The sequence below is a fragment of the Cavia porcellus genome, unplaced genomic scaffold (assembly GCF_034190915.1).
Source record: "Cavia porcellus strain 051 isolate PalLab524CR breed Dunkin Hartley unplaced genomic scaffold, mCavPor4.1 scaffold_18, whole genome shotgun sequence".
Classification (NCBI taxonomy): domain Eukaryota; kingdom Metazoa; phylum Chordata; class Mammalia; order Rodentia; family Caviidae; genus Cavia; species Cavia porcellus.
In genome coordinates, this window is record NW_026947501.1 from 13,323,550 (window position 1) to 13,611,907 (window position 288,358).

Sequence of the window (288,358 nt, forward strand, 5' to 3'; positions counted from 1 at the left end):
TTATTTTTAGGATGGAGTAAGAGAAATACATATATTTTTTCATCTTGGAAACTCTATTGATCCTAACTGAGTGCTTTGTGCTTTAGGACTCCCAGAAAGAGGTGACACTCAAGGATGACAAGGAGTCACATCACTATAGTTCCTATTTACAGCAACTTCACAGTGAGGTTTAGGAATATAGAGAAAGACAGCCGTTTCTGCTGAGCCATAACACTAAATCAGAATAGTTTTGGGGTCCTTGAAACTCTTGACAGTTATATTAAAATACGTAGGAATTTGGAACCTTTAGAAAAATGCCCTTAGACACTGGAAATGAAAGAGCTAGTAACTGCAGTTCCGTCATAAAAGGATTCCAAAAGAGCCAGGTTATTTTTGCTTTATCAATTTGAGGAATATAGCTCAGCAGCATAAGTGCCTGCTTAGCAAGCACAAGGTCCTGAGTTCAATTCCTGGTAAAAAAAAAAATCAGTTTGATCATGTGAGTGTGTGTGTTACAGATGACTGAAGCTGCACGGGCTGACGAATTCAAGGGCAGCCTGGTCAACACAGCAAAACCTTGCTTCAAAACAAACAAAATGAAACAAACAAACAAAAAAAGAAGTAGGAAAAATAATAGCCAAATCTCAAGGCATCCAATGATTAATAGAATTTGCAATTCCAATTTTCTTCTTTCTTCAAAATAGTCTTTTTATTTGGCTCACTTCCACCATTCTTCTCTCTCTTAAATCAGAGTCCTTTTACCTACCAAAGGAGTCGGAGTGCAATAAGCTCCACTTATCTTTCCTAACATTGCTTCCTGAGATCACGTGGCTTTGCATCAATCTTGGCAGAAACAAGGTAAGACTTCTACAAAATGAACTTCACCAGCATTTAAAGGTTGAGGTACATAATTCTGTCTCAGCCAAAAGAAAACGCACAAATGGCATAAGTTGTAACCTCTTGCCCTGTTTCATTTTCTCAGACACAATCATTTCTGATGGCTAAATTAAACTATTCGTACTGCTGTACATATGAGTTTCTTAGCAAGTTTTTGTTGTTGTTATTGATTGTTTTGTTTTTGTTTTTGTACCAGAATGGCCGCTTGGATTCTAAGCTCTGATAGTCTTCTGGCCTACATTGTCTTTGCTTTTGCTGAGGTATTTAGTTGACAAATCCTTGTCTAGCCCTTTGAGATGATCTTTAAGGTCCTGAGAGAGCCACCTCATACAGCACATATCCTTGTGTTTATCAGTTTTTAATATTAACTGAGCTTTGGAGTAACTGGAGTTCCACGTTTTCCTGAGTTTTGAATTTCTGTCTGATCTAGTCAGCCACAAGAATCTTCAAAAGCCAGATGTTAATGTAATTTCTACCAGTAGCATATTTTTATCTAAACTACCAAGCTAGCTAACCTTCGGAATCAGGTTTTCATTAGATGTTCCCAGGTATGATGCTTGCTCTAAATGATTTCTCCTGTAACAAAGCAGTGACTGCATTTTAGGTTGAGTGAGAAAAGGCACAGAAATACTGTTGCTTATTTACCAAAATCTAACAATTTTAAGTTAATCGTCCCCTTACAACCATGCCATCACCTCAAATTTTGGTATGAGCAAAAAATAAAAATCATATTTTGTTGGTTTGATTTTATCTAAAATGCCTATGAGATCCTCGTAGATACATTTAGTAGGAAAGTAAGTGTGTAACCTGAAATTCACTGGATTGTTTAAAACTCATGTGGTGCCTTGCACTTTGCAAACACGGTGACAGCAATTTTCCTATATACATGTTCTTCTATATTGTGATTTTTACAGATGCTGAATCCAGGGGTGAAGCCATGTCTCTTCTTAAACCTTGGTAGGTTTGTGTTTCATAGGAAGGACTTAAAGTGACATATGCACTTCAGGGGCTGGGTAAGACAGCACGATACAGCTTCCTCGTTGCTCTTTGGAATACTTCTGCTTCTCACTCTTTGGAATGCTTAAGTTACCCCATAAGAAGTAACACTCAACAGTTATCAGTCGGAAGCCAAACACATGAGTGATCAGACCTTCAAAGGATTCCAGTCTCTAGACTGTGAGACCCACAGAATATGGAGTCTAATAAGACAGCCACGGCTTTTTAAAAAAAAGTTTAGAGTGATTTGTCATACAGAAGTGATGAGTAATCATTCATTGGGTTGGCACTCTGGATACACAATGCGGAGAAACTGACTAAGCAATGTTGACTTAAAAGCAACAGTCAATGGGTTGGGAAAATGCGATGTCATAAAATCAAGAGAAGACCGTTGAGATGGGGGAGGGGGTTGTAGTTTTTTTGTTGTTGTTGTTTGTTTTGTTTGTTTGTTTTTGAGAAGAAAAGACAAATAATATGAATGCCAAACTCATCCTCCACCCCAGAGTGACTGGCTTTAGTAGGGGAAAATAAAAATATTACCAACATTCAGGAGTCAAAGAAAACTTTCAAGTATATTTGAAATGGCATTTAAAACAATTATTCAGAATTTGGATCATTGGTGCTTACCAACAGTGTTGACCAGCTGTAGTTTCCCTCATTCATGAGCAATCCAAATGATTAGGTAAGTATTCCTCAGTCTCTCAAGAGCTTGACAAATTTGACTCAAACCCCTTGCTAAAATTTCTCAGGATTTCCAGAGCTTGTGTTAGTCATGAGCTCTCTTCTTCAGGTGCTACCTGTCCAACTATGGGAAGGTATTCTTCAGTTTACACTCCCACTTATACAAACAGAATAAAGAAGAGCGGTTAAAATCGTAGCAACCAAAACAACTTATACAGTCAGCATTACCGGATTTTAATGATTCTTCGTGAAACACCAATTTCCCCCATGAAGCCCTTGGTGCTCTGTGCCGTCTGGTTGATGGCTCTTCCCTTTTCTGTCTTGCTTCCTCTTCTTCTGTTGTTATATAATCCAAGGAAAACTGTAATCTCTTAATTCTTCATTCCACTGAGCAATTTTCCTTTCAAGGTATTTAGCAAACAAAATTCTAAACAAATCAGTGTGGAAATGAATAGACGCAAAGAAAATCATGCTCTCACTTGTGACTCATTTAGGGACTTTATTTAGTTGCTCAGGAAGGTTTTCAGGTATGTTGTCATAGTCAGATCAGGTGCTATAGTAAGATACCAGACTGTGTGGCTACATAAACAACACAATTTATTTCTCAAATGTGTTTAGTGTGGAGGCTGGAAAATCCAAGATCAAGAACTGAGAGAATCTGTGTCTAGTGAGGATACATTTCCTGGCTCATACATGGCTGACTTTTTCGCTGCATCTTTACAGGGTGAAAAGGGAGTGAGAGCTCACTAAAATCTTTGTTATAAGGGTGCTTATCATATTAAGGAACGATCTATCCTCGTGGCCTGTTAACTTCTCAAAGTTCCAGCTTCCAAATGCTGCAAGATAATTTCCTGGATGGTCTTGGACTGACCCAGTTCTCACATTCTTCTTGCTTGGAGCTCTCAAGGCTAACTAGAATGTGCTGGAAATGAACAGATTGCGCTAGGGGGAGCCAGCCAGAACAGCCCAGACTTTCAGTTTCCCCCTCCTCTAGAAGATGATGCCCTTTGGTACCTTAGCCCAGTGTGCCATGTGACTGTGCACTGTAAAGTCCAGCATGGGCTGCGGTACACAGTCCATCGGCTGTTGTGTAAATAGCATACATGCAGTTGAGAATTCATCTATCCTAGAAAATATCTTACAAGGAATCCTAGGCTTCTGTTGTTTCTTGCTGGATATGTGTGAGTAGTAAATCTGCTTCATGCAACTTGTTATGTGTGTGGGTGTTGTGTTTCACCAAACTCAGATAAGCTGGTAACCAGTACACAGTGAACCTGCATTACAAATATCATCACATTGGACGTTAGGATTTAACATATGATTTTTGGGGGTACATAAACATTTAGTCTATAGCATATGTGTTCTGACATTTACATATTTGAAAATAACTCTATTTTTGCTTTCATGCATAAGGATAACTTGACTGTGTTTGGAATTCTTAAGTACCATGATTTTGTTCACCATTCATGGTTTACATTCTGTATTTTTTCTTTTATTTAATGTCAGAAAGAAGAATCTTTGCAATCTATCTAATTTTTCAGGTATGTATGGATTTATTTTATCTCCAAAGTTTATTATCAATCCTTTTTTAAATTAAAAAATAATTTTACAAGTTTATCTTTCCCATAATTCATTTTACTTTTCTGAACTTTAAAAATAGGGTTATTTTCATTTTGCTTAAAATGTAGAAGCATGTTATTTATATTTCTTTTTTTTTTTATAGTAACCTGAACTAGTAAAAATGATGCCGCCCACCCCCAACAAGATGTCCATGCTGTACTGCCTGGGAAGGATGGATATGTTACTGTACTTCCAAAAGGAAATTTTCAGATGTGATTGTTTTAAAAGGATCTTGAGATCCTCAATTATCTGAGTGGGCTTCATGTAATGATGAAGACCTTTAGGGCGGAAGAGACAGGCCAGAATCAGAGATTCTGATTGTGTCAGAGATACAAATTAGATTCTACACTTTTGGCTTTGGAGACTGTGGACAAGGCCATGGGCCAAGGAGTACATATGTTCTATAGATGCTTGAAAAGTCAATGAATGAATTCTCCACTCAAGCCATTTGAAAGGCTACAGCTTACTGACATCTTGTTTTTAGGACTTCGCCCACCAAGAACTGTAAAAATTGATTTATACTGTTTAAACCAATAAATGAATGGCAGCTTGTTAAACAGCAATAGGAAATTAAGAATGCTATGGTTAGTTTAATAAATTAAAATATGCTCTATAATTTTATTATGTATAGAAATCAAGAATTTACTAGGACCATTTTGTCTTTATGGTAGTAAATATAATTTTAAATGATGGCAATTTTGATTTTTCAAAAAAAGAAGAATGTATTCTAAATATCTGTGCTTTCCTGGTCTCATTTCATGGTCAAATGAAAATGGATGTGGTTCCTGTTCACCTGATATGATTCCTTGCTGGAATCTATTTTGCCTAGATTGAGTGATCAAAAAAAAAGTTACAATATAATACAGTAATTCAGATGTCTTCTCAAATCTCTAGGTTTCTGGAATTACCCTTAAGAAAAAAAAATAAAGTAACTCCAATGATAGTGCAGAGAATTCAGTAGCTTCCCAAATAATTTCTGAGGATTTTCCAGATAAATGCTAACACATTTTATTAATTATTGCTGCAATGAATTCTCCTCTCAAGCTGGTGGAAAGACTACAGCTTACTGACATCTTGTTTTTAGGACTTCTGGCACTTCAAATCATTCTCTACTAGATTAGCAGAGAAAACTTAAATATAGATAGCATCACATCATTTGCTTGTTGAAGGAAAGAAAGATGGCTACTCATAGTACTTAATAAAGAGAGAATCACAAATTTCTGTAACCTACCTTTCCAGGTCACCATGGCTGTTGAGCAGCTTTAACACTGAGTTCCTTTCCACCTCAGTGTCTTTGCATATGTTCTTTCCTCCATAAAATATTCTCTATTCCTTTTCTGCCTCCTAACAGGTCTTCATCCTTTAGGTTTTGCTATTTTATTTTATGTTGCTGGCGATCCACACCCATGGTCATGTGCAAGCACTTTACTGAGAACATTCCTGGCTCCTACATCTCATTTAAAGTATTATTCACTCAAAGATTTTCCATGACCTTGCCTGCTGGTTGAAAGTAGTATCTTCTATTAGAACTTTTAATAGAATTCTATAATGTTTTAGCGGTTGCTTGAATAGCTATTTCCTCCACAAGGGTTAGGTTTTGAGAAGGCAGTACTATCATTTGTTACATTCTGTTTTAAAAATTAGGGAATATTTGGGTGCATTAATGACTGAGTTGCTGCTTCTGGCTACTCTGCTGATCTCTGGCCAATATCTTGCCTTCTGTTCCACTATGTTGGTTTGTTTTGGTCTCAGCCGTGAATGTCATCTTTCAAATTTGTTCTTCAATCATTAAGGTAGTGCTAATGGGAAGTTAACAAGTTTCAGAGTTAGTTTTTTAAAACTTCATTTATTCATTCAAAGTATTTATTGAGTTTGGAACAGTAATGTTTACCTATAATCTTAGCACTCTGCGAGGCTGAGGCAGGAGGACTGTAATTGTGAGCCCAGGCTGGGCAGCTTAGTAAAAACCTGACTCAGAATTAAAAGTAAAAAAGAACTGGGAATGTAGCCCAGTGTTAAGGTCTTGGTTTCAGTTTTCAGCCCTGAAAAAGGAAATTCTTTTTTTTTTTTTTTTTTTTTTTATTTAAAGAGAAAGACAAAACTAAACCAAGCAAGACAGTAAAAGGCTAGAAGCGACACAGAATTTCAAGAGAAAAAACATACAGTAAGACTTCACCAGTTAATAGATCACACATTGTCAACTTACAAACAGCTGTCCAGATTACAAAATTAAAGCATACAAAGTGGAGATTAATACAGTGAGATTGCAGTCAGTTCTGTTCAATGATCCAAGAAAAACTCAGCAATATGGTTCTCTTTCCTACACATTTAAATAAACTTGCTGTTATATCCTTTAGATCACTTTCTTTCCTCTTTTTCACACTAACAATCGTGCATTTTAGTTTCCATTACTTCCACAGTTTTTTTTAACTTTTTCTTTGAAGAGGAAAAGAAAAAAGATTGAAAAAAAGGCCAAAAAACAAAAAAACAAAACAAGACGGACCAAAGAAAAACCCAATGTGACAAAGCAAAACAGAGTCATTTAGATCAGGAGGATGGACATAGCATACAATGAAAAAAATTAAAAAATAAAGGGGGGATTACTAGGTGATCAACAGTGGTTACCATTATGCCTCTTGTTATCCTAAAAAGAGTAGCCTATATCAGCTAGTATAAAAGAATTGAACAAAACTGTACATAAGACCAATAAAACCACATTGGAGAGCTTACAGGATTCTAAAGAAGATAATAGTCAAATAAATAACGGGCATCATAGAATATCTGGTTGCCTTCCAAATGGTTGCCTATACCCTCAAACTTGATACTATTAAGTGAAACAGAATATAATAAAATCAGTCAGAACAAGATATGGAGAGTACTACAGGGGTTCAAATCAGGTTAATAGGGAAACAAAAAAAATTACTATAATCTATCACACTAGTTTTAATTTAATTTTCCCTTAGTTAAAAGATACTAAGAAATAAATTATTTTTTTTTAAAAAAAGGAAAGAAAAAAGGGGGGAGACTGAGATAAAAAAAAAAAAAAGAACGTATCAATATAACAACACTGGTCAGAATTGAAAAATTTAACCATCATTGTGTTTCACCCCCAGATAGCTTGACATTAATAGTAGTTACCATAGTGACTCTTTCCTTGAAATATTTGAGTCTAACTTCATACAAGGAAATTCTTTTTTGAGCAACCACACTCTAGGCAATATTCTCAGTGCTCTGTGGTTCTCTCTTACTGTGAAGAGCAAACTCCTCTGGGTCCAGCTCATTGCTCCGTGAGGCTATGTAGTGTAAATGTGTGTGCTTCTGATAATGCAATGTCTGAGTTTTCCTTTGACCACTAATGCAATCAAAATTCACGGTGGGGGTGTGTGATGGTATTTACTGGCCAGTGGTTTCTCTGCTGCAATATGGGTACATTATTCTTCTGGGAGAATATGCTGGACATTGGTACTCTATGTGTTCCTTAATATAATTTTTATATCTATACTTTTAAGAGAAATGTCTCAATGCTTCCTGAAACATTCAGCCAGCATTTACTTCCTGTTGTGAATATAGACACGTTCCCTCTACACCCTCCAGAAGTACTGTATTGGGCATTGCAATGAGAGTGGAGGAGCAGGAGGATTGAAAACCTGCTCTCATCATTCTATTGCCAGGAACCTCAACTGGTTTCCTCACCTGTCTCCTCCACCTTCTATGTATTAGTTTACCTTTGTTGTGGTAGGAATTACATCCCAGGGAGTTATTCTGTGTTAGTCAATGGAAAGACCTCATAAATATAGCTATAAGCATCCTCTTAAATGTCCTTGAATAAGAGTAAATTTTTCATGGGGGCTGGAAGTTTAGCTCAGCGGCGTAAGTGCCTGACTTGCAAGCAGGCAGCTCTGAGTTCGATGCCCGGTACCGGTAAAAAGGAAAAAAAAAAAAAAAAAAAAAAAAAAGAGTAAATTTTTCTTAAATGCCTGAGAGAGCTAAATAAAGCATAGATTTTTCCAGAATTGAGAGCAATACAATCTATCACTGATTTTATCCAATTCATTCCTGAAGTGATCTCAATTATATGACACTTTTTCTTATCTAATGGTTAGTAAACAAGAGGTAGAATATAAGCAGCACAGTATTCCCTTTACACCTCTTTTTTTCCTTTGAGACTCAGTCTACATATTCAGTTTAAGCCAGCCTTGAACTCACCATGTAGCCCAAGCAGGCCTCAAAATCACAGTGGTCCTCCTATCTCAAACTCCTGAGCTCTTGAGTGCTGGAATTAAAATGTGTACACCAGCCTAGACTCCTCTATTTTGAAAGAAAATAATATGTATTCATATCAACTATTAAGTTTATGATATCAAGACAATGTAAATTTGCACAGCTTTTTATATATTCATAGAAATACAACTACCATAACTGTATAAGAATATGTGGGGGCCAGGGATTTAGCTCAGCAGCGTAAGTGCCTGCCTTGCAAGCATGAGGTCGTGAGTTTGATCCATGGTACAAAAAAAAAAAAAAAAAGAATATATGGCATAAGCCAACACAATACAAAAACTGAAATGTGTTAGAGGCTGGGGATTTAGCTCAGTGGCATAAGCGCCTGCCTTGCAAGCAGGCAGTTGTGAGTTCGATCCCCAGTACCGATAAAAAAGGAAAAAGACCAAAAAAAAAAAAAAAAAAAAAAAAACCACTGAAATGTGTTGTATAATCACTACAATCAAAAGAGAGAAAGCTTATAGCTTAGCACTATAGTCAACAATGCATGAAGTCTGTGTTTCAATCCCCATCATCAGGGGTAAAGATACTGGGTAAAGAATTGACTTTTCATGTATATACCATTCTATGTTCTATGCCACTACCACATGTAATCAGTTGACATTAGTTTCCTGCTCACAGTCCCAGTGGTTCTCCATCATCTGCAGTAGCAATACCCAAGGTAACTTTCTATACATGATGGAAATACCCCCATCTACATTGTTCACTAAGGTAGCCACTAGCTACAAGTAGCTACTGTCTCATGACACTAAGGTACTAAATTTTTACACTGTGCTCAATTTTAATTAATTTAAATACAAATGGTCAAATGGTTTGTGACTACTGCACTAGACAACAAAAGTCTGTAATGTCAAAGCCAGACATCTCACCAAGCACTTAGCGTCCTCCATAATTTTAGCTCAGTCTGAACTCAAGGTCTTAAGAGTTTAAGACTAAAATCTGAAAGACTTTTACAAACTGTTTATAGTTTATGTGTCTGTGTTTGGCAGGAAGAGGGAAAAGAAATAATCTTTTACTCAAAATTTGCATAATACAATTGAAAATTTATGAAAGAAAAGTTGTTTGAAGAAAGTAAAGGCTAATCTTATTATTTTTGGAATAAGCAATTAAAAGGGTTTGGACCAGTGCCTTCCTATTCAAGAATATTCTCGGCATAAAGAAAATGATGGAAAAAGCAAAATAGGGCCATAATGTGGCAACTTCTCTGTTTCCAAAAACTGTTACAAAGTTTTGACAATTTCCACAGGATCCAACTGTGGGGCTCACACTAGACCACTCCATGAAGACTCTGAGCTCCTGGTTCAAAGGTGCATGCTTTTTCCGGACATAGAACCAGACAGCCTGATTTAAAGGTGTTCGTGGATTCAAAGTATCTTATGAGATGAACCCGAAGAACTAGAGCAGGGCTTGGAGAACAAGATTAGAATGGGGGAATTCCATCAACAGATGCAGGATGGACCAGAATGATGGGGTACCAGTAACTCTCCACTTAGAACCAGACAGCCTTTCTTCCCCTAATTTAAATTCCCCCAAACTTAAATTCTTTAACTATTGGCTGGTTAAGGAGACGAATTTGAGTGCTTTCTGTCTCCTTATTGGTAGACAAAGAATAAAGCTCTTTTCTTTTGCAAAATCCCAAGCCATAATATTGATTTCTATGCTCAGTGGGCAGTGAGCCCTTGCTTGGTATCAGAAATACAAGCATATCTACGGAGGCAACTACTGTGCGAGGTTTTTAATCATCGTCTATTCATTTAAACTTCACAATGCTCTTACAACATGTCCTCTCTCTTTTGCTAATAAACTGTCTTCACATAAAAGATCAAACAACTGAAGGGGAAAATGGGAAAAGCTGTGGACAAAAAACCTAATTTTACAAAGTACAAATGTCTGACAAACAAATGAAAAGTTGCTCAACCTTACTAGTAATCAGGAAAATAAAAATTAAAACAGCACAGCAATTTGCCATCTGATTGGCAAAATATAAAAGACTGAAAATAGACAGTATAGCAAGTATTCATTCAACAAGCTTATATTTGATCGTCTACTCCATGCCAGTGAAGGGGATTAGAATATGACACCCCATAATATGCTACTTTGGCATCAAGATTATATTGAGCTGAAGACAACTAAGAAGCAGCAGATGTAGCAAGAACTGTCTAGCCTCCCCCTTTCTCAAAGCGGAATATGAAAAGCAACATAAATTTCCACTTGTGAAGATGTTTCTCTCACCAGCACTGAGAAGAGATGACTTTCATCTGCCTAGCAAAACTTACTTAATTAACAACTCTCATTTGCTATACATTTCCTAATCACTTTTCACAATTTGCTGCCAAGTGTCCAAGCCCCCTTTTTTATCATTTCTCCATAAGTCATCTTTCTTAAAATGATATGTAAACTCCCAAAGTCTGTTTCTTCGAGTTTTTACTTCTTTTCTGTGAGAACCTATGCAAATAAAAAAGAAATTAACACCAACACACATCTGTGTTTCATTAATTGGCAGGTCCCAGTGACAGAAACTTCAACCCTTGCTGTAGATGCTGGTGATACAAGACGGATAAAATCCTTGCTCTCATGATGATTTAGAATGCAAATAAAAATAAATATCCATGTGTGAGAAAATGTTTAAATCATGATATATCTATATTATGGAATATTAGAAAATGTTTAAAACTGGAATATGCTAAAATAACTATATTAATGCAGGTTAGGAAGCTACAATGCTATTAACAGACAAAAATCAAAATGTGGAATAGCATCTTTATTTTTGTAAAAATAAAATAATTTTTAAAAGTTATTATGTAACCTGCATACTCCTGGCCAGTTTGCACTCTCAGTTTGAAAAGAGCTTCAGAATACCATCACATTGTAAGAAACAACTGTCCTGCAGCCAAAGATAATTGAAAGCAATGTGCATCTTTCCCTGAGATGCTGTCAAAAGGGGAGGTACACACAACTCTTTAAAATGCTTTTTCTATCTCAGAGGAGCTGCTCTCCACAAAACTTACTATATTTCCTTCTTTGTACTCCCTGAAAGTCTCTGCTAGAACCAACATGATTGAACGTTTGCCTTTTCTGTTCTTTTGCTGATTTATTTTCTCTCTAGCAGTTTAGCTTTATTTCCTGGTGTCCCGAGATCCTTCTGTTGTTTCTCAAGGTCCACTGGTGACTCAGGATTTGGTGACCAATCTTCTGGGGTAAGGGGAAGAGTTGAAAATACATTCTTATTGTATTGTTAACCAAAAGAAGCAGAACAAAGCTACTACACACGTGTGGTATGAGTAAAACTCTAGGAAACTTAATCTATGAACTTTTATGGGAAGAAAAACAAAGTCCTGCAAGAAAATTCTCTTAAAATGTTAATAGACACAGAGATCACTATAAAGGACAAACCAATGCTTGGTCCCTTATCCGGTTACTCATTAAATACATGATTTGTGTTTTATTCTAAGATAGAGACTGAAAGCTTCTATTGAGGGGGAAAAACCAATCAAAAATAGTGGCTTTTCACTTGGCAATTAAAAGCAGAACAAAGCTGGACCTGCCTTTCATATGTCTATATCTTTAATTAAAAACCTTAAAACTTTGGGTCAGATCCTTGCTCTGCTTCGCATGTGAACCAGTTAGGGAGTGTCTCTCTCAAAGCTGGCAATAGAAGATTAGATGGTCCTAAATTTACATTAACTATCTCATCCTCCTACATGACTGAAGTCACCAAGATAAGAGGTTTACAAGGACATTTAACCATCAGTAAGCACTAAAAAGTCTCCAGTCATGACCTTAAACTCATGGTCACCAGGGATTCCAGAGGAACACAAAACTGAGACTGCCTTGGATCGTCTCATAAAGACTAAATTGTCCCTTTCAAGCAATAAGGACTTCTCTGTAGCCATTTTGCAAAGACAGAACTAAAATGATAATCAGCCAGATCCGAGGCCATCTTGGTACTTTTATAAAAACTGGCCTTGCTCTTTTGTTAACAGGCCGGTCTGATCTTCTCCATTAGAGTTACGCCCTTAAACTCCCTACAGAAGACCCTAACCATTTTCTCTTGCTTTCTAACTCTGATTAATAAGTCAGCTTGTTCCTTTCACTGACAAGTCCTGAAGTGCTTTTCTATAATGACGTTAAGACCCTGCTTAGTCCAAGTGGGGGCCTCTATCTTGGACCGTATCTGTTGGGAAGATCATTTTAAAGTTACTTCTGTGAGTACTTTCCCTTCTTCTATCTACTTGATACTTTGCAAATGTTTACGGGAACACATATTTCATAATGTGTAAGCATATAATAATATTGTAAGTCCTACATGAATCTGTATATTTTTGCTTATTTCCAGATTCAGATACTTTTAAATTTATTTGCCTGAGATAATAGTGAGTCTCTAGCCAAAAAAAAAAAAAAATGGAGTTGAGGAAGCCTGGGGTTGTTGTTTTTTTTTGTTTTTTTGTTTCTTTGTTTTTGTCTTTTTGAGACAGGGTCTTTCTATGCAGTTCAGGCTGGCCTTGAGATCACTTTGTAGCCCAGGCTGGTCTCGAACTTGCAAGGATCCTCCTGCCTCCACCTCCCAAGGGCTGGGATTACAGGCGTGAGCCACCACGCCCGGCTTGAGGAAGCCTAGGTTTGTTTATTAACTTAGTTGATGTTTAAAGGACAATAAATCTTAATATGATGTGGTGTCTTTCACTTGATATGTTCATTAACTCCCCATTACATGATTAAGTGCTGGGTTTGGAAATGAGAGAAGAAATTCTGTGCGTTATTCCCATTTTGTGACAAAATATCTCAGAATGACAATTTAAAAGAGAACAGATTTGTTTTGGTTCATGGTTTCGGAGCTTTCAGTCATGGACAGCTGGCTCCATTACATTTAGGCCCCAGTGACCTCCTTCCTACCACTAGGCCCCACTTCCGATTGTTTCTACCACCTCCCAATAATGCTATTAAATTATGAATCTACCAATGGATTACTCCACTGGAGGGATGAAAGCCTTCATGATCCAATCACCTTTCCAAAGGCCTCATCTCTGAATACAGGCACAAGCCTCCAACATATGCATTTTGATGACACGTCAGACGCAAAATAGATTAAACTTGTTAATAAAAGCATTCATTAGCCCTTTAGAAAAAGGAATTAATTGTGGAGGTAAATTGTAACCCGAAGGGCTGCTTCTATGTGACTCACAGCTTGTTCTAAGTGCTTTCTGAATTCCGGAAAACCAGGCTACATTTTGATGCTTTGAAGCTGCAGAGTATCAGGGTTGGATCTATGTGAAGAAGACAGGTGTCAGCATTAGCCAGAAGACTTTCACCTTAGTTACAATGTTTCTGGCTAAGCAGGAGATGTCAACCAAAAGAGCCATAGCAAGAAAGAAAAGAAAAGAAAAAAAAAAAAAAAAAAAAAAGACAGGGCTTTAGAAGCATATCTGAAATTGTTGGGAATGGCAAGGAATATTTGGGGGATGGAAGATATTTCCTAGGTCTGTTAGAAGATGGTGCTGCAATTTCATAAAAGAAAACCCTAAAAGCTTGGCTTACTTGATACATGAGAAAACTATTTTTCACTTCCTGACTGAATACATCATCAACTCTATTCTTACTAAACATATCAGCTTCTGCTTAAAAATCAGCCAGCCAGCTCCTCGACCTCTTTTTTCAGCTCATGCTTTGATTATTGCAGACATGTTAGTTGGACAGAAAGATGATGGTAAGTGTGAGCATAGCTGTATGATTAACTGTCTATGATGCTTGCATTTGAAGAATGGATACCACTTTTGAGTACTGAAATATAAGTTTTACCACATTCATTTGTTTCAGAGATGATTTGATGCATATTTACATTCAAATGTTTGGCAGAATAATCCTACAAATTAATGTCCCTGAAAATTTTCAGTTGACACACTGACAAATGACATTTAAATTTTTTTTGTATCCTTCTCCTTCATTTATATGGGCAATCAAGAATTATGTCTTTTGGATGATTATATTTCTATTTTTAATGGTCTCATATGTGAAAACACAAAGGATTAGAAATTTGATCTGATTATGTATCTGATAGGCTTGGGATTCCAATTATCTGCATTCTATTATTTTCAAAATTTCTATGTCAGCGACTGCTTAGCTCTCCAAGGGTAGTGAATTTATGAATGCAAAGGACCTACGAATTTTTATAAAACAAAAACTAGCTCTTTGGCAGGCAAAATGTTTCCACTGAAGTGATCTCCTTTAAATAACAAAGATTGGATTTTTCTGAATGTTCTGTCTATGCAACATCTTTAACACTTTAATTGATTTGCAATGATCTTGGCCTTGTAAAACTTGCCCACTAAACGGTGAGGCCTTTTTTTTTTTCTTCCTTTGAACCAGCATAAACATTTTGTAGCACCTGGTTCTTTGAAAAGCAGAACCCACTCACCATACCTACAAGCTGGCGCACAGCCAAGGAAGTCCTTTTGTGTGTGTTTGTGGTGAATCATTCATGGCCTGCAAGATGTATCGAAATAGCTTTGTTTGAAAACCTTGTTTTCCTGATCTTTTTCTGATGAGTCAGACTTTGGTGCTTTCATGTCTAAATTCTTTTTTCTTTCTTGTTTCTCATCATGTTCATTCAGAAGATGTTCTTTCACTAGTTCCAAAATTTGTATTTCTATATTCTGTCAGTTTTCATCTTGAAACATACACATAGCAATATGCTCTGAATCATAAAATTCTACATTAAATCCCAACACTTAAAAAACTCTCAACATAGGTTTACCTGCACTTCTGTTCTCATTTTCATTCAGTACAGATTCATTAACATTTCAAATTCATTAGCACTCATGAAACTTGAAACTTTATTTTAATGTTAAGAAAATTTTGGCTGCAAAAGAAACATAGAAACCAATGCAAAGTCGCTTACACCATAAGGACATTTAACACCTCATGGATGAATACAAAAATCATGAGGCTCGGGGTTAGCTGAAGAAGTCAATAACCTTGAGAACTCAGGATTTTCCCATCTTTCCTTATGTCATTTTTTTCTTTTAAAACACTTTGTTGAGGCATAAGACAGATATAGAAATATTCACCAGCTTTAATTTTACAATTAGAGAAGTTTTGACAAAGTATAATTATACAACCACTACTACTACAAAGAATATGCACGTTTCCATCAGTTCAGTGGGTTCCACTAACCTCTCTGCACACCGCCTTTCTGGCGATTTAAAGTAAGTGCAGTTATACAACTTGTTTATGTCTTCTTTCTTTGCACAGCATCAAGGGTTTGAGATTCATCCAGGCTATTGCTTATATCAGTAGTCTGCTTCTTTGTATTACTAAGTGACATCTCATTGTATGAAAGATATAAAGTAAATGTGTTCACCAATTCACCAGTGTAATGTGTAATCACCAGTGTTATATCTAGATGTCCCCCCAAAGCCACTTCCAGTCATAGGAGGGGAGTTTTTAAGATGGCTGGATTGGAGTGTGTGATTTGGAGATTAAGAATATAATGTTGGGATTAAAAGTATGATACTGGAATCAGCCATGCTGGGACTTAGGGGACCAACCAAGAAATCAAGTAGCCAGCCTTTCTGGAAAGCTGAGCAAGCTGCGCGGGTACCAGGGAGAAAAAAGTCATATAGCATGTCCCGTGCCCCTACCAGTGTGTGGGCTGAGAATCAGACACTGTCTGTGTGTCTCCCATCTCCCGTCCCTGCCCCTCCACAAGCAACTGGGTGGTTCAGAGGACAGGCTGAGTTGATAGCAACTAAGGTACATAGAGTAACCAAATGCTTATATTGTTTGGTTGATTTTGCAGGCCTGGCGCCAGCGGTCTGAGCATTCCTGGGAGGATGACAACAAGCAATACAGCAAATATGGGGGTTTCCTTCCATCTTCTCTTTGAAATCCAATATTATTTTCACGGTTTGCTTTGTTCTGATTAATTGTTTTTGCTTTATTCGACATTCTGTTTTGATTTGTCTTACTGTTTTGTTTTGGCCTGATTTTGTTCTATCTGATGGAATGGACAACTATCGTAGAGATAACAAGCTATGGTAGCTGTTGTTGTTTTCCTGGTATCCTGCTTTGAAATTCTGTACCAATTTTGCTGCATTGTTTTGATTTGCTCTGTTCTGCCTTGTTTTGGCAAATTTTACTTTCTTTAAAAGAAGAAAAAAGAAAAAAAAAAGTATGACACTGGGACTGATGGTTCCTCACTCTAGGTGAGTGGCATCATCCAAAAGGCAGGTGAATGAAATGGAGGGACAGAAATAACTGCTTTCTGAAAGAGTTTTGGCCCAGACAGGACACTGTAGCTGGTAAAGCCAAGGGGCTCTATCTCCCCCACCCCTAGGAATCTACCTCTGGCATCAAACTAGTGCCAATGGCTACCTGTGCATCCCTAATGCCCCCTCAGGCACCACCCCTAACCTAAGCTACATAGAGGCCCCCACTCCACATGTTCCACAGAGAGATCACGGACGGGGTGGAGATGCCGTGCCCCAGGGGATCGGGGGTTTCTCTCCCCACATTCTCAAAATAAAGGTCATTTATATTTCGTACTTCTTATCTTTTCAGCCACCACCGGTCCCCCACAGTTCTGTCACTTACTGCTTTGCTGTCTTTCCTGTTTGCCATGGACTATTTCTCCTCTGCGATGTCCCTCTGCCATGACACCCTGCCTTCGAGCCAGCAAACTATGGACTGAAACCTTTATAAACTGTCAGTCAAATAAACATGAAGCTGCTAACAACCCACACGTAAGTTTTTGTATGGATACAAAATACAAATTTCTCTTACGTAATTATCAGGGATATGAACACACAGTCACATAGCTGTTATACACTTAACATTCAGTAGCTGTCCCTTGGCTGAAGTTTTACTTTCTGAGGAGTCAGTTATGTATGGTCACCCATGTTCCAAAAATATTAAATATTAAATTTCTGAAATAATTCCTAAGTTTCAAAATGGATGTTCTTACAGATGATGGAATCTTCTGCTGCCCTGGTCTGTCCCAATGAATAGGCTATCCTAACTCCTGACACTTCCTTAAGAAACCTACCCCGGGGCCTGGGATTTAGCTTCTGGTATAAGTGCCTGCCTGGCAAGTGCGAGGTCCTGAGCTCGATCCCTGGTACAAACAACAACAAACCTACCCTTGTCTCCCAGTAAGGAATTTTCTAGCCTAATATCAATAATGCCAACAGTTGAGAAATACTGTTTTAGGTCACAGTAGGGACTGATTTAAACTGAGTTAGAATACTGATGTGTTTCAAATTCACAAATTATTTAACTCGAGCTTATAACTTGGCTGTTTTTTGTAAACAGACTGAAGTGTCAGAAGAGTAGAAACTAGAAGCTGCAGTAGGAAATTACTAAATTCTCCAGATAAGAGACTATGGTTTGGATCAGGGTGACGGCAGTAGGAACGGGGTTCTGAATACACTTTGAAGGCTGAAGGAACACGATTACTAACCTACTGAAAGAGAGAAGCCTTGAATAATTTAGAGGCTGGAACCTGAGCTTCATCTTCCTCAAAGAAACTGATGTACAAAGTGGTGGAAAAGAAACGTGAACATTCCAGTATTTGGAGAATACCCCACGTAGATGTTAGGAGCGGTAACCAGTTGCACCTTTTATGTGTATTTTATGGAAATAAGAATAGGCATTGTTGCATTCAGCTATTGAAAAGGCACAACTACTCTATAGGCTAAATTTCTTTTTTTTAAATGCTTTTTTAAAAATGCTTTAAATGCTTTCACATCTATAGCATTTAAAAATGTGTTTTAATGCCATCTTTCATTTTGGTGATCGTTTGCTGTAAGTAGTACGCTTCACTTTCCTTATTCCATGTAAGTCATTAAAGGGCAGTCGTGTTTTCCTATTTTTGTATTCTAAACAATGACTGTAGAATATTGATAACTTGTGATAGTTGCTTTCAAAGCAACTGTCTACTCGAAAATACTATAAGCTCAGAAAACTTCAGCGTCAGAACCCGATATATTTCTAAAGGCCATAATCTTACAACCAATAATAATGTTATAACCTAGCAAATGACTGTTTCTATCTCGCAGACAAACACTAGGAAGTTTAGCAAAGTCTGCTTGAAAGACTTTCCAATGTTGGAACCCGGTCCTGGGTCCACCTGTCTCTGGGGCCTTAAAAGCTGGCTCCAGCCTCTCCTCGGGGGGTCAGCGCGGCTGGACAGACTGGATGGAGCTGGGCGCAGGGGCACTCAGCACAGGGCCCGAGACCGAGGCGCCCCTACTCCAGCGCACCGGCTGTCCCACGGCCTCCCAGGCCCAGGCGGCGCGGTGGATTACAGCGCTCCCCGCCTCTCGCGCTCTTCCGCCCGCCGCACCTCTCGGCGCCCCGCCCGGCCCGCGGCTGGCAGCTGGCGGCCGGAGCGGGGCGGGCCCGGGCGGGGCCGCTGTGTTTCCGCGGCCGGCGCGAGCGAGCCCGCCTCCTCCCCACGCGGCCCGAGGCCCAGCGGAAGCGGCGGCGGCGGCGACCCTGAGCCGGGTCAGTCTCCCTGCGCCGGCCGGGGCGGGCCGGGGCGGGCCGGGCCGGGCCGGGGTCAGGGTCAGGCGGGGGCCGGCGCTCGCGGCCTCCGTGCGGGCCGGGCCGGGCCGGCCTCGCCGCGGGTCTCCAGCCGCCTGGGCTCTCGCGCCACTCGGGGCGGGGCGCGGCCTCGCCCGGGCTGGGTGCGGGGAGCGGGCGGGAGCGGCCTGGCTGCGGCCCGGGGTAGGCCCGGCCGGAGCGCCGCGCTCTCGGGCCCGCGAGGCGCGGGAGCGGGAGGGAGCGCAGGGCTGCCGGGCCGGGCGCTTCCCGGGGTGGCTCCGCCGTCCACCCCGCTGCCCCGGACTGCACTTCCCGAAACGCGCTTCTCTCCGTCGCGCCCGCCCTGCCAAGTTTCAGTCTGCAAACTTCTCCCGAGCGCCGCTGTGCTCACTCCCACAGTCAGCCTGCGCCTGCGCCTGCGCCTGTGCCGGGCAGGGTGCGGCAGGCAGAGTCGGCTTTCCTGGGTTTGTGCCGGGAGGGGACAGCTGAACTCCCTGGTCCATCTAGGTGATGGTGTTCAGTAAGAAAAGGGGACACTGGGTGCAGAAAGTGAAGGGGGAGGAAACGCAGGAAAAGGAACAGGTGTTTTCTCAGACGGAAAATGGCAAAAGCTTTATGAAGAGAAGTTTACTTTTTTAATATAGAGTATGCAGTATATGTGTTTGTAAGTAATTCTCATATTAAAAACTTTAAGAAATACTTAAAAGAGTCGTGCTTACACTCACAATTAGTTTGAGGTTTAGGAGCCACATGTTTTTTCCCCAAAGAAAATTTTAACTCCAAATCTCCCATTTTGCAATTTACTAACCTATCTACAGTGGGGACTAATGTCCAATGGATATTCTACGGAGGTGGTGCATTCATTGTTGGCAGTACTGCGGTAATCACTAAAGCAAGGCTATTTTTCCTTTGATGAGGTGGAAAGGAATATGAGAAGGCAAGAAGCTGAGAGCATAGTCTACCAGCCTGGAAACTACCTAATGGCCTAATCCACTAAACTGTACCTCTGTGCAAATCCCTTGCGCCTTCAACTGAAACCTGCTTACTGAATATCTGCTGAATCCGGGCTCAGTGTCAGATGCTTGGTGGTGGTGATATACTTCACCATCGGCTGTGTCTTCCTGACTGAAAATTATATTCTTTGGGAGTGACTGAAGTCCTTACCTTTACCATATCATTCTTTTAAATTTTTTTTTTTTTTTTGTCTTTTTCCTTTTTATTGGTACCAGGGATCGAACTCATGACTGCCTGCTTGCAAGGCAGGCACTTATGCCGCTGAGCTAAATCCCCAGCCCCCTTTTTTTTTTTTTACCATATCATTCTTAATGCAGTATTTGCATATACTGGCTATTAAATCAATTAATTTTTGTCCTTAGATTTTTTTTTTCTTTCCTACATCAGGTATTGAACCCAGGACCTATCGAACCTCGTGCATGATAGTCAAGCGCTGTATCTGACCTATACCTACCTCCTTGGTGCGTTCTGCAGTGTTAATACATATTATAGACTCCTCAATGAGTTTTTGAAATGTTGGTTTAAGTGACTTTCAATAGATTAGTATGTGGATGTTTTTTAGTAGCAATAACGCTTAGATTTTAAAATCGTATGCGAAGCTCTACTTTGAATATAGTGGGTTGTTTTCTCCAAAGTGAATTGGCTACAGAATCTTAAGTTCTAAGAACCTGGAGAAATTACCCATAGAAAATATTTTGGAAAATGTGTTTTAACTCTACAGAGTTTTGCCTTTGTTTTTTTTTTTTAAAACCATCTATTTTATCTCTTCTGCCAACAGAAGTGATGCCCCTGAAAAGAAATGAGAAATACAAACTTCCTGTTCCACTTCCGGAAGGCAAGGTTCTGGATGATACTGAAGGAAAGCAGTGGGTGCTGGGCAAGATGATTGGCTCTGGAGGATTTGGATTGATATATTTAGGTAAAATATACCTGAAGATTACCAAGTAATGACTTAATGATGTTTTAAAAATCAAAACTGAAGTAATACAGAATTTATAAATTGTTATTAAGTAATTTAAAGATACCATTTAGTATATGAAGTAAACGTTATGTTCAGGACATGACTGACATTCTCCCTGTTGTCCATATTTGTTTGAATGACTCTTAGAAGTCTTTTCAGAGCATAATTACACAATCTGCCAGACAAAATGCTAATGTTCTTTTTGTGAGAACTTATTTTCCTGGAAATATGGCATTTTACAGCTCAGAAACCGCAACTGTATAAATTTAAATACTTTCCATTTGTGAATTTTAATCATTAATATTTACGTAATACAAAGATCTAATCATTTCTAAATTATGTTCCATTGGAGAATTAAGCTTTACTAACTCAAAGAATTTATTGCATGAAATGAATTGACTTCTCTTATGTGTACAGTGGTACCATCCTTCAAATAATTGAGAAAATAGACTCTCAGATTACTTTCTGTGTTCTGTGTGTGACTCTGGATGAGTATATATATATATATATATATACATATATATATATATATTAACTGAGTTTAAATATTCAGAATTTTCACTGATTTGAAACAGATCATTCAGGACTTTTATTCCCCATTGTGCGGGATTGAACCCAGGGCCTCCTGCATGTTAGTCCACCACTGAACTACATCCTCAGCCAGTCTTAAGTTTATGGTGGAATAAGGAAGATATTCATTGCATGAGTGAATTCCATGAATAAAATAAATATTAATGACTTTTAAAAAATACCATGTGGCCAGGGTATAGCTCCTTGGTAGAGTGAGTGATTAATATGTGCCTTGGCTTCAGTCTCCAGCGTCAAAAACAAAAACAAAACATAGTGACTAAATTTATTGACTCACATTATTTCTATAGGAGTTTAAGAAGTTGATAAAAGATCTCGCTTGGGGGAGAAATGGGTGAAAGACCTCCTTTTGGAGGAATCTTGGTTGGTCTTCAGATATTTTCAAACATACATATTTCCTGGAACATGAAAAGTCAATACAGTTTTGTGATAAAACATTAAGAGTACAGTTTTGTGTGAATGAAATTCAGTTACCAAGCAATTGCTTATTACTACTTGTGTCCCACTGGAAAGATATGATCAACACCAAAAATGTATGGGTTAAGTAAACGATAGTTTTTCCATTCAAAGGATTTCCACTTGCTTGAAAATTCTGAGTGACACAGGCAGTGTAAAATAGGACTGTATTGCAAACCATGTATGTATTTAACGTTTTATAGAAACCTCAAAAAAATAGTAAACAGGTGACTTTTATTTTAATAACACGCATTTGTATTCAATGTATCCAGAATAGTATCATTTCAGCATGCCAGTTTGAGTTTTTGGGCTGTGTGTGTGTGCATGTGTTTTTGAGAAAGTCTATGTAGTTTGTATGTAGTTCACAGTTTTGCTATGTAGTTCACAGTTCAGTCTAGCCTTGAATTTACTATGTAGCACATACTGGTCTCAAACTTATGACTGTTCTCCTGCCTCAGCTTCCCAAGTGGCTGAATTACAGTTGTGTGCTATACCTGATTCAACACGACAGTTTTATAAAAATGAAGTAATTCACTTTTTTAGCAAAAATCTTCAAAATCGAAGGAGTTCTGCTGTTACAGACCCAGTGCCACACAGAGTTAGTGGCTATGGTGTGGAATTGTGTAGATAAAGCCTATGTGCATATGTGGTGTTGCAGAAGATTAGAATTTCTTGTAGAATAAAATGTTGTTTGAGACTTGATATTAGTGAATCCTCTTCTATAGCGAAGATATAAGATCTGTAATATATTGTCTTGACTCATGGCCAGAGATTCAGAGTGAAACAGGTATTTTTGATGTGCTTGAACCATGGCCTTGGGTGTCACAGTTTACTGGTTATGCCTTTGGTTTTCTAATATTGGAATTTAATAATTTAGTAATTTCAGAGAACTGGAGAAAAGCATTAACTGTAATGATCTTACCCCTCTCTGCTTCTTAAAATGTAAATAGTTACATTAATATATATTTAAGTTCAGATGCATGTTTAAGATGAAATATGTCTAATACCTAGTCATGTGTACATTCACATTTGTATATATACTACTTGTTTGGTTTCTTTTATGAGAAAGGAATATATTTGGTTAGTCTTGTAGTCCCTATTCAAATGCAGAAAAGTCCTTTTTTCTTTCTCTGGAAGTGTGCCACATATTTTTTAGTTTTTAAAATACTCGTTTTACAACATATTTTGAAGTTCTGTATGTTATGCTCATCCACTGCTATTTGAATTTTAGAACCTAGCCCATAGGAAGATTAGCAAGCAAGTACCACTGGGGAAAGAAATGTTTAAAAAACGTGTCCGTTATTTTAGACTATATAATAAAGCCCTGTGTTCCCAGGGTTACATCCGACCAGCAGTGGTGCAGATGAATTATAGAAGCAGCTCAATTTTATTAAACTTAGTTTTTAATGATGATTTTCAAAACAGTATAAGCAAATGCATAGGAAACCACTTTGTTTCTGCATTTTACCAACATTCTCACTACTTTATGTATATAAATGAAGCAGTTAAAAGTCAAGTTTTCTGTAATAATTTTGTGTGTAGCTGCTTTTCTTTCAGGTATTATTCTTTTGAGCTAACACTGCAGACACTTTATCAGCGTTTGTTGCCTAAGGCTGAGAGGAAACCAACTGGCTCTGTCTAACTCATTGTGCATGTACAACTGTCCTCTAGCTTTAAAATTAATAGCCAGGCCTTCCAGTAATCAGCAACTTACAGTAAGGGGAAGGGGTAGGGAAGTTTGGTGTTTACTCTTGACTTGGAGAAACAATGTGCCTGTGGCACTAACAGCAGTAGTTATAAGAGGGAAAAGAAGAGTCTGAATACAAGAACAAAGCTGAGATTCTTTGTGTATGGAGAGAAATGGGGGAAAAGGAAACTGGTTCAGGGATGGAGAAACTTGCTGTCATCGTAGTATCAAATGATGAAACAGTCTCTCAAACTTTTAAGGGAAGAACAAGAACTGAGGGTTTGAATTGTACTTCAATGCAGGTATAACATAGAACTAACTAACCCAAAGGGAGAGCTGTATCAATCAGGGCAGTGGTTTTGGTGTGAGGCAACTGAGTTGAATCCTTGCTGCAGTAAGCCATTAACTGAATGACTTTCTCCTTGCTAATCCTTTGGCGTCTATTTCTAGTTTGTATAATTGGGACAATAGTAATTGTGTAGGTTAAATTCAATAATATTTTTAAAGAACTTGGAACTTAGTAAGCAGTTAATGAAGGTGATTTATTTATTTACAGTTTTCCATTTTTTTTTTTAATTTTTCATTCTAAAAGTGTGGTGCTACAGTGGCTTAGATAGTGATAAAGACCTTCATTGGATGCATTTTCTGTTTATGTCTCCAGGAATTGTATTGGATTTAGCTGCTAATGTGGTAAAACTAAGAACATAGAGAATGTCTACAGAACAGTTTATGCTGTGATATACTCAGCGACTTTAATCTATTTGCCTTCCAAAATTTGCCTTCCAAAATTTACCGGAACAGTATAATGGATGGTAAAAAGTTCTTACTTAACCTGTGTCATACCTGTCAGAAATTATGTAAAATCTAGAAAAGAAAGCTTTGTGATACACTTCAGCCATATTCTTTTGAAAACTTGCTATAGAAATAGGTATGTCAGGAAGTTTTAGTTTTTAAGTTGGTCATAGTAATGACCACTGAGTGTCCAGAGTAGATGTTCAAGAGCTATTTGCCTGGGGCATAGAGCCTGGGATTAGAGTACTTAAACAACAAGAATCGGATTGCTTGTTCTCTTCCATAATTATAGATGTCAGTCAATCCAGTCTGCAGTCTGACAGGTACGTAACTTTAGTTACAAGGAAAATTGAGACAAGGTTATTGCTCATGACATCAGCTGAAAGATTGTGCTCATGTTATTGGCCCTAAATTGCTACCATTCTCGTTTTATAAAAAACAACATGTTAGCTAAAATTAACTGTTGGGAAACCTTAGAACCAGACCATCTATTCATGGATAGTATTTAGACTATTAACTTTCAGATATTTTGAGGGCCATGTTGTCCTACTAGCCAAACATTTTTTCTTTAGAAACACAGAATCTTTTGGGGGAAAGATTTTTAGAAATTACCAGACATTATTTTGTTTTATGACTAAACATAATTAAAAAGTATGAAGTAATGCATGTACTTTTTATTTACTTGCTTTATGTTTTAGTTGGCTGTAATAGACTGATTTTTTTCAGATATGAAGAATATTTAGAGGATTCAGTGATAATGCTAACAACATGGTAGAGGTATTGGAACATACATTGCTTCATTACATACTACAATATACAATCTTATTTTGTTTTATAGAAGGCTTTCAGACAGGTATTATGGGAACAAACAGAGGAGAATAACTGAAAATGAGGATAATTTTACTGGAAATTATAATGTAATAATAGCTTAGATGAAGTATAATAATGGTGATATTTTCTTCAAAGAACCCCTTGGAATTTTGTGAATTTAATAAACTGTTGTACTTACAGACAAAAATTAAAAGTTTCTGCAAGATGTATTTTAATTTTGTATTTGCTGCTTATAAGGCAATTCATTTTTGATTTTTTTAAAGTGATAACAGTATTCATTTACCCCTAAGTTAAAAATCTAAGTTTGGGCTCTTTCTATAAAAAAGAGTTCTTGTAAGGCCCAGCTTTTACTTTTGCTTTTCATTTTCTTAAATGTAAAGCCTTGTTTTTTTAAATGTATTTTATATTATGCATCTTCATGTCAACATTTTTACCGTCTTTTGCCTTAGGGAAGGTTTATAAACTACCTCATTTTTGTGCATTTATATATTAGGTCTCTCCTCTACCTGTTAGTGTCTTGTAGCTGTTTACCATGGTCAAGGTTTTTTTCTTTTTAATTAGAAACTTATTGCTGTGGGGACATTTATTCTCTATGAAATGAGCTCACCTCTATTGCCACACAAATAAAAGAACTCTCAGCTTTTGAGAGTTTCTTGCTTCCTTATGAAATATGGATAGACTTCTGCTTCTGAAGTGTTTTAGGTTTTGTTTCTTAAGGAAGAAGAGGAATAAATAGTATGAGGTATGTTCCTCCTTTGAAAATACAGAGATGTCTGTGTTTATAAAATAAATGAGAAGAAAATTAAGAAACTTTAAAACTAAATGAGAATTCTCTAGAAATCAGCTATTTGGATAATGAAGTTTGTCAGTCATCTGTACGTAACAATACAAAAGTGCTAATGCATTTTACACTATGTAGATACTTGGTTTTACAATTAATACTTCTTCAGAATGTTTTTTCTTACAGCTTCATTACATGGACATCGTTTTTCTTGAACACTATGTGGAAAGGTATTTTAGGAGAAAAGACAGAAAACTCAGCAATTATTTCAAAGCACTTGTTAAAGACTTGTACGTATTTTTTAAAAGATAGGTGGACTGATCTTTTATTTAACATCTCCAAGGGAAAGGATTCTGTAGAAAGACATCCATTGAAGGCCAGAAACATCTACAGATGCAATGTGATCCCAAGCAATGAAGCATGTGGCCCTTCGTTGGCATTATGTGATAACAGGAGGATCTTCTGGCAGAGGAGCTGGCTTTTGCTGCCTTCTGCATGCTGCCCCTCCAAGCCCATCTTTGATTGGCACCTATGCCCTATTGAAACTGGCATCACACCTTCTGAGTGGGCACTGTGCCAGGCTAACAGATGGGTATGGGCACAAGCATGCCAGAAACCCAGTATGTGAATCAAGTTTAAGTATCAGGGGCCCAAACTCCCATCCAGGGATGTAAAAAACTGCAGTCTGTTGAGAGCTTTTTGTGCTTAAGGTTAAAGGACATGCCATTTCTACTCCAGCTCAGAGGTTGATTAATTTTGAAAGTCAAACAGGAACTCCTGTGGTTGTGTCAGGCAAAATTCTATCTTTGGTGTATGAGAATTACTTCTTCACGCAGGGAAGAGAAAGTATTGTAATGAAGTTTCCAATGAGAGTTACTCTCCTGCAAGTGCCTCCAGCACTTAAGCAGCATGCATTCAGTGGAGATGAATATTTCTATTCTCCAGCAGAGCCAGGTGCAATCAAAGCCAGATCTTCAGCCTGCTGCAGTAAAGAACCCTAAATTTAGAAAGGGCAGGCGAAGTTTAGAAGAACTCCATGGTGGCTGCTCTTCTCTCCGTGAGCTGATGGAGCTTCACAAAAGTGTATAGAAGAGGAGATGAAGGAAAAATGCCAAATTTAAAAAAAAAAAAAAAACCTTCAGAGTATTTCAGCCTGAAATAGAAAGATCTTTAACAAACCAAAGGAAGAAGTTTAGCCCTTTCTCATCAATGCAGATATTTTTCTGATGTTTTTCTATCAATTAAAAACTTAGTTTACTAGAATGTTAAAACTGATTCATTGCATAAGTAAAAAGACTTTCTAGTCTTACATTTATTTCATGTCTATCATGTATATAAACTTTACTTCTTGAATAATGGATTTGGCATAAAATTGAGCTCTAACCATCATATTCCTTATGATTGTCTCACACCCATTACAGAAACACTCTCCCGTCTCACCAACCAAAAAGAGAGGGTGCCATCCCTCATGATCTCTTTAATCATTTCTTCTAAACGCTCTTACATTTACAGGAATGCCTGTTAGCCCAGCTGTGGCCGAGAGCAGCTTTTCCCAATCGCCCTATAGCCATTGCTTTTGCTTTTCCACTGTGTAAACTTTATGGAACAGATTCCATGAGACCATTGTGAATACTTCAGCGTATTCAAAACATATAACTGCCACAAATTAAACTAGTAAAACTAAAGCTGGTGCATTGTAACTGCCAACTAAAACTGGCACGTCCCTCTGTCAGACTGCAGGAGAGTGTGCCATACAGTCCTCGGAAAACACAGTTCATCCAGAAGCACTCTTGTCACTTGCTCTGATATTAAACCAGAGAAAGTGACATTAATTAAAGAAGTGACATAAGCCAACAAAGGCAGTGAAATTCTGAGCTTTGGCTCGTGTGCAGACCTTAATCCAACCTGCTCTGCTTAGGTATCGTGGCCAGTTTTGAGAGTAGTTCATGTGGTTACTTTTATTGCTCGCCTCTTTTCTATTCTGAAACACCATTTTCAAGCAACTAACATTTCATATACAACATTAGGATGGTTAATAAGTACACTGGTAGTCATTGCAGGGCTCCCCAAAATTCAGATGTAGTGGCATATGGTGTATTTACTGCACTGGTAACTACATGACACGTACAGTTAAAGGTAGAGAGGAGCTGGATACAACAAAAAGGCAAACAGCAGCCGAACAGCAGACTACCGGAACTTGGTGGATCTGGAAGCTGGAAGCCCTGATGCTAGGGCTGGTTGTAGAAGTAAATCATGGCTAGTAGACTTCATGAGAATTCTGTCATGCTAAAGAGGCAGCAGGGGGGATCCATAACTTCTTTGTTCCCATAGCATGCTTTCTCATAATGCTCATCTCATTATTTCATATGATCATAGTGTGCGTACTGTGTTCGCCTCATGTGTGTATACACACACTACATTTTTAACTCCTTGTGAAGAGTCTGCGTGCTTAAATGTTGCCTTCCATATTGAGTTTTTCCAAAAATGATTTGTAAGTTAACAGTAGAACTACTCTATGAAGGAAAGATCATGTTTCTAATGTATAAGTTGAGACTAAATTTTCCAAAAAACATTTGTAAATTAACACTAGAACTAATCTATGAAGGACAAATGTTTCTAATGCATAAGTTGAGACTAAATTTTATACTGTAATGTGGTTTGTGTGTAAGGCACTGAGATTTTAGACATTTGGGGGAATTTGAGGGCAGAGAATTATTAGTTGATTCACTTTTCAAATAGATTTTTAAAATACAGGAAGCCATATACTCAATCCATAGACTGTAGGATTTATTGGGAAAAGTCTACTGTGATAATACACATCATTGGGAACATTAAAAGAGGGACTTTATGTAAAGACTAATCAATTTTATGTTTAGAAAAAACAATTCCAAATAGCATCTAATTGAAGTAGACCTGATAAGAAGTATAAATATTTTGGGGGAAAATGCTGACATTTATTGTTAAATGGGCAACTTACAGGCATGTAAGAATGCATAAAAAATGCATAAAAAGCAACTTTTTGAAGCATATAAACACTTTAACAGAAAATAAATTATTGGGTTTTGTTTTGTTTTTGTTTTTGGTGTGTTTGACAGTACTGGAGAGATTGAATCCAAGGCCTTACTCTGCTAGGCAAGGGCTCTACCACCATACTACACCCCCAGCTCTAGAATATCTTTTAATCTAAGTCTGGAAAAGGTATGATTAAGGGTTTTTTTTTTTTTTTTTTTTTTTTTTTTTACATAGTCAAAAGCTTTTGCTATGGTTTCTGGGCTTAACCTGTTTTATGCTTCAGATCCAGAATTCTCTATCTGTGCAGTTAATCGTGAGGTCTAATGTGCATTTTTTGTGTCAGACAGATATGGAAAGACAATGGTTTCAAAGAGACAGCCGTGCTGCAAAAGAGCAAGAGAAGGAGGCCAAAGTTGACACACATCGAGGCAAACAGTGTAGGAAAAATCAACACATTTTGCAAAATCAATCATTGAAAAATGTGTCAGTGTTCAGGAGACTGTCTTTAATTTGCAATCCAAGTGAAATAGAGTATTTAAATATGAGAGGCAGTATTATTGAGCCCAGCATGCCTGCTACCACTTGTTTGACTAGCTCAGAATAGAACACTGAGAGGCAAGGGCTCAAAGTTAAATGAACATTTATACATTTTAAAATCAAATGAAAGATTCAGAGTGTATTCATGAATTAATTTTTTTCAGAATCCTAAATTTAATCAGCTGGAATTACTTTTAAAGTGTCATTCTATTTAACTTTGGGGAATGATGAATTTGCCTTTTAGTAGGGATGCTGTATTTTATCATGAAGATGAAACAAACTGTCTTTTGTTAATTATTCCCCAGAGACACTGGCCATTTTTCTCTCCTATGCTTAGTGTGGAGTAAAGGAAGCTTCCTGCAAATTTATTTCAAGTAAAAGCAATCAGAAGCTTCTAGATGTGTGAAAGAGGCACATGGAGAACATAGCTTCCATTTCAGGCATTCTGAGCTTCACCTAATGAACCTCTTAGAAGTAATGTTACCAGAGCCTCACTGTGGAGGCCATGAACGTAGGGCACAGAAAAGTGAAAAAGAATAAAAGCCTGAGTGGTAAAGAGTGGCAATGTGTTAAATGTGTCTGTAGCATCTGATGACTGCTGGAACTAGTTTTTGAAATCCTTTTTAGGAAATCATCATTTTCATCATCAACTACTAAAATCTTTGCCTTAGTGTGTGCCAAGCTCTGTGTTAAGTGCTTCACACGCGTGCCTTCATTTAAAGCTTTTTACAATTTAGGAAGAATGATAGTGAGGCCCAGAGAGGTGAAGTAATCGCTAAGCCACAGTTTTAATAATTGCCTTTATCTCCCTGGGAACCCAGGTTTCTTTGCTCTGCTGTTTGATGCCCCTTGTCAAAGAACACTTTGAGTTTATTGCTAGCCAGAGAAAATAGTGGCAAATGGTGTGCTTATGACAAGCTCATTTCTAAAATAACAGCAAAGTAAGTAATTGATAGTATTGGCAGCTAATTTAAGAAATCTGTTAGTAATGATGCTTATAACGGTGTCATTTTCTTTCAGATTGACAGCTCAAGGCATAGAGCATCCGTGATATGTTTTTAATATTATTAAGATCACCAAATCTGTGAAAGAACATCTGATATTTATAGTAAATCTAATGTTAAGCCCTGGAAAAATACATTAAAAATATGCTGTTCTTTAGATCAAAAATATTTTACGAAAAAAAGTAGGACTAGTCAACCAATAGTGCATATAGTCTGATGAGAAAGATTTGATGAATGTTCAAGCTTTTCAAAAGTGAGTAAATTGGTTTCATTTATAAGGGTTTTATACATTTGCTTTGAGTTCTGATAAGCAGCAGGACAATCAAGAGAAGCTTCTAAACCTCTGTGATGTAAATTTAATAAGCATCATGTAAAAATAAGTATCTTACAAATAATTAAATTATTCTTGACCATATCTTTTTTCATTGGATAATGATTGAAAGATACACTTCTTAGGAAGCTAGATTTTTTAAAAGGGTAAAACACACATACACAAACACATAAATACTTGGACAAGTGGAATCGTAAACGATTTGTATCACTGTCAGAATATTCATAAAAGCAGTTGAGAGTTTGAAAAATTATTTAGTTCTTTCAAGATATCACAATAGTAATAATTACATAGTTAAAAAGTTTTCATTAAAAAAATGAATACATTTCATGTAGAAATGCTTTTAATAGAAAAGATATCTTGTAACACTGTTTTTATTTTTTTAAACCGGGAATCAAACTCAGGACCTCATGCTTGCCAGGCAGGTACTGTGCCACTGAACTATATTGCTGCTGGTTTTTATGATAGAATGCTTTTTTTCTTTGAAGCATGTTTATCACAAGAAAAATGAACAAAATGCTGTTGCATTAAATTACATAGTTTTGAGTACTTTTGGTGACATTGGGTAACTAATAATAATTTTTGGAGAATAAATGAAAGCATTATTATGGATCTTGTTTGTATTAAGAGATGAGGTATTATAGTTTTTAGATCTCCAATATCAAATGTTAATCTCTGAACAATACACTCAGAGCAGAAAACAAAACAGGTATGTTTACCTAATGGGCCATGCGGTATGATGGAAAGGGGTCTACCCTATAGGTTTGCATAATCAGCAGAACTACAGCAAAAATTTTGTGAACAAGTATAGGTGTTCTGAAATTAACTGTGTATCTTAATGTGAACTGCATTGTGGATCTTCTCTAAAAGTAAGCTTTTATTGAAGAGTCCTTTTGACTCCTTCAGTGTTCCTTTTGATTCTGAAATAAGGTGGTATTAAGTATATATGTGTGTTATTGATATTGAAACACTAATAGAGCTTTTAATGAAATAATTGAGATAGGTGGGCAAAGAATTAGTTGTATTATTAGCGTGCAGCAAAATATATCTTAAATTACAGAAAAGAGATTGCCAAGAAGAAAATAATTTTGAGTTCATTATCTGTGTATGTCTTATGTTTTGGGGTAGTAAGAATATCACATGCAATCATAAGGTCCTACAAAATACAGACCATAATGAAAGATTTAAGATTTTCCAATTAAAACTAATTTCAGGATGAACATGAGAAAATGCTTCAAAAGTAAGAATGGGACTGAAGATTCTTATTTAGATTTTTATAACTTCAATACAAAATTTACAATACTATTTAAGAAAGAAAGTTCAAAAACTATTTCACACCTTACTTTGCAGATTTTGAAAGTAGATTTCATGATAGTTAAGAGGAATAACTATCATTCCAGTTTATTATATGAATACATTTTATGTGTCTTAAGAGATAGAAGTAAACATTTGAGATTTTTTTGAAACCTGAAGTCATTTTGTAATAGCTTATTACTAATAAAAAACAGAATTGGAAGTATATGACTGAGAGTTGATAAAATAAATGAATTAAAATATTAAAAGTTTTGATAATTTAAAGAAAAATTTAGTAAAAAAATTGAGAACTTATTTTAAGAATAATTATGAATATAGGGTTTTGCAATGTAGTTCACTTTTATAGTGAATTAATGAAGAATTAAGAAATTAGATTATGGAATTACAGAGTTGACCGTTAAACTAAAAAAAGTTTACATATCAATTGTTGAAGCAAACTCAAAATATATTTAATAATACTAAAGGCATTGAATTAAGCTATCAAGAAATAGATAAGTGAATTGAAATACACAGTGTTATAAAATCAAATAAGCATATAATATATACCACAACTAGTAGATAACTAGCAAAGAATAACAATAATAAAAATTGTAGAATGTTGCATTAGAATGTAATTGTCTTTATTTATGACTTTAGATAAAACTTTAAATGACTTTAGAAAAAAAACAGACACTTAAAACAATGAGATAAAGACACTAAAAGATTTTTCATTCACACCTAACAGTAAAACAGTATACAGAATTTGTTCTATTAGTTTGCTTTCCATAGTAAAACTCATTAAAAGAACTAAATAACTGATTTTTTAAAACTTTTATTTTAGAGAGAATAAAATCAAGTAAAATAAAACAATAAAGGCAGTTAAAGCAAGACAGTATAAGTGACACAAGATTTCAAAACAAGGTAATAGGAAGTCATCAGTGGTTACTATAATGCCTCTTGTCTTCAAAATAGCTGCTGATAACCTTCAGACATAGTAAAATCAAACAAAACAGAAACAGAATATAACCAATAAAACCAAAACTGTGAATGCAGTATAGGACTTAAAAACAAGATAATAGTAAATCCAAAATGGCTACTGTAATATATCTTACTATCTTTGAAATAGCTGCCCATGCCATCAACAAAATCAAACAAGATAATAAAACACAACCAAACAAAACAATGGGAATGATACAGGATTTCAAAACAAGATAAGAGAATTAATAATGGCCACACCTTCACAAGGAGATCCCCCATAGATGCTGTGCTGCATATTGTTATCCTCTTTTTTTTTTTTTTTATTTAAAGAAAAGGAAACGAAAAAAAAAATACATGGAGATTAAAAAAAAAGGGTAGAAATAATACTAAATTACAGACAAACAAAAGGTAAGAAATTGCCAGTTGATAAGTTACAAATTGTCATCTTCGAAATGGCTGTTCAGGTTATAGAATTAAAGTATATAGAATGACATTCAAAAAAATGACCCTACAAACCATTCTGCTCTATGGCCGAACAAAAGCTCCGTAATATGATTATCAGTCCCACCTATTTGTTTTACATCTCTAAGAGGATAAGGTTAACCATATCAAAACAGAACAGAACATTTAAAAAAAAATAAAAAACAATTTAAAGAAATACAGATTTCAAAGCAAGTCCACTGGAGATCTACCTTATCTAACTGTCTCTAGCTTCTTACAAATAGTTGTCCCTAACTTCACCCACTTTCTATACTTATTGCATATTATAGAACTAATCAAATCATTACAGGATGATGGAGTCTTTTTAGGTCCTCAAGTTCCAAATTAGGGAAGACAATACCAACTACCATCGCATCTCATTCTCTTTGTGATAGCCGTCCCCATCTCTGCATATGTTGAAGTTGAGCTGAAGAAACCAGTCCAGAGTCATTTTAATCAGCAAGCAATAGATTGCTAGAATTTATATTATAATGCTACAAAATAAGCCTCGGGTTTTTCAGGTCTCTTCCTCAGAGTATTTGTTCCTATCCTCTCTGTATTATAGGGAAAACCAAGTCATAACAAGACAACGAAACAATTTCCTAGATAAACATGCAATGGATAGGACTTACAAAACTATAATATAAGTGATCTTCCGTAGCTACTATGTTTTCTCTTGTTATTTTCAATAGATTTGTCGACAACACTGGCTTATTATAGTTAAACATACTATCACCTATTTTTATAAAAACTTATCTTTGACTGCATTGTAGTATTTGAGAGCTGTTACTGATTCATACCAGTATGGATATCCTTTACATCTTGTCATGCTCAGAGTAGTTTCCTCTACTTTTAGGGTTGATTCTAACACGCATACCAATTTCAAATAGGATCAGTCAAGGCCAACCAATAGTCTTATGATTCAGATACAATTAAGATCAGTCATAGTAAGACAATGTAAGTAATACAGAATTTCAGCCTAAGTCAATAGGAAAGTAAGGATAGTTACCGTGGTATAACCTGCTATTTTTGGTTCTAGAGGTCTGTGTCCTCAAATCTGATATGAGTGGACAGACCAGAACAAATTTAATTCAATCTAAATATGGCACTAGGACTACTGTGTCTTTTAAATCGTTATACACCATTAGCAATGACCTCTGCTTTTTTTTTTTTTAAATATAGTTTCAGAGCTGTCTCTACCAAAGACTAGCTTACCGTCTCTGCCTCATGTCTGCTACTCCACTTTTCTGCTATAATTTGTCCACCTTATTCCCTCATTCCATGGTCTGCCCCATTCACTGAGGCCTCTCTGCCACTGTTGCTGGAATCCTGGTATCTCTTCCTCTCTTTCTCTGTAATGTCCTTCAGCGCTCTCTGTAGGGTTGGATTGGTGGCCACGAACTCCCACAGTTCCTCCTTGTCTTGAAAGTATCTTATTTCTTCATTAATTTTTAGAGAGAGTTTTGACAGATATATGAACTTAGGTTGCATATTTTTTTCCTTCAGGACTTAGAATATTTCTCCCCACTCCCTTCTTGACTTAAGAGTTTGTGTTGATAAGTCTGCTGTTATTTTGATAGATTTCCCGTTATAGGTAACCTGCATCCTTTCTCTGGCTGCTTTTAATATTCTGTTTTTTTGGTGGATTTCTGGGATCTCGATTATTATATGCCTAGGCGTAGATCTGTTTTGGTTGTAGGTAGCTGGCGTTCTGTATGCTTTATTATCTGGATATCATTTCTTTTTGCTATACGTGGGAAATTTTGCTTTAATATCTCTGTGAATATTTTTTGTATTTCATTTTTGGATGTTCCTGCTTCCTCACTCACATTCTTTATTCTTAGGTTATGTATCTTTTTATCATCTTTCAGTTTTAGAATTGCTTCTTTCTGGTTCCTTGTTATTTTTAAGAGGCTTTTTCTTTCACGTTCATAAGCCCTAAATCTCTCTTCAAGTTTCAGAAGGTTGTCTTTAGTTTCTGTCAAGGCATTTTGCCAATATTCAATGGAGTTCTTAGTTTCCTGATATTCTCTTTGGATCTGTTTCATGTATTCTAAGTTATGCTTAAATTCTTCTTCAGATGCTTCTCTTTCTTTTCTGATTTCCTCAGTTCTTCCATCTGTGTTCTCTTGGGCGGGGCTTGTCATTTCTTTAATTAATCTCTTTATATCTTGCCTCATTTGGATCAGGAGTACATCTTTAAATTCCTCTATGAGATCATGTAAGTACTTTTTAATTTCGGCTGATGCTGTGTCGAGTAGAGGATGGTTACTGTGCTTGTTCTCTTCAGTGTTTAGTTCTCTTGGGTTTAATTTCTCCTGTTGAACAGCTGGAGATTTTTTTTATTTTTATCTCTTGTCATGTTTCTGGTTTCTTTCAGACTGTCCTGGAGTTCTCTGGCCCTCTCCGAATTGCGTAGGGCCTTTCAGAAGCGTGCTGGCTTGAGTTTTTGCTGTCCTCCCCAATTTGCTGTTATCTGGGGTAGGCTGGGATGTAGGGGCGGTACAGTCTAGTCTCTAGCCTCTGTGTCAGTTAGTTCATAAATTAGGCTGTACTTTCTGGTTGTCACTGAGTTGTGACTATTTTGTATCTGCTTATTGGGCCCCAAGCAGAGGCTTGGTTTAGCCCCAGTAGCTCCTGCCAGTTCTCTTTGAATCAGAAGCAGCTGAGTAATGGCACAGGATTCTGCCCAGGTCCCAGCCATGCTCTTCCAAACCTCTCTGTGATAGGAGCACCAGAAAAGCAGATCTGCCCAAAACCAAGATGGCTCCCACTAAGTTCTCTGTGTGGAGCTGAAGCCAGCAAGTAATCAGGCTCTGCCAGGACTCAAGATGTCTTCCACCAGCCCTCCCTACAGGGGGACCTGGTGATGTCACCAAGCTGTGGTTTCTGCCGCCAGGCTAATATGTCTGCACCAGACTCTGTGTTATTGATTTCCCCGTGGTGGCGGGCCAGCTGTTCTCTGGCCAAACCCAGCAGCCGCGGGGTTTTCTGTACTCACCAGAGTCCGGTGCAATCCTCGTTCTGGGACCGCCGCACACCAAGCTGTCCACTTTTCCCCCACTCGCGGCTCAGCGCTGACCGGTCAGATTTCTGTGCACCGTTTAGATTTGAAACGCCAGAGCTTTGTACATCCGCTCTGGTGCAGCGGTGCAGAACTGGCTGCTACTTGGAGTCTCGATCTGGGTCTCAGTTTCCCGCGGTCCCCAAAAGCAACTCAGCTTTTCGTGCTGGGTCCACGAGTCTGTTTGTTGATTTAAGGGCGCGGGATTTGCAGCCTCCGGTCTCAGCACGACTTTAAATCCTCCAGCTGTACTGTCTTGGTTAATAAGAATCGCTATCGATTTGTCTGGTCCTCTCCATGCTGTCTTTTTTTAGCTTTGAGTTTGAATTCTCTGGAGAGACTCTTCGCTTGATCCCCTAGCTCGCCGCCATTTTCAGCCGGTACTCTTGTTATCCTCTTAATAGAGGGTAAGACTACCCGCTTCAGGCCTGAAAAGTCAGTGAAACGCTACACACTACAAACATTAAGTTGTATTTTACCTCATTGGCTATCATCACAGCCTGTGTTTCTCTGGATCAGTCAGTTGCTTAGGAGGTGAGGGAGATGTTGGTTGTTCCTGTCTCCCAGCCCCTGTGCGGGAAGGGGCTGGTGTGTGGCACTCCCCGTCTGCCCACGTGTGGCACGGTGGCACCGACTCACAGGAGGTCTTAGCTTCTTGTTGACTTCTTGCTGTCTCCCCTGCAGTCCACGAATGTTGCAGACCACAGGAGAGGGCTGGCATGTGGCTCTCCCCTAGTCAGTGTACCCCAAACTAACTCATTTTTACAATAATAAAAGGTGCTAAAGGTGAAAGTGTAATAACGATAGGATGCTACAGGTTTATTTTTATCTGTAAGAAGATAAAAAGAAAAATTATCAGCTATCCAATAAAAAATTATCAGTAGCACTGGAGACATCAAACGGAGAAAACCAGGCATTTAAGTGTTGACACCTGTCTGTGGAACCTGGATCCGTGAGTGAAGGTTGGAGGCGCTTCAGTGTACGCAGCTCTCAGTGGAGGCGTCCCAGCTCTGCTGTGCTCAGTCATCAGGCTTCCAAGAAAGCCTGTTAGTAACAGCCTGTAAAGGTAGCCAATCGTCCTCTAATGAGATGAAATTGATAATCAAGTTTTAAAAGTTAATTTGGAGTATCGAGTAAAAAGTTTAATTTGGAGGGTCTTTTAATAGTATTTTAAAGGTTGAACACTTTCAAATTTCATGTATAGTGATTTGTAAGACAGGAATCTATTTCTGGAAAAAAACACCAGGATCATTTTGCTGCTTCTGTCTTTCATAGCCTTACCTCCATCCTGTCTATAGTGTCTACATATGCCGATTGTGCTCATTTGAAGCTCACTTCCCTCGTGAAGCCTGCTGGTTTCCTTTTTGTATTTTCTGCCAAAGTTGTGCATTGTGTATTTTGGTTCTAAACATTTTCAGTTTTGTATTATGACTAAGGACATGTATCTTTTTATTATTTAAAATTAATATAGAGAAAAAATCATCTTTTTGTACATTTTTACAGATTTTAACATTGTGCAAACACAATTAAGATGCAGAGTAGAAGAGGCTGGGGATTTAGCTCAGCGTCATAAGCGCCTGCCTTGCAAGCAGGCAGTCATGAGTTCAGTCCCTGGTACCGATTAAAAAAAGAAAAAAAAAAAAAAAAAAGGATGCAGAGCAGATTGGTCACTACTAAAATCCTCTTCATGTTTTCCATTTATGGTTACACTGTCCTTTATCCCTAACTACTGATCTGTGCTCTCTCACTATAGTTACCCTTTTTGAGAATGTACAGAATTCTTATAAATGAAATCACATGTTAAATAATTTCTGAGACTGAATTTATTTTTTATTCTTTTAATTTTGAAGTTAGTAAAACATAACAAAACAAGACAGAACAAAGCAAATTGAGACAATGCAGTGAAATTGGTGCAGATTGATCTTATTTATATAATAATTCATTTTTATTGGCAAGTAGTATTCTTTGTATGAATGTAATGCAGTTTGTTATTGTGCCACTGAAAAGTATTTGGACTTGTTCACTTTTATTTTTCTTCAAAATAATGAGCTATTCTTGTTCCTATATTTTTCCATATATATTTTATGATCAAGTTATGTTTACAAAAGAAAATCTTATGGGGATTTTGTTTGGTACTGAATTGAATTTATAGATGAATTTGGGATTGATGTTTTTACTAAGAGTCTTCTAGCTCATGACTATAGTCTGTCTCTCCATTTCTTTAAAGCTTCTTCGATGGCTTTTTATAGTTCTTCATCATCAGCGTTGTATAGTTTTTGGCGTATTAGTCCTGCACATGTATTGATATAGATGCACATTTCTTCTTAATTTTGGTGTTACAGAAAATCATGTTGCTTTGTAATTTGTTTTCATTTTTATCTTTTCTAGTATATAAAATATTACTGATTTTGTTGTTGTTAGACTTGTGTCTTATGATCTTGGGAAATTCTATTGTTCTTGAACTCTTTATGCAAATTATTTTAGATTTTTCTGTCCAGATGATGATGCCTTCTGCAGATCAAGACCCCTTCCCCTTTCCTTCTTTCCCTTTATTTTCTTGACTAATTTCATTAGTTAGGACCCCTAATGGGAATAGAAATGATGACCATCTTTGATTTTTCCCCAGTTTTAGGAAGAAAACATTCTGCCTCTTACTCTTTAGTGTAATAATAGCTGTAGTTTATGTTGTTGTTGTTTACAAATGTTCCTTATCAAGTTGGGGATGCTTCCCTTGAGTAAAGTCTTCTTTAGACTCAATATGGTAGATGACAATGTTTCAATATTTTAAAATACTGAAGCATTCTTTTATTATTCCTCGTATCAGTCCAACTTGATCATTGATAGACATACAAATACATATTTGTTTTTGAGGCTTCTTTGTTGTTTAAGAAGGTTATTGGTCTACAGTTCCTTTTCTCTCTTCTTCCCTCTCTCTTGTCCCTTTGCCCTCCCTCCCTCTCCTCCTCCTCTCCTTCCTCTCCTCTTTGCTCCCTCCTTTTCCTCCCCTCCTTTCCCCTCCCATCTGCCCCCACTTTGTTTGCCTGGTTTTGGTATCAGGGTAATGCTGTTCCCATAAAATGAGTTGTGAAGTACTGTCTTGCTTTCTGAAAGCAAATGTGCATGGTTAGTGTATGTATTTCTAAAATGTTTTGTAGAATTCTACATGAAGCCAGCTGGGCTTGGAGATTATTTCAGAAAAATACATTTTTGTATTTTATAGTTTAACTGTTAAGTTCATTTTAATAGTTAGAGAACTAATGTGGTCATTTGTTTTATCATAGAAGACTTAGTAATTTGGGTTTTTAGGGAATCACTTCATGTCATCTAACTTGTCAAATTTATATTGGAGAGTTGTTCATACTATTCGTATGTCATTGTATACATGTGCGATGCTTGGAATTGAACCCAGCTCCTCATATGAGCAGACGAGGCAGTCATTCGGCCCTGAGCTACACCTCCAGTCCCAGGCATTCTGCTTTAAATTTCAGTAGGTTTATAGTGACAGTCCCTCTTTCGTTACTGCTGTTGATCTGTTGCATATTTTGTTGTCTTTTTTGTCAGCCTTGATACAAGCTTTATTAACTTGATCATTTCAAAGAAATAGCTCTTGGTTGCATTAAATTTTGTTTTTGTTTTCTTTAAGCCTTTAGCTGCATTGCACAAATTTGGATATAGTTGTTTTGTATATTTTATATATAAATCCATCAAAAATTCCATCAATCCATGTTACAATTTTTGCTGAAGCTAAGTGCATTTTAAGAAATTGCAGTAAAAACTCAGACTCGATTACATTTTCCAGAAATATATAGTATTTTCTCTTCCTTTACTCTTGATGGTTTTTATTTCCTTGAATAATTTCCTTTCTTCCCCCCTCAATATCTTCATTTACCAAGCCTTCTTATTTAAGTGTATTTTTGATGGATACTGGGTTGACAGTTCTTTGTTTTGGTAATTTCTTTTTCAGGATTTCTGATGAAACATCTATAATCATTTGAGTTGTTGGTTAGAGTCATAAAAGTCATAAAAGATTTTTCTCGGTTTTTAACTTTAAGGAGTGTGACTATAATGAAGTTGGGCATTGATTCCCGTGAGTTTATCCTTTTTGGGAGGAGTTCCCTCATAGTTTTGAGCCTGTAGAGTTAAATGACCTGAACATACAACTTCGGATATTTTTCCACCATCAAATATTTTTCCAATATCTCACATTTCTCTGTTTCTGTGACACCAGTTATTCAATGTTTTATTACTGTCTAGAGGCTCCTGAGGTTGTATTCATTTTTCCCATAATTTATCTCTCTACTAAGGGTGGATAATTTTTCTTGAACTGTCAACAAATTTAGTAATTGTCTCAAGTATCATCTCCATGATTCTGTAAGGTCCATTCTGGAATTTAAAACAGATCATAGAGCAGGATGTGGTGATGTATACCTGTAATTATAACACTTTGGATGCTGAGGCAGGAGGATGATGAGTCTGAGGTACATGGTGAGACCTTGTCCCCCCGTAACTAAAAGAGATTTTTGGTTATATAGTTTTCTATAGTATTTACTTTGTCAGATTGTTTCAACATCTTTGTTAGTTTGGCATTGGTGTCTGTTGTCTTCTCAAGTGAGTTTCTTTTTTTCATTATAAACCTAGTGCTTTTAGATTTCATCATGTGTAGGTTGTTGAATATTGTAAGGATTTGGGCTTTATTTATTTCCTACAGAGAGTAAGTGAGTATATTAGTTTAGCAGGCAGTTGTTCTAGTTGGATGCAGGCCTGAAGTTCTGACAGGTCTTCTGTAATTTTGGATATGAAATTGATTCAGTTTTCAATAGAACATGCTGCTCGGGGCTGACACTTTTGTGTTCTATTCAGTGATTAGTTTTGGATTTGAACAGTGATCAGGCCTGTAGTTTACTTTTCAAAGTATATGTGCTGATTTGTGTAAGCTTCTTGAACATCGTTGTATGGTCACTTCCTCAAGCATGTCTCCTGCCATAATCTCCTTTGTGCATTCTGGTTCTCTGTGATTTTTTGGATTCTCCGATCAGAAAGATTTTTTTTTTCTTTTCTTTTCTTTGTGTAGGACAAGTAGAGAGAAAAAGTAACTCCCTTGTTCTGCTTTTGTGGGACTTTTGAGAGGAGGGCTCTCTCTTTCAGAATTTTATGTGTTTTTGGATCTTTGCATCAGCACACAATTTCCTGGATAGCGACATGAGAGTTAACTGAGAAAAAAGGAAAAAGAAAAACAGAATATTCCATTGCCACTCTGAACGGTAGGAGAGTCACTTCCCACTCTTCTGTCCTTAACTAGGATGCCTTTCCTGAGTGTCTTTCTGTCTGCACTGAGGCCGACTTCCAAAGTTTCTGTTTCTTTGAGTTCCAACTGGACAGATCCTACATGGAAAGTAAATAGAATGTCTGCTGCAGGTTTGGTATTTCTGCTGTCATATATATTATCCTTTAACTAATACACATTATTATTTAGAGCAGTTTTAGATTTACAGACAATTGGGTAGTTAGAAAAGTTGCCATATATGGCTTCTCCTGTCCCCCTTGTCAGATTCTTTTTTTTTTTTTTATTTAAAGGAAACAAAACAAAACAGTAAAAAGGTACAAGTAATACAGAATTTCAAAAATAAATAAATAAACAACAAGAAATCACTAGTTAATAGATTACATATTGTCATCTTAGAAATAGTTGTTCAAGTTACAGGATTAAAGCATACAAAGTGGACATTCAAACAGTGAGACTGCAGTTGTTGTGTTCACTGATCCAACAAAAACTTAGTAATATGGTCATCTATCTTAACACACCTGAACACACTTATATTCTTTACAGCACTTTTTTTTCCCTTTCTTTTTTACAACAACATTTACACATTTTGGGTTTTATTACTCCCATAGTTATTATTTTTTTTTGGAAGAGAATAAAACCAAATATAGCAAAACAAAGCAGTCAGTCGAAACAAAGGATGGACATAGCACATGATGTAAAAACAGAATACAAGGTAATCAACAATGGTTACCATAATGCCTCTTGCTACCTTAAAAAGAATTGCCTGTATCATTAGGTATAGTAAAATTGAACAAAACAGTACAGAACAAGACCAATAAAACCTAAACATTGGAGACATTACAGGACTTCAAAAGAAGATAATAGTCAAACCAGAATGGGCGTCATAGTGAATCTTATTGCCTTCAAAGTAGTTGCCTATACCATTAAACTTGATACTACCAAACAGAACAGAACAGAGTAAAATCAGTCAAAACAAGATGGTGGGAGCAATACAAGGCTTCAAATCAAGTTAATAGGAATCAAAAAAGTTACTATAATATATCCTGCTAATTTTGTTGATTTTTTTCCCTTAATTAAAAAAATAATAATTTTTTTTAAAAGGGGGAGATGGAGATAAAAGAGGACATAACAGCATAACAATACAGGTCAAAGCATAACAGTTTCAGCAACCTAGTGCTTCACCACAAGATAACCCAACTTAATAGTAATTATCATAGTGTCTCTTTCCTTGAAATATTTGAGTATAACTTCGTATACTATGGCTTCAAACATATCAAGGTAGTGTGAAACTCTTCAAGAGGATGAAAGTATTACAGGGTATTTAGAACCAGCTAACGGAAAATGAACAATGGTTTCTATATTATCTCTTTGCCTATAAAAATTTTGTTTATACTATCACATATAATAAAATCCAATAAGATACAACATGATAAAACCAATGGAGACAGAAGAGCAAAAGTTTGGTGGGACTTCAAAACAAGATGATATTAAATCAGCACTAGCTATTATGATGTCTTGTTTTCTTTAAAATAGCTGTTCATATCATCACAGGCAATAATATCAAACAGCCCAGAATAAAGCCATTCCAATTAATGAGTGAAAACTTTATAAGGCTTCAAAGCCACATAATGGGGAATCATGATTACCACATATTTTTATGTACTCTTACCATTTCTTACACTAGGGAAACTATTCAGTATTCATACATGTTGAGTTTGATTTATTTTACTTACGAGTATAGTATGGACGCAACTTGAGACCATACTCTTGTGAAGATTTTGTGAAGACTTTAATTAATTTGGGTAAATACCTGGGAGGGTAATTTCTAAATCATATTGTAGGACTGTGCTGCTCGTTTTTGTCAGAAATTGCTCCAGAGTGGCTGTGCCATTTTACATCTTACTAGCAGTGAATGAATCAATCACCAATTTCCGATTCAGTTGCCTCCTTAAAACTTGCTTCCCATGACAAAATGAGGCTTTGGGAGTACATCCAGACATAAACCATAGCGTTCTGCCCATAGACCCCAAAAACTGATGTATATTTCTTTACAGAAAAGGTATTAAGTTCATCTTGTAAGAGTTGCCAAAGTCCTAACAGTTTCAGCAAGGCTGAAAAGTCCAGATCACAAGTCTGCTGAGATTTAAGGCAAACTCTTCACTGTGAGTCCCCATATAAATGAAAAGAAAGTTAAGCACTTCCAGCATTCAATGGCACAAGATAAACATTTCCATTCCAAAAGTTATATACAGGAGGATACAAAGGAATGGCAGCAAAAGAAGTCCACAATTCAGCAGAGCAAGCATTAAACCCTGTAGTTCCTTGTCCAGCCTCTGAAGCAATCTGTGGCGAGTTGTGAGTTGCAGAGTGCTTGTGTGGCTCTGCCCCTCTGGCACTTGGGATAGTTGTAGCTCCGAGGGCTTTCCCTTGGGCTGGCTCTGCGCTCTCCTCGCAGGTTTCCTCAGTGGGTCCACTTTCTTGGCTTTTCCAAACTTCTGGGGTTTCCACTGCAACTTTGTCTTCACTGTCACAGCTTCACACACTCCCCTCTCAGGGACACATTGCCTGGCCTCTCAGGCCTTCTGAAATTGGGGAAGAAACTTCCAGCATTCAGTGGCACAAGACAGACATTCTGACTCCAAAGTTACACGTGCGGATACAAGGGAATGGACCAAAGCAAGTCCAAAATTCAGCAGGGTAAACACTAAATCCATATGCATCATCTGAGACAACATATGGCAAGCTGTGAACCCCAAAGGGCTTGGGTGGCTCTTCCAGTGGTGATAGCTTCTATGGCATTTCTCTTGGCCTGGCTTTACTCTCTCCTTGCATTTTTCTTCAGACTGTCCATGCTTCTGGCTTCTCCAAACTTTTGGGGTGTGCACTGCCCTTTTGGCTTCACACTCGTAGCTTTACATATTGTCCTCTCAGGGACACACTGCCTGCCCTCCCAGACCTTCTAAAATCTGGGTGGAGGCCTGTAACCCCACGACTCCTACATTCTCCATGCACCTAAAACCAGTTACCACGTGGTTGGTGCCAAGGTGTACTTCCAGCTAGACAATAGCTGGACTTCTCTCTCAGTTCTAGTTGTCAAGTACCTGGATTGCTGAGCACTCTAAATGCAATTCTGAGGCACATGGTGCATCCATTACCATCCTGGAACACAGTGTTCTGGGACTTTCTTCTCCAGGTGAAGTCTTTCAGTTTTGCAATTTTGAGGCTGCAGAGGATAGACTCCTGCTGCTTCTTGTGATGTCCTGAGGTCATCTTTCCTATTCTCCTCAGCAATCAGGATAGCCTCTGCTCTTTCTTTGCAGTCCACAGCTTTACTAGAGCTTCCTTTCTGCCAAACTCACATTTTAAATGCTTCTACTGGATTCTTTGCCCCTGATTCTCAACACAAATCTGGCTAAAAGCTCCAAATAGGAGCCATGCCACTGCCTCAACGTTAGACTGCATTGAAGTTTCTTCTGCCAGATTAACTAGTCTGCCATGCTTAATCTCACTCTCAAGTGAAGTCTCTGGACACATGCAAAATGCAGCCAAACTTTCTGCCAAACCATAACACATATCATCTGGAGTCCAGCCAGTGCAGTCTTTGTTCCCAGTAGAAATCTGATCCTGGTCTTTACTGGCAGGTTTCTGTCAGTCTTCTGGTCTTCTGAGCTCTGACCAGAATCTTCCTCACAAAACAGCCTAAGGTATTCTCTCTCTACTTTTTCAGCCAACATCTCTAAACCTTTCCAATCCCTTCCCACAAGCCATTTCCAAAGGCTTTTCAACCACATACTCTGATATAGTTACAATATTACCCCCGTTTCTGTGATACTAGAAATCTAGTGACTTATTTGTTTTTGAAATTCTGTATTCTACCCTTTTTTCTGTTTTGCTTTTTTTTTTTTCTCTTTTTAAAGTATGACGTTTGGGAAAAAAATGAAAAACTATTAACGACATTGTTTCAATCTATATTTCTGCTTGCCTATACATTATGAAATGACATTTAAAAATTTTCCATTGCTTTTGTTACTGTTATCAATTTTTTTCTGTCTAGTTGAGCTCATTTTTGGCTTATATATTTTGAAAGATAATATATTTGGTTTCAAGTACCTAATACTTGTTACTATCTTTCTGTTACAATATGTTATCTTTTTTTGGTACCGGGGATTGAACTCATGACCACGCGTTTGCAAAGCAGGTGCTTATGCTGCTGAGCTAAATCCCCAGCCCTTGTTTTTAAAAATATAACAGTTACCCTTCTTTCAGTTAATTTTGGATTACCAATTTATGTCTTTTATTTTGTTCCTCTACATCACCAAATTTTGTGTATGTCTTTTTAAAAAAAAAATCGATAATTTCTTTAGCTGATGAACTTAATCTGTTTACATTTGTCATGATTAGTGACATGCTTTACCAAATCAAAAATATCATGATTATAGGGTGCATCATTATTTTATGTATATCTGTTTAGTCTCTGTTAGATGTTTCAAAGTTCAGCATTACTTTTTAAAGTAATTTCTTTTGTTTAATAGGATCCATTTTATGCATAATGCATACTATTAAAGTTTGATAAAATATTTAAAATGTCTTAGATGTAGAACTCCAAATAGTTATTACAGTCATCTTAATGAATTTTTTCACTAATGAAATTATGCTACACTTACATTTTGAGCTGGTTATTTTTTCTGTATACATAATCATATTTTTTTCTTTCTTTCCTTCTTTCCCCTTTGTTAGTTGAGAGAGCATCTTGCTATGTAGTTTAGGCTGGCCTTTAACTCATTAGGTAGCCCAGACTGGCCTCAAGCTCATGGTCATCCTTCTGCTTCAGCTTCCCTAGTGCTGGAATGTGTGTGCACATGTGTGTGCACATGTGTGTGCAGGACCATGCCCAGCTGTATATTTTTTCTTAACGTCAAGTCATTGCCAGTGACAGTGTGTTTAAATACCAGTCATGTAGACAACTCGGTTGAAGTGAATATCTAGGATTGAGTTTGTCTGTGTGTAAGCAGTGACAAGTATAACCACCACAGCAGTTGTAAGATGTGATCAGTCTCAAATGAACTCACATGTGAGAGCAAAAAATAGGGAAAATGTGGCTAGAAATTGATTTCTCAGATATTTTAATTATATTTTGTGTTTTCTGTTTACTCTATGTTTCTCTTTTTTTAACCTTTTTTTCCCTGCCTTTTGAATTGTTCACAAATTCTTTTTTCTCTTTTATTCTCTAGTAATTTTGAAATTAGGAACTGTATTTCATTCATGGTTTCTCTTAAAATTATGAACTTAAAGTCATCAACTTTATTTCTTTTAATGATTTTTCTTAACATTTTAATATGTTAAATGGAATGAACTATAAAGCTAATCAAGGTCTTTGCTTTTCCAGATAATAAAGGACAAAGGCATTGCACAAAGTTATAGCACATTGATCATCTTAATCCTATGTTGTGCATTATTTTTTGTTGGTGTTTTTAGTCTATGTTACAGTTTTACCTTTATGTGTAAGTAGATGATGAATGTCTTATTTTTCCAGTAAACTGCCAAAACAGAGATCATGATTATTTTTGTCATGATTGAATTTCTCTAGCTAGAGTGGGGCATGGTGTATAGTAGAAATAAAAATTCATTTCATTGATTAACTGATTATTGTAAAGAAACATCCACAATAACTAGAAGTCTGTTTGCTCATACAAAACATCCATTTCCAAGAGCTTTCTAGTCAACTGATTTTGTTTTAAAATGAAAAATAATAATGATGCTACAGGATTTTAAAACAAAATAATAGATTAACAGTGGTTAATGTATTTCACATTGTTTATTCAAAGTAGTTGATCAGATTACAATATGTAGGAATGAAAATACAATCAAACAGTGAAAGCACAAACCATTCTTTTTGATAAGCTTAGTAGTAGATTAGTAGTAGAAGTATATCCTATATATATATAAATAATTTCCCTTCTTTCTTTTCTCTATTTCCCCATCCCAGCTGTTCTTCCCTTTTGAGCAGTCTCTTCCCTTTCACTTTCAGAATAGTTATTGTACATTTTGGATCTTGTTTATTCTTTCAGTTTTTTATACTAGAGAGAGAACACAATGTTTACACATATGGATCTGATTTATCTCACTTTTGAGTAAAGCCTCATTCATTTACCTATAAAGCCTCATGTTTGTCCTCCTTTATAGCTGAGTAGTATTCCATTAAATAAAAATATCACATCTTTTTTTCCATTCCATAGTTGATGAACATGTGAGTTGTTTCCAAGATTTTGCTATTAAAAATTGTGCTGCTATAAATATGGGTGAACATATATCACTGTGGTATGATGTTTTCTTTTCTTCTGGGAAAACACCCAGAAAAGGAAGAGCTGGGTCAAATGGGACCTCCAATCCTAGCTTTTTAGGAATCTCCACACTGATCTCTACAGTGGTAGCACCAGCCTACCCTTCTGCCAACAGTGGAGAGGGGTTCCTTTTTCCCTACAGTCCCCCCATCATGTGTTACTTGTTGATTGTTGTACTTCCCCAAAGAGGCCCCTGAGATGAAAAATGGGGCAAAACCCCTGAGATGGAAAAGATGGGGACGTCATTTTTAGGAAGAAGCCCTTTTATTTTAGCTGGCCCATCGACACAGTGCAGATGGAATTTGCAGAGCTGTGCAACTGAGTTAGAGTTTTGACTGATTTTTATAGTTCATTTATGATTAGCTCATTGATTATTAAGTAGTGATGAGAAACAGAAACAAGGTGGGCCTTTGTTCCCCTTTGCTTGAGATCAGAGGCATTTCACAGTGGGTGGTTAGCCAGTGCATAGCCCTTGGTCTGCCAACTCTAGGAACATTTGTCTCTCATAAAGGGAACAATGGTTGACAAAGCATCATTTGTCTCTTACAAGCGGTACAAAAGTTGACATAGCACACTGGTCACTATGGTGGGGGAATGACGCATACAGAACAGCATGATGGCGCAATCAGTTAATCTATAACCATGTGGTTGGTGCTTGGTTACTAGGGTAATAAGCTCAGTACAGAATGACAATATTGCTAATAACTATCCTTTTAAGTAACTATTTTTGCTAATATCTTTTAATCAATTATTTTAATTTTTCAGCATCTTAGTATAACATTGATCTCATGATGATAGCCGTTTTTTCTGGGGTCAAATGGCATCTCAGTGTTGTTTTAATTCGTATCTCTTGAATGACCAGTGATGCTAGACAGTTTTTCATATATTTATTTGCCATTTATATTTCTTCATCTGAGAAATGTATATTCATCTCAGATGCCCATCAGCTGATTTTACATTTAGGTTTCCAACGTAACCTGACTTAGAAGTTTATAGAGACCATTGTTTAGCTCTGAATGACAACTCTTGGAATGTTTCGGGTACGTGAACACAGTTATGTTCATATGAAATAATGTGGTAAGACTCAAATTATAAATAGTAGTAATGTACTAACTGAAATCAGAAAGGAGCAGAAGCGTGGACTGGTTGATGTCTTTTGGTTAGAGTAGTAGCATAATAAGTTTTTTATAAAGTTTAAAAACTTTTTCTTCTGAACTTTTCAGCTTCTCACATTCTGTTGAGTTTAGAGATTTATTTGCCACTTGGTGATTTGCTTTTAGATAAGTGATGATAAATTTCTACTGTATCAGGAATAAAAGCCATTTTCCTGGAGTAGATCTTGTTCTATGTGGACCAACATTGGGGGGGCCTGTTTCCCCTAGCCTTGGCCATTACACTAGTAAAAACGCTTGTCGTATAGTGGGAAGGCAGGTCTTCTCAGCCCCTCCTCACCCCAGGACTGTGCTCCTTCCCTGTGTGTGCTCTCTTCCCCTTTCTTCTGTGAATCTGGATTATCTGGTCCTCTGTCATTTCCTTTGGAACTACTGCATTGGTGAGAATGAAATAACTTCACATGAATGAAGTTGAAAAGGGAATTTTAATTCCTCCAAATCATTTGCTTTGTAAAAATAAGTCAGGGGTTCACAATTTAATATCAACTGGTATAATCAGCTCTTGGTGGCTGTGACAAAGCACCAATATATAAAAATCAACAGGAGGAAAGTTCTCGGCTCACGGTTTCAGAAGTTTCAGCCTGTGGAGTTGTGACACAGTGACTGGATATCTGGTGGCACAGTAAGTCACGGTGCTGAAGCACATGACAGAAAAGACTTCCTTTCATGGTGCAGTGAAGCAGAGAAAGGAGAAGGGAGTGCTGATTCCCAGAGTGCCTTTCAAGAGCACATCACGGTTGACCTCCCTCGTCCACCACATCCCACCTCGTAAAGTTTCTGTTAGTTCTAGTAGCACCATAAGTGGAAAACCAAGCCTTTTGATAGCAGTATCTTAGTTATTCTCCTGGCTGCTGAGAAACAGTGCCTCGACTTAAAGGAGAAAGGGTTTATTTTAGCTCAGTTTGTAGAGGTTTCAGTTCATTGTTGCCTGGCTCTAAGGCAGGATGGAATGGCAGGTGGGCATGGCAGAAAGCAGAAGGTGAAGGGAATTGTGGGGAAGAGATAAAGCCTTAAAGACCATGCCCCCCGAGACTTACCTCCTCCAACCATGCTTTACCTTCTAACATCGCGTTTACCTATAAACCATGAGTGAACTAATCCACTGATGAGTATCATGCTCCCACGATCTAATCACCTTCTCAAAACCCCATCTATGCGTGCAGGAGGCTTTGAGAGACATCTAGATAGAAGCAAAAGCAACCAATCATGAAGGGTGCATTGAAGATCCAAACTATAACATTTAGTATAGCTGACACCAGAGACTTTAAAGAATGTATAAGAATATTACACATATTTGCTCAGTTGAAATGTTCAGTTTATGTACTTGTATAAGTTTGTGATAAATTCTTTATATCTAAGATGTGAAGTAGATAAATGAGAATAGTTCATAAAAGAAGCTAGAAAAAAACATTAAGTGCAATAAGGAGTATACATTTTAGTAAATGCCCTAAAACTGAGGAATTTAATTTCGTTCTTAGTATGAATACCAATTTTCATTTGAATTAAATAATTGTTTCACTTTTAACCCCTTTCCCTTCCTTAAAATTTATCCTAACACCTGTCAGTGCCTGGCATATTCTAGCTTCTTAATAAATATTGGCTAATTGTGTACATGGATGTTGGATGAATAGTAAAATGAATGACAAGATTAGAGTCTTACACAATAAAAGTAAATGTACGCATAAACGCAGGAAGATTTAGAAATGGAGTGTGTAGTCTTTCTAGATAATTTGGAGCAGCAGTTCCCAACATTTTTGGCATCAGGTACTGGTTTCATAGAAGACAATTTTTCCTTTGATTGGGGTGGGGAAGTGTTGGTTTTGGGATGATTCAAGCACATTACATTTATTGTGTACTGTATTATTATTATTACAGTGTATTTTATAATGAAATAAATATGCAACTCACCATAATGTAGAATTAGTAGGAGTCCTGAGCTTGTTTTCTGAAACCCGATAGTCACATCTGGAGGTGACAGGGGGCAGTGACCCTGGTGTGTACCGTAATTTTGTTTTAGTTGCTATCACTGCAGAAAACCCTGCTTTACAACGATAGGATGTTGGAAACGAAGGCAGACTTTTCAATGATTTTGTGGCAATTTCAGGATAGTCTACCTTGATTTTTATCCAAAACTAGGGAGATTTGAACTTGTCATTTGCCACGTTAAGCAGTTGATCCTCTTCTGGCAGTCAGTTCACCTGGTGTAGTCACACTGGGTCATAGTTCTGTTCCTTCCAAAATTGGGGGTCTTTTGTGGTTGGAATAATACTGAAACTCTTTCCAGATATGAGGTAGGCAATCGTATATCAGCTAGGAGAAATAAGGTCAGACTCTTTTATGATCTCTGTTAATGTTTGAAACATTTCAAAAATCCCAGTGTTCAATTGTTATCCTCATAATTCCAGTGTAGCCTTGATTCATCTGCCAACTTGAACACAATTGTTGCTCTGTTTTGAAATGACGGATTGGGCTTTTTGATCAGGTTGAATATGTCACACTAACAGACAAGTTTTAAAATCTATTCTGTGTCACTGAAATATGCTCAGTGGTGGCTGTTTTTCTAAAAGAAATATAGGAGGAGCTCTTGTTTCTTAAAAACTGTCTAGTAATCATGTACTTAGATCCCTCACATACACAGTTCACAGTAGGGCTCCTGATTCCAAGAAAATCTAACACCTCTGCTGACCTGATAGGAGGTGGAGCTCCGGCTGTAATGTCAGCAATAGGGAGCAGCTTCATATATAGATGGAGCTTTGCTCACGCACCACAGCTCACTTCCTGCTGCCTGCCCAGTTTCTAATGGACCATGAACCAGTTGGGGACCACTGATGTACAGGGGAGAGGTGGCTCACTCAAAAATGTAAAAGCTGGATATTTAAATGTTGAATTAAACTAGTGAAATATAAATTAAAAAGAATGAAATGAAGATAACTTGAACTTATGAGATACGTATAGTGCAATTTAGAAATAATTGATAGCTAGGTTCAGAAGTTAATTTTTAAAGACATCATTCTCGTTTTCACCCATTTATTCTAGAGCTTTTGTCAAGTACAGATTATTTTAAGTATTCTACTTAAAATTAATCAGTTTTCTGAATCATCATAGATTCTCATTTAGTGAAATTGAACCAATGGATTTTACTATATATCATCAGTTTAACTTAGTGCCATAAGCCTAGGAAATATTTTTCCCTGAATTTTGGATCTGTGTGATTAATATCACATGTTGGTTTCCATGTTTGAATTTTGAGTATGGATTATCGTTAAGACTATGGGCTTGATGTCAGATTTATGTAAGTATCAATCCCTAATCTGCTCTTTCTTGATAAATTGTTCAACTTCTCAAACTTTACTAGCTTCTGTGTAAAATGCAGATGACACTACTGTAAGAGGTTGTTTGGAGAATAAAATACAGTAACATATGTAAGTGGTTAGTACAGCCTGTGATAGATACTCAGGGGTTTGGAATAATGATTATTTTCTGTTGTGATCTCTCTGCAGCTTTCCCCACAAATAAAAAAGATGGAGATGCAAGACATGTGATAAAAGTGGTAAGTGTTTGCTTCTAAGTGTATATTTTACCTATATGTGACTTTTTTTTTTTACAAAATATTTACCTTATTTTTTATTATTTATACTTATTAACGAACCTACTGGTCATAATACATTTTTACCTGATTAAAAGGTTAACACTGAAGAATCATCGTTCTGTATCACTGTGTATTGTCCTGGTACAATATCTAGAAATCTGTCCTTCCACTCCTCCCTCCTTTTCCTTCTCCACTCGCTAAGGTCCTTAAAGACAGCCATAAGACTGTTTCTGTTTGTACACTCTGTGTGCCTTTACAAGGAGTAAAACAGAGTTGACATTCAGTAAAGATGCTATCGGTGAACCTCCAGGGGAATGTCTAGTGTCCAGCCTGATGTACATGCTGGTGTATGGTGAATGTCCATGTGTGCTTATGTACATAATTCTTAGTGCTTTTAACATTACTTTACATAAGACTACTTTCATGTGTAAGACTATATTGGGATAAGAGTACAATATGTTGTTTAGAAATGAGATTTTCAAATTTATTTAGTGTTTTCTGAGATTTTTAGTGGAAATCTGCTGCCTATGTTTTGTAAAAAATGATTCAAGTACTATTATGTATTACATATATGTGCTCATTTTCACAGTTGAAATACCAGTTCTATCTTTAGGATTATTTTTTTCCTGGTAAAATTAATTAATCTTTTCTTTCATAGGAATATCAAGAAAATGGCCCATTATTTTCAGAACTAAAATTTTATCAGAGAGCTGCAAAAAAAGACTGTAGTAAGTAAAATTAACAAAGCAAGCTGCTTCTATATATGTGCTTTCTAAAGTGAGTGTTAATATTTTGGTCTTTTTCTGGCCTTCTGGAAAATTCTTCTCCATAAGAAATTTTATTGTAAAGTGATATAGTTAACTGTTACAACATATAAAAGCAAGACAGATGGTATGCTGATCTTGATATGGCATACATAATTGGTTATATATTTTAAGTCAAAGTTGTTTCTGTTCCTTTACATAAAATTCTGAGTTGTTGATCTAAGCTACAAAGAGTTCTCTAAGATAGTAGGATGAAATTATTTCTTTTTTTGTTTTGTTTTGTTTGAGACAGGATCTTGCTGTGTAGTTCAGGCTGGTCTTGAACTGACTTTGTAGCCTAGGCTGGCCTTGAACTCATAGTGATCCTCTTGCGCAGTCTACTGAGTGCTGGTATTACACGCATGTACCACCATACCTGGTGAAATTTTTTTTTTTAATAAAGAACCATTTGTATAGTAAGGATATAAAGAAAATACTTTAAAATAGGAAGTAGACATATATACAAAAGGAATGATTATGAAATATGTTAGATATGAAAATGATTAAATATTTAATAAATATTAGAAGCATGAATGTTGGGGAATTAACTGGAACTGGATATCATGTGTAAAAACTAGCAGAGTAAGTGAAACAAATATGGGCAGAGATAAAGAATAAGGCATTTTTTAAAATCCTGTATGACATAGGTGGGCTACGTGAGACATTAAGGAAGTTGATAGGAGTAAGCACTAGTATGATCATGTTTAGGAAAAAGCATGATAGGTTTGGCCTAAAAAATTACCTTTGTTTTTCTTAATAAAACCTCCTAAGCATTAAACCCATAGTCTTTACTAACTACTTAAACTAAGAGTGACAAATAGAACCCGTTAAACTTGATTGCGTGTCAGTAAAACTGTCTTAAACATGAAACACATATGGTAGAAGTAAAAAAAAATGATTAAGCTGTCTGATTGTTTAAGTAGATTTATATAACAGTTTCAGAATGAAATGATTTTTCTGCCCAATTTCTATCTATATTTCTATGTTGCTTTTTTTGTTTTTTAAGTATAGGTAATAAAGGGAAAAGGCCATCTCTGTATGGATCTCTGTGGTTAATGTGTGTTACAGTTAGAAGTTTAGCTAACATGTAAGGAAATTATTTTCTCTATGAATAGAAACATTTGTGAGCAGAATACCAGTGTATTTTATAAGTTTGTGACTTGTTTTGGTTTTAATTTAAAAAGACTGTGACTGTGTATGTGTGTAAATTATAGTGATAACAAGAGTTTGGCCATTAAGTGAGCACATTTTAAGATTTTTATTTTTTTAAATTTTTTTAAGTTTTTTTTTTTTTTTGTCTTTTTCCTTTTTATCGGTACTGGGGATTGAACTCATGACTGCCTGCTTGCAAGGCAGGTGCTTATGCCACTGAGCTAAATCCCCAGCCCCTAAGCTTTTTATTTTTTAGGAAGTTCTAGTTGCTATTTTGGTTAGTTAAGTAAGTCTTGGCATCTATGCAAAGGTTAAAAAAATTCCTTTCTAACTAATGTGAATCATTTTTCCATTAAATTTGTTTTTGCAGTAAAAAAGTGGATAGAACTCAAACAACTTGATTATTTAGGAATTCCTCTTTTTTATGGATCTGGTATAACTGAATTCAAGGGAAGAAGGTAAAAAAATTATTAATTGTTACAACCAAATTATATAATCAATTACACATTATAATCAAGTAACTATTCCTCATGTGATCTCGTAGATAATGTTACTATATGTGTCAAATGACCTGAAACATGGTGAGTTATAGTACAATAACTTTGTTCCTGTGGGTCAGGAATCCTCAAATGCCTTAGCTGGTTGCTTCTAGCTCGAGGTTTTATAGAATGTAGTAGGCTGTGTGCTGGGCTGCAGTTATTTCAAGGGTTGACTGGGGAAGAAACTAGCACCTAGTTTTAAAAGACCTTTCTCTTTTCATTATCTTAGACGGGGGGAATGTCCTGCAGAGTGTTCTCTTCTAGAAAACAAACTGCAAACTAAACATGGAATAGTATTTGCAAAATAATAATAGGATTATTAATGTTCATTCATTCTCTAAAAGTTCAGATTGCAAAATTCATAGTTCGTATATGGAAGGTATTTTTCACTAGTAGTTTCAAATATTATTATCTCAGGGAGATCTCATTTTGATCTCTCTCTTACAGTTACAGGTTTATGGTAATGGAAAGATTAGGAATGGATTTACAGAAGATCTCAGACCAGAATGGGACTTTTAAGAAGTCAGCAGTCCTGCAACTAGGTCTCCGAATGGTAAGAAAGCATTACTTACTTCACACGTCCCACTTTTGGCTTATTTACTAGTTCCATTGTACAAATTTTCCCCTTTGTGGAATTAACAGCAAATGAAGGATTATTGCTCTAGAAATGTCAGTTATTGAGAGTAGAGGTTATTTTGGTGAAATTGATAACAGCGGGCTCGATGAATGACAGAATGTGCTGTGTTTGGCACTGCAGACTCAATTAGGCATTGGCTTTACAGTCTGGCTTTTTTTTTTTTTTGTTCCTCACAGTTTATTTTACATATCAGAACAAGCTTGCAGTGCTGTAAGAATAACCTCTTTTGTCACTTATATTTGTAGCAAGTTCTGGCCATACATATTTTTTTATATTAAACATGCAATGATATAAGGATATTTTGAGTTTTTTAATATGAATTAGGGTTGGTGGCAGTATTAATCATGGCAGTGAATAATATATAATTTAATAAAAAAGAAGCATTGAGATATTAATAGCATATATGCATGCATTCGTTTATACCACATACAGTATTTGTCTGGTATTATATTATTTTGCTTACATTTTGTTTTATTTTTTCTTTATTAAGTAGAATGAAGCTACCATGCTAGATTCTGATGTGTCAGATGGAACTTACTAATTTTCCCATTCATCCATCCAACAAGCCAGTAAAATGTTTATTGAAAACTAGGTATATGTAGCATGTAGACCAAAGGTCTTTAAAGATGAAGCTCAGAATTTTTGTATTCCTCAACACAGGAGAAATGTTCATGGACATGGTATTTTGTCCTGAGGTCCCCAGGACTTGATTTCTAATTATTGCTTGGGTGAAAAATTGCTGAGTGGGCTTCACGATTATTTCACTGTAGATCTCTGATATTATTTTCCTTGAACAATGAGTTTTGGCTGTCAGTAGCATAGGTACAGGCATTGTTGATTCTGGGTTTTTTCCACTGAAGTTTCAGTTAAAACGCTTAATATTTGAAGATCATCTTACTCAATTTTTTTTTCCAGGATGAGCAACTGGAAATGCTATTTTAGAATAACTAAACTGTAACTGTAGAATAGATCACTTTGTCATTGTTAATATGAAAAACCCCTGTTATTGTATATTTAAAATATCCAAGTTGATCATGAGTTCTAAATGGACAGCAGTATAAAGCCAGCAGTATAACATTATATTCTTTTTTTTTTCACAGCTGGATGTGCTAGAATATATACATGAAAATGAGTATGTTCATGGTGATATAAAAGCAGCAAATCTACTTTTGGGTTATAAAAATCCAGATCGGGTAAATACAGTATTAAACTTTTCGGGTTAAGAAGTGTTCTCAAATACCATACTGAAATATTAGAAGATAAACTGGTTTTTGAGGAGTTTAAAAATGAGGGCTTAACATGATGAATGTTTTAATTTATCTTACCTTGGTTATCTAATTTATTTCTTGCACTAAATTAATGAGCAATTATGATGAAGAAATAAAGTCAGAAGGGTTAAATCATATGTTCAAGGCACATAGTTAAAAAATGGCTAACCAAGAATCTGAATTTGAGCAGATATCATATACATAAACAAAGAACCATCAAAATTTTAGTAAAAACAAAGGGATGGGTTTATACAGTAGGGAAAAAAAGAAAGCTGTTACAGTATCTTCTTTCCCACAGTATAACCAATTAAGTCTTAAACAGAGAAGCACTTTCAGGAGAACTTTCTGTGATGTTGGAAACAGTCTGTTTTGTCCAGTGTGGTAGCCCTTAAGGACACGTGACTCATGAATCAGGGGTAGTGGACTACCACCTGCTGGCAAATATGTGTGGCGGTCGTATTCTCATTCATCGCTGGTGGGAATCAAAACGGAGCAGCCACTTTGGAACAAGTTTCCATAGTTTCTTAGGAAATTAAAACATTCCTACCATACTCTCCGGTAATTATGCTCCTTGGCATTTACCAAAGGAGTTCAAGACATATATACTTAACATGTATGTACTCTGTACATACGCTTAAAGAGTTTTACTCTCACATGTGTGTATGAGTACATCTCTCTGATATTCTGAAAAATGTAGAACTATGGAAGCAAAAACAAAATCGGTGATTACCTGTGAGGAGAAGGGAGGGAAGGACACACAGACCAAACACAAAAGGTCTTTAGGGGAGATGAACACTTCTGTGCACTATAATGGTTGATGTATCTCATGTTTTTGTCAAGACCCGTAGAGTATACACCAAGAGTGAGTCTTCGCATGAAGGGCAGGCTTTGGGTAATGATGATGTGTCGGTACAGATTTATCTACTATAACAGCGGTCCCACACAGTGAGGGGTGTGGATATGGAGGCTGGAGGCGTATGGAATCTCACCGCACTTCTAGTTACTTCTGCCTACACTGCACCTAAAACTTTTCTAGAAAATGAAAGTCTAGTATTAAAATGTGATTAGGAACTGAATTTTTAATGTAACAGTTTCAGTAATCACATGTAACTGGTAGTCATTGTAGCAGCACAGGTTTAAAGAGTTAAAACTTGGAACCTTAGAACTGATATAATTGAATATTTTTAAGTGACCCTCTGGCATGAACATGGAAACTTCTAAGTTAAAAGTACAACAGCAGCTGGTCATGGTGGCACATGAATGTCATCCCATATTCTTGGGGGGGCAGGAGAATTTCAAGTTTAAATCTAGCCTTGGCAACAATAATTTAATGAGATCCTGTGTCAAAAATTTTAAAAATAAGAACAAATTTTAAATGATGGAGATATAGCTCAGTGTGATAACTGTGTTCAATACCCAGTTACTACAGAAAAAGGTAAGAAAAAAAAAGTTAAAATACTGATAGATTAAAAAATTTAAGTTTTTATATATTTAAAAACAGACAAAAACTTATGAGGAACTTAAAAATATATTAATGACAAATATTTGAGGATATCTAGCATCACTAGTAAAAGCCCCCAAATACTTTCATAAGGTAATAATTAAAGAGAATGAACAGAAAACACTGAAGAACTATTACTGCCCTAGAAACAAATGAAAAGGTCACTTGTGTTAAAAAGTAGAAGGTGCAGTAGGTTAAGCAGTTAGGTGAGGTCTGGGCTAAATGGCCAGTGTGTGCCAGGCCCTGGGGTCTCCGAGCATGGGGAGAAGGGGAAGTTAGCAAAGAGTGGGTGGCCTTCTGCAAAGACAAACCAGCTGGGGAAGTGTAAGTAACTCTGACAGTCCCGAGGTTGGTGGGTGCAGGGACTTGTGGAATGCCGGTGGGAATGTGAATTCAGTGGATGCAGGAAGATAAAGTGAGTTAATTGAAGGACAGTTTGGCTACATATATTTAAATCCTTTGAAGTCTGCAGTTTTTTTAAGGTTAGGTTATTGAATTATAACTGACAAAATACACTCTTCCAAATGTACGCTTTGATATGGTCTAATATGAACGTATGAACATATCATGTAGACATTGCCATCAAGTTGATAGAACATTTGATTTCCAGAATTTCTCTAATTCCTCATTGCTTTCGGTCATTTTCTCTTGCTGCCAGGCCCTGGCAATAATCTCTGCCCCTGTATTTTTACATTTTCAGAAATGTTATGTAAATGAAAATACAAGGCATAGAATATTTTGTGTTTATCTTTATTCACTTAGTATAGTGTTAATACTTTTGAAATTTATCTTTCATTCCTTTTTGTTGATGGGTGATATTTTATTGAAAACTACCGTAATTTTAGTCTGTTCACCTGTTGATGAACATTTGAATTGTGTCCTATGTTTCATAGTTATGGATAAAATAATTTTTTGTTTATAGGCTTATATTTTAATTTATTTTGGTAAATAGCTGAGAACATTAATGTGTGGACCATATGACAAATTTTGCTTAACTTTGAAACGGCTGTGCTATTTTTTGGAGTGATTGTATCATTATATAATTCCTGTCAGGATTTCCATTTGCTTTGCATTTTGGTTTGGTTAGTTTTCTTAATTTTCTCCATTATTGTAGATGTTAGTACAGATAGTAATTTAAATTTTTATCAGTAATCCTTAATGATGAATGATAACAGATTTTATGTATTTGTTTGTTATCCTTGTCTTCTTTGGCAAACATACCCAATTAAAAATTGATTTCTCTTACTGAGTTGTATGAGATCTTTATACAGTAAGAGCTTTTGTCAGATATTTGCTTTATAGAAACGTACTGCATCTGTAGCTTATCTTTTCATTGTCTTCTCAGTGTCTTTCAGAAAGCATTTGTGCCTAACTATGATGATGTTCAAGTAATGATTTTTTTCTTTTATGATTTGCTTTTTTGTTTTGTTTTATTTTCTGTACCGGTGATCGAACTGGTGACCTCGCGCTTGCCAGGCAGGCATTTATGCCACTGAGCTAAAACCCTGTCCCATAATTTGCATTTTTTGAGCCTAAGTCAGGGTCATAAGTGTTCTATCATAAGTTTTCAAGACGGTTTCTTACATTTAGATTCCTGACTAATTTGAAGTTGACTTCGAAACAGATTTCTGTGGCTTTCTGTCCTGTCAAACTCTGCAGTTACAGTTCTGCTGGCTCTCTGTGAGCAGCGTCCGCCCTGGGGAGGCTGCCGTCCTGTGCTTAGCAGCCAGGCCTGTTCTTGGGTTGGAATTATCACCAAGCAGAGAGCTGGGACACATACATGGGTTTACTTAAACCTTTTTCCATTTTATCAAGGATCATCTTGCACTACCTATTTAAAATCCAAAACCAATTCTGTCCTTCATTGTATCTGTTTTCCTAGTTACCTGCAGTGGGAGTGTGAATCCAGCCATGGCTTCTCCATTTCTTAAAGCAAAAGGGCGATACTTTCTTGAATTTTCTGTTCTTATATTTTTATCTGTCTGTCTCTCTGTCCTTTTCCTTCCTTCCTTCCTTCCTTCCTTCCTTCCTTCCTTCCTTCCTTCTCTTATTCCTTTGGTTATGAGGAATTCTTGACATATATTATCCCTTTCTCTGCTACATATTTTACAGAATTTCCCACATTTTGTGGTTTGTCTTTTGACCGTGCTTGTGATGTTTTATTGCTGTGTATGTTTTAGGATTTGACTTAGCTATGTATGTATGACTGTGTTATATTTCTATTAATAAAGTCAAGGAAATAACCATCAAGTCTTGAATACTTTATAGAATGAATATTGAATTTCTTCAAAGGCTTGTTTAGCATCTGTGGAAATCAAGTCATCTGTTTATCTCAGGATTCTTAGGATGGGATAGCTAGGTGTAGTGGTGCACCCCTGTAATCCAGGCACTCAGGAGGCCGAGGCAGAAGAATTGCTCCAAGCTTGAGGTCATTCTAGGTTACACAGTGAGCTCAAGGCTAGGCTGGACTGTGGTGAGAGACACTGCCTAAAAAAAAAAAAAAAAAAAAAAAAAGATGGCATAGTGTATTGTTGAGCTTCTAATACTGAACCCACTTTACTTTCTAGGAATAAACCTCAATTTTGTATACTACGGAATTTTTAAAATATTGTTTTAAATATGCTCCCTAATATTTTAAGTGGTAATTTCCTGTTGGTAATCAGTGATATTGATCTTCAATTTTCTAATTTTTATTCCATATCAGATTTCACTACAACACTGTATTTGATTCATAAAAATAATTTGGAAGTTTTCGTTTTCAATGTGTCAGAAACATTTTTAAGATTGGAACCATTTGGTCCTTGAATGGGAAACCATTTGTTTCTGCCACTTTTCTGTGAGGTAGTGATTTGTAATGCTCTTTTTAAAATGGAAATTGGTTGTTTAAACTCCTTGTATTCTATTGGGGCAGTTTTAGTAAGTATCTTTTTATTTAACTTTCAAATTTATTTCAATAAATGTCTAATTACCTCTTGACCTTTTGGCCAAGTATATAGTGATTTGTCGTTTCTTATGACCTTTCAATTTATGTACTTCAATGATCATTTGTTTTAAATTGTTTTTAAAATTATTCTGCATTCTTCTTTTCTTATTTCTTCATGTGTATATTAATAGTCCCTTTTGTTAATTTTCAAAAAACAGAGTTTGATTTGCTAATGAAATATGTTTTTCTCTTCATGTTAATATCTGATTTTGCCTTTTTTATGTCTTTCTTTAAGCTCCTTTAGTTTTGCCTTTTTATTTCTTTTTTAATTGGGATCTTCAATTGGGATCTTACTCATTGTTATCTTTAAATTGTATACAACCTTAAGTGTGTAAGGCTATGAATTTTCTCCGGTTATTGCTTCATATGTCATGGATTTTGATATGTAGTGTTTTTACCTTTGTTTACAGAAGGCTTGTAGTTTTCCTTCATTGAAAGGTAGGTCAACAAGCGTTTCTTTACTTTCCACATGATGAGCCTTTGTTTTTAGTTCTGCTAAAGTCTATTAGAATATGATTAGGGTATTGTTTATAATAATTTTTTTCTTTGGAGTACACTGATGCTTTGTTACTTAGGATGTGATCAGTATTTATTAGGTTTTCTTGCTTGCTTGTGAAAAAGTGAGGAAGAATGTTCAGAAGGTAACGTTTAATGCATGCCCAGAACATGTACCTCATTGCCTATTGTTTTTCATCTGTCTTTATTTAGATTCTATCCATTGTTGTAATTAGGGGTTGCAAGGAAAGCGATTACACAGAATTTATATTATTTTATGATGGTCACCCAGAGTAAAACACAGGAAAGTGCAGAAAATCTGTCCACAACCCTAAAAACCCAAGGGAATCCAGCCAAGGGCCTGGATCCCTTAGCAGTGTCCCGCTGAAGACTTAGAGCCCAGGACAATGCCTCCCACAAGTTCAGCTGGAGGTCTAGAGCCCATGACAATGACTCACGCCAGTCTGTTTTATGGATCTGCACTGGGAAGGCCCGAAGGTCAGAGGTGGAAGCTGGAAAGTCTCTGCCAGCAGAATGAAGGATCTGTGCCAGTCAGTTGAGGGTTCTACACTGGAGCAAAAAGCGATACTCAGAATAAGGACCAGGGCTCCCCTGAAAAGTACCACTGCCGTCCTCAGTGACAATGAGTTCCGAGCTCCTCCTACTACGAGAACAGTCTATACACATCAGGAAGCTAGCATGACAAACTTCTCTGGATATTAAACAGCACACATTTTCCCCACCAGAAAACCATGCTCAGTGCTAAGGACCAGCGCTCCCTCCAAGTGAACCACAGCCACTCTCAGTGACAAGGTCCTGAGCTCCTCCAGTGATTATGGACTAATCCATATCAGGGGAGCCAGGCATGACAATCTCCTCCAGGAGAACCAACAGCTCCAAACAACACTTAGGACCACCCTGATTTAATTCAGCTGGTGTCAAGTTGACCACCAGTTTTTAATCCATAATATCTATTTAGTCTATTTTGTGCTGAGAATGGTATTTTAAAGTCGTCTTATTATGTTTGTCTCCTTGATTCACTGTACTTTTTAAAATCAGATATAAATCTGTGCCATTTGGTAATTAGTCATTATTGTGTTTTCTGTGTTTCTTTTTTAACTTTTTATCTTCCTTAAGGCCTATTTTGGGGTAACAGCATTAACTATGAACATGCAAGAGATTGTATCTAGATGCAGATCTCTTATCATGTACTAGAAATCTATGTAGATTAAGACCTATATACCAATATAGAAACACTGAACCTGCTGGGGGATAAAATAGGTACAACTCTTTAAAGACATCATCATGGGCAAGGACTTTCTGAACAGAACTCCAGTTGCACAAGAAGTAACATCAAGAATCAACAAATGAAATTATGTCAAATTAAAACGCTTCTACCCAGCAAAAGAAAATACCAGCAGAGTGAAGAGATAATCTAAAGAATAGGAAAAAATATTGTTAGCTGTCTTTGGACAAAGGACTAATATCTAAAATATATTAAGAACTCAAAAATATTAGACTCCCACAGAATAAAAGACATAATAAAACAATGGCCAACTAAAATGAACAAGCACTTCCCAGAATAAAAGTACAAATAGGCAATAGATACTTGAAAAAAATATTCAACATCTCTGTCCTTTAAGGGTAATGCAAATTAAAACAGTACTGAGATTCTGTGTTACTCCAGAAAGAGTATCTGTCATCAAGAAATCAAATAGTAAATGCTGGCAAAGCTGTGGGGGTAGGGCAAGAAACCTTCCGTGTTGTTGGTGGGAGTGTAAACTGCTGGGAATCAGTATGAAGAGTCCTTCAAAACCTAAAAATAGATATTCTATGAGTCCTCTTCTAGTATCTTCCTGAAAGTTTTAAAGCCGTCATATTTCAGTGATACCTGCATACTGGTGTCTGCAGCGCAACTCATAATAGCCACATTGTGGAAGCACCACAACAGATGAATGAACAGTGGAAATGTATTTATACACAATGAAGTACTAGTCTATGATAAGGATAAGTTTGAGTCATTTGTAAGAAAATAGATGCTCCTTGAATCTATAGTATTAAGTGAAATAAAATAGCACACAAGCTTAAGTATCACATAGCTTCTCTTATGTGAGAAACTCAAAATATAAACGATTGGAAGAACAAAATAGCAGATAAAAAGAAATAAGGAGATAGATGTTTGCAAATGGAAAGGGAACCACGAGGAGGAGGAGACGGGGAGGAAGGGGTAGAGGAAGTAAATGAACTCAGGTGTGTAATGTGCCGACTCCCGACAGTGAATGTAACTGTTACGTACTGCAAACATGCGATAACGAAAATTAGGGGAAAAAATGTTCCGGGCAAGCCTGGGCAACTTAGCGTGACCCTGTCTCAACGTAAAACTTTAAAAGTCCGGATTGTAGCTTAGTGGTAGAATTACTGCTTACCATACAAGTGGTTGTGAGTTTCATTAAACTATTATTTAAATTAAATTAAAATTTAAAGTTAAATTATACTAACAAACGTATATTTACAGAGGAGGTTTATTTTTAGAAAAGCATACACTTAAATTCTTGAACATTTATTGTGCTATGGTCATTATATTAATAATACATACTTCTAAATCTGTGTTTCCCTGATAATGAGAGACACTTGCACTTCGGAAGCTAAGCTCTAAAATTCTCTTGAAAACCTTACTAATTTTAAAATATAAAAGTGTGATGCCTAATTGAATGATTATGAATGATGATCTAGTATTTCAAAAACAAATGTGTCTTTTTTTAATTTCATTGCTCAAACTGGCATTGCCAGAAATGCCGTGAGGGAAGCGACACTGTTGACCAGCAAGGCACCTTTCATTTCAGTAGGAGGTAGGTTTCCTGGAAAGGGATCCCTTTGGTAATCAGAACCTTATTCTTTTTTCATGTGCCGGTATGCATCCCTGCTCTTAGGAGCCTTTCTGGATGCTGGTCTACACTGATCTGCTCCTTTTCTGATTTTGTTAGCTTCTAGTGTGTATCGTATGCTCATGAGCAGTCAGATGTCACACCTTAAATTCTGCACTAGAGTGAACTCCACGAGGTTTATAGGTGGACATACCTCTCCTTCTATATTGCTCACTGCAACTACGTTTGTATTATTCATACTTCTTCAAGAAATTCCTGAGTGGCTGTCCAAGACCAAAGGCTTGTTTTGATAGTTCTTTTCTGTCTCCGTGCTAGAGGCACCTTGACCATGAATCTGCCTCATCACACTCCCCGTTCTCCACCTGCTAGTCATCCACTTTGACTGTTTGCTAAAGGGAATGCTTGCACAATCTCTTTATTGGTCACTGTTGCCTGTGATAGAGAGTGAAAGTGTGTTTCTAGAATTTTACATAGTAAGTGCACATCCCTTGGTTGCCATTTAGAGTAGCACTTTGTTGAACATACACAAAGTTTAGTTCTGGTGATACTTGTATATTGCACTATTTCCACAGTAATGTTACATAGCTTAGTAATGTCAAAATATTACTAGGTGATTAGCTGGTGTGATGGTTTTAAAGTAGTTTTGCTATCATGTAGACTGTGATATAAAACAGACAGTGATGTTTTTATTCTCATGACATGAGGTCACTTACACATAGTTCTTTTCTTTTTTTCCTAGTGAGGTTCTCTTGCATATTTTCAATTAAGGAAAGCCTGGAAATTATTCATGTGATTTTAGTTTATGTAAACTTTTTAACTGAAATTTTATGAGTTTTTATTAATAGGTTATTTTTAAAATAAGTATCTTCACTCAATTTTTCCTTGTCTCAGCATAAACATTTGTCATGTGAATATGCTGCTTTGAACATTAACAACTTGCTCTATACCTTTTATTTAAGTGACAGTTATATTCTTTTAAAGAATTCTTTCTGTATGGTTTGTCAAATAAAGTCAGCTCCCAGTTCTCTTTATTTTCATTTTATCTTTCCATAACATGGTAATACTGTTGTTTCCTTGAACTTCAGCTCATTTGTCAAAGTAGTTTAAAATTGTTTAATTAAGGGTATGGTTAGCTTAATAATTTAATACAAAGTACAGTTTCTTTTTTCAGAATTCATTCTTAACATAAGCAAATGAAGATATGTGTCAAAATTAAATTAGACATATTTTAAAAATTCATATTTCAGAATACTGTGAAAATGATTGCTATCTGAATATGGACTTTTAGAGTCTTATTGGAGAGTATTGATGGGTAGAAAATATTGAAGAGAACAGCATAATAATTATAACTCATAAACATTTAAAATTAATATTTTATGCTTTTATTCCATTGCTGTGACTCTGAAAGCCTGTTAAATAAATATGATTTTGCTTCTAAGAAGCTACATTTTAAAACTGTTTATTTTAAAAAATTTTAAACGTACTGAAAAATAGAGAACTCTGTATACACTTGGATTTTAAAAATTCACATTTAAGTTTTTTGTTTTCTCTATTTTTTTAGCTGAAGTATTTTATTTATTTATTTACTTATTTACTTACTTACTTATTGGTACAGGGATCAAACTCATGACCTTGCACTTGCCAGGCCAGGTGTTTATGCTAATGAGCTAAACACCTGGCCCTAACCGAAATATTTCAAAACAAATCATAGGCATTGTGGCATTTCACCTACATATTTAAGTATGAATGCATCTCCCCCCAAATAGAGAATGTACGACATTATTAACCTGTCTTTACCTTTTTAAAAAAATAGAGAGTCTTTCTGTGTAGTACAGCCTGGTTTGATTTCATAGCAATCCTCCTGCCTCAGCCTCTCACTGCTGAATTATAGTAGAAACCTTGTCCCCCTCTCCTCACCATTCTTAACAGAATTAACCACCATGCATTAATGTCAGGTACAGGTTTATTTCTTCTACTTTCTTTTATCTTCTATAATTCAAGAGATGAGAATATAGATAATTTTTATTCTGGTTGTACTTAAGACCTCTTTTCTGGTTTTTTACAGTTTAATTCTGTAGACTCCTGTGTGCCAGTTTTCTTTCCTGTACATTACATAGCCTGCATGACCTCTTGGTGGTCCCTTTTATATCTTAGAGCCTCTGACTTGTGTATAGAATTGCTAGTTAGTTACACATACAGTTTATGAAACTACCGGCATAGCACCAGAGAAATGATTTAAATACCTAGAATCTTAGATCATCAGTAGGATTATATGTACACTACTTTATGTATACTATGAGATGAAGTGTGTAGTCTTATAAACAGAAAAAGCAGAAACATGTTTTGTGGATTATTACCAGCAGCTGGCCCAGAGCATGTGATAATGGGATTGCAGTAAGCACTCAGTAAATGATAAGTGAACGGTAAGAAATTGCATAAGCTAATATAGAAATGAATTTATTGATCTTTCAGTGTTTCGAGGTAGCAAATACAGCCAGCGATGTTGTAGTATAGTTAGGAACTATGATTAAGTCACTTGTATATTTCTTAAACTGTTGGGAGAGATCTAGCCACAGTGTAAAGAGACCTTCACTATTTAATGTAGCTGTATGAGTGACTTCTTGTAGGGAGGACTGTCAGCTCATTCACAAATTGAAAAATAGTGGGAACTGCTTGTGGACTGAATTGTGTGCCCTTACAAGTTGTTCAGGATCTCATTCCCAATACTTACGAACTTGACCAAGATAAGGTCCAGTCATTCAGGAGGATGCTTCTTCAGTATGACTGGCACCCTTACAAAGGGAGGGTAGAGGGTGCGGAGAGGGGACACTCTTTACCTGCTAAGCCAAGGATGCCCGAGGCCCCCAGTACCCAGAGGGAGGCTTGCAACAGATTATCCCTCTCAGCTCTCAGAAGTCATAGCTGGAAAGTAATTATTTTGTAATGATTGTTAAACTTGATAACAAAAAAGACTTCATACCCCCCCAAATTTTAATTTATGAAGTATGATGTAGATTCTGGTTCAGTGTTACTTTTTCGCTCTTACTGAGTTTACTATGTGTTGCCTACTGATGATCTAAGATTCTGGGTATTTAAATCATTTAATCCTTTCGATACCACTTTAAGGAGTTACTGTTACTTTATTTTATTTTTTGGCACCGAGAATAGAACTCAGGACCTTGCCCTTGCAAGGCAGGGGCTTATGCCATTGAGTCGTATCCCCAGCCCTGCTTTGATCTTTATATTTTAGGTGAACAAGCAGAGCTACAAAGACATCAAGTAACTTGGCTACAAACACAGAGGCAGCAAGAGGGAGAGCCAGGTGTGTGTGTGTGTCCCTGAGTCTCCATCGTGTAAGAGGAGCTGGCACTTAAGCCAGCCTGGCTCAGGACTGTTGGTTGCTTGAGCAGGAATATTTAACCCTTGATGGGAAGCAGAGCCTGCGCCCGTAGATCTGCTCCTCTGTCAGTCAGTCCTGCGTAAACTGGCAGAACCAGGTGCGGGTTCACCAGTCAGCCAGTTTACTTGTGGCGTAAAAGTCATCAATTATTTTCCTTTCAAATATCTTTTTCCTATTCTCTTTCTGTGTATTCAGTGGCTCTTCACTTACCCAGTAGTACTATTTCCAGAATTTTACCAGCCCCCACCCTCTTATTCTCTAACCCCTGGCCCTCCGTCGTGGTCCAGTCTAACCTCTCATCACCTTGCCTGGGCTGTTGTCACAGTCTCCTAAACAGACTCTCTCCTTCTTTTTCTTCTGTATCCTGCTACCCTTCGGTGGTGGGTATTTGGTTACAAAAATTGTGCCCTAATTCTTAGCAGTTTCTGAAGCTCTGAAAAGCTCACGCAGTTTTTCCCTGATGTGTGTTGTGTTTCTAACCTCTGTCCTGCCAGCACGTGCTGACCACACTCTGCTTTTCCTTCTCCTGTTGTTTCTTCTTCCTCACACTCATCTGGAAGGTCCAGGCCCAGCTTAACGCTGCTGAGTTACTCTAATGGAGATCACCTCCTGATGCGCAAGCATCCCGTGCTGCGGGGCTTTTGTCAGGGCACTTAGTGCCTCTAACGCTGCGGATGCTCTCATTCTGTCTCCCATTCCCTGTGTGGGCCACTTGGAAAAAACTCAACCCTCTTGTTCAGACTGAAGTTTAAATCACAGCTTAGGCAGCTACCAGGAGTTTGTTTTACACGTGGCAGCTACCCTACTTATTGTATTTTCTGTCTCAGAACACCTAATAAGCTTCTTGGGATTTGACTAATATAAAACACTAAATGTTATTTTTTAGGAAAAGTTCAATAAATATGATTTCTTTTTCTTTTTTTAATTTTAAATTTTATGTTATTAGTACATGTTTGCAGTACATGAAGTTGATATTCATTGGGGAGCAGGTGCATGCACATAACACAGCTTGTTTCTTTCCTTAGTCTCTTTCCAGCCCACCTCCTCTTTCCCTGTTTTCACTCTTATCATTATTATTATTAGCTCATGTCTATAACGTATGATATTTACATTCATTTTGGGTATCATGCTTGGTGCCAGATATCTATTGAATGGAAGAAAAGCTAAGTACAATGTTAAAATAGTAAATCTATGTGGACACAAGTGAAGAAACAATAAATTGCCTTGAGGTTAAAGGAAACCGCTTGCCAGAATAGATTTCAAGTGTGAGAGGTGGCCCTAGAAAGTGTGCATATGACTTCAGAAAGCATGATAGAAACTAGATAAAATAATAAATGAAAATAATAAAACCCCTGGAATAAACTGGATTCAGTGAGTTTTCCTGACTTGTGCTATTGGCATGTATCATAATATTTTTCTTCTATTAAATGCACCTACCCAACAACATGCAGATAAATACAATAAGCACCATATGGAAACGTCAGGGGCAGTGTAGGAGAGATCTGTAGAATCTAAGTGCAGGGAATAAAACAGCATTGTTCCTTACACTCGTGAAGGAAGGAGAGGGGTACTACATACAGAAAAAGTACATGATAAGAAAATCATTTAAGGGCAAGTACCTGTTAAATACTGTATTCCTGTGTGTTATGGATTAAAAACTGGTGGTCAGCGTAACACCAGCTGAATTAAATCAGCATGGTGCTGAGCACACCATGGTAGCATAAAAGGACATGATGTGGAGAGGAACAGTGTGGCGCTGTGGGTTCTCCTAAGTGTTGTTGCGAGCCGTTGGTTTTCCTGGAGGAGCTTGTCGAGGCTAGCTTCCCCACTGTGAATTCAGCCATTCTCATTGGATGAGCTTAGGACTTTGTTGGTGAGAGTGGCTCCAGTTCACCTTGAGGGAGCTCTGGTCCTTACATTGAGCATGGCTTCCTGGCTCTGGAGAGGAAGATGTGTGCTGTTTAATCTCCAGCAAGTTTGTCATGCTGATTTCCTGATATAACTACACTGTTATTGTCAGAGGAGCTCGGGACCTCACTGTCGCTGAGGATGGCTGTGATACTTTGCAAGGAAGCCCTGGTCCTGACTTTGAGCATCGCTTCTTGCTCTGGTGTAGAACCCTCAACTGACTGGCACAGATCCTTCATCTTGATGGTAGAGACTTTGCAGCTTCCACCTCTGACCTTTGGGCCTTGCCAGAGCAGATCCATAAAATGGGCTGGCATGATCATTGTCATGGGCTCTAGACCTCCAGCTGAACGTGTGGGGGACACTTTCACAGGCTCGAGGATTTTCAGCTAGACTCACGCAGGACCGTGCTGTGGGATCCAGGCCCTCGGCTGTGTCTTCTAGATCTTCAGTGTTGTGGACAGATTTCATGTACTTTCTCGTGTTTAATTCTGTGTGACCATCATAAAATAACATTATAAATTCTGTGTCCTATGTAATTGTTCTCCTTGTAATCCTTAACTACAACACTATGGCTATTCTTATTACAGTGCAAATAATCATACCCTACTTGGTTTTGGTATAAATCTTGTGTTGCCTCAAAGAAGCTTATTTGAAACTGGAGGTACTATACATGTTTATGGTTAAAGTAGAAAAATACTAAATTTATTTTACAGAAAAAGATAACCAAAAATTGAAACTTCTAAATTAGAGGCTGGCAGACCTTTTCTGTTAAGAGTTAGCTCGGAAATGGTGCAGGCTTCTACGAACGCTGTGGGCCAGGGATAGGTCTTTATTGCTCTCCTCTCTGACCCTCCCTCTCTCTCTCCTTCCATCCCTCCTTTCTAGTACTCTTTCTCTTCCTTCTTTCCACAATCTTATAGAGACTAAAAATTACTCCTACTATAGGTTTATTTCTGTTTATACTTATTTTTAAATGTCATGATATTTTAGAACCCCAATATTACATTAGAAATTGGGGGTGGAATTTGCAAGTTACTGTGACTCACAGTTGCATCCTCCTTCCACCCTTAGAAGGGTTGTTATTTGTGTGAGGAAATTTAACCACGTAGGTGCTTACTTCCTCATATGTTGTCTTAATTACTTTTGTCACTGAGACAAAATACCTGAAGCCCTTGGGAAAGGAAAGGTTTATTTCTTACAGTTTTGGAGGTTTTAGTCCACACTCCGTTGGCTCCAAGGCAGGGTGGCACGGCTGGGCTGCAGTTCATGGCGACTGCAAACAGCAAGCAGAAACCTACAAGAGAGAGAGACACGCCTTCTTCCACCCATTACACTGTATGCTGGCTCCACCCCTTTGTGGGTGTAGCACTGACACCATCAATCCAAGCTCTAGACAATGAACCAGTCACAAATGCACAGTGGAAATGCATGATGCCTGGAGCCACAGCCGTAAACCATGACCTGTAAAATGAGGACAGTGCAGCTGGCTGGGTGTAATTGTCTAGATTTAATAAAATAATTATGATACCTTTGTACAGTAAGTATTAGTAGAATCTCAACAAATGTTAATTAGTTTATTCCTTTTGGAAAAATATAAAGCATTGTATTAGTATGTTGTGATACATAATAATTACATTTATTTTAAGCAATCAGGACATGTATATATCATATCTTAATCATTTTTTCTCTTCCTTCTCTGTTACCTCCTCTCCCTTCCCTAAGTCTTTTCCCATTTACAAAAAGTCCATCTCCCTGATTCCTATCATCTCTTTTTTTATTTTGCTCTTTATTTATATTTTTAATTTCTTGTAGACAAGAAACCAAGCAATATTTAAACCAATCTGATTTGTTTCACTTAACATTATAATCCCAAAACCTACCTGTTCTCCTACCAATGACTCACATTTATCCTTTTTATGGTAGAGTAATATTCAGTAGTGTATATACATCGCATTTTATTGATCCATTCACCTGTTGATAAGCATCTGAGCTGTTTCCATAATTTAGCTATTGTGAATTGTGCTACTTGTAACATGAGTATGCATGTATCATTTTAATACAATAATTTTAACTCTTGTTTTTTAGGACAATATCCAGGAGAGAGATAGCAGGGTCAATAGCATTTCTGATTAGTTTTCTGAGCAGTCTCCGTATAGATTTATATAGTTATTGTACTAGTCTACAGTCCAACCAGTAATGAAGAAGGGTTTCTTTCCCTCGAAGTGTGCCAGAAATTTTTGTTTCTGAGTCTTTGGTGATAGCCATGCTTATTCTAGAAAGATGGAATTTCAGTGCTATTTCGGTGTGCATTTCCCTGTGAGCCAAAGACGTTGAGCATTCTGCCAAGTGCTTGTTGGTCCCTTGTATTTCTTTGAAAAGTGTCTGTTCATTTCAATTGCCCATCTTTTGTTTATAAAGGCCTAAGTTTTTCAAGTCTTCATATATTCTAAATTTTAGTATTCTGTAAGAATAGGTGGTAAAAAGTCTTTCCCATTCTGAAGGCTGTCTCTTTGCACTGCTTTCTATGCTGTGTAGAGTCTTTTCAATTAAATAAAATCCTGTCATTTTTTTGAATTATTTCTGTTCAGTGGAGGTTCTGTTCAGGAAGTCCTTGATTACGCCTGTATTGTCAAGTGTTTTGTCTACTTCCCAGCAGAGTGAGTATTTCTGTTCTTATATTTAGGTCTTTGATGTATTTTGATTTGAGTTTAGAACAGAGCAAGAGATAATGATCTAGATAGATTCTTCTGCATGCAGATAACCAGTTTTTCCAACAGCATTTGTTAAAGAGGCTATTTTTTCTCAAGTATTTTTAGCCCCCTTTTCAAAGATCAAGTGGCTAAAGGGTCCATGTGACTTTCTCTGGTCTTCCATTTGTTCACATTTCTATTTTTGTGCCAGTACTGTGCTGCTTTTATTACTGCGACTTTGTAATGGAACTTGAAACCTGAGATTGTAGTGTAATGGCTTTACAGTGTTACGTAGTGTATTGAAGGAAAGGTAACAGTGGACACCCTTGTCTTGTTCTTAATATAGAGTGTATTCTTTCTGCTGTCTATACTTAGTGTGACATTGGCAGTTTGTTTGTCATAAATGTCTTTTAGCAGTTTGAGGTAAGGTCATTCTATACCTAATAGCATCAGAGTTTTCATCATGAATGGATGTTGGATTTTGTCAGTCTTTCCTGCATTTATCATGATAGTTTTTTATTCTAACTTGTATTTATATATGACATTTATTGATTAATGTGTATTGTACCATTCTCACATACATGAAGTAGAAGTGACTTGAGCATGATACGAACTTTTTCATGATTAGCTATATTGTGTTTGCAAATATCTTGGGGAGAATGTTTTTTCTTTACATCTATGTTCATTAAGGGAAGTTTTCTTTATTTTCAAGTCCTTGTTTGGTTTTGTTGTCATGGTAATGCTAGCTTCAAGGAATGATTTTGGCAGTATTCCTTCCCTTTTGGTTTCATGGAAGAGTTTGGAGAATATTGGTATCAGTTCTTACCTCATGTTCTGGTGAAATTCACTGGTGAATCCACTGGGGTCTGGGCTTTTCTTAGTGGATAGAGTTTTATTACTGCCTTTATTTCATTGCCTCCTATTGGTCTGTTTGGTTTTTTTTCCCCCTTGGTTCAGTTTTGTTAATTTATATATATCTAGGAATTTATTTAGTTCTTTAAATTTTCCAGTGTTTTGGAAAATTGCGTCCATTGTGACTTCACTGTTTCACCTCTAACTGTATTGCTGAGTCTTTTATTCTTTTCATAAGCTTGGTTCAAGTTTACCACTCTTATTTATTCTTTCAGAGAACCAACTCTTACTCATTAAATGAATGTATTGAGGTTTTTAGTGTCAATTTCATTATTTCTTCTTACTCCTTATAATTTCTTTCCAGGTTTTCGACTTGGGTTGGATTTGTGGTTTTAGGACATTGGGAAGCATCATTAGGTCATTTAGTTTGGATTGCTGTATTTTGATGTGAGTGTGCACAGCTGTAAACTTCCCTCTTAAAACTGCTTTCATTTTGCCTCCTAGGTTTTATGTTATGCTTCTGTTGTCTTTTAATTTCTGGAACTTTTAAATTTCTTTCGTAATTTTTTCCATGACTTACTGATTATTCAGTGGTGTATTACTTAATCTTCACGTGTTTGTGTAATTTCTATGGTTTCTTTTGCTGGTGATTTCTAGTTCCTTTTCATTATAGGATGCATGATATTATTTCAGTTCTATTATATTTATTTAAGAAGCTTTATGACATGAGAAACTATCTATTTTGGAGAAAATTATATTTGCTGCTGAGAAAAATGTATATTCTGCTGTTGTTGAATGAAAGACTCTGTGGATACTTGTTAAATCCATTTGTTTGATGTTATTTGCCAACTCCGCTATTTCTTTGTTATTTTTTGCTTCTTGACCTACTTGTGAGAGTAGTATATTTAAGTCTCTAACTATGACTGCCTTTCTATTGGTGTTTATCTGTTGTTTCATGTCAGGAAATTTTTGTTTAATGAAATTTGAGTGAGCCAACATTGTGTACATGTGCGTGTGTGTGTTTAAAATCATTATCTCTGCCTGATCATTTGTTCCATTTGTCAATACAGTGGTACCTTAGTTCATGAACTTAATTTGTTACATGGTCATTCATCACTCAATGTGGAGTTCATGAATAAAAGCAAAATTTCACCAAATGCTTCTGTTTGCGAGCCAGATTGTTCACAAACAGATGCATTCATGAACTGAGGTATTACTGTATATGTTGTCCTTCTTGTTTCTTCTGGTTTTTCTGACTTGAAATCTACTTTTCTGAAATTTAGCTTCTCCTGATTTTGGTTTCAATTGCATGGGGTGTACATACACAAACTACTCACAGTGAATGTATTCATTGTGTATTGCAGACGTGTTCTAATACAAAAGTTAAAGCAACAAACTTATTACGTGCACACAAAGCATACAAGAAATACTTAATTTGCTTTACGATAAAATTGGTACAACTCTTGAAGTCATAGGCATAGTCAAGGACTTTCTCAACAGAACAAGAAATTAGCAAAGAGATCAGCAAAAAAGATCATATCAAATTAAAATGCTTCTGCATTGCACAGAAACCAACAGAGTGAAGAGACAGTCTACAAAGTGGAAAAAAATTTTTACCAGCTAGTCGTTGAACAGCAAACTGACGTCTAGAATATATAAAGAACAACAACAAAAAAAATTAGAATGTGCTGAATAAAAGATTCAGTCAAAAAGTGGACAACCAAAATGATACGTATCTCTCAGAGGATGTATAAGTAGCCAGTAAATATGTGAAAATGTTCAACGTTGCTAGCCATTAGAGAAATGCGGATTAAAACTACATTGAGATACCATCAAGAGGATAAAACATGGAAGGAGAGGAGATACCATTTCAACCCAGAAGGAATGACTGCCATCCAAAACTGTAATAACTAATGCTGGTGAGGATGTGGGGAAAAGGAACTCTTCTTGGTAGGAATATGAACTAGCACAACTGTATGCAAATCAGCTTGGAGGTTCTCCCAAAAACTAAATAGAGAAATTACATTTGACTCACCTATTCACCTTGTAGGTATCTTCCCAAAAGAGCTAAGATCATTATGTTACAGGGATGCATACCCTTGTTTACAGCAGCACAATTTATAATAGCTAGATTTTGGAAATAGCACATATGATCATCGTTAGTGAATAAGGAAAATACAGTATTTATACACATTGAGGTATACTCTGCCATAAAGAACTATGAACTTCAGGTATTAGGTAAGTGATGCAACTTGAAAGCATAACGTTAAGTGAAGTAAGTCAAACACCCAAGCTCAAATATCATGTTTTCTCTTACACAAGAAAATATAAATTTAGACATCTGTATAGAAATTACCTATACTGCTATCTCAAAAATATTTTAATATATATGCAAATTCATTTATACCACTAGTTTTTTAATTCATTAAAAATAAAAATGTGTGCTATTATCTATTAGTTTCTTATCCTTTTTTTAAAATATGGGACATTTCATGAATTTGCGTGTCTTCCTTGCGCAGGGGCCATGCTAATCTTCTCTGTATTGTTCCAATTTTAGTGTACGTGCTGCCGAAGCGAGCACTAGTTTCTTCTTTTTAAGAGAATGTTTTTTGACTCAGTAACCACTTTGAAGATAACGATACGCAGTATATTAAATGTTACTATATTGTTATGAAAAATATTTTTTCATAAAATTAAAAAAAAGTCAAGCTGGTTATATAATACTCAGAAACAACCTTTGAAGTGAGCATATGTAACTTAACTACATGAGATGTTTTACAAACAACAGGAGAAAATTTATGCACATAGCATACGTACGTATATACAAAAGCCTGTCACTCAAAAAGTCCCAGCAAGAACAAGAAAAAAAGACATATACCGATTAAAAATTATAAAAGTTATAAAGTGTGTCATGCTGGGGAGGCCTCCAGTGTTCCCAGAATGTTTGTGGGTCACTGTGCTCCTGCCGTGGACAGGTAGCAACCTCTAGTGGCCTGTCGGGCTTCTGCAGTGGCTCTGTTGTTCTGTTTCCCTCTCCCCTCCCAGAGCGCTCCTTTACCGCTGAACTCCAGTTCCATCCAGACTTCACTGGCCCGCACCTCCCCTGTGGGTCAGAGAGGAAGCGGCAGTCCCACTCCTGTGTGCCCTTTGGTTCTGGTGGCTTTTCTGTCCTCTATTCCCAGGTCAGCCTAGCACTTGGCCTTGCTGGGTTTCAGTCTGACCTGGAATTTGAGTGGTTTCTGGAAATAGCCTGCACAGTCACTGGTTTGGGTTGTTTTCTCCACCCCATGATCTCCACATCCTAGTTGTTCAGCTTCCCCAGAGGTCTGTTCCCCGTCCATGAAGTCCGTGGCATTTAGGCATTGGCAGAAGAGAATCGTGTGTGAAATTCAGCAGTATTCGGGGAGCACAGGAGGAAGCTCACTGGGGTGCAGAGCTTGGAGGTGTGGGGGTGGTGGGAGAGCGCTTGGTCGGGTCCTGCTGTCTTTTCTCTGTCCTGGCTCCCACCTGTCATCCCCACTGTAAATCCCTGTAACACTCCCTGTCGCACAGATCGCTCAGTGCGTGGTTCTGGGTCCCTAACAAGACTGCCCTTTGTTCCTCTCCGTCTCTAGGTCTCCGGCTCCCCAGCCATACTTTAAGTTATGCCCTCCGACTGATTTGCTGGCTTTTGCTTTCTTTAGTCCTTTGCCTTGAGGAGACCTTCCCTTGGAAGGGCACCTTCTTCCCGGAGGTGGGAGTTGGGACAGCTGGGCCTTCGCAGGTGGCTGCTGGTCCGGACACCGATCGTCAGCCTGGCAGGTGCTGTTGTACCAGCTGCTTCCTTCAGGGAATTTGAACTTTCCCAAGATGCCATGTCCACTGGACTGTAAGCAGTGTCAGAATGTCTTGCTTTTCAATCAAAACACCCCTGTTACTGGATTCCATCTGACGGGCTTCTCCTTCAAGTTGCCTTTCCAGGATTGAGTTTTTGGGTTCCCCCCACCCCCATCTGAATACCTGTGTGTCTTGCTGAACGTCTCCTGACTGCTGCTGTCGTGAGTTCTCTTGCTCTCTTTTCTTATTTGAAAACCTTTTCCCAGCCTTTTTCTCCCTCCTGTCAGCCAGGTTATCTTAGTAAAACTTTCAGCTTGATCTAATTTGGGACAAATTAACTCTTCAGCATTTTGATTACTTGGAACAGATTATTGGCTTTTGTCTTGAGCACTCTTACATGAATTGTGTACTCACCAAAGGCAGTCACTCCTAGATATCTTAGTACAGTTCCATAATATGTATATTCCAAAAGTGTTGATATATACTAGTCACAACATTTTCATGGCCAAAGGGAATTTTCCTGTTTAGCTCTCATAGAACTAATAGGTATATAAGTATTTTGCAACTATGCCAAACTATTAGACAAGAAGTTAAACTAGGGGATGAAAAAAGGGTAGGGATGAAGAGAGAGCCGTTCATTTTGCTAAAGGATTCTTACCTTTATAAGTACATTTTGTTGAGAGTAACCTCTTATTATTTGAATCCTATCTGTTAAGACCACCAAGAACACTTCTGGTTGGTTGGTTAACATCTAGCATTGTTGATTTACAAATTCCATATAGTGCATGCTACTGGAAGCTGCAACCATGCACATTTTAAATCACTTTTAGGTCTGGAATATTCTTTGACTAACATGGCTAATGTATGTCTCATTTACTGTACTGCTAGCTGGCTGTCTTTACATTAAATGTAAACTGTACTACCCTTCAGATTTTGAGCCACCTGGCATAACCCTGAGCTGAAGTTCAGGGATGACCATGGTCTTAAGGTTTCCATCAGTGTGACTAAACTTAGACAAACAAACAAACCTGAAATTGTAAAATCTTTCTCTGCTCCCTTGAGTAACAGATTTCTTTCTAGTTTCTTACCAGTCTTTGACTGGACCCAGAGATCATCCCTTTGCAGTTTCTCATAGTAGCTGAAAGTGAAGGCTGCAGAGTCATAACTCTACCTGACTACACAAGCCACATAATCTCATCAAGATTTCGTTAAACTGGATAAAATATAGACAGTGATACCGACCTGCAGGACTTCAGGGAGGACGATTTGGGTTGGTGAATATGAAGCACCTGATGCATAGTATCCACTCCTTAAAATTTAGGCATTAGTTTTGGGTAATGACTACATGAAAAATTTCTTAATAGTGCTTCCCTTAAAATAGTACATTTCTCTGCTGTATTGCAGTATGATTCTGTTTCCTGTACTGCCAGTGTAAACTCCTCCAGATACCTACTTTCCAAAATGAAGTCTATTCTTGAAGCAAAGCGACAAATGCATCAGAAACAATCAAGACAAGCAGCTAGTTACACAGTAGAGTCCAAAGTATGTAGTTATTTACCGTAGAAAGATGGGTTACTTCTGAAGTAACATCAAGAAACACCAGCTGTGGGGGAGAGACAAACTCAAATATTGTCTATTTTTTCAGACAGTCTAGCAAGTTACATTCTTCAACAAATGGAAGAAACTCTGATTTTTATATTTTAAGTTCAAGATATCTTCCACTTAGGCTTTCATAAAACCAAAAACTTAAAGAACTAATATCCAAATACTGAATTTTCTTTTGATAGGTACTATATTTTAAAATGCAGGTTATAATACTTTAATTTCTTGAAGCTACATTTTGAAGCATTGCCCAAACTCCTACGTTTTAAAGAACTACATGTGAAGCAACACATATATATCTGAAAACAGTACAATTTTCTGATTCCATATCATAGAAATGTCTCGTCAAAATATTTCTCCATCCAGTGTTTGCTATATCCATAAAATTAAACCCCCACTCCTCTCTCTCTCTCCAAAAGTAATCTTAGAAAAAATACACTTAAATTACTATGTGATATTTAACAATCTATATTCCTGTTTGGAGACATTGCTTGCAATTTTGATTTACAAAGATAACAGTGAAGATATGGATCAGTCTGAAAGACCAAAAGTTTTACATTGATGCTCCAGTCTTAAATACAGATAAAATAATATTTTGTTTCGTTTGGTTTTTGTTCTTCGGGTTTTTTGTCATCTCTGATAGTCTATTTACTGTCTTTGTCCTGTATGAAGACTTACAGCACTAGGTTTATATTTTTACTCTCATCTCTTTTCCTTGCTTGAAACAGTTTTTTTGTTTCAAAGAGGGGTTACAAAAAAAGGCAAAGCCTCATAAGTTATGCAAGTACAGATAAAAAAAAAAAACACCAAACATATTGTGGTTTATGATGTCTAGCTACCCCACCTGGAGAGAAAAATTTAGGAGCAAAATTTAAAAATCTGAGTCAACTCAAATAATATATGGCTATGATGAATTAAGGATTTAGTTAGTGTTATGGCCCCCAGTTGTATATATTATATCCTAAAATACCATTTGGTTTAATAAAATATAGATTTGAGGCTGTTCTTAGTATCAGTTTCCTAGGCTTAATTATAAAGGTTATGTTTTCAGAGAACAAAAGCATTATTCATTTGTCTGTTCCTGTCTTCTAGGTTTATCTTGCAGATTATGGACTTTCCTACAGATATTGTCCCAATGGGAACCACAAGCAGTATCAGGAAAATCCCAGAAAAGGCCATAATGGGACAATAGAGTTTACTAGCTTGGATGCCCACAAGGGAGTAGGTGAGTGTCTTCGTTCTTTTTCTAATTTTTATTTCAGAAGAATGATTAGAGTCGAGTAATAAAGCTGTATGAAATGACCTTTATATAGTAATCTGAAGAATGAGGACATTGGTGAGATTTTTATGAAAAGTAGTGAATTCCTGTTACATCAATGACTATTTCTTCTCATAGTGGACTGAGATACAGAATCTGACAAGTAAAGAACAAAAAGAGTATAAACAAAACCTGATGTTCATTCTGCCCACAAAAGTCACTAGTTTGTGTATGTTAAACCTGGTGGTCACTGCTGCATTTTTATGCCATTGTGAATATCACAGATTGGAAAAGATGCGCATGTGGACCTTCTCAGAGGCATCTCTCAACAGGCTCTCTCACCTAAAAGTGTAAAGTGTTAACTTGGGGAAATCTCTTCTCGTCGCCTTTCATATATCTTACTTATTTAAACTCCCTTTGATGGTATTGGAAACACATTTGCAGGTAAATTACATACATAGCCCTTTTATTGGATATCGATTGGACTGCCTTGCATTCCAAGGCAGACTTAATTCAACAATTCCCTAATTAGTTAAAGTCATAACCTATGTCTTGTATTCATTTACCATTAATTAAACCTTAGCTGTTTATTACTCTGCAGTCCAAATCCAATAGCCGGCCCAGGAAGCCATGGAAAAGGAAGGAGAAGGTCAATATTGAAAATATATGGTGCCGAGTCCCAGGGATGGTTGCTTTGTTCACAATCAATATGGTCAATGCAACTGTACTTTCTTGGTTGCTCAGTCAGCAAGACAAAAAGTCAATTCTAATGTTATGCTAGTGAAAAAAGGTGATTATTGAAAAACTTTGGTTTTCAAAACTATATTCTTTGTTAACTTTGTTTATAAAAGTATTTTCAAATATGCCAAACAAATAATTTTAAAGAGCTTTGAAAAGACCACATTGTGGGTAAGAGGAAATGAGACACTCCATGCTTGCTAGTAGCAGAACTTACTCCTCTAAACTGAAACTTTGTAACAAGTTGTAGTTGGCACAAACAACTGTATGTTACTGCCTTTTCTATTAAAAGGACCACTGACCATGTAATGTAGAGGCTCTTGATCATTTTCCAGAGCAATTAAAACTCATACTAGTTTAAGGTAAGTCTATGAAAAAGTGACACAAGTGTGTCACTTACATACCTTCTTCTTGGCAGGAAGAATCTTAGGTTACACTTTTCTAAGATAGAAACTAGCTTTTGTGCTCTGTAACAGAGTAAAAGGAAACACTACACTTATGTCAAGTAGCTTTGGTAAAAAAATAATGATCACTCTGAAACTGAGCGGAGTTGTTAATTTTTCACATTGTTAATAAATCAGTGAGCATTTAAATGTAAAATAGGATTGACTTTGATTAAATTAAGATATGTAACAAGTGAGGTACCCTGTTGCAGACTGTAATCCCAGCACTTTAGGAGGCTGAGGCAGGAGGAGCACATGTTTGAGCCTAGCGTGGGCAATTTAGTGAGACTCTTGTCTCAAAAAAAAAAAAAAAGAAAAATGTGCTATGATGCAGCTGAACAGGAAGACCCGAGGTTCAGTCCTCGGTACCACAAAGAACAAAACAACAAAAGGTACATAAGAATCCATTGATCACACCTGCTGATTGTGTTTATGTTGTTTTGCCAGATTTATTTTTGTGATATCTGATAGAATACTTGAAAAACTGAGAGCACTGTTTATGTAGTTTTATAACTGGAAATTCATCATGTAGATCCCTTAGCATTGGTCCAGTTTTGCTCGCAATGGTGCTAACTTAGATTGGGCCACTTGTTTAAACTGATGGCTCCAATACTGATTCATTTTGGTCTGGGATATTTAAATATCTAAAAAGGCACTATGACTATAGAGAGGAAGAAGAGATATGTGTTATTCTAGCCAAAGTTTGGGCAGTGGTGATTCTGAGAGTTCTCTTTAGTTACTCTGTGGTTTGGAGTTTCCATTATGCTGTCTTCATAAAAGATTTGAACACACTGTAATCTGCACTCCATTTAATATTTTTCTTGGTTACATTATAACATATGTTGACAAATCAGGTAGACTTCAGCACTCTAGGTCTTTAGAGGAAAAGACTGAACTCAGAATGATCATAGAAAGATGATATTATGTGACTATAAGGGACAATCAGGGAAAAGCACACATGAAATATTTTTGGTATTTGGTACAAAGTTTTATGCTAGAATGAATATTCTTTTTTTATCCAAGGTTGTCCAGGATAAAGTGGTACATTTCTTAATGCATTTTAAATATGATTACTTTAAACTCTTGGGAATAGCTGTGTCTTCATATAAATATATTCATGTATATATGCACATACATACATGTATATACATTTATATGTAGACATGCGCACACATATTCACTAAAAGCTTAATATAGCATTTTAGTGTGGCATATAAAATGAAAGGTTAGATATCGTCAAATACATGAATGCCCTTCATTCTTAGTATTCTTCATTTAATTTTCCAACATAAAATATTTCAGCTTGATATTTTATTAGAAATGAAATAATCATTTAGCCAGATCGGAAAACTAGAATAAACAGGGACATAAATCCTGTAAGTAAATGCAAAAGGTCAGATTCATAAATATTCATATATTTACTTTTAGTACAATCACTATATAGTTTAGTCTCAGAAAAAAAATCTTCTGTCCCATTCCACCTGTGAATAAATAATGATGAGAGCTAATGCAAAGAGCATTAGGAATGAAAAAAGGGTCATCGCCATGAAGCAGAACTTCTGTTTCCGAAGCTCTTTCTATACGTCAGGTGTGTTGGTGATTCCAAGGAAGAGACTCAGGACTTAGAGTGAGACTGACTTAGCGGTTAGCCACCATCAGAGAACCTTAAGCGAGCTGACTGTGTCAGTTTTGCTACTTTTTATAGTGGTTATTCAGAAAGTAAAGCTAAACTTTGTTTTCTTTTGAATTATGTTTTTATAATGAAGGAGTCGGTACTGTTCAGCTCTCTCTCCTAAGATTTTTCTGATTCAGCTTTATATAAAGGGAAAATACTTGGGAGGGAAACAAAGAAAAATCATGTGGTTATTAGTTTGTGTCATTAAAACCTAAAAATACTTACAGAGATACATGGAGATGGATGGAAAGGACGGGTGGAAAGATGACTAGCCCTGCACCATCACACATCTGGATGTCTGCATGTTTTTAAACACTGCAGTTATTCCCCTACACTCGCTTCTCTTATGTAACCCAAAAGTATTTTCTTAATGGCTGAATTGCTCCATTGGGTGTAAAATTAGACTAATGTGTCTCTGACATATTTCTTCCATTAATTTTTTACTCTTCATAAAAAGTAGCATATATAAACATTGACATATTTTGTTCTTGTTCCATGATAATTAAAGAGAATTGTATCCGTGTCAAACATACTATTTTAAAATTTGTTACATTCTTAGTAATGTTAAAATGCAATATTTGGATCAATGTGTGATATGGATTTTTGTAGGTTTTTCTCCTCACTGAGGCATGCAGTCAATACCTAATTTCTCTGGAGATATACTGCATTTAACATATTGAGCTTTTTTAAATACTTCAAACCTAGGCATTGAGTGTATAATACCTGTTTTAATTTGACATCATTGATGACCATAAAATATGATATCTAAATTGCATTTTAAATGTCCATTTGTTTATGTAATATATTCAGTGTCAAGGAAATAATTATATTACGTACATTTTCATTTTTGCCAAGTGCTGTAGTATATGAAATCCAAGTCTTGGGTTATTTTTTGCATGATTTCATTTCACTTTAGCACTCCAACTTTGAGAATGTATGTGAAATAAACTGAAAATGTATTTTCATGTTACCAAAGTTGAAGAAATAGCATGGTTTCCGTAATACTTATCTTTTCAAACAGTAATTCAAAATGGGTGCACATTTTATTATAAAATTAATCAAATATTGATATATATATTTCATTAGTAGGCAGAAAAATAGTTTCTTCTTTCAGGTAAATTTAGCTGGTATAAAATAGTTCCTGAGTAATGTATTGCTTCTATGTGGTATGTACCTTTTTTTGTAACAGACAGATGTGACTTTTACAGTCTTTACGTTCTCTTAGCTTTTTAGTTGAAGTATTCACTGTTTGTACCTAGTGCCCACATGTATGATATCTTTGCTCGGTTAAATAACTTTTGTAATCTTCACAAAGTAGTGCTTCATAAAAGAGGCAGGGAAAACATTTTTTTGCCCCCTTCAGCACTAGCAGTCCAAACAAGGGCCACGCGCATGCTAGGCGAGAGCTGTAACACTGAGCTACGCACATTCCCAACCCTAGGGCTCAGACTTTCAAAGGGACCATTAAAGAGAGATTTGGCTTTAACATTTTATTTGAAATATGATACCTTGCAGTATACTTTTCCTAATACCTTCTTTGAAATTTCAATAAATGGTAGTCACTGTAATAATTTCTAGGTCACTATACTTCCCAATTGACAATAATAGTGAGTGATATAAGATACCAGTTGGGGGGAAAAAAACTAAATTTGTTCTGAAGATAATTACTATTCACCTTGTCAGGTGATCCGAATTCAGATTTTCTGATTTCTTAGTGTCATTTTGATCACATGCTCTCACCATTTAAACATTGGCTGCTTGAGGCAGTCCTTATTGTTTAATACTCCATATAATGTTGCTCTCCTTGAGAAGTAAGCAGAGAGTACTTTAGGTGAATAATCAGATCCATTTTGAGGTTAATACTTACACTTTTCCTTTTTCATTCCCTTTGGTGAATTGGGCCCGGTTAACTTTACTGTAGTTTTTCTTTGAGTAAGGACCAGTTCTCTAAAACGACCTCTTTGTTGTTCTCATGTAAGTCTAGAATTTAACATGGTATAAATATTTTAACTGAAGGTCCTTCTTCATCAGAATGAAGTAGATTGAAAAAATAGTTTCCTAAGGAAATAGTTACATGAAAAATTTTGTCAGGGATGCACTGTAGAACTCAGGATCTCCTGCTTATTTATTCATTGTCAAAGCAGTACAATTAAAATGCCTGCTTCAGATACTAATTATGAAAGTTGTATAAACAATGTCGTTTGAATGATGTTAAAAGTAATAATGGATGCAAATATCAGATTGAGTATGGGCACTGGATTCTGAAGTCTTAGACTTCACTGTTGAGCTCTGTCAGTTTTTGGCTCTGTGATATTGATCAACTTAATTAACCTCTCTGAGCTTCTATTTTCTTATTTGTCAATATGGTTAATAATACACTGTTAAAATGATTAAATGAAATTATTTTAAAAAGCAGGTAGAGTCACTGGCAGAGTAGCAGCTCTATAAATCATGTCAATTGTTTGTATTTTAATTGTGCATCCATGTGTCAGCTATTTCTGGAATATGCTGTTGATTGAAATAGAATTTAAGTTCCCAGTTCTGCCTCTTTGTTGTTCTTCTTGGCAATACTTTATCATTTTGAGATGTAGAACGGTTGAGACCCCGCAGACTTTCAATGAAGAGTAGTTCACCTTGTTGATATTAGTAAAAGCAATAAAAAATTAGTAAATAACACTCTAATTTCAGAGACGCTGGAGGAAAAATCTTGTTAATGACAATTTCACTACATTTCCAAACAGTCGTAAGTGAAAATTGGAATCGTTTGAAAATTATGAAAATACGAAAACTTACTATTAATGATTACATAACTTACCAAGGGAACTGAAGACCGTCATGTATTGCAATAAATTATGCAAATACATGAATCAAAGAGAAAACACTCATAATGTAATATTTGTCCAAATGAATGAAAATATGAGAAATATATTACCTGATACTATTGAATTTTAAAACTTAAAAAAACAATAATGGTAGGGTTAGAACTGGAACTCTACTCTGTGGATTACCAGTACATGGTTCTTTTCACTTACTGCCACTTACTGAGTTTTTAAATGAGTTTGAAAATTGTATAATGAGAGCAGTTTTCAAATTAAAAATTTTAAATTTAATTTGTTTCTGTGCTGGGTATCGAACCCAGGACTTCTCACATTCTACCAGGAGGCAAGCAGTGTACTATTTGAGCTATAGCTTCAGCTGCAAAACACTTTTTATAGTTAGATGCTAATTTTCCTTTTCAGCTGGGATCCACTCCACATGTAAACGGTACACACAGATTCTAATAGTCTTGTAGAATATTGTCTTTTAGTTAATCTGACATATTAGAATTACTGTTCTCTGTACAGTGGATAGAAAGACATTATCATGAGTAGAGTTGAAGATTTTAACTTCTGTAAACCAAGTAGAATTTCAGTTTGTTTTTCTGGGAGGAGATTCCACTCAGAAACATTTCTCTGCTTTTATCTCACTCTTGAGTGATAAGAAAGGGTGATGATTGGATGTTCTTTTTAACATTACGTGTATTTCATAGAACTCAGTGGAAATAGTGATAAAAATGTTTACTTAACCATAGTTATTAATGTATATGTGTAGGGAAAAAAGCCTGGAAGATGTAATAATGTATTTTAATTAGGACCAAACTATCATAGTGAAGTAAAGTTAACCCTCAGAGGGCTATTTTAAATGAAGACCAGTTTATGAAAGATTGGCTTCAGAAAACTAAATGACTTGTCATTACTTACAGCTTCATATCAATTAATCCCTCAGTTGGGGGGTTGGGGAAGTGGCTCAGAAGGTTCATTCCATTTCAGTCCTGATTGTTGTTCCTCAAAGGGCCTCTTGTGTGTAACCCATGTCATCCAAACAGGTGCCAGAATATCAGTTTTTGAAAATGCAAATTTTTAAGGGAATTGCCATAATGGAAAGGGACTTGTGCATACATCTGTACAAATGGCACCATTCTGTTATTAATGGGAGATTTACTACTGTAGAAATCACTGTAGAGCAGCATGGTAGAAATGTACTTGTATTTTAATTCAAGAGCCCAGGCTTGCATTAGAACATCGTTGGGGTTGTGCAGAAAGTGAATGGCACCCACGGGACTCCAGCACTCGGCTAGACTCAAGGGCCTTTAACAGTGCAGTATTCCAATGGCAGTTAGGGTAAAGGACATGAAAGAACTAATCTTTTCCTTTACTTCCATAATAATTTATGAATGGGAACCAAAAATAGTTGTGATACTGGCATCATTGTTCTAAATAGATGACTTTTTAAATCAGAAATTTAAGTTCACTGAATGACTTTTCAGAGTTCATTTAATGAAAGATAGTAAAATAGGATGCCTACTTCCAGGTTTAATTGCTGCATACTGCTGTTAGGGAATTATATCCCCTGTATAGATGAACACTCAAGTAATGGTAGAAATGTAAACACCAGCTTATTGTTTTTATAACCATTTGGAATGATTATAAAACTGCATATGTTTTATGGCTATATGCTACTGTTATAAGCATTATTTCAGTTACTTGTTAATAAGTATTAGTTATATTTGACACTGTTTTTTAGGTTTCATTGTTCATCCTTTGACATAAGGCACGCTAGTTACTTTTTTTTTGGCATGGTACTTGGATTGAACTCAGGAATGCTCCAGGACTGAGCTGTATCCTTTTATGTCCCAGTCTTTTTATTCATCTATCAAATTATTTTTGGCCAGCATTGCACCAAGTTACCAGGCTGTCCTAGAACTTACAAGCCTCCTGCTTCAGCCTTCTCTGAGTAGCTGGGACTGCTGGCACATGCCACTGCCCAGCCTCTGCATAAGCCTTTGCCATAATTAAAAATATAGAGACGGTTTTGAGAAATTAGCTGATAGTATTTGATAGTGTAATATAAGTGATATTTACAGACTTGTTTTGGCTTTCCAGAGTGCTCCACAGCGCCCCACACCCTGCCTCACCTTTGTATTTTCTATTCAGAGTATGGGACTAGAGTTTTAGCTTGGTGCTTGTTCATCTAGGCATAGTGTTTGTAACACGTTAGAACTGTGCATCCCGAGCAGTCGACATTTTATTAGACTTTTATGTAACTGGAAAATCTTCAGACAGACCCGTTTTTTAAGATTGCACACTAGATGGCAGTTTTGTCATATTCTTCTAACTTCAAATGCTGCCAGTGTGAGGAGAACGGGAAAGGCCAGCAGTGTTTAGTCTGCACTGGAGGGTCTCCGCATGACCAGTGCAGACCCCATGGACTTCCTGGAACACATGTTAGCAATTTAGCTGCAGACATTTATTTCTTTGTTTCACTGCGTGGCTCTTTGAGAACGTGTTGGTGCCGGGGTGTGGGTTGTCTGGATCATGTCAGAGGCCGTGGGGATCAAGTTCATGTGACAGGCCAGACTCGGGAAAGATGACGCTGGAGGAGGTGCGGAAGCTGACCCTCACTTTCAGCAGCGACAAGTCATTGCCTGTCTGTGGACGGGGCCAAGCGCCGGGTGTTTTAAGTTTTACTCCAGCTGAACAAACAAAACACTCTGCCCATTTGGCTTTTTCATATTTCATCAATGGTAGTTCACTCAGATTTCTCTGTTTTTCAAACCTTATTTATCTCCCCTTTTTGCAGCACTGTCCAGAAGAAGCGACGTTGAAATCTTGGGCTACTGCATGCTGCGGTGGTTATGCGGGAAACTTCCTTGGGAAAAGAACCTGAAGGACCCTGTGGCTGTGCAGACTGCTAAAACAAAGTAAAGCTTTGCAAGCGCTTCCTCATTCACTGCAACAGGACGGAGGGTCCCTAGAGGACTTAATATCTCAGAGTAGATCACCATTCATCTACATGACAAAGCAGATGGATTTAATTTGGAAAAAAAACAATGAAGAGACATAAATTCCATTAAGATAACACCTATAAAATTAGCTGTACTGGCATTACAATACAAAATATAAAGTGAAATGTCTGTTCCTTTATAGGGTGTTTTCCAGAACTTAGATTATAGGTGGTAATGTTTGCAAGGAAGAGTACTTTCAAATTAACATTGTAGGGGTGTGCAGATGTAGTCCAGGTGTAGAGTGATTGATGTTAACTGTGCAAAGCCACAGTGCGGAGTGGGGCAGGTACGGCCGGCGATTGTCAGGGAAGAACAGCATACCTGTTATTACTGTCTGGGAGACAGTGTGTTTCATTTCTTAAGGAAGAAACAAATTTTATATGATCTGTTTATATGAGTTAGTCTTATACATGAACATTTTTAATAATCTGCATTCAATTTTTTACTATTTGGATTCTATTAGCATTAAGAATTAGGTCAGACTTAGAGTCTGTGACTGTTTGTCACTTCTCTCACTGGTCAGGCCTCAGGAAAAGTCAGTTGGAGTAGCACACAGTAGCCAGTTTTTAATTATATAAAGATCTGCTTGATAGCCGTTATCCACAAATATCAAAAATGTCAAAGGCAGGTTAAGTAGGATAAGTCACAACAGAAGGAAACAGAGAGGACAGTGTAGTCATAGAAATTAGTCTGCAAATGCAGGGTAGTATCAGTTCTTAAGAAAGACTGTACTATATGTTATATTTGTAAATATAAGTAATGTTTATAAATATATATGTATATATAAAATATATGTGTATGAAACATATCTCTACTTGGAATCCTGATCATCCTAGTCCCTTACCCCAGGCTAGCACATTTATAATCAGTTATTTATCTCAATGATTAATGTTCCTCAAGGAAGTGATAAACTCCAAACTTTGTATCAGGTCAGAGCCTTAGTAGCACAACTTGCCAATCTAGTTTACCTAATTTGAATAATGTACTTTATGTAAAGATTAGCACTTTAATGCTAATGGTTCTATCCATAGTTTTGTTTTTAATAAGGCTTACCAATGATTTTAGTCTTACATGCATATCCAGATGTGTTCATTGTACGCATGTGTACTCAACATGTCTATATCATATTATATTTGTGTATAATATGTTATATAAATATAAGGCTTTCATAAGTCAACTATAACTGCCATTTATTGCTAGGATTTGATAAGTAAAAGCCTATAGAATAGTAATGCTAATATAATAAACTTCATAACCCAAATAAACTGAATTTAAACTTTCAACATTTTTAAACATCTTATAGGGTACCGTATGTGAGCATAATTTATTTGATTTACTGAGATGGTATAACAGTTTCCCCATAAGGACATGATTGCATATTCATCCATCACATTGTGTATTTCCCTCCCTTACACATCTTAGATCAGTGCATTTCCCTTAGATCAATGCATTTACCATTGCTATTTTGTCTATGCCTGAGTCTGTGAATCATTCACTTATCTCAGTAATTTCAGATAGATATGTATGTATTTGTGCTAAGGCAATTTAAGAGAGTTGTACTTATTTAAAATAGTAGAAAGTGCTTACAAACGATGTTTTAAAAATATTTCTTATTTACCTGTTTTGTTATAAATTAGCATAAAACATTACCCAGTGATGAACAATCTATATAAATAATTAATTCCTCTCCAGTGGTAAATATTTGAAGAGCAATACCAATATCCCTATTTCTGTATATACAAAGTTTGTATTAAATTTTACATCATTTGGCGGGTAGGTGGGCCATTGTAAAGTGGGTCAATGGGAATCGAGACATGGGTTCCACTTCTATATAACCTCCCATCTATTACATTATAGATGAGTGAATATAAAGACCCTGAAAGGCACAGTTTTGGTCCTCTCCCAACACAGAGTTAAAACAGTGAGTCTCGGGAATGAAAGCAAACTCATTGTGTATTACTCCATTTTGTTTTAGTCTGTTGGATGAGCTTCCCGGGTCAGTGCTCAAGTGGGCTCCGTCTGCAAGCAGTTGCTGTAAGTCGATGCTAACTTTCTTTTCCGTTTGTAGGTCACCACATGTGTCACTCTTGTTTTGTAGCTTTTGCTTAACTCATGCACTCCTGTTCCCATGGTGTGGAAGGAGGCTTCTGGGGTGCAGATAGGTTGCTAGAGAAGAAAATGTTCAGGTGGTCTTTGACATCAGAACTCAAGAACCCTTCACAACTGATGAAGGTGGTACTCTAGGCTCTGCTGATGGTGCTTACTTTAGAGAAATATTTTAAGCATCATGTACAAGCTTAATGTTCCACTGCATCTGATCTTTCTAGTTTCTGTCTTCTAGTTATGACTTTTCTGGTTTTGTTCATGTATCTCTTGTTGAAAGAAGTGGGCCTTAAAAAAGACTACTTTCAATCAGTAATTTAAAAAACTAAATTGTTAAACACTTGAATGTTGTTTAGATTTCAGTTGCTCTATAATGGAACAGACAGCAGAGTTTAGTTTAGTTTAGTTTTGTTTTGTTTTTGTGATCAGCAGAAACACTTGATCTTGGGATTTGGAGGTATCTTTCATAAATGGTTTTCTCATTCAAGCTTGTGCCAAATTTTTTGGCATTCTTTAAATCACAATATTGTTAATATAAAATACTAAGTCAACTTGGACTTACCCAGTCTCCTGTCATTTATAGATGCATCTGTGACACATTACTCAGTGCTCATTTGATAATTGTGTTACGAAAGAGTCAGCTCACTCTGCCATCAGACATGCATGTTGTCAGAGACAGGGGAGCAGAATGAATGTTAGTATCTGTTTACCGGGCATCCTCAGGGTTAGCTTTTCACTGACTTCTGGAGGTAGATATGTAGACTTATCCTCTACGTAAGGTCAGATAGTAAGTGTCCATTTGCAAGTTGAAAACAGTTTTCTTAAACTTACTTTTACAGCCTTTTTTCTCTTTTTTTTTTTTTTGTTTTTTAATTAGAAGCCAAAATTTTTATTAGTGGAGGACAGGAAAGAGAAACAACTTTATTTTTCCACCTTCCCTTCATAAATCCCACAATCTGCTTTCTGTTTTCTGTGGAACTTTTCTTTTGACGGAGCGTACCAAGCAAGAGATTTATTCAGGGAAATGTTCTGGAAGTTGAAAATTTTTGTTCTTATATACGTATTAAATAATCTGGCCAAAATGAAAATGTTCCTTTTTGGATAATATTCTTATTAGCATTCTTGCTAAGTCATATAGTCTGCTTTATTTAGTGGGACAGAGAAAAAGAGAGGTGGCAGAAATGTTTCTTTGTCAAGTTCTGTGTCTCCCTTAGTTTCTTGTACTTAGTTTTCTTGTACAAAAGGTAACTGGCTTGGGATTCGAAAAGAAAGCTCAGTCGCCCTGAGTTTTACAAAACAAATGCTTGTGGGCCAATGTATGTGCCATGATACATCTATTATTAATCTCAAAGTTAAGATTTGAGTCATATGAAAAATACAAATCAGAGGCACACCTGTTTCCTCTTTCTCCTTACAAAGCATTTATTTGATTTCATACTATACTTATAAAATGGACATTTCTATTTCTGAAATGCCAGAGATTGAAACTTTAATACGAAATTAAATTCTCTTAATTTTGGAGGTTGTGCTTAGAAGCAGAACAATGAAAATTAAAGGTACTGATTTATAGAACATTTGTTACTAAGACATTTCATAAAATTGAACAGCTATGGAGTCTGCAGCATGCATGTCTAACTCAATGTAATAATAATTTCCAAAGTTTTTATCTCTTGAAACGATAGTAATGATAATATTTCACTAGCTTAAAAAGCAGATGATTCAAGAATATCATAATTTCATGGTAGTCAAAGCATTTTGTTTTATAGTTTTGGAAATATGTTAGTTAATTTTAAAAAATATATTCAATATCGAAATTCCAGATCTTGAAAGGCTGACATTTAAAACCGGACCACATCACAATCGTCAAGCTTCAGATTGTAATAATAACTCACAGCAGAGGTGGTGCTTTTCATTTTCTGTTTCTGATATCTCACTGCACTTCATTTTTCCATACCTCTGTCCCAGGAAGGTTTTGCAGCACAGTTCCTTATCAGTTGGTGGAGTGCCAGAAGTTATAAACATTGTCTGCTAATGATACAGGGGAAGCACGCGTAACTCCCAACCTGCTGGGTCTTAGATACGCAGAGTTCATGTTCCCCAAAACCAAAGAATGAAGTCTATGGAACAACGGAGGTTAAGAGTAGAAAATAGTTTTAAAAAAAGAGTTGAAAATGTTTATTAAGCAAGAGAGAGAGAGAGCTCCTGAGAGACAGGAGGGGACCTGAAAAATGAGTTGCTGCAGACACCATGTTACAAAGTAAGTTTTATAGAACAAAATCACGATGTGGGAGCAAAATCACAAAGTGGGGACAATGCAGGCAAAGTTGTAATGTGTTCTCATCTTTTGTACTGACTCCCCCAAAGGCCTCGTCCTATCTAACTGCCTGCAGTATCTGTACCTGCCTTGGCTGTCTGTGATAATAACAGCGATTAATTCTCAACAAACTCAGCTGTCTCCTTCATTTAGGATATGCCTGTTAATAGAATTGTAGTATGCATCAAACTTGGCTTACCAGTCTTCATAAGGCCAAGTGGCCCAGGATTTTTTATTAAAATGGTAGCAAATACAATTTCATTTGTTTTGTTTTTGATCAGACCTTCAGGAATTGGATCCCGCACCCCCACGTGGGCTCCAAGCAACAGCAGTCATAGATGTGATGGTAAAGGAGCAGCAGTTGTAGTTGACAAAGATTTGGGTGACTGAATGCTCGGTAACAGAGTTGATAAATTAGAGTCTCATAAATTAGAAAGGAAAAAGTAGGTTGCATAATTGTTACATTGTCTTGGGGAAAGAACAGCCCAGAACCCAGAAAATGTTTGTTTTATCATTAGCTTTATGTTTCTAGAAAATAGCTTTGGACTCTGTGGAGTAAGATGGTCACTTTGATGTTAACAGGGAGAAAAGGGAGGCAGATCATTCCTTTTGGGGTTTTTCCCCGTAGAGGGTAAACGCACTACCCTGTGGGCTCTATCAGAATGAGGCAGGCCCGAGCAAAGGGAAGGCGTACTAGGACATCATTCCTGCCAGCCTTTGGAGCTTCCTGGATTTCTCGCACGGGATGTAAGCAATTAAGTGGAAAAGTGAGAGGAACTTGTCAATAATGCATTCTTAGAGGGAAGGAATAGCTAACAAACGGAAACCTGCCAGATTTTATACATAGTATTACTAGTTTTCTGTCTTAATTTTAGATTAAACTTCCACCAGAAACAAAAGTGCAAACACAAAGCATTTCACTGAAGCTGTTTATAACTTTTGGTTACTAATTATGCTTGAATTTAAAAGCTTGTGGGCTGAGGGGAACATGTGGCTCCACGGTAGAACTTGCCATAGCTGAAGCCCTGGGTTTGATCCCTAGCACTACAGAATTAAAATTAAAAGAAATTCAAAAAATAAAATTAGTTCATTTCTAGTGAAACATGTTTTCATATTATCCAGAAAATTAAAGTGAGAACTCTACATCCTCCGGAACTAAAGCCAAGAAGTTTGCTGTAAATGCACAGGGCTGGCTAGGTGTGCGTTTAGGGGAAGCTGTGTGCTCTGGCACCGAGATGCACTACAAGCATGGAAGCCAGAGTCATTAATAAATGTAGGGTAGTGGCATGCAGTGTGTCCTTTCTTCCCTTGGAAGTCAGGTTTATAACAAGTAAAGAGTTGTTTTTAACTGAAATTTTTAAAGTCGAAGAAAAAACATGACTCAAGATGTCTGATCTATAATGTTATAGTCCTTAGTAGCTATATACCTCATAAATCAAAATCACTGACTATAATTTTAATATTTGCCTCCTCACCTATGATTAGTTAATTGTAAATATATCAATTTTTGTTAAAAATTACCAGTTGTAGATTACATATTGTCATTTTAAAGTGCTTTTAATTGAATTGATCATTTTTAGTTTTTTAGGATGCATTATGAGAACAGAAAAAAGATTTTTAAAGCTATTAGTTTTGATAATTGTTGCTACTTACAAGTGACATGTAAATTAATACTTTAACAGGTGAAATAGCCCAGTTTTTGTCATGTGTTCATAGTTTAGCTTATAATGAAAAGCCAAACTATCAAAGGCTGAAGAAAATTCTAAACCCAAGTGGAATACCTTTAGGACCGCTGGAGTTTTCCACGAATGGACAGAGTGTAAATGCACATACTCCAGCCAATCAAAAAGTAAGTACTCCAATCCCTGGGATCTTACATTATCTTCTATGAATCTTTTCTAACAAATGCAGTTGTTTTAGGTCTCAAGGTGAGTCTCAAACTCAGGTTCTTTTATCATTATATTCAACTTCTATTTCCACAAACTCAGCACCAGAAAGGCACGTTGAAAGTTCTTTTGACCCATTGTCTCTCAAACAGTAAAATTTGTGGCCTAATGTGTACTGTTAAAAAAAAATTCACACGGTCACCCATGTCCTGGATCTCTAACTATGGTAATGTTAAGGCTAATCTGACTTGATTCATGAGAGCCTCTATGTGCTTCTTTTCTTTGGGTTTTCTATAATTATTACCTTCTATTTTTGCCTACCAAGTTGGCCATAGCTTGGTGCTAGATAGTGTTCATGGGTGTTATTTTTGTCTGCTGATATTTCAACCTATAGGAACAATTCTTTAAATAAAGTATCACACTTCCTCCTTTATTCTTCCATCTTCCAACAGACTCCCTCACACCAATTTTAAAAATAAAAACAAGAATTTAGAAACAATACAAAGAATTAGGACTTCACACGTTTTTAAAAGAGGTGGTATAAATCTGAAACTGCTTACGACGTTATTGGACAGGCAATTAAATGTCTGTTTTTTCCTTGATTATCCATATGCAAAAAAAAAAAAAAAAAACCTGCAGAAGGCATATTTTCCTAATGCATGTACAATAAGGGAGGGTCAGGATGCCATTCATTTTTAATATTTCTTATGAACTTTGGATCATCACAAGTGTTCATGAGCCAGGAATGCAGGATGCAAACTAATGTGACTGATAGGCTGCTAGATGAATGGTGAGTCAAGTATCAGTGCACAGATGGTTCTGATTTGCTGAATTTTGTAGCTGCCGCAACTGAAGACATAAAATATCCTTCTAGTCATAAATTAGCTCTTTGGAAGCAAAACCTTGGCACCAGAGCTTTACAACCTTCAATTAGTAGGAAAAGAAGTATTTGAATGACTGTGGTATTGACATCTGTAGGCCTGCATAGTAATCATTCCTAATAGAAGAGAATATCTGTTTGAGAAGGTTTTGCATGGCTAATTAACTACCAGTGAGAATATGTAATTTTTTCATGATCTCCTGATTGTCACCTTTCTCTCATGATACAATTACATTTTATTGTAGCAAGTGCCTCACAAACCAATTGTCAGCACTATTTACGTATTGCAGAAGGCAGAACAAAAGTTTATGTTTAATAAAAAGCCACTGGATTTTGATCTTGGTAATTACTGAGACTTATTCTAACAGTTTTATTGACTTTTGTATTTTTATCACTTTTCCAACAAAACAAAGAGGCATTTCCTTGACACAGTGTTTCTCTTGCAGTAATGGTCACCACTTGATCTACACTAATTTAAATAGATATTTTTTCTTTTTTGTAGTTTTTCAGTTTCATAAACTTAATTGAAATATAAAAGAAGCCATTTAAAAAACCAGTAACTATATCCATTCCTATAAAATTCTAATTATTATCTACCAGGATTTTCATCAAATTTGAAGGGTGTTTACGGTAGAGCCACTTTAATATGCAGAGAATAGAACATAAAACATTTTCCCAATGAGCGTCCATCAAATATATTTTATTCCTTTTGATTAGAACACTTTGGTTATAATTAAAAAGAAAACACTTAAGAATAACATGCATTTGTAAGAACTTCATGTTTGTTAATGATTTCAGCTTGGATGTACAGATAGTAAGATTAACATTTATTAATGACTTGATTTCTCTAGTATTATAAATGCATAGTAATGAGTATAAAATATAGTTTCACATTTTATGGCTATACTTTTAAATATCTTAATTTTTATTTTTAAAATTTACAGATTTTATGATGCTTCAAAATTCAAGCCTAAAAATGTTCAAAACATAGCAGGACAATGTAAACTGTTCATTTTTCCTGAATAATACAGTTATATGGTGATTTTCACAATAGATTGTTTCTATTAAACAGTAAGTTAGAGGCCACAATGAGTATCAACTACCTGGTCCCAGATTCCTTTTTAGTCTCAAACTTTACTAGTAATTAAAAACATTTCTTGTTACTCGGTACAGTGTATGGATCACTTTAGTTGTTTAATGGACTGGAATGAATTCTGAACTTAATTTTTTTGGACAGAGATACTTAAAAAGAAGCTGTTGGAGCAAGAAAAACTATTTATACTACATAGGTATAAATAAAATGTTTGAAAGGAAGAAGTTGTAAATGTTTAATTTTTAACATGGTACTTAGTATAAGAGAAACACTGAGGGAAATTGGTTACTCTTAACAGAAACGTGTGCATTAGGTATTACAAAGGAACAGACCTCCATAAGAATCACAGCAGAAGCAAAGCAGGCATCATGAACTGATCGCAGTAAAATGAGTCCTCTTTTTAAAGTCCTCAAATACTGTTACTGGAGTTAATTTGGAAATGAAATTTCATCAAGATTATGGAAATACTGAATTTTTTTCCTTGAGTAGCAAATATTTTGGTTATTTGCACTGAAAATGAAGTGCATATAACTGAAGTCACTTGTGAGTGGTTCTGGCCACTCCTGTCAATCGAATTAAAACTCTGCCATCAGAGCTACACAGTCTGTTTGTGCCACTCGGGAAGTCTTTGTTGTTGGTGGTGGCGCTGCTGCTGCTGCTGGGAATCTCACGAGCCTGTGACCGCCAAGCACACACTACCATTTGACCACTTGGACTACACCTCTGGCTCTGACTGGCATTAATGTCCAATTCCAGTGAAGAAAACCATATGAGTAAGAATGGCTTACTGAGGTGAATCTCTAGAATTCTCAAGTGATATGTTAAAGCCAGGTTGGAAAATAGCTTGAAGGCCTTTGAATAAGAGCCATAGGTCATTTATCAGTTTTATCACTGTGTCCCCCATTATGGTGCTTGAGTCCATATTGTCACTATCAATGAGTCACCCATCCTTCTAAATACGTTACCGAAACCTTCAAACTATCCTACAGTTCAGATAATAAAAGTATGTCTTTTTGTCCACCCTTAGTTTGAATTCCTCGGCAAATCCAGGGATGAATGGATTACTGGTAGTAAAACTCTTTGTATAGAACGTACCTGTTTATGAAATTACTTCTTGAACTTTAATCTCAAACTAAGCCTGTGAATTTACCTTCCTGTTTATTTTCTGTATGTAAGGAACGTGGAATACTTATTGTTGATTGGAAGCGTATTTCTGGTTTATTACTTTTTAAAAAAGTATTCTTGATTTAATAGGTCAGTTGGAAGTTTCATTGGAAACTACATAAAAGCTACCTCACTTGAATAGTTATTTTTCATGAAAATGACACATACTTGAATAGTATCCTTCTGTTTGATTATGTGGGATGTCTGGAGTATTTTCTGAATTTGTTTTTGTAGCTATGGGAAAAAGAAAGTTGCAGTCTGTTTACAATTAAGAAGTAGACTTATTCACTATATGTTATTCTTACAAGTTTACCTAAAAATAGAAATTTCCCATGAATGAGATACCATTTTATGACCTAAAAGTTTCTATGGCAGTGCAGCTCAGCCGTTTGACCAACTGACAGCTCATCCAGGAAGCATTTTCTCTTCCAGGAAGCATATAGAGCCTGTGTAAACCAAATATATTATGCCAAAAACTCCCAAGTCAAAATCTGGTACCTTAAATGCTTAGCATACTGTAGTCACTAAAAACCTCTTATCATACCTCAACTGAAAACAGAACAATTGTATAGTCCAGCCGTCTCACTTCTGGGTGTGTACCCAAGGAAATGAAGTCATGATCTGAAACAAATCACTGCACCCATGTTTACTGCAGTGTCATTTACAATAGCTGAGATATGGAAAGAACATCCATTGATGGATGAATGCAAAATGAAGATATTATACTAAGTGAAATAACCCAGGGTGGGAAACACAAATACTTGATAGTATACTGATATGTAGAATCTAAAAGAAAAAAATCTAACTTACAGAAAGCAGAGTGTAGAACAGTAGTTCTCAGAGACTGAATCTTGAGAACATTGGGGAATATTAATCAGGCATACAAACTTCCATTATAAGATGAATCAGTTATGGAATCTATATTATAGTGACTATTGTTAATATTATATACTTGAACTCTGCTAAAAGAATAGATGTTGTGTTCTTAACATACACAGAAATGATGATGGATGATGGACTGTGGTAATAATTTCACAATATATAACATACATCGAAACATTTTATAACTAGGCATGGTGGTGCACACCCATAATCTCAGTAGTAATCTGAGGCAGGAGAATCACTTCAAGTTCAAGTATGTACCCCAGTCAGTATGTACTAAGTTCAAAGAAAGTCTGGATGACAAAGGAGACCCTTTGTGAAAAACATTTTGTGAACTATGTTTAATTTTTGTCTATTAGATCAATAAATGTAGGAGATTCTCAACTAATCTTTATTTTACATAGCCTATTTTTAAAATGATTGCTGAAACAGCTTTAAAAGGCTACAACAGCACCAAGGGAGTTGGGAGAAACTTTGATTTGTACAAGTGGTGTGATGTACATTTATTCCTACATAACTTGATTGGAAGGGTACCTCAGACAATGGTGACCCCTCAGTTTTCCTAGTAGTTTGAAAGGGCTGTGTGGTAAAAATAAAGAATCTCTGTGGGGTCAGGGAACATTTGGAATTTACAGCTACTGAAAGGCAGTGGTTGTGCCCTTCTTTGATGAGCTGAGATGTGGGAGGAGGAAAGAATGGTGTTGTGACAACTTAGAGCCAGCCACGAAACACCAGCCTATTTTAAAGGGACAGAATGAACACACTTGGCAGTAGAACCTAAAAATTGAGAGACTACAAATTAAGGGTCTGTTTGCCCAGCCAGTGTAATTTATTCTCTCTTTTGGCATGGGCTACTCCATTATTTCCCCTTGTGCTGTTCATGTCTCCGGCTCCCATTTAACCCATGAAAAGGCTCATGACTCTTGTAGCTGCTGTAAACATGAAGCTGCTGAGCAGATACTTCACATAGGAACGGTGGAGCTTTCAGTCTGCCAGCTGTGTTGTAGGATCTGCCTTCTGTTTCTGTGTGGCTTCGAGGTTACTGTGAATCAGTCGTCACCCAGATAGCACCGTGGTGCGGGGAGGGAAGGAAAAGACTGTGGTGGAAGGTAATCTCTGGTGCTGCTGCACGTACTGGATGGCGTGAACCGCTACTTACCTTACTCAAAGGTTAAATTACCTGCATGAAAAGTAAGCAACATCACAAACTTCTTTTATACTCTCACATTAATTAGACTCACTTCAGTGATTGAAAACGACTTTAATTAATAAGAATTTAAACTACAGAGATACACTGAATCCACTTCCAGCAAAGGTTAATAATGAATTCATGTACAGTTTTAAAAGTGTCAATTTTCTGTACAAATGTTGTTTTCAGTAAGCAAGATATCTGTAGAGATAATTCCTAAAGAGTATATAACAGCGACATTAGTTTTAATTGGTTTTGTCCCATTGATAAGAAAGATCTTCATCTTTCCAACTACTGCATTTTTTATGTTGTGTTTCTTGTGCCTTCTTTGCTAAAGCTTGGCAAGTTTAGGGTTTGCAACAATCTGGACATGAATGCATTTTTTAAAAAGAAATGTCAAAATTTTTCGTTATGTATTATCCTATACTAACAGGTTGATTCAAGAAAGGCTGCAACACGACAAGTTTATCAGATACAAAATCAGTTAAAAGAAAAAGCCCACACTGAGAGAGGTGCTGAGTGCTTTCCAACAAGGAGAACAGTGCAGACAGAGGACGAGCTGATTGGACTGATCAACAATGAAGCAGCTCAGGTGAGAGGCTGTTTGGTGTTTTTTTCGTACTGTTCCATTAGAATATGCCCTTTGGGAATAAAGGTTTTTTATATTTCCTGAGGGCCAAGGTTGCATGTTTTTGTTAAAGAACAGAGAAAGTATCCTATCAAGCTGATAAAATCAAAGCAGCAAACACTATTTACTGACAAAAACAGAATAGTAGTGAGCACGTCTGTATACAGATATGATTGTTTTCTTTATCCTAATAATGAAATGCATTTGAATTCTTCTGTCATCCACTAGAGACTCTTAACCTACATATTCTATACTTTATATTGGTTTACAGTCTAATATAACTAAGGTATTTTTCGTCAGTAGATGGTATTTTAAAATGATGGGGCATCATTTGGTCATTTGGGTAGATAGTGACTCACCTTTTGCAGAGGATTCATTCAGGTTAACAGCAAAAATCCTTCTAAGCCAAACAGTGTTGATAAAGAGAATCATACAATATATTTGTATCTAGAGTAAGAAAAAATATTTAATTTTGTCAAAATGGCCAACATTTTATATAATTTACATACCATCATTTATCTCAAATGATTTGAAGTAGTTTACAATATGAAACAAGATAATTTAATAGCCCCACCTTTTACACCTTCTGTCCAAGAAAAATTGATGCTTTGGGCAGGTAGCATGTTAATCACTACACTAATTGCTGAATTCGGCTTTGAACTTCTTGGAACCCAGGTAAAATTAGACATGCAGTAGTTACACATTTCCTCATTCAACCAGCAAGCATAGAAGTTTATGTAGAGATAAATGCTTTAATGCTGAGAGACATTTTTACATTTATTCTGATACAAACTAATAGTGTTTATTGTTTTATTTTAAATTTATATAATAAAATCTACTTCAAATGGGCATGTTGTATAGTTCTCATTTGTAAAGTTAAAGATAAATTACTGGTTGGTGATAAAATTTAGAGGTTCTAAATCTTTATTGAAAAAAGTTTCTCAGCTCTGAACTACGCATCAGAAACACCTGTATATAGGATAGGGAGAGACCATGCTCAGGTTTCAAGCTAAGAAATGAATTGGTTGTGACAGGTCTGACTGGGATTTGTGGGACAGATTTTATTCTGAAAATTCCTTTGTTCCTTTTCCCAGTCAGTCTTCCTCTAGCAGCAACCTCTGTTCTGACATTTTGATTCTCATCTCTTGACTCATTTTGACACTTCTTGGAATTCATATATATGCAGTCATATCTGTGCATTACTCTGTATAGATTCCTTCATTCAGTCTGTTTTTGAGATTTATCTGGTGTCATGCAGATATCAATTTTATCTTTTTCATTGTTGAGTAGTACTCCATAAAATAACTCATACATAATGTATGTAATTTACATTTTATTAATGGACACCCCGGCTGCTTCAGATTTCTGACCTATGTGAATACAGTTGATAAAAATATTCTGATTTAAGTCCTGTGGACATGTTCCATTTCTCCTGAGAAGTGGAATTGCTGTGTCACAGGCTAAGTTGAAAAAAAAAGCAGTAACAGTGACCAAAAAAAAAAAAAAAACTTAGAAATGTTTCTTGAATGCAACTGTACCATTTTATACTCCAGTACTGTACAAGTGTATTTCACTGTAGCTACAGTTACTTATCTGATGACTGGTTTTGAGCACTTTGTGTTACTCGCCATTCTTATGAAGTGTCCTTCCAAATATTCACTCAAATTATTTTTCATATTTTCGTGTCTTTTCATTGTAATCCATAGTAGTCTTTTATGTGCTGTACATATAAAACTCCCACCTGATATTTGTACTGTGGGTGTCCTAATAGTTTTCTCTGTAAGTAAACCTGAGAAATTTTTTCTTTTTCAAGATCACAAAGTTATTTTGCTGAATATCTTTTTAGAAGACTCAGTTTCAGCTGGCATTTTGGGTCTAAGACCTATCTCAAAAATCAGTTCGCGTGTATAGTATGACGTCAGGGTTGAGGTTCATTCTTTTTTGTAGATCTAGGCAGTGTCTTATTACACCATCATTTGCTGAAGATATTTCTGTTTCCAATTCAGCTTCTTTGGGACCACTTTTTAAAAGTCAGCAACGTGTCCAAGTGTCGGCCTGTATCTAGACTATTTTCTGTTACTTGTCTGCTGTACCGGGACTGCACTGCACGTGTTAGTGTAGCTTTACATGAAGTCCTGAAATTAGGGATGCAAGCCCTTTCAGATTTTTTTGTCTTTCAAGAATGCTTTGGGCATTTTAGGTCCCAGTGCTCTCTGTGCGGGTTAAGTTTGTCAATTTGATTGGTTTGGAGCTGCGTGGAGGATTAGTGAGACATTCTTACGGGTGTGCAGGGTGGGTCTTGGAGGCACGCCTGGCTCTCTCAGCCTGTTCTCCTGCCCCGCTTCCTGCCACCCTCAACTGAGCAGCTTTGCGCTGCCACATTCTCCTGCTAGGAGGTTTCTGCCACAAAACTAGCTGACCATGGACCAAAACCTCGGGGTCAAATAAACCATTTACACCTTATGTTGTAGGTACTGGGTATTTGGTTCCATCAACAGGAAAAAGACTGTTATACTCTCATAAAACTGAAAAACTAGTTGTCACTTTCCACAAAAAATTAAATCAAATTAAAAAATAAAAGTACGATGGAATTTTGACGAAGTACATTAAGTGTAAAGGTCAGGGGGCCAAGGATTTAGCTCAGTGGCATAAGCACCAGATTGGCAAGCACAAGGTTGTGAGTTTGACCCCTGGGACCAAAAAATTAAAGGTGCAAAGGTCAGTGTAGGGAACACTGGCATCCCAGCATCTTTGAGTACATGAAACTGGTGCTTGTTTCCATTCATGTGGGTCTTTAATTTCTCACAAAGTTTTGTAGTTTTTAGTAGAGATGACTTACACATCTTCCATTAAAATGATCTCTAGATGGTCTACTTTTCAATCTATTGCTAAGAAAACTTTTAAAATTCTTATAATTCCAGTGACTTATTGCTAATATTTGGAAATAAAAAAAAATTTTATGTTCATTTTTTTTTGTATCCTGGGACCACTCCATTTATTAATACTTTTATTTTTAGAACCTTGAGATACTTTATATTTATATTTCAATTCTTCTTCTAAACATATGTGCCTCTAATGTGTGGTGATAATTTTGCTTTTGACCTACTGAATCTGCCAGCACTTCTAGTGCTACACTGAAAAGAAATTAGGAGAGTCATTCCATTGTAGGAGGAAGACAGTGCATGTTAGCTGTGAGTTTTTCCGTTTGGACATCAGCCTGAGGAAATCTTATTGCATCTGTAGTTTAAATGTATTGAAAAACACATTTAAATGTTGAATAAATGTGAAATTCTTTTTTGAGGTCTATTGAGATGATCATATGACTTTCCTCTTTTACTAGCATGATAAATTATATTGATTTTTGAATGTTAAATCAAGTTTTTGTTTCTAGGGAAAATCTGCTTAGGATGTGTTCCACCGAATTCAATTTGGTGTATTTCATTGATATTGATGAAAAAAAGTGTTTAATTTTATTTAATTTCAATATCCTTGTGTGATTTATTTCTAGGGTTATGAATCAAGTTGAAGTACCTCTGTTTTCAGAAAATATTTTTCTAAAACAAGTCTTCCTTAAATGTTGGCTTGGATTTAACATGGAAACATTGTGAGCTGAGTCTTGCTGTAGGATAGTTCTTAACTGTGAATTGCTTACTTCAGCAGATATGCTGGTCACTAGAGTTTCATTTTCTTCTTGTGTCAGCTTGATAATTTGTATTATACGAGTAATTTGATGGTCTGTTGAATTTATTGTCATTAGGCCAGTAATATTTTCAGGTCATCTTTTTAACATTTCTAGTATCTGTAAGGATACTCTTTATTTATTCCTACTAATTATAACTTTTGATTTCTTTCTTTTTTTCCACAGTCTAAGGACTTGTAATTTTCAAGGATCTTTTCAAAGGCTGACTTTTAATTTTGCCTCTGTTTTGATCTACTGTTGATCTGTTTTCTGTTTCACTAATTGCTTATCATTTTCTTCTGGTTGCTCTTGGTTAGTCTGTTTTTTCAAGATTCATAAGGTGAAAGTTAAAATCATTGATTTGAAAAACTTTTCCTTTCTAAAATATTAAGCTATGCATTAACTGTATTCTGCATATTTTGCTGTTGTGTTTTCATTATTATTTGGTTCAACATATTATTTGATTGAACATACTAGAACTAATAAGTGGATTTAGGATAGTTCCAGGATACAAAGCCAATATAAAAGTTTGTACATACTAGCAATAAATATCTGGAATAAAAAAATACCTAGAATATAAAAATTTTTCTAAATCAATATGGTAAAAAGTGATATTTTTTTACATGGATTGTTTAGAGATCTATTAAATCCTAGATACTTTTGAAATATTTCTAGGTATTATTTTGTTGATTTATAATTTAATTTATCATCAGAACATATCCTGTATTACTATACTTTTAAAATTCATTAAAACATGTTTTCATATCAAGCAAAAGGCATAGCTTGGTGAATGTTTCTTGTATGCTTTTAAGAGTTCCTTGTATACTTGTGTAAGTATACTGATCAGTATACTTTTAAAAAATTGAATTATTTGATAGTATTATTCAGAACTTTTAGTACTTTTTTTTTATTTGTTTTTGAGAGGAGGTGGGAATCAAATTCAGGATCTTTATTTTTTGGGGGAAGAGGGGAATTGAACTCAGAATCCTGCGCATGCCAGGCAGGCACTATGCCACTGAGCAATAACCCTGGCCCTGTTTTTATCACTTACTGACAAAGAAATTTAAACATCTTCAATTTTAACTGAATTTATCCATTTCTCCTTCCGTTCTATAAGGTTTGCCTTCATGATTTTTGATGACCTGTTATTACCTTCATACAGAGGAATGTTGTATCTTCTTGGTGAACTGACATCTTTACCATTTTTGAATGTGTTTCTTTATGCATGTTAATATTTTGCCCTACATTCTTCTTCCTGTGATTTTTAGCAGTTCTACCATTCTAGAAGTGATTAGTATTTATGTGGTAGAATCTTTTATATTCTTACATGTTTAGCCCAAATGTGTCTTTGTCTAATTGTGTGCTTTTGAAAGCAACATACAGTTGAGTCTTGCTTTTTTTTTAAAATAAAATTCCCAAGTACTATTATTTGCTACATTTATATTTAATTTAATTATTCATATAGTTGGGCTTAATTTATAGTCTTGCTACCTGCCTTCTTTATGTATCATTTTTAGTCACTTTTGAATCCCCTGCACTTTGTTTTTGACAAATTTAAGAATTTTTCCCATTTATCTTCGTTTTCTGTTTAAGGGTTTACTCTAGATAGGTATTAGCAAACTATGTCCTATATATCAAATTCAGTTAGCTGCCTTTTATTGTTAAGCTCATTGCCAGTGACTGCTTTTTTGTTACAATGGTAGAGCTGAGTAACTTCAACAAGACTGTGTGGTTCCTAAAATCTAAAATGTTTATTATCAGGCCTTCTGCAGAGAAAGTTTGCAAATCTGCTCTAGAGCAACTTCGTTTAATAGACATGTAATATGAATCACACACAAAACTAATTCTTCTGGTACTCCACTGTAAAAAGTAAAAAAGAAACAAGTAAACATACATTAATGAAACCAATATCCATTAGGGTAACCTGCACAGTGAACTCCAGTTAGCTGTGCAAGCTCGGCACCTCACTCGGGAACCCAGTAGGACCCCACCCAATGTGCCCAAAACAGCCAGGGAGCCTAGGTAGGTCACTTGGGTCCTGCTTGGGCCCCACCCAGCCATCCTGAGTGGCAGGGGATCCTCTTATGCTCAGTGGCATGAGCAGAAGTCCTGCACAGTGAACTCCACCTAGCCCTGAAAGCTCATTACCTAACTTGGAAATTGTTAGGGCCCCACTGAGTGACCTCAAGCAGCTAGGGAGCTTTGGTGCACCATCTGGCATGAGCTGAAGGTCTGCACAGTATACTCCATCTAGCTGTTCAGCCTTGGCACACCAGTCAGAACCTAATAGAGTCCCACCCAGCAACCTCAAGCTGCTGAGGAGACTTGCAGGAGACTTGCCATGTGGGGTGTGCTGAAGGTCCGCCCAACATACTCCCCCAATTTGAGGACACTTCAAGTGCTACCAGAGACCTGGTAAGACTTACCTGACGACCCCCACTCAACCATACAGAATCTTCAACCCAAGCAGCAACTGAGAGCTTGCATTTGGCTTCTCTAGGGGAATTTAGGAAACTGAGAAAACAACAGAGCAAAATGAAACCTCAAACCACTAGCCCATCCCAAACAGCCTAGGAAACATGGACATAGAAGAACCATACACCTTCTGAAATGATAGCAACTGAAGTAAAGAAACAACTCTATGAAGCTCTAAAGGAACTCCAGTCAGAAGAACTTTCCCAGGTAAAAGAAGAAACGATAAATATAAGAAGAGAAATGCTGATCACATCTAAAGGAGACAGTTAAAAAAACTGAGCACTGCAAAAAGATGGAAATGAATGAAAATAAAAGAAAGAAATGGAATGCATGCAAGAGATTCAAAGAGATATCCAAGAAATCAGAAATTCCATCAAAAGCTGGCAAAACCAACTGAATGAATGTGAAGATAGACTTTCAGACTTCAAAGACAAGATTGCAGCTAGTGAACAACAAAAGAAAGATCCTTTAAAAATAACAAAGAATCAGGAAAACAACAGTTGGAAGCTGATGCAAAGAAAAACAATGTAAGATTGATAGGTGTAAATGAAAAAGGTGCCAACACAAATACCAAAAGACTATTTGCAGAAATAATAGCAGAAAATTTCCCAAACGTAGGAAAGGAAATTGTTACACAGATAATGAAGCATATAGAACTCCAAATAGCCATAACCAAAATAAATCTACACCCAGACATATGATAATCTACATCCCAGAATTTCAACTTAACCCATATTAAAATAAATATTAAATATTAAAATAAATAAATATTAAATGCTGTTAGAGGAAAAAGATTACCATAAAGGAAAGCCCATCAGAATCACAGAAGACTTCTCAACACAAACAGTGAAGTCAAGAAGACCAGAAGTATTTCAAATCTTAAATGAAAACAACTTCTAACCCAGACTGATATACTGCAAAACTGTCCTTCACAATTGATGGATAACTAAAACACTTCCACAACAAAGAACAGTTGAAGAACTTTATGAGCACCAAACAAACCCTGCAAAGATACTGAAAGATATTCTAGATAGACATAAAAATAACTATGACTTCAAGAACACCAACAGAAATAAACTACTAAGCAAGGCAAACAATTAAACAGAGGATAACAGTAAAGAACCAAAAAGAGCAAGATAATGTGACAAAAATAAGCCTATATATATATATATATATATATATATATATATATATAATCAGTTATAACCATTAATGTAAATGGCCTCAATTCACCAATTAAAAGAAACAGACTGGCAGAATAGATCAAGAAACAACATCCAACCATATGCTGTCTGCAAGAAACCCATCTAACCCAAAAGGAAATTCATAGACTGAAAGTAAAAGGATGGAAAACAGTACTTCATGAAATAGAAAACAAATAAACAAACAAACAAAAAAGCAGGGGTAGCTATTCTATTTTCAGACAATGTGAACTTCAAGAATGACAGAAGAAATAAAGAAGGTCACCACATACTTGTTAGGGAAAACTTCCAGAAGAAGAGATAACAATCCTAAATATATATGCACCAAATATGGGGACTGCCTAGATACACAAAACAAATATTAATAGAAGTGAAAAACCAAATAAGCAATAACAGTTATAATGGGAAGCCTTAATACCCCACTGACACAGACAGATCAACTAGACAGAAAATCAGCAAATAACATGAATCAAAGGTGAACAAATGAACTTAATAAACATGTATAGAGTACCTACCCAATAACATCAGAACATACATTGTTCTCAGCTGCACATTCTCTAAAACAGACAATATATTAGCCTATAGAACATGCTTAAGTAAATGCAAAAGAATTGAAATTATCCCATGCATATTATGTGATTATAGTGCCATGAAACTAAAAATTAATGACAAGAGAAACTGCAAAAACTCCACAATCACATGGAAATTAAATACACTCCTGAACAGCCAGTGGGTCACAGAGGAAATTAAACAATATCTACAAGCAAATGAAAATACAACTTACTGGAACTTGTGTGATGCAATGAAGGCAGTCCTCAGATGGAAATCCATTGTAGTGAACTCTCACATCAGGAAAACAGAACAAATACAGATAAACAACCTGATGCTACACTTCAAACATCCAGAAAAAGAGTCAAGCCCAAAGCCAAAGAAGGGAAGAAATTACAAAGATCAGTTGCAGAAATTAATGCAGTTGAAACTAAAATTACAAAAAATTAATAAATCAAAGACTTGGCTCTTTGAAAGAATAAATAAAATTGACAGGCCTCTCACCAACCTTATTTAAGAAAGGAAAGAAAAAGCTCAAATTCATGCAATAAGGATGATATCACGACATACTCTTTGCAAATACAGAAGATCATCAATACCTACTTTGAAAACCTGTACTCATAGGTTTGATAACACAGAAGAAATGGACAGATTCCTAAACACATATGAATTACCAAAGCTGGATCAGGAAGATGTAAAACTGATTAATAACCTAATTTTAATTAATTAAATTGAAAATCGAATTAGAACCTTAACAACAAAGAAAAATCCAGGTCCTGATGGATTCACTACTGAAATCTACAAGAAATTAAAAGAAGATTTAATTCCAATACACCTCAAACTCTTTAATGAAATTGAAAGGGAAACAATTCTCCCTAACTCAATCCTGGAAGCAAATGTTACTCTAATACCAAAACCAGAGAAAGACCTAACCAAAAAAGAGAACTACAGACCAATTTCCCTAAGGAACATAGATGCAAAAGTCCTTAATAAAATACTGGCAAACAAAATACAGGAAGTCATCAAGAAAATTATGCACCATAACCAACATGGGATTCATCTCAGGAATGCAAAGATGCTTCAACATATGCAAATGAATAAACATAATACACTGTATCAGCAGAGTCAAAGATAAGAATCACATGATCATTTCAGTCACAGAAAAAGCTTTTGATCAAGTCCAACACTCATTCATGATAAGAACCCTACAGAAAATCGGAATAGAGAATCTACCTGAATCTGATAAAAGCCATCTATGACAAACCAACAACCAACATCATATTAACTGGTCAAAAACTGAAAGCTTTTGCTCCAAAATCAGGAACACGAAAAAGATGTCCATTATCAACCACTCCTGGAAACATTAGCCAGAGCAATTAGACAAGGGAGAAATACAAAGAAATACAAAGAAAAGAAAGAAGTTAAATTATCATTATTTGCAGATGCCATGATACTCTATATAGAAGACCCCCAAAAATTCCATTGAAAGATTTCTAGATATAATAACCAAATTTAGTAATGTAGCTGGATACAAAGTCAACACTTGAAAAATCAATAGCATTCCTGTACACTTATTGAGAGACAAATAAAAGAAACCACACCCTTCACAATAGCATCCAAAACTATGAAATACCTAGGAATCAATCTAACAAAGGAAATAAGAGATCTATTCACTGAAAATTAAAAAAAAAAAACAAAGAGGATCTCAGAAAATGGGAAAATTGTTCATTGATAAGAACACTGTGAAAATGGCCATTCTCCCAAAATCACTATATAGACTTAATGCAGTTTCAATCAAAATACCATTAACATACCTCAAAATTAAGAGAAATCATTCCTAAAATTCATCTGAAACCAGAAAAGATCTAGAATAGCAAAGGCTATCTAGGCAACAGAGGCAAGGTAGGAGGCATCACAATCTCTGACTTGAAATTATGCTACAAAGCTTCTGTCAAAAAATCAGCACAGTACTGGAATAAAAACAGGCCTGAAGATCACTGGGATAGATTAGAAGATATAACCACAAATACAGACACACATAGCCACCTTACCTTTGACAAAGGAGCCAAACATATTCACTGGAAGAAACACAGCCTCTTAAATAAGTGGTGCTGGAAAAACTTTTTCCATATGCTGAAAACTAAAACTAGATCCATGCATATCACCATGCACCAAGGTCAAAATGGATCAAAGATCTAAATATTAAAACAGAAACACTAAATCTGCTGGAAGAAAAAGTAAGAAATCTTGAAGACAAGAGAGGCAGAGAGTTCATGAACAAAAATCAAACTGCACTGAAATACTCAGAATCAACAATTAGGATCTCGTGAAAAGAAAACCCACAAACTGGGGAAAAATCTTAGTGAACTGTCCCTCAGACAAAGGACTTCTGTCTAAAACATATAGAGAATTAAAAAAAATCAGACCCCCAAAATTCAAAGACCCAACCCAAAAATGGGCATCCGAGATGAATACACACTTCTCAGAAGAACAAATACAGATGGCAAATAAATACATGAAGAAAGGTTCAGCATCATTAGTCATTAGAGAAATGCAAATTACAACAACACTGAGATTCCATCTTACTCCGGAAAGAATGACCAGCATCAAGAAAACTACCATCAACAAATGCTGGAGAGGCTGTGAGGGAAAAAAAAGGAACTCTCCTGCCATGTTGGTGGGAGTGTAGACTGGTGTAACCCTTGTGGAGCTCAGTCTGGAGATTCCTCAAAAAGCTGGGATTGGAGGTCCCACTTGACCCAGCTATTCCATTTCTGGGCATATTACCAGAAGAACTGAAAACATCATACCACAGTGATATATGTGCACTCATGTTTATAGCAGCACAATTTGTAATAGCCAGATCCTGGAAACAACCTTATATTATCTAACTTCAAAATATACTACAGACTTGTATTTATTCAAAGAATATGGCACTGTTGATCAATAGAGCAGTGAAACAAAATAGAGAGCTTAGAATAAATTCATACATCTCCAGCCAAAACTTTTAGATGAAGATAGTAAAAACATTCATTGGCAAAAGGACAGTCTTGTTTATAAAGATGCTGGGAAAGCTGAGTGTTCATACAGAAGAATGAAACCACAGTGTCATCTCTCACCAGTTACAAAAATAAATTCGAGATGGATTGAAGAGTTAAATGTAACACCTAGAATTATGAAGTAACTAGAAGAAAACAGGGAAAATACTTCAGGACATTGAAGTGGATGAAGAATTTTTGGAAAAGACCCCAAAAGCACAAATAAAGCAAAAATAGACAATCAGGATTACATCAAACTGGGGGGGGGGGGAAACTTATACAAAGTAAAAAAAAATAAATAAACAACAAAGACAACCTATACAAGGAGAAAAAAGATATGGGTTTAATACCTTACAATATTTTAAGAATTCCAAAACATCAATTGTAAAAAAAAAAAAAAAAAAAATTTAAATTGGACCACAGACCTAAATAGGTATTTCTTAATATAAGACATACAAATGACCAACTGGTAAATGAACGAGTACTTGATACCACCAATCATCTGAAAAATGAAAATAAGAAAAACCAAAGTGAAATATCATCTCACTCCAGTTAAGAATGGTTATTATGAAAACTACAAAAGGTAAAAGGTACTCACAAAGCTGTGGAGAAAAGGGAACCGTTGCATACTGTTAGCAAGAAGGTAAATTAGTACAGTTGTTACAGAAAACAGTATGGAGATTCCTCAAAACATTAAAAATTGGAGTAGCCTCTGATTCAGCAATCCCATTGCTGGTTATGTATCTTGAAGGAAATGAAATCAGTATGTCACAGGATCACTTACCCTCCCACATTCGAGGCAGCACAATTCAAGAAATAGAAATAATCAGAAAGCTGGTACAGTGAATATAATATTGAGCCATAAGCAAAATGAAGTCCTGTCATTTGTAACATGGATGGACCTGGAGATCATCATGTGAAATGAAATAAGCCAGGTATGAAAGGTAAGTCTGCATGATCTCACTACCATGTGAAATCTAAAATTAATCTCACAGGAATTAACAGTGGAACAGTGGTTACCATAAGCTGGGGAGAGTATGGGGTTGGAAGCAATGTAAAGTGATTGATCAGTGGGTACTAAGTTACAGCTACAAGTTCTCCTGTGCTGTTGCATAGTATGGCAATCTATAGACAGTGATAATGTACAATATAGTTTACAAGCTAATGTAAAATAATGTACAATATAGTTTAAAAGCTAAAAGAAAGGATTTTTAATATTTTTTACCATAAAGAAATGAGAAATTTTTAAAGAAATGTTTAACTTGATTTAAACATTATACAATGTACATACTACTGAAACATTATAATGCCCGTAGTTACATATAATTTCTGTTAAAATTTAATTTATAGATAAAAACAATAAAGGAAAAGTTCAATTATGTGATATGCAGTTTGTTAAGTCTGGCTTTCACTCATTCATAATGCCCTTGGAACCAATCCTACTTGGGATCAATAATTCTCTTTTTATTACTATGTGGTATTCCAAAGTATGAAGGATTTCTTTGGAATAATATTTTGGTTGTTTCTAGTGTGGGGCCCTTTACTAGTTAGCTGTAGAATGTTTGTTGTTGTTACTGGCTTTCTTTGAGAAGCTCTCCATTTCCAGCATAGTGATAAATTTTATCACTATCAGTATTGGACATTGTCAAATGCTTTTTCTGTATCAATCAGTATGATCACGTGGTTCTGGCGTCTTCCTTCTCTGTAACTTTCAGAATGCTCTCCCTGAAATTAGGAGGGATGGATTGGAGTGCACTGATTCTGGTTTGTCTGGAACTAGATACTCATGCCTTCATTTTTAATGCTTTGTGCGTAGAGAAATTTTTTCTTTCATAATTTCCAAGTGTTTCCATTTTGACAGTTTTTCCTGATAGCAGCTATTATCATTGGTCCCATATGCTATCATAGTTTAGATCTGAAATGTCTCTCAAGGCTCATGTGTTGAAGGTTCGGTCCCCAGCTGGTAGAACAACTTACTGAGGGCTATTTTGGAAGTAGGGCCTCCTGGGATTAAGCTAGGTCAGTTGGGCAACTTTTATGTAGATTCTCAGGTATACTGTCACACTGATGGGAAGCTAACACAGAAAACCGGATCCTGAGTAAGTGATGAGGAAAAGAAGCCTTTGGGGGGCTGGGGATTTAGCTCAGCGGCATAAGTGCCTGCCTTGCGAGGAGGCAGTCGTGAGTTCTATCCCCGGTACTGATAAAAAGGGAAAAAGACAAACAAACAAAAAAAAACCCCAAACAAACAAACAAACAAAAAACAAAAAGAAGCCTTTGGAATTCATTTGCAGGTCTTTGTAAAAGTTTAAAATGGGCCAAAGAAAGCCTAAAATGCTATCCTTATAGCTTACTGGGCAGTTATGGTGGAGTTTGGGAAGACAACACCAGAACGCTATTAAGTGAAACGTAGACAGGAAAGGCTATGCTGAAGTTTCAGAGGGGTAAGCATGGACTGCCATGCTTGTTACCCTGTTCCACAGAACTTAAATGCTGTAGGTCTCCAAATCTGAGACCTACTAGGAGGCCACATTTAATGATGACAGACTAGTTTGTCTGCTGGAGGCAACAGTATGATGCTTTTGGCCAAATTTACTGTGAGGATCAGGAACAGTTCAGAACAACTCAGAAACCTTATAGTTTGGCCACAAAAAAGAAACACATTTAAAGGTGTTCCAGCTAGGCATGATGGTGCGTGACTGTAATCTCAGTACTCAGGAAGGTGAGGCAGAAAGATGGCTCACAGTTTGAGGCTAGTCGGGCCTACACAGATAGTACAAGGCCAGCCTGAACTATATGAGAACCTGAATTACACAATGACCCCCCCCCAAAAAAAAAAGGTGTTCCCAAGCAGTGTTCCAGTTGCTAAACAGATTAGTGCTGTTAAAAAGATGCCGACTACGTTGCATTGGGACAGAAGATACCTTGAGAGTATTTCAGGAATCAGCAAGACCCCGCCCATCATCAGCTCAAAAGTGGGAGTATAAATTCCATTCCGTGACTTTCTCTTTGATGTCAAAGCCACAGGGCACTCTGTCCACCCAGGACTGTCTAGAGTGTCATCTCCCTGGGATTTATTTTGGTTGCTAAGGTACTCAGTAACCATGGAAGCTTTGCTTCACACAGGACCTCGTATGGTTTATGCTGACAGATCCTCATCATCTAGGTGATGCTGGTTTTTCAGGCATGCAGAACGAGTTCCTGTCATGGAGTCTTTTCCCCAGATGTATCTTGCTTAGGTCCCAAATATGTTTCTGTTTTCCTGTTCAAACTGTTTAGAATGGGAATGTTTATCTAGTATGTTTTTTTTTGTTTTTTTTTTGAGACACGAGTCTCACTTTAAAGTCCACGCTGGGCTCAAACTCACTGCAACCCTCCTGCTTGCTTCAGCCACCATATTTTTAAGTATGTAACTTTTTGATTTTTACAGGGTCACGCAGCTGTGTCTGACTCGAGTTTCAGGGGTTTTGGACTTGTAAGCAATGATGGAACTGTTCAGACTTTGTAGACTCTTTGGTAATGAACTAAGTACATGTTACTTTGAGAGGGTCAGAAGCCAACAGGCCAGGCATGGAGATCCTCAAGCCATGCTGCTACTAGACCCGCTCAGGGGTGCAGCCTGGTGCAGGCGGTTAAGGCACTAGAGACACTGCCCTGAAGGGAACTTGGGCTTCATCCCTTCCTACTGCTGGCCATCATGAGGTGTGCGGCTTCCTTTCTGTGCACACTGAACCCGAAGGCAACAGGGCAGCTGGTCAAGGTCTGAAATTTCTGAAAGGAGGCACAATAAACATTTTCTCCTCTTAAGTTGATTTTCAGATATTTTGTTAGTGATGGAAAGCTAACACAGGATCTTTCTGGTTGCTTTGAGGATTAGCTTTTAATTTGGTTTTCTAGGGAATGCTGCCTTTTATTGTGCTGAGTTTACTGTGCTTCTTTATCTATTATTTGCCATCAAATTAGAAGTTTCCAACTATGACTTCATCAATGTTTCATACTTTAATTTACCCTTCCTCTTCTTAGATCCAAGTTCTTATGTTAGGATACTTTTATCTTTTTCCATTTGCAACTGAAACACCCTTTATTTTTAAAATTAATCTTTTGTGTTGCTATTGGGATATATTATCAGATCTTTAATTGTGAAATTAGCTATTAAACCTATAGCTAATTTCTCATTTTCTATGTTGTATTTTTCAGTTCCACAAGTATATTTTTCATCTTTTTGCTGAGAATCCCATTCACTCATTATGTTGTTTTTCCTTTCAGATTTGAAGATATCTATGTAAACACTGTCTAGTTGTTGCTTGGTAATTCTACTGGGACTTCTCTAAGTTCTGGTCGTCTTTCTCCTGATTGTGGTTCACATTGTCACATATTCTGTATGTAATAAAGTCTTACGTGCTGAATACCGTGAGGGCTATGTTCCTTTAACTCGTTTTTACTGCATTCCTTCAAAGTGTTTCCTAGCAGTTAACTTGTTGATGGTTCAACTTAATCACATCAGGAAGACTCTTTTGTCTGATTTAAATAGTCTTAAACTGTGACTTCATAAAGTCTGGGTTCTTTTCTTTACGTATTATGATAGCTTTGTTAGTTTTATTTTCATTTTTTGGGTTTCCTTCTTCGAGACAAGGTCTTGCTGTGTAGCCCTGGCTGGCCTTACCTCACTGGCTGTTGCCTTCCTCTCCTGAGCACTGGGACTTTGCACGTGCCTCATGTACTTTGTTTTGTATTTATTTGTTTTTAGGGCAGGAGGGAAAGTCTGGTAACCATTCCAGTGGTCAAAGTAGAAGCGGTGTTATTGTCCATGGCCCCCCAGTCGGTTTTAACATGCATTGAAGATTAGCAACTGCTCTAAGGAAAGCTTTCTTTATAGCAGCACTGTTAGCAGTTTCTGCCGGTTTACTGTCCGTTGCAGCACGGCTGTCCTGTGTGCTGGAGGGTGCTCAACAGGAGATGCCAGGAGTAGCTCCTCCGTGACAACACAAAATGTTCTAAAAATTGTTAAATGGCTTATGTGAAACAAACTCAACTCAGGTTGAGAGCCCGTGCTCTGGCAGAAAAGATCACTGCTTTACCTTAAACCTTTGCTACTCAAAGCATGGTGTGCAAGCCACCTGTATTGACATCACTTATGGCACAGCATGTCGGCTCCCATCTGAAATCTGCATGTTAGCAAAATTCCAAACAATTCTATATGCCTTATCACAACAGCAAAAACCAGGGACCAGCAACTCACTCACTCTCCCTCCCCCCCACCCCTTTTTAATGTTGAGGATCAACCCAGGGCCTCACATAAAACAGGCAAGCACTCATCCCAATGAGCAAATGGTACCAAATGTTTACTTTTGGAACAAGACAGAAATATTTTAGACTTAGTTTTTTTGTTATTGTTGTTTTTAACAGAACTGTTTATACTAATATAATGAAAAAAGCAGCTACAGAAAACAAGTATGGATGTGGCTTGTGTTCCAATAAAACTATGCAGAAAACATGCATGTTATTAGACTATCTTTCCTCCATTAGACCTCTCAAGAGACTAAAGACAACAGATATAAATTATTTTATATGTAGCTTCCTATTGGACTTCCTTGGTTGTAAGCCATAAGTTGTGTGGGTTAAACAGATGATTCTTGAAATATTAGTAGTAGGATTTCTGTTAACTAGGTGGTATCTCTTTACTTCCACAAGTTTTATGTAAATGCTGCTAAACTATCCAGTAGTTCTCAGCCTTTATATATGATCTGATGGCACAGTTATCTTACTTTGTGTGAAAATGATTTATGGATATACTGGAATATTTATTCATTTATTTTGCCTTTAATAAATAGAGCTGATCACACTTTTAAAAAATTGCATTCATGTGACTTTATTAGCTCTCAGACAGTAGAAAAGGTATTTGACTCTCAAATAATTTCTTTTAAACAGGAAAGCTAAGGAGCCTCCAAAACATCTCTTGAAACATCTCTCATTTGTTTTGTGTCTCTTACGCCCTTCTAAAATTTGCATTTTAAAATTGACTGTTGTGCAGGAACAGGGAGTCTGAAGAGCCACAGTTAAAGGCTGATGCTTTGCTATTCTGAATAGGGATGGTATGGCACCAGAGTTTCTGGAAGAAACGAACAATGAAGATCTGCTTTGTTTTGTAATCTTTTTCCTAAATTACTTGATAATCAGGGAAGGCATGTTAGAAACCACAGAAGTGAAGCAGAAACGAAACAATTGACTTTCAACCAGTTAAGCAAAAAGGAGAAAGGTTATTTGACCAACAGGAATAATGGTGAAACCATTGAATAAGCCTGTGAAACCCACATTGAAACAAGCAGTTAATCTGTTTCACCGTCATATGTATTCGGTCCACAGTAGTTAGTCTGTGCCTATAGACCTCTCCAAGAGACATGACAATACCACTGGTGAGATGGTTTTCCCTGTCAGTGTACAAGGTATGACTGAAAATATGGTAGATATTTTAAAATATTTCTAAATTACTGAAGTAAAAGATACACTGGATACAAGGACATTAATATCCTCAAAATACTCCCTCTCACTGCAAACCACTTAATCTCATCATGCTTATTACTTTTTGAAGCAGTTGGTTGCCTTGTCATGGCTGCGTTCATATCCTGAATCATTTTTTTAAAATCTGCATCTCATGGTCCTTTGGACTTTGAGGAAGAGCCAGAATTCACACAATGCCAGATCAGTGAGGCAGACAGATGGCACTGGACAGCAGGATTGGCTGCATGTTTGACCACACCTGTTACGGACTCCCAGACCTGCTATAGCAAGTGGGGAAAATAAGGGGTCAAGGGTGTCCAAAGGAAGGTGAAGTATTTCTGATGGTGATTTATGGCAGTGTATGTTTTACTATAATTGCTATTTTTAAAAAAAATTTCAGCATTCACCATATATTTTGATCATTAGCCTTAGCCTTTACTCAGTATAAAGCACAGCCTCTCTTGAGTTGCTGCTATGTGCCAGGAGTTAACAGTGGGTCCATTAATGATCAAAAGCTTTCCTATTACAGCTGTCTTTCATGGCAGTCATCCTTTTATAATTTACAGGAGAATTCAGTTTTCATATTCTATTCTGGTTTTGGATTATAAAATTACATGGCTTAAAAGAACCAAGCAAATGAGCCAAATTTGTTAAATTTTATTTAGCATTCTTAGGCAGTACAGAAAATAAATATTTGGGTAACTCAAATCTAACAAACTGTATGTATTTTTTTCCATAGGAAAGCACAAGAAGACGACAGAAATACCGTGAGTCTTCAGAACTTCTGAATGAAGTAAACAGTTTCCCACAACAATCTAGCTATACAGACTTCGAAAATTCCTTTCATGAACCCTATCAGGATTTTACCAATTCAGATGGGATCAACAGGTCGCAATCTCCATCTTGGAGTATGTACTCTTCCACAGCTGGTGAGGAACTCACAGATTTACCAAGTTCTGCAGGACTTTGGTCTACAATTTCCCAGTTTACTCCGAGTGAAGAGATGATGGCAGATGTGCATTTTTATGGCCCCATCATATTTTTGCTTTTGATACTGGTGTGTCTTACTGTATATATTTTTTGAAAATATCAAATAAAATTCTTTTGATAATTTTTTAAATTTCTAGCTCTTCATAGTAATGTTGTATACTTATTTCAGGGCTTCCTTCCAGTCATTTTCAAGGTAATTGGCTTGAAAAGAGAAAACACATTTTAACAAAGTTGGTGAGCACTCTAAAAACTTTTCTTTACACTACAAATAGTGTCACTATAATTTTGAACAGTTTTCTGATTTTTCAGAACACAGAAAATTTAGAAAAGTAGTTAAATGTTTTTGATGAATTTAAACATTGAGATGACACTGATGAGTACTTTATCTTAGAAAAACTTATCTTCTTACTACTTTAATACAGAGAATGCATGCCTCAAAAAGCCTCAATAAACCACTTTGTATAGATTATCTTTTTTAAACCACATTACTAAATTCTAGGAAAATTTTATGAAATGTGATTAGTAATTTGCTTACCTTACTACAGTATGGACATTCACCAAATATGATGTTAAAACTGTGTCTACTTGTGAGAAGTCCTCTCAACCACTAAGATTTTAAAAAGAAGCAGTGTCAGCATGATTAAAATTATAGATATTCCAAAGATCATTTCCTTTCTTTTTTAATGCATTACAGTTTAACTCCAGATTTACTTTCCTAATTGTATTTTGTGAGAGAAAAGGATACATTTTCTGAGCCAATGCCAATTATTATGTTGACCAATAAGGGGAAATCAGCATGGAATTCAAAGTGTAAACCACTGAGCTAAAATAAAATTATGGTACCCTTAAGAAAATAACAGCATTTATATTTTCTTTACCCCCAAAACAGACATACACTAAGACGCATAAGTTCCTGCGTTCATATACCAAGTCCCTAAATCCATTACACATTAAGATGCCTATCGTGAAATGTACCTTACAGCTTTTGTAAATTTAGGTCTGTCTTCTGGAATTTTTTGGCAGAGGTGGGTACTAGGAATTGAACTCAAACTTGCCAAGCAGGCCATGTCATGTACCACAGAGCTACATCCCTAGCCCCTTAATTCTGGTTTAATCACTAACAGTGGGTTAATTCTCAGTCCACTGATTACAAGCAGAAGGCACTTTTTAAATATTAATACTCACTATTACAAAAGAAAATTCCCTCAGAGTTCTTTTTACATAAGATACTTTGTTTTATATAAAGTAACCTGATATCTATGTTTAAGTTCTCCAATGCTGAACACAGAGCACTAAACTGCTATTACTAATCACAAAGACAAAGAAGTGGCTAAAGAGGACTGAAAACTGAAAGAGCTATAAAATGGCAAGGCCTCTGTCATCACCTCAACTCTGCCCTAAGATGAGTGCTCCGGAGAGCAAACTTCACATATAGTAAACCAATGAAACAGTACCGCCTGGAAGTGGTACGGAATGTTCCAGATCACAGAAGGCATTCTAAATATCCAGAGCAGGAGCACTACATTTATATGCAGTCTAAGGAGCAGTAGCAGACACCACCTACGCGCCAACTCCTTTGCACTGCACTGTTTCCATCATGTGGCAGGAGGAATCTACAGTTCGCGTGGTGGCTACATGAGACTGACGGGAAGACTCCAGTGCACCATCACCTTCGTGTGTTCTGAGCAGTCGGCAGCCCCAGTGTGAGCTGCATCAGTGGACACTTCTGGACACTTTTTTCCTAGTCAGTAACTGTGATAAAGCAATGAGGCACACAGCATCTGGACTATCAACTGGTGAGAGGACTGCAAATGAGGAGACCACTGACTAAGTACACGGATCTTAAGTTCTTGTATTCAAATGTGCATACTCTCCATGTTTTGTTAGATGAAAAAAGTACTGCTAAGTTTCTTTAAAAATGTTACCTCATATAAGCATACTTGATGAAAAGACTGTCCACACTGGGAATTATTGCACACTTGATCAGGAATGGCACCATCAAGTTGATAGGCATAACAAATTCCACAATCCATAGTAAAATCCTTCAAGAGAAAAATATTTATACGCATATTTCTTTAAAATGCAGATTAGGAAGAAAAATGATATAGAACAATGGTGGCAAAGCTGTACCAAGGCTATGTCACGAGTGTTGTTTTTCTTTTAAGACAAAAATGTTAATGTGTTCATTGAGTTTTTGAAAACTAAAACCTCAGTATTGAGGTTTAATTGTGGGGTGGGCGTGTTGTAATAAATAAGTACATTTTGGGTTGACATTTAGACACCTAACTCTCAAAAGGTGGCCATCACTGACAGAAACAATATTAAATTTTTATAATGACTTAATTACAGCCACGTGTTTTTTGGGGGGGAGGTACCAGGAATTGAACTCAGGACCTTGTGCTTGCCATGTAGACTCTGTGCCGCTGAGCTACATCCTCTGCCTACAATATTAAATTTTATAAATGTACTTTTTATGAAGTGACTATTGCTATATTGTAGAAAATATAGTCATACCACAGTTTAACACCTAGAAAAGCCACTTCTCAGAATGTTTCCTTTTTCGCTCAAATATACACAGACACTAAATTTCATTTTTGGATGGCAAGATTTTATAGCTTTGGCAATTTGTCCATATATATATAAACAGTTTCCATGTATATAAGGACAGGAACTGACATAAGCTAGTGATCATTAAACTGCAAAACTGTGCAACCTTAGCAACTCTGTCAAAAATCAACTGTATTTTATTATCTTTGCAATAACAGTTTCTATGCAGTTTTGAAAAACTGTACTTCCATCCTTCACAAACACTTGTATCAAACTAATTAGAACTTTATTTCAGTCATCCATAAGATAGTACAGAAAATCCAAACATTTAATTAGCTACTTTGTTATTAATAAATGACTGTCATTAATCACTTTGTTGCTAAAAAGCATGAGAAAGGAACCCTTAAAAAACACCAATCAAAAGTTAGCAAGGTCTCTGATGAAACTATTGGTTGTAGTGCGGAGGTCTGTGCTGTGACCTTCTTGCAGTCCCTTCCTGCTAGCTGCCTCCTGCTGAGAAAGCACTGAAATTTCATTATGCAACACTATGTAAAACACCAAGGCACTGGTAAAACTTACAGATTTGTCTATGATCGTTCGAGCTGGAAAATCAATTTCTAAAACATCTTTCAAATTTTGTAATAGACTACATTCTGGATCCCTGAAAGAAATGAGGAAAAAAAATCTGGTATAAAATTTGTAAATATCTTTGAAAAGTAACAATTACATTGCCAAGGTACCTACCACAAATGCATGTTTCTGCTCAGCTTAATTCCCAAGGGTTTTACAACTTCATGTATTTAAAAAAAAAAAGAAAAAATGTTTAAAAATTTAGCATTTGTTGCTCTTATTTGTAAAGGCATATTTGGTATATAATTTGTTTCTTAGTTGATTTGACAATTAAATATTAAAAGTATACAGTTCAGAATGAGAAATTTTTATATGACTAATATCTACTAATATTTAACAATGATTGACAAGGACTTCATGATTCTATAAAAATATTAGTTCTGAATCTTGTACCATGGTCCGCTCCTAGAAAGCAGCACTCAGGAAGCATAGTAGGATGCCTGGGGTCTACCTCGATGTTTATGGAAGCATTGTTCCCTAGAATGAAAAAGATTAAAATTCTTACAAGTGGAAGAGTTCATCAAACAAGTCAATAGACAATAAAGGGATGTTGTCTAGGTGCCAGTTTTAGTGTATGCCCAAGAAAAGATTTCACCGTATGTTTTATAAAGTTTTTGTGAAAGGACAAATGTCAGTTTAACCAAAATAATTTTAAAATTATGATTATCACGAAAGACTCAGAGCTCATGTTTCTGAAAAAACAGAGACAACTAATGAATTACTGAAACTCAAGGGGGATTCTCATCAGTTCTATTACATAAAGTTTCAATAAAGTTCTCCTATAATGATTAGACCTTTACTATCAATTTTCTTTAAAAACTAAAGAAATGATCTGCTGGATGGGGGTGCACGCCTGTGCTCCCAGCTACTCTGGAGGGGGATGGAGGGGAGTACAAATGGGAGGAGAGACTGGAGAGCGAAGGAGGACTGTGTAAAAACGGGGTGCACCTCAGTGGAAGAGCGTTTGCCAGGAATGCACGAGCCCTGTGTTTGATCCTTAGCGCTGCTACCAAAAAACCTTGTTTTTTTTTTTTTTTTTTTTAAAGTATAATAATGATCTAAATTATTCCATGGCTTTCTTGAAAAAGAAGTAGGCCAACTGCAAAGACTACAGTAAATGATAAAACATTTAAATTTTGTGAAAACTTATGAAAACACTCGAGTTCTTTTGCTGTTTATGAAGCTTTGCCTTGAAAATCATTCATTTACTAATAAAAAGTCTATTTTGCAGAGTCTAAAACAGCTATTTCTATTTTTGAATTCTTCACTGAATTGAAAGTTTTAACTGTACAGGAGTACAATAAAACCTTCAAAAATTGTATTGTTATTTTCAGAAAATATTTAGTATAATTAAGATCAAGTAGGTCTTCATTTTATGGGGAAAATATCCCGATAACATCTGTATACTGTTAAACAGGCTTTCAGCTATCATTGGCAATAATCTAAACAGAATTATTACAAATCTGGCAAAAAGCTATCAAGGCATATATCCATTCAACAAAAAACATAAAAGTACAATCTCATTTATTCACACATTCTTTGCAATCATCATAAATTTAGCCTTTAGTAATGTCATCTATTGCTAATGCCATGAGAAAGTACTTTAACTGATGCCACAATTCACTAATCTTTCAAATAATTTGTTCAAAATTTGGTCCTAATGTGGTAAATCAATGCCTAAAAAAGTGGGGTAGTAATGAAAATATAAAGAATAAATAACTAGACAGTTTATGTTGAATAAGATATATAAAAAGTATATTTAAGAATAATTACAGTGTTATAATGAGACTATGAAAACAATAAATTACATTTCTTTGTCAAAATTATTTTCAATTTTAATATCTACTTGTACACAAATACATCATAATTTGGTTAATTATTCCAAATTCAATACTACTAGATATTTCCAAACTTGAAAAATAACAGTATTATTTTCAGAACATATAACTCTCCATCCCCAATTACAGATAATCTATTATGCCTTGGTTGAAAAGTACAAAAATTGTTCACTAGTTTAGGTGTGATCTACATCAGAATTTTAAAATGTCCTTCAGTAAGTCCTTCAAAACATATCTATATAAAGGAGAGACTTAAAGGGTAGCTTAATACCACACACGAAACTTAAGGTGGACACACATTCAGTTTAAAAGATCTAAAATGTCGACAAAAACTAACAAATATTGACTTTGTTCTGGTTGCTTGTAATGGAAATACATACCATCTCATTGTGAAGACCATACAACATTACAGGAATAGTTCCTGTATTATACATATTTCACTGTACTATATACCTTTATTTCACATATTCATCATCAAGAGATAGTATTTAAAATATATTCAATTCTTATTTTGTGCTGTTTATTCTTTAATGGCATGGCCTATTTCAGCTTTTTTATCCTATTTTTCTCAAAGTATTCTGAAATCCCTTTACACAAGTTTCACAGATGAAGACTTCATTAATTCTAACACTGATTTTTTTTCCCTCAAGTAATGAACAGTTTGAATAACCTGCTCTACTCCACCATTTCTGTGCCAATTAAAAGCTAATTAAATACTCTGAATGTTACTTCCAATGTCTCATCACTTTTTATTATGAAACACCCCTGTACTTGTCTTTTTCACCTAATTTATTGATGTTTAAGTATATAGTTATAAAATAAATCGTAATTTAATCTCAAAAAAGTTTTAAAAGGTACTCCATACAAAGAATTTTCATCTAAGATTTCAATTGTCACCAAGTTTTTGTGATACAAAATAAACATCTGTAAATAAACATCTCTAACCCTCTTTTCCCCTACCTAATGCAATTCTACGTGCTGTTACACTCCGTGTAGGCTTCTGTGGTTCCAGCACCCAAGTCTTCTCATCAATTTCATCCATGACATCCCAGAATGCCTTCAGGGATTCTAATGCTGCCAAAAACTGACTATGGATGCTTATTAAGGAGCTCTGTGAAAAGACGAAAGCTGAGGAAGTTTATGGCACTCTACTAATGGGAGGTAACATTCCACCCAAAATGCACTTAGAAATTTTAACCTGTTTCATGTTACTAAAAGGTAAACTGCAGTGAACTACGTTCTTGCTTTGCATATCTTCTCCCTTATTAGCATTAATGTCCTTTTTATTATCACTAGACTTTACACCTTAAACTACATTATGTATCTTATACTTCATGAATGGACTAGTAATATCTACATATCATTAACATGTATGTATAATTTTACTAATATATACATCTAATGCATTCAGAACATGATAATTTTAGCGTGAAAATAATCTTAATTTCATTTTTATTACAAAATGAAGGTAAATATGGTGCTGTTTATAATAAACTATCTTTAAATATTGCTAGGAAATAACTTCACAGCCATAATTAGACAAAAAGTATGATAAGGTTTATCATATATAAGAATTCAAACAAATTATGACTTTCCATGTTCAACTTTCAGTCAGTCTCAATTGAAAGCTGACTGAATTCACTGTATCAAAAAATCTTTTATGGGAGTTACCCTAAAAGGAGTTTTCCTAAGTAATGAGTAAAGCCATCATTTTCTTTAAAACACTGAGTTTCTCATAAAAGTTATGTTTAAAAGATACAACTATGAATACTTCTAGTAGAAAAAGTATTAGTAAGATCAGTTTTAAAAGAATTAAGGGCTTTAGCGACTTTCAAAAAGCAAATACAAAGTCACTAAGAAAAGTGCAAGTATATTCATCCAAAATTATGTGACACAATACAAAAGTCATACTTCTACAAGATTCAGGCAATCCAAGTTGTAAGGAAACAAATTTTAATACATAATATCTTATTTCATTTTTACAATAAATTTTAGTATTAGTGTTATATAGTACTTTGTAAAAATAGAATTCATTTTGTAAGATTAGATCTATAGGACAAAAAGTTTTATGTTCAACTTAACATACCCAATATAGTCCATATTCAATAAACTATCTGGGTCAATCAGTAAGGAAAACTACAGCCCTCATAACACATCAAATAAAATTAAATTAAGCAAATATACAATGAAATTATATCCTAATATAAAATTAAACAAATACACAATGAAATTATGTCAACACAATTCATTACAATGACTATGAGTAATGTGTCCACTAATTGTTATGCTTTACATGAGATACTGATGATTTCAAAATATATGAGACATTAAAGTACACTGGTTAAGATCACAGACTCAAGTCACATCTCAAATCTAGTTTCTACTCCACCACTAAAGGTCAATTTTGCATTTTTCTCAATAATTTCCTTAAATTTACTTAGCTTTAAAAAAAAACGGGTAAAACTAAACAGAACAAAGCAGAACAGAAGAAAACAATGTAAGTGACACAGATTTCAAAGCAAGACAACAGGAGATCTGCAGTGGCTACCATAATGTCTCTTGTTTTCTTCTAAGTAGCTGTCTGTATCTTCACATACAATGAATTCATACAAAACAAAATAGTATAAAACTGATCAGAACAGAGTGATGAAGGCATTACAGGCCTTCAAAACCAGACAATAGAAAAATCAACAATGGCTACTGTGACGTCTCTTGTTCTCTTCAAAATAGCTGTCCATATCTTCATAGATGTTGAAATTAACACAAAACAGACTAAAACCACGCTAAACAAAGACTAGAAGCATTACTGGATTTCAAGCATGACGATACAGAATCAGCAATGGATACCATAATGTCTGTTTTTCTTCAAAGTAGCTGTTCATCACATATAAATTGATTCTCATACACTGTTTAGGAGAAGGTGTAGGCATCTTTTAGGCTCTACATATATACCTATCCTTTCTGCATTAGAGGGAAAAACAAAACAGAACAAACAGATTACTAGAAAAATAAGAAACAAAAAAGACAAATAAATAACCATAGCAAAGAGCCCAAAACAGTAACGATATAGGCCTTCAAAACACGGTGTCAGAAACAGAACTAAGGTTGGTATTTTACATAGTGATCTTCACGAGTTCCTCAGGTCACCTGACACAAAATATAAAACTGTTCCAATCCTATAAATGTGAACTGCTTTGCTCTACAAACTGAACTTGTGGCAGAATCATCTTAGGGGTCTTAAGAGTGTCTATACAAATTTCAGTATTTTTTCTTTTCTCTTCCTTTTTTTTCTTCCTTTTCCCTGAGGTATTATTTTTTCCCCCTTTAAACTTACTTAGCTTTATCTTTATCTGTTAGCTAGCTTTCTGTCACAGTAATGAAGAACTTGAGATAATTAACATATGAAGTGAAAATCGTTACTTTGGTGTATGGTTTTGGGGTTTCCAGTCCAGTGTGAGGAAGATCCACTGCTTTGGGCCTATGATGAGGGTGCCAGATGACAATGATAAGGAGTGTAAGGTGAAACAAACTCCTCACCTCATGGACAGAAACCAAAGAGAGTAAAGAAGAGGCCAGAACTCCATAATGCCCTTTTAGGGTATGGCCCCAGTGACCTAGGGATCAATCAACCAATAGGCCCAACCTCTTAAAGATTCTATCACTTTCCAGTAGTTCTGCCCCAACAACCAACTCTTTCCACGCATCAGCCTTGTGGGGACACTTAAACTATAGCACTTCTGTTACATGGAATAATGTTAATCCTTACAAAATTTCAGATGATGTCGATAACTACTAACTAGGTAGCAAAATGTACACATTTGAAATTTTGTAGTCATTTTTATAAGAGATACAGTCTTTGACCTAGAGACATTCAGAGTCTAACACTGGAAATAGCAAATATAAAAAAATCAGCACCAAATTAGCAAGAGACTAATATCCATAAGATTTAGTTACTGATAAAATCAAAGATAAAAAGATAAATATATGTAATCCGGGGAGCTGAGGCTGCACGAGGTGTATTTCAGCACACCCACACAGGCCCAGGAAGTTTAAGATCATTGCTCCCAGCGGTTAAATGCCCACCCACCTTCCAGACACACTGGACTAGGCTCAGCACATTTTGCGGACCTAACTAGGCAACACCCAGCGACTTTTTTCAATCCGGGCAGCTGAAGCCACCTGAAGTTGAGTTCCTCAACGGGCACGGGCACAGGGAGAGTTGAAGACAATGCTTCCCAGTGTTTAAGTGTCTGTCCAGCTCCCAATAGCACTGGACTAGGCTCAGGAGATCCTGAGAGCCCAATTAGATGAAGCCCAGCGACCTTCGTTCAGTCAGGGGAGCTGAAGGCACATGAAGTGAGTTCCAGCGCATTGGAGCTAGCCTGGGGAGAGCTTTGCACCATCACCCACAGTGGTTAGGAGCCCGCACAGCTTCCTAGAACACCAAAGGTAGGACAGGAAGCCCTGTGTGATTAACTGGACAACCCAGCAACCTCCGTTCAGTCCCAGGAGCCACAGGCATAGGGGACAATTTCTAACAAGCCCAGGGGAAGCTTTGGAATATCATTTGAAACACAGAAATATAGAAAAATGAAAAGACGAAAGACCAAAATGCAATCTCAAACTTCCAGCCCATCCCAAAAAGCACTGGAGCCTTGTACATAGAAGAAAATATAAGCCATACACCTAAAATGCCTGAAATAATAGCAACTGAAATAAAGAAACAATGACAGGAAGATATAAAGGAATTCAAATTAGAAATAATCTCCCAGGAAAACAAGAAATGATAAAAGTAATGAAAAGAATGCCAAACACATCTAAAGAAGACATAGTTAAAAAATTAGAGTAACAATGCAAAAAGAGAGATTCCCTGAATGAACAATGTAAGGAAAAAACAGAATACATGAAGCAGATTCAAAGACATATACAGGAAATCAAAAATTCTACTGAAAGTTGTCAAAACCGCCTCAACGAAAATGAAGACAGAATTTCAAACCTCAAAGACAAGATTGCAGCTAGTGAACAGGAAAGGAAAAATCCTTTAAAAATAACAAGGAAACAGGAAATAATTCAACAGCTGCAAGATGATGCAAAGAAAAACAACATAAGATTGATAGGGACAAATGAAAAAGAGGGGGACAACACAAATGACATCAAGAAGCTATTTATTGAAGTAATAGCTGAAAAATTCCCAAACATGAGAATGGAAACTAACATACAGATTAGTGAAGCATATAAAACTCCAAATAGCCATAACCAAAATAAAACTACACCCAGACATATAATAATCACCATCCCAGAAACCCAACATAAGAACAGGATATTAAAAGCTGTTAAAAAAAGACAGATTGCCTATAAAGGAAAACCTGTCAGAAACACAGCAGACTTCTCAACACAATGAAGTACATAAATGAAGAAGAGCATGGAGTGAAGTATTTCAGATCCTAAAACGACTTCCAACCTAGACTGATGGACCTTGAAAAACTATTCTTCAAAATGGATGGAGAAATTAGATACTTCCATAATAAAGAACAGCTGAAAAATTTCATGACCTCCAAGCCAACCCTGCAAAGAATACTGAAAGACAGTTTAAGATACACACAGGAAAAAAACACTAAGCAAGGCAGACAATTAAACAGAACAGAAAGATAAAAGATGCAACAGCAGAAAGATAACATGTCAACAATAAACCAATATATGTTATAGTCATCAATTTAAGTGGCCTCAAATCACCAATTAAAAGAAACAGATTGGCAGAATGGATCAAGAAACAACATCCAATCATAAGTTTCTATAAGAAACCCATCTAACCCAAAAGGATACTCACAGACTAAAAGTAAAAGGATGAAAAACAGTACTTCATGCAACAGGAACCCCCCAAAAAGCAGGGGTAGCTATTCTGTTTGCAGACAACGTGAACTTCAAACCAAGACTGATTTGAAGAGATAAAGAAGATTACTATATACTATTTAGAGCAAAATTTCAAGAGGAAGAGATAAAAGTCTTAAATATATATGCACTAAATTCCAGAGACTCCAGTTATTCAAAGCAATATTAAAAGAAATGAAAAATCAAATAAGCAATAACACATATATAACAGGAGACCAACACACCATTGACACAAAGGGACAGATCAACCAGATAGAAAATCAACAAAGAAGTAACAGAACTGAATCACATCTGTGAAAAAATGGACTTGATAGACATATACAGACTGTTTCATCCAAAAACATCAGAATATACATTCTTCTCAGCAGCACATGGGACACTCTGAAATGGACCATATACTAGCTCACAGAACATATTTAAATAAATGCAAAAGAACTGAAATTATCCCATGCATGTTATCAGATCATAGCACCACAAAACTAGAAATTAATGATAAAAGAAACTGCAAACATCCCACAAACACATGGAAATTGAGTAATACACTCTTGAGCAATCAGTGGGTCACAGAGGAAATTAAAGAAGAAATTAAACAATACCGATAAGCAAATGAAAATAAAAATACAACTTACGAAAATCTGTGGAATGCAATGAAAGCAGTCCATAGAGGAAAATTTATTGCACTGTGTTCCACATCAGGAAAACAGAACAAATACAAATAAACAACCTGATGCTACACCTCAAACATCTAGAAAAAGAAGAGCAAGTCAAGCCCAAAGCCAAAAGAAGGGAGGAAATTATAAAATCAGAGCAGAAATTAATGCAATAGAGACTAAGAAAATAATCCAAAGAATCAATGAATCAAACAGTTGGTTCTTTGAAAGAATGAATAAAATTGATAAGCCCCAGCCAACCTTATAAAAACAAGGAAACAAAAAACTCATTCATGAAATAAGGAATGAACAAGGTGAAATCACTACAGACTCTGGAAATGCAGATCATCAACACCTATTTCAAAAACCTCTACTCTCATAATTCAATAACACAGAAGAAATGGACAGATTCCCAGAAACACATGAATTACCAAAGCTGGGTCAAGAAGATGTAAAACTGCTGAATAACCCAACTTCTATTAATGAAATTGAAAATGTAATTAAGTCCTTACCTACAAAGAACAGCCCGGGCCGAGATGGATTCACTGTGGAATTCTACAAGAAATACAAAGAAGACTTAATGCTGACACTCCTCAAACTCTTCAATCAAAAGGGAAGCAATTTAAATCGAAAGGGAAGCAATTCTTCCCACTCTTAGAAGCAAATATTACTCTAGTACCAAAACCTGAGAAAGACAGACTAAAAAAGAGAACTACAGGCCAATCTCCCTAATGAAAATAATGCAAAGTCTCAGTAAAATACTGGCACACAGAATGCAGCAAATCATCAAAGAGATTAGACATCACAACCAAGTGGGATTCACCCCAGGCATGCAGGGATGGTTCAACATACGTAAATCAATAAATGTAATCCACCATATCAATAAAGCTAAAAGTAAGAATCACATGATTATTTCTATAGATGCAGAAAAGTCCCATTTGTTCCAGCTATTTCACTTCTAGGCATTTCCCCAGAAGAACTGAAATCATCATACCACAGTGATATATGTGAACTCATGTTTATAGCAGCACAATTTGTAATAGCCAGATCTTGGAAACAACCTAAGTGCCCATCAACTGAGGAATGGATAAAAAAGTTGTGGTATTTTTTATACAATGGAGTACTACTCAGCTATAAAGAATCATCACATTGAGATATTTATAAATAAATGGATGCAATCTGAGACCAGAGTCATAAGTGAAATAAATCAAACTCACATGTATAACTACCGCATAGTCTCCCTAGTGTAAGAAATGGTAAGAGTACATAAGATTTTATGGTAATCATGATTCCCCATTACATTACTTTGAAGGCTTATAATGTTTTAATTTATTAGTTGGAATGATTTTATTCTGTTTTGTTTGATCTTCTTATGTGTGATGGTATGAACAGCTATTTTGAAGAAAACAAGACATTATGGCAGCCATTGCTGATTTAATATCATCTTGCTTTGAAGAACTACCGTGCTTTGTTCTTCTGTTTCCATTGGTTCTATCATGTTATATCTTATTTGATTTTAATATATGTGATAACATAAACAAATTTTCTATGGAAAATGAGATAATATAGTACCCACTGTTTATTTTCTGTTATTTGGTTCTGAATGCCCTGTAATACTTTCATTCTTTTGAATGGTTTTATATTATTTTGTTATGTTGGATTGTATGTGAAGGTATGCTCAACTAATCCAAAGAAAGAGACATTACGGTAGCTGTTAATATCCGGTTGTCTTGTTGGAAGTGTTGTGTTGCTTACATTGTTCTGTTCTGATCTGCTCTGTTCTGTCCTCTTTTGTTTTAATCTCTTTAAAATAAAAAATTTAAAAAATTTAAAAATAAAAATAAAATAAGATAAATATATATTAATAGAAAATTAGAGGATAAATAATACATTTCTAATAAAAATAGCCTCATAAATTTAAAGCATTATTTCACTAATTGCAGAGATTCTGGGTACGAAAAGGAAATTAGAAAGTCTCAGAATTAAAGAGTGGTGGAAAAAAAGAACACTGACTGGGGAATCTACATTCTCCAGCATAGTTTTTGCTTCAGTGAAGCCCATTCTCATGGTCTGGCTCCTCTTTACATCTTTTCTCCTATCAGTCACTATTTCATCCAGAAACCTCACTGAAGAGGTGAGCGATCTGCAGATCCGAGGAGACCTTGATCCACGCCCTTAACATGCAATAATAGTCAACAGTAGTCTACTTGCCAATCTGCTCCACTGCCTTTCATTTTCCCACTGATCCTTAATGTGACTTAAACGAAACTCTTTACAACAATTTTTATTTCCTTGTTTTTCCTTATTTCTATAGTAAATATTTTTATAATCATAAAAAACCTATGTAGACATAGAAATATATGCCATTAGCCATCCGTCCCTTTCATATGTCAGCATAATGAAACATATTAAAGTTAATTCAGGGACTAGGGATTTAGCTCAGAGACATAAGTGCCTGCCTTAAAAGAGTGCAGTTGTGAGTTCGATCCCTGGTACCCAAAAAATAAAATAAAATAAAAATAAAGAAATAAAGTGAATTCAATAAAATTAGTATTTCAAACATGTTCCAGGCTATATGGGGTTCTCTGATACAAAGATAAAACCATTCAGTTTTTCACAGCACTAATCTTAAAGAGTAACAAAGTATTAGATTTTAACTAAAACATATTTAGCCTCTCTAACCTTAAACACTGCATTTCAAAAAGTATGTGTTCAGCAGGTAACGTTTAAGGTGATTTATAGTCCTAAAAGAATTCTACATACTGTATATCTGCCTGAAAATCCATAAAGTAATATATTCCATGTAAAATACCTATAAATCCCCTCTAAATTGTCAATTGCTATAATGTACTCCTAGTTATTTGTAATTCTCATTTATAAACAAATTTAATCAAGTTATGCAAATACACATTAATTATAATCTGTATTTATGGTCTACTATAAAATTTCTTCTTGATCAAAAATTTCACATCAAAATCAAAGTTTTATATGAGAATCAAAATGCTCAATCAAGTTAATCAATAAATATACACTTATAATTTCCTTAACACAGTAAATACTCTTACAGAAAAGTATTCCAGACCCAAGATAATAATGCAGAAGCTTCTCAACTAAAGCCTTATGGTGGCAGAAGGAGGACGGTAAATAGTATCTTATCTTCAAGGTATTTCTTAAGAGAGGAATTAGAAAGGGAGGGAAGGAGAGAAAAACATGAATATGAAACATGGTAAGAAGAAACAGCAGTCCAGCACGTACTGTTTCACCTGCTCCGAAAGATTTTCCGCAAAGGTCCATGTTGAAGGCATACCAGCCACAACACATATTTTTTTAAAGATCTGCCTTGTAATCTGGGAAAGGACAATAGCCAGGAAAAAAAAAGAAAAAAAGGAAAAGCCAAAAGGGAGACTGGAAAAGTACCTCAATAACATTAAATGCATAAAGAGCATGAGAGCCAGGTTCAACAGGAAGATATCCCTTAGCACAAAGTCTGTAATCTTCTGTAGTGAAAAGCAAAGACTGCAATAATTTTTACAGAAAAACTAGACATCTCCAAACAAGCTGAAAAGGTCAGACATTCATATATTAAGAAATCAATCCAATATTAGGTTCATCTAAGTTTTTTAGTGAAAGTCTCTGTACCTCAGTTATCTAGATTGCTTTGTATATGGACTTGCCCATGAAAAGATCTTTATTTAGGATCTCTGTGTTAATCACTAAATCTTATTTTATTGAAAAGAAAAATAAAATAATTTCTAATTGGGCTAAGAGTAACAATAATTAATACATTGTTATCTTCATAGTAGTTACTCAATAATATAAGATATAGGCGTGAAATAATGTTGAGAATATTAGTATAAATCTTTTTAATGAACTAAGAGAAACTAGCTGTATAACTACTTAACTATCTTGTATGTGTATGTGTGTAAAAAATATAATATATATATTTCCCTTTTTCTTTTCCTTTACACTTTTCCCCATCAGCTTGTTTTCTTTTAAGCTGATGAGTAAATAAGATCCAAAATGTACAATAGATATTGTAAACTGGGTAGAAACTTCAAAAGAGAAACAGATCACTAAAATTTTATGACCAAATACAAATGAAGACATTTCTGAATAAATCATCTGTTCAGAATGATACCATTCACATTTAAACCTGGAAATCATGAACCATTAGGAAGTTAGTCTGGCCAAAGGTCACCACATCATGATCTTACAAGAAACTACGAGGCTTACTGTATGTCCTGAGTAGTTTTGCATTGCTGACATATAGAATCTGTCTACACTAGCAGTGCTCACCAGTTTTTACAGAAGGCATGCATACATCAAGTAGTACAATATTTGAGCAGGGCAAAGACAAATTGATTACTTCATTCATGTTTAACAAATAAAACAAACCAATAGCTAACTAGATATCGTTACTCTAAAACCTTAAAAAGTGTCACATTTTTAAATCATTGCTTACAAATCATAACCTAATAGAAGATAGATTCTATTTTTAGCTCCATGATGAGAGAATGTACCTTTACTGAAAAAGATCCATGAACTCGTTTCTACATAGTCACCATCTACTGATATATTATTTGTATGCTTAGGGCTAAACTTCTCAAAACATACTTGGCAATGTTAGGCAACACCTTTCTTTCACCGTACGAAGTAGGCCTAAGTGTAGCTAAGAACTTAGAGCGTATGGCCGTTAGCTATAAAGTCACAGAAAATTTTTCAAGTTGTGTTGAAAAGAAAAGGTAACAGCAATTGTGAATATTACAATTTTCCAGGATCAAGTGTATCATTTGAAAGAAGCCTCGTATAGCTTTTGATTTATAAACTGATTTTAAAGAAAGCCCGTCAAGTTCAACTTTTAGGAAGTCATACATAGTTGCAAAGGTTTTGTTGTTGAAGTTTCAAAAGCAAGTCTTAAAACATCAAAAGAGCAAATAGGATTTGGGGGAGTTAAGGGGATACCACACAGGGTCTCACTAAATCGCTCAGGCTGGCCTTGAATATGTGATCCTTCTGCCTCAGCCTCCAAAATACCTGGGACTACAGGTGAGCACTACTGTGTCTGGCACAAGTTTTTAAGAAGATAAATTTTCATGCCTTCAGTACGACTGGCATATGTGACTGCGGGCTTAGACCATCTCTCACTGCATAATGATGTAATTTCTCCAAGTGTGAGCCCCCTCAGACAGCAAACCTGAGACAGTTTGTGTGGAGACAGTTTATTGAAAGCAAATTTAGGGAACGGGTGTGGAGCCTGGAAAGAGTAAAACAGATCAGGGAAAAGCCAAAATAGGGTGTGTTTTCAAACTGGTCACTGTGGTCAGGGCTTTGGGGGAAGCTACAGAGGAAGCGCCTTAGGATTTCTGTCCTAGAAATGGAATCAAAGCATTTAATGATCAGTTTCGAATGCCTCTGGCAAGCTGCCCTGGAGACACGAATGTTCTCACATATCCAGGTTTGGCCACATACATATATGCTTACTGGTTGCCACATGTCTTGAGAGAGAGAGAGAGAGAGAGAGAGAGAGAGAGAGAGAGAGAGAGAGAGAGAGAGAGAGCGCGCGTGTGTGTGTGTAACAGAAACAGAGAGAGTCGGAGTCGGAGACAGAGATACTAAGACATGGGGTAAAGGAAAGAAAAGCTGCAGCAAGCTGTTCCGTTAGGAAGCTTCCCAAGGAAGCCGACTGCAACTTTGTGTTTAAGGATTCAATATTCCAGATATTTTGAAAACTTCACAAGAAATCAGTTTTCACACAGCCTCAGTAGTAGCAAAATGACAATCCTTTAAGTAACAAGAATATATGGCTGTATCAAACACTGCCCAGATTGGCTTTTATTACGGAGGTTCAGTTCCTCACATATGCTGAGTACCAGCACATTACCACATACATGACTTGCAAACACTTTCTCCTAGTGTAGCCTTCCTTTCCATCTTCCTAACAGCATCCTAGACAGAAATCTTTTATTTTAATCAAGTCCAGTCACCAATTTTTTTTATAGATCTTTGCATGTGGTGGTATATTAAGAAATCCTCGCCCCAACAAAAGTTACAAACACTTTCTCTCATCTTTCTTCTCTAAGTTTTAGGTTTTATATTAAGCTTATAGATTCATTAGAAGGCAACTTTTTATGTTGTTGAAGTCTATCTTCTTGGCACACGAGACCCAACTATTATTAATACCATTAGCTGAAAAGACTCTGCTGACACTTTATACTTCTGTTAAAAAGCTGTCTGTATTTACATGGATCTACTTCTAAATTACGCATTCAATGATCTATCATTATAACAATATGACATTATCTGCATAAAGGTAGGGTTGTAAGTGTTTCAAGCAAGTGGGGTTAGTCTTCCAATTTTGTTTTTAGAGTTATTTGACTACTCTAGGTTCTTTGCTTTTCTTTATGAATTTTAACATGGTTTTGATAAGGTTGAAAGTAACTTCTTTGTTGCAATCTGTGTAGATCAATTTGGAGAAAACTGAATTCCTAATAATATTAGATCTTCCAAGTCATAAATATGGTATTTCTCCATTAATTTAAATATTCAGACAAAAATATAGAGGCATTTCAATAGGGAAAATATGTAATGATAAAAAAGCATATGAAAAGATGTTCAACACCACTGGTCAAAATGCAAACTCATTTCCAAGATACCATCAAATACCTAATATAGTAACATGAAAAAAAAAAAACCCTAATCTATACCAAATATTAGAAAGGGGCCAAACATGAAGTCTGAAGCACTGTTTTAAAAAAGGTAAAACATCACAACCAACACTGAGAAACAGTTTGGCAGTTCCTTAGAAAGATAAACATATACTTCCTTGTATGCTCTAGCCACACTGCCCCCACCTAAGTATTTACCAAACAGAACTGAAAATATGGTATATAGTGAAATACCACTTAAATAATGTTCACAGTAGCTTCATCTGCAATAGCCAAATCCTAAAAACAACCCATATGCCTATCAACAGATGAATGGAGAATATATCTACAAATAATTAGAAACAGAAAACGCATTATTTATATGCTACAAAATGGATAAGCCCTCAAAGTAATTATACTGAAGAAAGAAGACCAACTGCACAGAACTGTGTGAGACTGAATATACAGCCTCATAAGAAAATGCAAATAAACATGCAACGACTGAAAGCACTTCAGTTTTGCCAGGGGACCAGGTAGGGGTGGCAGAGACACAGGGCGGACCACCAGGAAGGATGGGTGTGATGGAAGTGTCTTCTTATTCTCATTATGGAGACGATTTCATGGGTAAGTACCGATCAAAACTTATACTTTAAGTATGATCTGCTAATTATATGTCAATTACACCTTAATAAATCTTTTAAAGCAAACTCATTCTGATTTCTGAACAGTAGTGATCTACATGGCATACCTTCTTTGCAACAGTCTCTCAACAACTAGGGACTTAAAAACAAAGAGAAAACAGCAACACTCCTTATGGCAGTGACAAAGACATAAAGGTAATAGTTTACAGCTCCCCTTAGGAATAAAAGGTTATCGTGGGGGGGGGTGTACTGGAGAAGGAAAGGAGAGTTATATATAGATCCATGATGTATTCTCCTAATAGTTATTAAATTATGTTAAACTAGGGAAGCACTTAAGCAGAAAAGTGTGAACACTGCCAATCTCAAAATGTAATGCTTATTATCTTTAAAAGCATTCTGTTACTTTTATAATACCTGAAGTGAAGTAATAACATCAGTCACTTAACCAGATCTTAGAGTATAATATCTTCATCTTAAGGACTATTATTTCCAGTATTTTAATAATCTTCACATAGTCCCAGAATGTGATCTTTTGTGCTCTGATGACACTTAAATTAATAGCATAATTTTCTGGTACTTGCAACATTTGCTTCTCATTCTGAATTTTTATACTTCCCTATAAGATTTGAAGATAAATCCTCTAATAACCATTTTTATCTTTATCTTTGGGGGATTCAAAAAGCTTCAAAAGAATAAGGACATATTATGATATTAAACTTTTTAAGAAATTTAATTTTGATGTTGTAATATTTCCACAATCAGGTAATAAATCTAAATATTCAGTTCATTGATCTTACTTGATGCTTCACTGATATTCTCTGCTCTTTCTATACATACACCTCTAACTAACTTCATTTAATCAGATTTTGCTTTCTGCTAAGTAACCCATAAGGAACTTGTATCATCTCTTCCATACTTAGGCTACAGTGATTACAACTGATTACTGATCATTTAAAATATTTACTACTATTTTTGATATATGTGAAGAAAGTACCTCATTTGTACTCATCACGAAATGCATTGCTTTTTTTTAAAAAAAAAAGTCAAGTACATGTTGAAAATAGATTTCAATATTTTTCCTTAGCTATTTGGTTATAGACTTAAAAAAAACTGGGCTGATTAGTAAAAAATAAAGAATCTAGCTTTTTGTTCATTAGGTTGTACTGAAAAAGCACAACACCAACAACACCACAAAAAAAGCTGTACCTAATTTTTTATCATTAATACTGCAACAAAATTTCAATAACTGGTCACAAAAATATTTGTTTTCTGACAAGTATGAGACTAACAGTGTGAGCTGTTAGCTACCAATGTTACTCTCATAGCCAGAGGAAGGGAACTATAGTAACATAATTTCAAAAATAAACAGTGTCCCACTGTGTCCACCAATTCCAGAGTTCTGGTTTGCTTTCTTACATTTACCTGCTAAACTGGTTTGACTTCGAACATTCAACTTCTATTTTGCAAAAATAAAATAAGGGTAATGCAGTGTGTGGGTGGAGTGGTTATTTTTTGGCTTAAACTATTAATACTCCTCAGTGATTCTAGTAAATACTATTTGACTTAACATTTTTCATAATTGAATTATGATTTTTGTCTTCAACCCACCTAATTTTTATCCTCAAAACTAGCATTTCCTTTTCCAAAAGGATAGAGTAAAACCTGAAATACTCCCACAAAAAGCATACCAAACTAGCCCTTGACTAACAGGAAAAATCCAAGTAAAATCACTTTTATCAATTTACCAGGCAAAGTCCTGACAGGAACAAAACATGAGATGCAGAATGTTAATGAATTATACAAGTTGCAACACATTTGCTTCAATATTAAATAAAATAATCTTATTTAATCTAAAAGTATTTTAAAATATAAATCACAATATTAAAAAGCTGTTTCAACTGCTGAATTTTTCTTTTCCTTGGGACACCAGTTACATAAAAATATTTTGTTGATTTACTCTAAATCATTAAATACTAGTTTGTTCAAGTATTAACAATATGTTAACTAATAAACTGTAAAATCAAACAATATTCTCTTAACATCTTTCATTTATTTACTCACAATACAATGTAATACAATCATCTGCCACATTCATATAGCCTGGGGAAACTGAGTCATTTTTCATAGTTCATCCCTATTCACTTTGAATTCCTTGGTGCCACATTAAAATGGAGATAAAGTCTATAATCCAATATATATTTACACCAACTACTTGTTGTTATACAGACACACACAGACCCACACACACACACACAGATAGTACAATGCAAATGTATACAGATAGATATTATTTCTTTGTCTGACCATGACACAAATTTCACTAACTTTCTTGTATCACTTTCAATACTTATGTGGCATTTTACACTTTTATTCATAATATCTCAGTTTATACTCACATGAAATTTATGGCAAATTTTATTTTCTACTTGTATGAAGTTAAATGATTTATGCAAGGTTGTATACTGTAAAGACAGATAGGATTTAACCAGAATTTTAAGACTGTACTCTCATTTTACTATGTTATAGTGGTCCAGCAGAATAAACTATGATGTTTGCCATGAAGATCTATGATAAAAAAGTCTGATTTATTAACATTTGAAGATACGTCATTTAAAATGTACCTAAGGTAGTAATGTAGGCACCTAATAAATAACCTACCAAAAAAAAAAAAAAAAAGAAAAAAGAAAAACAAACTACTTTTCTTGGGTCTTTTAATTCATGGAGTTTTACTATTTCACAGACATATCTCATATGTTCACACACAATGTACAGATCTCAAATCTACAAGGCTTTAACAAAACCTTGGCAATCTTTTAAAGCAAGTGAAATTACAATAATATGTATCTTCTTCCTTCAGCTGGCAAATAACTTCTGAAATTTAAAGTCACTTATCTATCTGCCCACTATAAACGTTATCATAGCCATATGGAGGCTGAACTAAAGAAATAAAAAAGTAATTTAAGTATTAACTCAAAAGTAACAAAAACCAGGGCGACCACAGAAAAATAATTATAGCTAACTGCACATTATTAATTTCTCTGCATAGCATAGTGTCTGTATACATATATATTTATTTAAATTCACAATATAAATGCTGAGTATCTGTATCAAAATTACAGTGTAATTTTGGAAGAGAACAAGAAGTATGCATGTGAGTGAAATGGGAACAGGTAGAGACCCAGCAAACGCTTACAGAGTGGGGAATTACTAAACAGTGCCTAAAACAAAAGGTAGCACAAATATAGTATTATTATAATACTGCTTGAGCCCCAAAATGGCACAGTACTGGCAGTAAAAACCTTTGAAAAGCAGGGCTTACTAGGACATCTTTAACTTACTGAAGTGTGACCCGAGAGAATAGTGGGAACCCAGTTCCTTCCTCCCTCCTCGCACCTGGGCCACTAGATGAGCGTTTCTGCTGTAGATACACTTCCAACCCCAAACCCCTACTGCCACAATTTCCAGCTTCATTCAGCAGAAGTCTCAAAGCAATGAGTCTGCCTGATTTTAAACCGACATATCCTGATTATTTTGGTAAACCAAAATAGATCTTTAAACTGTTAAAGTTATAAGTGTTTTTTACAATTATAGCAATCCTATCACAAATAACCAAGGTGATCAGCCAGCAGTTAAAAAGTGGTTGACCCTGAAGAAAGGGAAACACATGGGAAAGAGGCTTAAAAAAATGTTGATTTATCTAAAAGAAACATTTAACAGGACCTGGGAGTGTACTTCAGTGGTAGCCGTCTTACACAGTATACACAAACTTCTGAATATAAAACCATGGGTTCAACCTCCAAGACTTCATTTAAAAAGACAAAACACCTTGTAAAACTGCCTCTTTATACTATGTTCATATATAAGTTAGATAAAAGTATTTTTAAAAAATTAATAGCTTGGCCTAAACATGATAAACTACAAAATACAAATAGAAAGACTGCATTCATAACAGCAGTAAAATGTTTGAACACTTGGCAATAAATTCAATAAAAATATGTAACATTTAGTTTAAGAAATCACTTAAACTGACAGAACTAAGGAAATGGATCTATGGAAGAGCCTATGTAAATGGAAAGATAATAAGGTCCTCGACTGTGAATATATAAATCCTTAGTTTGATAGAGAAATGTACACCAAATTAGAACAAAAACCCCAGATGACCCAAAGGATCATCTGGAGTAAGTATACAGTATTATCAAAAATGTTTCTAAAATGAAATCTGCTACATGACATAGTTTAAAAACTATAATCTAATGAGGATCCCATTTTAAATATAAGCATTAAAGATGATTTTGTATTTTTTTCATTTTGCTCCCTTGTGTTTTCCTTCTTTCTTTTTTTAGAATTCAGGGTAATTTTTAAATGAGTAAGTTACTTTAAAAGAACCAAAGAAAAAAAGGCAGTTAATATGTGACTGAGTCCACTAGGTCCCTGACTCCTTCATTCATACTTTATCATATCAAAAAATATCTATGGATTCTTTGATCCATAGCACTGTGACAGTAATAAAATATCCAAGAAAACAAAGTATGTATGTAATTAGCCAATTTAGGACTAAACAGAAATTGAGTTACTGTGAGTTCTCTGACAAAAACAGCAAAGAAAAGAATGAAAACCTTGGTGACAAAAAAGAACTTCCATCCAAAGAATTCTTAAAGTGGATAATTAAGTTGATTGTTTGTTTTAGCTCTACGTATTTTTTGCTTTATGCAAGACTAATTTTTCTTTACGTATCAATGAAAAAGTTCACATGTATATGAAATGAGGCAAAGGGCAGTCATGTGACTTGTTTGAAATTATACAATTAAGTGAATGACTGAACTGTAAACAGAGCTTAGGATGCCCAACTGCTAGTCTGGTGCTCTAACTAATGGATCATGCTCCCTGCTATGTTTCCTTTAATTACAAATTCTTCATTCACCATCAGATTATCAGCCAGAGGCTTTATCATTAGTTTTGCTCTTCTTCATTCATGGCTCCATTCCAAGAATATCAGATTGCAATGATAAAAAACATAAAAACAACTATTTACTGCATCATATCAAATCTGAAAATTCTAACTGGCCGTGGTAAGGATGCTTTACCAAATCTTAATCGGACATTTAGAGGTAAAACAGCAATTTAAGTAGCTATTTTTGCTCACTGAGTGACCTGGACAAAAAAGTTCTTTTTTATATGGTAATAATACCAATGTACTTAAAATCTGACTGTAGCCCATCTCAATAGTCAACAATAGTGACATATATAATCTGTACATAAAAATCTAAAAGGCTATAGAATTTTTTAATGCGTTTTACAGCACATGTAAAAGTATAGTAAGACAAAAAACACAGATTACATTCTGTGTTAAAATCTATTAAAGAGAGTTTACTGAGCAAAGAAAAGTAAGCATTTCTAAAGAGGTATTTAGCGTCTTGTTTCTGAGGAGCACTTTGCATTTTTTTGGCACATACAGAAGCAATAGTAGCAGCAGCCTTGCCCTTGGTGCTGATTTCTTACTACTCTAAATGTTTCCTCTGAGCCAGAATACACTGGCTGTGGCTGATCATGCTGTGAGACACCTGCACTGGCTACTAGGCTTGTCATGACGCACAAAACCCTACCATCTTCAGCTTGACATTGTGCAAGTTATAATTATTCATCCAAATGAATATGTCAGAGCAGCAGCAGCAGACCTCTCATCAGAGCAAAAGAAAAATACATCAAAACATTATCAACTCAGCAGGAAGACAGGGACCATAAGGAAAATTACCCATTTTTAATATGGATGCCACAAAGCCATGTCTATTACAATACAGAAAAGAAAGGAAAATAAAGATCTTCCAAGTTTAAAGTCCAGAAACAATCCAAAGAGGAAATGTATAAAAGCAATGATTTTTTTGAAATCAATTACCTAAAACCTATTTACAGTCACTTAAAAATAACTATACTCCTAGACTACAACAGTAACATTCATGTTACTTAAGAACAACTGTTTAAAAGTGTTAAAACCAAAACATAAACTCACACAAGCAGAATTTTTTTCAGTTAGTCAATACAAAAGGATCTCATATGAGCAAAGTCATTCCATTTTGCTTCTTATTCTCAAATTATAAATTAATATTGTGCCCGTTATATCTAAAAGACTCAAATAGTTCATGTTGCTGGTAACATCAAAAATCCTTATAATTTTAGACTCTTAAAGGTAATAATTTTGGAAACTTGAATTATTAATGGCAAGAATAAAAGAAAACATTTAAAATTATCTGAGACAGTCACAAAAAAAGACAGTTCCAAATTCTACTAATATATAGTCATTTAGGCAACTGTAACTTCAGATTGCTACCTCATATTTAAATAAATGCCAAAAAACTCCTAACTTTCAGAACAAATGGTAAGAGTATGTTTTAAGAAAAAAGATATGGGAGATTGACTTGTGATACAAAAAGCAGAAATCAAAAGAGAAAAGAAAATATGTGACCACATTAAAAGTTAAACTTCTGTATGATAAAATACATACAAAGTTAAAAGGCATGCTCCAGCGAGAAGATACTCATAAAGCCTTAGAACCAAAACTACAGAAAATAAGCAAAGACAATGAACACAATAACCATGACAATCAATTCTTGATGTGAAGTAAAGTCAAACTAAGATCAGAATAAAACTTTGAAAAGATTTGGCAAAGTAAAACACTGTTAAATGGAACTATAAGATTGTACAACCAATTTGGAAATACAACTTGGCAATATTTTAGTAGAGGACATTACATACAAGCTAGTATTTCCACTTCCATAAATAATCCACACTTAATGTCTCATATATACGCACAAGTGCACAAGAAAACACGCAGAGGTGTTCACTGAGGCTGGTAAGAAACTTTGATTATCATATCATTAGGGTAAGAGATAAATTAACCAACAGACATATTTTAAATATTAGACACAGAGATCATGAATCCATCACCAAAACAATACTGTAAAAACAAAAAAAAGTCAAAGTAACTATGGCATAACAATGAGGCAAAAAGCATGCATGGACAGAATACACATCAATTTCAGGAAAACAGACTCTTCCGGAAAGGAATGAAGCAAAAAGAAAAGAAGGAATAGGAAAAGAAGTGGTTTTGTGCTAATCCCAGAATATCTTATTTCTAAGACAAAGAGAACTAGAAATGCAGCTGAATCAAATATGACAAAATAATAACAGCTGTCAAATTTGACTTGTGGATGAAAAGAAGTCTTCATTTAATCTGTACTTTGCTAATAATTTCAGTATATTCTATAATTTAAGAAAAATTTATGGAATTCAGGTTACCAGTTGTTTTCTTAGAGCCATTACAAAAAAGAAAACATGACTCAATTAAATCTAAAACTTGAACTTGAATTATTACCCATCTTACACATACAAGGCATTGAGATTTTTATATAGGAATAAAAAACCTACAAAAAAATCCTTCTCAATGACATTCCAATCTGGCTGTCACAAACCAATTCTAATGTGACACGAACTTGTTCATAAAGTCTAGAGGAACATTATAGTTATCTACATTTAGGAAAACTAAATAAACTTGTCAAAACTATACTCTTTAATTCTGAAATGATTATAAGTATGAATGTATAATTAAAAATAAAATCTAGAAATCGCAGGTGCAGTATTTTCTCATGATGTTTCTTTTTAAAACAGAAAACTGAAGCTTCCAGAGCCAACTAGAAACTATAAACTTTAAAAAAAACAGTAATGAAATTTATATATAATTCCCTTTCTTGATAGGGAAAAAAAACCAACATAAGATTTTTTTATAAATGTAACATCAAATATCTAAAGCAAATCACAGTCTTTTTCCTCTCCTTTATATTGTGCTGTCTTTTCTCAATTTCCATTGGTAAAAATTTTTTTGCTTTTAAAGAACAAAATGAGAATAATAATTTTTAAATAACTGTCATTAAAAAGATATTTGGGCCCACAGAACATTTAAACATTACATTTTTTAAACTAATTTGAAATGTAATAACTCTTAGGTATGTATAATTTAAAATAGAAGCATATATTTTACTTGATCCTCAATGAGCATGACAATAAGTTTCATTTACAGAATAAAAATTTTCTCTTTGCTAATATAAGGTTATTTTCTCCTTTTCATTATTATAGCAACTTATTTGTTGAAAGAGGGACCATGTGTATCATTACTAGACTGTTCTCTGAAGTAACCATCTTTTAAAATCACAAATATCAAGTCTTTATCACACTACTGATAATCATAACTATATAGTACAATATTTTATACACACTTATAAAAATACCTTGGTAGATATTATCAGTGTAGTGAGAGATTGAACAGAAGCAGGAAGAAGTATCCACAATCTTTACTTAAATTACAAAATGGTAAAGCATGCAAAAATATAAAGTCTAAATTCACAGATAATTTATTATAATAAAAACTGACTACAAATTGCAGGGTTTCTTTTCATTCTTTGATAAAAAATTTTCTGGTATGTCATCAGTGTTTAAAATTTTAAGAAAATAAAAAATCTCACCTACTTTTCTACACCCTGGTCACTGCTTACTGAAGAGTTCTTTAGGTTTTAGATTTATAGGAAAATGTATATCAACACACCATATGCATGTTTCCCTAAAATGAAACGAGAGGTTCAATTGCATGTGTACGCGTGCACGTTTATGTGCACGTGTTTATGTGTGGAGAAAGAGAAAATGGACTTTAACTATTAGAAATTATGAAAGAAGCTTTATAGAGGCTTATTTATAAGTAAATGCTTACAGAAAACTGAAAGACAGACCATTTTATAGCCTATAAAGACCATATGATTAAAAATAATTTACTTTTTAATTACTTATGTTTAAGAATTTACCTGTGGTGTCCAGGAAACAGAAAATGGAACAGGAAAATCCACAAAACAATCAGGTGATTCTGCAGGATACTATAATAAAGCATTAAATTAGTTCTTCTCTGCTTCTATGAAACAATTTTACAAAACACTTTTGAAAAACTAAAATACTTAGAAATTTTAACTACAAAAGAATTATATGTCCAGAATACTTAGAAATTTTAACTACAAAAGTATTATATGTAAATATTTTGGCTCTATTACTGTGGCAATGTTAAGAATCAACCTATAATTAGAAAGCACAAAACTTTGATGAATTAAGGATGCCAGATTAGTCAGTGCTAAGTGAAGAGTAATATACTCAGTATCAGGTCAGCTGCTAATGTTCTTACTGAGTAGTGAACTGACCTCGATCTCTGTTTAAAATAAAGAGATCAAATGAATCAACACAATCTTTTTTAGTCTAAAATTTAACTTCCATTAATTTCAGTCGCCATTTAAACAGGCAATATCTATAAAAATCAAGAAATGTTCAATGATTAGATATGTTATCAGTTTAAAAATGGTTTTCTCATAATAAAGCAATTATTTTTACCAAGATAATAAACAAAATGAAACAATTTTTTGGTTCCCTACAGAAAAACAGTGTTAAAGAAAGAAAAAACTCTAAGATTGAAACATATTCGATTAGTCATATAAAAATGGTATCATCTAAAAATGATAGGAGAATAAACCAGGTTTCTAATTTAAAGACAAATATAGCTTTTCTTGAAAATGATTTTCTTATTAGAGAATTATATTTGTATTAATGCTAAAATTCAATTCTGGAATATTATTTAAAAATACTCATTTTCTATAATAAATAGCTAAATGAAACTGTTTTAGGGAAACATATTTGATAAACTAAAGTAAGTTTTAGACCTTTACTGTTTTCATACTTTATTTTACAGTAGTTCATTAGAAAAACCAAAAAGGATTTTAAAAAATTATCACTGACATACTGTATTTAACAAGTATCAGTACATTTGAAGGTAATTTATTTTCAAAAGAGTTAACATTTGCTACAAACTTAGCATTCATATATATCAGCTAAAGTTCTCTGGCTATGTAAACTCTTAACACAAAAGTAAATACATAGAAAATCATATAAATATTATAATGTCTAAATTCTTAAAAAAAGGAAGAATGGTAAAGCTGAGATAAGACAGTCTGTTTAAGACAATTCAAAATATTACATGATCCATTTCAGAATGTAACTCCTATAATGGAGAAATCATTTGCATGCTATATTAAAGAGTCATGTGCTTATCTACAAACAAATACAGGCAGAGACCTCAGCCCTCCTTGGTTCATCTCTGTTAACTAATTTGTGTGATGTTGGTCAAGTCATTTAATTTCTCTGGCTGTTTCACAGGGGAAAATGATTAAAATCATCAGAAAATGTTTTGAAAACATCTCATTTCCATATAAAATGTTAGGATTCTTTAAACATAATTATGCACACTTAAATCCCCATTGGGACAAGAAGAGAAAACTTTAATTCATGTTGGGTTGCTATTCATCGTCTAGACATACTAACGATCAGTATCAATGGCATAATTTAAGCAAATTATCAATTTATACTAAGGACTTAATGAAATGTTTACTCTATTGGAATAGATATACCAAGTAAAACATCTACAGCCTAAAGAGTCACTGAGTACATACACAGCTCTCTTGTATAGTAGGTCTGATTTTGTTCAAAGCTGAAGAAGCTCCAGGTTACTTCTTAGAAGAAAAGATAATTCTGTATCACAACGTACAGGATACACTGTTAAACACCACATAAAAATGTATCTATAGGCACAATATTCCCTGCTTATGTTTTTTTAATTTAAATATCTGTTTTTAACAGGACTGGTTGAGTCCAAATTAGTATTGTTTTATGTGTGGCTTTTCGGAGATGGTGAAGAGCAGCAGAACTAGGAAAGCAGATACTGTGTTCAAGAACAAACAAGCTGGGTATGGTGGCACATGCCTGTAATGCTAGTATTCTGGGAGGCCAAGGAAGGAGGACCAGATGTAACGGACAACTTATTCATTTAACAACATTCTGTCTCAAAATTAAAAACAGAAAAAAGTTTGAGGATGTAGCTCAGTGTGAAGGCACTGGATTCAATCCCACATACAAAAAATAATTAATCAATTGGAAACATATTTCTTTATAACAAGTCAAAGAAAAATGTTTTTCATATTTATAAGAGTTAAGTATGCCACAGGTCTGTTTAAAAAATTCAGCCTTCCCCTTAAAATTTAGTTTGGATAAAGATTTGTATTATGTGTTATTTAATAAATAGCAGAGCTATAACTGATATTTTTTAAGAATGAAAACCCTGGTGCAAATATTCCTAATAATAAACATTACTATATATTAAAAACAACTTTATCCTCCATAAAGTTCAGCTAAATGGACAAATATTCTAAAATTTATTTTAAAAATCATCTTAAATATTATTATCTCATCTCTTTATTATAAAGTTTTTCCCTAATTCTTTCTCAGCTCAAAGATTTTTCTTTTTCTGATGTGTCCACAATAGTGCTTTTGCAACTACAGAAGTTGCAAAACTGACACTGACACATATTTTTAGGGGAAATATCTCACCTATCTTGGAAAGGTGGAAGAAAAAAGTCAACAGAATGGTGCATATTAGTGGGCATAAATTCATTCTCAATACTACCAATAAATGAAGTCTCATCAAATTAGATTAAAAATAAAATCTTTCATCACAGTGAGCTCAGTAACATGTACAATTAATTATAAATTTAAAATAAAATGTAAAGAAAAAAGCTAATAAAGAATAAAGGCAGCATTTATTAAAAGCATTATCTCCTTAATAAGCACAAACACATAAAAATGAGGGCACAACGTACTTAAAAGCTCTCATTTTGATCTTCATAGCAGTAAAGCAACTTTTATAAATGTACGAAATATCAACAAATAGTGTCTTGAAGGAAATGACAGAACCCTTGCCACTGGCAAGTATGTGACCTTTTGGAAGGATAAAGGCAGATTTTTCCTAGATATTTTTTTAAAAGGCTTATCCTTAATAACTCAAAAGGAAAATATTTTTAAAATAACCATCTAACTTCTTTTATAAATATGCCACTAATTCTTTGAGCATTTACCCTATATAGTCCTGTAAATTATACCTGACCATTCTAGTGTGTGAAGAGCTTCGGTCATTTCTCAACCTGTCTGATACAGAGCCACTGTGAGATAGCAACTTTCCTGTGTCACCCAGTAAGTACAGTTTTATGTATTAATTTTCTCTAGCGGAAAGCTTAAATGCCAGACACATTTTTAAAAGTGACAAACACAATTGATCTTTTCATCACTACAATCTTCTGATACAGAATTGATTGATGACTACTAGGAACAATAAAAAAGTTGAATGCTCTGGCTTTCCTCAAATTCTAAAATTTTTTCAGTTATTACTAAGGAAATTATTAGTATGTTGAATGTATTCTGCTTCTTAAAAGTTTCCAAGTGAGAACTAAAAATTCAAGATGAAACAAAAATAAAGATGTTTTGTGCCAATAAAATTAGTGAATAATTATGGATTGGTAGCTTACAGGGGCACGATCTTTGAAAATTTTTGTAATACATATGCCCAAAAACTTCAGCCAAAACAAACAAATATTGAAAAGTATGTATGTGTGTGCCTGTGTTAGGGAGTGGGAGTTGGGAAATCACAGTGAGACCCACAATACTCTGGAGAGAATTGAGGGCAAAAAGACTTTCTCAGGAAGGCTTTCCTTAGGATAGAAGAAACACCTGCTTTTCAGCAAAAGATTTTACAAAAAAAGAATTATAGTAATTAGAGGATAGTGGATCTTATTTGTAATATTTATTATAAAGTCTACATTTTGATAAAATGTGGACTAAAACAGTGACATGAAATAATATGTAGACTTTTGGAAACCTGATGAATAAATTCTGAGGCTTTGAAAATCAATTTTTAAAAGCATCATATAGGTACTTTTAGAATAGCTAGCCTCCTTAAGTGTGAAAACATTTAAAAAGCTCATTTCTCAAAGTATTTCTTGGACAGCATAACAGTTCAACAAGGCACATACCTTTGCCTTTAACTTGACAGTGATTAGATGCTCTCTACCAGAAGCATCTTCTGCTTTTAACTTGATGGTACTGAAGCAAATATCCACATATACAAGTCTGGTGAGCAGAAAAAAATTAAAAACAATCACACTAAGGCAAGCTATTGAGGTACAGTTGAAGACACCACAATTTGAAATAAAAATATTTACTATATTTCTCATTAATCCATTACAAAAATTAATCAGAGGAATGTCTGCATCCCAACCCTCTCTTCTGCTATAGCTTGCTGCTGTTAATACACCAGGCTCGTGCCTCATGCAGTCACAGATCTCTGGATTATTTACAGTGTGTGTCAAGGCGCATGCTGTGGTCAGTGAGCACTATGTCTCGGTTTTCCATCACCGGAACCTTTGGCACATACAGCATGTCTCTGTCAGCCTCTGCTTAGGTACACATTAAACTTCCTGTCAAGCTCACGATCCATTTTGCAGCTTTATACAATATGAGGCTTTTATGCTTCCTTTATTTGTTTTTCTTCTGGATGAACTCCTCCTTTATTATCAATAAATGTTACTCTACAAATACCTGGCTGATATTAGTTCAAATACTCAAATTGATCCTCTAAGGAAAATGCTCTATAAGCACAAGTACACCCTGGTCTCCTAACAATAAATTTTCTTTTTGTACAATATATAGCCTCTGACATTTAACCTAGGTATATATTCAAGATGACTCATATTTTAAACATACAGCACAAGCACAATTGTTTTGGCTTTAAGTTGCTCTAAATGCGTGAATTTTCTACAATAGAAATCAATATCCTTTAAAATATATCATTCTGTAAAAATACGGTCCCTTGCATATTATAAGCTACCACCAAAATGGTTCAAATTTAGCAGTGTATTAAGTAGTGAACTGGGCATGTGGACATTTTCTGACATTTTCCAATACCATTCTCTTATAAAGATTAAAAAAAAAAAAAAAAAAGCCTAAGCGTGTTCGGCAATTACCTAAATTGATGGTAAGACACATCAGAGTTCAGAACTAAAATCAGCCTCCCAAACTAGGTGACTTTTTAAACTTCATCGTTTGTCTTCTAGTACTAAGCAAGGCAATTGCAATAAATGCTGGGTAGTGACACTGTAGAACATAGATCTAAACCTGAAGAAGATACGGATCTTCAATGATGTAATAAAAAGTAAAATAAAATAAGGCTGGAGATGTAGCTCAATGATTGTGAGTCTGCCTAGCTTGCAGAAGGGTCTGAGTTTAAGCCTCAGTATCATCTAAAAACAGAAACAACCACAAACTATCCAGAGATGGGAGTTTTATTATAATCAGTAAGTAAAATTATTTTAGAAAAAAATGTTTATTTACAGGAAAAGTGGTTTTAAACTACATCAATTAAACATCTTAAACTTACTATTTTCTGAAAATTTGAATGAATCTCTACATGTTTAACATATCACTCTAACATTCAGATATATGGAAATCTGACAATGACACCTTCTATATTTTATATTCACTAAAAATATTAATTAGAAATAAAATTTCCAAAGTATAAAATCTAGCTAAGAAAATATCAATAAAGAATTGTGCTAATTAAAGCAAAGTATTAACGACTTTTATGAAAATGTAAAGTAGTTAAAAGAATACTGACAAGAATACTAACACATTGGAAGAGAGGGCTCCAGGACGGCACAGTAAGCAAAAAGGGCAAAACCTGTAAAATACAGTATGACTGGCACACTGGAGATTATGGGAATTATTTAAAATGCAGAAACCAGAAAGAGAAGACAAAATTTTAAATTAAATTTTAAGCAATAAAGCTATGGAAAAATGATCGATGTACTACTATTAACTTTGCAGTGAAAAATATTTGTATAGTCATAAAAATTTAAACTTTACTAATTATAATTTTTAGGATCCATCAAGAACAAAAATAGGCTAAAAGAATTATAGTTACAGAAACTAAGTACACTTGACTACTGCAATTTTAAAGCAAAGCTGACAAAAGCTGGAAAGCAGAAAGATCAGGAGTAAGGGTTAGGATGATAGCAATAAAAATTCAATTACTAATTTTAAAGACAAGACACACATTTTCATAGGTGGACATGAAAGAACTAAAGGATATTAACATTAATGCAAAATTAAATACTGAAAGACAGACAGTGGTTTATGATTTACTACAGTAACCAGGATACAATTCCTAAAGTTGATAACTCAAGAATTAGAAATTCTAAATTAGAAATATAGAAGCTAAAACAGAAACACTAAATATACTGGAAACAAGGTGGGTAGAAATTCTGAAGACATAGGTGTAGGCAAAGAGTTCATGAACAAAACACAAAATGCACAGGAAGTACTTCGAAGAACCAACAACTAGGGTCTCACCTTATTAAAAAGATTTTTAGTACATCAAAAGAAATTAAGAGTAAAAAGAAAACGCATAGATTGGGTAACATTTTTGGCCAACTGTCCCTCAGACAAAAGATTTCTATAAAGGATTGAAAAATACCAAATTCAACCCAATCCAAAAATGGGCATCTGAGCTGATTATACACTTCTCAGATGAAAAAATATAAATGGCAAATAAATATACGGAAAAATGTGGACATCACCAGTCATTTGAAAAATGCAAATTAAAACCACACTGAGATTTCACCTCACTCCAAAAAGAAACGCTATCATCAAGTTAACCAGTAAACATGCCAGGGGGAATGGAAGAGGGAAAAACCCTTCTCAATTGCTGGTGGAAGCACAGAGTGGTACAACCACTGCGGAAATCAGTGTGAACATTCCTCGAAACACTAGATTTGAAGGTCCCATTCAATCCAGCTATTCCCCTTCTGAGTATTTTCCAAAAAGAATTGAAAACATCATGCCACTGTGATATATGTGCATTCATGTTTATAGCAGCACAATCTGTAATAGCTGAATCTCAGAAACAACCCAAATGTCCATCGACCAAGGAATGGATAAAAAAGATGTGGTATTTTTATACAAAGAAGTATGATTCAGCTATAAAGATAAACTTGATGCTTTTATAGGTAAATGGATGCAACTTGAGACTATACTCACAGGTGAAATAAACTCACATATGTAAATATCCTATTGTCTCCCTAATGTAAAAAAATGAAAGTAAGTAAGATCCAAAATGAACAACAGATATTGTGAAAATGAAAGGGAAAGAAACCGCTCAAAAAAGAAAGAACTACGATAAGGGAAAGGAAAAGAGAAAAGAGAAAAAAGGGAAAAGTATATGTGATTCTACTACTAATCTGTTGGCTCATCAAGAAGAACAGTTTGTGCTTTCATTGTTTGATCATTTTCTCATGCCTGTATCTTGTAATCTGAGCACCACTTTGATGATAACATACAATATATTAACCACTGTTAAGCTATTATTTTGTTTTGAAATTCTGTACCATTTTCTATTCTTTTACCATTTTAAAATAAAAAAAGAAAAATGGAAGTTATAAACAAGAACACTTCAGAGTATCTCAAAACTAAGGATACAGAAAGATATGAAAAAAGGCCACGTGCTTTTCATTGTAACCCCTAGTTTATAATGGGGAAAGGGGGGGGGACACAAGCAAATGCAGTTATGAAAGTGGGTGAAAAAAATCTACACCCACCACTAACTAATACTTTTTGTACTTAATTGCAACTTATCTTCAAAATGTCAAAAATCATGACAGAACATCTATAAAAAGACAATAATTTCATAGTTTTAACAGAGATAACATTTCAGAATATAAAGAGCCATGCTCAAAATATAACCTTTAAGTCAAAATGGCCATTGAGGTTAAATTTTTTAATTTTAAGACATACTGTAATTCAAATAAGGAAAAACGTACATAATTTCAGGTTAATCTCAGCATGGTGAAAATTAAATACTCGAGCATGGTGGTGCACCCGGGAGGAGGGTCTCCAGCTGATTCAAGGCTGGGCAATTTAGCCTAAGGGCTAACCTGGCTCAAAATACAAACTGAAAAAGGCTGGGCAGGTAGCTCAGCACCGAGTCTCTGTATCCAATGCACAACAGAGAAAGAGAGATGGAAGAAGAGGAGGGTACGGGAAAAGGCAGGGAGAGAAAGAGGAGAAATGAGGGAAGAAGAAAGGAGAAGGGGGAGACGGGGACGAGGGGAGAGGAGGGGAATGGATGGGTGGGGTAGGGAGAGAAAGACCAGAAACCTCTTACCCACAGTAATCCCCAATTCCCGTATTTTGGAGGTGGGAGAAACACTGCAGTGATACTGACACCTTCAGTAAGCACCACCACTGACCGCTGGTGTGCTTCTCACCTCCTTCCTTCTGACAGAACAGAACCTCTGTGGCCTGTGGCTGCTGCACCACGAGGGGTGTAAGCAATGCAGTGCTTCATCACAGCCGCTAACTGCTTCTCGGCCTGAGATGCGGAACACAACTAAATCGTGACCAGATGGCTGCAAGCAGAAATGATACACGTGCATCTTTTGACTCAATTATAACAAAACTGAGTGTTCCTTTGTCCCTTCCTCTCATCCTAACCTATCACAAACAAGAACTCGGGTCACTGTCAGCCACGCTAAGCATGTGGACAAGAACAACAGCACAGTACTGTCCCTTCTGGATAACGAGGGTATTGTGTGTGCCTTCCAAAATAGCAGCCAGCAGATTACTAAGCACTTACAACATGGCTACTATGGGTAGGAATGTTTTTATTTAAGTTAATTTAAATATAAATGTCAATAGACATATGTGGCTAGAGGCTACAAAGCCGAACAGGGAAACTGCAATTGGTGACTGAACAAGAAGCACAATTTCTTGAATGGCCTTCTAGAGTACAGCCACCAATCTACTGTAGCCATCTCCAGTAGATGGCTACCTCCAACCTGTTAAATGAGACAAAACTCTATCTTGCTTCAACTACTGACGACTTTCCCATTCTCTGTTCCTAGAAGCTGAGCCTGTGCTCTAAAACAGCATACATGTATCTATTCAAGATAGAAAAGACCATTCTGGTTTTCATTGAGCAAGCCAACCAGATGGTAACAATAGGGCAGAACATCTGACGAGTACTTTTATTCATTTAAATGAAATATAAGAAACTTGTTTAAATAAATTTAGGAAATTTTCATTAGATGAAAAATTCAAAAATTTTAAAAGTTATTACACAAATGCTAGAAAAATGCCCACAAAATCACTTTTAAAATATATATTGAGAAGAAATTATCATTTACCTGGGCATATTCTAAAGCTAAGAAATGTGAGAACATAAACATAAGCCAGGCATGGAGACATTTGCTTATAATTGAGCATTCTGGAAGGCTGAGGCAGGAGGATCACAACTTTGAGCACAGCCTATATAACTTAGCAGACAAATTAAAGAAAAACAAAAAGAGCTAGACATAAAGCTTAGTGTGAAGGCCCTAGTGCAATCTCCAAAATGCTCACAAACATGTGTGCATGCACACACACATGCACACACAGAAAATATTTCACTTTGACATTCCACTTTGTATTTATCAGCTGCTACATTATTTTTTTAAGTCTGCCTGCAACAAACAAAGGCACTAAATTTAAGAGGTAAGTTTGTAAACATCTGAAAAGAATGTTAAGACATAAGCTCCAGGAAGTTTTTGTTGTTGCTCTTGTCCCTGTTAAGAGCTGAATGGTTATCAATACAGAAATGTGTTTTATAACTTTTAAAACACTGCACTTATTTTGACCAACAGCTTCAGTTAGTTTTTCTTTCCTGCATTTAAATAATAGTAACATCAAAAGGCATATGGCACCAAAGAGGCGCTTGAAGACCTTCATGTTTTAACAAAGTGTCAAAGGCTCCATTTTTACCACCATTCTCAAATTTAAGCACTACTTCCTTTCTCAATTACTCAAAACAGTCTCCCCCACGGAAGCCTTTACTTCACCTTTTCTCTCTGCCTTTTTGTCTACATCAGCCTTCCTCAATGCCCATTAACACCTTGCTCAAAAATATTCACTGAATCCCCATCACTGACTACGGAATCATTAGTCTAGCAGTCAAGAGCCACCAACTGATCTAATTCTAGGTCCAGATCTCAACCGCGCATCTCCATAACCCAGCCTCCGCCATCCCTTTCTTGGCATCTCTATAACCCAGCCTCCGCCATCCCTTTCTTGGCATCTCTATAACCCAGCCTCCTCCGCCATCCCTTTCTTGGCATCTCCATAACCCAGCCTCCTCCGCCATCCCTTTCTTGGTAAGGCTCTTTTCATTCCTTCAGCTTATCCTGATGCCGCCTCTAAGCAAGTTCCCAAATTACTTGCAGACCCAAAACACTTCACCTTTCGTTAAATGCACATTACTCCTTTTCATTTAAGTTTCAACTTGCCAATTAAGAAGCTTTTATGTTGTGAGGAACATGAAAAGCTTATATTTCTGTGTATGTGCCAAAGCTACATGATATGTGAACATGCAGACGTTACTACCAGACTAGTCCATTACTGATTTATGTGTAAGCTTTAAAACAGCTGAAAGCAAATTCTATTTAAATTCTATAAAATATTACCAATCCACTTCTGTGATAGTGAAGGATTTGCAAGGAGAACAAGACAATACAGGACACATAATTTATAGTATTATTTTATAGAAGTCACCCAAGAAGTGCAGGAAATCTGTCCATACACTAAAAACCTAGAGAATCCAGCCAAGGGCCTGGATCCCACAGCAATATTCTGCATGAGTTCAGCTGAAAACCTAGAGCCCACGACAATGTCTCCCATGAGTCCAACTAGATAGAGGCTTCGAGCCCACAATGACTCATCCAGGTCTACTTCACAGATCTGCACTGGAAAGGTCCAAGGTCAGCAATGGAAGTTAGAAAGTCTGTACCAGCAGGATGAAGGATCTCTGCCAGTAGGCTCAGGGTTCTGCACTGAAGTCAGGAAACAACGCTCACAGTAAGAATCAGAGGTACCACAGCCTCCCTCAGCAACAACAAGGTCCCGAGAGCTCCTCTGAGAATGAGAACAGCTGAGTTCATATCAGGAAGCCAGCGTGACAAGCCTCTCCTGGAGACTGAGCAACACACACCTTCCCTTCCGGAGCCAAGAAGGGATGCTCAAAGGCAGGACCAGAGCTCCCCCACAGTGAACTGTAGTCATTCTCAGCAACAGCAAGGTCCTGGGCAACTCTGATGGTAACAGTCAAGTTCATGTAAGAAAAGAAGCTCAGCAATCTCCTCCAGAAAAACCCCGGGCAACAGGGGCAAAGGGAGCACCAACAGCACCAAACCACACACTCTGCTCTTCTCCAGTTCTCCCTTTTACTTTGGCAACAATCATCTGGTGGGCCACCCACGCTCAGCACCATGCTGATCCGGGTCAGCTGGTATTATAAGCTGGCCATCAATTATCAATCCACCACAATGTCTATATAAATTACACATTCTTTGGACATACGCACGGGGGGAAAATCACCCATTTGTAAAGGTATTTTAGAATGACATGTCTATTAATATTTATGTTCTTATGGGTTATAAAACAGATCATTACTGGTTATAATTAAATGATTCCCCTAAAACTCGGACACAGTTTGCCACTGGCTGACCTATTGATCAAAAACATTACATGTACTTTACATAAAGAACATGTGAGTCCTGTGAGTTTCTTTTTCATCTTTCATATTAGGCACTGTTAAACTCTGTTTTAAAGGTAAAAATACAGCTCAGAGAGATTAATTTACTTGCCCAAAATTACGCAGGTAATAAGCTAGAATTAAAGCTATGGTTTAATTACCAAAATTAGTGTGTATATATACACCATTTCCCCCAATATGTTATAATTTTAAATTGTATTACAAATTATTAAAAAAATCAGTTTCCAAGATAACAGGTTTTATAAATATTTTTAACTTAGTATATGTTGACAATCAGGAGCATACCAGATTTCATAGCTCTTTCCTGAGATAAACTTAAAAGGCCAAGTACTTGAACTAGTCAGTCTAAACGATACATAATATGTTGTATGAAAACTACAAGGCATATTTGTTAGAACCACATAATCTCTGAATTATCTAGTCATGTACAACTATTAAAATAAATATATAAGAAAAGTGACCGAATTTTTTCCAAACTTGGACACTTGACACTAAAGGAAGTCAAGATAAAAGGCATAAATTAAGCTATCCCAGGTAAAGTGGCATGCATCAGCCACTCCAAAAAGTATTTGGTGCTTTCGAGTCTGGGATGTTCTTGATACCAAAAAGAAAATCCGGTCCAAGCTAAAGAACTTGTTTTAATTATGTATTTTAACAAGCCATTCTATAAAACAACATAAGCAGAAGTTAACAGAAAACCATTACTGACTTTTGGCACCACTTTTTGAACCAATGTAATATCCAAAATAACCAAAAACTACATCCTACCTTTTGGAAAAGTTGCTATTTTGAGAATGTTTGCATAGAAGTTCAAGTAAATATAAAAATTACAGCAACTATACAAATTAAAGCAATCAAATTTAAGATTAATAATTCTCAATGTTACTTCTGTAAGGAAAAAAATTAAGTGAAAAAGGAAAAATTTCATTACAATCACATTTATTTTTCTCTTCAAATTTAAATCTTCATAATGTTTGATATTACTGGATTGATTAGAAATGCCAAGGACATAATTTAAGAAACACTGCAAGTTCTACGTTACTTAAAAGATACTTTTATTCTATTTCAGATTTTATTATACTGAAAAATCTCTAAAGTTATTATTTAGAATGTAAGGAAAATACAAACTTTTGACATGTTCTAGAAATCATTAAGATTCTGAAAAATCCATTTAAATCAATTTGTCATGCAAACCATCATATGTATCATTCCAAAGGGTATTTTAAATAACAAAGCTAACTAGCTACTTAAGTAGGGTCTTAAAAAGTAGTAACCCTGGTACAGACAACACCACTAAAGCTTTAGCACTGCCAAACCTCAAACCTGATTTTATTCATCTGTCAGTGGACCAGACATGATCTAAGGGTTAAATTACAAAGAGAAATCCAACAGATTTTCTTACTTTACCACATGGCACTGAATAAATGCTGACAAGAACCTTATTATCCTCTAGCATCTCACAATCCATGCAGATAACTTACACGACTAACACATTCCTTATCTGTAAATAGCAAGAAACAAAGAATTTAAGAATGGCTTTATTCTAAATTATCTATTCCTTTCACTATAATTAAATTAGGATCTTTTATACTCCAAGCAGAAGATTTTGAAACTGTCTCTGAGGATGAGGTAATTCTGTGAATGGCACTTTTACTCCAGGTAAGACAGTTTTTATTAGCTTCCCCCTCAGTGTATGACAATCTCCGCCTACCAGAGACAGCTTTGTTAAGGCTCCACACCACAGCTATCACATGCCACCACACTGGAGAAATCAATCACACAGTGCACCTACATGGAGTTAGATAGCCAGCCTTGTCTACATAATTCATTTAATATTGGAATTTGTTCTGAGAATTAAATAAGAACACAAAACAACAGTCCAGTCAGTAGCACATAACAGAGACTTCATAAAAGGAAGCCTCCTCCATACAGACTGGAGTTACACAATTACACCACAATGACAGGGGGCAGAGGCCCTGATATCCTGACTATTGACATTCATCTGTTAATCACGTCAGAAGTCTGTTTTCTTGTTTCTCACATTGGAACCATGCGAATAATGCAAAGCAAAAGTCAGTATTTTCTCTTAAAACACTCCGTAAAATATTTTATGTACTTGGCCTATTTTCCTTATAACTTTGTTGCTAATGGCTCTCGAGAGATCCTGTAATTATACTCTACAGTAGTTATCAACTGTGATCATCTACTTCAATTCTGGCTCTTCCCCTAGATGTTCCATGAGGGTTCCTAAGTCCCATCTATGTATCTTCACTGCTGTTACACATGCTAAATAAATAATAGCTGGGTAAAAACATAATTGATTCAAAAGAATCTCACATTCTCAATGCTTCAACGAATTTCATTACTGAACTTGTTCCAACCATGTCAGAGTCCACTTAGTAAAATGCCCTAAACTATCTGAGTAACAGAAATAAAACTGGAACATTTCCTTTCCCCTTGGCAAACCCTTCCTACATCCTCAACTATTCTCTATGTACTAAAATGTTAAATTTTAACCGTCTGAAAATGGTTACAATTTATTCTTCTCTACTTCATCAATTTTTTATCTAAAGAATGAGTTAGGTCAAAGATTCACATCTCCTCCCTCCCCTGTTACCTTTAATTTTAGTAAAAAGGCTGCATTCATCCCAAATCCTACTTGAAAATGGCAACCTAAACAAATAAGAGAGTTTGATTCCATGAATAAACGTTAATCAGTCCTTAAAATACAAAGAGTACACTTAAATTGTAACATGTCTTTTTGGCTAAAATGGTACAGCTTGCTAAAGGCCAACACTTCTATGCTCAACAACTAAAGTACCCCAATAAAAGCAAAAAGAAAAAAAATGTGAAGGCATCAAAAAATTGCCAAGGCAACCAGGCCACAAAGGTCAAAGTCATAAAGAAGAGTGAAAGAGAAGAGTAGTAAGCCAGAACTGATTTTTTTCCTCAGCATATTTCTCAATTCTCGGCACAGAGTAAGAGAAGGATCTGGGCAAAAGGCCTAAACAGACAGTTTCTATGAAGTGAACAAAAAACAAACAAACAAACACTAGCAGCATTTTGGCATTCTCTTGAAGACAGAGGCAAAAATAATAAAGAGTCAAAATACAGTAAATCCAAAGAACATGATTCTAAAATTCTGCCCGTTTTTCCGCAAACTAATAAATCTTTAAATTTTGGAGAATAAGAGGATAGAAAACCACTGAGAAACAAAGACTATTCAGAAAGTTCATGATACTCTGGGAAGATTAGTTAGAATTTAGAGTCCACAAATGGGACAAAGTCCAAATGAATACCTCAAAGACCACAGTGAGAACCACTGTGTAGGGCTACTCTTAACATCAAGGCCAACGAGAGGTGGATGAGGCCTGGACTCCAGCCAGACATGGTGGTGCACACAAGCAATCCTAGCTGCTTACAAGGCTGAGACAGAAAGACCCCAAGTTTGAGGCCTCTCAGCAAAAAATATAAGACCATCTCAATATTTAGAAAAAGGGCTATGGATCTACTGTAGTATCCCCTAGGTTGTATCCCTAGCACCACACACAAAAGTCTCCAACCAAGAAAAAAAACTGGTCTTGTGGAGAGTCTCAGGTTAGAGTGCAGGATTCACCAAAGAAAAATTCCAACGAGTGTATCTGACTCTTGCTTGAAAGGGGAGACGGACTGGAACAACCACGCGCTGCTGACCCCTTTGAAAACAACAATCCATTCGAATTCACTGCCCTGGGGCAATCCTTCCCCTTGCTGTTTCCTAGGAAAGGGAAAGGGAAATCTCCCGCAGAAGAAAACAGTATTATCTGGAGCTTCTAACACTCTGCATGCGCAGTGTCCAACGCTCAACCCAAGATTACCCGGCATGGCACAACCCCAATAACCAAGGGCAAATACAAAAGAAGAACCCATATGAGGTAGTGACCAAAGCAACAGTAATGAAAACGCCCATATTAAGCCACTGTCCTTAATCTCTCCTCTCACCAGTTTCTTCTAAAAGAACAAGTAGTTCCTGTATTGAACACAAGCAAGTTTTTAAGGAAAAGCAAAGCAAACAAAAAAATACAGTATGTTCGAGTTTAAAACAGTCAGGCAAATGTGACACTAAGCTTCCTAGGGACCACGTCACACAGTTGAACTAATTTCAGGACTCATATTAGTTGTTAAAAAATAGTTGTCAGAAATTTATGACAAGCATGATATTTTTAACACCTGAAATGGGAGAAAACTTTATGGGTCTCATCAATACAGCAGCGTATCATAATATAGAAGGATTCCAAACATAAAACATCTCTTAATATAGTCAGAAATACAAGTGAGCAAAATAATATAATAGTGTTCAGTCTAAGATCCAACTTGGCATCATAATGTTTTTCGGTACTGGGAATCTAACTCATGACGTCAAACTTGCCAGGCAGATACTGTACTGCTGAACTGTATCACCGGCCCCTAAGATCTAACATAAAATAGTTAATCAAAAAGTACATCAAATTTTTAAAAAAATGTATTACATTAAGATACACTGGCAATAATCCCCTCAAAATAGTCTCCCTTGCTTCCAACACATTTATCTCGTCATCCTTGCCACTTTCTGAAGCAGTTCGACGTCCTCTTTCCTGGAGTTAGCTGTATTGCTGTGGCTTACCTCAATGACCTAAATCAATCCCAAAGATTTACACCAATTTCAGTCAAATAAAACATGGCACATCCTCATTCACCTACGCAATTTCCAGCTTTTCCCCATAGTCAAAATGACTAAGGTAAGTATTTTTGAATCAGTGTAGGACATGGAGACAGTCATAACAGTAGCACCAAAGAGACTCAGGAAAAAGGACTTCCAGAACCAGCTCCGGAAGTGGCAGTGATGATGGGACATGTTTCAAGTAAAGAATATTTTGTGGGGGATTAATGACAATGTGCCTTTTACTGTAATAAACTTTTAAAAATTTAAATATTCACCATGTTTTCCAATAACACCATGTAAAATAATTTTACCATATAACCTTTTAGCAGTTCACTTATAGTGAAATATTATTGATCCAATCATGATTTTAGTAAAGATTTAGCTGTTAAAAGGAGAAGTTATCATTTTTGGCAAGAACTCAATATATAAATTTCAAGAGTGTCTATTTGTAGATCCATATACTTAGACCATTAAACCAGGGAAAGTAAAGTTAAGCAGTACTTATAAAAATTTTAAAACCCTAAAGTACATGCCTAGAAGAAAGCCAAACCATCCCTGCATAGAGGTGCACCAAAAGAGGTACGGATCATTCACTCATATTCAGGGATGACAAGAGAAACACTTGATGTGTGCCTAAAAGGAAGAACTGTTCTAATTAAAAGGCTTACCAGGAATATAAAGGGAGGGTGAACACACAGACAAAAGAAAAGAATTCTCTAATAATTAAACAGCAGTTTGCCTCTGGAAATAAATTTATAAAGGATTAAATTAGAACTCATAATTCATGCCTAAGCTTTCCTTCAGCTATCAGGTTATGGTGTAAATACATTAAAGGATACAAACTTTGCACCTAAGTTCCTTATTTTAAAATACTATTTGATTTTAAGTTAGCTATCAAAAGCCAAGTCAGGAAAAAATAACAATAATAATAATAATCAGAGGAGGAGAAGGAGAAAGAAGAGGAAGAAGGAATACTTCAAACACATTCATAAAATATGTGAACTATCTCAGCATCATTTCCAAACACGGATAATTTAGGAACATTTATGTTCAGTGAAAACATATATGAAAACAACATCTTATTACATACATAAAAATATCATTTTCCCTCAAAACATATTTAGCTTACAGGTCAATTTTTAAGGACAACCTTTCCCTTAATTTTAGCAACCAGGATGATCAGAAACTCTATTATGAAACATGACTAAACAGAGGTGTAAAATAAATTGCTAATATTAGAAATTATTAAATTGAAACATATAAAGCAAAGGCATTTCTAAAGCATATTTTAAAATAAACATACTTATCCCAACCAAGAGCTCCTATTTCTTCGATAAGAATGGAATAGAACTGGGAAGAAGGAGGTAACACACACAACTCTTGTCGATTCTTTAAAGCAACTTCCTGTTTAAAATTAAAAAAGAATCAGCTGTAGAATACTTGACAATAATTTGTTATTAGTTAAAAACATAAGTTATAGTTTTCTTAGTGTCTAACTAATGTATCCAGTATTTTTATAGAAAACCATGTTGATTTGTTACCTTTCTCAAAAAAAATTAAAAGTAACACATACAAACTTCTATGCTATGAAAACTTTAAAATGTTAATACTTTTATAGACTTTTGTGCCTAACAAAAAAGAAAAATTTAAAAATAAAAACTCATCCTTAAGGCTTCATTTTCAATTCCTATGGATATGTTTGATGTAAAAAAACATGTTGCTTTAAAGAAAAGCCTGAACTCTGCTTACCCTGAACAGACTGATACATATGCATAGGGCTGGGGATTTAGCTCAGTGGCGTAAGTGTCTGCCTGGCAAGTGTGAGGTCATACGTTCAATTGCCGGCACAAAAAAAAAAAAAAAAAAAAAAAAAAAAAAATCACCCTATCTTAACAAAACTTACTCAGTATCACAGTGAATACTTGCTAATTCCTTTCAGTGACATACATTCAACATTACTCTTCAACCAGGTAAGTTCAGCGTCTTGCCATGCATCTAGTTAGATGATGGTCCCTTTCTTTGCTAGGCCTACCTATGATACCTCTGATTTATGATCCCACAATCAAAACTATAATTTCCACTTTTTATGGGCAATAAACACAACACTAGGGTTGCTAAGGTTAAAAGTTACCAGTGATTGTGTAGTTCCTAATCTTGACAATTACTTTACTTGAAAAGTAAAAAAATACATACATATAAAATTACTTAATGTTCATATGGTAATTATCAAAAGGTATTAAAGATTCAATGCCCCATATCCAAAACTCCAAAATCTGAAATATTCTGAAATTTCACATTTTTTGAGAGTAAAATGACACAAGTGAAAAATTCTATACTAGGAAACTTTGTTGCAAAATTATTAAATTTTAAATTATTTAAAATACTATATAAAATGCCTCCAGGCTACACACAGAAAGTACATATGAAACATAAATGAATTTCATTTTAGCCTTGGGTCCCCTCCCCAAGTCTATTCATAGTCATTCTCCCCAACATATTTATTATTCTAACCACAAATATTCAAGATAAACTTGGAAAATAAAAATACACTTCAATCCTATGGTTATTCCATTTGTAAATTCTGCCTAAACATATGATTTACTCTTACTCTAGAGCCCTAACAGAAAACAGAGCAAAGATAGAGAAGCAATCGCTCTGCACTGAGAAGACCAACTGTCACAACAGGAAGACTTCAGGGACAGGTCTTTGAGTTCAATTCCTAGTTCTAAGGCTACAGGCTCCCAGTGGCTGGGCTCTAAAGCAGAAATACTGTAAAAGTTCTCTTAACATGTATTAAATACAGACTGAACTCCCACAGTATACCTATTAATAGAAACTCCCTGGGAGACTTCAAAATTTTCTGAATAACTTGAATAATTACTGGTTTCACTTGGGCATCTTTCTCAAGAATTTCTTTCTTGATTTTCTTATAGGAATCCTATTACTAACAACACAGCCTAAAAAGTAAGTGATAATTCTTATGCTTTTAGGTACACTATCTTAAATGCATAATAAAATAACCAAATGTACCTGTAACTTGATAAAACAGGATCTTTTTATTTGGCAATGCAACACAAATGTACTAATTATTGTAAACCACAGATCAATCTCAGTATTTCATTTTAGTCTTAAACTAATAAATGTTTCTTCAAAATGAAATGACCATACAATCATGACATAAAATCCAATAAAATTAGTTTTAGTGCTAGATGCTTAGTAGGACATAAGATACAGTTTTTATATGTAGTTTTACTCTGATTTCCTTAGTCCCTATATTTGTATAGCATATTAAAAGTTACATTAAAAAGTAAAAGAAAGTTTTCAAAATTTGCTCCAATGTCAAGGGGATATGAAACAAAAATGGTACATTTCTTCACCTTGTCATTTTTAATGCTAAAACATTATCGCCTTTGATGAATTTCATAATCAATTTTTGGTTTACAAATTCAGAACTGAAAAAATTTAACCTTCAGAACTTGATTTTATATTCTTTGTTCTTCTTCCAAACATTTTACCAAAACTCTATCTTCAGAGGTTGTTATGAAGATAAAAAAAGGACTCAGGAAAATGTAGCAAGTAAGTGCTCAAAATATAGTAGTTGCTACCAAGAACAAACAAGGTCTCAAGAAGAACTACAGAGAAACAGCAAACTGTATTCAGTTACTAGTTGAAACAGTGGTGTTATAATTTTGACGTAAACAACTATAAATGAATAAAGAAAAATGTAAATAGGCATAACCAAAAAACTATTAATATCATTAGAAACCAACATTTCAGGATAAGAGATAAAAGCAAAAAAGTAAAAAACTGTTGATGTCAAATTTCAATTGGAAATACGAATACAAGATTAATCTTACTCTTTCTAGAATGCTTTTTTTCTAGCTTTGCCCACTAAAGAGGAATAATAGGAATGAGCAACCCAGTTTCTGGTTGTGGGATCAAAACATCTTTCCTACCACAAAAAAAAAGGAAATGAAAAGAAGGCAATCTGTGCCGTTAAAGGTGTGGCTGATTCTAGCTCTAGAACAGCTCTGCAGCAGGATGAGGAAGTTAGTGTGCACTGTTATCAAAAAATAAAAGCTTAGTTTATATTAAAAGAATTCAGGACCCAACATACAGGGGCTTACACTATCTAAAAATAGTGTAATTTAAGCAACAAAAGGAAAATGACTTCAATGGATTAATCAAATATAAAAAAACTCTTGATTTCATAATGATGCTAAAAAATTTTTTACTTCCCCATGACAGTTGCTAGGTACCAGCTCATTATTCTAAAAGTTGATTTTTAAAAAAGGAAAACAAGCATTTATCCTATCTCACTAGTATGAGCTGTATGTCAAATTAACCAACGACTGAGGGTCGTTCTCATCTGTAAAATATTTTCAGCTAATAAAAAATCCACCAAGTTATAAACTCTAAAATAGTAAATTTATGCAATGAGCACTGGCTGCTACAGTCACTAGGTAATAAACCGATGGGAAACTTTCGATGGGATAGGTCTGTGCCGATGGGATGACCACGTGTCTGGTATCAGTATAACTTAATCCTGGCTCCTCTGTGTGTCTGGCGGGGACATGATGGTAGGATCCTGAGTACGACCTATGGTCCCTCCTCCAGTGTTCTGTAGTGCATTTCCCCTGCTCAGCTACAACACTACCATAAGGAAGCAGCTTCGCTCCTCCCCACATTTCTCTCATATTATTTGCGCCTTACAGCAAGCTGACCACAGTCTGAATTCTCTGAAAGCATGAGCTAAATTAAAGCCTCCATTATGTTTTGGGTGTTGTGTATTATGTCCAGATACAGGAAAGTGACTGATACTGAAAACTGGTACTAGAGAACTGGGGTCATTTCTATGACTGAATGACCATAATGTTTAGAGCCCTTTGGGACTGTTTCACATGGGCCTGAAAAGGCATGGAGAAGTGAGCTGAAGAGGCCACAGAATGCTATAAATAGAGCATGATGGCTGGTCTGGACAGAGGTCAGAAGACCACACCTGATAATGCAGACATTAAAGGTCAAACAGTGCAAGCTTCAGCTGGGAACAATGACTCCATCACCATTGGACTAAAGGACATTTGTGTTACACTCTGGCAGAAAATTTGGCTATTACCTGTCTTGAAACTCCAAGAATCTAAAATTCAGGCTGGTAAGCTAATTAATCTCATGGAGGAGATTTCAGGACAGCCCAACATTCAGCCTCTGCATGGGTATAACTGGCTGCTTTTGGCCAAATTTACAGTGAGAGTCAGGGAGAAAAAGCAGAGCAGGAAAAAATCTTGGCCCACAGGAACCTCACATAAAACTGGGCCAAAAGAGGTATAGGGTAGCTGAAGGCGTGAGCTGCATTAAAATGAAAGTAAGTACTTGACACAGAGCAAGAAGGCATCTCAGACACCAGGAAGAAGATATCCATCACAGGCTGTAGGGCGTAGAAATATAAACCCTTCTTTTGAGTAGAGTTCCTGGGCCCAAAGCTGGTGAAAAGCCTACTGCAGAAATGGCAACCATGAATTCATTCCAACGTGCTCAGACAGCAAGCACTCAGAAGCAACTGCAAGCAATGGTCCAAAGAGGCCCTGACTATCGCCCTGCCAACAGTGGACTTTGACACCATCCGTCTAATACTGACTTCACTAGCACACAGCATGCAAGATTTGTTGGAACAGGGAAGCTTCCACCCAGACTTCTGAAGAGGGCCAGAGAGGTCAAGCAAGAAGCCCAAGAAGAGGGTGAAGCTGTGAGAGAAAAAGTAAGACACTGTGGAGATCCCAGCATGCTGGAAAGACCAGGAACGTGGAACACCAACCAAGTAGAGCTACAGGACGCGACTGAGGCCAACACAAAAAAGCAGTACATCATGTGTGCTAGATTAAGGACACAGGACTTAACATCTGCCTTCCTGGGTTGCAGACTTGCTTCTTTTCCATCCCCTATGCTTCCCCTTCACAATAGGACTGTCTACCCTGTGCCCCTGTACTCTGGGATCCTGTAATTTGTTTTTTATTTCTATATAGGTTTACCGCTAAGAGTTTGCTTTGAATCTTAAAAGAGGTTTGGACTTTTGAAAACTCATGCAACTATTGAGATGCTGGGGAAGAGATTATTATGTTTCCAGCTGTGTGCAGGATATTGTATTATGATTGGCAGAATGACAAAGATGTTACTATCTTCACTGGGAAATTAAGTATGGTTAAAGGAGATTTATCTGGGTGTTAACAAGCAATGGCCCATGACCACTGATACGTAAACTAGTAGACTAAAGAAACACCTAAAAATGAGTGAAGCACATTCCAGTGTGAGTCGAGGTGGGTCATGGAGGTCTGACTTTGGGTACTATATAATATACAGTCCTTCACCCTCTCCTCCCTGGCACTGGGTCCTGACTGGGCTGTGAACTAAAAATCAACTTGGCTCTTTATGTCCTATGACGCTTCTGCCTGAAGGACAGCAGGCCATGGACTGAATTCCCTGAAGCTGTGGCTAAATTAAGCCTCTCCTCTTTTAAATTGGTTGTAAGTGACAATCTTTACTGAAAGAGGAATCAAATACTATGTAACTCCAAATAGACTGTAATAAGTACTTGGCACCATATTTCATCAAAACAACGATGAAATCTGTGGAGATCTGTAGATCTACCACAATACAAAGAATGTGCAGACTGAGTATCCCTTATAAAAAAGGCTTGCGAGGAAAAGTATTTATGATCTCAACTTTCTTTTAATTTGGAACATTCACATTCTTGCAAGTATTCAAATTTAAAAATATACGTATATATAGAATACATCTATTTATAAATATAAATACATAAAATATCCTGAAAATGGGACCAAAACTCAAACAATTTACATACATTTCATGCCCCTCAGACACATAGCTTGAAGGTAAGCAATTGCTTTAAGCAATTTTTAGTAATGTTGTGCATGAAACAGTCTCAAACTGTAGAAATTTTCACTTGTATCAACATATTAACACTCAAAACATCTAAAATTTGGGAGCATTTTGAATTTCTGGATAAGAAAATTCCAACTATATAGAACAACATGTAAAAAAGATTCCATTGGTATCCTACACATGAAATTTAAGGGAATTTTTTTCAACAAGTAGACAACTTAAGATATTATGTGAAGAAACGCTGTTATAAATTATCATATAAGTCTTAGATAAAAAAGTTTTTGGGATTTAATGTAATGTGCAGACTTTGGATGTTGAAACTATAAAAAATTATTAACTTCATTGAGGTTTAAAATGTATATTTAAAACAGAATAGTTAGCTGCTAGAAATATGTGATCTATCCATAAAATGGATATAATGTGCAAGATCTCCTTTAAAATAACACAAGCTTAAAAAAACTAATAAAAGTCTTTTCTCAAAAACAGGAGAGGAAATACAATTGGCAAAATGCTGAGGTAATGTCACGGGCTCACTGCATTAATTACAATGTCTCTTCTTTTGATCATGTGAAAAACTTGGGTAATAAAAATTTTTAAAGAACAATAAAATGTCTATAGAGTACTCAAACATTGAATGCAAAATGTATTCACTAAATAAACCATTATCATAAGCCTAGATTTTCAGGAATCTGTAGCTGTGTACAATTACACATTATATTGTATGTTTAGGTGTAACCACCCAAGTTCTCTCTCAGATGTTAAATTCTCTTGATACGCCATTTTATTTTATTTCTTCACCATGTACACAACATGAATGTCAGGGTACCAACTTTACTGACACAATCATTTGACTCCTACACACAGTTCTGCTTCTCATACAGTTTTTTGAAAATACCATTCACATTATATACACAGTAACATCAATCATGAAATCACTGGGAAGTGACAAGTTTTAAGTGACCACTAGTTTTTAAGACTTATAGAATGTGATAACCATGTTAGAAAAATCTTACCAAGATCATCTTCAACTCCATCATGAAGCTCACTAGATCAGGAGCATGCTGCATTCTCTAGATCAAAACATTCCCAATTAATGAGAGTAGTAAAATGTAGTGAATGTAAATATGTAGGTGTATGTAAACATTCATACATAGATGTATGTTTGTTAGCTGTACCTGTATCTTAAACATATTAAGTAACGAAAAGTATCAGTCACTTTCCCCACTGTCCCTACCACTTTCATTTGGAAGGAGAATTAAACCCTCAAGTCTATTTTGGTGAGATATAAAACTGCTTAAGAATGTCACTTAAAAACTTCACACTCCTGTTTCTTCAATACTGTTCACTGCCAAGTTTAGCAAATCTAGCAAACCACATCATTACTTTTAAGAAAAAGAGCAGAGGAGGAGTGTGAGATATGAATGGAATTAGGAATATAAAATATAAAAATTAAAAATGTGTAATTTTCAAAATCCAGAGTTATGAATATTAATAATTTATCAATAATATTATATATTTTTATTGTTTTCTGATCTTAAAGACCACTAGTAGTTACTTCTGTCCCTTTGACAACTGACCCAAACTAATTCTAAGGAAGAGAATCATTCAATACAAAAGCTAGTATATTAAAATAGCAAAAAGGAAACAATCTCAACTAGAATGAATATTTAAATTATTGTTCTATTTCCTAAAACCCTCATTCTTAAAACTACTATAGAATAAAGGTGAAAAAAACCTTTTATATTGCTTTCTTAGAACTCTACATGATTTCTCTGCTTGAAATCAAAATATTGTGCTTTTATTTTTTAATGCACTGCCCTAATACCACACAGTTAAGAATAAAGTCAAATGTAAATCTGTTGTCATTTTAGATGAGAAAAATTAAAAGCTAAGCTATTTCAACAGTTCAAGCAGATACATCACTCATATCTTAGCACAACTTTGAGTTGGTGCATATTTGCATGATGCTTCATGTATCTTACACCTTCTCATTTTCTACATGGTATTTTTTTAGTTTTACTACAGGTAATAAATAATATCAGGAGTCTGAAAACCACCTGTCTCTCTGAAGTTAAATCCTGCTCACTACCTGTCTTTGTAAATCAGGTTTCACTGGAATGTAGCCATGTCCACCCATTTACCACTTGTCTATAACTGCTTAGGGACTGCAAGAGCAGAGCAGCGGTGACAAAAACCCAAGGTCCACAAAGCTGAGAAAGCTGCAAGTGTTCTTTACAGAAAAAGTCTGTTTGATCCTTTTGCCCAAATTACTGGAAAGTAGACAGGATACTCATTAATTTAATTATTTATAAAATTATTCAATTTATAAAATTATAAATAATTTCTTGGTGAACTAGAGAAAAAGTTTAATATCTTACTGTTATACTTAGCACTTAATTTTTTTAGCTATTCTACTATGTCAATCCATTCTTAAACTTTAGTATATAATATAAATAATTGAGTTTGAGAGGCAAAGGGAAAAGAAGTAATGTAAACATTCCACTAAAAACTTGTTATACTGCTAGTATTATAGCCTATATTCTACATAGCAAATGGTTTATCTCCTAAAGAATACTTTATAACTCAGTTATACTCTGAATGAAAATCATTATTAGTTATCACACAACGCTGTTAAGGTAGAAAAAGATAATCAGAAAAAAAACCCGAAAAAATGAAGCAGCAAAAAAATGCAATTCTAACATTTATTTTTTTACAAGAGTCATTACATTATGCTCAGTTATCTCAACAGCAGTTTTTTTGTTTTCTTTTTGGGAGGAGCTTTGATTGCTTCTCTAGTCATTAATGGCATTTTCAAGGGAAAGATCCTAAATATTAAGAGGAACTAAATTGCTGTGTGTGGTAGTACACACCTGTTATCCCAATTACTGGAAAGGCCTATGCAGCAGGATCACAAGTTTGAATCCAGCCTTGGGCAGCATAGTGAGACCATTCAAAGCCCACAACTGCCCCCACTCCAAACAAAGAGAAAATGTAACCAAGTAAATTCTGCCTATATCACATTTCAGCTACTTTTAGCTCCTCTTATTAAGCAATCTCTAGGATCTTAAGTGACCTCGCATCTTTTATATTTCTACTCTATAACTCTAAATCCCTTTGTTAAAAATATCCAGCTCTAAATAGGTTCCACTTTTTTTCTATCATCACTAAAGAGTCTCAGCAGAAGAAAATCATCCAGCAATTAGTGGATTTGGGTAAGAGTGACAAATGTGAAAAACCTAAAGTCTCAAGAATGTAAATCAGTTTCAACACAAATGCTGCTTTAAGATCTGTTGATAACTTCAGAAAACATTTTATATAATATAAATAAATATATATATATATCCCTAAAATATTTGATAGCTAAAGTTAAAACCAGTGAAACTCAGTAACTATTAAACTAGTTTGTAATAACATTCTGCAAAGCAGGTCTTTAAAGAGTCTATTTAATAATTTCCATTCTTCATTTAAAATAAAAGCTTTTAAAAGACTTACCTGTTGGACTAATTGATGGTATCTATTAAGAATAGTTTTCAGCTGCGAGCTACACAACAATCTAAAATTTTAACAGGACAAAAGGGTTTATTCATCTTTCAGAATTAAAAGGAGAAAACTTATTTGTATGCTAACACAGACATGTACAATCAAACGAATGACACAAACATAATTCTGACAAGTTAATAAAAATTTTACCATACATATTGTTGAAAGCCTTGTCTTCAAACTGTCAGCATTAATTTTAGTTCGAGATAAAAATAACTACAATCAGTCAATGACACACAAATAGTACATCTTTTTTTAACTTATACAAAGCAAAGTTTTCTATTGAACTAGTTTCTTCTCCAAGGTAGGTTAAAAAATAACAGTTCAGATCATAATATATCAAACTTATGTCTGCAAAAAAATACGTAGCAATATATTCTTCTTCAAACTCCAGATTAATATAACTAAAAGATACATACTTTGAACTGTATAAATAGTGATAATTTATATTCACCCATCTTTTAGCTCATTTTCTCTCACCACGGGCAGGTAAGCAACTTATCTAAGTAATATCTAAAAGTAGTAAGTCTCTCTCAGTTTGCCTTTCTAGAACCTTTTTACAACTTCCTCCATCTTTTTTTTTTTGTTCCCCATTCTTGATTTGTTAAACTCCATAACCACTGTTATCTCCTCTTGGCAGTATAGTTCACGCAACTGTCTAGGGATAAGGATCTCTCCAAATGTGTTTTCCATTCCTTGCTTACAACTTAGCTAACTCATTAATTATCCCAGAAAGTAAACTATCCTTACTTTCTTCTAGTTTTTTCACAGCATCTGTTGGTAAGCATTTTAGGTAAACTCTTATCACTGGAATCAGTTTATATACCATACAATCTATCCCATCAAGATACACATAACAAAACATCTCATCACCTTGCATTCTTCAGCTGCAAATCTTCAGGCAACAAAATTCTAAGGTGGAAGTCTCTTCCCTATGGAAAATAATAAAATTCATCTTTCACCTTATGCTTTTAGATGTTAAAGACAGAATCATATTTTAAAAGGTAACATTCCTTTTTTAAAAAGGTATCAAATTTACCCAAAATTATTATATTTCAAATAATACAAAGTATTCAAACACAATACAAGCAGAACACTCAAAAATTTTTATCAAAACCCTATTGCTATTTTGGAAAATCAAAATTCTAAGATAAGAACCTGCTAGAAAAAAGAACTTGAAAAAAAAGAAAAAAACACAACAACACAAGAAATTACCATAAAACTGTTAATAGACATATAAAGAGATTTAAATGTTTTTAAAAAATAATATTACCAAAAAAATTTCTTTAAATTGTTTTGGATATCGAAGGAAAAAAAACAATGCAAAAACAAGAACATATGAAAAAAAAAAAACAGGAACATACAATAATTCCAGTTTTCATGCTTGAAATTTCCTAACTTTAAATAAAATGAAATTATACTGTTACACAATCTAAATATTGAAACATAAAAATATTTTTAAAAATCAGGGCACTTAATTCTCTCACACTCATGAACCTCTAAGAAAGGAAACTAATAGCATATTAACTTATTTATTTCAACCTAAATATTCACCAACTATACATTTAAATATAGAATTTTTTTTCTAACACTCTTTCTAAGGAAAGTAAAGAATATAAGAAAAGGAACGAGTGTTCTCTGAGAAATCTGTTTGGTTTTACTTTCTTTGGAAAGTGAATGGGTAAGCAGTTTAAACTTTCTAACTTAAATAGGATAATACGTGTGAAATTTGAGCAAAACTAAGCAGAAAAAACAAACAGAAATGTAATCTTTTACTCCAACAGTATAAAATGAAAAGAGCAATAAAATTCTCAAAAAACAATTACCATGAGAAATTTTAGCACAGTTTCCCTCGAAGCAGATTCAAAAACAGTGGAACACAATTAAATGTACCCCATAACCTTTACTTTCATGGTAATATTACCGTTCTGACTTTCATTACATTTAAATGTCCTTTTAAAAACTGAAACAAAATGTACTACTAACCTTTTCAAAAGGTCAGGTAACAATAATTCACTATTTCATTAAACCACTAAAAGGTATTATGTAATAACTTTAACCTAACTTTACAGACATCCCACACACAGGTGTAAGAACAATCTGTAACTCACAATTTACATGAAAAATAAAGAATAAAACTCTGAAGTCTCTTATTTGGAAAGTCAAGCTGTTTTAAAAGTTCAAATAACATGTCATATGCCACAATACTTTATCATTCAAGAATATGTCTAAAATTAGGATGTTTGTGCCTAAAGCATCTAAAAATATTAACTATGCTCCAAATGCAGATTTTCTAAGTTTGCTGGGAACAGAAGTAGAAAGAGTTGTTTAACTCTGAAATTTTTTTCATCCCCCCAAAAAACTACAGTTCAATATTATGTACATGTAAGAGCCACAAAAACCCATTTTCAGCTATAAGACAGAAAATATAAAAACATGTAGAAATAAAGACATAAACCATTTTTCAGTAGAACACACTGGGGTTCTTCAGCAGTGAAAGTTAGTCAGCAAATTCAGAAAAATTTCATGAAAGAAAGAAGGGGGAATTGGACTATGAAAATACTAATAAAGAACTTATACAGATGAAAGCACTAACTGCAAACAAGAGCCTTAATTTTAGCACAAAAATCAAGAAGTAGTCTTAGAAAACATTTTAGAGTAGAAAAGGATAAAACAGTAGGTAGAAATACTTCTTAGAAACCAGGTCTTATAAGAAAAAGAAACAAGTGTGGCAAAGTTAAGGTCTTACACAAAAAAATAAAATTATACCAATCTCCCCAAACACTCTCAAAATTAACCATTAAACAAACTGCATTTTGCTTCCCAACAAAAGAGGAAGTTTTTGAACTACGATGTATTGAAAAACTTTACAAGGGCGTTGTCTTTATCAATCCAAAACTACTATGAGACAAAAACAGACAATGAGAACCAAAAATTTCAAATAATGACATATTTCAAATAATGACATATACGAGAATAAAATCTAAAACCACAAATAAACCATAATACTGAATAAAATCATTGACTGGATAACACAGATCCAAGATATTTAAAAACTAAGACAAGAAAATGTGCAATTAAAAACAAAAAGGAATGAGTTGGCAGAAGAAAAATGGAGAAGACAAAGTCATATTTAACTGGAAGAACACATTTAAGTTTCTCAAAGAAGAGGGTTAATAAATACTTCATGATGAGCCAAAAAAAAAAAAAAAGGCATGAATATGACCAAATGAGTGAAAAATAAATAAATAAAGATTAGTAAAGAAGCAGCCAAAAGTAGAAAGCAGGTAAAGAAAATCCAACATACATATAATTGGAGGGCTTGAAAATGAGAACAAACAGAAAAGAATATTTAAACTTATAAATATACTTCCCAGAAATCCACATAATAAAGACAAATAAATACATAAGAAAAATGACCATAACGATCCACTCTTGACATTTATCTTTATCAACAGATTTTAAACATTCTGAGAGGCTGAACTATAGGCTGGCAAGTTCAAGCCCAGCGCGGTAACTCAGTGAGGGTCAAAAATTAAAAACCAACAACCACCAAAGGGCTAAAAATGTAGTTCAGTGCTAAGGTCCTGGATTCAATTCCCAGTACTGTCAAAAAAATAAAAATAAAATTTAACTTCAAAAAACAGTAAGGAAAAAGTTTGGGGAAAAGATGAAATAACTTGCATGGCAACAGAATGAGACTAGTGTCAGTCTTTTCAAAGAAAGATTTTAAAAAATGAAATCAAAATTTAAAGAACTCTGAATTTCTGCTTGGTAGTCATGAGGAAATAAGAGACGCAGGATTTATTCTTCTACCTTATTTTAAAAACTAGAGTAAAAAAGAAACGTTTATTTTTCAAATATTAGTAAACAATAGGCATCACAGGATATCAATCCTTGTAAGAATGGAAACGAACAACAAAATCTCTTGTAATTGTCCAGGCTTACTGCCTGGAAAATTTTCAGGACAGAAGATAGAAATGGGCTGAGAGATGAAACTCAGCGGTGTAAGCACCTGCCTGTCAAGCATGAGGTCGTGAGTTCAATTCCAGGTACCAAAAAAAAAAAAAAAAAAAAAAAAAAAAACCAAGATAGAGATGGAGAAACATAGAGTGCCAGATATGCTCTTTGACTTAAGGGAAGAGAGATGAGCTAGGACAGGTTAACACATGTAGAATTTATTAAGTACCAAGAGAAGAGACACAGTGGAGACAGCTACACACAAAGAAAACGCCAAAACACTTCAGAGGATTCCTTGCAAGAAACCTTCAGCTGAATACTAATGCCACTCTGAGAAACGCCATTCAAAGCCAGGCCATCACAGGAATAAAGTTTACAAATACTCCAGCAATAGTGTACATAAAGTACAGTACTCCGAGTATTGCTTCATTGGTGCAGCCAAATTAAAACTAAATTCTGCTCTCCTTTTTCCTAAGGTTTCCTTAAAGATAAACCTTGAAGAGATTAAATTAGCAATTAATTTAACTGCAGCTCACAACAATTCTCAATAATATTTAGAGAAAAATACACTGCATTCAACAAATAGAACTCACAATAGGCACCCAATCAAAATACAGCAAACATGTAAAAAAGAAAAATAATGTAAAATTCACAAAGAAAAACACACTTGAAAACTATTCCAGGTCAAACACATGTGAATTTTACATTAGCCTGTAAGAGATGGAATTACAAAGTATGTTACTGTCCCACTAATAAACTTGGATTTGCACCCTACGTTAGGTAATGTATGTGAACCCCTGAATTCAGGCAAAGCGCATACTCAGATTCCTTGTTCATTCCTGTTAGTTTTCTATAAATCTGAAATTTATGGAAAATAGTTTTAGAATATTGTTGGGAGCCACTGAAACTGGAAATTGAACACACATTCAGGGCTGCTTGCATGACCCGGGGCAAGATGAGATAATAGCTGAGGACACCTGGCTCCAACTCCAGCTAACTAAAGACTGGAGCTGCAGGCATTGCACCTCTGTAGTGAAATGCACTACAGATCTTCTCCTAAGATACTTGTCTCCTTGTTAACATAATTTGTCACTTGGCCAAGTCCTTGAACCACTCCCAAGGTCTGTTCAGTTTCCCTGCATTGTTTGAAAAAAATAATAAAATACAGGCTGCCCAGAGGCATCTCATCTTAGCTAGCAAGCTCTTGGCAGTCTGTAGAGGATTTTGATCCTCCTGGAGCCCTAAAATCATACCATAACTTAGCTCATTTTTTTAAGCCTTCCGCCTTCACTCGTTTGGGAGATTGGAGACCTAGGCCAAGTCCCCAGTAGAATACTAAAGTGTTTAGGTTAAGATTTCAATAAACTACTTAAGATAGATGTAAATTTAAACAATTTTAACTACAACACAGGTCATAAAATTTAACCATCTAAGTTTGATGGCTACGTTTTCCAAAGCGCATTAGCTAATTCAAATCCATTATACAAAGCATGTTCTTTAAAATGCCTTAAAAAACACTGAGTGAAAACCAAAAAGTAAATACTTTTTCAACCTTTCCAAACGTTGTGTGAAACTAAACCAAGTTTTTAGCTAGGCAAATGGGTAGAGAGGTATATCAAAGAGATCTCAAAACATTAATTCCTAGAATTTGACCCGTATCTTTAATGAGTAGGAATCCTGCTTGGGAAGGGGGGGGGGCAAGAAGTGGGGACAAAGTTCAAAAGGAAAAGTTTACACTCAAAATCCTAATTTAGAGTGTCTTGGTGCAACATGAAGGGGAAAACTCCGCGAGTGGAATCAGCCTGAGGTTAAGGGGATCTGACCGTCTTGTGATCTGACAGTCTTGTGGACTGCTTAACCTCTCCAGATTTCCATGCCTCGACTTTCTCAACCATAAAACAACAATGACTTTTTAAAAAATTCCTGCCTGAGGTTATTCATTGAGATATTGTTCCGGGAGCATTTGGGCACTTCAAAACCTTACACGTGTTAGTACTGCAAGTGTAAACCTTGAAGAGGCAGCAAAGGTATTTCATTCCGCTGCAGATTTTTTACACCACATCCCAAGTGAAGGTGCTCAGGCACACCCGAAGACTTGGCAGTGCCAAAGGGAGGTGTTGCTCCAAAGTACTCTCCACCGCAAACACGAATCCAACAAGTCGGGACCCCCGGACCAGCGAGGCCCAGGCGGCGGCGCTCCGCGGAGACCCCGCCCGGCCGCGTTCCCGCTCCGCACCGCTCCCCACTCTCGGCCCAGCCCGGCGCGCCGCCCCTCTCCGGCCCCACCCGCTCCAGACAAAATTCCAGGGCGGGGTGCGAGAGTGACAGCCGGGCCGGTACCTGAGCCGAAATGAATCCCTCGTACACCGTTTTCGCCCGATTCTGGGGCAGAAGCAGCGGGAACTGGCGCAACAGGTCGGCCCCCGTCTGCGCCATAGCGCCGGCCGGCCGCGGAGCCGCACATGCGCAGTTCCGCGAGCCCAGAGCCGCGGCGGAAGCGGGTTTTGGCGGGAAGAGCGGGCGCCTCGCGGGGCGGAAGTGGAGGAGCAGCGCTGCCTGGGCGGCCCGGAGAGGCGGGAGGACTGTCCCTGGCTCACAATCCGGCGGCGAGGCTCAGCGCACTGCAGCCTTCGTGGCTCAAGAGCGCTTTGGGGGAGTCCGACTTTAGGAAAAAGCGGCTACAACTCTATAGTTAAACATTTCCTCCAGCGTAGCAGCACTGCAATGTTGCACCATTTCTGCGTTGAACTTTTCTCATTTCTCTTCGCTTTGCTACCTTGTCTCATGTCCCTTTGCTGTTGCTACCTTTGCCCTCAACATATACTGGTAAGTTATTCTAAATATAATAATGCAATATAATATGTTCCATGTATTTTGCACATGGTATAATTCTGTGACTAGCCATTTTAATCAGATATCATATTTGAGACATGTTTACAACTGATGGAGATTCAAGTCCATACTGAACTCAGTTTTGGAGCACTGTAGTCACAAATATGTAAGGCAAAACATGAAATTTGATGATGGACTTGACTAATTTTATGTGACAATCCTGTATGTGTGTGTGTATTATTCGAACTCAGGAATGGTATCCATTCCCTTTTGCTAATAGTTAAAGAAGAACCTTATTAAAACTTACAATATGATTATTTAATATTAGTATTCAGTATATCACATTTGTAAGCCCTGTTTGCCAAACCTTGTAATAGGCCAAAGGTTGTGCAACGAAGACAATGATATACCTCTCTGATCTTTATTGGCCTCAAAATGGACCTGGGTTTGTCACAAAATTCTGGTTAACTAGGGAAAACAAGAACCTTGCAACAGCAGCTAGATGCACATTAAAGCAATAGTTCTAAAAATGTGATATTCAAACCAGTAACGTTGGCATCATCCAGAAACTTTACAAAAATGCACATTTTCAGGGGGGTCAAGAAATACTATCCCAAAATGTGACACTTTATCATTTGAGAAAACAACGTAACCAACTAAGTCCAGTGTCTTGGTTACTTGTTTCTTGTTGCTGGTACAAAATACCTAACACCCAAAAGGAAGGAAGGAAAGATTTATTTAGCTTACAGTTTGTGGAGGCTTCAGACCATAATCAGCTGGCTCCAAGGCAGGATGGCATAGCACTGGGACAACACTTCAAGGCAGCAGCCAGACCAAAATGAAGAAAACAAACGCCCTCTGACTTATATTGTGTGCAGGCCACCCTTCAACTCCAGGGTGCCTGTAGCACTCACAAAATCTTGCCTCCTTTGCACAGGATGAGGATATTTACAAAGTAAGAACCCTGGGTCCCTACTGAGACTCTCAGTTAAACTTCTAAACTGTTCAAGTTGACACAATGTATCAACCATAAAACCCACTCTTCTCTTTTCCATCCTTCAGTCAGTCAAGTCCTAAGATCTTTATTGCAAAGTATCATCTCTATACCTAGTAGAAATCAATAGCTTTATCTCTGAAGACACAGGGATACAAAGAAGCTGAATAGGACTTACTAAATTCCTTTTACCACCATTCAATCATGTTTCATCCAATCATACTTCCTTGGGATTGCCCACTCTTCATTATAAAAATCACAAGTTTTTCTGTTTCTTTGGTTCTTCATTTGTGATGTTTCCATGTCATATAAAGCATATTAAATAAATTTATTTACTTTTACTCTGTCTTTTGTTACAGTGAGCTCAGCCATGAACCTGGTAATGGGAAAGATTCTCCACATGCCCCTAGTGCCCCTAGAAGTTGAACTTTGGGTGCAGAAGTTTCTATTTTAATAATCCTTCCACATTATTATGATATATGCTAAAGTTTGAAAATCTCTACATGGGCAGTCTGTTCACATTTGCTCATGCATGCAACTCGGTTATAAAGGATGACCATGTCTTTTTGTGATGGAAATAAAACAAAGTTTGCACAATGGTGAGATCAAGACAAATATTAAAAGTACTCTAAGCACTTTATAATTTTTCTCTGAATTAAGGCTTTTGCCATTTTCAGTGAGTCAGCTCTCCCTACCATCATTCTTTCCTCCACAGAACTTTTATCCTTCTAAATGTTGTCATGTCCGGAAACCTTTCTTATCTTCTGAAAATTATTGCTCTCTCCATTTATTTAGCATATTTCCTGGTTCAATATAGGTGTTCAGTAACTATTTTCTAAATGCTATTTGGCATTTGTTAAATGCCTTCATCTATTCAGGCTACTATAACAAAAATACTATAAACTAGGTGGCTTGTAAAGAGCAGAAATTCATGTCTATTAGGAAGACCAGGCAGCTAGGATCAAGATTCAACAAGACATGGTGTCTGATGAGGGGCTGCCTCCTGGAGAGCAGTGGTTTCCTTTCAGCCTTACATGACACTCATCACTACCATTGATACACTGTTCCGTATAGCTAATTGGCTCCTTGTCTCTGAACATTTATGATTAATTTATTAGACTTACAGATTTCCAAAAAGTTTACTTATCACCTTAATATTTAAGAAAAAGTTATTCAAACCACTTTTAATGGAGACTTTGTAAATGAGCATCCCCTATTGATAAAGTAATATATGAAATCTAAGGAATAAAGCGAGAAGTCATATAAGACTTATTAACTGAGTGACAGCCATTTTCCTTATTTATGATTGAGTGTTCAAAGTGAAGGGCAGTATTTTGAGGAGGGCTAATGGCAATGTGTCTCTTACTATAATAAAATTTTTAAAGATTCATTATGTGTTTAGAACACTCCTTGTATATAATCATTTTAAAATAACAACATTTCTAATGTGTTTAGAAAAAGTGCCATCTTTGCCTACATTTTCAAAAACTAATATCAGCAAGGCTGTGGATTGTTGATGGTTATGTGTAACTGGTAAAATACTTTTAAAAGACAATCTACTTGTAAGCATAAGACAACGTAAAAATGATTTTCTTTTGAGTAAATACCATATATGAGAGTACCCCCACATAATGCAAAACTGTTTAGGGGACCAAGAAATAACAACGCATCTCATCTATACAGTGGATGGAAATGTTCAAATTCTCATAAACATGATGGAATGCCTGAAACACTTTAAATTACATTTGTGTGTACAATATTGATGCCTAACAGGATCTGTGAAACAGTAATATGTGAAAAGAGCAAAACAGTGTCAAGAAAAAAAAAGATGTATAATTAGCTGACGTTTTAAAAGTAAAGGATCTTTATTTTCTACATACGCAAGTTATTTAACAATTCAATAAAGTTTTTAAATTAATGCATTAGCAAACACTTTTACATATCTAAATGCTATCAGGTTTCAAATCATCTGTCAAGTTGGTGGAAGAATTTTTGAAACAGGATGGCAGCCAGGCTTGGTGGCACCCACCTAATCCCAGTGCTCAAGAGGCTGAATGAAGCAGGTGGATCACTATGAACTCAAGGCCAGCCTGGGCTACAAAGTGAGCTCAAAGCCAGCCTGAACTATATAGTGAGACCCTGTCCTCAGTCCCCCAAAGGAAACAACAATGAAGAAAACTGAGCTCTGATTATTGACCTTTTAAATTTAATATACCTTAGTATTTATATTATATTAAATCTAATTCTTTCTAAAAGCAAAATGGAGTTTATTCTGAAGACACTGGCATGAATTCTTCAAAAATGTAAAAATTAAGGCATAGTTTACATAAAGTAAAATTTACTCTTTAGCATACTGTTCCTTCAATCTCAATCAAAGTTTATATTCAACTGTGATTTTATTTAATATTGCCACATTATCCTCTTGAGAAGATGCACTACTTCTGTCTCTCACAAACATTTATGAGTTCTTGCTTTCCTGTAGCCTTGCTAATTCAGATGTCATCCAGCCTCTCGTTCTTTAACAATCTGTAATAAAAGTAGTATTGCATTATCATTTAAACTTTTATTTCTCCTATTATGATGAAGCTGAACCTATTTTATTTTGTATAAGATCTAATTACATTTCCTTCTCTGTAACTATCCATACTTGTTTTTTCTTGGCTCGTCTTTTTATTGTAGGTTAGTCTTACGAATGCTTGACTTTGTATAAATCACTAATGACCTTTAAGTTCCTTTGCAACTCTAAAAACTAATGGGTTGAAAAATGATAATTATAGTCCAATATAGATTATCTAAATGATAAATTTGGAAAAAATGTACTTTCAAATTCCTATTCATGTCAACAGATACTCTGCTTAAAAAGAATGTGTTTGTGAAATTTAGGTAGAATCACAACACTGCATATTGTTAGTTTTGTCAAAAATGGAAAAGGTACCTTAATCTTGCACATTTTTAGTTAGACAAAAAATGATTTCAGGAAATGATGTTTTGAAATTATAAATTCAGTTACTGCAACAGGTAAAATTCATGTTCAACATAGGAGGAGCAGCCCAAAGAGTTGAGGTAAAACATATTTATGTAAGGTTTTATTATTTTATTTGATAATTGAATATTCTTAAAGTCTTTTAGATGTTCCTATTCAAATTATAACGTAAAAACCTTACAAATCCAGATGTAGATTACCTTTTCTGTAGGTATTTCATTCACAAATGATGACATATTGTCATTTCAAAATTAAGTTAACTTTCTGTACATACAGTTATATATGCAGCAGTTATTTCCAAATAACAAAAACATTTTAAGTAAATTGGAAATTAGAAAGATTTTGAAGATATTCTTTACAATCTTAAGTATAGGGCATTTTTTTTATAAAAATGGTTCTATTCTCCAAATAGTATGTGTGTATAGAATTCATTTTAATCTCATTTTCTTTACAAGCCTAAAAGTGCACAAAAAGAGATACTATAGAAGGAAAAAACAAAGGAAATGATGTCATATTACACATACGACTGATCAAAATTTTATAGTTGGACTCTACAAGAAAACCTAACTGACAAAGAGAAAAGATGAAATCAAACAAGTTCTAGGTGTCTTTTAATCCAGTGATATTTATTCAGTGAATAAAGAAAAGATCTAGAAATATACATTACTGTAAATATAAGATATGATATATCTATAGAGTTATAGTATAAAAACATTGTTCCATGTAAATTACAGTAATGGAAGTTACTCTGTGCTTGTAAAATTTGTTCAGTTTTCTGAAAAGGATGTGTCTTACTTGGTAGAAGACATGATTAGAATATACTCTTTTTCTACTGTCCTGAGACTCTGAAAAACAGTATAAATTCAGAAGAATATGAAAATTGCCGAGGCCCAGTAGACAAGCAAACAAGTTCACCCCACAAAGATCACCCAGTAACCTAAGTCCAGGTTCTAACAGACAGGGTGTGCATCAGTGGCAGTTCCTGCAATTTGAGATCCATGCAATGATGAAACACTGGATTTTCCACTTTAGGAAAGTGGGGCCTGTTTCTAAGTATGGGAAAAAGGATATTTGGTACAAAAAAGTAAGGTAGTGTGAAGACTGTTACATATGTATTCATCAAACTTACTTTCTCTTTCTCCTGGGTCCATGAGTAACCACACCTCCAGCTTTGCGCACAGTTTGAGACAGCTAAGTGACTGAGTTGTAGCCAGTGCAGGGTGAATCACTCATAAAAATCTCTCATGCTTGATGCACTATTTTTGTCCACTGGCTTGAATCAAAGAATTGAGACCATCAGGAATAAAACTGTAGGTTCATTTCTTACGCTAGCATTTAGTATGAATTACTCCGAAACAGTGGACATCAAATTACTATAGTATTTAGATTCCACTTGAACTTTAAAAAGTGAAGTAATAGTTTTATTAAAAAGTCAAATATCTATAATATGCTATAAGTATGTCCTTTAAAATTTTTTAAACATAATGAAAAAATTTAAGTTGGAACAAAAATATATGCACTTTACAATTTTAATTTGAGGGAAATGTGAATAAAAACATGTTTAAAGATCACTGCTCTAAGGCACTGTAATTGTTTTCAGTTTATCTCTATGATAAAACCTAGGTGATACTACCCGGATTAAAAATCTGAACTCTTACCACAGCCAATGAACCCAAACAACCTACCTTGTAGTAAATAATTATAAATTGTTTTACCTATTTATAAAACATCCCCCTGCATCTGTGGAGCTTCTGTTTCAAAACATTTCATTAACATCATTTTAGCAATAATAGAATTGAATATTTTTATGATACTTAGTACTATAGACTAGTAACAGTTTTGTAGTGAATTTTAATAACGTTTTATTTCCCATAAGTTTGTTCTCACCTTTTGTCTTATTTTTAGAATCACTATTCTAAACACTTAAAAATCCCAAAAGAAAGAAAAAAAGTCTTTCAAAATGAAAAGAAAAACTTTCAAGAATTAAAAGTTTTCTTTTTATGCTTCTGAGAAAAAATGTATTTTATCCTGACTTTTAAAACATTTCAAACAGCAGTAGCAACGAATAACTTTAGTGGACAAAAAGGTCAGCTTACTTTTGTTATTTAAGGAATCTGAAAGACTCATATGTCAAGAGTAAATTAGTTTCATCATATAATCAAATCTCCATGTGCCTCAGATATACTTGGTTTATTACCACAATATTTCAATACATGCACTATTTTTCCACTCTATGATTTTAAAGCAGTTTTAGCATATATGTTCAAACTTTAACATTAAAAAAACTTAATTGCAATAAAAATAGAAATACGCATGTGATATAATCACTACTTACTCTGTACCAAACTATCCTAATGAATTTACTCCAGCTAAAAGATTAAAGGAAATCTTTTCTAGCATCTAAAATGATATAATTATTGCAGTCATATATCTTGACTACTTTTCAATAATCCTGATTACAGAAAGTCTTATTACAATTTATCAATTATAGATGAAATTAATTTCATCACTGAGTCAGAAGATCGTGTGTGTATGTGTGTGTGTGTGTGTTAATGAATTGGATAACAAAGATTAAAAAAAAAAAAAAGAAAACCCACACAATTGGCCTGATATCCAATTGGGATATCTCTGGAATATATATATATACTAGATATATATATATATATCCCTGCGCTGTATATTCTCAGGGATGATGGGTTGTGTTGCCCGAACTCTCTGGCAGAAGTAACTGGTACCACCCCACCTGGTAAGAATGCGGTCCCTCTGGCGGCACTCAGCTGCTAGCCTTTCTGTGAATTTTCCGTTGCTGAAACTAGGTTGACTGGGCCACATTTAAGGTGTATTTACCTCTCCTCATCTTTGGGAGCAGGGGATGACTCTGCAGGTTGTCTCAGCTTCAAAGCATTATGTGCAATCAAGCAAGGGCTTTGTGTGCTTGAGTCACAATCTGCCATCTTCTCCTCCCACCTAGTTTTGCTTCTTTCCTGCCCTACCAGATGTTGATCCCGTGAGAATTCCAGATAATTCCTCTGATGAAATTCCTCTCTCACACTCTGCTTCATGCTTCATTAATTAATAGCTGAATAAATCTGTGTGTACCATTGTTACTACTATAATCTATAACTAATAACAATAAAAGTGATCAATTTCATTTGTCTGTTTTGCAAAACTCACATCTGGTAGATATTTTAGGGTTTCTAGTTACATTATGCTTGGAGAGAAGGGGCTTATTTCTGGCAGAAATTGCTATTCATGTTTTCTCCTAATTTTCTTTTTTGCCAATAACACCTCTATCTAAAGTACTCTTGGAGTTGAGGATATAACTCAGTGGCATGGTGCCTGTCTGGTGTGTGTGAAGTTGTGAGTTCAATTCCCAGTACTCCCAAAAAATCTCTCAAAAAGACTCTTAACTCATGATTAGAATAACCACAAAAGTATTTTTATAATATCCTCCAACTCAAAAGTATGTAGTTATTTCCTACTTATGCCATCAGCATGAAATACAAAATCAAACTGTACACAGATTTTTTTTTTGCGATCTTATGCTCAAGCCTCTTTGTTCACACAAACATCATATCACTTTCTTGTCTTCCTTGAACATGTTTATTGAGCACCTTCTATAGAGGAGACACACCATTTCTTGGGAACTTACTATATTCCCAGACATTTTAGTTCTTTTCATGTATTATCTCACTGAATGATTTTGACAACTCCAAGATTTTAATTCTGTCCCTTGCACTGTGTAAGTAAAGAGGCATAGAAAGCTTGAGTCACTTTTTCCAAAACCACACAACTGACGTGTCATAATGCTGGAACTCATACTCAGGTTGATATAATTCTAAAAACCCATACTCTTTGTCTCTACACTAGACCTCCATAATGAACAAAGTAGATAGAAGCATGGCTCCCACTCTCAAGGATTCACTGCTAAGTATATAGGAAGGCACTGATTATAATTTTATAATAACTTCATTGAGATATAATTCATATGTCATATATTCTAGCCATTCAAATTTCATAATTAATCATAAAAAATCTACAGAGCTCTACAACCATTACAGTTTTAGAACATTTTTACCCCTTCAAAGAAACCTCCTGTCCACTGCATATCACTTCCCTTTCCCCATCCCTATTCCTAACCAGCCACTAATCTATTTTCATAGACTTTCCTATTCATGTTTCATATGAATGAAATTATCAAACATATAACCTTTTGTGGTTGGCTTCTTTCACTTAGCATAATGTTTTCAGGTTTATCCATGCTGTGGCCTATATTATACTGCAGTTATGATTGACTATTATTCCATTGTGTGGCTAGGCACATTTTATTTATCTCCCATTTATAAGTTTATGGGCATATGTTTTTTCTTTATTTGACTATTAAAAATAATGTTGCTATGAGCATTCATTCCTGTATAAGATTGTGTGTGTTTATACGTTTGATTTCTCTTGATACTTAGGGTAGAATTTTGAGAACATAAATAATATTAGCATTATATAGCCTTTTAAAGAATAGCTATCCTGTTTTCCAAAATGTTCCCATTTAGATTTTCACCAGCAGTTTGTGAGGGTTCCAGTTTCTCCGCAACATTTGTTACTATATCTCTTTTCAGTTATAGTCATCCTAAGTGATGTGAAATGGTGTCATTGTGGTGTCATTTTTATTTTTCCAGTAGCTAGTAGTACTGATGATCTTTTTATGTGCTTCTTAGCATACCTGTATTTTGGCTCATAGCTTCTAGCATTTGGCTTTCATAGTGTGAGTTATCTTGGATGAGAACGATCGTGGCACCAGTATTCTGGGCCATACTAATCTTACGTGTAGAGAGTGATGGAAAGAAGGCAGCCTGTGACTTCTCAGCTATACTCATTAGAATTTAGCCTCCTTAACACGGAGCTGGAAAGTGTGAATACACCGGTGGCCTGCCCTCCCAGTATCTGGATTGTGAACTAAAGGGAGAGGACACCCTAAGTTGGTGACACCATTGCAAATGGAGTGTCACTCAGGCTCAGCTGGAAAGCAGAGAGGGAAAGAGTAAGTGACAGTGTCATTATTGAGATTTAATTGAGTTTTCTTAGTATTTTGCCTCTAAGACAAAATATATGACAATTTTGAGAAATATTAAGTGTTTTGCTTTTTAAAATAATTTTTACCAGTTGCAGTTGTTTCACTGAGAAAGTCACCAACAGGTTCTTTAGCCTCTTTTCCCTAAGTAGAACTCTCACATTTTTTAATATGACTAGTTAAAGGAGTAGAATTCTCATATTTCTAATACAAGGAGGAATCAAATTGAGTGGGTCATATCAGAAGGAGTCTCATACACTGATAGCCAATTGAGACTTTATACTAAGGGATGGGGATTTAGCTCAGCAGTGTAAGCGTCTGCCTGGCAAGTGCAGGGTTGTGAGTTCAATCCCCAGTACCAGGGGGGGAAAAGCCTACAAAATCTGAGACTTTATACTGAGAGCAACACAGAGATACCAAAGGACTTTAGGGTCTTGGTGCTACTTTCACTTGCTAAGAACATACTCTACTGCTGGGTCACACTCCTTAAAAGGTTTTGACTAGGAACTTATTTGATAGATTTAATCTGTAAAATAAATTGTCACATACGTCTATGGATGGTGAATTAGAAAGGGCAAGACGAGGAGTCATAAAATGAACTGAGGGAACATGGTAAGGTTATGAGACATTAAAACAGTGGTAGCTCCTGTGTCCTGAGCCCTCTGTTGTCTCCTCTTCATTCAGTTAAAAACTGGGATACCTTGGTACCTCCTTCTGGATCCTTTTCTTCCCTTCAAGACTGGGTTTAGTTTGGATGTTACATGCGAGCCACATGCTGATGACTTCCAAATTTAACATCCTAGTTCTTACTTTCAGAACGTAGGTACTTACATGCCACATGATATATCCACTTCAGGTGTGCATTTATCATCTCAAATTGTTTGTTTCAAAGATGGATTTCCAGAAAATGAACACTTCATAATTTCCAAAGGGAAGTTTGACTAGGCAATAAATAATGATAGACACTGAAACCATTAGGTGAAAGGTTATGTTGCAGTAGATATTCACAAGATGCAAGAACTATCAACTTTGTAGTAGTGGACACTACACATTGTGTGTCAACTGATGTATTACAAACACATTAAATAAATGATATTTATCTAATGACACTTTTGGATATAACTTCTAGTTTATCAGGGAAAAATGGTGGGGAGGGGATAGAACAACAGTACGTCAGAAGAAAACATCAGGCAAATACAAAATACCAGTATGTAATTATACCATTGACCCAATGTTTTCATTCAATCAATGGTATAAGAGACACAAAGGCACATGGGGAAAGGGCTATTATGTTTTTAAAGAGAGTTAAGGAACATAGGATTCAAGAGAAAAATGAAATTTTCTTGTGTCCTACCTGGAACACATCAGTTACCCAGAATATGCAGTGGTCCTGGGAAAGAAAGAGTTCTGGATTAAAGAAATATTGATAATCATACCAACATCTAAGATTAAAAAGAATGAAAGAAAATCAATATATTTAGTAAGATGTTAAAATGTAGGTTCTTGCGAAATCTTTATGAAGAGACCACCATAAGCTAATAACTCTAAATTAAGGGTGATTTTGACCCTCAGAGGACATGTAGCAATAGCCATCTTAGTTTGTAGTTGTAGCAGCAAAGAAAGGTGAATAGTATCCAGTGGACATGTAAGGAATGCTGCTAAATACCTTACAATGCACAAAGAGCCAATATAACCAAGAATGATCCATCTCAAAATGGCAATGGTATCAAAGAACCCCTCAATGGGCAATTAATTGTGAACACAAAGAAAAGCCAGACCAGCAATGGTTTGTTTATTTTCAACTTGGCGTGGTTCCTGGCACATGTAAGTGTAAAAATATTTGATAGTTCACTTTAAATAGTTTCAGCCATCAGCTTCTAAGAAAATTGAGGGTTGGTGACAAATTGGAATATTATTTTGGGGACTGAAGTTGAGAGTCAAATCTTAGAAGGATTTAAAAATGTGTGTTATTAGCATAGCATATGCATGGTAGTAGAAACCTTAGTCATAAATGAGAACATCTGTAGCAGTTCTACAGTTGATCTCTGTAGATCAGAATCACCCGGTCAGATTTGAAAAGTGCAGATGCCTTATCTAAAACCAGAGATTCTGTTCTAAATGTCTCAGAATGGGGAAGGGAGATAAGACATCATGTACTTTTTAAACTCATTTTAATGTAAAGCAATGTTGAAAATGTAAGATTTCGTATTTCTAAACACAAATGAGCTATATTCATTATCATGCATGCATTCATTCATTGCAATAGTTGAGCCCTTTGTCTGTTGTTTTAACAATTTTCTAGGTTTACTAAAGCAAACAGGAACTCCCTGGTGGCCTCACTTGGCCAGAAAATGTCTCCTTGGCAGAATGTAGAGGAAAGAATTTTAAAGACTTTGGGAGATAAGAAAGTAGAGTAAATTTACCACGTGTTTCATCCCTGTCATTGCTCTGACGAGTTCATTCACTTGCCTATAAAGATAGAGAGAAAAAGGAAATACCCAAATATCTAAAATTGCTCTGCTGGCTCCTTTTTTTTTTTTTTTTTTCTGGGCTGAGAATGCTCGGGAAGGAGCTACAATAAAAATGGTATTCCTGATCTCAGTGGGAATATGAGAAGCCGACCGGGCCCTGGCCCAGGCGATGACAGTTAACAGTCTGAAGCAATCTGGGTATTGTTTTAATAGCCAGATGCTACACTCAGGTATCAGGGAATGGCTTCAGTAGCAGAAATCTCTAGCTGTGGTTAATTAATCATGGGATCCCCAGGAATGAAGTAGACAGCCAATTAAGGTGTGTCTTGATTTATTTAACAAAAGCTATTCTAGTTCTGGTTAACAGAGGCCTCCGTGGAGCCAGTGAGCTAGAGAATTTTCAGTGCACAGATCCAACATCACCCAGTGAAGGAGAAGCTAATGTCTGTAAGGGAAAACCTGCTGTAACACTACAGAGGCATACTGTGATCCTTTTATCTTGTTTTTCCTAGTGGGGCTGTCAGGCATTAACCTGAATTCTTGAGCATGGCGAAAAGGGAAACATGTAAATTCAAGAAATGGGAGATATTGACTCAGTGTCATCACTTGCTCCTGGGGGCTGGGAATTCTGTTGTAGTCAGCTGGTCAGAGTTAAAGATCACTATAGAATTCAGGTGGTAAATAGAGTTCTGGCCTGAGTTTATTTCATGGTAAATGCATTAGAACAACCTCCCTCAAAAACAAACAAACTCCTTCTTAAGATTATATTCTTAGATTCAGAGCGAATTTGCAAAGGGTATTTTAGGAAACTGGCAGAATTCACACACAGTTTCCATGACTTAAAAATCAAGGGGTAGAATTTTAGGAAGAATCAAGTGGAGGTCATTTTGCACTCTTGAGAAAAAGGAGGGGATAAACAGGGGCACTCAAACTCTGGAAGATCTCCCTGAAAGTTGTATAGCAGGTGGTTCATTTCATAGGGTGACTTGGCTTTCACTATAGGTTTTGAAGAATTTTGGTGGATTGTTGGAAACAAAACCAGTAGAAGCTCTGGTTGTGCTTATTAGTTATTTTCTTACTAGGATAAACCAAAGTATGTTTTGTAGCTCTTGAATTTTTCAAAACATTTTCCCCATTTTAACTGATAGACATCACCAGATGTTTATCAAGTTTAGTATAGAAACATACATCTTTATTGTTATCCCTCATGGATATGCTAATTCTCTAGCAATAGTCTGTGATCTTGCTTGCCAGAAACTTGATCATGTTACCAAAATATTTTGATCAAATATTCACAAAACATAATGATTGTGAGATAGACTGTGAGATAGAAACGATATGAAGCTGGACCCTTTCTTTTTCCCTCTGACAGCCAGAAGGGAACATGGCCCCAGGATAGCTGTCCCCTTGCTTTCCCTCACCTCCTAGTCCAGTATCTTCTCCACCTCTAGGGTTACTTCAGTGCCCACTGACAGGGCCCTCTGATTGGCAGACAGCTGATGCCCCCACCCCACTCCAGAATGCTCAGTTACTGCTGATCAGCTGGAAGACTGCACCTAACAAGGGAAAGGTTGGGAAAGCACTAGGCTCACTGTTTAGAACCTGAAATCACCAAATCCCAATCGGCCATGGGTAGCATATCTAGTCTTCCTAGAGACTCCTCCAAAAAGGTGGCAGTGATGATAACCATTCCTCATTTTTATGGAAATGCAGGAGCTATCAGTGAGGCAGCTGCTTCACCCTGAATTCTCTAGGCTGTTACAGCAGAGACTATCCTAGATGCTGTCCATTCTGTCACTCAGAGAGACAATAGTTTTGGCCACAAGCAGGCTTTAAACAGACCTACCTCGGATGACTGCCCGGTACCCTGTAGATGACTCTGTCCCCCTCTGTCATTACTCTGAAAGTCCTCAAAAGAGTCATGAAATATACAAAACAATACACATGTGGGACACTTTTTCTGTATATCAGCATCACATTCCTCTGAACTCCCTCCCTCCCATTTCCTAGTTCTACAGGTCAATCCCCAGTAATGCTTTACCTGAATGGTCCTATTGTCATTCACAATTTTTATCTTGGGAAGAATCCCTGTGAGTTGCACTGAAAAGAGTTTGTAACACAAGAAGCTACTATCTGGGCTGGGGATTTAGCTCAGCGGCGTAAGCGCCTGCCTTGCAAGCAGGCAGTCATGAGTCCGATCCCCGGTACTGATAAAAAGAAAAAAGACACACACACACACAAAAAATCTACTATCTTTGAAGAATTCCAGAGACTGGTGTCTGAAACTGGCCATGGAGAAGTAAGTGGAACAGTACAGGATGTAAGGCGGGGAGTGTTTTGGCCATAAAGTGGGTGCTATGCTACACGTTTGGATTTTCTTGGATCATCTTGTAATTGTTCCCTTTCATGTTATTGCTGCATACTTCTTACTTGAAATCCCTGGCCCTCAAGTCAATTTATACATTACAACTTTTTAAAAATCTTGCTCAGAACTCATCTCCAAAAAGTGTTTTTTAATTACACTAATTATAATTTAAATTCACCCTAAATTTATATGTAATGTTATACTACAGTAAAGACAATACTAATTTGCATTTTTGGTTGTTTCTCTGAAATAGTGTTTGTACTTGTTTAATTTAGATTAGTTCTGTTTCCTTACCCATACTAAAAACCTGTTAGCAAACACTCTGACCTGGAAGAGGTCACCAAGGAGCAAGCCCTCCCCGCAAATCAGCACCAGGCACAGGTCGCAGAGTCCTGTATCATTTTCATTGTTTTGTTGGGTTGGGTTTTATTCTTTTTGTTTTGTTTGATTTTGTTGTATCTGAGGGCATGGGCAGCTCTTTCAAAGATAACAAGATATATTATGGTAGCATTTTTTTTACTATAGGCTTCTTTTGAAACCTTTATTATAGTCATGTTTTGTTCTTATTAGTTCTATTCTGTTATGTTTAGTTTGATTTTTACTGTGTCTGAAGTTATCTGCAGCTATTTTGAAGACAGCAAGAGGCATTATGGTAACTGTTATTGATTTCGTATTGTTTAAAGTCCTGTGTCACTTACATTGGTTGGCTTTATTCTGTTTTATTTTGCTTGGTTTTATTCTCTTTAAAAATTTTTTAAGCAGTTTAAAAATACTTCGATGTGGTGTACCCTCCATGTATTTATTGACATAAGAAAAATATTTGATTTTATTTGAACAAGGCTGAATTATTGAATTCAAGATTTTACTGGCAATTTTTAAATTTAATTGGAGATCAGAAATAAAACTTTAATTTTGCATGCCTATTTTTTTAAAAAACATAAGCTGAATTATACTTCAAAAGCCAAAAGAAAAAATTGTGAGCTTTAAAACCCAGTAGAATTAGAACCATTAAAATGCCCCTTTAACATGTTTTACTTTAATTTGAGATTCAGTGACAGATATGAACAATACATAATTAAGATTATACCAGAGACAGCATAATAGTAATCACTTGTTAGAAAAGACTTCTGCTATAAGTGAAAATTATATAGAAAAATATTGACATTATTTATACAGAAGAGTATGTAATCTATAGTGTAACTGCTATAGTTCTTATACCATAAATTTCTTTATTCTTTTAGTACTGATACCACTAGTTAATATAATATTAGCATTTTTCTTTGGACCCTCTTATGAACTGAATTCTTGAGTTCGAATAGATTTCCTTTGTACAGATACTTCTCTGTAATGTCACAGAAAAGACTTCCCCTGGGGTGGGGGGGGGGAATACTTTGTTTACTTCAATCATAAAATATTTTGGCAGGGCTTGATAAACTCCATTTTTCAAGCAGCTCTGAAAATAGCATGCTATTTGCTTTAGGCTTATGCATTTTGTAGGATGGGTCAATGATTCCGGCCTTTACATTTTAAAAGACTTGTTCAATAGCAACAAGAAACTGAAACAGATCTAAATATAGTTCTTTCAGTCTGATCTGGAGTAACACTTGTAAAGGTATTACTTAGGACCAGGTGCGGTGGTGGACACCTATAGTTTCAGCACTAGAAGGCTGAGGCATGGGTATTGCTGTAAGTTGAGACCAGTTTGAAACATATGGCAAGACCTTGTCTCAAAAAATACTAAATATGATCTTTCATAATTTATGTGGCCAGTTATATATTATAGATGAGCTACTTATAGGTACAGGGTTGTATAGAGGAACTTTGCATTGATGATAACTTGACTCATAGTTATTCTGATAGTCTTGTGCTTTCAGTTTATAATAGTGAGAAAAAGTACCAGGCCAGTGATCAAGAGACTCTCTTTAAAATTTGCTGTGATAAAAATTTTCATAGTAGGCATCAAACCATGTCATTAAAACCAATTTGGTTGATCAAGTTCTGTAAATATATATAATGGGCCAAAGTTTTCATTATTTGACTTCTATTAAAATTGACTTTTATATCAACATTTACCTTTTGTAAGATATTTTACAACTTTTAAATCTGGGAATTCTGGATAACTGACTTCCTGTTCGTACTGTTTCTTGATGCATTCTGCCAATCTCTTTTTTTTAATTGGTGAATTGAGGACATTTACACGGATGGTCGTAGCTGGGATGTACTGGCTTACCTTGTCATGTTATTTTCCCACTGATGGTTCCCTGATTTCCTCCCACGTTTCATTGCTTGCCCTGCCTCATGGTTTCTTTTTGTTGTTGTTCTGGGAATTACAGTCATTTTTATCTCTATCTAGTATGCCTTTCAGTAGTCTTTCTGAGGTTGGCTTGGTAGAGATGAAATTCCCCCCACTAGTTCTTTGTCATGAAAGTATCTTATTTCTCTATTAATTGTGAAAAGAAGTTTTTCAGGGAACATCAATCTGGGTTAAAAGTTGTTTTCTTTCTTGAAATACTCCTCTCCAAGCTCATCTTGATCAGAGGGTTTGTGCTAGGAAGTCAGGCATGATTCTAATGAGCTTTCCTTGATAGGTGAGTTGTATCTTTTCTCTAACAGCTTTTGGTATTCTGTTTTTATGCTCAATTTCTGGGATCTTATTATATGTCTGAGTTTTGATTAATTTATTTTGGTGGCTGTTTGCAGTTCTATATGTCTCACTGTATATTAGATTTTTCCCCGTGCTTATGAAATTCTCCACTATTGCTTCTGCAAATTTTTTTTTTGTTATTCACATTGACTTCTGCATCTTTATTGACACCTATCAGACTTACATTTTTTTCTTTTGCATCATCTTGGAACTGTTGAATTGTTATTACATGGTTCCTTGTTATTTTTAAGGCTTCTTTCCTTTTGTGATTGCTGCCATCCTGTCTGAAAGTCTAGCTTCAGTTTTGTTCAAGCAGCCTGCAGGAGTGTCACTTAACATTATAAATTCAGAGCTGGGAGTTCAGCTCAGCAGGGTAAGTGCCTGCTTGGCAAGCACAAGGTCATGAGTTCAATCCTTGGTACTAAAAAAAATTATTATGGATTCAAAGTATACCCATTTTCTTCAAAAAAATCCTATGACAAAAATATTCCATTGTGAATAAATACCATTTTCTTTATACACGTATCTGTTGATGGACATATAAGGTGCTTCCAAGGTTGTGCTGCTATAAACATAGATATTTATGTGTCATTGTACTAGTTACTTTAACTCTTTCAGGAAGATACCTAGAAGGGAATAGGGGGGTCAAGTGGTATTTCTAGTTTTAGTGTTTTGAGGAATTTCCATACTGATTTCTATAGTGGTTGTAATAGTTCACGTGTCTACCAACAACGTAGAGGGTTTCTTTTTACCCCCAGTCTTAGCACACTTACTATTATTTGATTTTTTTGATGACAGCCATTTTTTTAAAGATGGAATCTCAGTTTAATTTGCATTTCTCTAATGGTCATTGTTATGGATTAAAAACTGATGGTTACCTTAATGACAGTTGAATTAAGTCAGCATGATGATGAGCTTAGATGTTCCACTGGGGAAAGTAAATAGAAAATAAATAGAGACATGGAGAAGGAGAAATGAGGTGTTGTGGGTTCTCCTTCATGTTGCTGTTTGAGCCATTGGTTCCCCTGGAGGAGCTCATGACTAGCGTCCCAGTGTGAGTTTGACCATTTTCATCAGAGGAACTCCAGACCTTTTTGGTGAGAATGGCTGTGGTTCACATTGGGGAAACTCTCTGGTCCTTACACTGAGCATCACTTTCTGGCTCTGGAGGGGAAAACATGTGCCGTTTAATCTCCAGGACAAACTTGTCATGCTGGCTTTCCGGCATGTACTTGGCTGTTCTTATCATCAGGTGAGCTTGGGACGTCTGTGTCACTGACGATGGCTGTGGTGCTTTTCAGGACCACGTTGGTGTTTGTTATAAGCATGACTTCTTGGCTCCAGCATAGAACCCTCAACCTACCAGCACAGCTCCTTCACCCCACTGGTATAGATTTTCTAGCTTCTGCCACTGACCTTTGGGCCTTCCCAGCACAGATCCATGAAACAGACTGGCGTGAGTCCTTCTCAAGGCTCTAGACCTCCAGTTGGAGTCATGGGAGCACTGCCATGGGCTTTAGGGTTGCTGAGCGATTCAGGCCCGGGGCTGAACATTCTGTCTTTAGTGTTGTGGACAGATTTCCTGTATTTTCTTGTGTTAACTCTGGGTCACCACCACAAAATAATATTATAACTTCTGTGTCCTGATTCTAATCATTCTCCTCACAGCCCCTAATAACAGCAGTTAGTAATTGTCAGCATTTTTTCATTTATCTATTTGCCATTTCTGTTTATTCACTGAGAGGTGTCTATTCATCTCAGTGGCCCATTTTTCAATTGGGTCTTTTCATTTGGGGGGGGGGGCTAATATTTGTAAATTCTTCACATGTGCTATATTGTGGTCATCTGTCCAAAAGGTGATGACAAAAAGTTTTTTCATTCTGTTGGTGTCTTTTATCTCCTTGGCTGTGCAGAAGCTTTTTAATTTGATAGAATCCCAATTTTTGATTCTTGAGTTTATTTTTTTATGTAACTGGTATTCTGCTCAGAAAGTCTTTTCCTGTATCTTCAAAAGCTTTAACTGTTTTTTTTTTTTTTTGTCTTCCAGCAGATGATATGTTTTGGAACTATCATTTAAATCTTAATCCATTCTCATTTTAGTTTAGTACATGGTGAGAGAGATGTATGGGTTCCATGTGGGTAGTCAGTCTTCCCAGTGCCATTTGGTAAAGAGGCCACCTTTCTACCAGTCTATGTTTTGACCCCTTTGTCACATATGAGATGGCTGAATGTGCTTAGGTTTATTTCTGTGTTCTCTGTTCTGTTCGTTGATCTGCATAGTAGTTTTTGTGCCTGTACTGCACTGTTTTTTTTTGTTGTTGTTGTTACTGTAGCCTTGTAATATAATTTGAATTCCAGGATTGTGATACCTCCTGCTTTGTTCCTGTTGCCTAGTTTTTCTATTCTGAGTCTCTTTTGGTTCCATACAACTTCTAGGATAGTTTTCTCTAGTTCCCTGAGAAATGCTGTTGTAATTTTTATTGGGACGTCATGAAATCCATTTTGTTGTGACCATTATGGCAATATTGGTTCTACATTTCCAGAAACTGGAGATATTATTCCATTTTCTGATGTTTTCTTTAATCTTTTTGTTAATACTGTAGTACTTATTATATAGGTCTTTTACTTCCTTGGTTAGTTTAAAGCCAAAGTATTTAATTTTTCTTGATGGTATTATGAATGCCATAGTTTTTCTAATTTCTTTCCTCTGAATTCATTATTGATATACAAACATGCTGTTGATTTGTTCCTGCTACATTACAGAATTTGGTTGTTGGTTCTGGGAGTCTTTAGGTGAAATTTTTTGGGTCTTCTATATAAAGGATCATGTCATCTTCAAATAATGATAATTTGACTTCTTTTCCTATACATATCCCTTGTATTTTTCTCTTGCCTTATTGCCCTGGCTGTTTTGGGTACTATAGTAAACAGAAGTGGTAATAGTGGACAATTTTGTCTTGTTTCTGATTTTAGAGGGAAATCTTTCAGTTACTCCCCATTTAATATTATGTTGGTTGTAGCTTTGTCATAAGTGGCTTTTATCAGATTGAGATATGATCTTTCTATAAGTATTTTTTTCAGGGTTTTTAATCCAAGTGGATGCTGGTTTTCATCAAAAGCTTTTTCTGTGTCTATGGAGATATTCATGTGATTTTTGTCCTTGTTCTGTTTATGTGATGTATGTTTATCTGATGTTCTGTTTATGTACATGTATTGATTTGCATATGTTGAACCATGTTGCATTAATAGAATGAAGCCTACTTGGTCATTATATATCATCTTTTTCTTGATTTGTTGCATTCTGTTTGCCAGTGTGGTTTTTTAAGGATTTTTTTTCATCTACATTTATTAAAGAGATTGGTGTATAGTTCTCTTTTTTTTTTTTTTTTACTAAGTTCCGTGTCTTGTTTTGGAATCAGGGTAATGCTAGCTTCTAGGAATGACTGGGAATACTCTTTGCCTTTCAATTGCATTAAAGAGTTTGAGGAGTATTGGTATTAAAACTTCCCTGAAGTTCTTGTGGAATTCAGCAGTGAATCCATTACTTTTTCTTAGTTGGTAGATTTTTATATTACTGTTTTAATTTTGTTGCCTATTATTGAATAATTCAGAGGTTTTGTATCTTATTGTTTCAGTTTTAGTAATCTATATTTATCTGGGAATCAATCCATTTCTTCTGGATTCTCCAGCTTATTGCATATTTTCAAAGTAGTTACTAGTAATCTTTATTTTGGCTGTGTCTGTTGTGATTTCATCTTTTTTATTTCTAGTTATATTGATTTGGGTCTTGTATTTTTTCTTAGTAAGATTGGTTAGGGGTTTGTCTATTTTGTTTATTCTTTCAAATAACTTGCTTATTGATTCTTTGTATTGCTTTTAACTCATCAATTTCTGATCTGATCTTTATAATTTATTTCTTTCTACTAGATTTGGATTTGAATTGTTCTTGTTTTTCTAGGACCTTGAGGTTCATCATTAGGTTACCTATTGGGGCTTGCTGTGTTTTTGTGATGTGGGCATTCACAGCTCTAAACTTTCTTCTTAGCAATTGCTTTCACTGTGTCCCATAGATTCTGTTGTGTTGTACTAACATTGTTTGATTCTAGGAACTAACTTTTTCTTTGATTTTTTTATGACCCATTGATTATTAAAGAGTATATTATTTTATTTTTATGTGTTTGCATAGCCTACATATTTTTCACATCATGTAACAGATGTTATGTCCATTTTTCATGTTCTGTTTTGCCATTGATTTCTAGTTTCCTTGCACTACTATCTGAAAAGGTACATGGGATAATTTTCATTCTTTTGCTCTATGAGCTACTATGTGGTTTATTTTGGAGAATGTTTAATGTGCTGCTAAGAAATTGTGTACTCTGTTGCTGTTTAGTGGAACACTTTGTAGATTATCTAGTAAATCTATTTATTCAAAGATTTGGGTCAACTTATATTTCTTTGTTGATATTTTCTCTACTTGATCTGTCTATTTGTGACAGTGAGGTATCAAGATACCCTGCTATATTTGTGTTGATGTTTATTGACTCTTTTATGTTTAGTAATGTTTATCAAGTTGGTGCATATATGTTTATAATTGTTATCTCTTCCTGTGGTACTGACCCCTTAACTAATATATAGTGGCTTTCTTTGCCAGTTGTAATTAGTGTTGGTTTGAACTTTACTTTTTCCAAAAATAGGATAGCTAGTCCTGCTTAATTTTGGGTTCTTGTGCATGGAATATTGTTTCCTATTTTTGTCTATGAATGTCTTTTAGGGTTAGATGTATTTCTTGTGTGTAGCTTGATGTCAAACTTTGGTTTTTCGGATCCAATCTGCCAACCTTTATATTTTAATTGGGCAATTGAGACCATTCACATTTATTAAGGAGAAGTATTGACTTACCCCATTCATTGCATTATTTCCTGATGTTTGCACCCTCTTTGCCCTCTTCTATTTAATTGCTCACCCTATCTGGTGTATTTGTTTGATTAGAGTTTTTGGTATTGTTGGCTTCATTGTCTCTTTCTTGAATATCCTTGAGAAGATTTTAGAGTGCTGGTTTAGTGGTCATGAATTTCTTGCGGTGCTCTTTGTCATGAAAATACTTTATTTCTCCATTAATTTTGCAAGATAATTTTGCAAGATATATTAGTCTAGGTTGGAAGTTTGATTTTCAAGCTTCCTGGCTGTTAACTTTTGTGATGAGAAGTCTGATACAATTCACAGTTTCAGAGTTTCAGTCTGGAGTTCACAGATTCCAAGACAGAAAGTGGAAGAGACTGCCACAGAGGAAATCTGCTCATGTCACGCTGGCCAGGAAGCAGAGAGAGAAGGAGCTGTGGATGGAGAAATACCCTTCCAGACTGGGTCACAGGAGTTCGGCCTTTTCCAGCCAGGTCCTACCCCCTACGAGTACATTCAGCTGTATTCCTCAAAGTGCTCTTGTGACCAAATCATCTTCCAAACACAGAAGTCTTTTGGAGTGATTTTAGATCTAAATCATAATACTCTTGAAGTTGACTGGCTAATCAGTGATGATGCTTGGACTAGAATTGTGCAATAGAAATAGGACGAGTGAAGGGATTTGGTAAGTTTTGCTAATTTAATCTGATTGGGAAGTAAGTTGGGCATAAATGGAAAGGTGGGTTTTGATGCTATGCAGATCCCAGATCTAACCTCTAGGCTCAGAAACAAATCCTGCCAAAGGTATGTATGCTAAAGCACAATTAATGGGTATTGCACCTGGTTATCAATGGGGCCTGCCATTGTGAAATTCATGTTTCTAAGTGCTTTTTGATCTCCTGAGTTGTTAAACATTTGTTCTAGGACAGTCTGGAATATCGGAGTATAACACATCAATAAACACAGATATGAAGCTGAATTTGCATGGATTAGTGGCCGGTTTAATTGTGACTTGGCTTTGGAATATAAAAAACATTCTTGGTTGTGAGAGCAATTTAATAAAGAGATATTTATACTAAGGAAATTGAATACATTTCATTTTGAAAATTTATTTTAAAAGATATATATTTTAACAAGTAATTATTCTTAAGAGGGAGCCTAAAAGCATTGTATTTGAATCAGCATTTAAATTTTTAAATAAAATACCAGCACCACACTTAAATAATTTTCAACTTTTGTAAAGTTTGTCCAAGGTAAAAGTTGAAAGAATCATAAAGAGTAGATGAGAAAAAAAGTACTATAATATGTGTAATATAATGAAAAGCCAATAAGCAAAATTAAAAGGAGGATTTTTACAGGGGAAAAACAATTTCATTTTATTGTAAAGACCTAAATGAATGAAAGAAGACTTTGAATGTGAGGATGATTAAAAAAACAAAAATCATTAGCTAAAGGTATTTACAAGTTTAGGCTCTTTCATTCTGATTGTAATTTTAATTAGCTGGACACTTGGGGGAAGAAAATGAAAGCCTACATCATCTACTTACTCTTTAAATTGCATCCCACCTTAATTTTCTGCTCTTCAGTTCTTAATTTTCTCTATTTTTGTTCTAAGTAATCTGGTTATCAGGCTAAAGTGATTTTCCCTCAGCCAGGTTTAGCATTTCACTATTTGAGTCTGTGAACCAAAAGTTCACTCCATTCCTTTAGTTCTTATTCTTTCAGTAGCAAAAACTCTCTACAGGTACCTTTTTTTCAGTCTTTTGTCTATACAGCAGGGTGCTTTGTATACCCATGACAGTTAGATGACTAATAACAAAGGCTCCTATTTTTAAAATAATTATGCTCTATTTACACAGTTTTCCACAAAATTTACTCATAAAATTTAGAAAGCAGCAACGCTTTAAAAAGCTGTAGTTTTTACTGTTCATTAAAACCGTTTTTCTATTTGAAAGCAAGTTGCTTGTTTCTGTGTCTGATAAAGTAGAAGCCAAAAATTCAGTATAAATTAATCAAGTCCAGGATTTGTGTGTATGTGAATAAAATTTTTTAAAATTACATTGATATAAAACAAAACACATCTGCTTAGAATAACCTACTTTAGAAAGGGCTTATCTTCTAGATATTATCTAGCTTTTTAGTAGGCTATTTATTTTGCATTTGTTAAAGAAAACAAAATTAGCATAGCTAACCATGTATTATGTGTCTCTCAGTTTGCCCAGTCTTCCAAAAAGAAATTCACTCAAATAATGTGAAGCAACAATGTTGAAGTGCCTTGAGGTCTGAGGATGAAAGGCACTATTTAAGTAGTGACAATTATTGTTATTATTCTGCCATGGATAAAGAGTACAATTGGTTTTTAAAACTATTGTGGACAATTTCATCTTGCTCCCCCATATGTCAGAAACAATCAGAACATGGAGTACTCAGTACAGCAGCCGATACAGCACGGTATATAGAATAATATATATACCGTGACAAAACATGCAAAGACAGCACCCGCTGTCACATCTAGCCATGTAGGGATAACCAGAGAATCCTGATGAACATCATCAGTTGACTTATGTCTGAAACTCCAAAATTTAATTTGTGTACTTAATTTGTATTTCTTTAAAATGTCCCCATCTTATAATGTAAGTATGTTCTGAGATAGTTGACCCTTTGAACCTTACCTTTGTTGCATTATTTTAATGCAGATGATCTCCACACACTTTCCAGATAAAGAGTCTGGGAAAGCCGTAGACTAACAGGAGAAGAAACTAGTGGTGTTTGAGGCTGAGAAATGTGCAAAATGTGCAGTACAGCAGCAGAAATGATCAAGCTTCTGTTATGCCCAAGAATGTAATGACAATTAACATAATAATCATTAGAAAATATTAAAAAGTAATGTTATAGAATCTCCGTATCTGGAAGTTTTTAAAAATAAAATTCTTGCATCTTTGCAGCATAATACTATGTATGACCGAGTGTAAGATGATGACATTAACTAATTGCCCCATCTAGGAAAATCTCACCTTGAAATGCATCATTCTTGAAAGTCTTCTTTTTTTTATACATTGTTGGAATGACGACCAGTTTGCTTGCAATTCAGATATGCTGTAGCAGCACTCAGATTTTATTTAGTTTTCAGTTTTTTGTTTGTTTTTTATCTTGCTCTATTCTCGTCTTATTTAGTTTAAGAATTGCTGTAATGTCTTTGGACTCTTACATCAAAATAAACTGCTTTTTAGCTATCTAGATTCTCAAGGACCCATCGTTTGTTTGTTTGTTTGTTTTCCAGGAACTGAACTCATAAACCTCGTGCTTAACAGGCAGGCACTGTGCCACAGAGCTGTCTCCCCAGCACCCCCATTTCCTTTTTTAAGATCAAATAAACTCAATTTAAGAGTCTGAAGAGGTCTGCTAAGATGGTAAAAGAGATAAGTTAAAACAGAATGGCAAGCAACACGTTCTTCAGTCAGATCACAGTACCCTAACCTGCGGATGCCCCCCCACTCCAGTCTGGTTCTCAGGGCTCCACAGCGCCCCCCGACACACCTGTGATAAAACTTACAAACGCTTGCCTTGCGATTGCTTGTTTAGTTAGGGTGCTTTCCTGTCAGTGTCAGGCAACGTATTTCTTACTTACTCTTAAATCTCGGGAACTGAAGTCAGTTTCTAGAACATAGTAGATGCTCAAATAATATTTTTTGAATAGAAGAATAAATTAATGAACAAACTGAAAGGAGGGCTGCTTGGATAAATAAAATTTTAATAAAAAGGAGAAAATAAAAGTAAAGGACTTTATCTTCCCGGCATATGGAAAGTGAAAAAAAGTAACCATGATTATCCAACATTAAACTCTTATTCTATCAGTATCAGGAATTGTTCTACATACTTTAAATGTAATATTAATTTTAAAAATAGTATAAGTAAAGAACTATTACCTTATAAACATAATAACTTACCCAAAGTCATACATCTAATAAGGCGGACTGGGACTGAACCAGTGAATTATAATTCCGAGAAAATGCTGCCCTTGTGTGTAAGCTGTTATTCTGTAGATTGCCAACAAAGGGAAAGATCCCTCTCTCCAAGGAGAGGGAGGCTAGGAATTAGTTCTTGCTTTCCAGAGAGCTTATGATAATTACCAATACGTGTTTATGTGAATAATTTTCCTCTCTTTGCTCTGTGATATAAGAGGAGGAGCAAGAAGAGGAAAGAAAGGGAAGAGAGGTGGAAAGAAGGGAAGAGAAATGACTGGTTCTTCAACAGCAGGTTTATGACCTGTTTTTACATGTGCGATTCTGTTCTAATAAATGAAAACAAGCACGTAACCTAAAAAAAAAGGTTTTCATCATTCTTCAAATATAAAATAACTGAGAATTATCTTTATTAGAAAAAGAAATACTTCCTATGAAAATAAGGGACAATTTACTGCATGTCTAAATCTCTATATGCAAATTTTTCTTAGACCTTTAATTTTGTGTTATCAATCTGAACACGTCCCCCATAGCGTTTACATACATCCTAAATCTGTGGTGGAAAGTAACTAATTCATTTTTATTGATGATCATGAAATCTTGGCAGAATTTAGTATCATTACATCTCTAAACAAAAAAAAAATAACAAAGTAAAAAGAAATAACTTTATACTTGTTGGAAGAAATTACTTTTACTTGTTGGAAGAAAGGATGCAGGTACAGGATGATGCGTATCAAAGGCATATGAATTGTCTTTGCTTTGAAAAGAAATAAAAGAATAACAAGTTTAGAAAATTAACTATCAAATTACATTTTTTAAGAGGAGCAGTTAAAATGTTGATGAACAAATATAATATGATGACTCAGGGGCACTAAAAGTACAAAATGTGTGGGTTCTATAGATAATACAATAAGTACTGGGAGTTTCACTTTATCACCCGTTGTGATTAAATAGCATACTGCTGAAAATGCAGATGTGATACTACTATAGTAAAACCAGCCTTAAAAGATGCTTATAATTAAATCATGAAAAATCAAAAAGAAAATGTTGAGAGAAGCCATTCTGAAGATTTTATTAATGGTGCATTCATGGAAAGGGCTTTATTAGATTTGAACTAGCAAATGCTAATGCTAGAGTACAAAATGATAGGTAAGCAGTTTTCCTCCTAACAAGTTTTTTTCTCTCAGGGTGAAAGTTTTGTATAATGGAGCACTCTGTGATTCAGTTAAATTCAAATAATGAGGTAATTTGATATTTAGGTTAATAATACTTTAATTGACGTATACCTTTATTTGACTTAGAAGTATTGATTGTTGCCATTCCTGACTCACATTTTATCTAGGTGAAAAATTCATCCACGTCAATTAAGACTGCACCCTTTCAGGATGATTCCATTAAAAAATTCATTTTTAATGTTTTAGATATGCTTTTTAATTAATTCTTATAATTCCAGCTGCCCATTTTTCTTTCTAGTTATTCTTTTGGTTGAAGCTAACAATCAGAAGCAAACCAGGAGTCCCTGTTACTGAGTGATGAAAATTACTCACACCCACCCTGACACTTACTGTAACTCTAACATCTACGGAGAAATGTATGAATGTTCAGGTGGCTTTTGGGGGACTTTTTTAGGTTGGGAACAATAAGAAAGTGACACGCATTTTATGTATATCAGAAAGTTGTTTTTGTATGTCAGAAATTGTTTTTTTGTATTTAATACTAGTTTATCGTTCTACTATAACCTGAAAATGGAAAGTCTTAATCTCTGAATAATATATTAAAATAATATTGTGTACTTATAATTAATGGTGAGTATAAAATTTCCTGCATACTGTTGTTTTTATAATGATAGTAATACAAACTCAGTTTAGGTAATACAGACTCATTTTAGGTAAAGACTCTCTCTTACTTTATCTGCTTTTGATTTGATAAAAGTCAAAGAATAAAAATCTGTTGACCTATCAGTTTTTCTCTAATCTTTTAGCATATCCTCTGGCCCACTGATTTATCTAAACTACATAGTTCTCCACCTGAATTATTTTCTCTCCAAACTCTCCAATCACTGCCTTCATAACACATCTACGCAGCAGCAGCTTCCTCACCCTGCCCAATCTGACAGACCATTTGCTCTGCTATCCCTGAGATGCTGAAAAATAGCTAGAAAAGAATGGAGGGCCATCCACCAAATTGGCACAATTCTTATTTAGAGTTTCTAGTTTTGAGACCTCAATTGTTAAGTTGCACTCCTCAACAACTCTTGTGTTATTCATTAACTTCCAGACCCAAACAAGTTGGCCCCTATTTTGCAGATGATGCAACAAGGCTCAGCTTGAGACCTCAGTTATTCCTTTCCCACGTCATCACCCTCAACAGCTTTCATCCTGCTTTCCTCAAGTCTCAAAAGTACAAAGAACCTGAGTGTTAGTGAGCTTTGTATGGTTGTGACAAAATATATGACATAAAGGAAGGACTTACAAGACTCATTAAAACATAAGGTATGCGGTGTGTGCTTAAAAACGTTTCAGTAAAGGGCAGGTTGCCATCTAAATATGCACACTCGCTGCAGAGACCCTTCGTGCAGCACTCTCGTCACTTTCTGAAGAAGCCCTCAAAGTTTCCTTTTGTGAATGTCTTCAGCTGTGTTATTATGGCTACTTTGATGTCATTAATTCATTCAGCATGTTTACTTTTCACGCTCCTTTGAACTTTGGAGAAGGATAGGAAGGCACAGTGGGTACAGTAAATGACACAATGCACTGTTTTATTTGACAGAAATTTCCATAGATACTTTGAACTGTTTTAGAACACTGAGGCAGCCATGACAGTGAAACTAAAGGCACTCATTAAAAAAGGCTGCATTAACCAGGGGCACGAGTGATGGGACAGGGTTGGGGATTTAGCTCAGCGGCATAAGCGTCTGCCTTGCAAGTGCATGGTCCTGAGTTTGATCCTCAGGACCGATAAAGAAGGATGGGATAAGTGTAGTCCAAACAAGGGGGAGTGTTTTGAGGGAAATTTGAGGGTTCCACTCTGGAATCTGTATCTTTCTCCCTGGCCCCTCGCTTTTCACTCTGCTTCTGACTACCATGAAGGGAGCAACTTTTTTCCACTACGTCCTTTCGCCCTGCTGTTTTTGCATTGCAGCTAGAAGACTGTGAACTGAATCCTCCAAAACCATGAGCCAAATTAAACCTCTCTTCCTTTAACTTATAAACTTTGGGTATTATATCCAGCAATTAAAAAGCTGACTAATGCATAAGTTGTAATAAAAAATAGTATTTTTTCCTTACCCAACATAAGGTTCATGGATTACAGTAAAGGACAGTTAAGTAAGAACAGACTTACAGATTTATTTAACATCAATTTTATGTAACATGGGAACCTTCAAAAATGAAGATCAGAAGAAACATGAAAAATTGTATTTTTCTGCTTATATTTGATGAACAATGAATAGTCATTTAGAAATATAATTGAACAAAAGACAGTTTAATGATACATAAACCAAGTGAATTTTAGTGAAATCTAATCAAACGCTTTGTGCTTCTGTCTATTCTTTTTGTCCAGATATAAAATAGGCCCCTCTGGAGTGAGGGTCTTATTATCTACTTCAAAGTAAGATTGGAGAATTATTTTATGGCATATTTCACTAGGGAGGGATGGAAGAGATTAGAAAATATCTTCCTGCTGTGTTATTTTCTCATATGCCAGGATGCCATAATTGGAGGAGTGTGTCCTCAGCCCGCAAAGTCTAAAGTCTGCTTCCACCTGTGTAACACCTATGATGTAAATTCCCGTGATGTATACTTCCCACTGCTGTCACGCCAAGGTGTCTCTCAGACTTCGTATTTTTATTTACTCTTGTTTTTTCAACTCTCTCCAAGATTCACATAAAGCCCTCTTTCTGACCACCAATCCACCATTCTCTCTCTTTGTTTCTGTCACTGTGTCTCATGCTTAATCATGTCATGTTCCCTTAAAGAGGACATAATTTATGTTCTCTACAACTTTCTAACCCTTGAAATTTCCTTCAATAGGTTCGGCCAATGTAAGTCAAACTGACCGGTGACTTTCAGATAACCGAGTGCAGTGGTCATGTTTTTGTGTCTATCTTAAGAGTCTCCCTACCCCATTTAACACGAATATTTTCTTGAAACTTTGTACTACATCGGCAGGCATTTTGCTGTTATTCTCTTCTCATCTCCTTCCTCTGAATATTTTTTCCATTCCTTTGTGATTCTTTCTTTTTCTATCTCTTTCACACTGATGTCTCAGAAAGTTCCAGTTTTTTAACATGTTCTTTGTGTTTATATTTAACAGTCTCATGTGTTTTATAACATTAACTCGTACAAAAGTTCTAATTTCAAAAATACATGTGTGTTCCTGAACTATGCCCTCCTCTTTGTGTTTATAAATCCAAAAGTCCACGAGCTGTATCTCTTTAGCTGTCCTATATAACCACGTATGTAACACATCCTACACTAAACTCCTCCCCTCCCATTCCTCTTTGTACGTAGCGCTGTTCTACCACGTGGCATACACCCAAAACACAACCTGAAGCCACCATTCCTCTGATTAAATAATTCCTGGAGTTTCATTATCTAAAGCCAAAGATTCATAGCTTGATATATTGTATTGCCTTCCTTGGACTGGCTGTCCTGTAATTATTTCCCCGTCCTGATCTCTAGCAACTCCAGGCTTCATGGTTGAAGGTGCACTAGTATCTCTAAACTGCTTCTTGTTTTCTCTACTCTGTATGCTATTTTATGATCTGCATATTTGCTCAAACTTTTTCTGTGACCTGAAATGGTATTCTAACTTTTTTGATCAATTTAATTCTTATTTGTTTTTCAAAACTTATTCCAGACATTATGGGAAACAACTTTTATTGACTAATGATTGCAAGGAAAGAAGAGTCTACCCTGTCCAATGGTAGACTCTGATAAAGTAATGTTGGGTGAGAGACTTTTTCACATCCTGAGGGCTCCTCTGTGGGTGTTTCAGCAGTGTACACTAGCAATAGAGGCTCAATCAAGAGAAGCTGTTGTAAGAGCAGTGTCTTATGCCTCAAAATACTGTATCTATTTGGGTCTGTAGCTACTCCTGTGTTTTAATTTCCCTACATCCTCCACTAAATGGAAAGGAAGAGAAATACTAGGTGTGAAGCAGATTTACTGTTTACTGGTTACTAGTTTGACCGAGTCTGGTGAGACAGAATACCCATACACATACTAAGTTACATGAAACAGGTTTATTACTTACAGATGGACAGCAAAGTGCAACAGTAGCCTAGGATTCATTGTAACTGGCCCTTCAAGGCTCAGGAAAGTTGCTGGAGGAACATAGAATCTCATTTACAGGTGGCATTTGTAAAACAGCTGAAGGCCCCAGTGAGTGACCTACCCTGTGTTTAAGACCCTGGGGACCTGTGACACACCGGGGTAAAGCAGCGAAGGAGATTCTGTTTCAAGGAGGTACAGTATCGCTGTGAGACAGCTAAGTTAGAAACGTTCATTATAGGCAGTCAGACAGGACAAAGCCTCAAAGGAGCCAGCGTAAAAGATAAGCAAGATACATTGCACCCAATGGGAAGACAGACGCTTCCATTGAGGGCCAGACCTCAAGACAAAAGATGAAGCCAGTGTACCCATATACTTCCTCTAGGGATAAACAGTAGGGATCGGTACTCTAAATAGGCACCAATTATCTTGTGAAAGCCAGGAAGAGACACTGACTTAACCCCCTACAGAACAGCCTCTGTTCCGTTTCATGCATGCTTCTTCCCATTTGATCCCCATTTAATTAATATTGCCTGAGCAATTATGCTTATAATCTCATTGGTTGATCATAGTTTTGTCCCACCTCATGCTTACCTTGTGATTTCCCATTTTTCCTCGCCTTGGATCTGTCTCACCTCGTGGTATTATCTTATAAAAATCCCTAAAAAGTCAGGGTCCTCAGCAGCCTACTTGGGACCCCTTCTGTCTGTCTCAGGCAAAAGCTTTCTTTCTCTAGTAAATCTATTCTGGGGATATGGCTCAGTGGCACAGTTCCTACCTGGCAAGTGCAAAGTCATGACTTCGGTTCCCAGTACAAAAAAAAAAAAATTCCTAATGTATTCTGCACTAAACCTCCATTGTTTCTAAAATTCATTCTTTGAATTTAAAGAACACAAACTCACACCAGGTATCTAGGACTTTGGGAGTTTGTTTCCCCTGTATCACTGGCATAGACCCCAGGCTGCTCTGGTCAGTTCTTTCTTACCTGAGAATAGTGTTGTTCCAGAACATACATTATGCAGATTTTCTTTGTTGTTGTTGTTGATGTTTTTTCTTTTTAAGTGCTGGGAACCAAACTCAGTCTTTGCACTGAGTTATACTCCCAGTCCGTTTTACTTCATTTTTTAAAATTTTCAGTCGTGATTTTGCTAAGTTGCTCAGGCCATGCTGGAGCGTGTGACACTTCTGTCTCCTTCTTCCAGGGTGCTGGAATTAAGTCATGTGGCATCATGCCCTGCTTTGCAGCTATTCCTGAGAAAGAAAAGCAAGAAATTAGGAAGAGCAACAAGTGGGAAGAGCGGGGCTGGTCCAAGTTAACCCAGAGACTGTTATGCTCCACCAAAAGCTTGTTTGTATGTCTCTTTTTCATGTACATAACACTGAATTTGTTCCAGAGAGTTGTACAAATATGTAATACCACGACCCCTTTTTACCACATCCTTCCCAGAACTGAGAAATTTTATAACATTCTTTTGCTTTTGTTAATTTAATAGTAAAATGAAGCAAGGCACTTTGAGGTTAATTTGCATAATTTTCATACACATAATGCCATTAATGGTAGTGGTAGTACTTTAACTATCATTTTAATTTTCATGAATCCTGCGTGTTCTCTGACTCACTACTTTTAATAGCACCTTGCTTACACTTCATAGTGACAGTATTTTCTGAAATATTCATGAAAAAGTAATAAAGACAGCTTATTTTTTCTTAGTAGATTTTCTTTAGCCTGAGTTCTGCCCTTTTTTGATGGTCATTTATTTTAGTTTGCACTTATTGTCACTCCCTTTCGTATTACATGAATGCCAAATGATTCCTTTTTATCTATATTTAAGACTGTGACAGTAAAAATAAACAAATGTATGCCTTGTGTAGAGGAGCAGAGTTTATCCCCTGTCATGCTTTGTTTTAGAATAAGTAGGTTGCGAGCTGACCATCATTCTGGGAAGTCCCGCAGCAAAGAAAGCAGGCTTTGCCACGATTGCTTCCTTACAATCTTGAATTCTCCCTTAAGAACTGGTTGATTTTCTTTGGAAGCAGAAAGTCTGATTTTGTGTTCCTTTTTAATCTGAGCAATAAAGGCTTGATTCTAGGGGATACGGATGTACATCTGCATGCAGAGGGGTGCGAAATGGAGGTTGTCTTAGTTACTTTTCTCTTTCTCTGATGAGATAAAATACCTGACACCCAAACGTTAAAGAAGTAAAGATTTATTTGTCTCATAGATTGTAGAAGTTTAAGTCCATAGGCTACTTGTTCCAAGCAAGGGTGGCCTGGCAGAGGGCATCACATCACAGAGGAGACACTTCTTGTCAGGCAGAATATACAAAAGCAAGCAAGCAAGCGATTGAGTACAAGTAATTACCAGCAAGCCTCTTTCTGTGCCTTATTTGTACCCAGCCTATCAGCTCATAGGGATAACACTTTAATCCTAACTCCCTTAATCCTAGCTTTGCACCATGAATCAGTCACATACTCTAGCTCCAGCCACCTCTGCAAAAGCCCCATCCATGAGCACATGAGGCTTCTGGGTGACATCGAAACAGAAACCACAACAGGCTTTGAGGGAGACAACACTGACTGGTTTCTTTGAATACCCGGTCGATGAACCCCATTTTCTAACCATGTGTCTCAGTTACCGGTGTTTCAGAGTTCAGCTCCTCCCTCAGCTCAGCAGGGCTTATTCAGGCCCTGGTTCTCTCTGCTCTGTCACCAGGGACCAGTTTGCTACCTGCATTCCATTTTATAAAACTTGCAGTTTCTCAATGTCTTTATTATTTTGATATTCTTCTGAATTTTCCCTTTCGAATATTATTGCCCAAATAATTTGCTTTTATCACAAATTGAGCACTTTGTATTTTCCTTTACATAAAGTCTTTCTAAATTTAAGAAGTTTAACATATTAATACTCATATATTCAGCTAATATTTCCTTACTACCTTTTTACTTGGCTTTTTTCCTTAAAGAAAGCATTGCATTTTATGGAGGCGTCCCTCATCCTTTCTTATATTTTCATTTTGTTGAATGTGTATTAGAGAATTCTTTTTATTTTAGATACTTGCTACCAGTAAAATATGTGTTTATTTGTATTTTTCAATCTTTCATTTTCAGTAATAAATTATTCATTGGTAGGTAGCTAATTTTCACCTCTTTTCTTAAAAAGTCTTCAAATAAAATCTTACCAAAAGTTTAATTTAAAAAAATGAGAAGTATAGCGAGCTAAGTGAATTAGTGTTGGGTTAACGCAATTCAATCAGCCCACTTCTTTCCTCTGTTTTCTTTTAAACATGATCTTAGACTTGAGGATATCTTTTGTTTTTGAGAAATAGATGACAAAACACCAGTTTCTAATGAGTTTCTGCTCACCCAAGAATAGGGGATATTTTTCCATTTTCTTATGTCCTCCTTGATTTGCTTTTTCAGTCTGATATAATTTTTGTGGTTATAGAGGTCTTTCATCTCCTTAGTTAGTAATAAGAATACTAAGTATTCACCATTTTTTGAAGCAATTGTCAATTGTTTTCTTAATTGCTTTTTTGATAAGTTCATCATTAACATATGAGAACGCTACTCTTTTGTGATAGATTTTTGCATTTACTTTGTATTCTGTTACCTGCTGAATTTGGTTATCAATTCTGAGACTATTTTGGTAGAATTTGTAAAGGATGCAAAACATACACTGGAGAAAAGGTAGCCTTTTTAATAAATGATGCTGGGAAAATTATACACATACAGAAGACTGAGTCTAGACCCATATATTTCACCATGTTTTAAACTATAATCAAAATACATCAAAGATCTGAATAAAACAGAAACACTTAATGTGCTGCAAGATAAAATAGGTACAACTCTTAAAGACACAGGGATAGACAAGTAGTTTCTGGAGGAATTCCAAAGCGCAAGAAATAATACTGAGAATCATCAAGTGTGATCATATCAAAATAAAAAGCTTCTTCACAACAAAATTACCAACAGAGTGAAGAGACAACTACAGAATGGGAAAAAAATTTGCAAGCTATTCTACAGACAAAGAACTAACATCAAGAATATATAAAACATTCAAAATGTCAGACGCTCCAAAATAAACGACCCAATCAAAAATGAGCAACCCAAATGACTAGACACTTCTCAGAAATACAAATGCCCAAAAATTCATGCAAAAATACCCATCACTGCTAGTTATCAGATAAATGCAAATTAAACTATATTGAGATATAATCTTACCTCACAGAGAATGGCTATCATCAAAAAAGTCTAATAACAATATTAGTAAGGATATGGGGAAAAAGGAACTCTACTACATTGTTGCTGGGCATCTAATCTACTATAGTCACTGTGGAAATCAGTCTGAATATTCCTCAAAAATCTAAAAATAGAAATTCCACTTCATGAGGTAGGAGAAGATACCTCCTAGGTATCTTCACCAAAGAGTCAAAATCATCGTATTTACAGGGATATATGAACACTCATGTTTAAAGCAGCGCAGTTTATAATAGCTAGGCCTTTGAAACTGTTCAGCAACAGATGAATGGATAAGGAAAATGTATTTATACATGATGGAGTACCACCTTGCCACAAAGAAAGAAATTTGAGGTATTTGTATGTAAATGGGTGCAACTTGATATGTTAAGTAAAATAAATCAGATACAAAAGCTCAAATATGGCACTGTTTCTCTTGAGAAACACTAGATAGATGGATGGATAGATAGCTTAAAAGAGATACATGAAATAGGGGGATGGTCAAGTACTTCTGCAACTTACATACTCTATTGTTTTAAAAATATTTAAATACATATGCCAATTTGTTTCATTTTTACTACTAGTTTATCTTAGTTTGTTGAAAAGAAAGTTTTGTGGTATTATCTGTTTCTTTCTGTTCTTTTGTAAGAATCTTTTTGGTTTATGTCTGGTACTGAGTAACTACTTTGAAGATAATGATACACAGTGTAATAACTACTTTAATTCTTTTATTATTTGACTATGAAATTTTGTTTTATTTTTTTTCATAAGAAATGAATGTCAAAACTGAGCCAATTCCTAAACTACTAAATAATTATATTAGATCTAATTAATGATAAACATTCTTCCCTCTCATTGAGTTAGGAAAACCTTTTCATATATTAATTTATTATATGTCATAAATTCTATTTTGGAGATAGTTTTCCATTCCATTGACGTGGCTGTCTACTTTGATCCCAAAACCCTGCTGTTTAAATTAGCTTAACATTATGATGTTTTAATTTGTAGTAGGGTTGCTATCCTTCATTACAGTTTCTTTTTTGCCCAGAGATTAAAAAAATATTCTTGACTATGTATTACTCCATAAAATCCTGATAAATATTGTATTGTTTTTCTGTAGCATAGTTTTAATATTCCATGTATCTCAGCTATGAATTTTTATTTTTATTCTCTAAACTCTTATTTCAGAAATTATCCTATTTTGGATTGATAGCACTATGTTAAAGTGTCTTAGCATAATTTTGCTCCTGTCAGTGTCTTTTTGGTTCTTTCATAGTTCTTTTCAAGTAACATTCTGGCTCTGTCACTTGGCACTTAATATTCGCTCCCATGTGGGTATTGGCCTCGGGTAGGCCAGAATACAGCTGTGGAGTCAGTCCATAGGGTAATCAGGAAGAGCACAACTACGGGCTGCAGACCAGGAAGATCATTTGATGCGGAGGGAATGGCATTGCCAAAAACCCTAGAAGAAGCCAAGGCTGTTAGAACAAAAAGGATTTAGTGCCAGACAGTAAAACACAAAGCCAGGGATACAAGGCGGAGTGGTTATTGGGAACTAGTGGGTCAAAAAATAAATGGCTTGGGATGAGGGTTAGATCTGTATATATCATGGACGTTCAGCAGGAGGAGAGGGGTTCAGGATGGCACAAGGAAATACCAGCAAGTTGTCAGGGAGGAATAACCTTGTGCTTTCTTGTCTGGTTCTGTGCTGCAGTCACAGAATCCAGTAGATTGTGTAGCTTCCATAAAAGTTGGTAATTTCAGGACAAAATCATTCTTGTCGTAACCAGACAAAATTAGAAAGCCAGGATGTTTTATCCAAGAGGGCTCCATGCCTGACTGTCTGAAACAAATATTTTCTCAAGGACTTGCTAAACACTCAAAAGAGAACTTTGTTGTTGATTGTCATCATTGTTCTATATTTAATCTCGTGCTTTGTTTACCTTACATATATGCACAGATTTGTAGAACAAAGTTTACCTTTAATATTCTTTTAAACTGCAATGATTGAGAGAACACAAGAGTACTTACCCAGCAGTAGCACCTCCATTCATGAACTAATGTCAGCTTCTGCCTTAGGTCTCCAAGGCCAGTGAATTCTGTATCCAAATAGTTTATATATCTATGTCTCCCTTTGAGTTTTTAAATTTTCCTTAAATATACTCATAGAATATTGTAGCATATGCATTCCTATCACAGTTCTCTGATACTCCCAATAAATATTACTCTCTGGATAAATTATTGCTGATTATTATTGATGTTTAAAAGTAACAGATTTTTTTTCTCATAGTTAAGAGGGTAAAGAAGCTTAAGATCAAGACAAGAGCAGAGTCTCTATAAGGTTTGGATCAACTTGGTGGGTGTTGACTTCTTCCTTCATCCTCACGTGGCAGAAGGCGAAAGCTGAGATCTCCTAATTCCCGTGCAAAGGTGAAGGACCCCACCTTAGTAACCTACCTGCCTCCCAAAGGCCCGCCTGCTCACACTCACCACACTGGAAATTAAACTTCAACATGCGAATCTCAAGGAACACAAATATCCAGACCATAGAATTGATCTCTTGAGAAAAAATCCTTGTGCAAAAAACAAGACTCAATTATTCTTCCTTATGAATTTGGGTAATTCTTTGCTCTTTTATAGGCAAAATTGGTGGGAAGAGTAAGAGAAACATCTTTACTTTTGAGTTAAACCTGCCACACACGCACTCTGTTTTGTTTGAAACAACGTATCACCTGTATTTCCATTTGATTGAGCTTATTTATATCACTTTTACCTCGTGTGATCCCTTTGTTACTTTATTTAAACCATGTTTTATAATCAGGAAATTTCTAATTATTTTTAAAATCAAGTAATTGTATGTATTTGTAATGACTGATCACTAACTTCCTTTACCAGTCAAGAAACTAAAGTTTTACTGAGGCTGTCTGTCTAGGTTTTTATTTGGCTTTTTGATTTTTTGCCTGTGTCATGTTTTGCTCTAGGCTTCAGTCTCTAGCCTAGGATCTGTTTATAGATCCTGACTATTTTCTCTCTGTTAAATCTTTATTTATGTTTCTGATCTGTCTTTGCTGTTGCTTGCTGACATTCGAATTCATATTTCTTTTTTATTGTAGTTATTTAAATGTCTGGAAACATTTTTAAAGCTTAGCTTTCTCTCACTGGTTTGATTCTTAGTCTTTTTCTGGAGAAATTTCTTTTAGATTTTAGATTAATTTTCTGTATATTTCTTTTATCAATGTTAATTTTATTTTTCACTCATCTTGTCTGCCAATCTCAAGAGAGCGGGTCAGGGTGAGTTGGAATGCGATGGTGAAGCCTTTAAGGGTAGAAATACAGGCTCCCCATTTGTCTTTTGCTGGGGAGGATCTGAGCGGGGGAGCTACAAGTATTTTTCTATGGTGTTTGCTGAACTAGAGCTGTTACTGTCTAAACATTTTTGTCTCTCTAATAAATCACTTTCCAATTCCTTCGGCCAGAGAGAATATGATTTTGTTGGAACTTTATGGTTTTATATGTTTTGGGCATTTCCTGAATTTCTCTTGCATTCATTCTGGACATACAAATGTTATGATTTGGATTTAAAATATCCCCCCAAATACTAATGCATCGAATGCACCCTTCTGCCTTGAGGTTCTGCCCCATCACAGGCCTACAAACTACGGAGCCAGCTTACTATGAACTAAAACTCTGAAACTCTGACTCAAAGTAAACATTTCCTCCTAAAGCTGTTTTTCTCCCATGTTTTGTCACACTGACAGACGGCTAACATAATAGGCATAAAGACAGCCCAAGGAGCTTACCACCAAGGAGTTCCTTTGGAGCACATTTCTAACTGGCTTAACTTCTTTAGTGACTCTTTGTGAGCCATCTTGTGTTTATTTGGTATAACATTTAGGATTTTACCTGTACTTAGAGAAATAAAGGACATAGCATCCACTCCATATTTCAGAATACAGAGCACTTAGCTGAAAATTAAAAGATAAATTAGGAATAATGCAGGCAATGAATTATATGTTTCCCCCATTTTCAAACCAAATAGTTATAACTTACCCTTTGTTTTGTGGTGCTATGGACCAACTCAGTACCTCACACCTACTAAGAAGGCATTGCACCACTGAGTTATACCCTCAGCTCATAACTTGCATTTTCAAAGAATGGTCCTAATTTCCTGGCTTATTCTATCTTAATCAGTCAAGCATACAGGAAAATCCGGGTCACCTTCACAATATGTGGTCAACGCATACACTCTTAGAATACTTGATATTTTAATCTATAGTAATTAAGAATAATTTTTGCTGCCTTACCTACATTAAAGCATTTGACTCATTTCTTTCAAAAACCAATAAACCTTAATTTGCTTTAGCAGCTTTGAATGAATTTGTATTTTCTTACTATTACCTTTCAACTCATGCAATTTGAAAACTAAATGCAAATGGTAAAACTCAATCAATCTGGTAATATTCTTTTTATATCAATTTTTTATAGTTAGCCCCCAAACTGTGTTCAATTACTAACAATTAATCTTACGCACTTTGAGGGACAACACTAATTTCACACTTAACAGCATTTAAAAGGAAGGTGGTGTGAATACCATATGGAAGAAGCCCCTCCCTCCCTAAGGAGTTATGCTTTATTGTCACTGACTAGAGAATAAAAGTGCCTTCTCATTGCAATCTGCTATAGGTACCCACATTTTCTTTAACTCTAGATCAGAAGAACTATGTAGCAACCGCGCATGTAGAATCACATATGCTTTAGTTACATTGTTCAGTGAGAGGGCCAACCTTTTCAACAGAATTCTGAATTCCCTAGTCTTTTGACAATTTTTTTGAGTTAGTATTTTTATGGATGCTACGTGGTTAATTGCTACATTTAGACTGACTGTGAGAAGCCAAACAATAGACTGGTACTAAGACGTAGAATCAGATCACAGCTGAAAGTGGAAAATTGTGTAAAATGTCTTACTTTGGAAGAAATGGCCTTAGAAACCAAGAAATTCCCAAGCCACAATGTATTTAGTCCATATTTAGTGCATGTTATAATACCACAGGATTCTTCTTATGTTACTGACTTTATTGTTTTAATTGTTTCAATTTCCATTTGACAAATTATCCTATATCTTTTTATTGATTTGTATGTACATAACTAGTGCTTGGTATCTGAGGATCACATCATGTTTGAATTGTATGAAAATGATTTTTAAAATACATTTTGATTTATTCTGATAATTCAAGGTCAAACACTATGAACAAGCCAAGATTTGAGCTATTTTTCTAATGTCAAAAAATCATGAATACATGTTGAATTTTATGCATGATGTTTAGCAAAAGGTGCACACATTTCTGTTTACTTTGGTTCTTCATGACTTTGACCTTTCAGGTGCTTATTAGTAATTGGTTGATGAGGAGTTGTAGCCAATTTTAATGTTTGTAATTCATACTCAGATATGCAAATTGATGAGCACATTATAAATTTTTAAAATTATAGAAACAATTTATAGTGCAAAGTGGCATTGCTCAAGGGGCTGAGCAGTGGCCTGGGAACACAGAGCCCTGCATTTTAATTGGATTTACTCTCAGCGTGACTATATGCACAGTACCTTAATCTCTCTTTATCTTGGATTCTTCATCTGTAATATAACAATTTCCTTCTGGGTTAAAGGTGCATAAATATGAAACAGGTCAAGAATAATTTTGAAACAGTGCCTAAAACAAAAGTTCACTACATATATACTACAGGTATAACCAATAAGAGACTAAAGATTTTATTACATTAATTGCTACATTTATTATATTAATTGTGTGTCATTCTCACAAAGATAAGCCAAATGGCCCACTATCATGATAACTATGGAAATCCCCATATCCTAACCTAATACCTTCATTAAAATGCATGTAATATAAGAATTAAGAAGTTGTAATGGTTATTGAATTCTTAGGTGGACATTCACTATTAAATGAACTTTCTTTCTTTCTTCTTTTTTGATACTGAGAATCAAACTCATAACCTCGTGCTTGCCAAGCACATACTGTGCCACTGAGCTATATCCCCAGCCCTGAACTTTATATCTTATTCTGAGTTTTCTCCAATGATAAATGCACCTTCCAAATGTTTATCCATGTATTTTAAATGATTTACTAGTCACATTCTTTAAAAGAAGACCTTTTAACCTCACTCTAACAGTACCTAGGCTTCCACTGGCACTTACATTTTAAACCAGCAAAACAAAAATCATACAAAGCAATTTAGTTTAAAAGTAGGACATTACAAAAAAAGAAAGACCACTCAAATTCACAGTAATTCACAGCAAAGAGTAGATCTGTATTTTAAAACTCATCTACTTGTCCTACTTGTTAAAATGATATGCCATATTGTGAGAGCCACAGAATGCATAGATGCAACTGGTGAGTTGGTGATGGAATCTGAGTCTCTTTACTTTTCCATATATTGAAGCATCCATCTTTTAAGCTTAATAAATAGTTCTGCAACATTGAATTTCAGCAGGGAAGCCATTCTCCAGTTGTATAGCAATACAGCTTGAGCCCTAGTGTCTTCCCAAGCCTCCCATGCATTATGAAGCAAATATTTAGAAAGCTCTAGCAAACTAACACCTGCTAAACATAAATCACATGCAGAAATCCACAACTGGACAAGCTCAGGAAGATATAATAGATCAAATCCATGAAGAACCTCACAATGAATTAAGAAAGCCTTAAACTTAATGCTATAACCTGACAGGCGTCAGCAGACTGACTTACGGAGAACTGTAATGTGGGAATTGGACAGAATGCCAGATGGCTTCTAAAAGTCAAATTTAAAAAAGGAATAAACTGCAGTGATGATAAGCACAGGTAGGAAGCCTGACGAGGAAAATATAGTAACAAAATAACACATAAGGATAAACTAATGTTTTACACTCTATTCTCTTTCCTTTGTTTCTCCCAGACAGCTTGACAGAAAGTAGTAATGTTTGACTAGTCACAAACCTTCTACCAGATGCCAGTTTGAACAGGTGCACAAACAAAGAACAAAACACTTCCATTTGGAACGTCAGCTTTCTTTTTTATGTAGTTCCTCCTACGCTTGGTGGGAGCTCGCCTACTAGGTTTCTTATTGTTATTTCCTTGATCAGGAGTTCTTTTTGATACGTGTACAGCGCATTGCTGTAGTAAATGGAAAGAATTAAATAGAGAAATGATCCATTAGTCTTGTGGGACCTAGTCGAATTTCAACAGCCCACCTTTATTAGAGAATATGAGTGCTGGAATTTTGAGATCACTCTTAATAGAAATGTGTTTGCTACCTCTACATTATCCCCCAGTAGTAAAAGTACTCCAACATTCTTCTACTGGTGAAAGTTAGTAGAAATTGGCATTGTCAATTATCAATGTTAAATGTATGATCAATCAAACAGGGGCTCAAACAAACAGGCAGCTTGTTCCATACGGTCAGTTGGTAAATTGGATGCAGGCTCACAGAGGAACACAATATCCCTCCTCCGTAGGTGGTCTCTGTTTCATTAGGTTTCCAATTGATGTTGCCGCACAGTAATCCAAAAATGTGTGATGGGAGCATCACTCGCATTTTTCATTAACACTCCTTCACAAATGTATCGGAGGCAGGTACAAAACAAAGATGTTGCCAGGCTTACTTTCGTCCTTCTGGAGACTGTTGTGTATCTAACATCGCTGCTGGGGACTTAGTTTCTCCTCATTTAGAGTCGCTGTGGTGACTCATTATGGTTTGATATGATCAACTTCCTTGATGTTGTGGAGATACTGGCAGAGCTGCTAATCTTCAGAAGAAAAACAGCTTATATACAGCATATATATACACATATATATATTAAATGGGATAAGAAAAACAGAGCTGATGCCTATTGTTTCAGAAAATCTACTAGAAATGGGAAAGGCACGACAGTTTTTGAGGGATCTTCAGGATCATCCTGGCTGACTTTCTCATTTTCATTTCATAAATGAGTAAGCTGGGGCTCACACTGGCTCTGGCTTTCCCAAAGCAATGCGATTACTGGCAACAACTAAAACAGGAGCATGACTTGCTTTCCCTTCATTATAGACTATTATCAGTCTTATCAGATAGAAGCAGGTAACTGTCATCAACTATGTAACTCATATTATCTGCTTTCTACACTATGGTTTCTATTTATACTTATATCAAAATATTATCTAATATATTCCCCAATATGTGGCTTTTGGAGAAATTATTAGGCATTAACAGCATTAATTTCCTATTGGAAAGTCTTTCACATTCAAATAGATGTCGTGAGACAATAAATACTATTCCTATATTCCTTGTATTATCTGTGTGTGTGTGTGTGTGTGTGTGTGTGTGTGTGTGTGTGTGTGTGTGTGTGTGTGGTGCAGGTGCATGCAAGTGTGTTGATACTGGGGATTGAACCCCCAGCCTCTTCAGCTCCATCTCATTTTTGGTTTTTACTTTGAGACACGGTCTGGCTAAGTCACTGAGTTGCCCCGGAATTGAACTTACCTCCCGTCTTAGCCTCCCAGAGTGCTGCACTTACAGGGATGTGCCTCCATATACTGCCAACATCTTTTACTTTTATTATCTTGGAAGCTATCTCTGAGTCCCAGCCTAAGGACAGAGACAGTGCAATACTGCCTTGATTGTATATAGAAGCCTCACCCCCAAGAAAAGGGATAGTTACCACTCAGATGTCCAGCTCCTTTTTCTGGCTCCAAAGAGATGGCAGCTTCCTTTATTCCTGTGCTCTTGTCTGTAAGACTGGACTCAGGTTGCAGAGAGTCTGGAGTAAGGAGAGAGACCCTGCGTAGGACTTACAGGACATCTTGATTCTGTGTGCTCCTGGGAATTTCTTGCTCCAGTTGATGGGGAATGGGGACTCACCATTTCACTCAGAATGGTTTTGTTTTGTTTATAGCAGCAGCCAAGTACATTTGAGAAAGTAAAAAGGGACGCTCGGGTAGAAACTGGGACTGCAGAGCAAGCTTGAGCAGAGTTAAAGAGGAAAAAGCAAGATAGAGACATCCTAGAGAAAGAGGGCAGCTAAACGGACCATGTGACCCCCACCCAGAGTATGAAATCATGGGACTGGTGACTGGAGAAATAACAATTAGTTTGTTAATTGCATGACTAGTATCATCATTCCTGAATATGAATCTCAAGGAAATAGATTATTGATTTGAAACTATGTATTTGAAACTGTTTCAAATATTTTATTGAATTTGCTCATATTAACTATTGTCTTTATCTACTTAATTCTTTTAACCACAAATGTTAGGAGTAAATTCATATCACCTATTGTGGTTCATCTCTGTTCTCTTTTAAGAGCATCTAATCATCGTCAAAAAGAGTATTATTATATAGGTAATAGTAACAAAAGGAAAAATACATGCAAATTTAGGTTATGCAACCTCACTGTAATCAGAAGACATGTAATTAACCGTGTCCTATTTTTTATAGTAAGAACAAGTGAGAAGAACTTGATAATCAAATAATCAAAATAAATGGTGGGTTTAGTAAGTATGTATTATGGGTTATACCTGGGTGTCCCCAGGAAGCCTCATAAGCCCATTGGTGGTGCTTTTGGGGAGTGAGTGTATTACGGGGTGTGAAATTCATTGGTGGATTAGTGTACCGATGAGTTTATGGCTGTATGTGATGCTGAGCTGTGAAGCCTGGTCAGAGGAGGTGGATCACTGGAGTGAGGACTGCAAGGGTTTCTTCCCTTCACCCTCTGTCTGCTTCCTGCTGTCACATCAAGCGCAATTCTCAGCCATGCTCCTTTGCCATGCTGCGCTTTTCTGGAGCTAACCAACTATGGACTGAAACCTCTACAAACTGTGAGCCAAACTAAACCTCTCCTTCCTGTAAGTGAGGTGTGGCAGGTATTATGTAACTGCAGTAAGACACTAAGTGTATCACAGGATGCCCAGATGTGTATCATTGCTTTGTAAAACTTATCCACTTCTTAAGGTCTCTTGTAAAAATAAATGACTACTATTATATGTATTAAAAGTACATGTAATAGCCACTCAGTTAATTTGGAAAATGGCTCCTTGATTCATATCAATGCAAATACTGTTTAAATATTATGACAAATCTTATTATTTAATTCAGGCTATTTGTCATTTGTGCCACTTAGTTTAATGTCATATTTCATTTAATGTATATTTTAAAATTTAGTTTAATGGAATTACATTAAAATCACTATTTCCAGATAATATTCAGTGATGTTACTTTGCTTATAATCTTTGACTGGATAGAAGGAAGTGGGCTTCACAGGAATGTGCACGGCAGGAGTGCGACCCTCTGTTCTGGGTGGTGGCTTTGGTAGTAGCCCTGCATTTACAGACCTTGCATCCCCCGTGCTCAGAGCTGCTTAGTGGTATCATAAAGATAACAGGTGTTTTAAAACTTGATTTTCACATAGGCTATGATATTAGGAATAAGAGAAATCCCTCACTGGAAAAAATAATTTTGAATTTAAAGACTAGAATTAAGATATTGAATTTAAATAATAGAATGTTGAGCACAGCTCTGACGCCATGAGGAAATTATATTATTTGCCACAAATAATCCATGTGCTGTATGGCTGTAACAAAATGGCCAAAGATATAAATTTAAAATATGGAAAGTTAGTGTATCAGCACCTGTGGGTGCAAAGAATAGAAAACTCAACTCAAGAACACTGAAATGATAAGGGAGATTGTTTGCTTACACAGGAAAAATCCAAAGGGAGGGCCATCCATGGGTTATTTGATCCAAAGACTTCAATGTGGCACAAGAGCTCGGTGTTCCTGTCTGCCCCAGCAGTTCTGTGGTTACAATAAGGGTCTTTCCTCAAGGATGCTCCTCCTGTGGCACAATGATGGCCCCATCTTCAGTGGGCCCTGTCCCATATTCAATTCATGAGAGCTAAAGCTTTCAAGCAGTATAATGGGGCCAACCTAGAACTGGGAATGGAGTTGATTTTCCCTAAAATCTTGGATTGTAACAGAAAAAAAAAAAATATATATATATATATATATATATATACAACCCTCCCCACTCACAAACACAAGTTATAGATTCTGAAATGATAGGTAGTCTGGGAGTTAATTAATATTTGCACATTATAAGACAAAATTTTCACAAAAGATTTGATAGGTGCCAATGAAGCATATTGGCCTCATGCCCCCTTCATTTTATTTAAGGAATTTACCCAGAAATTTAAACCTTAAATCATAACACATTGAAGGAATTCTAGGACAGTAATAATAATGAAAGGAATGTAAATTGAACCTTACAAAACAAAGTTTTAGAAAGATGTAGAGTCACATTTTGATTATCAGCAATAGTACAGAAAGCTATATGAAATACTTTATATTTCTTGCTGGTAGCACTTTAAATTTTCACATCCAATAATTGTCTCACAGCTTCCCTCCCTTTTAGGCTATGAAAAACAGAAAAGTCTCATAAGGACTGACAATCAGAGCTGCCTAGTTGATGAGGGACATTTTACTTGCAAGAAAAACTGAAGCAATGATTACAAATCAAAAATTCAGGAGCAGTCTGAGTTTGCACTTAAGATCATTCTCCTGTTGCAGTAGCTCACATGTTATGTTCAATTTATGTATAAGCAATGTGAAGAAATATTTTAATATTCAAGAAATATTGTATATTTCATAATGAAATTGTAAGTTGATCTGTTTCATTCAAATTATCTCTTCCTTATTATCAGAACTTGAGACCTAAATTACCTCTGTAATTGATTTGTATTTATTCTATACCCATCCCATCCACAGCAGTAAGTAAAGTGTTATAAAACATACAAAAAACTAAGTCATTTCACAGGCTATTTCCCTTCATTTGAATAAGAAATATGAAATGAAATCCTGTATATTTGTTCAGTTTACATTAGAAATATCATGATTTTGAATAGATGATGTTAGCAAAATAGATTGAAACTATAAGGAATTGTAATGACAAAATGAACAATAATTCTTCCTTCTCAAAATAAGATAACTGATTAGGCTTATGATGTGGAAAACAAGTTCTCTGGACTTTGCCTTTCTAAGGAGTTGCAGTTGGCTTCGTGGTTGTGGCTTCTGAACTGTATAAAATGTCTGTGTCAGAGTTAGTAGCTAGGGGAAAGCAAATTTCTCTTTCAGCCACACAAAAGTTCAGTGATAGGAAAGGAAGCAGAAGGAATTTGTGAATATTCTTTCCTTTTTGTGTTAGGGGGATGCATGTACAGCAAAGGAGAGAATTAAAGGAAAGTATTTTCTCTAAGAATCTTTGAATTTCATGCATAGACTTAGAAGACCATATCACAGCACTATTTATATTGAATAGTACTTTGCAGTCACATAAGCTGACTTCATTTTTTAATTTTATTTTGGGGGAAAGGTTATTAAAATTTTTTAAAAAAGAAAAATGCAATTATAACAACATATAGTTCTGTACAAGACTTTTTGTTTCTATGGTCAGATATGATCTGGATGGACTATTTCCCCAATCTCCATCTTTTCTTTGTAACTGTCTTTACAAAATCAATACAATTTGTGAAAGAAAATTCTTCCACGGATCAGTCTAACTAGACAACTGATGTTCTAACCTAACCCTCAGCACTTTTTAAATTTCTGTTCCTTTCTATTTGGGTGACATATTGATATTCTTGTTTAATTAGTGATATAAATAGTAGTCTGAGGTCTCAAATTATTTGCCAGTTACTGGGTTACTTCCTTAAAGCTGATCAGATGGGTTTTCTTTCAACTTTCCCATTATAGGAGGTTTTTGTAAACTAGTGGTATAAACGATTATTTTTAGTTAAGAGAAGCCCCAGGAAAGATTAAAAAAATGGGTATAAAGACATTCCAGTTCTTGATCTTATCTTTTTCTCATCTCAACCTTTTGAGAGTCTTGCCGGAAGAACACAAGGAAAGGCAGGAAGGCTTCTTACAGATCTTTGAGACCTCCTTCCACTCAGATCCCAGGGGAGCTAGAACGCTATACCTCTGTGGTTCAAAAAGTCTTTGGACCAGAAAAAGGGCCTTTATCTGCTAACATTTCAAACATATTCAATCAAATATTGATCTAGAAAATCAGCTACTTTTTCCTCTAGCAAAGAGATTAAATTAGTACTACCTACTGAAGGCCTACACATGGTCCTCGGGAAGATAATGATGGTACCCTAGGCTATTCCTAGGATCAAAAGTTTATATGGACACCAAACTGATTTAACGTTTTCTGTAATGCATGGAGACAAAGGGTGAAAGATCTGCTCGCCAATAGTAATGTGCTGGAGATTATCTCATGTGGTGAGTCCTTGCATCAAGAAGCCAGGTTATGGTTTTCAAATCCATCTCATCTCTGAAAATGAAAGGAATGGAACGTGGCCTGCTTCACCTCACTGAAAGGTTTTCATCACCAGAAATATCTGAGGCCTCTTATTCACGTTGACAGTAGCTTATGTTCCCCGGCCTCATAAACAGTCCTCTCCATTGTGTCCTGTTCCAAGAAGTACCTAATGTTATATTATTAAAGAACAAGAGGTTTGCCTGCCTGTTCTCTCCTGAATATGAGGCTACCAGAAATGATAAAAAGCGTTCAAAACTCTAAAATCATTTGGGATTTTGAACTCAATTATGAAATAATGTGTTCAAGTACATGTATGATAGAAAAGGCAATCTTTAGCCACCAATTACTACAAAATCTGGACAGTTTGCCTTTGATTAGAAACTGTAGATTGCAGAGAAGCTTGTTTCTTCTAGTAGTGTCTATGATATATTTATGTCAGCTTGTATATCTAAAAAATAATTTTCTTGAGCTGTCTTTGAATTTGCCTTTAAGTAAGCAAGGGCACAAAAATGGATAATAAAATCTGACAAATTGTACATACTCAAATGAATACTTTGTCTGAGTTAGTAAAACTAGAAAATAAAACATCTCCATTTCTGCTTTGAATCTTACAAATGGCAAGAGTAACTGAAAGGGAACCTACTAATTAGAAGCCAGTGCTGTAGAGACTAAGCTTATGAACAGCCATTATACTCACTAAAATAATTGTTCAGGTTATATTATCACTAACTGTTTGACACAAAGATCAGATTCATAAGCAAAATGAGGGATATTTTGCAACTCAGCACTAACTTTGGGGTTTTATGGCCTGGTCTTTTGTTAGGAAGATTATTTCAAACATTGTCACTCTAACATCACCTTGGTTAAGGGCTTTGGCTGAATGGATTGACAATGAAATAAAACTAATTCTTCAGATTCACTGTTGCTTTAGCATCATGATGATGCAGAGTTATATACAGAAATATTGGTGTGGGCTTTTTTTTTTTTTTTTTTTTTTTTTTTTTTGGTACTGGGGATCAAACTCATGACCTTGCACTTGTTAGGCAGGTGCCTGTACCGCTGAGCTAAATCCCTGGTCCCAGAAATACTGTTCTAAAGCAACTACTGTATGTCACCCATTTCGCAAAGTGATGAGGATATAGTCGTGTCCAGACCCACAGGGGCTGAACTCTAAAGTAATTGCATACTAAGCATAACATTTCTTCTGTGATATGTGCTCTGAAACAGCTAACTACCTGGTTTGTGTAGCACATTTTATTACAAATATCAATACAGAATTTTATATGAAGGGGGAAGAAGGTTAATTGTCAGTTTCAGAACTAAGAACATCTGACTTCACAAGATTTTATAAGAAAATATGTCAAAAATTTCAGATCATGGCATACATAGAAGAAGACTATGATGTGATAGGACTTAAAGATCTCAAGCAGTTTTCGTACCATTAAAAAAGGCTCAGGTATAAGTTATGGAAAGAAAAGGCATCTGTGTATTTGGCACTGGTCACATGTATTAGGCTCTGTTTCTGAGAAGGATCACTTAAAAGGGTTATAGAAAATCTGTTAGTTTCGGGAAAAAAATGAATCTATGTGGCAAAAGATCCAGAAATCAGGTATATGAGAAACATTTGAATAAAGTGAGAGGCTGAGCACAGAGAAGACAAGGAGATTATGATAGTGTCTTTAAATAATTAATATACTGTCATGGAAGATGAATTAGATAATGTTGTATAGCCAGACGTGACAGATCTTAGACCAACCAAAGGGTAAAGTTACAAGTTTGGATTTAACATTAATGATGAACCTCTCAACAATAAAAGCTGATTGAAATTGTAATGAACTCCCCTGCAAGGTAGTACATTTTATGGCAGTAGAAAGGTTAAAATAGTGGTTTAACCAAAGCATTGTGCAGGAAAGTTACAGAAAGTTGTTTTTCAAACATGTATTGAGATGTCACACTAAATATTTTTTAAGATCTCTTTAACTGTTAATTTCTACAGTTTCACATTGTAATTACACCCTCAATCCATATTCTAGAGTATACAAAGGTAAAATATTTTATCTCTTCTCCAGAGATGTAGAGAAGACCTATCACTGTGGAGAATAATGATAAATAACACAGAGTGTGTGATCTCAAGTTACTTATAGCCTAATGGAGATAATAAGCGTTTGAAAAAAAGACACAACCCAGATAAAATAAATGCTGTGCTGCAGTTGTATGTGAAGTTCTCTAATAAAATGGGGCAGTATTCAATCCTAAAGATGGTGGTAATGAGCTAGAAACAGAAAATCTTAACAGAGAAATCAGGGATTAATCTTCCTGCTTTTCTGGTTATTTTTGGAGTCTGAATGAAAACTGTAAAAGGTCATTAACCAAAAACAAAGAGCATGTGACACCACTACCTTCTCCCAAGGTCCCTATGAGGAATGCATAGCATTAGCAACGTATGGTTCTGCGCGTGTCTTCAGCGAGGCTGTACAGCATAGCTGTTGACAGAGATACGGAGCGTAGGCTGTGCTGTAGAGCCCTACACATAAGCTACACGACTGATATGCTAATATTGGACATAAAATGCTTTATAATATTTAAATAAAATTGAGATTCCAGCATTTACTGCTATATGATTTTTGTACCAAAACAATTTAATCAACCATCTTTACTTAAAGATGCATAATATTTTTTAAATTGTAGGTTTTTAAAAAATAACAGATTTTTTGGGGGAAAACTTACCACATACCAGGTAATTCACATATTTAAAGTAGAAAAAGAAAAAGGGATAATTTATCATCAATATTTAAAGCATCTCATGAAACTGAAGGGAAAGTATGACCATTAAGCTTTGGAAAATCAGATCCCATAGCAGATACGGGGACCTGGTTTACAGGAACTAGTGAGCGTTTCTTCCAGGTTCTGGGATCAGGAGTCAGTTCGAGATGTTTTCCACTCTAGTCACAACTCTGTACAAAGTTCTAATTCTCTGGAGGGCCTTGTTTTGGTTAAAATCACTGTAAGCTCAGTCATTGGCTCTTAAAATCCATGAAGAATTAATTTAATGGAAATACCAAAGAATTGGAGCTCTGTTAAAAAGAAGAAATGGGCACTGTGCCTGTCTAGCTTCTCTAGTTTTTATGTTATGGGCAAACCACATTTCCTTCCTCTACCGTACGTCACAAATCGCTAAAATAAAGAAAGTTTAAAAACAGGCTCAGTTGCCATGTTTTGAACATTAGTGGTTTTACAGCTCCTCTGAGAGTCATGTAAGAAAGGTACACGGTGTCTACAGCTCCAGTTCTTGTGGCGTGTTGTCTTACAGCTCCCTTCCCCAAGGTACTCTAGATATTTATACACAGGGATAAGGCATGTTCACATGACGAAGAAATAAAAGGACAATTGATTTAAACTCTACACAGGAGTAAATGAATTTTTCCATTTTTCAGTGGGTAAAAATTATGCCCGTTATCTATTAATTTCGATTTTTACTTTTCACTTTTCTCCTCACTTCAGGACATACTTTATACAAAGTCCACCCAAGAATGTATACACAGTTCAGGAAAAGAAAAACTTGTATAAATATTTTAATATAATTTATTAAGACTGCATGAGATTAATACAAATTATCTCTGGCTTCGACAATCAGAAGAGGTGCTCAGAGTGGAGGCCATTAGCTTCCAGATATTTATTAGTACGTGGAACTGTTGGTGGGGTAGCCTTGGTTACTGAGAGTGCTGCCCATGTAGTTTCAGTTTTTTTGGTAAGGGCCAGCAGTGTAGTGGGTTTTCCAAGACACACAGCATCCTCTAGGGTCCCCATAGAAGGGTACTACAATCTACTGAAAAAAAAATCATACTGTTTTTCTTTTCCTGAAGTGTGTACATTTTTCTTTTCAAGTACTCTGTAGTTATATTATGGGGAAATCATTAGAAGTGAACCCTAGGTTCAATAGTTTATCAGCATAAATATGCACTGCAAAACAACCAAAGCTTTTCCTGTAAGTATGACCAATGATGAAAATTATTTCCATTGCTTCATGCAGAAATGTGGCATGAACTGCCTAACTGGAACTTTTCTGCATTGGTTTTGTTTTTCTTCATTATTGTGCCCCTGCCATAATGCCACTCACAAAAGAAAAGCCATAGGATACTGGGAGGGAAAATGAGAAAAATCAAGAAGAGGTAGAGAGGCTGGGAAATGAAATTATCATCATGAACGGACACTGTGAAATTTCTAAATTGTACTATTATATATAAAAGAACACAGCTATCTTGAAAAGCTGCATTTTAACTAAGATGAGAGTGCGACGTAACTGGTTGTAACTAAGTTACACGACACAGTGCAGTTGAGGTGCTCTTGGTGACAGCAGTTTGTAATCCAGTGTTCCAGAGAAAGACCTTTATTTTTTTGGATGGGCATTCTCATTGCTTTACCAGTGAAAGAATCTGCAAAATTGGCTGATGAGCAAGGTACAAAGGATATCTTAGTTTTGAGAAAGAGGAATTCTAAAGGATCTTGTAAGTTTTGTCTCGTTTTTTGGATTTTTGCACCGCTGTGTAACAGCGGACCTTGATAAACAAAGCTATTTACTTTCTTAAGAAACAGTAGCAAAATAACTACTTGGGGTCATCCAGTGCAATTCAATTGTTATTTTCTGATAAAAGAAGATTGTAGCTTGTGTCATTTGCTATATATCATTTTTTTCTGTGTAAATTTGGTGAGTTGAGTCTACAAGTAAAATACAGCTTTTATTGTGTTTATCAATTTTGATAATTCATATTGCAGAAACTGTTTTCTTTGCATTGAACTTATGTTAAAAATAACATAGAGAAACTTAAATTAAGAATTGCTGTACTACAGTCTACAATAAGTAATTAGGCTTCTTCTGATTGTTAAAATGATCTACCACTTGGTTCCATATTTTTGTCTACTCTTTCTTTGTAAACTCATCAGTTGAGATGCTCCTGGTTTATAAAATCTAGCATAGTAATTTTCTTATATAAGAATTACAGAACGCTTTTGTTTTGCTCCCAAAATTACAAATAATCACATCTAGATTTGCAAATTTTGCCAAGGATATGTCTCAGTGGCACAGTGTCTGCCTGTCAAGACAAAGTCCTGAGTTTGATTCCTGTACCAAATAAGCAAATAAACAAAAAAATAAATAAAACATGCTAGGGATATAGCTAGGTGTCACAGCACTTGCCTGGAAAGCACAAGGTCCTGAGTTCAATTCCTGGTATAAATAAATGAATAAATAGATTTTCAAATTTTAAAAAACTCATTTAAGTTTTGCACAACAAATTTTAAAATTATTTTCTATTAAATTTTATGATAGAATGATAAAATTTATTAGGAAACAATTTCTTATATTTTACTTATTTTCTTACCACAGGAAAGTACAATAAGAATGCATACATTTTAAAAGTATTATAATCATAATTCTTTCATTTTCATATTTTGCTATAAATGCCATTGTGTTCCAAAACCTCAGCTGCTCTAAAAACAAGGAACATCTACAAATCTTATCAAAGTATAAAATAACTGTTTGATATTAACAGATGTGTATTTACTACACCGAACTGTTGAAGCAAAGTTGAAAAGAATTAAAAATACATAAAGCAAGGAACCGTTTTTAAAAATTATCATAACTTAGGTACAAGTGGCTGTGAAATTTACCACTGAGTTGCGAGTGTGACATTGGCTTTTTACTTTGGGTAGTATTTTTGTTTTTTTAGAAATACGTATTTAGCCTATAAAGCTTTGATTTGGGTTATTTCTTTAGGAGGCTATTCATAGTCACACAACCACTGACTAATTTTAGGTTGAAATTTTTTTTTTTTTCTTTTTATCGGTACCAGGGATCGAACTCACGACTGCCTGCTTGCAAGGCAGGTGCTTATGCCGCTGAGCTAAATCCCCAGCCTCTTAGGTTGAAATTTTTACTCTGGCCCCTATAGTCTATTTAAGAGCTATCATGAGAGTGACAATGGGAAAATGAAGCAAAATCTGGAAAAAACAAAACAAAAACCTGGCTGCTGTGGCAATGACTTTATTCTGAGAGCGCTGTTTAAATGTGTTTGAATCCAGGAAGAGATAGGGCTAATACTGAGAAAAAGGTTACATTGTTCCTCCTCCAAACTCAGAGGACTTACAGCTAAATCTCAGAGGCTGGGGTTCACTTAAAGCAGGAGGACAGGTTAGCCTGCCAGTTTGGTCTGCAGCTCTCCAGTCTGAGGGCTTCTCCTGACAGATCACTTCGGTGAGGAAACACTTGGATCAGCACTCTTAAGGAGGAACAGAAATGGAAGGGTGAGGAGAAGGAGTTTCAGGAGCAGGACCACTGCATGGAAAAATCTTAGTCAAAGAGAACATTCCGTGCATAAGAAGATTCAAATTACCCAGCAGGCATCAAAAGGCCAGTGGAAGCTTTACAATCCCTTCCAACTCTTAAATCCCACCAACCATTGTTAAATTTGGAATACAAACTTTTTAATCCCTAGCAATTAAGTGAGTTACATATTACTGATGTTACTAGGAAGGCCATGAGATAGCTCAGAGATAAATTCCTTAAATAACAAAGTACTTAAATTGTTTTTCAGAATGTATCTTTATAATCCATTCAAGGTCAGCTGGAAACCAGGTATTCAACAATAGACGTGAGTCAGAGAAGCTCACTTATCCGGGGGATGACCTTGTAATACCACCAGCTCAAAACTCCCTTGCGCAGAACATGCAGCCCAGGAAGAGGCATGATGACTATCTATGGCCATGCGAACCCTAAAACCTTCCCTCTCACCTTTCAGGAGACTGACAGATTCTTCCCTTTCCCTCCATGCAGATTCTCTCATTACTAACTGATGAGGGAGTAGATTAGACTTTGCTTCTTTTCTCCTTGCTGGTCAATCCCACAGTAAAGTTCTTCTTTCTTGCAAAAACTGTTGCCATAGTTTTGACATCTGTGTATTGGGCAGCAAGCCCTTGCTCTCTATCCCTGAGGACCCCACAAGATAATCAGTCTTGTCTTCTCTTCTGTTAATCTGTTGTCAAAAGTTAATTTGCAGGCCTTCAATCGCTGGATCCGAGAAAATGAAAATATATGTTCACAAAACATTTATACACAATGTATTACTAAAATAAAAATCTCAGAACAACCCAAATATTAGGTGATATATGTATATATTAGAATAGTGTTTAACAATACAAAGAGTAAATTACTAACACAAGCAATACCACAGACATTCTCAACTATCTCAAAAACATAATGCTCAGCTAAAACAAAACAGCCGTACTATGTGGTTGCATTTACACAAAGTAGTAGATTATGCTAAGCTAACTTATACTGGCAGAAATTTAAAAATATTTGATTTGAGGGAAGATGGGTAATGACAAAGTCCTTGTGAGAATTTTTTGAGAAGAGAGGAATAGTCTGTATCTTGATTGGATGTACATTTGTACATCTCTCAGAAATGAACATATAAAATCTGGGTCTTCTAGAGAATGTAATTTTTACCTCAATAAAAAGGTTATTACAAATAAACATGCACAAGGAGATGAGCCACCACCATGGGATGAATGCAAGAACGTGAATAGGTAATGTAGAAAAATGATTTGCAACTGAATTCAAAGTTTAGGAGCGAATACAGGAAATTAACAAGGAAAAGTAGGCCAATGAGAAGAGGCAATAAGATAAAATTTTTTGTGTGTGAAAAGAAGACGCAAACCAAACATTGAAGATAAGGCTGGTCATGGTAGCTGAAACAGAACTGTCACAAGTTCGAGGTCAACTTGACGCATGTAGTGAATTCAAAACAACCTGAACTACTTAGTGAGATCCTATCTCAGAAGCACCCAAAACAAAACACCCTCCTAGCATTGAAGGAATAAAGGGATTAGAGAAATCTGCATGTTGCTGATTGTCCTAAAATTATATTCTTGAGAGATAGGATGAATTCAGTGTTCTTAGGGTGCCAAAAATGGCTAATGAATACTGGCACTGTTCCTTTGGAGAGGGGTTCCAGTGCTTTGCATTTTGTGTCCCAATGCCAATGCAAAAAATGACAAAGCCTGGTTGAATAGACCTAGTTTGAGATGCAGTGTCTTGGATCTATGGTGGCCTGGCTCCTGGATGGAGGCTTGAGATGGCTCAGGTCAACTCGACCTCAATTAAGGAATAGAGCGTTATTGTCCAGCCAAAGTCATGGCAGACTTGGCCTGAAGCTTTTAGAGATTTAAGCTTATTTGAATAAACATAATTCACATTCTTACCCAAAACCTGATCAAAACATTCCAAACATTTAATGCCTGCCATGGTTGGTTAGAAGTCCTTTGACACATTCCCTATTTCTAGTTCCCAATCAAGGTAAAACAAGAATAGCTTTTTGTAGAGAATTTTGGTATATTTCAGTAAGCCAGGTAGGGCAGAAAGCAGTGAAAACGGAAACAACAAAAAAGTAAAATTACCTTATTTTCTGAAAAAATGGGAAATTTGTTTATCCATGGGAGGTAAATGTTTATGAGGTTCCAGTTTTTCTAAATGAGTGCTATTACTTTACTTTCATGTTTATGCTAACACAGCTCCATCCTGGATGACCTCTTTATGTCCTGATGAATCCAAATGATCTAATTGGACATTTCCATCTCACTAGGAAGTCTAAAGTTATTCCTTTTAAAAAGAGAGCTACTCAACTTATCATTTCTTTTGGAATTCCTGAATGTCTCTTTGAAAACTGTATCATTGACTAACTTACAAATTTCATATTAGGTAGGTTTTTACTAGTATATTTTTACATATAAAACTGCATGTGTAATTTTTGTAGACTCACACAGTGTCAGCATTTATGGTTTGAGTCATTGTACCTCTAAAACTTTTGACACTTGAAAAATACTTTTGAAAGAATTTGTACTGGCGTAAGCATACATAGAACATGGTTTCAGCTCACAAAAATTCAGTGGTTCAAATTTACAACCTACTCAATTTTTAAAGGTTTTTTTAATACCTATTTTTCCTTCACCTTTATTAACATTGAATTTCAATTTATTTCACACATGGGAATTTACATGAGTTAAATTATATATTTTGTATGTTTAATGTCATTCATAGTGTGACCTTGCTATTTCATTACTATTTTTACCACTTTAAAATATATGTATGAGTTTGAGAATATAGTTCAGCAGTGCAGCACTTACCTGGCAAGCGTGAGGTCCTGAGTTCTATTCCCCCCCAATAAAATATATGTAGTATTTTCTGATTATGATGCTGTATATCACTTATTTATCTGTAAATTTTTAACATTGTCTTTATAATTCTGTGTATTGCTGATTTGAATGCAATCAAATAATTTATATAAGATTTTAGTCTTAATGTACTTTTAATATAAAATACATTTATTTTGAAATTCTGCTTAAATGTGTATTTCTATAGAAATGTTTTATAATTATAATATATATACTAAATGCAATGGGTAATTACAAATTACATAGATAATTAAACTTTGTAAAGTGGCAGCATACCCTAGAAATTATGACCTCTGAGGCTTTTGTTATTTTTTATTACCACACTAAGTAATTATCATCAGGGAAGCCTGGTTATTTTCTTCTTCTTTCATACTAGAAAGGAGTTTTCTAGTTATGGTGAAATTGTGTTTCAAATATTATTTACAAATTCATTAAAAAACAAAGTAAAAGTTATAAATATTGATCAAATTTACTCAGGGGCTACCCTCCTAGCCATAGATATTTCTCTGAGAAGTTTCCTTGTAGAGGTGACCATGATGTTTCAATGTGGCCAATAACATTGTAAAGGTATAACTCAGCCAAGACTACTGTTTCTTTGTCAGTCTCTCTCTCTCTCTCTCTCTCTCTCTCTCTCTCTCCACAGATTGAGAATAATCCCTACTTACAGGGTATTTTTGTAGAAGGCGTGTTAATTAAAGTTGTTGAGTGTCTGAGGAATGGGAGAATCCATTTTTGACCCTGAATCTGAAAAACAGAGTTATTGTTCTTATTAGCACTGATTTCACCTGATGCACTTGGTTTAATAAAGCTCTATTAAACAGAATAAGCTGAATTACCAATCTGACTCAACAGTGTTTGGGGTTCTGGGGATACAGGTGTGTGTGAAACAGGAAAGTGAGCAGAGCGAGTCAGATTTCTCATGAGTGTCAGATGAACTTTACACAAAATCTCCAAATACTCAAAATGTAGCAATCATATCTCGCTCCTTCCCTTCCTGGTGTCCTGTGACCTCCACCATAAAGTCTCATTCCGAGGAGAGTAGAAGCATAAATTTATTTATATAATGAAGGTCCCAGCCCCACAGCTACTTACTATTTCTACTCCACAAAATCGGTGTAGCACTAAAGGGAGGGCATATGATCCTTAGCATGTTAAGTAACAATCGCAGCACACTCCTGTGAACACCGTGAAGTTTCTTAATCTTAAAGGCCTGGTTCCCATGTCTCTAAGTGAGTGATTTAACCATTTCGCGTGCATCATTGTGATTCTGGCTAGCAATAATCCCAAACTCTTGAGTCTTAAACAATAAGATAGGTGTATTAATTCACATAATACAAAAACCTAAGAGTAGGCATCTACTAGGATATTTAAATTCAGGACTAATAACATGACTAAGGACCCTCGGCCATTACAATTTTATGTCAGCCATTAGGAACTTCTGGTAGCAAGATGTGGCATTCCCCCCCTTTCAAATGCAAATATAGCAACATATGATGGAGGTGGGGCTTCCTCCTTCCTTCCTTTCTTTTTCTTTTTCCTTAGAACCTTTTAGACAATCTCATTGACCTGAATGTCTTTCAGAATATCTCATTGGCCAGAAATGAGTTACAGTATTCACCTCAAATTAGTCATTGGTAAGGTAAATGATAAACTATGTTTAGCTTGAACTCTTTGCTCTTTAACTATGAGTCACACGGAAGGGGAGGGAATACCCCAAATTGAGATTTTACATGCAAGAAAAAGCAAGGGACTGTCCTGTAAGCAACTAACAGCATTTTTTACATCACATGATACTAGCAAGCATCAAAGTAGACATTGTCTGAAACAAATTTCTAAGTTTTAAAGATAAATGCATTTTGTCATTTTATAATTATGCTAATAGATAAAAATAAAAAGTAGTGCACTAATAGTAAAGTTGCCTTCAGTTGTTAAGAAGAAAGCAGTTCTCTTAAATATCTCAAAGTTAATTTTTACCAATTTGTGCCTACCATGTCCTCCTCCCCTTCCTCCTCCTCCCAGCCCCCTGCTCCTTACCTCTTTGCTGTGGATGGAACCCAGGATTTTGCTTGCTATCGTTGAGCACAACCCCCTCGATCGGCTTGAGCCTTCTTATCCTCTGTAAAATCATTTGTAATTTAAAAAAAAAGGTTACTAATAAGCCAGATTATTTACTAATAAGTAAGGTTTCCTGAATAAAAGAGTGATCTGAGCAATGCTGGCAGTGTGAGAGACACGATCAAAAAGCCCAGGTAGTACACCTGATCTAGCTGTCTGTGCTTGCCTTCAGAGACATCTTGACTGTGTGTCTTAACTTCCTCCCCTCCTCTCTTCTGAACTCAGGCTTCCTTGCAGTGTTAACATTTTCCTGCAACTTTCATGTATGCTAAAGGAAGTACCAGTGATTTGGGGAATTCCTGCAGCTATGGGTCATTTAAAAACTGCATATGGATTCAGTGCCTCACTTTATCAGACTTGGCACAGTTAGATAAAATGGGGAAGTTTTACCTTGCTGAGCTTCAAAACTGTGAAGGAAAATTCCTATTTTTAGTGTCACGAGGAGGAGGAGCCTCTCCGTCTGAAGACTTGATAGTTCAGCCTAGTGAGACAGCAATGGTAACTAAGTTTCACAAGATTTTAAGTTCGCATCCCACAGATGTGCAGCCAGTGCTCTAGATCAGAACCACATTTTAGTGAGCACTAACTGAGCTAAAACTTTTTTGCATTTGATTATGAGGTCTATTACCTATAGTTCTAGCACAGTGACTTTCACATACTAGAAACTCAAGGAATTGAATTGAAAACAACCATATTATAAACTTCCTACTATTGAATTGGTTACAAATTGCTATTCTTTAAATATCACCAAAACTGTGTGTTATTATTTCATGATCCACTTTTAAGATATCTGAGACCATCAGGAAACTGTGACAAATGCGTGATGTTAATCTTCCTGGAAACGTCCTAATTAATTACAGAAAGATGAGGTCCTTTTTCTTATCCTATGTAGTGTACGCAATTCATATTTCTTCATCTTAACTATAAAATGTTTTAATTCTTTCATCACAGAGTTGTCTATCTGATATAACCTCTTTATTGGGTATTATGAGGTGGTTAATGAATAAACATAGAAATATGATGATTCTTACTTCTATGAAAGAACAATGGTACTGTCCAGTGAAATCATTTCGAGCACCTGTGAGCAGGTGAGAGCAGTAGGAGATACATCCCGATGCAGGGTCTGTAACCCATTCTGTATGCTTTCATTGTTTTTTTCATGTACTTCATTAATAATTTAAAGATCCATGCAGCCACTCGGGGCTAACCCCTTTGGCAAGACTGAGAAGGCTTAAGAGACAGATGTCTCTTCATGTTTTAACCACCTGTAGTGTCCAGGATATATACAGGCAGGTAAGAACACGATCCTAGCTCTTTGTATTAAGATCCTTTTGCTTTAAAATTTAAAATTTTAACTGAAAAACATGTGAACTATTTGTGAAAATTGGTAAAGTGTGAAGAAAAATGACCTAGTCAAAGAAAACTTTTAAAATAAAAATAAATTTGAAAAAGAATCTTTAAAAATGAATGTCTTTAAAAAGTCAATACATTTCAATTACGTTGAAAGAAGTATTTTAGATCATTTTATTGTACGAAAATTAGAAATAAACAAGACTAACAAATGTAATATGATAAATTTCATGCCTTAGATCCTCCTCCTGGCACACTTTAGATCCAAACAGTGCCGTTTGTACAAAATAAACAAATAATTAACTGTGGGGAGGAACGGAGTTTCAGAACCTAGCTTGTTGTGAAGTGGATTTTGGTTTTGATTTATTAGCTTGATTTGTCTGGACTGCTGACTCTGGGTAGACTTGAAAACAGATAAAGAAAGGCAGCTGGGTTAGTTTTAAAACTTTCCCCCCTTCAAAAGTTGTCATTTGGCCTGGGAGTGGACATAGGTATGGGCACAACTGCAGATGGTATCAAAGATCTTTCTGGGCAATGAAAAACTTTGCAATTGGGTTTGGGTGACATTTACACAATTGTGTAAATTCCATAAATTCTCTAGAACTCATTTAATTGTGCTCTAAAAATGGGTGAATATTATGGTCTGTAAATTATACTTCCTTAAAGCTAGTAAACACACGCACCTAAGTTAAAATAATAAATGGTCCTTATACCAAACCAAGAAAATTTCTGAAGAGATCAAACGAAATAAACATCTGTTTAAAAGCTAGATTTATATCCTACTTTGGTACATTTTAACTCTATTAGCTTACTTTAGTAAGAATGCAAAACTAAACAGGAGAACAAAATCTATTTTAATAAATACTCAATATTAATTGGTTTCGGATTCAGTGACAGTCATCTCCTGTCATGTGTAGAGTCTTCCTTTTATAAGATTTGATTCTGCAAGAACCATAAAAATATAAAAGCTTGAACTTCAAAATAAATTTTCATCATTGTAAAATGTGACCCCATATTTACTCTACTCAATTTTTAATTCTCCACGTGGAGAAGCCACTTGCAACAACTAGATAAGGCCAAAATGAAGAGCAAAGAAAACAGACTGAAAAACAAACTCTTTTCTAACGGTTTGGGAGCCCAGTGTTTTTGCCAACTTGACATTGCTTTTATTTGCATAACTCTTACATACAGTACTGTAATGTAACAAAATAAAATCATACACTGTGTAAAAAATACACTGTACCAAAAAGGGCATAGAAGCACTATAAAGATGTACAGAGCTGTACAAAACAGGACTAAGTCCGGGCAGCTTGCCTCAGCTGTAAGTCTGAACAGTCATTACCAAGGCACATCTGTAGTTTTATTCAAATACAGCCCCGCAGGTAACTTTTGGTAAATTTACCTATTTCTGCACAGTGAGGGTCCTACTACCATGGCAGATTTGCGTAGTTGCTACGGAGATCACATGACCATCAAAACCTAAATATTTAAGATGTAGTTTTTAGCATATATTGCATCTGAATCCAAGTAGCAGCACAGGGATGAGGAGAGAGGACAGATTTGAAAAGTTCAGTATCCAATCTTTATTGTGTCTTGCCGATAAATTAATTGGGTTGTTGAAGACATAGTTAAGGTTGATGTCCAGGTCAGTTTCCAAATTACAGTTTATCGCTTGAGAGATGATCTTGGAAATTATGTGACTAGCACTAGAATCATAATAACAATCTTTCAGCACTGAAGTCCACTTTAAATGTACTGTTGGGGTGGCTGCGCCTGGTGGCACACGTCTAGAATCCCAGCATGTGGGAGGCCGACGCAAGAGAACGGCCAGCCTGAGCTACACAACCAAACACTGTTGCAGCAGAACAAGAACAGTATAATGCTTTCAGTACTTGCTCAAAATACTGGTTTGCCTTATAAATAACCATTTACAAACAGTTTTTTGTAACCGTATATTTCAGAATCGCTTTGGACTTACTATTAGCCCAGGCTGGCCTTGAACTCCTGGAGATTTTTCTGCCTCAGCCTTCCAAGTACTGGGATTATAGGTGTGCGCTACCATGACCCCCGTTACGTGTAATTTTTGTAGTTAGCAGTCCTGCCTCCTGCTTTGAATAGAGGGGTTTTGTTCTTGAGTTAGCCATTACCCTGTTTCCTTAAAAACAGGGGCGTAATGCCGTGAAGTAAGTGGCAGTGCCTTAACTGTATGTGTGTTGTCAGGCCCAAGGCCTCTTCCATCCTTGTCAAGGGGACTGCTGACCTTCTGCCCTTTCCGACAGTACTAGGAGCCAAGTTTTTATTCACATAATTTATATGCTATTTGGTCCACTTTCAAAATATGTTCACTATGTTTGGATTCAAGATTAAAACTCAGGATATTTGGCTCTCCAGTATATGCATATGTGATCATTCATATACATACAGAATGTGTGTTGTAGGGGTGAAAGTAACCTTCTCTCTTAGAGCTTTAATTATCGAGTCTGATAAGTGAACTGGCAGTAGACAGATCAATAAGAGTAAAGGTACAAATTAATAAATAGGTTTATGGGAGTTACACACAATGTGAAGATCAAAGGTCTAGTTGGCTTAAAAATACATACCAGAGGGGAAATACAGCCTGTTTAATGAGCGGTATTGGGAAAACTGAATATCCACATGGAGAAGATGGTGTATAGACCCACAGATCTCACAATTTACTAAAATAAAATAAAAAATAGACCAAAGATCTGAGTGTTAAAACAGAGCCACTTAATCTGCTGGAAGATAAAACAGGTTCAGCTCTTGAGGACATAGGGGTAGGGAAGGGCTTTCTGAACAGAACCATAAAGGCAAGAAATAATATTGAGAATCAGCAAATGGGTCATATCAAGTTAAAAAGCTTCTTCCCAGAAAAATTAATGACCATTCTATAGGAGGAGAGACAACCTATAAGATGGAAAAATTATTGCCCGCTGTTCCTCAGACAAAGACTATCATCAAGATTATATGAAGAACTCAAGATAGGCTCCCCAAAATACCCAATCAAAAAACTAAAAAAAAAAAAAATCAATGAACAGATGCTTCTCAGAAGAATTATAAATTACCAACAAATACATGAAAAAATGTTCAACATCATTAACCTTTAGAGAAATGTGAATATAACTATAAACTAAGATATCATTTTACCCCAGAAGGAGTGGCTATCATTGAGAAATCTAACAATAACAAATACTGGTGAGGATGTGAGGAAAAGGGAATTCTACTACATTTTTAGTGGAAATATAAACTAGTATAATCACTATTGAAATCAGTGTGGAGCTGCCTCAAGAAACTAAAAGTGAAAATTCCATTTGACCCTGCTATTCCCCCTAGATACTGGGAACAGCATATACGTCCATGGACAGATGAATGGATGAGGCAATGCGGTATTTATACACAGTGGAATACTACTCTGCCATAAAGAAAGGAAAACTTGGGCATTTGTAGGTAAATAAATGCAATGTGAGAACATGGTATTAAGTCAAATAAATCACACACACAATCTCAAATACAGCATCACATCTTTTATATGAGAAAAATTTTAAAAGGAGCAAACTAAAAGATAAATAGGACATAGGGAAATGTTCTGTTAATATCCTAAATTACCTATTCTGCTGTTTCACATAAAATCAAAACAAACAAACAAACAGGTCTAGATAGCTGAAGCTTAGAAAACATTGTGAACTACATAAAGAAGGGGCAGAGTTGGGTTTCTTTAGGGAAAATGAACTAAATAAATTTTAGGGAAGTTGAATAAACTCAGAAGACAATAGCCTGGGACACAGTTTGAGAGAGCTATGTGTACGGTGTTAGCTGCTGATGCCTTTCTTGCGGAGTTAACCTTCTGGAGGATTCGTGTTAATGTTTTGGAGGAGGTATATTTCTGTTTTTGTTGTTGTCGTTGTTGTTTGAGATGGTCTTGCTACATTGCCAGGACTCAAACTCGTGATCCACCTGCCTCAGCCTTCCAGAGGCCTGAAATGGTGGGCGTGCCCGCACGGTACCCAGCGTGGAGGACATGGTCTTTAGGAGAACTTCAGGGAAAGATCCTTCTTGCACTTTAGGAAATGAAGAGGATGAAAATCAGGAAGGTCAGCGGGAACTTGAGGCCGCTTCTTCAGCTCTGCATGTGAAAGCAGATGTTTCAGTGTATCATTTTGTGATCCTCAACAGAGTTAAGGACAAAAAAGTCCGTAAGATGAAATTCCTTGGCCTAGCCATCGGTGTGCAGAGGAGGAGCTGGACGGATCTGGGGTGCCTGCATCAGCCCCTCCGTGTGTCTGGAGGACTGTGGATATCTCTGCAAGCGGGGAGGGATCGCAGGTTCCTGAGGCACTGCGGCCTGTGGTGAGTGATCAGCACACTCTGCCCAAATCTCAGACTGTTCCAGACCCTCCAGGCTTCCGAGTGCAGTGAAGTGGAGTAGTGGGTTAGAGGCCTCTACATCCGCCTCCCCATCCCGGCTGCACTTGGAGAACTGCTGAGCTTCGGACGGGTGGGCGGGCCCACACTATACCCGGAGCCCAGCCTGTTTCACTGCCTTGCCTAGCCATCAGTGTGCAGAGGAGGAGCTGGGCGGATCTGCGGTGCCTGCATCGGCCTCTCCGTGTGTCTGGAGGACTGTGGATATCTCTGCAAGCAGGGAGGGATCACAGGTTCCTGAGGCACCGAGGCCTGTGGTGAGTACCCTAACCCGGCTGCGATTGAAGAGCTGTGGAGCTTCCAAGGGGCAGGTGGGCGCACAGTGTCCCTGAGGCCCAGCTTGTCTGGAACTGTGGAGTTCTGAGCAGGCAGAGGAGGGCCATTGGTTCTGCAGGCCCAATGCCTTGGGGTAGCGTGGTGCCAGAGTCTCAGTAGCTGCAAACATAGAAGGCTATTTTCAACAGACCCTGAGGAAGCTTTCAAATAACACTTGAAACACAGAAATATAGGAAAATGACAAAACAAAAGACCAAATTACAACCTCAAACCTCCAGTCCATCTCAAGAAACCCTAGGAGCAATGTATATAGAAGAAAATATACTCCATCCACCTCAAAATCGGACACAATAGCTACTGAAATTGACAAGCAACTCCAGGAAGCTTTAAAGAAATTCAAACTTGAAATAATCTCCCAGATAAAAGAAGAAATGATAAAAGAAATGAAAGAGATTCTGAATATATCTAAAGAAAACACAGCTAAAAAATTGGAGGAACTAAACAAAAAGATAGAATCCCTAGACGAGCAATATAAGAAACAAAGAGAATACATAATGCAGATGCACAGAGATATACAGGAAATAAAAAACTTCACTGAAAGTTGTAAAAACCGCCTTAATGAAAGTGAAGATAGAATTTCAGACCTTGAAGACAGGATTGCAGCTAGTGAACAGGAAAGGAAAGATCTTTTAAAAATAACAAGGAATCAGGAAACAACAATTCAACAACTGCAAGACGATGCAAAGAAGAATAACATAAGAATGATAGGGATTAATGAAAAAGAAGGAGACAACATAAAGGACGTCAAGAGGATATTTAGAGAAGTAATAGCTGAAAATTTCCCAAGCATGAGATCAGAAACTGACATCAGGATCAGTGAAGCATATAGAACTCCAAATAGTCATAACCAAAATAAAACTACACCCAGACATATAATAATCACCATCCCAGAAATCCAACACAAGAATAGATTATTAAAAGCTGTCAGAGAGAAAAGACAGATCACTTATAAAGGAAAACCTATCAGAATCACAGCAGACTTCTCATCACAAACAATAAAGTCAAGAAGAGCATGGAGTGAAGTATTCCAGATCCTAACGCAAAATGATTTCCAATCTAGACTGATATATCCTGCAAAACTATCATTCAAAATAGATGGTGAAATACGATACTTCCATGACAAAGAACAGCTGAAGAACTTCATGAACACCAAACCAACCCTGCAAAAAATATTGAAAGACAGTTTAGATACACAAAGGAAAAAACCACTAAGCAAAGCAAATAATTAAACAGAACAGAAAGATAAAGATGCAACAGCAGAGAGAAAACATTCCTACAATAAACCAGCATTTAACAGTAATAACCATTAATGTAAATGGTCTCAATGCACCAGTCAAAAGAAACAGACTAGCAGAATGGATCAAGAAACAAAATCCTACCATATGCTGTTTACAGGAAACCCATCTAATCCAGAAGGATACTCACAGACTGAAAGTCAAAGGATGGAAAACAATTCTTCATGCAGCAGGAATCCAAAAAAAGGCAGGAGTAGCCATTCTGTTTGCAGACAACGTGAACTTTAAACCAACAATGACCATAAAGGACAAAGAAGGTCACTACATACTCGTAAGGGGAAAACTCCAAGAGGAAGAGATAACTATCTTAAATATATATGCACCAAACTCCAGAGCACCCAGTTATATAAAACAATTATTAACTGAAATGAAAACTCAAATTAGCAGTAACACAATTGTAACAGGAGATCTTAATACGCCATTGACACCAAGAAACAGATCAACCAGACAGAAGATGAGCAAAGAAATAACAGAACTGAATCACACCTGTGAACAAATGGGTTTGATAGACATATACAGAATGTTCCACCTAACAACATCAGAATACACATTCTTCTCAGCAGTACATGGATCATTCTCTAAAATAGACCATATATTAGCTCACAGAACATATTTAAACAAATGCAAAAGAGTTGAAATCATCCCTTGCATGTTATAGAATCATAGCGCTCTGAAATTAGAAATTAATGATAAAAGATACTGCAAAAATCCTGCAAACACATGGAAACTAAATAACACACTCTTGAGTAATCAGTGGGTCACAGAAGAAATTAAACAATACCTAAAAGAAAATGAAAATGCAGATACAATTTACCAGAATCTGTGGGATGCAATGAAAGCCGTCCTGAGAGGAAAATTTATTGCACTGAGTTCCCACATCAGGAAAACAGAACGAATACAAATAAATAACTTGATGCTACACCTCAAACAGCTAGAAAAAGAAGAGCAAGTCAAGCCCAAAGCCAAAAGAAGAGAGGAAATTATAAAAATCAGAGCAGAAATCAATGCAATAGAGACTAAGAATATAATCCAAAGAATCAACAAATCAAAGAGTTGGTTCTTTGAAAGAATAAATAAAATTGATAAGCCCTTAGCCAACCTTATTTTAAAAAGGGAAGAAAAAGCTCAAATTCATGCAATAAGAAGTGAAAAAGGTGAAATCACTACAGACCCAATAGAAATACAGAAGATCATCAACACCTATTTCGAAAACCTCTACTCTCAAAAGTTTGATAACACAGAAGAAATAGACAGATTCTTAGAAGCATATGAAGTACCAAAGGTAGATCAAGAGGATATAAAACTGTTGAATAACCCAATCTCTGTTAATGAAATTGAAAATGTAATTAAGTCCTTACCCACCAAGAAGAGCCCAGGCCCAGATGGATTCACTGCAGAATTCTACAAGAAATACAAAGAAGACCTAATGCCGACACTCCTCAAACTATTCAATGAAATTGAAAGGGAAGCAATCCTTTCTAAGTCATTCCTGGAAGCAAATATTACTCTAGTACCAAAACCTGAGAAAGACCCAACTAAAAAAGAGAACTATAGACCGATCTCCCTAATGAACACAGATGCAAAAATTCTCAATAAAATATTGGCAAATAGGATCCAGCAAATCATTAAGAAGATTATACACCATGACCAAGTGGGATTCATCCCAGGAATGCAAGGATGGTTCAACATACGCAAATCAATAAATGTAATCCACCATATCAATAAAGCCAAAAATAAGAATCACATGATCATTTCTATAGATGCAGAAAAAGCCTTCGATAAGGTCCAACTTTTATTCATGATAAAAACTTTACAGAAAATTGGAATAGATGGTCTTTACCTCAATATAATAAAGGCCATTTATGACAAACCAACAGCCAGCATCATACTGAGTGGCCAAAAATTGAAAGCCTTTACTTTAAAATCAGGCACAAGACAAGGATGTCCTTTATCACCACTCCTATTTAATATAGTACTGGGAGTACTAGCCAGAGCAATTGGGCAAGAAAGAGAAATAAAAGGGGTAAAGATACAAAAAGAAGAAGTTAAATTATCATTGTTTGCAGATGACATGATACTCTACATAGAAGACCCCCTAAACTCCATTGAAAGACTCTTAGATACAATAAATAAATTCAGTAATGTGGCTGGATACAAAATCAATACTCAGAAATCAATAGCATTCCTTTACACGAACAACAAAATCACAGAGAGGGAAATAAGAGAAACTGGACTATTCACATTAGCAAGCAAAAAAATGAAATATTTAGGAATTACTCTTACGAAAGAAGTGAAAGACTTATACAGTGAAAATTATAATACACTGAAAAAGGAAATTGAGGATGATCTCAGAAAATGGAAAGACTTCTCTTGCTCATGGATAGGAAGAACAAACATTGTGAAGATGGCCATTCTCCCAAAACTATTATACAGATTCAATGCAATCCCAATAGAAATACCATCAACATACCTTATAGATCTAGAGAAATCACTCCTAAATTTCATCTGGAACCAGAAGAGACCTAGAATCGCAAAGGCAATTCTAAGCAGCAAAGACAAAGCAGGCGGCATCACAATCCCTGACTTGAAGTTATACTACAAAGCAACAGTAGTAAAATCAACATGGTATTGGAATCAAAACAGAGCCGAAGATCAATGGAATAGATTAGAAGATACAAGCACAACTATAAACACACTCACCCACCTTATCTTTGATAAAGGAGCCAAGCAGGTTCATTGGAAGAACTACAGTCTCTTTAATAAATGGTGCTGGAAAAACTGGTTCTCCATTTGCCGAAAACTAAAGCTAGACCCATGTCTATCACCATGTACTAAATTAAAATCTAAATGGGTCAAAGATCTGAATATTAAAACAGAAACGCTAAATCTATTGGAAGACAAATTGGGTAGAAACCTTGGAGACATAGGAGTAGGTAGAGAATTCATGAACAGGACTCAAACCACACAGGAAATACTTCCCAGAATCAATAACTGGGACCACTTCTTATTAAAAAGTCTCTGCATGTCAAAAGAAATCTCCAGCATAGTGAAAAGAAAACCCACAAACTGGGAAAAGATTTTAGTGAACTCTCTCTCAGACAAGGGACTCTTGTCTAAAACATATAAAGAATTAAAAAAAACTCAGACCTCCAAAATTCAAAGATCCAATCCAAACATGGGCATCTGAGATGAATACGCAATTCTCAGATGAAGAATTGCAAATGGCAAATAAATACGTGAAAAAATGTTCATCATCATTGGTCATTAGAGAAATGCAAATTAAAACCACACTGAGATACCATCTCACTCCTGAAAGAATGGCCAGGATCAAGAAAACCAACAACAAATGCTGGAGAGGCTGTGGGGAAAAAGGAACTCTCCTGCACTGTTGGTGGGAGTGTAGACTGGTACAGCCTTTGTGGAGGTCTGTCTGGAGATTTCTCAAAAAGTTGGGACTGGAAATCCCATTTATTCCAGCTATTCCACTTCTAGGCATATTCCCAGAAGAACTGAAAGCATCATACCACAGTGATATATGTGCACCTATGTTTATAGCAGCACAATTTGTAATCGCCAGATCTTGGAAACAACCCAAGTGCCCATCAACTGAGGAATGGATAAAAAAGTTGTGGTATTTCTATACAATGGAGTATTATTCAGCTATAAAGAAGGATCACATTGAGATATTTATCAATAAATGGGCGCAGCTTGAGACCATACTCATGAGTGAAATAAATCAATCTCCCATGTGTGAATACCGAATAGTTTCCCTAATGTAAGTAATGATTCAAATATATAAAAATATGTGGTAATCATGATTCCCCATTATGTGGCCTTGAAGCAAATGTCCATCACAGGGCTTAGGAAATGATGCCAGGGCAGAAGAATGCAACTCAGGCTCTTCTCTAAAGCTGTACCCACCAGGGATTTGGGATTTAGGATGTGATGAGTGCCTGGGAACAGGGCACAGGGCCTTTGGGTTGGTTGGGTATTGAAGTTCCCTGTGTCTGGGGCACGAGATTTTCTCAGAGTTGGGGAGGTAAAGGTTCTGGCAGGTGAGGTCGCCATGGAGAAGAAACAACACAGAAACAACATTAGTAGCAGCAGGAAGCAAGCATCTTTATTATCCAGAGTGTATATATTGGCCGTTGTCAGGCATTACATTCTTGTGTACTGTCACAGCCTAAGCACATTCATGGTTGTCTATGCTAAGTCTTGCTTATATAACTGTGTCTATGGTGTGCTATGATAAATGGTGAGGATGTGTCCTTACAGGTCCTCCAACCCTTTGGGGGTTGAAGGAATGTGAAGTGGTTTCCCACAGCCCACCCCCTCAAAGGTTAGGAAACTGTGCTTATTGTAATGACCCATCGGGCAGACTCATGCCCACAAAGACCACTAGCAATGAAGGTAAGGACATAATACCACTAATGCCATCACAGCACAGCTTATGGCCACCCAGAGCCAGGTGGGTCCCAAGGACTCACAGAACTGCACGAGCAGTTCCTGCTGCAAGGCCTGGAGGGCAGAGAACTCCACACCCATTTCTTGCAAGGCTTCTTTTCCTGCCTCTGGTGGTCAGGGATATCAACGACAGATTCTACATGCAAGAGGGTGCAAGTATCTCCTTCTACGTGTAGTTAAGCATTTGAGAAATTTATCCATGAGCAACATCAAAGCCTGGCAAGTGACACTTAGGGCCTGCGTCACCAAGGGTTTCAAGCTGGAGGGCTGGATCTGTACCTTCTGGTCCTGGTAGCAACACAGACACCAGATAAAGCAACCAGGCCACCTGTAGAGTATGGTGGCACCTGTTGAATATGGTGGCACCTGTAGTACAGTGTCCCAATAGGGCGATATGTCTGTGATGATGGGTTTGATAGTGCCCTGGATATATAGTGCCCTTGGGAATCCCAAGGTGCAGTGTCCTGGTCAGTGTGTGGATATTTATAAGCAGCGCATGGCCCATATTTATAGGCAGCTCATTGACCTATGAGGCTTCCACAGTTAGCCAATCAGTGGACACTAGCCTGGTGAGCTTGTTGCCACCCCAAATGTTTGTCTTATTTATCAGTGATACATGGTAACACAAGTAAAGTGGTACCCACTCATCGTGGGGTGCCCCAATTCTGTCTTTACCTGTTGAATACAAAGTGGGGTTGCCTCCAGTTACGCTCCTTGGTTCTCTGTCATCCACCCCCAGCCACTGTGCATAATGGGCCCCAGTGCCTGTGGTGTGGGCATGTTCTCCGAATCAGCACCTTGATGGCCTGGCGTCTCTGTTCCAAGTCTGCTGCTGTCAATCAGTTTATCAAAGATTGTCTGCTCACAGGCTGTTCTTTGCACATTCTGTAGAACTTGTCACTTAGAGGATGTGCTGGCTTGGATAACCATTGGGACATCTCCTGAGGGTTCAAGTTTGTGTTATCAGCCCCATTGTCCCACAGCTGTGACATTCAGACTGGGACAGTTTCCCTCACCTTTTGCTTCAATTGTTTCGCCAGCTCCCACACTCCATGGCAGTGTAGGCTGCACACATGTGTTACACGTAGAGATGGGTGGTCCCTCAAATCCCCCTCCTTGGACTTAGACCTCCTTCATCACCACCTTCTGTCAAGTAGCAGGCCCCCCATGAGAACTTTCATGGGGACTGTAGTGGTTACGGATCCTTAACCACAGGAGGAGGTGGTGCTCCCTGGGTCATGCAAGGTGACTTCTGCAGGAACCAGCCCTGATTCCAAGTCCTCCATGGGTTTGTGTTTCTATCATTTCTAAGGCCTTCAGTATCTCCTTGTGTGTCAGATGGACCCCTTCCCAGTCTCTGCATATATCTCATCATTGTCAGTTATCAGGTGAGTATTCACCCCACAAGGAGATACCAGTTATTATCTTTTGAAAAGCACTCAAGTGTAGACTTTCTCCTTTAGGTCAAAACACATTGGTATTGGTGAGGAAGGAGACTCTTTCTGCCTTGCTAGTGGTACGTTCACTTCAGACACCATTTTGGTAGTTAATTTCAGAGTAACACATCTGACTATCTTAGGATCCTGTGCATGAAGTCCTCTCTATTTCAAAAAGAGAATTTTACAACATATTCACATCGACTTTGTTCCCAATAACTGAAAATTGGAATGTAAATACCGAATAACAGCTGAATGAATAAACAAACCACAGTAAGCCATGCAATGAGATTGTACTAAAAGAGCAGAGGAAAACACTGTACGGTAATCTCAGGATGATTATGCTTGGTTAAAGAAGTCAGAGGGGCCAGTCACTATATATATTTGAAAAAATGACAACACACATGTGAGATAGAAGGCAGATCAATCCTAGCTTACCTGATACAAAAGATAGAACTCTGTTCTCTCAGAGTTGCTGTGTATCAGGAATCCAGGAGGCTTTGCTGCCATAAATGCTGCTACCATAACTGCTCAGTGAACCGATCTACAGACTCAGTGGAGACACCAATGTGGCAGAATCTGGTCTCAGGCTCTGTCCCTTGCTTACAGGCAGGACTCAGGACAAAAGCCTGATGTCTCCTCTGTTTTCCTTTTTCTTGCTCAAGGGTCATCAAGCTATCCTCAGGGAAGCTGCAGAGATGGCAGTGGCTTCTCCAGAGCCAGTGATCCAGAAGGGAGAAAAAAGCATCAAAATACTAGAATGGAGGAGAGAACAGAAGAGGGAAAGAGCAGGAGGTTGGTCACAGTTATTTTATGTGTGCACCTTAGTGGTCGCATCACAGGATGCCTGTGTTCTGTTAGTTAAGACTGAGTCAGGGCTTGGGGATGACCTCAAGCTAGAGCCCTTGTGCATCATGCATGAGTCTCTGGGCTCACTTTCATCATTGCTACTGAAAAGTAATAACAACAACAACAACAACAATAAGTCACTACGTGAGGCCAATAGTAATGGGAATGGGCTAATAAGGATATGGCTGTCAGAAGATTAGTAAGGGTGTCAGCTCTTGAGCAGGAGCATGGGCCTTGTGGGTCACAAGGTGTGAATATAGAAGCTATGGAAACAGATTTGGGGGTGTAGGTCCATCTATGGTGCTTGCTTAGCCTGTGTGAGTCCTGACTTGAGACCATAGCATCTATACATAGAAGAAATGGAGATGCTTAGGGGACATAAGGATGGCTGAATCGATGAACTTCTGTCCCCTCCTGATGCCACCGGGAAACATGTCCAGGAAGTGAGTGTCATTTCTACCTCCACACAACAGGATCCAGGCCAGTGTACACTGTATACCACATGCATCCCACCCCTTCCTGGATTTCACATCTAATTCTGTATACTGCATACACATGACAGGCCTCAACCAGAAGAGTTCTTTATGTATCATGGATATTAATTTCATATTCGATATGCAATTTGTAAATATTTTCTCCAATTATGTGGATGGATTGTCTTTACTGTTTTGCTTTGTTTTTTTGTTGTTTGTTGTTGGTACAATGAATGGAAATCAAGGCCTTGCACTTTCCAAGACGGTGCTGTGCCTCTGAACTACATCCCCGGCCTGTCTTTGCTCTTTTTAAAAAGTTTTTAAATTTTTGTTTTTATTACTAGGTATTTGCAATACATGATTACATTCACCGTGGGGAGTTGGTACATGTAAACCACGTAGCTTGGTTATTTTTTTTTATCCCCTTTCCCTTCCCTCGATTTTCCTTCCACTTCTTGACCTCCTGCATTTTTGCAAAAGTTCTACTTTCCTACTTTCCCAAGACAAAGAAAGAAAAGGGACATGCACAGAAGAGAAGTCACATTGTCGTTATTCATGGATGACGTGATCCTGCACAGAGAAGATCCAAAAAACTCACCAAAAGACTCCTAGAATTAACCAAATTTGGTGGGATAGCAGGATATAAAATCAACACAAAAATCAACATGTGTATACACAAATAGCTTCTTCTTACTCTAGAAAGAATAGCTATCATTAAGAAATCAAATAACAAATACTGGCAGGGCTGTAGAGAAAAAGAAACATTTTTAGAGATGATTTTTTGTTTTTGTTTATATTGGTGGTTTTTAGGTACTTGACAATGAGCCAAGGCCCTCAGACCATCTTTTCTTTTGTTTTTTATTTAGAGTTTGGGTTACTCATATGAGAGAAACTATGTGGTGTTTAAGTTTGTATATCTGGTATGTTTCACTTCACACTGTGATCTCAAGATGCATCCATTTTCCTATGAGTGACTTTCTGTGGTCTGATTGCTCTTGCATATGTTTTAGATACTGAACATGTTTTGAACAGGAGTAGTGAAAGTGGAAATTGTTGTCTTTTTCTGGTTTTCCCCATTTAATATGATGTTGGCATAAAGGTCGGCTGTAAGTGACTTTTGTCAGATTGAGATAAGGCCTCTCTATACTTTTTAAAATCATGAATGAATGTTGGATTTTGTCAAAGGTTTTTGGCTGTATCCATTAAAATGAACATGTGATTTTTGACCTTGCTTCTATTTATTGATGTATTACATTTATTGATTTGTGTATTTTGACCCATTCTTGTATCCTCGGGATGAAGCTTGCTTGGTTATGAGGCATGATCTTTTTGATGATTTGTTGCATTCTGTTTACCAGTGTCTTGTTGAGGATTTTTATCTAGGTTGATGAAGGAGATTGACCTGTAGCTCTCTTTCTCAGTTGGGTTTTTGTCTGATCTTGGAGTCAGAGTAATACTAGCTCCCAAGAATGACTTTGAGGGTATTCTTTCCATTTTCATTCATTAAAGACTTTGAGAAGTACTGGTATGAGCTCTTCTCTGAAGTTGTTTTAGAATTCAGCAGTGAATCTATCAGGGCCTGGGCTTTTGTTAGTTGGTAGGGTTTTATTACTGCTTCAATTTCATTGCCTGTCATTGGATTATTCATGGTTTTTACATTTTCTTGGTTTAGTTTTATCTTGGTTCGTATGTATCTAGGAATATATTCATTTCTTGTGGATTCCTCAATTTAATGAGTACAGGTCTTTAAAGCAGTAGTTACTAATAATCTGAATTTGGCAGTAAAGCATTGTGATGTTATTCTTTGTGTGTGGTGTGTATGTGCGTCTTTTTGATACAGGGTCTTGCTATGCAGTTCGGGTTGGACTTGAGCTCACTTTGTAGCCCATACTGGTCCCAAACTCACAAGGATGCCCTTGCTTCAGCCTCCCAAGTGCGGGGATTACAGTCATGAACTACCATGCCTGGCACCTTTTTCATTTCTACTTGTATTGATTTGGCTTTTTTATTTTTCTTTTTGGTAATATTGGCTAAGAATCTGTCTATTTTATTATTTGAAGAACAAACTCTTGAATTCATTAATTCTTTATGTTTGTTTGTCTCAATTCCATTAATTTCTGCTCTGATCTTTATAATTTCCCTCCTAGCACTAGCTTTGGATTTGGGTTGTCCTTATTTTTCCAGGAACCTGAAGCACATCATTTGGTTATTTGTTTGGGCTTTCTGTTTTTCTGATGTAGGCATTATGGCCATAAACTTCTCTCTTAGGACTGTTTTCATTGTGTCTCACAGATTCTGGTAGTTGTACTGACATTATTGTTTGAGTCTAGGAACTAATAGGAACTAATTTCTTTTTCTTTTCTTTTCTTTTCTTTTTTCTTTTTTCTTTCTTTTTTTTTTTTTTTTGTACCAAGGATCAAACTCATGACTTCATGCTTGCCAGGCAGGGGCTTAAGCTGCTGAGCTAAATCCCCAGGAGGAACTAATTTCTCGCTCAGTTTCTTCTGTGACTCATTGATCATTCATGAGTATATGCTTGCATTCTTTCTGTGCTTTCCTTTGCCATTCTTTTGTAGTTTCAGTGCACAGTGATCTGATAGTATGTAGGGTAATTCTGATTGTTTTGCACTTACTTATTTTATAGGCTAGTATGTGGTCTATGTTGAAGAAAGTTCCATATACTTCTGAGAAAAAAACATATTCTGTTGTTGAATGGGATGCTCTATAGATAGCTATTAAATCTTTTTCATTGAAAGTTTGGTTCAACTCTGATATTTCTTTGGTGATATTTTGGCGAGTTGATCTATTTGTAACAATAGGATATTGAGGTCTCCCCACTATAATCTTGTTGACATTTATCTGATCTTTTATTTCCATTTGTTCAACAAACTTGGTTGTACTGGTGTTTGGTGCCTAGAGGTTTGCAATTGTTATCTCTTCCTGATGTGTGTGTTCCCTTAACTGATGTGTGTGTAGTGACTCTCCTTAACTCTTCTGATCAGTTCTCACTTGAAGTCTACTCTTACATGTTCTCTAGTTCCCACTGCATGGAATACTGTTTGTCATGCTTTGATTTTTTGTCTGAGCTACGTAGTAAGACCCTGTCTCAAAAAGAAAATCAAGAGAGAGACAGTGAGAGACAGAGAGAGAGAGAGAGAGAGAGAGAGAGAGAGAGAGAGAGAGAGAGAAGGAAAGAGAGAAGAAAAGAAAAAGTCCAAAAAAAGTCCCCTGTGCTTTTGAATGAGTCTTTTCTTTCCAGGGTCTGCAGCTTTGGCACCCAGCAAACATGGGGAGGGACAGTGAGGCATTGTTGAGACCTGTTTTGCTTCCGCACTTACATTTCTATATGAATGCTGGACGCTGCCCTGCCTTTTCTGCTGGACATGGGCAGTCAGTGGTGTCTGCCTTGAGGCTGCGCTCAATCTAGCAACTCCCACTTTCCTTGTCCCTCTGTGTACCCCAAGTCAGTTTTCTCCCACTAGCTTTTAGCCTGTGGATTTGTGAGGTGCCCCCACTCCTGCTCCAGAGGCCCTTTATATACCCAAGGCCATGGCAACCACCCACAGGGAGCCTCATCCTTGCTCATGTTACAAAACAGAGCTGCTGACCTCTGAGGAAGATGTAGGTTGGTTGGGGAATCAGGCAGTCTGCTAGACTTAGTGCCAGCCCCTGCACACCCAGCCCTTCTCTAAGCCACACTTGCCTGGTCTGGTTTCTCAGCACGGAGTTTGGGACACCCACATCCCTCCTGGTCTGAGCTTAAACTCCCAGGGGGCTCTGGCCAGCCCGCACAACTTCACTACTATCTCCTGGGGCCATCTCCCACCCAGTCACTGCGGAAGGGTGACACCACTTCTGCTCTGCAGTTGCTCTGGGCTCAGTCCCAAATAATTAATCCCTTCCTCAAACGGCTCTGGATTAAATCCTCTCAAATGTGGCACGCACTGAACTGCACTTCCTCCCCAACTCCATCCTGCTTTACGAAAGAGCCGCTTTCAGAATAAAATACTGTGTTTTTGCAGTTTATAGTAGCTGAGGGCATCTCTCAGTGTCTCTCCCTAGAGTCACCCCATCTCTCCTGGGCAGATGCCCCTCCCAGGAGCTCAGGGGAGCGTGGAGCCCTCCCCATTCCTGCACCCCTGCACTGGTCCCTCTCTCTGGCTTTGCGGTTTCCAGTCTTCCTAGCAGCTCCTTCCCATTCACCTCCTTCCTTCTCTTCTCTGCTGTTGTTTTGACTCTAGACCCCGGAAGTCCACACTTTGTTGGCAGCCTCTACTCCACCATTTCAGGTTTCCTCCTTTTTACTTTTGATGATGTTCTTTGATGCATAAAAATTTTAAATTTGATGAAGTTCGATTCATCTTTTTGCTGTTTTTACTGCCTGTGCTTTTCATGTCATGTCCAGGAAATCACTGCGGACACCAATGACATTCAACTTTGCCCTTTGTTATCTTCTAAACATTTTATTCGATTTTTCTTTTTTGGATTTCATTGCATTTTGAGTTAGGTGCCACAGGTGCCCTCCTCACATCTCTAGCAATCGACAGTCGCCTTTCCTCCTTTCCAGTTCAGCTCTGCATTTTGTATTTTCATTATGTTTTTATCATGCATGTTTTCAGGCTTGAAGCTGTAAAGACTTCCCTGTGAGCTCTGTTGAGCAGTTTAACCAGAAATGTCAGATTTTTGTCTTGCTTTTCTTATATTTCAAATACATTGTGACCACAGAGTTCCTATTTGGGGGATTATTTGTTCAGTTTCTCTGGTCATGGTCACAGCTTATGTGAAAGGGCGAGTGGCCCTGGGCTGAGAATGACACAGGACAGGGGGCGGCTGTGAGTGGAGGAAAATGGGAAGGACCTCTGGAGGGAAGATGGAGCTGCGCTCCTCAGACCGTGTGTGTCAGAGTACTGGACAGTAACCAAGATGCGGCGGAGGGCTGAAGGCTGTGGCTGGTGCTGAGACACACATGGACAAGCACCAGCCCCGTATATCCGCATCTCCTTCCACCCTGCTGCTCCCTTGACTGCACATGTGTAATGCCCAGCTTTTCCTGCAGAAGCAGCTCTAAAGGGGAGAAGAAACGCCCTGAATAGCTCCAGGCATGACCATATGTCCCATGAAACACACAAAGAAAGATCAAAACATGTGAATGTAAGAGGGCAATTCAGATGAACCTGGGGAAACAATGGGATTTCCAGAGCCTGAACACCCGGAAATGTCACTTTCATGTATTTATCCATGCTCCATGCACCCACCCATCATTCTACCCATCTATTTAGAGGCAACCCTAGCATTGCAAGGTGAGGAGTCTCATCAACCTCTGGCTAAGGTCCAAGAGCGGCTCCAAACTGAGCATAGTGGCACTCGCCTATAATCCCAGCACTTGGGAGGCTGAGGAAGGAGGATCATTGCAAGTTAGAGACCAGCCTGGCCTACAAAATGAGCTCAAGCCCAGCCTGAACTGCACAGCGAGACTCTGTCTCAAAAGCACATTAAAAAAAAACAAAACAGGGGTTCCAACCCCACCCCACTCTTTCTACTTGCAGAAAAACCCAAGTGGAAAGAGGAGTTCTGTTTTAAAAGTCCAGAGTCCTAAGTTCTCCGCTTGGCTTTGTAGCCTGACTGTTCTGAATCTCAGAGACCTCCTCAGCTATAAAACGGGACAGTTAACAGAGCATGGGTGGAGACTTTCCAGATTGAACATTCCAGGTCAGACCCTTAAGCCACTGATGTCATAATACGGAATTTGCTTGTGAATGGCACAAAGCTCCTCCCAGCTCTGCAGTTCTCTTCATCATGGGAACAAGATGGACTCATCCTGGATTTTCCCTACTTGTGATTCTGTACTATGGGCAGTTCTTGGCACGATTTAGGATTGTGGGTGATGCAAATTTAGGTGTGACTACAGACCTAAAGGACCATGGGAACAGACAAGGGCTCTGGGTGGGGACAGGGGCCCCCAGAATCACATAACCCCCTTCCTGCAGCTGTGCCCTACAATGAAACTGAGGCAAAGCGGTTCCTGAATTATTATGAACAAACAGCCAACACTGTGTTGAAGGAGTTTGTGGAAGCCACTTGGAACTATGTCACCAACATCACCAAGCCAAATCGAGAGGAAATGGTATGGTTCCACCTTCCTGCCGCCTACTCTTTCTGTCCTTTCCTCTTCTCGGGGGTTATTGGGGATTAGGACTCACACGTGCTGACCCCTGTCTAGAGTCAGAGGAAAGAGGGAAGCTGCGAAGCACATGTTAAAGTGAGCTGCAAGCTCCAGGTCTCTTAGTGGCCCCAAACTTGTTTTACATAAGAGTCTGATGGTTCTTCTTAGTAATCCTCTTAGTAAACCTTCAATGATTTTGGCCCCTTAAAATGGGATTTGGGAGTGGGAAGGGGAGTCATGGCCCTGGGAGTTCAATGGGGACACCAACTGCCTTTCTCAACCTGCCACAACAAATGTGGTGACCTTCTTTCCAGCTTCAGAAGGAACTAGAGAGGTCCCAGTTCATGAAATACTTTAGCACCCGGGCCCACCTGTTTAACATCACCCAGATCCAGGACCCAACGGTGAAGCGCATGCTGAGTAAACTGAAGGAAATTGGCAAGGCGGCCTTACCATATGAGGAGCTTTGGGAGGTGATGGACAGAGCCCCAGGACTCCAGGCACACTTGCCCTAGCCCAGGGATGGGTGGATCATACCTGGTGGGGAACCAGTGTCTGGGGCAGAAGGTGAACAGTCAGAGCAGAAGCAAACTTCCTGTATGGGAGGAGGGTGGGTGTTTGAAACAGACCCATCCCTTCTGGTTTGTGGAGTCAGTGCTACTGGCAGCTCAAGGCACAGGCCTGTCCTGGGTGACACTTGTCCCCCCAGTACAACAAGCTTGTGGCCTACATGGAAACAGCGTACAGCCTGGCCGAAGTGTGCCTGGATGAAGGGCCCTGCATGATCCTGGAGCCTGGTAGGTGCCCAAGCCCTGCCCCTTCTGGGGCTCCCCCAAGCCTAACTGTGCTCCCTTGGAGAAAGGCACCTGGGGTGGATAATGGCAGAGGTGGGAGCGACATGGGAGTCCCATGTGTCTTCTTTTCTGGACACAGACCTCGAAGAAGTCATGGCTACCTCCAGGGACCACAGGGAGCTGCTGTGGGCCTGGGAGGGCTGGCGGGACTCTGTGGGTCGCCAACTCCGTCCCATTTTCTGGCGTTGTGTGGAGCTCAGCAACAAGGCTGCACAACTCAATGGTGAGCAGTCTGGATGCAAGTGGGTCACAGGAAAGTACTCAACAAGGGGCAAAGTTGAGTCTTCAGAGGGAGGCACAGGATCCCAGACCCTCAGGTGCAGGCCTGTAGCTGAGCCCCACAAATGTCAATGGAGTAGCTACTGTGTGCTGGATGCTACAGAGGTTCTGAGTCTAACTAGGTGAAAAATAGAAGCATGCTTGTCCTGTGGGCTTGAGTCCTATAAGGAAATACCGTGGTCAAGACACACTCGTCTTTAACACCACTTATGATGATGGTGCAGAGATGGTGCTGAGGGAGGAAATGAGGAAAGCCTCCAGCACTTACTCATGCACAAAACACGGCCAAGAGCCAGCCAGGCAGGAAGAAAATGGCCCGCACTGGGAAGGTGGCAGAGTTTGGAGAATCTGAAAGAAGTCCATATGGCCACTGGGCTGTGGTTGAGGGAGGGCCCAAGCTGGGTGACAGAGGAAAGGAGGCTGCAGGCATGGTGAGGATGAGGAGGGACTCACTGTGAGCTAGAGAAGGCAGAGCCTTGAAGGCATGGAAAGGAGCTCACACTGGGGCTTCGATTCACGCTTTTCCCTCTCTGATCCGACCCAACATGGATATCGGCCTTGGCAGGTAATAGTCCCATTTTGTAGATGAAGATCCAGACGACCAGGGAGCTTGAACAGCTTCCCAAAGAGGCACCTAGGCCTCCTGCTGCAAGATCGAACTAAGTATGGTGAGTGCCTGGCAAGTCCCCTCTCCTGCCCTAGGGTACAAAGACATGGGACAACTGTGGCGTGCTAAGTACGAGTCAGACACCCTGGAGCAAGACCTGGAGCAGATTTACCAGGAGCTGCAGCCTCTCTACCTAAATCTGCATGCATATGTGCGCCGTGCCCTGTACCGCCACTATGGGCCTGAACTCATCAGTTTGCAGGGGCCTATCCCTGCCCACCTGCTGGGTAAGGGTCTGCTGGTGTAGGGATGAGTATTCAGTCAGCAGGCAGACTGTTGTCACCTCCTCTTAACCCTTCCACTCTCCTTCCAGGGGACATGTGGGCTCAGTCCTGGAACAACATCCTAGACATGGTTCTGCCTTTCCCTAAGAAGCCCCTCGTAGACATCACACACATGATGAAACGCCAGGTCAGTGCTTGGCCCCTGGATGTCCCTACCCTCCAGTCCCTGGGACAATAGGGCAGTGTACATGTTTTCCCTCCCCGCCACAGCACTGGAGATCTGAGAAAATGTTTGAAGAGGCTGACAAATTCTTCACCTCCTTGGGGATGCTGTCTGTCCCACCCGATTTCTGGAAAAAGTCAATGCTGGAGAGGCCGACCGATGGACGGTCGGTGGAATGTCAGACCTCTGCCTGGGACTTCTACACTGGCAATGACTTCAGGTAACTATCATCAACATGGCCAGCTGCTAGAACTACAATTCTACATCCTCGTCCCATCCCACATCTGCCTGTCACAGCCCACATTAAGGGAGGAGTCAGGACGGGAGGGCCCAGCCAAGGGAGGGGAGATGTAAGCCAGAAGTACAGAAGGGCAGATGGACGTGGAAGCCATGATCTTGGTCACTGATTGGATATAGGGCCTGGAGTGGGAAAGACAGCAACCAAAGCCCTCTGATCCCCAGCCTGTTCATGCCAGTTCCTTAAAGAGATCTGAACTGAGAAGTTTACCCATCTGCCCAGCGCATTTTCATGCTCTTGATCTTTGTCCTTTAACTCTAGGGTCAAGAAATGCACTGAAGTGACCCTAGAAGACATGCTGTCCGTCTTCCACCAGATGGGTCATATCCAATACTTCATGCAATACCAGAACCTGTCTGTAATCTTCCGGGAAGGTGCCAACCCTGCTTTTGAAGAGGCTGTGGGGGCAATGGTCACACTCTCTGCCTCTTCCCACAGACACTTGTTCAGCACAGGCCTGATCAACCTCCAGCAACAGGACTCAGGTTGTGGGGACCAAAGGGACAATAGGAAGGCAGCCTGAACCTGGGGTTGCAGCTTGAGGGGAGTGGGTCGGTGGGGCCATCCAGGGAGGGAGAGCTCTGGAGCTACCCACTAATTGCCCTGACCTCATCCCCAGAGGAGGAAGTCAATTACCTGATGGGCATGGCCCTGGAGAAGATTGCTTTCATCCCCTTCAGCTATCTAATGGACCTGTTCCGCTGGAGGGTCTTCGATGGCACCATTGACAAGAACATCTACAACCAGGAGTGGTGGAACCTCAGGTGGGAAGGTGCTGCCCTGGCCTTTCAGCTCCATCCCCACACATGGTGTAGGTAGAGCTTGACCACCACTGCCAGAGGGTGGTGTTGGCCTCGCCTTTAAAAGCAGAGTGGGGTACAATGTTGGTGACTCTTGGGCTTAGAGAAACCCCAAGGCAGTGTGGGATGTTTGCTGCCAGCAGACAAAAGCACCCATGCTGTAGTGCACAGAGCCAGTGTGGGGAATCCTGAAGCCTCATTCTGAATCTGGCACCAGCACTGAGCTGGTCTCAATCTCTCCAGCCTCAGTCTTCTTTGTGAAAAAGGCATCCTGACAGGCTTCCCCTGTTCCTTGGCTGGCTAGGAAACTCCCATCATGATTGCTCCTGGAATTCCTCAAGAACAGAACATTGACCGCCAAGCAGGCCCCCTTACCTCCTTCCTACCTTCTTCCCACAGTGAGGCCGGGAAGACAGATGAACAGGGCCTCAGCTCTGTCCTCTGGGAAAGAGTGGCCATAGCAGGGAGGCAGGCTCCCTGCCCTGACACACAGGTCTGGCTGCCAGAGGCTTGGCATCCCAAAGCTTTCAAAGGCGTTTGCCTGCAGTCAGGCAGGTCATTTTGGTTGGATATTAAATAGGGATGAGCAGAGCTTCTCCCTATCCACCAGGTGTCATAGTGACTGGGTTACGGCTGCTGGACAGGATGACATGGACTACTGTGTGAGACCTGCAGCTCCTCTACTACCACTCTGTATTGTCCTCATTCAAAATGATTACTTCCCCGCAGCAGTGTCCAGCACTCACAGAGGTTACATGTTCAGGTCGAGGTCACACCCCAGCAGGGGCAGAACTGGGTGCTCCTCCTCCTCCTCTTGTTCTCCTACCCCCGGCCCGTGATTTCAAGTGCAGGTCTCTCTGGTGGAGTCCACAATGCCCTGACTTTGTTTCCTCCAAGAGCACTTCCCCTCACTACCCCAGCTCTCTGAGGCATCCAAAAGGAGCCCTGTTCTTTCTCTACCAGCCACACTCACCTCCAACCAGCCAGTGAGTTCCAGGGCTGAAGGAGGGTTTGCTGCCTGGGCCTTGAGCAAGGAACCTCCAGAAGAACCTCCCAACAGTCTACTCACCCCGGGATGGTTCCCCGGTACCAGTGAACCAACAGTACAACACCAAGTCTCCCAATGACGTTGTCAAATGTCACATCATTTTACTCCCCGTTTTACAGTCATTGTATACGAAGGCTCAGTGACAGTCAGTCCCACAGTCTCCCACAGCAGCACAGTGCAGAGGACCAGCACAGCCTCATGCAGTCAGTCTGCCAGTGACTAGTGCTGGGTCCTAAGTCCACTTTCTTGATTTCTAAATCTTGGTTTCCTCATCGGTGCAAAGGGCACAATAATAGTAGTACCATGCCACAGGCGTGTTTCTCTGGTGTCTTCTTAGCACTATGTACTAGAGGAAGTTACCTCATTCCTGCCCCATAATCTGTTCCCTTTCATTAGGATGGATGCAAGCAGAGACTTGGCCTTGCTCCTTTCCTCTGTGACACCTCTCCAGAACCTAGGCCTGTGTTGAGAGAGTGCAGGAGTCCATACACACAGCTCAGAGCGCAGAGGAAGTGCTCAATATTATCTGCTCTTATGGTTTCATTCTGATTCCCAATCCAAAGTGTTTTCAGTTGTTTAATGAATGAAAATATGTCGACTATTGTCTGCATGCCAGGTCCAATTGCAGTAGACCACCCAGGTCCTTTGAAAAACCGTATGCTCTGAGATCCTTCAGGGACCTCTACCAGGACCTTGCTTTTCTCCTGCCAGGTTAAAGTACCAAGGCCTGTGCGCACCTGTTCCTCGGACAGAGGACGACTTTGACCCAGCTGCCAAGTTCCATGTTGCTGCCAATGTACCCTACACGCGGTAAAGCTCTGGGCCTTATCAGCAGAGTCAGCTCTGGAGGTGGGCTTTGGGAGGCATGGGATGAGGCTGCCAATATCTAGCAAGGCCCTCGGTCCAAATGCTACCTGTTCCTCTGTCTACCTTTTCCCACCAGATTGCACAGCCTTCTTAGGTCTGTGCCCTGCAGGCCTTTGGGTTTCTCCGTTAGATCCTGTGTGAAGGGCAGAGAAGGTGGGAATATTCTAATCCAAATCCTCCCTGTTGCCCAGGGGAGAAAGGAAAGGGGAAGGTAAGGGTTGGGGTCACCACTGGTTCACAAAGCTACACAAGGAAGGTCCTTGTATTCTAGGCCAACTCAAGACAGGCCTTGCCCAGGCAGCCTGCACCAGGTGGTGACTGCTGGCATGCACCCTTGTGGCCTTTGCAAACCGGAGCTGCCTAGGCTGAAGTGGCCTGGGGTTTCTCAACCCTGATCCTATCCCCCAACCTTCCCTTGTGTTCCAGATATTTCGTTAGCACGGTGCTCCAGTTCCAGTTGCATGAAGCTCTGTGCAATGCCTCGGGCTACGTGGGTCCACTGCACCAGTGTGACATCTATAGCTCAAAGATAGCTGGGAGGATCCTCGGGTGAGTGGCCTCTTCCCTCATTTGTCCCCAGCTGCTCTGTCTCCCTTGGAAGCAGCCCTGCTCAAGGCCCCCTTTCCTCACCCAGCCTCCTTGGGCTACCGGGGCAGAACTTCACTGAGCTTCCATCCTGCTGCTCCATCACCCTCATGTCAGACTGCACTCTTTCCTACATGAATTGGAGCACATTGCTTCTTGCTGACCACTTTATGGTCAGACACTATTGGACCCCTTCTGCTAATAACCACACACACAGACATACAGACACTCAATCAAACCATCTCTCCTGCTCTGTGGTGTTTCCTTTTGTTTCATTGTGCTCTTGAAGTAGACCAGGAGAGGCTGGTGAACCTGAATGGAGAGCACAAAGCTCTTCTTAAGACACACCAGGCTCTCTGATGAGTGTTCTTACTGTTTTATACTAGTAGCGCTTAGCTTTGCGAAATAAATATTACTATTTGTATTTTACAAATAATGCAACCAGAGGCCAGGGAGGCCACAGGATGGCGACTCCCTGATGCAGCAAGAAGCAAAACCATGCTTTGAACCCAGAACTGATTCCAAAACATTGTCTTTCACACTGTTGCCTCCATCAGTTAAAGGGTAATAGCCTTGGTGAAATTAACTTCAAGTCTACTTCAGCCACTGAGAGGTGCAGCCCGTCCACTGATGTGGGCTTTTTCCCACTGATTTCCACCATTTTCAATGTGTCTGTTTCACTAATTGGTCAAGGTTGCTTTAAATCTTACTCATGTTCCCAGAGGATTCAGAATGTCACCTAATTTAGTATCCTCTGCATACTTAATGAGCGTACTTGTGAGTCTACCATGCAGTATGCCTGTAGCCAGCAGGCCAGATGGAATTGCAATGCTGGCTCCCTGGGCTTTACTCACAGGACGGGATGAATCTTGCATGACCAACATCTCCCTTGTCTATTTGTTCTGTACCTTTTCTTACTATGAGGGGGCATTCTGGGTGATTCCTAGCTTTGAGCTTTTCTGAGAATCTTCAATATAAACGCACCTCTCTACTCCTTGTATTCTTGTCCCCTCATGTATTCACCCAGCAAAAATGTACTTGTGCCAGTGCCAACCAATCACCCTGAGTCCAGCAGGGGGAAGCAGATCTGAAATAATTAGACTCCACACAATGAGAGAGGTGTGGAAGGCCTTGGTGGAGGGTTAAAAGATTGTGTTTGGAAAACAAGGAAGGATCTCTGTACCAAGAATAGCAGATGTCTGTTTTCTTTACATCAGCTCACTTTAATTCCTCCTTCTCCCACCTCCTTGCTGGGGCATTAGACCTTGGCCATTCTCACCACTTCCGTCCTCCACCCACCCTGGGTGTAGAGGGCTGTCAGGGTCTGACTGGCTCCAAAGTAGACGACCAGTCATACCCCACCCTCACTCACCAGTCCTGCTATATCGCCATCGAGACCCCTGATCCAGGAAGATACTGACCCTTCCAAACTGACAGCTTCAAACATCACTTTCTGGGCAGTGGGAGGATGAGAGGCTCCTCAGAAATGAGGATATTACAAGTTTGTGAACATTGAAATGGCAGCAAAGTGGAATGTGGGCTGCACGAGGGAGAGAGAAAAGACAAGGTGGGAATTGGGCAGGAAGGAAAAGCAGCTGTTACTGCACCTGGCCAGGTTGGCCTGCTGCATTATACACCAATCCCTGAGCAAGAGAGTATCATAAAAGAGAAAGAATGAGAGGAGTCACTCAACTCTCAAGGCTAGGACATGGGGATATCCAGAGCTCAGGCATGTTGTAATTGGAGGTTAACTAAAAGTAGGGGTTGGGGAAGCAACTTAGTGGTAGAGCACCTAACATAACAAGCACGAGGCCTGGGTGTAACCCTCAGGATCACCAAAGATTTAACCTAACAGGCATGAGGCCTATGTGCAATCTTCAGGATCACCACCAAGGATTTAACCTAACAAGCATGAGGCCCTGGGTGCAATCCTTAGGATCACCACCAAAAAATAAATAGATGAATAGATAAATAGGTTCATTTCAAAGAGTTTATTCAGGATTTCTCTCCGTTTCACAGCAAGGCAGGAAAAAGAAAGGTTTCACTGCTCTTTTGCCTTTTGTGAAATGAAGTCTTGCTGTGTACTCCTGGTTACTTTGAAACTCTAGACTCAAGAGGCCCTTCACTTCACCTTCCAAATTATGTGGAACCATAGGGAGCATTTCACTGAATCTGATATGCCTAATGCATCTTAAAATTTGATTTTGCTACCTTTGACTCATCCCCTTCCATCCAAACACCCTGCCCAGGCCCTAGGAATGGAGAATCAAAGTGGACCCCATTCCCAAACTCTCTCTACCTCACCCTGACAGCTGTGGAGGGTGGGTCTGGCTTTGTTCAGGAGCCTGTGATTGTCACTTTAGACTTGGTCGTCCCAGGCAATGCCGGCTGACAGCTTTGCAGTCTCTGGCCTCCTGTGCTGTCTGCACCAGGTGCAGGCTTGGCTCAGCTCACACATCTTGCCTCATCAACCTATAGTCTTCTTTCTGAACAGTTAGATTTTCAGTAACTGAAGCTTCCCTCTTCTATCTTTTTCTTTTTACCTAAGATACAGCATCCACCAAACCCTCTACTCATGGGTTTTGTATTTTGCTTTTTTTTTCAATTGTAGCAGGTTTTTACCTTAATCTTTTCTTTCAGTCTTGACCATCTTTTACCTTAATGTTTTGGGACCATATCTACATTTTTCTGCAGGAGGGTCTGCCAAGAATCCACTAATCTTTAGTTTACCAACCTCATTCCCTCCCAGTTATTAAGTGATGTGTATAAGTTTTTGCAAGTTACAAAGTTCTCCTCAGTCATTATGTGATTTAATCCTCACTGTGGGGAAGTTTTCATGGAACCCATTTACTGAAGAGAAAATGCAGTCCATGAGAGGCTTTAAGTTGTATACCAGAAGTTACACATGCAGAAGTAGCAGGGCTGGGTTTTCATTCTGGGTCTGTTATTCCAGACTCTGTTGGTTCCATGTGGGCCTCCAAGCCTCACCTTTTTATTGGTCAGATCAGGGAATGACAAGTTGAGAAGGACCAGCATCTCTACCAGTCACTGCCCTGCCGTGTGTAGGGTGAAGAGCCTGGAGCCCTGGCTTTGGCATAGCCTGTACCCCTACTGAGCAAGTGCAGTGGGCCAAGCCAAGGTTCTACGACCTGCTACCTAGTGCTGGGTGTGTCTTGAGACAGCAGAATTTGTGTAGTGCTTCAGGTGATACACAGAATATCTCCCACATTCTTGAATCTTAAACCTTCCTAAACTCTGTAAGACCAGAAAGGATTGAAGAGCTGCTTCTGCCCACTGACACTGAACACTTCACAGGAAACTGTGGCTCACACTTTGTGTCTACCTGATTCCGGGAGAATAATGATCACAACTGTTTAATAAACATCAGTGGCAGTTAATAGTTAACATTTATTGCCTCTCAGCATTGTAGCAAACCTATAAGGCAGATACTGGTATTATCTTGATTTTGTGAATACTGAAGCTGAGGCTCAAACAGCTACTAAGTGGCTGAGCTCAACTTCAAACTCAGATGAGTATATTTCAAAGCTGGTGATTGTGTCCACTATGCTGAGCTCTGTGGGAGGAGTCTGGCTGGCAAAGCCTGGAGGGACACCAAGTAGTCATAGAAGTACTTGTGGACACACCCCCACACAGCCTTACAGTTATCCTCACATCCTCCAGGAATGCCCTGAAGCTGGGCTCGAGCAAGCCCTGGCCAGAGGTTCTAAAGGAACTGACTGGGCAGTCCACTATATCTACCAGTGCCATCATGACCTACTTCAAGCCACTGCTGAACTGGCTAGTGGTTGAGAACGTGCGACAGGGTGAAATCCTAGGCTGGCCTGACTACACCTGTTTCTTTTCAGGTTAGTTAATCTGATTCTGAGCCCAGCCTTAGTGTAACCCTAAGCCCTAACCTGCTCTGTGCTGGGCCATTCTCTATGCCAACTCAGCCATAACTCTCATTGCCCAGCTTGAGTGGGCACAGCCCTGCTGCTGGCTAACTTTTCTGTACTTGGCCTGAGTATAGCCATGCCCAGCCCTGGCTCAGTTGCTTCTTGCACACCAGCCAGATTGCCAGGCTGGTGTCTGAGCACAGGGTCAGCATCTTGCCTCCTGACTAGGTTCCCTGGTGTATGTCACCTTACCTATGCCCATATCTTTCTCTTCCTTCTATTCTTTCACATCCTCCTTTTCACCCATGACCTGAGGTTGACAGACAAGTCCAGTAGCAGTCAGATCCCCCCAACAGCCACAGGAAACTTAGGGCCCACTTGCTAGGCCCACCTGTTCTGTGAGATGTTCCTGTCTTCCACAGAAAGAGGTACAAACAAGGTGGCATTACTGGGCCTGCAGATGAAGCCTGACCAGGTTACATTCCTGCTGTGGATACTTCTGGGTGTGAACTTTGTCATGTTCCTGGCACTCCTGGGCCTGGCCTACAGGTTGTACTTCCTAGAAAGATGGTCAGGCGACCAAGACGTCCTGATATTCAGCACCCTGCCTTATACTTACTTCTTGGGTGTGCGCATGGAGCCCCGACAGGCTGCTCGAAGACAGTGGATCTTGTTGGGCATCTTTTTGATCCTGCTGCTGAGCACCATCAGCCTAACCATTTGGATTTCCACACACAACCGCAAGATGTCTTCACAAATGAGAGCTGACTAGTAGAGCAAGGACTAGTCACCAATGACACTGGTGAGGCTGAGGGACAGGGAGGGCCTGAACCCAGGAGAGTGGATGGTAAAGAGGGAAAAATCTGAAGGCATAGTGCCCGACTGGGTGCAACTGCGGCAGACCTGGATACATGTGGTGCTTTGATTGTGTGTCTGCAAACCCAAATGTGAGGCTCTGTGCACAGGAAATAGCTCTGTGTTCCAGGCCACACTAGCCACCCTCCCCAAGGTTCAGGATCCACAGTTTTATTTAGCTAGTAGCTGTGTCCTTTGAATTGGCTTCAACCCCACAACTGATTCTTCAAATAGCCTAGATTTGGCTTACCAATGCAGATATGGGGTTTGGAGGGTATGTGGGACTTGGCTGGGTCTGCAGAACCCTAGAACTCTGTTCTAGTAAGAAAAAGCACCTTGCTTCAGCCCCCTTACAAAATGGCCCCAAGTAGCACTGGACATTCCTTTAAACTTGGTGATATCTAGTTCATAAGCACTGTGTGCCATGCACCTCTTCAGTGATCTGGCCCTGTGTTTGGCTGCATAGTGTGCTGTGGTCCTAATCAGTTCTTTGTTGGCCACGTGAGATCAAAGTAGTCTCACACACTGCCCAGTGGTTCTCCCTAACCCAGCACAGGCCCTCTCGAATGGAGACAGTGGGTAGCTGGGCATTAAGCCAGGAATGATTAATGATTGACTTCTTTAATATTTAAACACAGCTCATCCCCAGCCACTCTGTTCCGGAGATGGCCTTGTTCAACACACACACCTGCCCCCCCTGGCTGGTTGTCCTGGGGACCAAGCAGAGGACAAACAGCACCTTTCCAGGCTCAATAGGGGTGGGGGAAGATAGTGAGAAGAGAGCTGTAGGAGGATGTCTGAGACATTAGTGCTCTAGGAATAGGCCTGGGAAAGGATGGGGTAGATCCCTTCCCTCACCCTTTCCAACTCTTTCTTTCCAGTTTGTTGGCCACAGAGATAGAGCACATCCAATATTTTTCAACTCACTGTCTGGACTAAGGCTCCAGGAGTCCTGAGAGCCACTGTTTGTCAGGAAATAGGGGAAACTTGAGGGGAAGTGTATTATAGCTAGAAAACACAGAGAAGGTGCACCAGGGCTATTGCTAAGTTAATAGGAGGATGGCCAAAAATTGGACCAGCTCTCCCCAGATTAAGGATCTGAGCCTTAAAGTTACAAATTCAGGGCACAGAGGTCCAAGACAAGATCTCTATGGCTCTTATCTCTTCTTATATATATCTCTAGACGTGTTCCTATGTTGTGACTGAGCCCATGCATTTCCCACTCCAAACCCCAATTCCAGAGCACTTTCATTTGATGTCTCTGTGGCTGTTTTTACCTTGCTGTACTGTAAAATTCTTATTTTTGCCAATGATTAGCTGTTTAATATCCACACCAGGAGTATATCCCTGTGTAACATTTATAGTAAGCAAAAATGTTTGAATGAGTAAAAGAATGCATGGATGTCCCACTGCCCAAATCTCTCCTCAGAGCTCAGCATCCTACACACTGAGCCTGTGAAAACCACCCCATTTTTTTCTTCTCAGCCAGCCTGACCCTCCACACACAGGGGAGGCCAGGACACTTTTGTCTTTCTCCAGGACGCCACACCAGCAGCCCTCTCATCTCCCAGCTACAGTGGCCAATGAGGTTTCCATCAGGCATTGTGGTTCTGCGTGGCAAATGCACACCTACCCAGGACCTGCAGGCTTCACCAGACTCCAGCAAATGCCTCAGTGACCCTTTTTGGCCATCCTCCCCCCATCACCCCATCAGTTAAGCTTTATTTTGCTCAAATATATCTTCCCAACTTGGTTGCCTATCAATTAAATCTAGATACTGCAAATGGCAGCAGATAGTTTTTATCGGTTGACCTTTACCCCTACTACCCAGCTCACCCGCCACCCCCGGGCCATCATCCTTAGCCTTTGCTTTAGGCACATGCTCCATTTTGAATGTCTGCCCTCCTAGCTCAAAACTGACCACCAAACCCTCTGCAGCATTCCAAGCCCACCAAGATGCTCAGTAAACAGTGCTCTCCCTTATCCTTCTCTCCTAGAGCATCTCTTTCAATAAACCTCTCTCCATGCATGCATTTCTTCTAGTACCCTCATTTGCAGTCAGTACTCATGCAGCAGTGGTCACGTACTAATATGTGGTTTAAAATCTACCCTTTCAAGCAATGTCTGCATGCTAAGAGCTCTCAGGCCTCTAAAGAAGGCACTTTATTGCATATTTTATGTACACTCGTGTGTATTACAGCCCAACTCCCAGTACTGGGCTTTGGCTGAGTTTGCTACCACGCATAGAGGATGAATACTGGAGCCTGACTGGAGGCTACTTGTCACTGGCTGACCAAAAAACCTAAGTGTGTCATGATCAGGGACAGGCCCAGAGGTCAGACTCTGGGCAGAGCCTTTAGCAAAATACTGCCTGTGGCCCCAAACAACTTCTGCTCACTGTCTCCCAATGTTCTCCTGTATTTAACGGGAGAGAAAATTGCCCTTCAGTACCCTAAAGGGGCTCCAGGAGGGACTGAGGCCTCAGAGGATTCTTTCCCTCGCCAGGCCCAGTGCCATACTCCACACCCTGGGACTCATGACCCAGTTTCTACCAGGTGGGCCCGAGAGAAATTGCTTAGGCTCTGAGAACTCCACAAGCCCAGGTGCGCGCTTATTTCAGCACCACAGCACGGACAGCTCCCGGGCAGCAGCAGAGGGGAGGAGGCAAGGTGGGTTGCTGTTGTGGAAAGGGAGTGGTAGGAGAGGGGCTGGGAGAGGCGGGGAGGACTGGGGAGGACTGGGGAGGCCAGTGCTGGCTGGCGGGTGGGTCCCCGGAGCCTAAGGCCCTCCCCCGGGGTGGCGCCCACCCCGAAGTGGATGCCACGGAGCCCCAGGACAGCCAGAGACTGCAGGGAGCCTGAGGAGCCCTTAACTCTGGGTTGGGGCCACGGAAAGATGCCAGTCTGTAGGGGCCAAATTGCGCCCCAAAACACTTACCTGGACACCATCATTCGCAAGTTCGAAGGCCAGAGTGTGTGTGTGTATTGGGGTGGGTATGTAGGAGGGGCGATCCGGAGTCCCAGGTCGGTGGCAGAAGCAGTCAGATCCCTTTACTAACTTACGTTTGGGCAAACAGGGGAGCGGGTGCCATTCTGAATGCAAAACCCTTCTCTTTGAAGCATCCTAAACACGTCCAGCCTGGAATAGGCAGAATGTAGCTCCTCCCCCTCTCCGCAGAACAGTTTTCTTGGTGCTCAAATCCAGGCTTCCTTTGTAATCATGACTCTGCCTTTCCTCTCCAGACGTTACCCCCAACTCCAAAGGTTTCCTTGACTCCTTCCCTTTCTCCTGGCCCGGCTGCTCTCCCAGGTCCAACTCCCCACTGCTTACATCCCTGCTCTCCTGGCCCTTCTTCCCTATCCTCAGGTCTTGAGCCTTTCTCTCCCTTCACCAATATTTGCTGCCCTACTCTTCCCACAATCCCCAGGACCGAGCCCCCTCTCCTGCTTTACTGGTCACCATCCACCCCCCTTCTCCTTCACCCTCACCCCTTACTCTCAGGAGGAATGACTTTCCCCTTGAGCCCTTCCCCAACCTACCTCCCCCCCCTTCCAGCCCTGCTCCCTCAACTAAATTCCCACATCTAAACTCCCTTTCCTGCTGCCACGGTCCCTATAATCTTTCCCTGCCTGAGCCCAGGGCTGGCTTCCAGTCTCCCTACCTCTTGCCTCCCACCCCAGGCTGTAAGTTTCTCATAGCCAATGCTCAGATGAAGAATTGTGCCATCATTTACCCCAATGACAGCTTCTGTGAGCTCTTCGGCTATTCCCCAGTGGAGGTGATGCAGCGACCGTGCACCTGCAACTTCCTCACAGGCCCCAGAACCAGAGTAGTGCTGTGTCCTGCCTGGCGCAAGGTCTGCTGGGAGCTGAGGAGTACAAGGTAGATATCCTCTACTACCAAAAAGATGGTGTGAGAGACAGTTGGGCTAGGGGCACTTGGCTGGCCTCTTCTCATTTTGCACCAGATGACCTGGTAAATCTAAGGACAATGGTCCTGGACAAATCCTACTCTCTGTCTCTGGACCTCAGTTTCCTGACTGGTAGGGGACAGCAATGAGCTTTGGATGCTCTGCTATCTGTGGTCTTTTTCAGAGGCTTGGAACAGGGACTCATCCAGCAACTGATAGGGACCTGGGGCAGAGCATCTTGCCCCATCATCCCTCCCCTTTGTCCTTGGTCTCCTGGTTTTCCACTTTGTCACTGTCAGCCCCAGCTGTCAGGCAGCTGCGATGGAAATTAACCTTTCCTCATCTGAGTCTGCTCTGGGAATTAGGGGAGGAGTTACCCCTTCAAGGTCTGTGCAGCCAGAGAAGGTGTGGGAGCTCCTGCTTGGCTCATCTAGCTACAGCTCTTTGAGAAGACAGGGTCTGAAGTTTTCCCCAAACAACAAGTTCACCCAGGTAGAGTTTGGGTTATTGCTGCTACCCAAAATCATTGCAAGCAAAACAGCCAGGGACTGATCAAAGGCTAGCAGCCTTTGAGCTCATCCTCCCAGAACTATAGTAAGCCCAGTAGAGCTGGGAAAGAAGTGTTGGTGGGAACTAGGACCACAACTTGAAAGTGCTTTGGAACTCACCATGGTCAAGGCCCACATCTAATATAGTTCTATATCAGAATTACTTGGGGCATATTTTCCAACACGTATCTTCCCTAGAGAGAGAGGTTGGCTCACAGTGCACAAGAAGAGACTAGGAAAGGGTGTGTGGAAAAGTCTCCTAGCAGTTCTGATGTGCTGCTAAGTTTGGTAACTACTGGTTTAGATAAATCCCTTCATTTTATGGATGTGGAACTTGTCAAATATCACTGCTATGGTCCAACCAGACAATGGGGATGAAATTTCTGGATCTTTCCCTAAGAGATGTCTGTTCTGAGTAATTTCAAGGTCTGTTTCCCAAGAGGGAATAAAAGACTGGATTTCCTCTGTCCTTGGAGTCAGGACTTTTGGAAAAGGAGGCCACTAGAAGAGAGAAGCTCCAGTGGAAAATAGCATGAGGACCAGCAGAGTACAGAGGCATCATATACTGGATTACAAGGATGGACTCAATGTAATCACAGGAGGTTTTTCTTCCTTTCTTTTCTTTTCTTTTTTCCTTCGTTTCTTTTTTTGTTTCCTTTTTTGTACCAGGGATCAAAGTCATGACCTTGTGCTTGCCAGGCAGGCAGCTAAGCCACTGAGCCAAATCTCCAGCCCCCCCAGCTGAGTACAGAAAAATACCTTTGGACTGGGACTAATGGGTACTGAGAGCTCAGGTTCCTCCAGCAACCTACATGTGTGTGAGTGTGAGTGTGAATGTGAGCATGTGTGCATGCATGTCTGTGCGTGCATGCAGAAACGGGGTCAAGGAAGAGTCTGGCTTAGTCTGGCAGAATTCACAGGGTTAATGAAGTCAGAATATTTTAAAATCTGTGACCTCACTTTTCACATCACTGCAGGGAAGAGGTGACAGTCAGGTGATGAGAAGGGTCCCGCAGGAGCAGAAAGAAAGAAGAGGTGAGGGGCCACACGTCATTTCTGTTCCCTTCCTGGACCCCCAAGCTCTGTCTTCATCGCAGAGGGTGAAATCTGATGTCAGATCCTGGGGATGTCGGATCAGGGCTCTTGGAGTTCCATCAGCACCCTACAGTTTCCTGGGCAGGGAGTAGAGGTCAAGGCCAAGCTTTAACTCAAACCCTGCCAAGGTCCTCAGCTATTACAAGAAGCCAACTAGAGTTGGAGGGTGGCCTTGAGTGCAAATGGACATTACCCTTATATATGGTGCTGTCAAACTCCAGACTGCCCTTGTCCTGTTGCCCAGGCCTTTGACCATCTGGACATTCCTCAAATTGGCCTGAAACCCAGAAAAGCGAGATTCTTGGCCTGCATTACACTAACAGAAGGCTATAGTGCTCAGATAACTTACATTCACCTTATGATACACTTTGACCACATGACTCTTTTCTTTAAAAAATCATATTCATATACATCCTACAGTCCTGTTGAGGAGCATATGATTTATTTCTTTCCAGATCAGTGTTTTCTCTCTACTCCATCCCCTGACTCTCGGGAGGTGGGAAGGGTTCCTGAACAGATCTCTGGCCTGTTTATTTATAATCCACTTTTCCTCTAAAAGGGTAATCCACTGCATAAAGTCGACTCAGAGGCTGGAGCACTTGGTAAAAATCTACCCTCTGAGCCACGGTCAGAGACTCTTGAGAAATCAAGGCTCTTTCTCCATCTGTCTTTGCTAGGAAAAGCCACAACTTAACAGATAAGAAGGAAGAGGGACTGTCACAGACTAGAACAAGAGAGAGTCTAGGGGTGGCATGGAGAGCGCACAGTCCTCCCTTACTCCTGCCTCACTGGGCACTTGCCAGAGGACCCAGCCCTCCCTGTCTGCCTTTACTCGTCCTCTACTCTGATGGGCCTAAACCAGAATCTTGTCATCTCTAGCCCAGACTCCAGGAGGATTGGGGCTTCTCAGTCCTCAGCTCCACTTAAGGTGAACAGGGCAAGACTGAGGTCAGGAGCCACTGTCTGCCCTCTCCTTCCTGCAGTGTTTTCCACACACACATCTCTAAATGCCAGGAGGGCTGAGCTGGAGGCAGCACCTGGCAGTGTGGTATAGCCACCCTCCTAGTGGCAGCATTCTGAGGCACAAATGGTCCCTAAGGGCTCAGCACAATACTAGACGGAGTGTGGGAAAAGAACTCAGAGTGAGGCTGTGGGTGTAGCTCAGGGGGTGAGTGCCTGCATACCATGGGTGAGGCCCTGGGTTCAACCCTCAGTACCTTCCAGAAAAGGGGCAGGTTGTGAAGAGGCTGGAGTGAGGGTCAGAGTGGGGAGGGGATGTGGGCAATGAGAAGCTGAATAGAAGCACTGGGAGGAGCCCCTGGAAGGGAAAAATAGACAAAGACTGTGGTTTGTCCTGCAGAGACAGGGCAAGGACACCAGGACACTGCCACTCCTGGGCATACCTAAGGCACTCACCTGCTACTGCTCACCCAGTTACTTTAGGATCTAAGCTTCGGAGAAGTAAGCCAGTTGCTTAATCTGCTGTACAGGAAGAGGATGTAATTCTAATAGCTGCCTGTCTGCCTACTCCAGACTGCTTACCCCAGGCTGCTCCAACCCTTATTGCTATGAGGGGCTGGTCTTCAATGCATTCCCAGTCTGGGCTTTCAAACTAGGGAAACAGTGAGTGGGAAGACTGGGCCCTGGCAACTCCAGCAGCATAGAAAGCCTGGAGGGCTTTCCACCCTCCCCTCCCTCCACTGCCAGGCTAAGTCTCCCTATGCCAGGGAGACAGGGAACATAATTTGACTTTAGAGGCAGAAGCCTTGCCACACCCCAGGCTGACAAGAGTGACTATAGCAATGCAACCCAGGGGAGGGTCCAGCCAGGCCAGGGGCCTCTCCTCCATGTGGATGTCTGCCCTGGGCCCACACAGCAGCCGGCAGGTGGCTGCCTGGTGCCTGGGAGTCCAATAATGTGATCTGGGCGATTCCTGCTCCTGAGAGAAAAATGGGAGGGAAGAGGAGGGAGGCTCAGCTGTATAACAGGCCTCATGGCTACGAGAGTGGGCAGGGGAGGTAAACCACAACTAGGGCCTGGCCACTGTGCCCTCATATTTACACATATGTGCTGTATTTAATCAAAAAATACTTAGCAGAAGTGGGACAAACCCAAATCTGTCTTCAGGAATGCAGCTCTGCCTTTGGATTTGTAAGGTCTTCTCAGGCCTTGTCCCTGAGGATCCTGCCCTTTCAACCTGATACCTGCCAGTAGTCTGAACTAAGGCACAGAGGGCCCCCATGGGATGCTGCTCATAGGGTCTGTTCTGTGATATGCATCATTTCAAATGATTTTGTTCCATCCACCAATGAGAAGGTAGCGAGAGCCTGGAACAAAGACAGGAAACAGAGACTGTGGCAAGGGGTACAAAGGGGCCAACAGCTATGCTTGGGCTGCCCAGGGGGTAGAACAAGCAGCATAGGGACCTGTTCTGCCCCTACGTGCCTTCTCCTCCTCTCTGACCCTCAAGATACTGCCCCACCTGATCCCTGGTTCCAGGCTCTGCTTTGGGAGTGCTCCAATACCTGCCTTCCAGACAAGGCCCCTTCCTTTGCCAAGCTGTGTGTGCCAAGAGCCCAGGGGTCCTTGCTCCATGTCTCCTCCCGGCCATGGCAAATAAGTTTCTCAAAACCTCAGTCTGCCATCTGCAGAACAGAAGTCTATGCCTGTCCTGCAAGGACCTCTTGAGGCCTGAAATGCCCACTGGGTCTATGCCCAGCACTTGGTGTGCACCCCACAAGGTATTGCTCCCAGTGTCAGAGAACGGGGCATTTTTGTGGTATGGTGTTATGTGAGCTGAGCCCAGGTCCACCAAAGTGACATGGGGGTAGAGTGCCCCATCTCACCTCCACTTAACCCACTCCCACCTGCTCAGCTTTAATTACATCAGAAACAATCCTTGAGACTCAGACCTGAACTGAGGGCCATGCCTGGACTTGGACCTAATGCTATGATATCTCCTAATGAGCAGCTTAGTTGGTCTCCTCGTCTCTGTTCTGTGGGTAGGGCACTAGCTGACCAGTTACCCACCCTCCACCCATTAACTCTGGTCACTGTCTAGGCCTCTTCTCTCCAGTAGGTGCCCTTAGCTTGACCTTCACTGGCCTCCTCTCCAGCCAATGGAGGAGACCTTTTCAATGACCACCTGCTGATGGTGTTTACAGCCTCCAGCTTCAGATGCTTAGTGGATGTGGTGCCTGTGAGGAATGAGGATGGGGCTGTCATCAAGTTCATCCTCAACTTTGATGACCTGGCTCAGCTGTTGGCCAAGAACAGCAGTCATCGCTTGACCCAGTGCCTGCTGACCCACAGCTTTGTGGACTCTGGTGAGCAAGTGAGGTGGGCTGCGTTTGGTGGTGACAGGGAAAGGCTGGGGGCACCCACTGGAGCAGCCAGTGGCCTGGCCCTGGCTGTTCTGACCCAAGCCCTGGTTTCAGAGGGCTCTCGTGGCAGGCCAGGTGGACAGGGGCCTGGCCCAGGCAGGGGCAAGTACAGGACGGTCAGCTAGATCCCACAGTTCACACTCAACTCCGTGGACTTCAACCTGGAGAAGCACCACTCCGATTCCACCACAGAGATCGAGATCATTGCTCCAAACAAGGTGGTAGAGCCAACACAGAACATTACTGAGAGGGTCACCCAGGTGCAAGCTGGCAGGGCAATGAGGGAAGGGCTGTGCCAGGTCCCCTAAGGTCCCCTGCCAAGCCCAGGACTGGAGTTCCCTGGGGTCTTGTCTAACAGAGAGATGCAGCTTGTCCAGACCCTTGTTCGAATGGATTTTCTAGACTGAAGGGCTCCCTGAGGCCAAGCTCCTGGAGCTTGGAGAAGTTGGGATCAGTAGCACCTGTAAGAGTCTATCTCTTAGTACTGGAGGTGTCAGGGGTAGGAGGGAGCAAGACAGCATGCACAGGTCACCATTGGGGGCCTGCTCAAGTCACTTCCAGTCTCAGGGAAGCAGAAGGGGAAACCGCATGGACGAGGCCATACAGAAACAAGGAGAGGGAGGAGGAATGGCAGGAGGCCCCCTGCCCTGCTCTTGCCCCTTGCCTTTGACGTAACAGCCACCGCCCCCTTCAAATACACACAGGACCCTCTGCATGTCAAGAAGAGGCAAGGTAGAGCTGATGACCGTGAAAACTGAACAGCTTCTTAAAGACCTATCCCTGAAAGTCCCTTCCCCATGTGGTCTCTTATTGCTCAGCTCAAGGTAAATGTCCCTGAGTTCACTCTTTCTCATGGGGCTTGATGACCTGAGCATTCCAGAGGGAAACACAGAGTCTTGCTTGAGGTTCCAGTGACCAGATTCACTGATCTGATACTGACTCACTGTGTGACTTTGGACAAGGGACAGCCTTTGGGGCCTCAGGGCTTCTTGTGCAAAATGTAGGTGGTTGCATGTAATGGTCTCCAGACATCCATTTGACATTAAGAAGTGGTAGCCCTTCAGACACTCAAAAGTTCTAACCCAAAGTGGGGTCTAGAACAAGGCTGAGCAAGGAAGTGCAAGCCTTTTAGGGGCGCTGTCTCTTAGCGGAGGCAGCCTTTTTTTTTTTTCTTTGCCCCTTTCCAGCAGAAGAACAGTCAGGGCTGGAACCAGAACAGCTCTACTAACTCAACTCCACTGAGTGCGAGGCCCATGGGGAAGGAGACAGCTCAGGCTGAAGGGCTGTGCCCTCTGAGGTTAGGTAGGGTGAGAGAATCAGCAAATGCTAACACCAGGGCCTTTAAATTGGCACAGCCATGGTGGCCACTCTTGGATTGGAGGATTGTATCTGAAGATGGACAGGCCTGGCTGGGCACCCCAGTTCCTCTTGGCTTCACTACCTACCCAACATGGACCCTAAGGCCAGGGGTGGTACCTGACAGAGCTCAGGAGAAGCGGCTGGCAGGACCCAGAACAGCGAAGTCACATTGACCTCTCCTAGATCTTTAAGTGTCTAAGGCTGTGATCTTGCTCCCAGGTCCCTACATTCTGAAGGCCCACCAGTTGCCAGGTGTCCCTGGCCAGGGTGGGCTTTCCTAGAGAAGAGGCCTTATGAGACAGTCGGAGACTGAGCATCAGTGTGTCTCCTTGTCTGGTGTCCTGAGGAGCTAAGGGGCTGGACACTTTTCTCAGCAGCTTGGAACTTTCTCCCCTATCCCTGCAGCCTTTCTCTCACTCCCCAGAAAGACAGGGTTAGGGAGTGGTCTGGAAGAAGGGGCAGACACTGACAGCCATGGGTGTGATGCTCAGCCTGAACTTGGAAACAGACCCCAAGGTGCCGGTGCTCATTCAGTGGTCAGTACTTGAGAGCCCACACAGACTGCATGTGGGAGCACAGGGAAGAGCAGGTAGACTGACTAATCACCTGGCTGCACTTATAGCCTAGTGAAGGGTAACATGTGGTCAGGACTGTATATGGGGTGTGAAGAAAATCAAAAATAGGGTCCCAGGCCAGGGATATGGTTCAGCCGCACAGTGCCTGCCTGGCAAGCACAAGGTCCTGAGTTCCATCCCTGATACAAAGAAAAAAAAACAGAGTCCCAGTCTACACGGGGCCCAAGGGGCTTCCTGATGATGTGAAGTATGAGCCAAGGCCTAAAGGCCCAGCAGAAAGTTACTGCAGGGTGAGGACACCGAGGCCCCACTGTAGGCTTAGGATGTCAGATCAGGAGTCCTCTGGTGGGAACCAGCCCTTTGATGGAACCTCCTTCTTCTGATTCTATCCGGTTGATCTGGTCTGCAAAGTAAAAACCTCTCATTGCAGATTCTCTGAAACCCGGACCTTCTACCAGACTATCTGGCGGGAAGGAGTCTGTGAACTATTCAGTCCCTCAGGCTCTCCCCTTGGTGGAGTGACAGGTGACACAGGACAAGGAAGCAGGAGGCCTGACCATATAGAACAGCACATGCCACCTAATGCAAAGAGATACATCGCATGTCATCTTAGCAACCACACAATCTCTTGTGCTTTGTTATCCATTTTGCATGTGTAGGAAGTGAGGCCTTGGAAGTTAGAAAACTTGCAAAGCATGCAGATAACACTTATGCCACTGAGCTATGTCCCCAGCCCTTCTGCACATATTTTAAATGGAATCACACTATATTTGCACTTCTGCATTATTTTTTCAGATAACATAACTAGATCTATTTTTCAGATATTTAAACACCAACCTGGGACTTGGCTAAATGGAAGTTGGTCAGTTTTCTGACACCAGAGGCTCCACAGCCAGCCTGGCCTTTTTTATTGGGACTTTTGGCCCTGACCCTCTTCTGGGCTTTGCTGATGTTTTGACCCTGGTAGTGTTCATCTCCTAATTCCTGTCCCCCAGGATCCTTAGCGCACAGTGTTTGTTCCTGTTTGTGTGTGTGTGTGTGTGTGCGTGTGTGTGTGAGTTGCATATGGGCTTAGCTGTGCAGGTCTCTTTTATGGGGCAGGACACGGAATTGAGGAATTTTGGATTTGTAAGAGGGTGGAAGTTTACAATTCAGTAGGACAATCAAATGTGTAAATGCAGCCTCCAAATCATTCCAAACTTCTGTGGTACATCACAGACTTTAGTTACCACCTCCACCCTTCCCAGCATATGTTTTGAAAGTTCTTTGTATGAAAGAGGAACTCAGGGAATTTGTGACCACCAATCCACCCCTACAGAAAATACTGAAGGACATTCTAGAGAGATAGGAAAAAAATTCCAGAATTTCAGGAACAGTGGCAGAGAGGCCTCAGTGAGCGGGACAGACAGTGGAATGGAGGAGAAAAGTAGACAACCAGTGACAAAAATAGCATAGCAGAAATGAGGCAGAGAAGGTTGGCTATAATCTCTAATACAGATGGCTTTGATACACTAAAACAAAAGAAACAGGCAGAATAGATCAGGAGGTAGTAGGGACCACTGACATGCTCTGTAAAGGAAATATAATTAAGCTGAAAAAGAGTTGTGGACATAAAGTCAAATATGAGAAAACAATGCTCTGTGTGACAGGGAACCAGAGAAAAATAGGGGCAACTCGACCAGCACCTGCAGATAGGTTGGGAATACAGGATACCTAGGTGCAGTAGAGAATTACTCAGCTATAACGAAGCAAAACCTGGAGGCTTTTGTAGGTAAAGGAATGCAACTTGAGATCACGTCCAGGAGGGAGAAGGTTCAGAAGCACTTGGGTAAATAGCACGTTGCCCCCACCCCACTCTAAAACTGAGGGAGTTGGTAGGACCCAAAATGTGCAGCACCCTGTGGGACTGAAAGAGGAGGAATAGCCTTAAAAAAGAAAGCAGAGGATATTGTTAATAGTGCATCAGGCTTTAAAACCCACTTTGGCCTCACCACTCTGTTCAGTTGGATTATATTCTGTCCCAGTTTATCTACTTATACTAGATTTGAGGGCACAGACAGCTATCCTGAAATAGCATGGTAATTATCCTTAATTTCCTATTAACTTATTCTGAAGCCCTGTATAACTTACACTGTTTTACCATGACTAATCTTAATTGAATCTGGTTTGTTAGATTGCTGTTTGGTATCGACAGATTTTATTCAAATCTGTTATGATTGATAGTATCAAGTCTGAGATAGTATCAAGTCTGAGAGTATAGGCAAATACTCTGAAGATGACAAGATTCACTAGGATACCCACTCTGGTTTGATTATTACCTGCTTTTGAAGTTTTACACTGTCTACAATGTTTTGTTTTTATTAATATTGTTATGTACTGCTATATTCAATTATTCTTGCCTGATGACATGGACAACTCTATAGAAGATAACAAGATACAACACAGTAACCATTGCAGAACACCTTGTATTGTGATTTTATATGACTTTATCCTTTCATGATTTATATAAATTTGTTTTGTTTTGTATTTTCTTGATATGCTTTATTATTACCTCTAATCCAGAAAGGATAGAAATACATGTAGAGGCTCATGCATGTGTAGAGCCTATAAACAGTTTATGAGAACTGATTATATATTGTACGATGAGATGAACAGCTACTTTGAAGAAAAAGAGACACTAAGCTTCCCAGTGCTGATTATGTAACCTCATTATGTGAAATCCAACAATGCCATTATTCTTTGTTCAGAGTGATTTTAGTCTGTTTTGTTTGTTTAATTTCAACATACATGAAAGTGTGGACAGCTATTTTGAAGAGAATGAGAGACACTGACAGCCATTGTTGACTTTCCTCTTGTTTGGTCTTGAAGATCTAAAATGCCTTCCTCAAACTGTTCTGATCAGTTCTCTACCATGTCCTTTCCTGTGAATTCTCTGTATGTGAAGATATGGACAACTATTCAGAAGAAAACAAGAGGCAATATGACAGTGAAGATTTCTGATTGTCTTGCTTTGAAAATTAGTCTCTTACATTGCTTTCTTATGTTCTGTTTTGTTCTGCTTTGTTGTTTCATTTTGTCCTCTTTAAAATAAAAAAAGAAAGTTCTTTGTTTGCAAGACAAAGTTCATTGTCACATACCCATTTACTATTTTTATGAACCTCAGAAGTGTGTGCTGTTTGCCAGAGCCGGTGGGCAGCACGAGGTGTCCAGCTTTCAACATTCAAAGGCCCGGCTATAGGCTGAGGGCAAACAATTGTGGGTGGCCTGGTTAGCCTTATTTATTTGATTGTTTGTATTATGATTGTTCCTTCTGTCTCTGTTTTTTTTTCTACCAGGAAGTGAACTCAGAAGTTTACACTTGGGGGGCAGGCGCATGCACCATTGAGTTAATTCCCCAGCTATTGTGGCTTCTGGTGTGTGTGTGTGTGTGTGTGTGTGTGCGTATGCGAGCGCGTGTGTGAGTGTTACTAGAAATGGCCCCCCAGGACCTTACACATTCTCTGTAAGCCACCAAGGAGCTACCTCTCCAGACCTTTTAAAAGAATTTTGAGCGAAGTGCTGTAATCCTAGCCCTAGGAAGGCTGAGGCAGCAGGATTGCCAGGAATTTCAAGCCAGCCTGAATTACAAAGACCCTGTCTCTCACACACACACACAAATGTTGTATAAAACAAGTCTCACTAAATAGCTCAGGCTGGTTTTGAATTTGGAATCCATTTGCCTCACCCTCCCAAACAGTGGGGATTACAGGCACATGCCACAGCACAAAAGCTACAATCCAGGTGGCAGAGGAAGACGTAATAACAGGAAGAATGCCAACCCACTTTCCTTCAGTAGCCCTTAAGTCTGAGCCTGCTTTTTGGTACTGGGGATTGAACTCATGACCTCACCCTTGCCAGGCAGGCACTTAGGCTCCCGAGCTAAATCCCTGACCCAATCTGAGCCTTACTTCATGCTGAACCCGCCAAGGCTGCTGTTCAGTGACCTGCTCTTCCCTACACTATGAGTGGTGTGGGGCCTGGACGGCTCTCTATTCCTGCCCCCCTAACCTTCTCCCCTCCTCCAGCCGGCCACCTCAGCCACCATGGATTTTAAGCCAGAAAATCCAGTGGCTTTGGACTCAGCCCAAGACCAGTCCCACCTCTGGATTTACTCTCCATGTGACCTTAGGCCTTTCAGGGTTCTGTGCCTGGGTTCTTTGTGTTTCCTTTGTTTTGTTTAGATAGGCTATTTCTATGTAGCCCAGGCTATGTATCTCTCAATCCTCCCATCTCATCCTCCTGAATAGCTAAGATTAGAAGCATGTACTACCATGCCCAACTAGAAATACTTCTCATAAACCCTTTATAGTGGGTGTAGTGGCACACATCTGTAATCCCAGCACTCAGGAGGCTGAGGCAGGAGGAATGGAATTTGAGAATACCCTGGGTTATAAAGGAAGACACTTAGCTCAAAAAAAAAAAAAAAAAAAAAAAAATTAAATGCTAAGGGTGCGATTCAGTGGTAGGGTGGTCTGGGTTCAATGCTCAATACAGCAAAAAATAAAACAAACCCTTCATGACTGTGGTGAGGAAGACACTGATGCACGATTTCCTTTCTGTGGGTGCAGCATTTCCCTCTCTCGGATGCAGAATTTCCATGGTGGTGGGGATGGTCAATGTCTGCCTCAACATCCCCAAGTCCCAGAGGAGAGTCCTGCATGGTCAGCCCCTCCCCTCAGAGACAGAGAAAGCTGAGCAGAGCCATTGGGTAACAAAGCCAGGTGGAAAACTCAAGTTTCTCCCTACCTTACAGCAACTTTCACAGTTGATTGCCTTCTTCCTGGGAACATAAGAAACTTGCTCACTTGGGCCCGGTGGCTTGTTTCAGTCCTGGAACATTAAAATCTCATCTCTAGTGCCACGGTGTAGAGAAGCCACACTCCATTTTGTCCTGGACACACTCTGTTGACAATGTTTTGGGGAAAAGTGCAGGCCTTGAAACATTCCCTCAGT

At 37.3% G+C, this 288,358-nt stretch overlaps 3 protein-coding genes and 2 non-coding genes across 11 annotated transcripts; 2 read left to right on the plus strand and 3 right to left on the minus strand.

The window, feature by feature from the left end:
• Positions 1–18,821: 18,821 nt before the first annotated feature.
• Vrk2 (VRK serine/threonine kinase 2) lies at positions 18,822–120,360 on the plus strand. Of its 5 annotated transcripts, none has more exons than XM_063229438.1 (14): positions 18,857–18,954; positions 20,395–20,468; positions 20,786–20,926; positions 53,100–53,149; positions 53,847–53,916; positions 55,514–55,601; positions 56,130–56,235; positions 57,420–57,512; positions 80,815–80,947; positions 89,456–89,576; positions 91,636–91,694; positions 95,760–95,926; positions 101,605–101,763; positions 119,980–120,360. In XM_063229438.1, the coding sequence occupies exons 3-14, from the start codon at positions 20,791–20,793 to the stop codon at positions 120,322–120,324; spliced, it is 1,527 nt and encodes a 508-aa protein (XP_063085508.1). In that variant the 5' UTR covers positions 18,857–18,954; positions 20,395–20,468; positions 20,786–20,790; the 3' UTR covers positions 120,325–120,360. The 5 variants fall into 5 exon arrangements, with proteins under 5 accessions (XP_063085507.1, XP_063085508.1, XP_013005526.1 ...); XM_013150072.3 differs by lacking the exon at positions 18,857–18,954 and adding an exon at positions 19,329–19,457; XM_003467495.5 differs by lacking the exon at positions 18,857–18,954 and adding an exon at positions 19,340–19,657.
• Positions 76,779–76,885, minus strand: LOC111756092 (U6 spliceosomal RNA). Its single transcript, XR_002790586.1, has one exon. It is a non-coding gene; the product is annotated as a U6 spliceosomal RNA (small nuclear RNA).
• Fancl (FA complementation group L) lies at positions 119,882–181,185 on the minus strand. Of its 3 annotated transcripts, none has more exons than XM_003467516.5 (14): positions 181,030–181,185; positions 175,603–175,661; positions 174,682–174,742; positions 172,203–172,259; positions 165,596–165,696; positions 152,008–152,104; positions 147,916–147,984; positions 126,206–126,356; positions 123,801–123,884; positions 123,522–123,567; positions 123,357–123,438; positions 122,156–122,272; positions 120,766–120,837; positions 119,882–120,431 (listed from the first exon to the last, which is right to left on the minus strand). In XM_003467516.5, exons 1-14 carry the CDS (start codon positions 181,123–181,125, stop codon positions 120,396–120,398), a joined length of 1,128 nt encoding a protein of 375 aa, XP_003467564.1. In that variant the 5' UTR covers positions 181,126–181,185; the 3' UTR covers positions 119,882–120,395. The 3 variants fall into 3 exon arrangements, with proteins under 3 accessions (XP_003467564.1, XP_063085510.1, XP_063085509.1); XM_063229440.1 differs by lacking the exon at positions 119,882–120,431 and adding an exon at positions 174,880–174,910 and having other exon boundaries at positions 120,438–120,837; positions 181,030–181,048; XM_063229439.1 differs by lacking the exon at positions 119,882–120,431 and having other exon boundaries at positions 120,438–120,837.
• A 63,416-nt stretch (positions 181,186–244,601) lies between these two features.
• Positions 244,602–244,726, minus strand: LOC111756089 (U6atac minor spliceosomal RNA). Its single transcript, XR_002790583.1, has one exon. It is a non-coding gene; the product is annotated as a U6atac minor spliceosomal RNA (small nuclear RNA).
• A 16,776-nt stretch (positions 244,727–261,502) lies between these two features.
• On the plus strand, positions 261,503–274,465 carry LOC100735910 (angiotensin-converting enzyme-like protein Ace3). Its single transcript, XM_013150041.3, has 15 exons — positions 261,503–261,633; positions 261,725–261,861; positions 262,215–262,373; positions 262,610–262,697; positions 262,834–262,977; positions 263,736–263,927; positions 264,014–264,111; positions 264,195–264,367; positions 264,707–264,930; positions 265,065–265,209; positions 267,005–267,103; positions 267,587–267,709; positions 271,427–271,611; positions 272,064–272,443; positions 274,036–274,465. The coding sequence occupies exons 1-14, from the start codon at positions 261,534–261,536 to the stop codon at positions 272,411–272,413; spliced, it is 2,217 nt and encodes a 738-aa protein (XP_013005495.1). The 5' UTR covers positions 261,503–261,533; the 3' UTR covers positions 272,414–272,443; positions 274,036–274,465.
• Positions 274,466–288,358: the final 13,893 nt, after the last annotated feature.

What these genes read in the sequence shown, in the direction of transcription:
- Vrk2 (XM_063229437.1), top strand. Translation starts at nt 20,791, where the DNA reads ATGCCCCTGAAAAGAAATGAGAAATACAAACTTCCTGTTCCACTTCCG. An exon ending in AGCTGCAAAAAAAGACTGTA is followed by an intron (nt 53,917 to 55,513) that starts GTAAGTAAAATT and finishes TTGTTTTTGCAG; the next exon opens with TAAAAAAGTGGATAGAACTC. An exon ending in GTGCAGACTGCTAAAACAAA is followed by an intron (nt 89,577 to 91,635) that starts GTAAAGCTTTGC and finishes ATTTTGTTTTAG; the next exon opens with TCTGTTGGATGAGCTTCCCG.
- Fancl (XM_063229439.1), bottom strand. Translation starts at nt 181,125, where the DNA reads ATGGCGCAGACGGGGGCCGACCTGTTGCGCCAGTTCCCGCTGCTTCTG. An exon ending in GGAGCTCTTGGTTGGGATAA is followed by an intron (nt 152,105 to 165,595) that starts GTATGTTTATTT and finishes TCTGCTCACCAG; the next exon opens with ACTTGTATATGTGGATATTT. An exon ending in CTGTTTCCTGGACACCACAG is followed by an intron (nt 126,357 to 147,915) that starts GTAAATTCTTAA and finishes GTCTTTTCACAG; the next exon opens with AGCTCCTTAATAAGCATCCA.
- LOC100735910 (XM_013150041.3), top strand. Translation starts at nt 261,534, where the DNA reads ATGGGAACAAGATGGACTCATCCTGGATTTTCCCTACTTGTGATTCTG. An exon ending in GCCAATGTACCCTACACGCG is followed by an intron (nt 267,104 to 267,586) that starts GTAAAGCTCTGG and finishes CTTGTGTTCCAG; the next exon opens with ATATTTCGTTAGCACGGTGC. An exon ending in CTACACCTGTTTCTTTTCAG is followed by an intron (nt 271,612 to 272,063) that starts GTTAGTTAATCT and finishes TGTCTTCCACAG; the next exon opens with AAAGAGGTACAAACAAGGTG.